General features: G+C 42.6%; 1 protein-coding gene and 1 pseudogene across 1 annotated transcript; one reads left to right on the forward strand and one right to left on the reverse strand.

Annotated features, from left to right (window-relative positions):
* Positions 1–37,075: 37,075 nt before the first annotated feature.
* LOC124777451 lies at positions 37,076–231,925 on the reverse strand. The gene is made up of 6 exons (XM_047252867.1): positions 231,596–231,925; positions 194,735–195,045; positions 142,782–143,022; positions 108,317–108,804; positions 47,069–47,483; positions 37,076–37,369 (listed from the first exon to the last, which is right to left on the reverse strand). Exons 1-5 carry the CDS (start codon positions 231,908–231,910, stop codon positions 47,072–47,074), a joined length of 1,767 nt encoding a protein of 588 aa, XP_047108823.1. The 5' UTR covers positions 231,911–231,925; the 3' UTR covers positions 37,076–37,369; positions 47,069–47,071.
* An 11,469-nt stretch (positions 231,926–243,394) lies between these two features.
* Positions 243,395–243,512, forward strand: LOC124778390 (annotated as a pseudogene).
* Positions 243,513–288,358: the final 44,846 nt, after the last annotated feature.

Consider the following 288,358-nt stretch of genomic DNA (forward strand, 5'->3'; position numbering starts at 1 on the left):
TCAGAAGTACGGCAAGTGAGAGTGGTATAATTGCTGATTTATAAGTAGTAAGCATGGCAAGACACCTGCAAAACGATACTAAATGTCTTTTCTGAAAACTACTTAGAACTGATAATTCGGAAATATATTAGATCACATACCAGCAAATAGATCTGATCTCTTTAGGAAAGCCTACATTGAAACTGATGTCAGTGACCATGGTGCAGCAGTAACGATAATGATTATCAAAGGACAGAGGAAATTAAAACAAGTAGAAAGATTTACATATTCAGGAGGAACTCGAAACTCTTAGCTCTGGATATAAGCATGTAGAATTGAGGGTCTAGTTTAGAAGAATAATTGTCCTAGTACTGGATACGTATGTATCTAGTAGAATAGTTGATGATGGAAAGGACATTCCATAAGATACGCTCCCAGTGAAGATACTACTAAAACGACATCGAAGACTGTTGAATGAAATGCGGATGATTGTCATTGACAGTTGTAGAAGTATCTTCAGGAGTGCACTAAGGAAGTGTGTTCGTACTCTTGCCACTCATGTTGTATAATAACGACCTGACAGACACAGACAATACTAACTAACTTCAGAAATTTTGTAAATGATGTAGTTATTTGAAAAATTTTTCTCATATAATCAGTCATTATAAGACTTCAGAGTGATGCAAGTACTGTCAATTACTTTAAATCTTCATAAATGTAAAATTTTGTGCTTCACAGAATGCAGAGTCGTAGTAATCTCTGACTAAAACGTCAATGACCTACATTTGGAACCAATAAGGTCTTTAAAATGTGTGTGGAAATGAAATAGGAATGTTCACATAGGTATCAATCATAGGTACAGTCGGTGTCAGTTTCTTCATCTACATACATGTTCCACTAACCACGGCACAGTCATGGGAGAGTATACACCGTACCAATATCTGACCAGTACTCTTGGATTTGGTCTTTAATGTTACACACGACCACCATTTATGTCATGACTTCGGCACAAATCGGCAACTTGAAGAAGTTCAAAGAAACGAAACCGACTGTAGTGCAATAAATGTGTAATCATACAAGTGAAGTGGTTTTCATTAACCATTAACATTGTCAGCTGCGGGATCAAGATGATCAAGAGTTTATAATGCTTATTTTCACATTCTGACAGCGTGTTACATAGGTCATCAGTGGAAAAACACAACGATGAGTTATTATTTGGGGCGTGAAGCAACACCTCTCGATTATCCATAGTTATATGACAGTTCTAGGGCCGACTGATATGAAACAGCATTAGATGTAATCATTATCAGGGACTTTTGTAAACCAGGTGCACATGGGGAGAGATAGCACCTAAAATGCAATATAATATAATTTTCGCAGTACAGCACCACTCACATAGCACAAGTTTATGATGCTCCATTTTTGCATTCTGACAGCCTATCACGTATGTTATCATTGGAAAACGTAACTCTGGAAATAGCATCATCTGAGACATGTCTAAAATCATTACTAAGCTAGTAATTGGATTTTGAATGGTGTGCTATTCTCACGTTGTTGAACACTTGTTGACTAATAATATGGAACTGTGTAGCAGAGGTCTGAGTGTTTTAACAACAGTATTCCGCAAGGAATAAAAGTGGAGGTTTTCTTTACAATACGGAAAACTGTCTCCATCGAGTAAGGATGGTATTGTGGAGAACTCCGTCTGACAACTCTACATTTTTGACGCTAAAATGTTGGTTTCTTCTGTGTTTCTTATCCCCTAGAGCCTCCCTCTTTCTGGTGCTCACTCTTGTCTATTTCTCTCTGTCCTCTTCAATTCTGGACGAATCTACGTTTTTCATCTACATCTACAAGGATACTCTGCAAATCACTCTTAAGAGCCTAGTTCTTTAATGTTGGTCAGTTTTTTTAAGGAAGTGTTAAGATAACGATGTAATCATAGCTATCGTATTAAAAGCTGACTGATCTGTGTGGGACAGGCTTAAATGTCTTAACAATAATGCTCTGTGAGGAACATAAGACCCTTTAGGTCAGCAAACGATACTGTTGAACGTAGACTTGTCTGACAATTCTACGTTTTGGTACTAAAATCATAGTTCTTTAATGCAGGTAATTTTTTCGAAGGATGTGTTAAGATCACGATGTAATCATAACTTACAAGTTAAGCAGCACTTGTAGATGAGAATGATTCGACCTTTGTACAAGAGTAAGCAATATTATTTACACAGCTAAATTGCTTGTATTTTTGTTGTTGTTGTTGTGGTCTTCAATCCAGAGACTGGTTTTATACAGCTCTCCATTGTAGTGTATCTTGTGCAAACCGAGTAACTGCTGCAACCTACATCCTTCTGAATCTGCCTAGTGCATTCATCTCTTGGTCTCCCTCTGCGATTTTTGCTCTTCACGCTTCCATCCAGTACTAAATTGGTGATCCCTTGATACCTCAGAACGTTTCCTACCAACCGATCCCTTCTTCTAGTCAAGTTGTGCCACAAATTCCCCTTCTCCTCAATTCTGTTGATTACCTCCTCATTAGTTATGTGAACTACCCATCTAATCTTCAGCATTCTTCTGTAGCACCACATTTAGAAAGGGAGGAATGTGCTAGTGTAAGCTGTCGCCAGCACACCAGGTGGCAAAAAGTTTGCGGGAAGATCGATAGTAGGTGCAAGCTCAGAGTCAGTCAGTACCTAGCGACCAGAGTAGTGTACATAGCGGACTTGTGTTTCCGTGGTCTGTGCAATTTTTCTGTAGTGCAAAGGAAAAGATTCCAGCAATTCAGAGTCCTCCGCATCGATTTCGGAACAAGATGCAGCAGATGCACCAAAATCAGAGTCTGGGTCAGTGGGGGGCGAGATAGGGCGTCTGCATTGCTATGCTTTGACGTAGGTCTATACACAATTTCATACTGATACTGCGGAGGCAACAAAGACCAACGTTGAAATTTTTGGGCAGTGTGTGTAAGAAACCGGTTTTGACGAATGAAAAAAGGTCTGCAAAGGCTTGTGATCTGTCACTAAATGGAACTTGCAACCATACAAATACTGATGAAATTTGGACACACCATACACTATAGCGAGAGTATCTTTTTTCAGTTTGAGAGTAATTCCACTGTGTTTGGCTTAACAAATTTGAAGCATAAGCAATAGGTCTGCCTTGTGCACCGATTCTGTGCGAAAGCACAGAGCCGATTCTGTAGGAAAAAGTGCCGACTTGCAGAACTACCGGTTTGACAAGGTCAAAATGTACTAAACATCTGTCATTAAGCAAAGCATTTTTGAGTTTCTGAAATGCGTCTTGACAGTCCTTAGTCCACGTAAAAGGTACTTTTTTGCGACGCAAGCGATGCAATGGAGCCGTGACCTGAGCGGCATTCGGCTATGAACCGAATGTAGTATGTCATCTTGCCTAGTACTGATGGTATGTCACCTTGCCTAGTACTGATGGTAGTCACCTTGCCTAGTACTGATGGTATGTCACCTTGCCTAGTACTGATGGTATGTCACCTTGCCTAGTACTGATGGTATGTCACCTCGCCTAGTATTGATAGTATGTCATCTTGCCTAGTACTGATAGTATGTCATCTTGTCTAGTACTGATGGTATGTCATCTTGCCTAGTACTGATGGTATGTCATCTTGCCTAGTATTGATAGTATGTCATCTTGTCTAGTACTGACTCCAGTTCAGACACATTGCGAGGTAAAGGCGGGTCACGGATTGTAAACAAATGAGATTGGAGGGGGTGCACACACTGATTGTTTATCACTTGACCTAAGTACTGTAGTTCAGTCTGAAAAAAGTCACACTTTTCAAGACGACACTTGAGTCCTATTTCTGACAGCAAAAAGAGTACGCATATTGGCAGTGTGTTCCTCTGGTGTACGACCTGAGGCGACAATATCGTCAAGGTAGTTTGAACAAAATGGCACTTTTGCAGTCAGTTGTTCCAAGTAACGTTGAAAAAGGCGGGTGCGGAAGCACTGCCGAAGGGCAAACGTAAGTACCTGAACAGTCCTAAATGTGTATTTACAACAAACACTTTGTGCGATCCTTCATCCATTGGAAATTGCAAGTAGGCATCATGCAAATCTATCATAGAAAAGTAACGTCCTGCATCAAGCCTGTCCATAAGTTCCTCAGGGCGAGGTAACAGATTAGTGTTAACTACTGTCTGCGGGTTGACTGTAGACTTGAAGTCAACACAGATGCTTAGGCAATGAAACGAGAGGACCTGCCCACTGATTAGCTTGAATGGGAGCAATTACACCACTATCTTGCAATTCTTTAAATTCGCCGGATACTTTGTCTCTTAAAGCAATTGGGACGGGGCGAGCGCGAAAAAATGTATATTTTGCGTTGTCCTTCAATGTAACATTCGTTACAAAGTTATTAGCTTTTCCCATTCCTTCTTAAAATAGATCAGGAAATTCTTTAAGCAAGCTAGCGACACTGTCTTTTGGTGCAAATGTAGAGACTGACAGTACATTGTCGTGGATGCTAAGGCCAAACAAATCAAAAGCATCTAAACCGAAAATGTTCTCACTGTCTCTTGATTTCAGCACAGTAAAATTCACTGTCCTAGTGAGGGATTTGTAAGTGGCAGGCAAACTACACTGTCCAAGCACTGGGATTTCCTGTCCCTTTTATGCAGTGAGGTGCTTGCTAGATTTATAAAGGCGTGATAAACCTAACTGTTCGTACGTGGCACGATTAAGCAAAGTTATTGAGGCACCTGTGTCTGACGGAAAGTTCACACGACGACCAGCAATGCGTAATGAGACAAATAGTTTGTTAGAACGTCGTTGCACAGCACTAGGGCGAGAAGGAGGCAGGACCTTAACCTTGCTTTTGTCAGATCCAGTTGTAGGTTTGGGAAACACAATGTTCACTGCATGTGCACGAACCTGTTTTTTACGAGAATGGATAAAATTGACGTTTTTGTGCCATTGCAAACAAACTGCTTGTGCATGGACTTTTTTCCACACGTGTAACACGTTGCGTTACATGATGGGCGGTTCTGTCTTTTATGGCGAGCAAAACATCTAGGGCAAGACTTTATTATATTCACAGGCCTGTTTAGATGTCTACCTGGCTGTCCGCGCGGCTGTGTTCGCGCTCGTTGTGTCTGCTTGGGGCAGTCGCGAACAAGGGGCGACTTGACCCGACAAATCGGGGCGTGGTCAGACTTATCGGCCGCTATGGCATCCGAATCACACTGCTCTAAGATTTGCAATACTTGGGGAAGTGATGGACCAGAATACTTTAGGATCTGTCCCCGTATTCTGCTATCGGGGGCATTGAATGTAAAGCATCTCTAATCATTAAATCACTGTAAACGTTGCCACAACTACATTTACATTTCCTAGTCATGCCCGTTAGTTCCGTGTACCACTGACGATATTGTATTGTATTGTATGTTAACGGGGGACCTAGAAACGACGGAGAGGCTCCGTCCCCGCCGCAGCCGCAGTGGTCCACACAACCCCACGACGACTACCGCAGTCCACTTCACACCTCTGCCGCCCCACACCGAACCCAGGGTTATTGTGCGGGTCGGCCCCCGGTGGACCCCCCCAGGGAACGTCTCACACCAGACGAGTGTAGCCCCTATGTTTGCGTGGTAGAGTAATGGTGGTGTACGCGTACGTGGAGAACTTGTTTGCGCAGCAATCGCCGACTTAGTGTAACAGAGGCGGAATAAGGGGAACCAGCCCGCATTCGCCAAGGCAGATGGAAAACCGCCTAAAAACCATCCACAGACTGGCCGGTTCACCGGACCTCGACACAAATCCGCCGGGCGGATTCGTGTCGGGGACCAGGCGCTCCTTCCCGCCTGGAAAGCCGTGAGTTAGACCACAGGGCCAACCGGGCGGGCACCATTGACGGTACGTCTGTTCCCGATTTTTCTGCAAGCGAAAGAACTGATATCTGGCTCCAGTTACTTGAACTTGTTCGTCATAGTATTGAGTTAGTGCAGCGAGTTCGACGGGAGGCGCAACTGGGAATAATTTTTGTATTAACCTGAACACTGGGGACCCCGCAGTCGAAAGAAAGTACTGTAGCTTCACAGTACCTAGAAACTCGAACTTCTCAATGTGCTTGTAACTGTTTCAGGTATTCGAGCCACTCCTCTTCTGTGTCGTTAAATTGCCGGAAGGATGGTATGCTGGTCGGCGGCACTTGTTGGGACAGTCGGTAGGTCGGATGTTGTTGTACGGCCGACGCGGCTTGTGCAGCCAGAAGCTGTTGCACCGTAGTCAGAAAAAAAAGCAATTTGTTGGTTCTGAAACTAAAAAGCTCGAGCTAGATACATCACATTGTCCGTCTGCGGCTGAGGCATGGGGCAGTGGTTGGAGGGGGCGGGGTAGCCATGGTTTACACAAATATGTCATAGCAAAAAAGCAAGCAAAGCATTTGGAAAGAGAAATCTGATTAGTTCTGCGGCTCCCCTCCTGGAATGCATGCTAGTACACAACAACAAATTAGCAACACGTCAATACGAGCAACCCTGTAAGATAAAATTCGGGATGTTCAAAAAGACTCTCCGCAGTTTCGTATGATTGTTAGCCGCGCGTGCCGTATGCCGTACTGAATATACCGAAATGAAACTCAGTGAATTACCAGTTATTAATTTATTGAATATTCATTTTTACTTACAAATTTTGACATAAAATGTTGAAAGTGTCCCCCCTATTGTTGAATACACAATTCAATTCGTCTAATCATGTTTCCAAACACAAGCTGTAACATTTCTTCCGTAACAGAAGCAGTGAAAGTGGATATTGCAGTTTTCAATTCATCGATGGATTTTGGACAGTTTTTATAGACAGTTGCTTTCGCTGCATTCCAGAAGAAGAAGTCAGGTGGTGTTTGGTCAGTTGAACGAAATTTTTGAACCATTGACAATAATGCAGTCTCTTGCCATGATCAGTATTTTTCAGTTCTTGCACGACGTTCACTTTGTATGGGAGAAGTTCTAATTTTTTCCTTAGAGCTGTGTCGGCCGTTCTGACACTAACATCGATTTCCTGGGCGAGTTTTCTTACTAACTTGTTCGGACTCATGGACATTTTATCGGAAATATCGAGTAGTTATCCTCAGACAAAACGCTACGATGACCACATCTCGGTGCATCTGTCACTGAACCCGTACTTCGAAATTTGTGACTCAAATCTCGCACAGTATCGCGATGTGGGAGTGTTGTCTCCGGGCAAACTGAATTAATTGTTTGACTAACTGAAACTGTGTATTTACCGCCAGCTGTGAACACTTGTTCGACTAAAAACACACGTTCTTCAATGGTTAGCGTTTCAACAGTGACAAAAACGAAACAAATGAACACAGGAATTAAACGTTCACGTCAACACGTAACGACACACACCAACGGCACTACTGACGCTGGCTGAGATAAGCGAAACAGTAGAATGTTGGGAGAGTGCACTTGAAGGGAAGTCACCCAGACAGTTTGAACACCCCGTACAAGAGAAGCAAGCAAAATCTCCACTGAATTACATTCGTCGCCATTTCTTGTGTAGTCTCGTTGTCACTGTAGGCTTGTACTATCGGAAGCAAGGGGAGGATGTTGTTTGGTGGCCGGTATCCTCTTTCCATAACACAAACTGGCATGTGTTAACCGGGTTCTTTATTCGTAAGAACAAGAAGTTACTTAAGATAGTCCAGGTGTTGTGGTACAAGCTCTTTGTGATAGTCCACATTAGCATCACTGCTGCTGAAGTACAAGTCCAGTATGTACACTGCTTTGGTCGCTAGGTACTGTCTGCCTCTGAGCTAGAGGCTGAGCTAACTGCGACTGCGATTCCCACTGGGCAGCAACTGATGACTCACTCGATGACTAACTGGGTGGGCCTTCCGGTCGGCGCCGGCGCTCTAAATACTGGTGGTGTGTTGCCTGCGTCTCTGTTTCTGGCCACACTCCTGCTGGCGCGTTGCTTGCGCCTACTATCGAACTTCTCGCAACCTCTTTGCCACCTGCTGTGCTCGCAACAGCTTACGCCAGCAGAGAACAAATTGTAAACAGCTTTTCGCTCCCTGTATTTCACCACTGCCACCTTCAGAATTTGAAAGAGAGTATTGCAGTCAAAATTGTAGAAAGCTTTTTCTAAGTCTACAAATTCTAGAAAAATAGACTTGCCTTTCCTTAACCTACCTTCTAAGATTCGTCTTAGGGTCAGTATCGCCTCGCGTGTTCCAACGTTTCTACGGAACCCGAACTGATCTTCCCCGAGGTCGGCTTCTACCAGAATTCCATTCGTCTGTAAAGAATTCGTCTTAGTATTTTGCAACCGTGACTTATTAAACTGATAGTTCGGTAATTTTCACACCTCTCTACACCTGCTTTCTTTGGGATTGGAATCATTACTTTCTTTGGGATTGGAATTATTATATTCTTCTTGAAGTCTGAGGGTATTTCGCCTGGGCTATCAGTAGTTCTAATGGACTGTTGTCTATTCCCGGGGCCTTATTTAGACTCAGGTCTTTCAGTGGTCTGTCAAATTCTTCACGCAGTATCATATCTCCATTTAATCTTCATCTGCGCACTCTTCCATTTCCTTAATATTACCCTCAAGTACATCGCCCTTCTATAGACCCTCGGTATACTCCTTCCACCTTTCTGCTGTGCCTTCTTTGCTTAGAACTGGTTTTCCATCTGAGCTCTTGATACTCATACAGATGGTCCTCTTTTTCCCAGTGGTCTCTTTAATTTTCCTGTAGGCAGTATCTATCTTACCTCATGTGATATACGCCTCTACGTGCTTACATTTGTCCTCTAGCCATCCCTGATTAGCCATTCTGTACTTCCTGTCGATCTCGTCTTTGAGATGAAACTTCCTGGCAGATTAAAACTGTGTGCCCAACCGAGACTCGAACTCGGGACCTTTGCCTTTCGCGGGCAAGTGCTCTACCTTCTGAGCTACCGAAGCACGACTCACGCCCGGTACTCACAGCTTTACTTCTGCCAGTATCTCGTCTCCTACCTTCCAAACTTTACAGAAGCTCTCCTGCGAACCTTGCAGAAAGGCAAAGGTCCCGAGTTCGAGTCTCGGTTGGGCACACAGTTTTAATCTGCCAGGAAGTTTCATATCAGCGCACACTCCGCTGCAGAGTGAAAATCTCATTCGTCTTTGAGATGTCTGTACCCCTTTTCACCTGCTTCATTTACTGCATTTTCTCCTTTCGTCAATTAAATTCAATATCTCTTGTGTTACCCAAGGATTTATACTAACCCTCGTCTTTCAATCTACTTCATCCTCTGCTGCCTTTACTATTTCGTCTCTCAAGGCAAACAATTTTTCCGCTATTGTATTTCATTCTTATGTTCTTGTCAATCGTTCCCTAATGCTCTCTCTGAAACTCCATACTACCTCTGGTTCTTTCAATTTATCCAGCCCCTACCGTTTTGCAGTTTCTTTAGTTTTAATCTACAGTTCATAACCACATCTGCCCCTGGAAATGTCTTAGAATTTAAAAACTGGCTTCCAAGTCTCTTTCTTACCATTATGTAACCTATCTGAAACCTCTCAGTGCCCCAGGCCTCTTCCACGTATAATACCTTCTTTCATGACTCTTAAGCCAAGTGTTAGCTATGATAAAGTTATACTCTGTGCAAAATTCTACCAGGCGGCTTCATCTTTCATTCCATACCCCCCCCCCCCCCCAGTCCAATTTCACCTACTAGTTATTCTTCTCTTCCTTTTCCTACTATCGAACTCGTGTCCCCCATGATAGTTAAATTTTCGTCTTCCTTAACGATTTGAATAATTTCTTTCATCGCACCATTCATTTCATCATCATCTGCAGAACTAGTTGCCATATAAACTTGTACTACTGTGGTAGGCGTGGGCTTCGTGTCTATCATGGCTACAATAATGCGTTCACTATGCTGTTCGTAGTAGTTTATCCACGTTCCTATTTTTTTATTCATTATTAACCTGCTCCTGCATTACCCATATTTGATTTTGTATTTATAACCGTGTATTCATCTGACCACAAATCTTGTTCCTCCTGCCACCGAACTTTACTAATTCCCACTATATCTAACTTTAAATTATCCATTTCCCTTTTTTAAAGTTTCTAACCTACTTGCCCGATTAAGGGATCTGACATTCCACTCTCCGATCCGTTCCCCTGTTAACAACAATCTCCTGGGTAGTACCCTCCCGTTGATTCGAATGGGGGACTACTTTCTCTCCGGAATATTTTACCCAAGAAGCCGCCATCATCATTTAACCATACAGCAAAGCCACATGTCCTCGGGAAAAATTTCGGCTGTAATTTTCCCTTGCTTTCAGCCGTTCGCAGTAGCAGCACAGCAAGGCCGTTTTAGATGATGTTACAAGGTCAGGTCAGTCAATCATCCAGACCATTGCCCCTGAAACTACTGAAAAGGCTGCTGCCCCTCTTCAGGAACCACACGTTTATCTGGCCTCTCAACAGACACCCCTCCGTTGTGGTTGTCCCTACGGTACGGCTGTCTGTATCGCTGAGGCACGCAAGATCCCCCGCCAATGGCAAGGTCCATGGTTCATGGGAGGTACAAATGCCTGGGTGAAACGTGATATGCAGAAAACTTGGTACAGCATCAAGTACTATTAGCGTAGTGGAGTGTGCAGAACAACATGCCTCTGGTGTGCTATTCTCACATCGTGAAGCACCCAAATGTTTATTTATAGCACACTGCAAGAAAGAAATAGAATGGAATCGGTAAAATAAATGGTCTGTCCATTCGTCGATTTTATGTTTCATTTCTGCAGTCGTGATGCCTTGATGTAAACTAGTTTTTCGAAAGAAGTGTTAAGATCATGATGTAATCATATGATAAATTGACCTACGTAGATATTATCTGTCACACCCTTAGGGTATATATACAGCACTTTTTGCTAAGTCCATTGTAGGATCGGTAATGCAATATCCAAAACACCTACTTATATTCTTTATCCGAAGTATCAGGTAAGTTAATGTCCATGTATTAGACACCATCAGAACCATCATTTTTATTCTGCAAGTGCTTCAAAAATGACCATATCTTTAAATACTTTACAGTAAATGCAGGTATCCAATGTCCAGTTCGATTTGAAAATTTTCCATATTTTACATATTTTTTCCGTATTTTACATAATTCAACATATTTTTTCATATTTCTCTTATTTTTTCATCTACATCTACATCTACATGGATACTCTGCAAATCACATTTAAGTGCCTGTCAGAGGACTTATCGGACCACCTTCACAATTCTCTATTATTCCAATCTCGTATAGCCCGCGGAAAGAACGAACACCTGTATCTTTCCGTACGAGCACTGATTTCCCTTATTTTATAGTGGGGCTCGTTTCACCACATGTAGGTCGGTGTCAACGGAATATTTTCGCATTCGGAGGACAAAGTTGGTGACTGAAATCTCGTGAGAAGATTCCGACGCAATGAAAAACGCCTTTCTTTTAATGACGTCCAACCCAAATCCTGTATCATTTCTTTGTCACTCTCTCCCATATTTCGCGATAATACAAAACGTGCTGCCCGTCTTTGAACTTTATCGATGCACTCCGTCAGTCCTATCTGGTAAGGATCCCACGCCGCACAGCAGTATTCTAAAAGAGGACGGACAAGCGTAGTGTAGGCAGTCTCCTTAGTAGATCTGTTGCATATTCTAAGTGTCCTGCCAACAAAACGCAGTCTTTGGTTAGCCTTCCCCACAATACTATCTGTGTGTTATTTCCGATTTAAGCTGTTTGTAATTGCAATTCCTAGGTATTTAGTTTAATTTACGGCATTTAGATTTGACTGATTTATCGTGTAACCGAAGCTAAACGGATTCCTTTTAGGACTCATGTGGACGACTTCATACTATCCGTTATTTATGGTTAATTGCCAATTTTCGTACCATACAGATATCTTTTTAAATCGTTTAGCAATTTGTTTTGATTTTCTGATGACTTTATTATTCGATAAAAGACAGCGCCATCTGCAAACAACCTAAGACGGCTGCTCAGATTGTTTCCCAAATCATTTATATAGATAAGGAACAACAAAGAGGCTATAACACTCTGCCAGAAACTACTTCTGTTTTACTCGATGACTTTCCGTCACTTACTACGAACTGTGACCTCTCTGACAGGAATAACGAATCCAATTACATAACTGCGACGATATTCCATGAGCACGAAATTTCACTACAAGCCGCTTATGAGGTACAATGTCAAAAGCCTTCCGGAAATCCAGAAATACGGAATCAATTTGAAATTCCTTGTCAATAGCAGTCAACACTTCATGCGAGTAAAGAGCTAGTTGTGTTTCAGAAGAACGATGTTTTCTAAATCCGTGTTGACTGTGTGTCAATACCCGTTTCTTAGAGGTAATTCATATATATACCAAAATCCTGTTGCATTTCGACGTTAATGATGTGGGTCTGTAATTTAGTGGATCACTCCTGCTACCTTTCGTGAATATTGGTGTGACCTGTGGAACTTTCCATTCTTTGGGTACGGATCTTTCGTCGAGCGAACGGATGTATATGGTTGTTAAGTATGGAGCTATTGCATCAGCATACTCTGAAAGGATCCAGTCTGGACCAGAACTCTTGCTTTTATTAAGTGATTTAAATTGCTTCACTACTCCAAGGATATCTACTTCTACGTCACTCATGTTAGCAGCTCTTCTTGATTCGAATTCAGGAATATTTACTTTGTCTTCTTTGGTGAAGCAATTTCGGAAGGCTGTGTTTAGCAACTCTACTTTGGCAGCGCTGTCTTCAATAGTATCTCCATTGCTATTTGCTATCTCGCAAAGAAGGCATTGATTGTGTCTTGCCGCTAGCTACTTCACATACGACAAGAATCTCTTTGGCTTTTCTGCCAGGTTACTAGACACAGTTTCGTTGTAAGAACTATTATAATCATCTCGCTTTGAAGTCCGCGCTAAATTTCAGGCTTCTGTAAAAGATCGCCATTCTTGGAGATAATGTGTCCGTTTAAGTTTGGCATGTATTTTTCGTTGCTTCTGCAACAGTGTTCTGCCCCTTTCTGTGTACCAAGGATAAGCTCTATAGTTTGTTATTTTATCTGGTATTAATCTCTCAATTTCTGCCGATACTGTTTCTCTGAATTCTACCGACATCTGGTCTACAATTACGCTGATAATTTGGAAGGAGTGGAGATTGTCTCTCAGGAAGTCGTCAAGTGAATTTTATCTGCTTTTTTGAATAGGTATATTTTTCGTTTATTTTTGGAAGATTTAGGGGTTACTGAGCCTCGCTCGATAACCCTGTGTTCAGTAATCCCTGTATTCGTTTAGATGCTCGTTATTAGCTCAGGATTATTTTTTGCTAAGAGGTCAAGAGTGTTTTCACAACCAGTTACTATTCTCGTGGGTTCATGAACTAACTGCTCGAAATAATTTTCTGAGAATGCGTTTAGCACAATTTCGGATGATGTTTTCTCCGCACCCCGGAATTAAACTTGCATTTTCGCCAACATATCGAGGGTAAATTAAAGTCACCACCAACTATAATTGTATGAGTCGGGTACGTGTTTGAAATCAAACTCAAGTTTTCTTTGAATCCTTCAGCAACTGTATCATCTGAATTGGGAGGTCGGTAAAAGGATCCATTATTATGTTATTCCGGCTGCCAAGAATGACCTCTGTCTATACTAACACACAGGATCTATCTACTTCAATTTCGCGGCAAACACGCCACGGCCAACTGTGTTTAGCCTATCCTTTCGGAACGTAGTTAGCTTCTTCGCAAAAATTTCAGCCGAACTTACCTCCAGCTTTAGCCAGCTTTCAGTGCCTATAACGATTTGAGCATCAGTGTTTTCTGTTAGCGCTTGGAGCCCTGGTACTTTCCCAACACAGCTACAACAATTTACAACTGCTATACCAATGGTTGCTGTATCTTTGTTCTTGCTGTGTTCGGCCTGTGCCCTTTACGACTGAAGTTCTTTTTTCTAACTTAAAAAACGGTCCATTCCACGCTATACAGACACTTCTACCCGTGTAGCCGCCTCCTGCTTGTAGTGGACTCCTGACTTCTACATCTGCATCTACATCTAGCTGACTTATTCAGCAGAACCCGAAACCCAACCACCCTATAGCGCAAGTCAAAGAATCTGCAGCCTACACGATCGCATAACCGTCCGAGTATCTGTACCAGAGGTTCGTATCGGTCAAGTCGACTATACTGCAAATGGTCAGCTCTGCTTTCATCTCACAAGAAAGACTGGCAGTCTTTACTACCTCTTTTAGCCGCTCGAAACCAGAGAGAATCTTTTCTGATCCAAAGTGACACACATCGTTGATACCAACGTGAGCTGCTACCGGCGTTGGCTGCAGCCTGTGCTCTTCATGTCATCTGGAAGAATCCGTTCCATGACTGAAATGACTCCACGCAGTACCCACAGGGAGTGCACATTGGCTTTCTTCCCCTTCTTGGCAGCCATGTCCCTAACGGGTCAGATAATGCATCTAACGTTGGAGCTCCCAGCTATCAGTATCCCATCCTCCGTGATCGCCCAGGTCTTGCAGGCTGAGATGTTTCCTCTGAAACAGGACAGGCGACTACACCTGGCTGAACGACAGTGTCAGTCACAGACAGCACCTGGAACCTGTTTGTCAGACTAGCCAGGGAGGCCTTACGTGCGCCCCACTGGGAAGTCTTTCGGTGCCTACTGAAGGCGACCTCCCACTCGACCACAGGTTAGGGGTCAACCACAGTGCGAGTATTAACTGGGCTGGCCACAGCTGAGAACCGATCGGCGGACTCGGATGTACTGGACGTCCGTTGTATCCCCACGACTGGCCCACAACAGTGGTGCCCATCCACTGCAGCTTCAAGCCATGTAAACGAAGCCATCACAGCCTGGAGCTGAGAGCAAAGTGTCACCAACTCGAGTCGCATCCACACACAAGTCACAATCCCTATCCATAATGAAGACCGTGGTAAACTGCACCACACAGATACATGGACTATCGGCGTGTGCTGCGGAACTATACTGTAGACGCTGACAAAAACGTAGAAACTGTGTCTAATAAATTAGATCAATACGCAGGGATTCAAAAACCATACTACTGAAGCACCCAGGTGAGACTAAATAATTCGCCCCTGATTAGGAACTTGTAATATGTCTCAAAACCGGTTTACTTTCCGACGCAAACGAAAACTCGGGAACTGTGACTGATACATATTAAATTATGACGCAGAAACTAAAGAAACTAAGCTATCAAAGGACACATATGAAATTGTACGATTCGTTCCTGTTTAGGAACTCGTAAAAGTAACAAAATCGGTTACTTCCCTGTTGCTGCGTCTGTCTCGGCCGGTCGCTGCTGCTATGTGTATATCTGTGCAAAGTATTTGTGCTTTTATTAATTAGCCTACTGGGTTTCCTTTCCATCGAACAATGATTCAGATTCCTTCCTCTGACAAGCCAGCAAGACTCTACAAAGTGTCCGCAAAATTACTTACTCCTATTCTTCCAAATATCAACCCAGAAAAAAAACTTCTGTCACAAACTGCTAATTGCCAAGGTCATCTCTCATATAAACTAAAACACACGTGGGTTGTGGTGGAGTGATGACCTTAGATATCTTAAATACAAATTTATTTTAACAGATTCTTACAAAATCTGATTCCATGAGCACCTACGAACAATGACATCGTATACTGATAACACAGAGTACTGTCCAACTATGGTTATCAGAGCTTCATACAGTCCGCCAAAAAGTGTACGCATTATGAAATAAAAGACACTATTATAAATATATGTTTACATGAAAATACATGTTATTAGTAATTGCTCAATTACCTAACAGTAGTCCAATCGACGTCATTATCTGTTATAGCTTGGCACATTTTTGGAATACTTTTCACGAGATTTTCTGCATAATCTGTCGGTAACGGTCTCCATATCGTCCTGATTTTATATGACAGTTGCTTCAAATTATATATTGGCTTTCCTTTAAGCTTCATCTCAATATACGGCCAAACTTTTCGATTGGATTTGCATCCGGAGATATCGCAGGCCAATCCATCGTGGACACTCCATTGTCTTGTTTCCACGCTGCACAGAGACAGCTGCGATATTTAAGATCATTATCCTCTTGAAGACCCAGTTTGCCTGGTTCGAACCAAATAGCTTCTTAACGGATCTCAGGAGACATTTTTGATAAATATTGTACATTTTTTCAGAGTTTAAATTGGCTGTAAAGAAGTGAAAATAGCCAAAACTGCAAACAATAAAACAAAACATTCAACTCTCACACTGTTTTCTATACACCGTGCAAAAGTACATTGAGTACGGATGCAAGACCACTACCGGTTACATTTAAATTATGGTGTACACTTTCTTGTGGAACTGACTGCAAGATACAAGATGTATGTAATAGACGTAAGTAACAAAGTCATCGTCAGCTTAAAACTGAAATCTAATGCGGCATTATCTCCATGAGTCATCAATCATACCGACGTATATTGGATAACAAAAATGAACACAGGGTAGAAAAAAAGAAACTTCATAGCGTACAAGTGCAGGATAGGGGATGTCATATCCTTCCAGATAGACATAACTGTATAATATCTACTGTTATGAAAAAATGTGTGTATAGTGGGTGTAGTGTGCGCAGTGGCTGGGAGTGACAAATGAATGCACGGTGTAGCATTACCTTTTTATCGTTATTAAAAAAACGTATTCGTTAATCGTGTTGTACGCTTGGGGTAAACCTAATATGGTAGTACTGTTTTAAACAGAAAGGGCCTTGTATTCGGAAGGGTAGTGGCTCCACTCTTTGTGCACCCATCTTGATTTATGGAGTTTGTGGTTTTCCTAAATAGCCTATTAAGTTGGTGCATAAGTTTCTAATATTTGTGTTTTTCATGTCTTATTCCGGTTACTATGGGTTCACTGCTGCTATGCGAGTTTACATATTGGCATTTTGTCATTTGGAGATACTGAATGGAGTTATGGACGCCATAAAATGGAGTGGGAAGTTGGAGAAATCGGAACACTTCCGACATATTCTTCTGTTTGAGTTCAGTAGAGGCGGTGCAGCAGGAGAGGAAGCCATTGGACAGAGCCCAGCAAGATAATGGTTTTCTCGTTTTAAGGAGGATTGTTTTGATGTTCGCGACTCTTCACGTTCAGGAAGACCTTCAGGGTTTGATGAATATCGATTAAACGCATTAATCCACAATGATCCATCTCAGTGTACTCGAGAACTGGCAAATGTGATGAACTGTGATCATCCCACAATCAAGAGATATTTGTATGCAATGGAGAAGGTTGTCAGGTGCGTGGATGCTGCATGTTCTAAGACTCCAACAGAAGAATCAGCATGCATCACAAGAATCAACTCGTGGCTGGGCACACGTGGATCTCTGCTTACTCGTCATCAATCGGCTCATGAACGACACCGATTATTCGTATCCTGAATCTTTGCTAGTGACTAGAAATGGTGTATTTATGCTAACACAAAGAAAAGGAAGGAATGTTAGCCCAAATAAAGTAGCAACTCCCCGTACAAAGACCTGTGCGCATCCACAAAATATAAGTTATTCATCTGGTGGAACAGCGACGGTGTGATGTTCTACGAACTGCTTCCTCGAAGCGTAAACATCACTGCCTCTCACAAATATTATTCTTATTCATCGCTATGAGGCTGCTCATTTAGGTTTGATAAAAATATCTAAATTAAGGGGTCAAACGGGCCGACTTGGAGCAGGAGAGGCATCACAGGACATTTTAATTTCCAGTGTCTATACTTATACAAATAAATTCACCAAACTTTGTCAGAATCACCAGGAAGGATTCAGGATTCACACCCATTGCAGTGGAAGTACGAAAACATGACAAAATAAATTTTTTTACGTGCGAAATTTCATCATTTTTTCACTTACTAATGGCTTTCTATAGGTACAATTTTCTTCATAAGTTAGAGAGATTCTTCGATGAATTTTGCACAGCATACATACCATACTCACAGGTGTATGAAACTCTAGAATTTATTTAATTTATGAACAAACGAATGAACTATTATATTTTAAACTTCATGTTTAGAAAAAACACAAATTTTATAATTAATTACCTCAATTTTTGCCACAGTTTTTAATAGATTTGGAAAATTCTAGAGTTTCATACACCTTTAAGTATGGTTTGTATGCTGTGCAAAATTCATCGAAGAATCTCTCCTACTTATGCAGAAAAGTGTACCTACAGCAACAAATGCTGCGATTAGTAATTGAAAAAAAATGAAGGAATTTCACACATAAAAAAATTATTTCCTATGTTTTCGAACTTCCACTGCTAAGATTGTGAATTCTGAATCCTTCCTGGTCATGCTGACAAAGTTTTATGAATTTATTTGTAAAAGTATAGACAGTGGAAATTAAAATGTTCAGTGGTGCCTCTCCTGCTCCAAGTCGGCCCGTTTGACGTCCTACCCCCCTTAAAAATAATTGAATTAAATGTTTAATAATAATGAGAACTAAAATTCGATTTCCTTCTATGAGAAGAAAGAGAAGTTGAGAACTTGTCATCCTTACTAAAATTTCTAAAGTAGGTGAAAACTCTTCATGAGAAATGGATCTAGTCATTCAGTTCTAAAACAAAACGGCAGTCATAGTTAATGGAGACTTGCAGACTGTCCTAAAATAAGTATAAAATAGATTAATTTGTAGAAAAAATTATGTATTCAATTTTCGTCGTTCAAAAGGTGCCATTCGGTCATTTTAATCAAATGTACAACAACCAGCACAGCATAATATGGCAGAAACTTTGGAAGAAGAAATTTGTTAACTGTAAGCTATAAAGTTACCTTGATTAGAAAACAGATACCCGATACAAGACTAAGTAATGGCGTCCGAGATGTCTTCATATCAGTATCATTTACAGATTATGCTGTGACACTGAATGGGAGCTGCTTACACTACCAGTCTCATTTTACAGTTATTACTTGTCTTCCGTTTTGTCACATTCGTATACCGAATTCGCTGTACATACAAACTGAATGGAAACGGAGAAAAATAAATGTTTAATTCACAAATTAAAAACATGAACGGTAAATACAAAGCTGTGTGCACTACAGACATATCAAAATTTACTGCCTGATAAAAAAAGTGAAGCACCTGGAAGACATGGTCAGATGTCAATGTAACTTCGTATATGTACGCACTGTGGGCGTACTTGTAAATGATTAGAGTTACAGTCTCTCTGAGACGTGTAACAGTCAAAATAGTGTATTAGTGTAGTTCGTGTTTAGTGCTGCTACCAGCCCTGGTAGGGATATGAGGATGTGAACAGCGTCAGGTGTTCGGTGATCACTGTGAAGGACATGAAGATACTGAGTAGTAGTGTGAGATATCGTTATCAGCGCCTGAGAGAATCTGAGAAGCATTGTGGGTCTCCATATGGTCATCTGGTAGTACTGTGCAATACCGCGAGTTGTATAGCATGCAGATGTGACAGCAACTCGGTATTCCGGTCACCCACATCCGACCACCACAAGGAAGGACTGGCGCATTGTGCACAAAGCCCATCGTAACCCTTGCACATCTGCACCTGCTATCTGAGAACAAGTAATGGACTCCCTGCAACGTTCTGTGTCAACTTGCACCACTTATTGGAGGGTAGCAGCTGCCAGAACAGGGAATTACACTCTCATGTGTAGGCTACCGTTAACATCGCAAGACAGTGGGTGGATTTAGAGTGGTGCCATGAACGAGGACCAGAGTTGTGTTCAGTGATGAATCGCGGTTCAGTACTACTCTGAATTACCGTTGCCATTGGCTATGACGGCGACCTGGGGAGAGGTGCCATTCTTCGAATATTTTGGAGATGCACTGGGATCTTAGTCGTGGCTTCATGGTGTGAGGAGTCATTGGATATGAATTCATCTCACAGCTGTTAGTGATAGGGGTACTCTGATAGCACAACAGTAAGTTTCAATCAACTTGCATCTTCATGTGTAACATCTCACATGACAGTTTCGTGGTGCCATTTTTTAGTCAAACAATGCTTGTCCATACATGACACTCTCAGAATGACTATGAGATATTCTTGAGGCCAGAAAGACCCCCATGTCTGTCCATGACAGAACATGTGTGGCACCAGCTTGGATGTCAACTGCATGCCAGTGTTAGTATTCAGGATATCAAGGAACAGTTACAATGAGAGAGGACAAGTCGCTCTCTCACTGTTCTCCATATTCAAGGGCACAATTTAGTGTTAGTATTTCACCCAAGACATCGTGTTTTTGAGACGACAGAAAGTTATCAGCATGAGCAGGCATTGATGGAAGCATGTTCAGTGTTAATGCATGCAGGATCTTTATGGTGGCTCTGCTTCAAGTAGTATTTTCCTGGAGTTGAGGAAAAGCAGGCAGTTTATTCACTTAACAGTTAATCTTGCAGTGGACATTAGTGGCTTGAAACCATGTGGGGCCATTAGGGAAAGGAACATCTTGAAGCACTGACTTGGGACAGAATGCTGGGCCAAAGAATTTCTCCCCAAGTGTGTAGACAATGGGTTGGTTCGAAGAGGTAGAAAAATGGCCTACCTGGACCTTCCTGTTAGGCTCCTCTTGCCATAGCAGGAGCCAGGGTCACGAGAGAAACCTATGTCACCAGCCAACGCATTATGAAAGCATTGTAAACGCCCTTTATGAACAGGGATGGCAACCATAAAAATTCGTCAGTTTACATGCTCACCGTGGGCTGGACGCTATCGAGGAAGCCATCAGGTGGTGGTGTCCTTCGGCCTACACAGTTTTCTTGGTAGCCTTCGACCTTCAAAATAATTTTAGAATGAACGATGCTCTGAAGTGATCTGTTTTGGGACAAAAGCACGTCTCTTACTTTAGCGACAGCCCCTAGTTAGATGCATAATAATGTTCAGGCCATCCAGATAATGATCTCTAAGATAAATGTGTTATTCATTTTAGAGCTTTACGGAAACTCAAACGAACGCACTGCCTAAAGTGGCCATGGAAGAAAACAAGTCGAGAGCATGACGTCTCCTCCTCCCTGCATGGCAGTTTGCCAGCCATGGATTGGACACTTCTCCTGAAAAGAGAAGAATATTGTTAACTTTGATTAGGACTGGCAGATGACTAGAGCGGACGAGTTAGAGGGGAGACATGGAGCTTAGGGAGTCTTGTGATTGGCACAAAACCATTGTGGGGTCAGCATTCGGGAGGACGACGGATCAACCCCGCGTCCGGCCATCCTGATTTAGGTTTCCCGTGATTTCCCTAAATCGCTCCAGCCAAATGCTGCGATGGTTCCTTTGAAAGGACGCGGCCGACTTCCTTCCCTAATCCGATGAGACCGATGACCTCGCTGTTTGGTCTCTTCCCCCCAAACAACCCAACCCTTGTGGGGTCAGTTGCGGGAGTCCTTTTGTAAAGTTTACTAAAGTTCGATGGAAAGTGAGGAGATACTTGATCTCGGGATTCATACTCCAGGCTGGAGTGAGTCTTCTGATTCATACTCTGGTCTGGAGAGCATTTGGGTCTTGACTTTTGTTGTGAGTGGGTTGCACTTGTCCTGGGCGTGACTTTGCACTAGCAGGTCTTGACTGGGAAGCCTGTGGTGAGGACTTATCTGTACGACAGTTTAGACCTCAGTCATCCCTGACAATTCGCTGTGGCGTGGGCAATCTTATTCGTGACAGGTCTGCCGCTCTCATGTTTGATATCCTTGTGCGCACTGCCGTATAAGTGAGTCAGTTTGGTCCTTGGTATGACTGGGGAACGGGAGCAGCACACGCTCAAATTTGCTGAGATTTCAAGGCTCTATTAGAGAGCAATTGCGATCTGTCTAACAGATCGCCAGCCGAAACTTTGCATATTTCGAGCCCGCTATAGAGGATTGCCGGCGCCACGCATCGCTGCTCTGGAAGCGCTTGAACCACTGCCGTCACCTGAGAGCGCCACACGTTGAGAAAAGGGGTATTGTACTGCTGCTCTGGCTTGTTAGGGCAAACAAGATCACAGTCTCGCCACTTGTTCCCAGCTGCTCCAACCTAGTGTAACTTCTTTGTAGTATAAATCCATCAAGTTCTACTCAGTGTTAGATAATTTCAGAGTGCAACCAGGCAAACCTTAGTCTTTGCCAACCAGCCGCCACATAGGGTTGTTGACTACTTGTTGCATATTTCTACTGCCATCAGATCATGTTTTATTTCTTACCATCACACTTAACATGTATTATCGTCCAAATTTTAATCAATAAACTTTGCCATTATTTTTATAAATGGTCAATCACATGCTGATATATTAGTCACCCATCAACAATTGACAAAAATAGTAACAGGGCCACTATTTCATTAATATTATTTCAGCATTCAAGTTAATTTAGATTATGATAACCGTGATAAACTCTAATGCAGGTGAACAACAACAAACACACATAAAGGGCAAAATTAATTTTGCAGACCCATGGGGCAGGCAGTCAAGTCGAAGGTTTACTAGTTAAAGTGATTGCTGTCAGAGCAGTTAACTCAGAGTCGCCTGTCGCCTTGCAAAATGGTTCAAATGGCTCTGAGCACTATGGGACTCAACTTCTGAGGTCATTAGTCCCCTAGAACTTAGAACTAGTTAAACCTAATTAACCTAAGGACATCACACACATCCATGCCCGAGGCAGGATTCGAACCTCCGACCGTAGCGGTCTCGCGGTTCCACACTGCAGCGCCAGAACCGCACGGCCACTTCGGCCGGCTGTCGCCTTGCAAAACATACCCCCAAGTCCAGTGTAGTCTTCCAGTCCTGCCGCACGCAATAGCAATGACAAACGCTTATGTAAATCAGTTTTTAAATAGTTAAAATTTTTATGCCAGAACAATAATGATAAAAAAGTTGCACTTAAACAGTAGGGCTCAAATAATTAATGATCTAACACCACACAATAACAGTAACAAAATCTTAAGCAATTAAATTTTTAGATAGTTAAAAACTGCAACAATCAACCAACTGACCTTGGTATTAGGTAAATGGAAATACAATCTGCAGGCCCGCAAAAGGGCAGACCACGGCCCTTGCATCCAGACGAGGTACACGACACAGTGCCTCTAAACAGGCTACTGGCCGGAAATCCGGAATGGAACCACACACATACCACATTAAGGCGATCAGGTACTTTCCTTTTCTTTTTCTTTTTGTCTTTAGGCACTGGACAGAAACAGGGATGGTCTAGTGCGGATTGGGCAGAAGCAAACAAACATACGAACAAGTAGAGCTGTACTAATAATACTAGTGCTCATGGCACGGTACAGGAGTCTCACTGCGCCGTGAGTTAAAAAAATGCCTACACATGAAAAGCTTAAAACAATACTCTTGCACACCACCACCATCCAATGTCATAGGAAAATAATCTAGACGAGCACAGTCTGCTATGTTGTTGTTGTGGTCTTCAGTCCAGAGACTGGATTGCTGCAGCTCTCCGTGCTACCCTATCCTGTGCAAGCTTCGTCACCTCCAAATACCTACTGCAACCTACATTCTTCTGAATCTGCTTAGTTTATTCATCTCTTGTTCTGCCTCTACGATTTTTACCCTCCACTCTTCCCTCCAATACTAAATTGCTGATGCCTTGATGCCTCAGAACGTGTCCTACCAACCGATCCCTTCTTCTAGTCAAGTTGTGCCACAAATTCCTCTTCTCCCCAATTCTGTTCAGTACCTCACCATTAGCTACGTGATCTACCCATCTAATCTTCAACATTCTTCTGTAGCCACACATTTCGAAAGCTTCTGTTCTCTTCTTGTCTATATTGTTTATAGTCCAAGTTTCATTTCCATACATGGCTACACTCCGTACAAATACTTTCAGAAACGACTTCCTGATACTTATTTCTATACTACATGTTGACAATTTTCTCTTCTACAGAAAAGCTTTTCTTGCCGTAACCAGTCTACATTTTATATCATCTCCACTTCGACCATCATGAGTTATTTTGCTGCCGCGCGGGATTAGCCGAGCGGTCTAGGGCGCTGCCGTCATGGACTGTACAACTCGTCCCGGCGGAGGTTCGAGTCTCCCTCGGTCATGGGTGTGTGTGTTTGTCCTTAGAATATTTTAGGTTAAGTAGTGTGTAAGTTTAGGGACTGATGACCTTAGCAGTTAAGTCTCATAAGATTTCACACACATTTGAACATTTTTTGAGTTGTTTTGCTCCCCAAATACCAAAACTTAGTATCACCTGATTTAACTCGACTACATTCCATTATCATCGTTTTGCTTTTGTTGATGTTGATCTTATATGCTCCTTTCAAGACACTGTCCATTCCATTCAGCTGCTCTCCCAGGTCCTTTGCTGTTTCTGACAGAATTACAATGTTGTCGGCAAAGATATGTCTAACAATCAAACACTGCTGACTTAATCACAGGGCAGTAGAAGGCACTTCGTCGCCAGAACACTCCACCTGCCCCAGTTCAAATGCCTACACATGGCAAGTTTCAAACAAAATACCACATCACTGCAGGTAGCAAGGACAGATGATCGATGCGTTTGTTACTAATATCGCACAAGTTCGGCACAGGCCTTGCGGCTGGCAGCGCCCTCCTTACAGTGTGTCAGCCGTGTACTAAGCTGCCCCGCCGACGCCCACAAAGCCCAACCGGTGGAAAGAAAGTCTCTCATAAAAGCCCCCTACGCACGTGCACCAGTTAACACACATTAGGGGCTACAAGAGTTCGGAGACTCGTGTGGAATTATACACTTCGCTAAAGTGTCGTTACTTGGTGGCTGAGACCTTGACGTAAAGGTGTTTTGCTTACACTGCAGACAGATTTAGGCTGTTTCCCGACATTATTTTCCAAACTAATTCGGTAAATAGGAAGTTGGTAGAATATTTATTTCAACCTTACGTATTGATTCATACCTGACAACGCTATGAATACTAAGTGCAGAAGTAATTCTGTTTGCACTTTAAGGAAAGACTTTCGATATGGTCAAAATACGTTGCCCTGTTTCTTTTACTTTTCCGATCACTACAGTGCAGACACAGTGAACTGGTAGTTGACCGTGATCGTTGACAAACTAGATTTATGACCGCCAGAGGTGATGATCGTAGGGATCGCCGATCCATTCTGCATGTTGTGAGGAACGTAATCTAATTCCTGATGGTTCAAGAACTGTCTTTTCACTCATCCAAAAATAAGAGAGGAAAACATACAAAGTATTTTGTAACGGCTACCGCGCCGTTCCGTGCACTGTCGTAATCTAAAGAGTTCGGTATTTGACCGAAAAACATAATTTTCATAATCTGACGTCTCAATTTCGCTTGAGGATGAAACTGTGAATATAGTCAGTATCGATTACAGTTGCCAGATTTCAAATTGCCCAGTCGATTTTCTCTCCCGTGCAAACACACGACTATTCTTGAGGTGTCAGGTTACGGAAATTTGTGGTAAAATCTTATGGGACCAAACTGCTGAGGTCATCGGTCCCTAAGCTTACACACTGTTTAGTCTAACTTAAACTAACTTACAAGGACAACACACACACCCATGCCCGAGGGAAGACTCGAACCTCCGACAGAGGCAGCCGCGCGGACCGTGACAAGGCACCTCAGATCGCACGGCCATCCCGTGCGGCTGTCAGGTTACGTCTTCCTTCTGTGAAGAAGAAGTATAGCACCGAACACGGAACACAGAAAGTCAGTCTCTTCCCCCCTTCCTACCTCCCGCTATCCCCTTGTACTTCTGCCTTTGTCCTCATGAAACGCATCTTTTTCTTAGTAGCGTCGCTTATATTGTTGAAAGAGTTTACAGAACATTCGATTGTTTATGGGTCGAGTAACTTAACTTTGTCGTGTAGTTTCCACATCGCTATAAGCGCTAGAGTTTTGTTTTGTTTTCTGTGACCTTTTGCCACATGTCTTCCTTCTTAAACTGCGCCCGACACTTAATTTTCCTTTAGTGGGCTCCCTGCACCACACTCATATAGGTACGAAACGACAGTTACCTGTCGTAGGAAGGAGGGAGAGGATCAGATATAACAATTTTATTAGTAGCACAGTGCAGGCGTTGGTAATAGTCGATCACAGTGCACATGTCGGTCCTGCAGTGTCAGCCGCATGAGGACAAAACTGGTTCAAATGGCTCTGAGCACTATGGGACTTAACATCTGAGGTCATCAGTCCCCTAGACTTAGAACTACTTAAACCTAACTAACCTTAGGACATCACAGACATCCATGCCCGAGGCAGGGTTAGAACCTGCGACCGTAGCGGTCGCCCGGTTCCAGACTGAAGCACCTAGACCCGCTCGATCACAGCGGCCGGCGCATGAGGACATGCACTGCCGTAAGCACTGTGGCGCGAAATGGAAACCACGGTGATAACCATAAATGTTTTATTTGCAATAGTTAGCTACACCTTCCAGTTACTTTTCTACATAGTCGCAGCTGCCACTTAGACAGTTGTCCTACAGTTGTACCAACTTTCCAACGCCCTTATCATAGAAGGCAGTCGCCTGTGCTTTTCGCCAATTCTCTACGCTGGACTGCATCTCGCTGCCTATATCAAATTGTCTTCATAGCCAGCGGTTCATGTGACCGGAGATAAAAATCAGAGGGGACGACGTCCTTGCAGTATGGTGGGTGATAAAACACTTCCCGTCGAAAATGCTGGAGGAAGGTCTTCATTGCCCATGCAGTGTACGACCGAGAACTGTCATGCAGAAGGAAATGCATGCCAGTTATGTTATGTTGGGTTGCATGAAATCAGGGGAAATTTCTCGGCAGGAAACCATACCTGGAGGAAGACACTATTCTTTAGGGATCTTTACGTGCTAACTGTGCGCTCAGAACTGCAAAGTGCATCGACGGGCATACTAGAGAGACTGCCCAACATACTGTACCTGTTCAAACGTTCAACGGATTTTCACTGTGGTTTCCATTTCGCGACTGATCGAAAGTAGTGATATTTTCTACCACCAACCCGAATTCATACGCACGCTGATGGCAGTTGGTCAAAAGACGATGGCTGGAAGAACGCTAATAATTGGGTGTACAGCTTCACACAACAGATTGTACTGTCACATCATCCATTCTTGATCGTTTTGGGGCTAATTAGTCCCACTGTAACCACATTCAAGATATTTTTGCAATGACTATGGTCACATCCGTTAACATCAGAAGTCGCCTTGCCTTCAGAGTTGTAACTGCTTGTGTTAGGCATTATACGGCAAGAATCGTATGATACACAACATTCGGGTTGATCATAGCGTCATTACAGATGGACCACTTCTCAGGTCGCCCCTTAGATTTATATCAAGACACGTAGGTGCCAAAACTTGTATGGCGACAATGGGAGAAACTTCGTTGGAGATAGTTGGTAACCCAGAAAGTTACAAGCTGTTGTGAGCAGTCGTTTTCAGCAGACATAGGTGGAAAACATTATGAACAAAGAAGGCACCTACTGAAACTTGAGAAATGTGTTGCCCGGAATGTAATCTTAAATCTCACGTGGGGGAGTGAGACGTCATTGGAGGGTAAATTTGATTAAAAATAGGTCGCTCGTTGTGTAGGGTCGTGTGGATTTTTTTGTGTGTTACGTATATTCGGCGTCACTGTTTCGGCAGTTAGTAGTGCCAGAATTCGATGTATGTGGAAACATTACTGACAACTTGGTATGAACCTCTGATGGTAGGCAAATGCATTCGGTTGCCAATGCTAAGATCGCAGATCGGAAAGCGGTAGCTTATCCCTATGAAACATTGAGAGTGATTATCAGTATAACTGTAGCCTTGCAGGAATCGTTAAATTAAATCCTAATTTCATCAGGGGTCCTCACTTAAGTGTTTATGGTTGGCAGACGCTGGCAACTTAATTACAACAGTGGGACAAATACCTGAATCATAGAATTTTGGCCTGCTAACAGCGTGCATTTAAAATTCGAGAATTACATATACAAAGCATATCTCCTAGAAATTAACATTATAACACAAACCAAAGAACAAAAATTTTTCAGGAAGACAAAGTTAGGGTGCCACCAGTGTGTTGCTGAACTATACTGGCTGAATTAATGTTCAGTTACTGTCAGAGGTAGCTATTTAATTCAACCGTAGCTACTTCAAAATATTCAAAAAAGGCAGAAAAGTGAACTGAGTATCCAACATCACTATGAAAATAGCAAGAAGAAAAAAATCGTATCAGCATGGTCTCAAAGAAATTATTCGTCATTTCAAAGGTTATACAAGAGTGGTGCTTAATTAAAGCTTTACCCTGAATGTAACATAACAGAAAAGAAAGAAGTATGCAAACAGTTGCGTACAGCGGAATTTACAGTAACAGATTAGCGGAATGAAATCTTCTCACCTCAAACAGCTGAAATTCCTGTCGTCGAAGGCTCGCACTGCAGTGCGCGCATACAGCGTCTACAACGAATCGGAGTGGTGTCGCCGTATGCTGGGCCGCTGCGAGCGCCAGTGCTGGTTTGTATAGGGCAGGCTATTGTGGTTTCGGCTGCAGGATGCAGTCATCTTGTCAGACGGGAGCTCGAGAAATTCGTCTAAGTCCAGTCAACCGCTGGCGACTTAGCACAAAGCCAAAGCCCAGATCAGCTCATGAAAGTCGCGGCAGTCCTGAGAGTGACGCCCAGAGCGAGGTCCCCATGGGTTTCCACTCACGAAAACCCACTCACTTCCCTTCAAGCCTCGGTGTCTCCACTCAGCGCGCTTTGTTCGGCCAGTTACCGAAGAAGCCTAATTGTCCCTCCAATGAGTAGGGTTGGAATAGATCCGCAACTTTTTCTATGGTTAGAAAAACAGTCATGAAAACTGTGTTATGTTGCACCGGAAGAATATTTATTTATTGATGACCAGTTTCGAACTATTTATACATCAGCAATAAATGTAAATCTTGTATCTACCAGTCATACTAGTGGAAAATTGGCCATGAAATCATTGCCTTCACATGTGCACATCACTATCAGAGTAAAAACTCACTTAGCGATGAGCATATGTGGCAGCCACATATCTGCCATCACACATCTATGTTATGGTCAATTTTCCACTTGTATGATTAGTGTAACACTTATGGCTGACTTGTAATGGACAAACAGTCCAAAATCGGTCATCAATAAATAAATGTTCTTCCTGTGCAACTTAAGATGGTTTTCATGACTGTTATTATATGACCAAGATATTTAAAAACACTAATCTGTTCAACAGTTAGCTATAATTCAGGTCTTTACTCTTTTGAAGGATCTCCTGGCGAATTTTGGAATCTTAGTTTTCTGTAAAAATATGTTTTTGGCGGTAAGTACAGTCTGATTCTACGGTTACTTGGTCATAAGTAAATAATAAATCCATCTTCACGAAGATATAAATAATAATATTTTGTGCATCAAAGCAGATTTAGTAAGAGTCAGATGTCGAACTACACTACTGGCCATTAATATTGCTACACCACGAAGATGACGTGCTACATACGCGAAATTTAAAGGATAGGAAGAAGATGCTGTGATATGCAAATGATTAGCTTTTCAGAGCATTCACACAAGGTTGGCGTCGGTGGCGACACCTACAACGTGCTGACATGAGGAAAGTTTCCAACCTATTTCTCATACACAAACAGCAGTTGACCGGCGTTGCCTGGTGAAACGTTGTTGTGATGCCTCGTGTAAGGAGGAGAAATACGTACCATCACATTTCCGACTTTGATAAAGGTCGGATTGTAGCCTATAGCGATTGTGGTTTATCGTATCGCGACATTGCTGCTCGCTTTGGTCGGGATCCAAAGCCTGTTAGCAGAATATGGAATCGCAGGAGGGTAATACGGAACGCCGTGCTGGATCCCAACGGCCTCGTATCACTAGCAGTCGAGATGACAGGCATCTTATATACATGGCTGTAACGGATCGTGCAGCCACGTCTCGATCCCTGAGTCAACAGATGGGGACGTTGGCAAGACAACAACCATCCGCAGGAACAGTTCAACGACGTTTGCATCAGCATGGACTATCAGCTCGGAGACCATGGCTGCGGTTACCCTTGACGCTGCATCACAAGCAGGAGCGCCTGCGATGGTGTACTCAACGACGAACCTGGGTGCACGAATGGCAAAACGTCATTTTTTCGGATGAATCCAGGTTCTGTTTACAGCATCATGATGGTCGCATCCGTGTTTGGCGACATCGCGGTGAACGCACATTGGAAGCGTGTATTCGTCATCGACATAACGGCGTATCACCCGGCGTGATGGTATGGGGTGCCATTGGTTACACGTCTCGGTCACCTCTTGTTCGCATTGACGGCATTTTGAACAGTGGACGTTACATTTCAGATGTGTTACGACCCGTGGCTCTACGCTTCATTCGAACCCTGCGAAACCCTACACTTCAGCAGGATAACGCACGACTGCATGTTGCAGGTCCTGTACGGGCCTTTCTGGATACAGAAAATGTTCGACTGCTGCCCTAGCCAGCACATTCTCCAGATCTCTCACCAATTGATAACGTCTGGTCAATGGTGGCCGAGCAAGTGGCTCGTCACAATACGCCAGTCACTACTCTTGATGAACTGTGGTATCGTGTTGAAGCTGCATGGGCAGCTGAACCTGTACAGGCCATCCATGCTCTGTTTGACTCAATGCCCAGACGGATCAAGGCCGTTATTACGGCCAGAGGTGGTTGTTCTGGGTACTGATTTCTTAGGATCTGTACACCCAAATTGCGTGAAAATGTAATCACATGTCTGTTCTAGTATGATATATTCGTCCATTGAATACATTTTTATCATCTACATTTCTTCTTGGTGTAGCAGTTTTAATGGCCAGTAGTGTAGAACTGAGGTAAGGGTTTCTGAATACGTAAGTGTGGACTAAACTGTCAAAACCAGACAACAAGCAACAAAAAGCATTTGAAATATGATTCTACAGAATGACGTTGTAATTTTAGCAGATGACTGATCGTAAAATTCAAGAGTATTAGGAACAATAGACAAATAACAACAGCTCTTCGTAGCCTTCAAAACTTTCATGGAAGAATCAGCTGCCTTGTGGTGCATGTGCTAAGCGATTCAGGTACAGCTTGACAAAGAAAAGGCAGAGGGTACAAACGGTAGACAAAGACTGGAACATGTAAAACATGCACAACCGTTTCGTCTACTTGAATGGATCTTTCAGCCCTAATAACCACTTTAACGGCGCATCGTTTGCTTTCAATTCGAACTTCCTATTCATCACATAACAATGGAAATAGTAATACCATTCGTAAATCAGTATCTCTTTCTCTGTGGTTGAGTAATTCAGTTTGACTTTATTTAACTGTCTTGACACGTATACCACAGGGTGTTCCTGACCATTCACATCCAAAGTCAGAATACATCCAATTGTCTGTTAGCTGCATCACAGGACAGGATAAATTATTTCCCTGCTCTGAGAATATTAGCACTAGGCTCTTTCAACTTCATAGCTGAAGCTGTTTCATTGTTTGTGGTTGTAAGAAATCACGGACCGTACATATCAACCTTGGGTCACTCTTTACACCATAGTGGCTAATCACATGACCTAGATAGTTTACCTCCTTAGAGACGAAGTGACACTTTTCAATATTTAACGTTAAATATGCGAAACACAGACTCCTAAGCACTTCCACAAGTCATTTGTGTCTGCCTCTAGATCTTTAGAAAACACGGTAATATTATCTAAATAAACTATACATTGACATGGTTTTAATCCCCTCACTTTATCAAGTTACCTCTGGAACGTGAGTGGCACATTCGTAACTTCAACTGGCATCTGTCAATAGTAGTAATGTCCTCATGGAACGGTGAACATGATCTTTGAGTGGCCTGCTGAAATCACTTCAAGCTGATGATATTCACTCTTCAAATCCAACGCAGTGCTTAAATTGGTCAATGTTGTCCAAAAATCCTTTGAATTTTGTATATGATATGCGTCCATGATTATCCATGTGTTTACTCATCGGTTGTTGCAACAGACCCCTGTATTTCTTCATCCTATCCAATGATTTCCTTCCAACAATGAGATGGCTGTTTCACATAGATGGTCACTTTCCTCAACATTGCCATCAGCCAATTGATGAATTCTTCCATCATCGGTTGCAGGTGCTTGGGTATTGTGTATAACTTTTTGTAAACTGGAGGGTTATCCTCCACTGGGATTTTAAGCTGGATCATGTGTGTTCCCAGCAATAGCCCACTAGGAATGAACAGATCTATGAAATATGTTAATGAAGCCTCTTCGTTTTAAGTGCTTAAGTTTCTCGTATAATGTAGATGCATTGATGGGTTGTTTGTGGCAAAGGTCTCCACGAAATCGTTCTTGTGTAGGATGTCCAAATTGGCAACCACGTACCATTTTGGCAAATTCACTTTGTCTGAGGCAGAATTATGTACTCACTGGAACCATGTAATCTCCATCTAATTCCTGCATTCATGTTATACTTACACACATAAAACAATTCAAAGTATCCAATTTGTTGTTCTGTTCCAATGGTTCTATGATGTACATCACATTATTTTGTAGGCTGGAACTCACACTTGTCGATAGTAATTTTCTTTTACCTCTTGGTGTTTTATCATGCGAAGTGAGCTTTAATGAATGTGTGCACAGCTCATGTTGTTTCTCCTTCATGATTGGTAAAATTTGTGACAATATATCTGTATGTCCGTTTCGTGATTTGTTTTAGAAGCACTTGAAGAAATGTGCACTACAAACCACAATAAGGAGTTTCATGCATTTTGTACTTTTTGTTGGTATGCGACATGATATTCTGTTTTGTACAGCATTTGATAATATTTTGAGTTCTACACGTTTAAGAGCTGTAAAATAAATTAAAGCTATTTGGAAGATATTGCTAATTCTTCAATTGCAGAATTTTATTCTGTTTGTTTTTGAACCTGTTTTTATAGAATGTAATTGGTTAAGGGGCATTTTGTCAATTGTGCACCATCTTGTAACCTTGAAATGGAACAAGGTCTTCAACCACGGAGAATATGATATATGCAAATAAACTGAGTTTCTTTTAATATCTTGACAATTTTACCTGTCATGAAAGTGGAAACGAATAGCTTCTATTTCAAATACACGTTTAATCCCTAACTGGTTTCTGATAATAATTGTACTCAATTACATTTTACTTACTGGTTATTGGTGGATAGTAGAGTAATGTGTTGAATACAGTACTGACAAAATTTTCACAACTGTAAAACTTCTTAATTACGTTGCTGCGGTAATGGACTCTCGAGTCCGGTATGACCAGTAAGTGAATGTGTGTGAGTGTAACACTTCTTACTTTCAATAGCATGTTTCTTTTTAGGTACATGACCGTGTTGTGCCTTGGAACATAATTTCACATTTGGAGAAACTTTACGTTTCTCGAGCCTCTTTTGTAATTTCTTATAAAGACTGCAGCACGCAAAAATATCATTTAAAAATGAAATAAGAAAATATATTAAGTTTTAAAGGTGTTTCAAAGCACTAACTCTCCCCTACTGAGTAGTTCTTATACCCTGGAAAGGTCGAGAAGGGCCTCTTGATTGGCCAGAACCTTGGACTAATTAAACACATATTGATATTTTTCCTTAAGATGCATGCCAAGAGGTTGGTGTACGATACTCGAGCTGTCACTGGAGGTCAGTTGATATCTGGAACCATTGATGACGTCAGCAACAGAGTTGGACAGCTATAACTGTGAAGGTATCGAGCTTGTAATGGGGTGCATGTCAAACTGTTTGAATACCAGTTGTAGCTTTTTTCGATCATGCTTTTAATGAAACATAATTTCTGTAAAATTGGCGTTATTCCTTCTCAGAATTCACGTGACTCAAACGACGTATAAGGATAATATCGTTTAGTAAAAAAATAATTACAAAGGCTGATTTTCTGTGTACAAGTTATCATTCCTCAAAGTTTGTCGGTGATATTATGAAACACATTGTATTTCGCATGAAAAGAACCTTGCTGCTTCATCTGTTCGACGTATTTAGTTTAAAGTTCGTACGTATCTTTCGAAAAACTATACACTCCTCCGTAACAGAAGTGTAAAGAGAAGTAAACATATTTGTTTGTATTTGGTATCGAAGTGTTCAAGTGTTGCGGGGAACATGAATATGCGCAAATGAAAATTTACGAATTGTTCTTTGGTTGGTATATTTGTCAAAAGTTATATCCTCTTGAAGAATCACCGAAACTAGTCTTCAGGCTGATGGAAGGGGTGACTGCTCGTACCACACCTAGATAGGCGCTGTGTCTGGTTTACCAGCCTGCTGCGTTTTTGAAGGCGGTTTTCTTACTTTTTTACTTTGTTATACTAAATTCATATTTACATTTTAATGTCTAGGCTTCGAATCACATGGCAGTTTGAAAACGGCGGGAAATAATTCTGGGAAGCTTTCGATATTAGCATCGGTTATGGTTTCGATTGATTAATTTTTCTTCAATTTACAGTATTGTTTGTGTTTAGTAATGAGATTACATCTACACACCTGACCCTTATGAGAAAGTACAACTTTTATTACTCACAGGTCGACCAAAACACTACAGTTCATAAGATTGTTTTACTAACCACACATATTTTATTCATAAGAGTACCTGGAGACCATGAAAATTCATTGTCTTTATTTAAGGAAGAAGGCCTCCTTCACTTTTTCCTTATTTTTCATAATCATTAATCTTGTCTTTTTTTCTTTTGCCCTTACTTTTAATTTCTTTTCTTTTCCTCTGTTAACGTGAGTAAATGAAATGTACATGTGGAAAGCTGTGAAGTTGACAAGTCCAGTATGGATCGCTACTCCCAAGCACCTATATCAAAATATTGTGCATACGTATCTCAGTCGTAGGCGACTAATAAAAACAGTAGTTACCTTCTTTTTAATAAATATCAATGTAAAGTAGCATTTCTGTTAATTTATTAAGTTAAGCCATGTTTTCTTTTCTTTTCTTTCCTACATATTAAATGTATTCAAATTCAGTGCAGTTACAAAGTAAAAGTTTACATCTTTAAAATGTAGAGTGCATCCTTCTCTAGCGCGATTTTTAGTCAGTTCCAGCACAGAGAATGTTGTGAACGGATGCAATCGATGATTGCCATGTCTGACACGGACGTGTATTACGAAACTACGTAATATAACTGAGAAGTTTGTGTGAAATTTAATGTTAACAGTACTGCGGAACTGAATTATCGACAGCGGAACTTCGTCATCGTTGTGCGTTATGTAATTTTAAGTGTATATTGCAATAATCACCGTTGTTCACAGCAAACCACTTAAAGTCAAATATCGTCCTTGAGTGATGTACAACGTTCCTTGAGAAGGTATCAGCTTTTTTTAAATTTTTTTTTATAAATGTGTTGTTTAATCCTCGTATGTGTTTTGTGGGTGAAATTTTAAATTTATATACGACTAGAGGGTGAAGTAAAACTTAGTGCTTGCAATAACCACCACGAACTACACTCCTGGAAATGGAAAAAAGAACACATTGACACCGGTGTGTCAGACCCACCATACTTGCTCCGGACACTGCGAGAGGGCTGTACAAGCAATGATCACACGCACGGCACAGCGGACACACCAGGAACCGCGGTGTTGGCCGTCGAATGGCGCTAGCTGCGCAGCATTTGTGCACCGCCGCCGTCAGTGTCAGCCAGTTTGCCGTGGTATACGGAGCTCCATCGCAGTCTTTAACACTGGTAGCATGCCGCGACAGCGTGGACGTGAACCGTATGTGCAGTTGACGGACTTTGAGCGAGGGCGTATAGTGGGCATGCGGGAGGCCGGGTGGACGTACCGCCGAATTGCTCAACACGTGGGGCATGAGGTCTCCACAGTACATCGATGTTGTCGCCAGTGGTCGGCGGAAGGTGCACGTGCCCGTCGACCTGGGACCGGACCGCAGCGACGCACGGATACACGCCAAGACCGTAGGATCCTACGCAGTGCCGTAGGGGACCGCACCGCCACTTCCCAGCAAATTAGGGACACTGTTGCTCCTGGGGTATCGGCGAGGACCATTCGCAACCGTCTCCATGAAGCTGGGCTATGGTCCCGCACACCGTTAGGCCGTCTTCCGCTCACGCCCCAACATCGTGCAGCCCGCCTCCAGTGGTGTCGCGACAGGAGTGAATGGAGGGACGAATGGAGACGTGTCGTCTTCAGCGATGAGAGTCGCTTCTGCCTTGGTGCCAATGATGGTCGTATGCGTGTTTGGCGCCGTGCAGGTGAGCGCCACAATCAGGACTGCATACGACCGAGGCACACAGATCCAACACCCGGCATCATGGTGTGGGGAGCGATCTCCTACACTGGCCGTACACCACTGGTGATCGTCGAGGGGACACTGAATAGTGCACGGTACATCCAAACCGTCATCGAACCCATCGTTCTACCATTTCTAGACCGGCAAGGGAACTTGCTGTTCCAACAGGACAATGCACGTCCGCATGTATCCCGTGCCACCCAACGTGCTCTAGAAGGTATAAGTCAACGACCCTGGCCAGCAAGATCTCCGGATCTGTCCCCCATTGAGCATGTTTGGGACTGGATGAAGCGTCGTCTCACGCGGTCTGCACGTCCAGCACGAACGCTGGTCCAACTGAGGCGCCAGGTGGAAATGGCATGGCAAGCCGTTCCACAGGACTACATCCAGCATCTCTACGATCGTCTCCATGGGAGAATAGCAGCCTGCATTGCTGCGAAAGGTGGATATACACTGTACTAGTGCCTACATTGTGCATGCTCTGTTGCCTGTGTCTATGTGCCTGTGGTTCTGTCAGTGTGATCATGTGATGTATCTGATCCCAGGAATGTGTCAATAAAGTTTCTCCTTCCTGGGACAATGAATTCACGGTGTTCTTATTTCAATTTCCAGGAGTGTATTATAAATGGTAGGTGACAAACGTGTAACAACTTTTCGGCATAATTTTGACTGATAGTGCTGTGGTAATTAGTGAATCAGAGACAGAATTCATCACCATGAAGAGTTACAAAAGGAAACATCTAAAGGAAGAAATCGTGCTGAAATAGTATGTAAGGCGTTTCGGGTTAACTTACAAACTATATTCCTGATACGCTCAGGATTTCTTTCAGACGATTTGGACACTGGAAATATTTAACTAACATGAAGATCTTTTTATTTTTTAAATGTGAATAATGTATACAGTCACTCATTTCATTTGAGCAACAAGCTCAACATGAACAAAAAATTCCCTCAGTCAATTTTTTGAGTTACAAAATAACTAAACACTAAATAAAATAAATATTTACACTAACATTATGAATATTTACAAATATGTTGATGAGAGTGCACTACGAAAAGAAAATGAGCTACAGTTCTGACGACTGCTCTCTTCCGCTCATTTGCCCTTCTGACTTGAACAGATCCTCAGTGATGCTGAACGTTGAGAGATCCTGCGAACAAAAGAGGAACACGTGTTACAGTCTGTATCTTCACAACAATTTAGAAACAAGCAATTACCATGCCACCTCCATTCCTTAATATTCGAACTCCCGTGCATAACATCTTATCTCCAGAACTGTGTCGTATAATAATATAATATTGTAGGTACATCTTGGGTTATACGTTGGTACTGCCTGCAAAATGTGTTCAGTTAGCGTCAGTAGTAAAGAAAATTAAAACGTCATGTCTGATAGAGAAGTTTTACTGCACGAACAGCTAAAATGTAGTAAGTGATAAACGTCTTTGTCTTACATCATTTTGTGTGGTTGTCAGCGAGAAAAAGTTCCTCAAAGATTTGAAATTATGTGTAAAGTTTGTTTCAAGTCGCTAAGTACTCTCATTTCGAACACTGGATGAATGAATTCCGAGAACCTGCGTCTCGTCAGTTAAGGTGCTTCAAGATAAACACACAACTTCTAACTGTAATACATCTTGTCATATTGTGATAACATTTTACCTCTAACTGGTGAGAATATGACGGCGTTTTAAAATTTTAAATTAGGTCAATAATTACGGGAAATATAGAAAATCGAATTTTTGTTGCCCCTACATAGCAACTGGTAACGCGTCCCGGTTCCAGGAATAGCGTTTTGCTAGTATAGATGAGCAAGCGTAGGTTTCCCTGGCCGTTGTGATCTGCAACAAAACGTTTCCAGTTATGCAATCGCATCTTGATTTTGTTTCTAAAACCAAAGTTCGTGTGCTGTAGTTTTTTCTCGATCTGGAGTTTTAACTAAAATGAAAAAGAAATGTACCGGTGAAAGAATGAGAAATTTTAATGTGAGATTCCATGAACATAATAATAAAACATATTAATAATAGTGAAAATAATCTTTTAATGTTCAGAACACATCTTAGAGGAAAAAATCATGAAGTGACGTACATACCACATCGCCTGTCAGTTTCACACACAGCTGATAAAGACAAATAGAAAAATAGAAAGAGAAACCCTTCCCTACATGGAAAAAGGTACGAGGAATATTCCAAAAGACCTTACCGAAAAAAATACTTGTAATATTCTAAATGACCAAACCTATCAGAAAAAATCCATTTTATCGAAAATTTTACAAGCATCGTCGTCCAGAGATGAAATACTCTCCTAATCTGAACACAAAAGAATTTATTCTTACTGTATTTTGTACAGTTTAGTTTTATATTAAATGGACTTATAGAAAAATATCTCATCACCAAGAAGGAGTTGTGAGACATAAACGATGCTTGGTAGACGTGTTTCTACATCTGGAAAACGATGTCTATTCAAGTTTCGCGCCAGTCGCACAAGAGTGGCGACAGTAGCGCCACTATGAGGATGCAAATCAGGTTTACTTTTAATACTCTCTATAACGGTCGTGAGCATTAACCTTTTGAAACTAGAGGTGATGAGTTGACGTCAGTCAAGAATACCTTTAAGGCAAGAAAAACGTCATTATCAGCACCTCACTCAGTTTGAACGAGGCCGTGTCATAGGGCGACTAGAAGCTGGATATTCCTTCTGCGAGGCTGCAGAAAGGATTGGCAGGAACAGAGCCACTGCACATGATTGTTGGCAGCGGTGATCATGAGAACGTACGGTCGCAAGAAGATGGGGCTCCAGACGGTCACGTGGCACTACTGAGAGGGAAGATCTTCGGCATATGATCTGTCGCATCGAATTGCATCTGCAGCAGCAATCTGAGCAGTAGTTAGCACCAAACTTGGGCGGTCATGCAGATTGCACAGCACAGTTGGTTTAATGTGTAACTCACACCATAGACGTCGTAATATGATTTATATGTCATTTATGACCGAACCTATTAAAGGACGCTTGCGACGCCATCTAGTGGGAAAATTTTCTTTAGATTTCTTTTGTTTCCGTGACGTTTGCCCCCTCTTCGATAATGTTCGTCCAACTTCGATGTTAATATATATATATATATATATATATATATATATATATATATTCAGAATGGACGAACATTATATATATAGTGGAAATGTGTACAAGTGAATAGACGTGCATCTGCTGAGCAACTCGCCAACCAGATGCACCAAGGGCTACCAACAGTGTGTCCTCAATGACTGTTCAGCAAAGGTTGCTGCATATGGCCCTCTACAACGGCACTTGGTCCGTACAGATATCCCGATTGCCGTTCGTCGGCGACGAAGTTTGGAATTTTTGCGCAAATGCTGCAACTGGACACGCATCGAGTGGTGACAAGTGGTCTTCTGAGATAAATCAAATTTTATGCTCCATCGGACAGGTGGTCGTTGCAAACACCCTGTAACAATCGTCGGAAGAGTCCAGGCTGGAGGAGTGTGTGTTATGGTTTGGAGAATGTTTTCGTGGCATTGCCTGGATGATCTCGTCATTCTGGAAAGCACAATGGATCACCACAAGTCATTAGGGACCATATCGACCCCTACATACAGTTTGTTTTTTCTTAGCACGAAGGCACCTGTGAGCAAGACAATACAACGTGTCACGCAAATCGCAGTGTATGTGCGTGGTTCTAAGAATACCAGGATGATTTTCCCGCAGAGCCCCGTCCACCAAACCTCCGTGGATTTAAACCCAATTGAAAATCTGTGGGACCACAGCTACTGAGCTGTTCGCGCCACGGCTCCTCAGCCGAGGAACCTGGCACAGCTGGACATGGCACTGGAATCTCCACGGCTTCACGTCCCCATTGGTAGCTTCCACAACCTCACTGACTATCTTCTTGCGTGCCTGCCAGCGATCCACATTGCAAACGGTTATTATTCAGGCTTTTCACTGGCGGTCACATTGATGTGTCTGGACAGAATATGAAAAAACAGTTCTGTCAACTTTCATTCGAATTTCCAACGTAATCTACATGTGCAGTCAGCAGTCCAGTGCACAGCGTCATTCCGAACGCATTATATAAATTGTTGTTCACCATCTTCGTGAATGGTGCAGGACATATTGAATACAAAATGCTTGTAAAAACCGTTAAAGTTCTAACATGTTCCCAAATTTGTTAAAATAATGCTTGCTAGGAGGGAAATGCAGGATTTCACTACGCTGAGTAAGCTGTAAGTGGACTCACAAGGAGAATACAGCAAGTGCCATAACGCCACTTCCCAGAAACTTCGCTCAGTGGAAAAGTGATCAGGTGAACATGTGTCTCGACTCATAACTAGATACTATGAGAAAATGATGGAAAACATTTTAAACATAATTTAAATGATTTTTATCCCGCAGTATTGTTAGCTGAAATGAAGATGACAGTGACTGGAGTTGCGGCCTATTACTTTTGAGCCCCGTGTTCGAAACCCGATTATTGTGTTTATACATTTTATCATATTTTATTTTTTCCTTTCTCTACCCCATTTCCATAGTAGGTTACTACGCAAATGTTTCTTATCAGTTAGGGGATACAAGCTCATTAAATTAAATTTAAAATTAGAACTGGGCTTCTCAATAAATGTCATACATTTATTACATAAATATACGCGTGTATGGTAGTTTCAAGGTTTAAATTCTTTTTAAATTTTCATATTCCTGTGTTTCGTTCTTATTTCGATTCTTATATTAATTCTTATATTTTACTCTCATGTTTATTCTTCAGAAAGGTTTAGTGCATTCCCTTGGATTATACCAATCATAGAAACATTCGAAACATAGAAATTCCGATCATAGAATGTAGGCTTTGACGGCTGGATTATATAGTTGCTGGTGAACCTTTCGGGATGTGACGTTCTGTCGAGGACTGCGCTTGACATTCTCAGACGCACTCCTCTCCAGACTCGCCAGACTAGACGACAATCGATAGTTAAGTTTAATCTCTAACAAGGATTATCTCTGCTCATCACTTGTTACTTTGACTACGCCCCTTTTCATACATTATTTATGTCGCTCCCCAACGTCCGACCGGTCAGTCGGCAAGACTCAGCGGCGGAGCGTCTCTGAGAATGTCCAGCGCATTCCTGGACGAAACGTCTGGAACAGAAGAGTTTCTTGGAGGACGACCTCACATCTCGAAAAATAGAAGTTCCCAACCCGACGAGCATCTTGGGAGGGCAGATTTGCCACAGTGATATTTTTTCGTATGAATATCACTCGGGAAAGAAATGTCGTTAACATAGCTAAATATTTCACGCGTTGGCAATGATTTCGGGGCAAACCACACAAATGCAACACTTTACCGAGCACTGGCGCTTGCAAATGATTATGAATCTAGATACACTACAAGAATTTCACTGGATAGAACTTCGAATGTTGCTGTTGTGGTCTTCAGTCCTGAGACTGGTTTGATGCACTCTCCATGCTACCCTATCCTGTGCAAGCTTCTTCATCTCCCAGTACTTACTTTCCTTCTGAATTTGCTTAGTGTATTCTTCTCTCGGTCTCCCTCTACGATTTTTACCCTCCACGCTGCCCTCCAATGCTAAATTTGTAATCCCTTGATGCCTCAGAACATGTCCTACCAACCGTTCCCTTCTTCTTGTCAAGTTGTGCCACAAACTCCTCTTCTCCCCAATCCTATTCAATACTTCCTCATTAGTTATGTGATCTACCCACATAATCTTCAGCATTCTTCTGTAGCACCAAATTTCGAAAGCTTCTGTTCTCTTCTTGTTCAAACTACTTATCGTCCATGTTTCACTTCCATATATGGCTACACTCCATACAAATACTTTCAGAGACGACTTCCTGACACTTAAATCTATACTCAATGTTAACAAATTTCTCTTCGTCAGAAACACTTACCTTGCCATTGCCAGTCTACATTTTATATCTTCTCTACTTTGACCATCATCAATTATTTTGCTCCCCAAATAGAAAACTCCTTTACTACTTTGTGTCTCATTTCCTAATCTAATTCCGCCAGCATCACCCGACTTAATTCGACTACATTCCATTATCCTCATTTTGCTTCTTCTTATATCCTCCTTTCAAGACACTGTCCATTCCGTTCAACAGCTCTTCCAAGTACTTTGCTGTCTCTAACAGAATTAAAATGTCATCGGCGAACCTCAAAGTTTTTATTTCTTCTTCATGGATTTTAATACCTACTCAGATTTTTTCTTTTCTTTCCTTTACTGCTTGCTCAATATACAGATTGAATAACATCGGGGGTAGGCTACAACCCTGTCTCACTCCCTTCCCAACCACTGCTTCCCTTTCATGCCCCTCGACTCTTATAACTGCCATCTGGTTTCTGTACAAATTGTAAATAGCCTTTCCACCCCGGTATTTGACAAAATCTATTTTCTAAGATAAGTCGTAGGGTCAGTATTGCCTCAGGTGTTCCAACATTTCTACGGAATCCAAACTGATCTTCCCCGAGGTCGGCTTCTACTACTTTTTCCATTCGTCTGTAAGGAATTCGTGTTAGTATTTTCCAGCTGTGACTTATTAAACTGATAGTTCTGTAATTTTCACATCTGTCAACACCTGCTTTCTTTGGGATTGGAATTATTATATTCTTCTTGAAGTCTGAGGGTATTTCGCCTGTCTCATACATCTTGCTCACCAGATGGTAGAGTTTTGTCAGGACTGGCTCTCCCAAGGCAGTCAGTATTTCCAATGGAATGTTGTCTACACCCGCGGCCTTGTTTCGACTCAGGTCTTTCAGTGCTCTGTCAAACGCTTCACGCAGTATCGTATCTCCCATTTCATCTTCATCTACATTCTCTTCCATTTCCATAATATTGTCCTCAAGTACATCGCCCTTGTATAGACCCCCTATATACTCCTTGCAGCTTTCTGCTTTTCCTTCTTTGCTTAGAACTGGGTTTCCATCTGAGCTCTTGATATTCATACAAGTGGTTCTCTTTTCTCCAAAGGTCTCTTTAGTTTTCCTGTAGGCAGTATCTATCTCACCCCTCGTGAGATAAGCCTCTACATCCTTACATTTGTCCTCTGGCCACCCCCCCCCCCCCCCACCTTTTTGCCATTTTGCACTTTCTGTCGATCTCATTTTTGAGACGTTTGTATTCCTTTTTGCCTGCTTCATTTACTGCATTTTTATATTTTCTCTTTTCATCAATTAAATTCAATATTTCTTCTGTTACCCAAGGATTTCTACTAGCCCTCGTCTTTTTACGTACTTGATCCTCTGCTGCCTTCACTACTTCATCCCCCAGAGCTACCCATTCTTCTTCTACTGCATTTCTTTCCCCCATTCCTGTCAACTGTTCCCTTACGCTCTCCCTGAAACTCTGTACAACCTCTAGTTTAGTCAGTTTATCCAGGTCCCATCTCCTTAAATTCTCACCTTTTCGCAGTTTCTTCAGTTTTAATCTACAGTTCACAGCCAATAGATTGTGGTCAGAGTCCACATCTGCCCCTGGAAATGTCTTACAATTTGAAACCTGGTTCCTAAATCTCTGTCTTACCATTATATAATCTCTCTGATACCTTCTAGTATCTCCAGGATTTTTCCATATATACAACCTTATTTTATGATTCTTGAACCAAGTGTTAGCTATGATTAAATTATGCTGTGTACAAAATTCTACCAGACGGCTTCCTCTTTCATTTTTTACCCCCAATCCATATTCACCTACTATGTTTGCTTCTCTCCCTTTTCCTACTATCGAATTCCAGTCACCCATGACTATTAAATTTTCGTCTCCCTTCATTACCTGAATAATTTCTTTTATCTCATCATACATTTCATCAATTTTTTCATCATCTGCAGAGCTAGTTGGCATATAAACTTGTACTACTACAGCAGTCGTGGGCTTTGTATCTATCTTGGCCACAATAATGCGTGCACTATGCTGTTTGTAGTAGCTTACCCGCGCTCCTACTTTTTTTATTCATTATTAAACCTACTCCTGCATTACCCCTATTTGATTTTGTATTTATAACCCTGTATTCACCTGACCAAAAGTCTTGTTCCTCCTGCCACCGAACTTCGCTAATTCCCACTATATCTAACTTTAACCTATCGATATACCTTTTAAAATTTTCTAACCTACCTGCCCGATTAAGGGATCTGGCATTCCACGCTCCGATCCGAAGAACGCCAGTTTTCTTTGTCCTGATAACGACATCGTCCTGAGTAGTCCCCTCCTGTTGATCCGAATCGGGGACTATTTTATCTCCGGAATATTTTACCCAAGAAGACGCCATCATCATTTAACCATACGGTAAAGCCGCATGTTCTCGGGAAAAATTACGGCTGTAATTTCCCATTGCTTTCAGTCATTCGCAGTAGCAGCACAGCAAGGCCGTTTTGGTTAGTCTTACAGGGCCAGATCAGTCAATCATCCAGACTGTCGCCCCTGCAACTACTGAAAAGGCTGCTGCCCCTCTTCAGGAACCACATGTTTGTCTGGCCTCTCAACAGATACCCCTCCGTTGTGGCTACTCCTACGGTACGGCCATCTTCTGTATAGCTGAGGCACGCAAGCCTCCCCACCAACGGCAAGGTCCATGGTTCATGGGGCGGGGAGGCGGAATTTCGAATAACTGAATAAATGAATTAGAGAGAATTTCGAATAATGTTCTAATTCATTTATTCTTCTTTATTTTGTTTGAATTTATTTATTTATTCATTATACAACCAACACAAGAATGAGTACAATGTTATTTCAGAATACATCCGAAAACATTTGTGTAGTAATCTTCTATGGAGGTGGATGCATGAATGAAAAGTTAAAAGAAAAATAATAAGCGAGTTTCGAACACGGGGCGCAGAAGTGTGAAGCCGCAACGCTAGCCTCTGTGCCATCTCTTCGGTTGAACTATGCACGGTGAACATTAAGAAAATCGACGAACTGCGAGGACAGATTCCAGATTGCAAATGGAGGGAAAAAGATCCTATGAACATGTGTCCAGAAATGAATCGCTGTCACGGCAGGTGACACTGATGAATCAAAGTACCTCTGACCACGTGCCGTGTGTTCCTTGTGTACTGCAGGCCGTGTGGTTGACACAGTGCACTGTAAGCAGCAGAATGGTCCGGTATTCATGTCGGGAACAAGCCGAGATGGTGTCTGTGTACCGCCAAGCAGACGGAAACGGTCGAGAGGCAGCATTTCCTGTAGAACCCAATCCTCCAAATCTGGTGTACGCATAGCCCGCCGCCTCCCTGCTCATGCGTCTGTCTGAAAGGTCCCACGATCACACAAACGCCCAAAAAGGGCTTGAAATGTTGTGTGATGTGGTCGGTGTCTGTGAGGGACTTTTTTTGATATAACCGTACTGCCTCTCGATCATTTTCATCTACTTGCCCGTAAACAAACTTCCTCGCGGCTACCGAGCGACGTGGCGCAGTGGTTGGCACACTGGACTCGCATTCGGGAGGACGACGGTTCAGTACCGCGTCCGGCCATCCTGATTTAGGTTTTCGGTGATTCCCTAAATCGCTCCAGGCAAATGCCGGGATGGTTCCTTTGAAAGGGCACGGCCGACTTCCTTCCCCGTCCTCCCCTAATCCGATGAGACAGATGACCTCGGTGTTTGGTTTCTTCCCCCCAAACAATCCAATCCAATCCAAATTCTCGCGGCTCCTTCCCGGATCATTCTGCTGCTTACAGTATGCTGCGTCAATCATACGTCTGCAACGCGTGACTCGTTGTCAGAGGAACTTTCATTCACCATCGCCATCTACCGTGCCAACGGTGCGTTTGTGGACACATGTTTATACGACATTCTTTCCTCCATATACAGTAAGAAATCCTTACCTGCAGTTTGTCGATTTAATTAATGTTCGCCCTCCACAGGGTGTTACAAAAAGGTGCGGCCAAACTTTCAGGAAAGATTCCTCACACACAAAGAAAGAAAGTATGTTCTGTGGACATGTGTCCAGAAACGCTTACTTTCCATGTTAGAGCTCATTTTATTACTTCATTTCAAATCACATTAATCATGGAATGGAAACACACAGCAACACAACGTACCAGCGTGACTTCAAACACTTTGTTACAGGAAATGTTCAAAATATCCTCCGTTAGCGAGGATACATGCATCCACCCTCCGTCGCATGGAATCCCTGATGCGCTGATGCAGCCCTGGAGAATGGTGTATTGTATCACAGCCGTCCACAATACGAGCACGAAGAGTCTCTACATTTGGTACCGGAGTTGCGTAGACAAGAGCTTTCAAAAGCCCCCATAAATGAAAGTGAAGAGGGTTGAGGTCAGGAGAGCGTGGAGGCCATGGAGTTAGTCCGCCTCTACCAATCCGTCGGTCACCGAATCTGTTGTTGAGAAGCATACGAACACTTCGACTGGAATGTGCAGGAGCTCCATCGTGCATGAACCACATGTTGTGTCGTACTTGTAAAGGCACATGTTCTAGCAGCACAGGTAGAGTATCCTGTATGAAATCATGATAACTGGCGGTGAATCGAGGAAGTACAGAACATACTGACGAAACTAAAATGAGCTCTAACATGGAAATTAAGCTTTTCCGGACACATGTCCACATAACATCTTTTCTTTATTTGTGTGTGAGGAATGTTTCCTAAAAGTTTGGCCATACCTTTTTGTAACACCCTGTATACGCACTTAATGGCACATAAAGTATCTGCAAATCTTTAACCATCATTTTCTCAAGAACGGTCGAGTTCCTATGGATAAGCCAAAAAACGTCTTCGCTTATTTTGACCCCACTTGCACTGACCAAAGTTAGTGGGAAATCGGATTATGGCACTTGCCATGTTGTGGGACGTGGAGGTGACACAGGTACGTACTGGTCAGTGCGTGGGCGGCAGCGGGCAGCCCTGCAGCGGCGGCGCGTTGCGCAGCAGGTTGACGACGCGGCGCGTAGGCAGCTGCAGGTGGTAGTAGGCGCAGTAGGGCAGCGGGTCCCAGGCGGCGAACAGCGCCTCGCGCTTGTCCAGCACGGTGCCGAGCAGGCGGCGCACGGCGCGCAGGCTGGGCTGCGCGCGCAGCGTCTGCAGCAGCGCGTCGGGCAGCCAGTAGCGGCCCGCCGCCACGGCCGCCGCGCTCGCGCTGGCGCCCTGCTGCTGCTGCAGCTGCTGGTGGCGCCGGCACGGCCGCCACAGGAGGCGCGCGTGCGCGCTGTCGTGGCAGATGTACGGCAGCGACACGCCCACGCGGCTGCCCAGCACCACAAGCGCGCCCGACGCCTCCGACACCACGAACCTGCCACATGCCACCAACATCTTATGGTCTGGGCGCACAACGCTTCTCACAGACTCAGAAATGCTGAGGAAACAGAGCGTGTCGCATTCTCCAGTCCACAAAGAACAGATGAAATTGAAGGTGGCCTGTCGACGTCATGCATGTAAGGGACAGAGACAACTCAGCTAGATAAAAGCTACATCCACTTCTGTTCAAGCCACAGATCCGCGAGGGTACTTCGTGTATTGAGACGTTATGTTCTAGCCCATTCACGTATTAAAAAAAGAATGTACTCTGTGCAACAGGATTAAAGGATCACTTTTATCAAACCCTGTAATTGTCTCCACCACAGCTCAGGAGTTCATGTGAGTTGTAGCATGGTTTAGGTTCTACGCAGAAACAGAGAGGAAAGGAATATGCGGAAAATACTGACAAGAAGAAGGGACAGGATGATCGGACATCTGTTAAAACATCAGGGAATGACTTCCATGGTACTAGAGGGAGCTGTAGAGGGCAAAAACTGTAGAGGAAGAGACTGGAATACATCCATAAAATACACTACTGGCCATTAAAATTGCTACACCAATACGAAAAGCAGGTGATAAACGGCCATTCATTGGACAAATATATTATACTACAACTGACATCTGATTACATTTTCACGCTGTTTGGGTGCATAGATCCTGAGAAATCAGTACCCAGAACAACCACCTCTGGCTGTAATAATGGCCTTGATACGCCTGGGCATTGAGTCAAACAGAGCTTGGATGGCGTGTACAGGTTCAGCTGCCCATGCAGCTTCAACACGATACCACAGTTCAGCAAGACTAGTGACTGGCTTATTGTGACGAGACAGTTGCTCGGCCACCATTGACCAGACGTTATTAATTGGTGAGAGATCTGGAGAATGTGCTGGTCAGGTCAGCAGTCGAACATTTTCTGTATCCAGAAAGGCCCGTACAGAACCTGCAACATGCGGTCGTGCATTATCTTGCTGAAATGTAGGGTTTCGCAGGGATCGAATGTAGCGTAGAGCCACGGGTCGTAACACATCTGAAATGCAACGTCCACTGTTTAAAGTGCCGTCAATGCGAACGAGAGGTGACCGAGACGTGTAACCAATGGCACTCCATACCATCACGCCGGGTGATGCGCCGGTATGGCAACGACGAATACACGCTTCCAATGTGCGTTCACCGCTATGACCAAACACGGCTGCGACCATCATGATGCTGTAAACAGAACCTGGATTCATGCGAAAAAATGACGTTTTGCCATTCGTGCACCCAGGTTCGTCGTTGAATACACCATCGCAGGCGCTCCTCTTTGTGATGCAGCGTCAAGGGTAACCGCAGCCATGGTCTACGAGCTGATAGTCCATGCTGATGCAAACGTCGTCGAACTGTTCGTGCAGATGGTTGTTGTCTTGCAAACGTCCCCATCTGTTGACTTAGGGATCGAGACGTGGCTGCACGATCTGTTACAGCCATGCGGACAAGATGACTGTCATCTCGACTGCTAGTGATACGAGGCCGTTGGGATCCAGCACGGCGTTCCGTATTACCCTCCTGCGATTCCATATTCTGCTAACAGTCATTGGATCTCGACCAAAGCGAGCAGCAAGCAATGTCGCGATACGATAAACCGCAATCGCGATAGGCTACAATCCGACCTTTATCAAAGTCGGAAACGTGATGGTACGCATTTATCCTCCTTACACGAGGCATCACAACAACGTTTCACCAGGCAACGCCGGTCAACTGCTGTTTGTGTATGAGAAATTGGTTGGAAACTTTCCTCATGTCAGCACGTTGTAGGTGTTGTCACACATGCCTACCTTGTGTGAATGCTCTGAAAAGCTAATCATTTGCATATCACAGGATCTTCTTCCTGTCGGTTAAATTTCGGTTCTGTAGCACGTCATCTTCGTGGTGTAGCAATTTTAATGGCCAGTAGTGTAATTGAGTACGTAGGCTGCAAGTGCTACGCTGAGATGAAGAGGTTGACACAGAAGAGGAATTCGTGGCTGCTCGCATTAAACAGTCAGAAGACTGATGATCCCGCCCCCCCCCCCCCCTCCCAAAAAATAAGATGGGTTAATGATATCTCACATTGGCACCAAATTTCACCACCATTCTGCCAAACGCCGTCGTTGAGGTGTCACACGAAAGGAAGGTCCTCTCATCCTCTCCTGCTCACGTTTTACCCCTTCTGCCGTCTCTGCAATGGAAGTCAAAACCGCGACACCTACCCTTCAAATCAGCAGTTTTCTTATGAGTGTCCAAGGAAAAGATTTCAGTCACACTGTCAATCAAATGGTTCAAATGGCTCTGAGCACTATGGGACTCATCTGCTGAGGTCATAAGTCCTCTAGAACTTAGAACTACTTAAACCTAACTAACCTAGGGACAACACACACATCCATGCCCGAGGCAGGATTCGAACCTGCGACCGTAGCGGTCGCGCGGTTCCAGACTGTAGCGCCAGAACCGCTCGGCCACCAGCGGCCGGCCACTGTCATTCAGAATCGATATGAAAAGGCCTCAGCGGCTGGCATAAGGACGTTAATGAAACCTCCGCTTCCCTTGGGTCGTTGATTCCAAAACATTTCGCTGTCGAAAACGATAGTTCGCAGTGCGATGAGCAGCAGGAAATGTTCTTGACGCTTGCTCGGACTTTGTGGAGCTGCGGCCCTATTAAATGTGATCACACCCCTTTGGGGTGCAGAGCTACCGCAATTTTTACTCTCGTATGCAGGATCGAACCGCTATGGACCGTTCAGTACCATGCAAATGAAGTTTGAACGTAATCCAAAGCACTAAAATATATTTATGCATTCCCAGCCATCCTGTTTTTCGCCATGCTGTCGCGTGATCACGCGGAGTTCGACATTAACTTGTTCTTGTTGTTGTGGTCTTCAGTCCGAAAACTTGTTTGATGGAGCTCTGCATGCTACTCTATCCTGTGCGAGTCTCTTCATTTCCAAATAACTACTGCGACCTACATCGTTCACAATCTGTTTAATGTATTCATCTCTTGCTCTCCCTCTACGATTTTTAGCCCCCAAACTTCCCTCCAGCACTAAATTGGTGATCCCTTGGTGTCTCAGAACGTGTCCTATCAACCGATCCCTTCTTTTGGTGAAGTTGTACCACAAATTTCTTGTCTCCCAATTGAATTTAGTATGTCTTCACTAGTTACATGGTCGACCCGTCTAATCTTCAACGTTCATTACTTATTGAAAGCTTCTGTTCTCTTCTTATCTAAACTCTTTATCGTCCATGTTTCACTTCCACACAGGGATACACTCCAGACTTCGGAAAAGACTTCCCAACACTTAAAGCTATATTAGGTTTCAACAAACGCCTTTTCTTAGAAATGCTTTTCTTGCCATTGCGAATCTACATTTTAAATCCTCTATACTTCCGCCATCATCAGTTATTTTTCTGCCCCAACAGCAAAACTCGTCTACTAATTTTCTAATCTAACTTCCTTAGCATCAGCTGATTTAATTTGACTACATTGGATATAAAATGTAGATTGGCAATGGCAAGGAAAGCGTTTCTGAAGAGGAGAAATTTGTTGACATCGAGTAGAGATTTAAGTGTCAGGAAGTCGTTTCTGAAAGTATTTGTATGGAGTGTAGCCATGTATGGAAGTGAAACATGGACGGTAAATAGTTTGGACAAGAAGAGAATGGAAGCTTTCGAAATGTGGTGCTACAGAAGACTGCTGAAGATTAGATGGGTAGATCACATAACTAATGAGGAGGTATTGAATAGAATTGGGGAGAAGAGGAGTTTCTGGCACAACTTGACTAGGACATGTTCTGAGGCATCAAGCGATCACCAATTTAGTATTGGAGGGCAGCGTGGAGAGTAAAAATCGTAGAGGGAGACCTAGAGATGAATACACTAAGCAGATTAAGAAGGATGTAGGCTGCAGTACGTACTGGGAGATGAAGCAGCTTGCACAGGATAGAGTAGTAGCATGGAGAGCTGCATCAAACCAGTCTCAGGACTGAAGACCACAACAACAACATTACGTTGTCTTCATTTTGCTTTTGTTGATTTTCATCTTACATCCTCCATTCAAGACATTGTTCCTTCAACTGCTCTTCCAAGTCCTTTGCCGTCTTTGACAGAATTCCAGTGTCATTGGCGAACTTCGGTTTTAATTCTTCTCCCTGAACTTAAATTCCTTTCTTTTACTGCTTCTTCACTGTGCAGATTGAATAACATCGGGGATAGGCTACAACACCGTCGCATTCCCTTCTCAACCACTGTTTTCCTTTCAAGCCCCTCCACTCTTATAACTGCCCTCTTCTTTCTGTACAAGCTGTAAATAGCCCTTCTCACCTTGTAATTTATCTCTGCTATCTTGAGAAAGAGAATATTCCAGTCAACATTTTAAAAAACTTTCTATAAGTCCTCAAATGCTATAAACGTAGGTTTGTCTTCCCTTAACCTATCGTCCTAGATAAGTCGTAGGGTCAGTACTGCCTGGTGTGTCCCTACATTTCTCCGGAATCCAAACTGATCTTCCCCGAGGTCGGCTTCTCCCAGTTTTTCCATTCTTCTGTAAGGAATTCGTGTTGGTATTCTGTAACTATGACTCACTAAACTGACAGTTCGGTAATTTTCGGACCTGTCAGCAACTGCTTTCTTCGTAATTGGAATTCTTGCATTCTTCTTGGAGCCGGAGGGTGTTTTGCCTGTCTCATCCATCTTGCACACGAGATGGACGAATTTTTCATTGCTGACCCTCCCATGGCTATCAGCAATTCTGACTGAATGTCATCTACTCCCAGAGCCTCGTTTCGATTTAGATCTTTCAGAGGCCTGTCAAATTTTTCTCGCTGTATCATATCTCCATCTACGGTCACTTACCTATGTATAATAGTTCCTTCATCTCCCTTGTATAGACCCTCTATATACTCCTTCCACCTTTCAGCTTTCCCTTCTTTGCTGAAGACTGTTTCCGTCTGAACTCTAGATAGTCATAAGATGTTTCTCTTTTACCAAAAACCTTCTTTAATTTTCCTGTAATCCGTATCTATCTTTCCCTTAGTTAAATATGCTTCTAAATCCTTACATTTGTCTTCTAACCATTCCTGCTTAGCCATTTTGCACATCCTGTCAATCTCATTTTTTTAACGTTTGTGGTCCCTTTCGCTTCTTTCATTTACTGCATTTTTAAATTTTCTCTCTTCGTCAATTAAATTCAATATATCTTTTGCTATCCAAGAATTTCTACTAGGCCTTATCTTTTTACATATTTGATCCTCTGCTGCCTTCAAAATTTCATCTCTTAAAGCTACATCTACATATTCGTCTTCTATTGTATTGTTTCCCTGTTCTAGTCATCTATTGCCTAATACTCCCTCTAAAACTCAACTGCCTCTGGTTCTTTCAGCTTATCCGGATCCCATCTCCGTATGTTCGTACCCTTTCCAATTTATTCAGTCTTAATCTACAGTTGATAACCAATAAATTGTGGTCAGAGTCCACATATGCCCCTGGAAATGTTTTGCAGTTTAAAAACTGGTTCCTAAATCTCTTTCTAGCCATTCTATAATCAATCAGAAACCTTCTGCTGTCTCCAGGTCCCTCAAATGAAGTGTTAGCAATGTTTAAATTAAGTTCTGTGCAAAATTCTACCAGGCGGCTTCCTCTCTCATTCCTTTCCCCCAGTCCATATTCACCTATTATTTTTCCTTGTCTTCCTTTTCCTACTATCGAAGTCCAGTCCCTCATCACAGTTAAATGTTCGTCTCCTTTAACTATCCGAGTAACTTCTTTTATCTCTTTATACATTTCTTCGATCTCTCCATCATCTGCAGGGCTAGTTGGCATATGAACTTCTGTGGTGGACGTGGGCTTTGTATCTATCATGGCTACTATAATGCGTTTACTGTGCCGTTCATAATAGCTTACCCACATTCCTATTATCTTATTCAATGTTAAACTCACTCCTCCAATACGCTCATTTGACTTTGTATTTATAATCCTATATTCACCTGACCAGAAGTCCTGTTCCTCCTGTCACCGAACTTCACTAACCCCGACTATATCTAACTTCAACCTATCCATTTCCCTTTTTAAAAATTTTCTAACCTACGTGCCTTATTAAGGGATCTGATATTCCATGCTCCAACCCGTAGAATGACAGTTTTGTTTCTCCTAAAGACGACATCCTCCCCGCCAGGATATCCGAATTGGGGGGGGGGGGGGGGGGGGGGGAGCAGTTTTACTCCCGGAATATTTTAGCCACGAGGACGCTATCATCATTTAGCAATACAGTAGAGTTGCATGCTCTCGGGAGAAATTACAACTGTAGTTTCCCTTGATTTTGGCTGTTCACAGTACCAGCAACGCAAGACCGTTTTGATTGGTGTTGCAAAGCCAGAGGAGAAATTACTCAGATCGTTGGCCTTACAACTATTGAAAAGCCTGTTGCCCCTATTCAGGAAGCACACCTTTGTCTGGGCTCTCAACAGATGCCCCTCCGTTGTAGTTACACCTAAGAGACGGCTGTCTGTATAGCAAGGACACGCGAACTATCTCACCGACGGCAAGGTCCATGGTTCATGGGGGTTGACACATTAAGATGTATTGTAACGCATTAACTTGTATTTGAATAAAACGGCAAAGTGTGTCTCTAAGACCGCCCATTTCGGTAACATCCTCGGTATCACCAACACACCTTTCTTGAGCACTTAGAAATGCACCTGCCAGAAACTTTGATACCATTGCAGCCTGGCTGCTGCTCTAGCGCGTGAAGGCAGGCAAATGCCATCCAAGGAGGTCGAAGGCGCTACCTAACACATACGAAAACCACGTGATTTCAACGTTGAGTGTCGTGGTTCTGACTTCCGTCACAGAGACGTCAAAAGAAGGGGTGAAATGTGGGTAAGAGGAGCGGTAATGACCTTCCCATTGTGTGACACGTCAGCGGTAGGGTTGGGCACAATTGTCATCAAATTTGGTGCCAATGTCACACCATTAACCTCCTTCCAGCTCACATCAACTTCTGAGCTACGGTCTTTTTTTCGCATGTGTCGACACCTTGCTCTTTGAAGCATCGCCATACCCAAGGGTGAGGGTACAGGGCTACACGCTTTAGCGCCTTTACAGACGATGGTTGTAGGCCACTTTGAGCCAAAATTTAAGTCTTGAAATGGGAGCCAATTGCCAGGTTTCGAAAAAGTGGTCTTTTAGTTCTGTTGCGCATTGTACATGCCATAATGGAGATATACAACGGTGGCAGCAGAATTGTTGCTCCGTCTTTCTCAAATATACGTTCTGTGAATTTGGCAAACAGTCCCTACGAATCTTTCTATGGTGCTGGAAGCACGTCTCTGAATTCCTTCATTGTCTGCTCTAATGCCTGCTGGATAAAGACTCCAAACGCTGTCGCAGTATTTTATAACTGGTCATATGAGCACCCTGTATGCAATTTCTGTTCGAGACGTCTGCACATTCCCAGAACTTTCTTCATATCTAATGGTTCCATTCATTTTCCCTACTACCGATTATAGGGTCACCAGGAAAAGAATTAGACACTTCCAGGAGTCACCTTAATACTGCATAACATCGTATTTAGTTGTGACAATTACCACTGTTCGTCGAGGAACAAAGACTACAAGTCTCTTCAGGTTGTATCATATCCAACTTAAACTTTTGATCACTAGATCCACTAGAGTATGTCTCACTAAATGATAAACCCAGGCATTTCCTATAGGATTAAGATCGGAATTTTATCTTGTCAAAGAACACGTAAGATCATGCCAGTTCAGGACAAGTCAATGAATTTTTGTCGAACACTTCAACATAAACTCACCACCAGGGACACTGACATGGAAGGCATAGGGTTCGAGTACAAATCATAGAACTATAGATAAAATCAGACAAAACAGGAATGGAACATCATTGAAAAAAACATTTCAAGATAAATTTCAACGATGACTCCTAAAATCTTAAAATTCGTAACAACGTAATATCTAAAGCAAACTCTTTCAAATACCCAGGAGAATGGATAACGCGAAATAAAAAAATAAAGATAACAGTAGAAAACAAAGCACATAAAATGGAAATGGCGTTCCATATAGAAAAAACGTATGTAACAAAAAATCTTGGTCCTAGAACAGAAAACTAAGATGCTATCAAACAGTGGTAAGGCTTGAAACACTTGATGGAACTAACAAGATTGGGGATCTTGAAAAACAGGAAGAGTTCTAAGGAAAATAAAGGGACCTAAAAGTGATAGTAACAGTATTTAAGATAAAACAGAGAGCTCTATTTGAAAATGGGAAAAATTAACTTATGTAATGAGGAAGAGAAGAATATTTTATGGACGCATATACCGAATAGATAATAACAGACTAAACCAAGCAGATCTCCAGCTTACGAAACAGCTACAAATCCAAACCCACGTGGTTCACCGAAATTGAGAAAGATATGAAAAATATTGGAATTACAATGGACATAACAGATAACAGAATAGTTTTTACAGAAACAACACAATAGGCAGGATATCAAGGAGGAAAAAATTTGGAAATGGACGGAAGTGTGCCCAGGAAGAAAAGGGACAACACTCTCGAAGGGTAAAGGAAGTATGGGAGCAACGAAAATTAAATACAAATAACCAAAACCAAATTTGATTTATCGCACCCTCCAAAATGGTTACTCGAAAAACGAAATAAAACAACAAAAACACCTTCTCGATGTACAAGGAAACCCCATATTCATAAAGAGTAAAGAATAAATAAATCATAAATGATCAGACAAATATGGCAAACCACACATATTAAATACAGCCGTCAACCATGTTTCTGACTTTGCGACAAGTCAAATCATTAGCAAGGGGGACCTGGGAGTACTACATAAACGGATCATACAGAACGTTGGCTGAAGTACAACGACTACAGAACGACTGACGGACATCAATGTAGCCCGAATACCAGATACAGGCCCTTGACCACAGCTCTACCTTTGTCACTCACTGTCACCCCTGCCCCCCACTTCCCTCTCCCACTACCATCTCCTCGCAACTACTTTCCCTGTAATCAGTTACCCCTCTCCCTCACTTCCCCTTGTCTACTCACATGTCTGTAGAGCACCTGCCACATCGTCCCCACTACCATCTTCTCCCAATTGCTTTCCCTATAATCAGTTACCCCTCTCCCTCACTTCCCCTTCTCTACTCACATGTCTGTTGAACACCTGCCACATCGTCCCCACTACCATCTCCTCCCAATTGCTTTCCCTATAATTACCCCTCTCCCTCACATCCCCTTCTCTACTCACATGTCTGTTGAACACCTGCCACATCTTCCCTAATAAAAAATTTGCATAAACGAAGTTCACTGTACATCTCACACAGAAAAAACGAAACAAGATACATAAACGCAGTGCTGAATATTTCTCTTTTGAAGTTTACAAGAGTGAGGTGAGGTGAAAAAAACATCAATGCAGAGCAAGACAAAGCAGGTTCATAAAAAGCAAAATATTGCCAAAAGGGAAGGTACGACCAGATTTCTTTCAACTTCAACCTCCTCTAACAGCGAGGGAAAAAACAGTGGATTAATAATAGATGCTGCGGAAGGTGGTCATAGGGAACAAATATATTAATCGTTAGTATATTTAACGCACGTAACGGAGGAAGCCAGGTAGAAGGTGCATGCAAAAATGATGGTACAGGACAGAACACATCCGTGAGCAATGCTGTATTTGTTGCCCGCTATGTATGCCTGTCTGACTTTCGATGACTGAGAAAAGATGGCGGATGATTTGTATGGAAAGTGTTGCTCTATTGTATTTGAAATTACCAGCTTTAGAGCCACAGCAGTCTCACCAGATGGTGGGTATTTACAGGAACTTCTATATTTTAGGCCAAATGCAGGTAGTAGATACGATATTGGCTCTGGTAAAGGTACATTTATATATTCCACCAAATTATACATATAAATAAAGCATAGTGATCTTATTTAGTTCAATACGTGTTACATAATCCCGAAAATTGTACAGCACTTTAAACCAGTCCATTATAAACTGGCATTCGAAACACAGCACATAATCTTGTATCAAAGGATATTCAGACGACTCTGTAATTAGTTTGTCGCTCTTGTGGATGCAGACAAATCATCGTTCCTATCTTCTTATTACGAGGGTGACTAATGCTGTTTAGTCACTTCGGACGAAGGTACCCATTATAATACTAAATTCATCCAGGCGTCGACGATCGACCAGGAGCCATTTGTAGTTATCACAAATATGTTAAGGGGTCAATAACATTCTTCTGAGTGTGTGTCAGCATTGTCAATGTGAAAAACTACCGACATTTCGACCACCATTGCGAATAGCCTTCCTCAAGGTGTTTTCGCTAAACACCCTGAGGAAAGCCATTTGTAATAGTGGCCGAAACGTAGAATCAAATGTCAAGTGGTGCACCTCGCAAACACTTGTTGGTCACATTTAAAGCAAGGTTATAAATAAAGCTACACTTGTCATACACCTTACACGATGGACATAATGTCATGAAACAGGGATATGTAAAAATGAAGATGGCGATAGTATCGTGTACACAAGGTATAAAAGGGGAACGCATTGGCGGAGCTTCATTTGTACTCAGGTGATTCATGTGAGACGCTTTCCGACGTGATTATGGCCTCACGACGAGAATTAACAGGCTTTGTACGTGGAATGGTAATAGTAGCTAGACGCATGGGACACTCCATTTCGGAAATCGTTAGAGAATTCAACATCCCCTGATCCACAGTGTGAAGAGTGTGCCGAGAATGCCAAATTTTAAGCATTATCTCTGGCCATGGATGGCCTTCACTTAACGAAAGAGAGCGGCGGTGTTTGCGTAGAGTTGTCAGTGCTAACAGACAAGCAACACTGCCTGAAATAACCGAAGAAATCAATGTGGGACGTAAGACGAACGTGTTCCTTAGAACATTGTGGCAAAATTCGGCTTAATGGGTTATGGCAGCAGACGGCTGACACGAGTGCCTTCGCAAACAGCACGACATCGCCTGCAGCGCCTCCCCTGGGCTCGTGAACACATCTTACACGTGTGGCCTGGTCAGATGAGACCCGATTTCTGTTGCTAAGAGCTGATGGCAGGGTACGAGTGTGGCGCAAACATCACGAAGCCTCGGACTCAAGCTGTCAACTAGGCACTGTGAAAGCTGGCTGCGGCTCAATAACGGTACGGGCTGTGTGTACATGGACTGGACTGGCCCCTCTGGTCCAACTGAACCAATCATTGACTGGAAAAGGTTATGTTCAGCTACTTGGAGAACATTTTCACCCATTCGTGGACTTCATGTTCCCAAACAACGATGGAATTGTCGCTGTGCCACAGATGTTCGCGATTGGTTTGAAGAATATTGCGAACAGTTCGAGCGAATGACTTGGCCCCATTTATGGGATATAATCGACCGGTCCTTTAGTGCACAGAACCCTGCACCAGCAGCACTTTCGCAATTGTGGACAGCTGTAGAGCCAGCACTCACTCCGTCCACAGACCACGAGTGGCCCATCGGGACCATCCGACCGCCGTGTCATTCTCAGAGGAGGATGTGGATAGGAGGGGCGTGGGGTCAGCACACCGCTCTCCCGGTGGTTATGATGGAATTCTTGACCGAAGCCGCTACTATTCGGCCGAGTATCTCCTCAATTGGCATCACCAGGCTCAGTGCACCCCGGAAAATGGCAACAGCGCATGGCGGCTGGATGGTCACCCATCCAAGTGCCGGCCACTCCCAACAGCGCTTAACTTCGGTGATCTCACGGGAACCGGGGTATCCACTGCGGCAGGGTCGTTTCCCTGTAGAGCCAGCACGGTTCAATATTTCTGCACGGGACTTACAACGACTTGAAGAGTCGACGCCACGTGCAGCTGCTGCACTACTCCGGAAAAAGGAGGTCCGACAAGGTATTTGGAGATATCCCACAACTTTTGCCATCTCAGTGTATACCAGGGTTCTAAACAGAGCACTTAATCTCGTATAGTTTTAGTTTTAATTTTAGTTATGTTATGTTCCGTAGATCATTTTCCTGATTATTTTATCGATATGATGTGGAACAAGTCAGTTTACAAGATAATATTAATATTACTGAAGTTTTTAATTCTAAACATGCATCTACATTTAGAGGTACATTTTTTTACCATCTCTGAAACAGAAACTCGTCCATGGAGCAGAAGGAGTTGTCGAAAAGAAATGATTTTAAGCTAGATTTAAAACTCGATCGAAAGGCATGCAGTCAGACGACTCAGTGACTAGTTTGTCGCTCGTGTGGAAGCCGACAAATCATCGTTCCTGTCTTTCTTATTACGAGGGTGACTAATGCTGTTTAGTCACTTCGGACACAGGTACCCATTGCAACACTAAACTCATCCAGGTGTCTACGATCGACCAGGAGCCGTTTGTTGTTATCAAAAGTACGTAAAGGAGGTTACACTGTTTCCAAAACCTGTAGATATTTATAAGTACAACGTCATTGCAGATTGTTAGAATCTTCCTATCTGTGGGTAAAAAGAGTTAAAGGACCAGGCTGCCATTGGCATTAATGAAATGCTGTTACACAGAGAAAATACCAAGTGGTGCACCTCGCAAAGATTTCTTGGGCATATTTAAAGCAAGGTTATAAATAACACTCCACTTGCCACCACCTTATATTTTATTTTTAAAAAATCTGTTTTAAGTCAGATAATTTATCCATTCTTATGAGGTGTGCTTACATAGACGTAATGAGAGTAAATATCCACCAACGTTATGTGCCTACAGGTTAATGTCATTAGTTGTGGGCACGAGAGCGAGTTTTCTGCAAGACTTTGGCGGAATTCCAGGCGGACTGCGTATCTGGGCGAATGAGGAGCACATGACCAGTGCTGCTGCCTCTGAGTCACCGTTAATATCGCAGCTGGTTTCTTGTGGTACGCTCGCTAAGGAAATGAATCCAGCGTACGGAAAAATTCCATTCAAATACTTGTCCAGTCTCTGCAACAGAGATATTCTAAAATTTTCTCGTAGTACTTTCGGTTACTATGCACATGGTTTCTCCAAAACGGATTGTTTATCCACTCCAAGACCTACATACAAAGCAAGACATTGCTATTAAATATAACTTCCTTTGTTAATGAATAAATGAAACAATGTAGTGGTTAGAACCCTGAACACGTAACACAGATGAGCGGGGTACAAATATCCGTCCAGCCATCCTGTAAAGGAAACAAAAGAAAAGTTCGGAGTAGATATTAAAATCCATGGGGAAGAAATAAAACTTTGAGGTTCGCCGATGACATTGTAATTCTGTCAGAGACAGCAAATGACTTGGAAGAGCAGTTGAACGGAATCGACAGTGTCTTGAAAGGAGGGTATAAGATGAACATCAACAAAAGCAAAACGAGGATAATGGAATGTAGTCGAATTAAATCGGGTGATGCTGAGGGAATTAGATTAGGAAATGAGACACTTAAAGTAGTAAAGGAGTTTTGGTATTTTGGGAGCAAAATAACTGATGATGGTCGAAGTAGAGAGGATATAAAATGTAGACTGGCAATGGCAAGGAAAGTGTTTCTGAAGACGAGAAATTTGTTAACATCGAGTATAGAGTTGTCAGGAAGTCGTTTCTGAAAGTGTTTATATGGAGTGTAGTCATGTACGGAAAGGAAAAATGGACTATAAATATTTTAGACAAGAACAGAATAGAAGCTTCGAAATGTGGTGCTACAGAAGAATGCTGAAGATTAGATGGGTTGATCACATAACTAATGAGGAGGTACTGAATATAATTAGGGAGAAGAGGAGTTTGTGGCACAACTTGACTAGAAGAAGGGATCGGTTGGTAGGACATGTTCTGAGGCTTCAAGGGATCACCAATTTAGTACTAGAGGGCAGCGTGGAGGGTAAAAATCGTAGAGGGAGACCAAGAGATGAATACACTAAGCTGTTTCAGAGGGATGTAGGTTGCAGTAGGTACTGAGAGATGAAGAAGCTTGCACAGGATAGAGTAGCATGGAGAGCTGCATCAAACCAGTCTCAGGACTGAAGACCAAAACAACACAACAAACATCCTGATACGTATTTTATTTTTCGTGACTACTTCAAACACACTAAGGTGAATGCCAGAATGGATCATTGGTACGGGACACGCCTCATTTCCTTTCCATATAAGTCCTGTGATAGCTTATGCTCGACTTCTAATAATCTCGTCACCATGGGACGTTAACCTTTACTTCACTTTTTTTGTGTTATTTTATGTTCGGGCAAACGATATGAAACGCCCCCCAAACGCGATGAGGACGCAGTAGTATGTCAGCACCCATCTACCTTTTCTTCACTGTTTAACGTTAACGCCTATCCAGAACTTGTCACACTACTCTACGCGTGACACTGTCATCACATTAATCTGAGGAACATCCCCAGCAACGCATGATTAGCGTCTGCGGTCATCTACCCCGAATAACGACAGGCAATTTACTGTGACAAGTTCCTTCGGCCTATATCCAAAATCTAGGTGACTATTGTGAGCCCTGAACTCCACTTATAAACGTGATTTATCTGGTATTCACTACCTAAGAAGTTTGTACAAGTTCTGACTCTGCCAGGCCAGTCTGCAGAAAGGATCAGCTCAGAGATTTAACTATTTGTATGCCAAGGTTAACGTGCACCTTTGGCAGTGTATCGTTGTTGTATTTCTGATTCCGTTTGGTTGTCTGTACATTTTGACCTACATTTTCCAAGCACTTCGTCTATGAGAACAGTAGTCGGAGTAGTTGCACCTCCTGTAATTCGTCCCTCATTTTGAAAAAAAAAACTATTTTGAATTACTAATTTAGTTAAATATATCGCTACAGAATTTAAAACGCTGCTGCTTTACACGTAACTATTTTTACTAACGAAAATTATTTATGAAAGGTGTCACTTACATGATTAACAAGTGCAGCTTATTTTACCTAAGTAGGTTGATTAACGAAAATTATTCAGCAAAAGATAACGCTTACGTGACCCGCTTACTGTTGTGATATTAAGGTTAGGTTAGTTCACTACCACTACACAAGCATAAAAAGTATCGCAGATACTTTATCTTGCAGATAAATTATCCACAGCCAGTAACATTGTCGGTACTGAGCAGATACAAAGATTGGAAAACGTTGTGCTAGATGCTATTCTGAAACCGAAACTTGGCCTTTGGTGCCAGTCGCTGTTGAGAAGCCTGTTCTCAATATTTATATTCTTTGTAAGAAAAATACACTTTCATGACGCAGTATTGTGTTTTTTTTATGGCAAGCACTAAACTCATAAAATAAAAGAAAATCTCCCATTGTAAAAATGATAGCATTTTAGGTACTCACGTTAAATACTTGTAATCTACATGTATTGTGCGTCACTGCAGACGTTCAATGTATCACACATCTGAATACATAAATGTACGCATCGTAATGTCCACAGAAATGGATTTAGGAACAAATGTTTAGAAATTAGACGCCTACGCTGCAACATGTCGTTCAGAGAGTCGTCAAGTCAACAGACGCTGGATATATTTATCCAGTGATGAAGTAGGAAGGTTTCTAATGCATTGTATGGACATGTTTATTAAATAATTACTGTTTGCGACTTACAATTTGATCCTTATAGTACGTTTGAGAACAAACACAAAAGAGGCTGGAGCTATAAAAAGATGGTGTTTAGAGGATTTTATGTTTATTCCATTTTGATTAACTGAAACTTTACCTTTTTAAGTTTCTCATTTTTTTACTCTCTGCAAGACACCTACAGGTGACAAAATCTATCTGGTTCTCTGTAGGCGACTATTAACAACACAAGCAGTTCTATCTATCCAAAAAAGAATTCTCGGAAATAAATATTCCAGCTACAACTTATTACTATTTATACAACATTTCTCTGAAGTCGAAGTTATTATGGTAAGAACCATTTCTCTGCAGCATTTGTTTTCTGATATCGCAATCAGAGTTTATTAATTTATTGAAGTTGGTCTGTTAGTCTTTCGCTATTCTACAGAAATTTATGGTGCTATGTAATATTTTTGTCAAGATTAAGCATAACTGTAAATAATTTATGAAATATTTGAGCCAGCTTGCCATAATTATACTATATGTGATTATGATCTTCCATAGCTTCTGTCTCATGCAACACCTGTTTCCATTGGATTAACTTTTGTATGAATTAAGGAAAGTGAAAGTAAATAGTAGGAAAGATAGAGAAACTAATCCACATGTGACATGACAGAGTCTCGACTCGTTAATCTTTCTACCAAACATTTTAGACCATTATGCTAAGAATGCCCTTACGGCTGTTTTGCCAGCTACTGTGGAGTTGAGAAACTGCTGATTGTACACAAACTTTGAGATGACACTAACGTATGCTAATTCGCGTTAGAACAAGAGAAAGCACATATAGCGGCAGCTTTTCTACGTTGTTGCTTTTACAAAATTTAACAGATAGCATAATTGACTTTAATCATCACCAGGGGTTCACAATATCTTTGTGTACACACCCAAGCATCCAAAACCCTTCAGAACACCAATGGAGATACTCTGAAGCTAGTATAAAAACCACAGTGCTCCTGCCTTCTCAGTGTAGATGAGAAATACATACACGGCATAATAAATTCGAGCAACTGTCTGATTTACTGAAAAATTGAAACTTAACACTGTTATCAAATTGTTACTTTTTTCTAATCAGCTGCTAATGTTTTTTTTAACCACTTACGGTATTTATAGACTGGCCAGTCCTGTTACCTACACTGTAGACACGTAGATAAGAAACTCATAACATAAATAAAACAGTTACTCCCTAGTAATTTGATCCAAAATCAAGTTTCCCGGCGAAGTATCACAACCAATAGAAATGAAGGTAGCGTTCAGGTAACCCGGCTATCTTCGAGTAAGTGAAAATGCGCTATAACAAAGCGTGGACAAAAACCAAATACATTCGTGTTAAGTTTGTCACGCAGTCCGTATCAAGTACATATCATACGAACTAATTGTTTTTGCTAAGGAGTGAATTTCAGCCACAATTCAGTGAACTAAATTGGATAAGACTACCAAATTCCCACGTCCGACCTGAACGAATAACCAAAATGTTCGATACAGCCACATCTCTGATTTTGGTAAGATCAGTGAAATCCAAAATGCAAATATTTCGAAGAATTAAGACAGGTACTTAAATACTCCAAGCACATCTACAGCAGTAAAAAAAATCAATAATTCAAAAATCTCACCCTCATGTAATTATATCGCAAGTGTACTTTGCTGTTGAATATCATATGATGTTTACAGGATTTCGCGACCTAGTAAAAGCATTCCACAATGTATACTGACCCAAGCGATTCGAAATTCTCAGGTGTAGCCAATAGCGGAAGACGGATGTTACACAACATGTACAAGAACCGAGAGGAAACAGTAAGAGTTGAAAACCAAGAACGAAGAGCTCGGATTAAAATAAAAGTTTAAGGAAAGGCTGCAGTCTTTCGTCTCTTATGTACAATCTGCACATCGAGGATGTAATGACGGGAATAAAAGAAAGTTTCCGGTGTGAGATTAAAATTGAAAGTGAAATGATGTATATTGTAAGATTTGCTGATAACATTGCTATCTTCAGCGAAAATGAGGAGAAGTTGCAGGACTTGTTAAATGGAATGAACATTGTAATGAGTACAGGATATTGACTGAGAATAACCAAAAGAAAGACGAAAGTAATAAGAGTAGCAGAAATGAAATTAGTAGTTAACATCAAAACCGGAGATCACGAAGCAGGCAAAGTGAAGGAACTTCGCTAACCTGGAAATAAAATACCGAATGACGGATGAAGAAATGAGGACAAAAAAGCAGGATAGAATAGGCAAAAGGGGCAAATACTGCTCAATAGAGGTCTACCAGTTCCAAACATTGGTCTTAGTTAGAGGAAGAAATTTCTGGGCATGAAATATGGACTGTTGGTGCTATAGAAAGGCGTTGAAAATTAAGAGAATTAATAAGGAATGAGGAGGTCCTCCGCGGAATCAGCATATTGAAAACACTGTTAGAAGAAGAGATAGGTTGATAGCGTGTGTTTTTAGAAACCAGGGAACGATGTCCACGGTATTTCAGGGAATTTTAGAGGGTATAGAAGAGCTAGGTTGATGGCGTGTATTTTTAGAAACCATGGAACGATGTCCACGGTACTTCAGGGAACTTTAGAGGCTAAAAACTGCAGAGGAAGAAACATTGATATATAGCCAACAAATAATTGAGGACGCCATGTGCAAGTGTTACACGTCCTCTGGGAATTTGAAAAAAAATGAGAGGACAGATCAAAAAATAATTTTTGAGTGTTTCAGCAACAAAAACTCAAGAAAGTTAGGAAGAAACAAATATTTCCGATGACGCATGCAACTTCAGGATGTTTAACAAACGAAAAAATAGTGAATACAGAAGAATCCTCCTCTCTGCGGAACCAAGAGGCAAAAGAGAAAAATAATTAAAAAAATTGCTGAGAAGAAATAAAATATCGCTAGAAAAGATGAGGTGGTTTATTGGTCCAGAGTAGGACTCAAACCAAGAAGAAGCTGGAACGCAGAGCTGTCGGACCTTTCACTAGGCAGTAGAGTTAAAAACTATAGTTTTGTGGCAGACTGCTGTCCCTTGTATTCGGCTTGAGCGAGCCAGTATGGCTGAACTACAAACTGTCACACTTCCCTTGTAGTATAACGCCGAGAGAGGACTTCAGGACACGAGAGCTGTGTTCGGCACGAAGGTGGTTCAAATCCCTGTCTGGCCATCCAGATTTAGATTTTCCGTGATTTCCCTAAGCCGCTCCAGGCAAATGCTGGGATGCTGATTTCCTTCTGTATCATTCCTCGATCCGAGCCTGTGATCGTTAAACCTTCATCTTTCTTCCTTCCTTTTGTAGTTCAAAGTGGTAAAAAGGGAAAATAGTTACTTTTCTTTATACAACTGCCGGTAGATCGGATTTTGAAATTAGCAGAGACCCGTGACTTGAATTATGCACAACGTAAATGCTCATTTGGGTCGAATCTAACTACACCTGGAAGTGGTTTGGATTATCTGAACATAAAACCATCTTACAACTATATTATTGCCTTTCATTTTCATTACTCTTTAGATGAGGAAAAAATTATTATTGGGCACAACAAACCATTTTTTATGAATGATATAACATTGAACACGTAGTAAGACCATAATCCCTTGACGATCATGATTACTGCAGGAAAACTAATTCCGAAGGAGAAACCAGCCTATGAATTTTGTGAGAAGGTGAGTAGTGTGGCCAGATGTGTGGGAGGACGGAAGATAATCTTGCATTAATGTTCTGCCTGGCTAATACTCGACTCAATATTATGTTCCTCCACAATAAGAACTACTTGGACGGTCTGAGGAGGCTACCTGTTCCAAAACAAAGGTTTCCCATCGACACTTGGCACTGAAGCAGCACATTCCTGTATTACACAACGTATACCGCGCAATACTAACATCTGAACTCGAGTAACTGCTGAGGGCACTTCCCTCGCATGCTTAACTGCTCGTTGATTACTATACTTCATACGTGGTTTATAAGAACGAATTAAAGACAACTGAAAGATACTGAAAATGAAACAGATCGTGATACAGTTTTATTAGACTTAACGAGATCCACGATGATCAAGAAAACACCACACCCAATTACTCAAATGACAGACCACTGCTAAATGTACATGGCCACCCGCATCGCGAACAAAGCCAAGAGCTAATCCATATGTAAATTGACGAAACCGATTCACTGAAATTAAGTAATAACACTCCCGAACGTTCTAGAAACTGAATGGAATGAAATTCTCCTACCCATGTAACACTGATCCCACCAATCTAACATCTTAATATATGTTCTGGAGGAACAACAGGTCTTACCACCTCACCTTAACACTCCTCGTGTTAAGATGGCCAGTGGAGGCCTTATACGACGGAGAGAGCTCTTTTTTTACGGGAGTGGGGCTGGAGGGCTCCACACCCCGGTTGCTAAAACGTGGGAAGAGCTCTGATTCTTCAAGAAAAGAACTCGCCCGAATGTTCTAAAAAGCCAACAGTATCAGAAAGCGGGAAACGGTATGGTTCGTGGGTAAGAAAAAAGTAGCAGACTCTTCTGGAAAAAGCTAACAGAACTGGTACTAAAGTATGGGCTACTCAAGAAAATCTTTGCTTCTCTCGCTAGTCGATTTCAGACAGACAAGATCATTGGCATTAAATAACCAGAGATTTTCTGTGGAAATGGAGAGGAGCTGAAAGGGTAGCTTGTCGATACATGAAATAAATATGTAATCACACACTGCGCATTTTCTTTAAGAGGCATTAGGACAAAACAATCGTCTGTTGCATTTTTATATGAATATTAATTGATATGAATCGGTCAGTAATACCGCTGTCTTTCACACGTAGGCGTTGTAATGTGTTTATGCAGAAAATTTAAAGCATTGAGTCTTTTCTTACGTTCAGTATGCATGTGGCTCTTCCACTTGCAACACAGGAATACGGTAAAACGGCAGATATTGTCGTGCACAATGACGACAAAAAAGTCGTGCTCATGTACCAGATCTCACTGTCATCATCTTCAGTTCCTGCTGACCACGTTGTAAGAGGCATGACCCCGTGGATTTGACCGGGGCGCGACTGTCACAAAACGTTTATCACGCTTGTCTTCAATTAGTCCGCGCCCAGCGACCACTCTCCAATGTACGGCCAATGGCGTTTCTCAGTGGCTGTAAGTTGCACCACTACTCACTAGGGTCATGAGTCCTCCTACGCGCTCAATCACACATAGAAGTATTTAACGCACTTGCATGTATCGCACGCGAGTTGCAACCCATTACTTACCGTGCCTCCAATTGTTTCTATATGAACGCACAACGTAAGGGATCTAGGTGTATATCAAGTTTTACCATCAGGAAGGTCATTAGGGTTGGAAAAAAAATAATGCGAATACAGATTTTTTCTGGTCGTGGACATCATAGGCATCCAAAAGGGCGTGAATCCTTAGTGTGATCGTCAAAATCTGAATGTTAAGCGAGCCCTTTATTACCATTTCTCTCTAAACATATTTTTCGATCCCTTTAGCGATAGTGGATGCCAACGTCCTTGCCGCAGTAACACCTTTTCCCGTCAGATCACCGAAGTTAAGGGCTGTCGGGCTGGGCTGACACTTGGATGGGTGACTGTCAGGTCTGCCGAGCGCTGTTGCCAAGCGAGGGCACTCAGCCCTTGTGAAACCAATTAAGGAGCTTTTTGATGGGGAAGTAGCGGCTCCGATCACGAAGACTGATAACGCCCTGGAGAGCGGCGTGCTGACCACTAGTCCCTCCATATCCGTATCCAGTGACATCTGTGGACTAAGGATGACATGGTGTCCGGTCGGAACCCTTGGGTCTTCAAGGTCTGTTCGGACGGAATTTAGTTTAGTTTAGTTTAGAGGTAGCGGACGACATGAAAGACATGTCATTTCATGCTTATGCTAATCAAAGTAATGTAGGATATTATAAGAGGTATCTGCTGAGGCTTTCTCGTCTTGGAAGATGCTGAGAACGTTGCATGTGCCACCTGTGCATAGTCACGTAAAACCGATTCACATACCTTATTCGTTATCTTTTCTTATACGTCTAAACATATGGTCTAATGGGTAATGCACTGAGACAACTCAAACATTTATAGAGTCTTCCATATTCTTAACACATCCCCTTGTCTTATTAGCATATAAACACATTTTAGTCTTCGTAGTGAGCATTTTTCAAGATGACAAAATCTCAACTTACATACTTAAAATACTCTACACTACTTTAGATTTCATATCCCATCGAAAACAACATACGGTTTGGGATATCACAGCGACTGGGAAGGAGAAGTGTGGGTTAAATCCACTATTGGAACAGTAATGAAAAAATTATTAAAGCCAAACGTGTTTCGTTTTATTCTAAAGCATGTTCAGTGCGCCCTGTCACAACATGGTTTTTTTTCTCTTACTATGTAAGAACCATTCGTATGCTTTACTTACTACTATAAGAAGTATTCTTATAATTAATCACAATTTTTTATTATTTACAGAATTCTTCCTGTTCTTACATATGTACGTTAGATTTTAGCATACAGCACTTTTACTGCACTAAATATATTAGCGTTTCTGTGTTGTGAAGAAGCACTTACATCTCGACATTTCGTGTGTTTTCTTTTGCTATTGTGGGATGCACTCGTGTTTTGTTTGTTTTGGTGGTGGTGGAGTATCTGCTATTGTTCTGTGTGTGTGTGTGTGTGTGTGTGTGTGTGTGTGTGTGTGTGTGTGAGTGTGTGTGTGTGTGTATGTGTGTGTGTGTGTGTGTGTGTGTGTGTGTGTGTGTGTGTGTATGAGTGAGTGAGTGTTAGGGTTTCCCTACTAGAGAGAGAGAGCACAATTTTTAATTAAGTAATAAAAGATATTGTAGAGAAAGAACAGCCCTCTAGACACCGTAAAATAATATCACAAAGTAGGTAATATCCCGACCCCTGATCATCCATCCACCACTGTACCATAGTGAAGCAATAATTTACACACGCAGTAGTCAGGACATGTTGACTCCCTTTATAAACTCTCTCTCTCTCTCTCTTTCTCTCTAGTCGGAAAACATACACTCCCTCTCCCTCTCTCGCTCTCTCTCTATCTCACACACACAGGGGAATAGCAGACACAACCACCAAAACAAAATAAACAGGTGAACACATCCTGCAATGGAGAATCAAAACGCACGAGATGCCTGTTTGTTCACAGCACAGAAGCGTTAACATATTTACTGCAATAAAAGTGCTGAGTGCTGAAATCTAAAACATACATGTGGAAGAACAGGGAGAAGGATGTAAACAACAAAACATCGTGAGGAACGATAAGAATTAACGGTGTTTATAGCAAAAATGATTCAAATGGCTCTGAGCACTATGGGACTTTACTGCTAAGGTCATCAGTCCTCTAGAACTTAGAACTACTTAAACCGAACTAACCTAAGGACATCACACACATCCATGCCGAGGCAGGATTCGAACCTGCGACCGTAGCGGTCGCGCCGTTCCAGACTGAAACGCCTAGAACCGCTCGGCCACCCCGGCCGGCCAGCGCTTATAGCAGTAAGTAAAGCATGCGAACAGTTCATGATCCCAGCAAACAAAACTGTAAGAGAAAAAAAACCATATTGTTACAGTGACCACTGAAAATGCTTTAGAATAAATCGGAACGCGTTTGGTCTTAAAAAGATTTTCATTACTGTTGCAAAAGACAGTATTTAACCTACACAACTTGTATATCTACAACTGCGGGAAAAAAAGAGGATGAAAAACAAAGAAGGCAGCATGACTGGCGATAAAATCAACGTTTTGTTTTGTCTTCTGCTTCCTGACCGCTATCCCGTATCTTCTCGAGATCGGCTATTTCATTACTGAATTTTGCAGTTTTGGTGGTAGACGGTGGCCTGATGCCCTTCCTGTCACCATCTTTTCCTTGCGGGACTAAATCTGTGTATCCCATCTGTCTGCGTGTAGTGTTAACCCAAGTGGAGGATTGATTGGTTGATTGATTTGGGGGGAGGGGACCAAAAGGCAAGGACATCGGTCCCATCGGATTAGGGAAGGACTGGGAAGGAAGTCGGCCCTTTGAAAGGAACCGTGCCGCCGGCATTTGCTAAAGCGATTTAGGAAAATCACGGAAAACCTAAATCAGGGTGGCCGGACGCGGGTTTGTACCGTCGTCCTCCCGAATGCGAGTATTGCCTGCTAACCACCGCACCACCTCATTCGGTCATGTGGAGGAGCAGAAGACTAGCGTTTAACGTCCCGTCGACAACGAGGTCATCAGATATGGAGCACAAGCTCGGATTAGGGAAGGATGGGGAAGGAAATCAGCCGCGTCCTTTCAAAGGAACCATCCCGGCATTTGCCTAAAGCAGTTTAGGCAAATCTCGGAAAACCTAAATCAGGATGGCTGGACGCGGGTTTAAACCGTCGTCCTCCCGAATGTGAGTCCAGTGTGCTAACCACTGCGCCGCCTCACTCGGTATTAATCCATGTGAAAGTGTGTGAACGTTTTTCCTAAAGGTTTGCGAATAGTGTAACTGAGGGAGGACATGGGTACCAAACCGGTACTCACCAAGACGAATGTGAGAAACCGCCTAAAAATCACGTCCAGGCTCGCTGACACACCGTTCCTCGTTGTTAGGCGGGCTGGCGAGATTCCCCGAATTCCAAAAGAGCAGTGTTAATGCACATGGCTCTCTGGGTAGGTCCAGCATGCCATTTTATGACGATCAAAAATGAATACAGCGACATCACGTAGGAAAAATGTTAGATTATGTGTCGCACAGGATTGTGTGAAGATAGAGTGCCACATATTTTTAAATTTCTGTTAATTACGGCACACTACAGGCTTATTTACACGTTAATATATGTGAATATTGTCACAATGCAGCAGTAGTTTGCTGAGCAAAGGAAATCATGGTTTTACAAATAACAACAAGTGGAGGCGATTTGGCTAAAGAGATAAACAGCTGGACCGAGAGAAAGGAAAAAAAAACGACCATCTTCTACACTGAAGCTGGAAAGAGATGTTAATGTCAAATTCAAATAATTCCATAGTAAATTTCTGTCAATATTTGAAAGGTGCCTTTCTAAAAAGTTATCCAGAAAATCCATTAAAAAGCAAATCAGCTATGGATAACTAAGGGAATTTAAATATCGTGTAGGAGTAATGTGGAAGTTTACGTAAACACCTGAATAAATCAAGATCCAACATTATTTGCATACTATAAGAAATATTGTAATGTTGTAAGGAAGTCATTAAAAAGTCAAGAAGAATGTGTCCTGGCACAAATTAATGCTGCAGATAACAAGATTCAAACTATATAGGATGTTGTCGAGCTGGAGACAGGACAGCCAGTATGCAACCTACCATTGCATTTAAATTAAATGACAATGTTGTGCCTAATAATTCATAAATTTTGAGTTCTTTCTATGTATAGCTGGAAAAATAAGATTAACTGTTTCAGTTCAAGAAACAAGAGAGTATATTACTAAAAATATCATTCCGCAAATCTTTAAGCAAATAGAAGTTGCACCAACACCTTTCACTGAATTCAATAGTATTATAAATATTCTAAGAAACAAAAGATCATATGATGTTGATGGAATTTCAAACAAAATTGTGAAAAAGTTGTTCCAACTTAATAAGTAACATACTTCATGATATATGTAATGAGAGAAGAAAGATTTAAATAATTATTGCTCAATTTCCTTACTTATTTTTCCAAAATATTCGAAAAAGTAATGTACTAAGAATTTCACATTTAAGTAGAAATAATGTACTTAGCATACCATAGTTTGGGTTCCAGAAGTGTTACTCGACTGAGTAACCATTTATACATTCACCCAACAAATATTACAAGCGTTAAAGAATAAATAACACCATCTGGTATTTTTTGTGATAGTGCCAGGCGTTTGATTGTGAATATCATACTCTACTCTCAAAAAAACTCAAGTTTAATTGAATTGATTCCTTTACACACTACTTGTTGGAATTATACTTAAGAAATAGAATTCTAAAAGTTGGCTCAATAATAATTGAAATAATTTTAGATGGGTTGAAAATTTTGGAGACTGGGAAAGAGAAGTCACAAAAGGAGTCTCACAGTGTTCTGTTCTGGGTCCACTCCAATTCCTTATGTAAGAGAATGACCTTTTATTCAACATTCAACAAGCAGAACTGGTAGTTTTGCATACGATGCTAGTGTAATAATAAATCTGATCAGAGAGAAAGCAACACAAGAGATTGTTAATAACATTTTCCGAATAACTATTAAGTGGTTTTCAGAAACTGGATTGTCTAAAAATTTTGAAAAAAAAACTTTATTCAGCTGCCAGTGGCTCAGAAAGGTGTTCAATATGCCATGACAAAATATTTTGATGCTAAAATATCATAAAGGTAGCAAAGCAAGTTTTAAATCGAACCTAAAACCATTCCTCTTGGTCAACTATTCCATTGAAGAATTTCTATTTAAAAACTTGTAGCCTGTAAAAAAATACTTTTTCTGAAGTTTAGTTGCATGAGTAAGACTGAAAAATAAATGTTCTTGAGTATTAACAATAATCATATAAACATGTCCCGTAAACTTTCTCGTTCCTCATCATTTCGATAAAAGAATCGTTCAAAAGACCTATGGGTCACGTAACTAAGTAACGAACCAACTAACTAACTGGCCACAGCTAGAACTGCATAATTGCGTTTTTTTATTTTATTTATTTGTGTATTTATTTTTCCAAAAACCCATCGTTAATAAGAGAAAATAACGCTCTTGGCGTTGGATTATTTAGAGGTTGCTATCGGTATCTATGCATTTCAAGTCTATGTTGTCACCAGTTTCAGCTTATATTAATCCAGTGTGATTAGAAAAAAATATTGCTCATAAAAGTAAAACAGGATCACATCCTGGGTGACATGTTTTGGTCAACAAATTATCATTAAACACTTACTAAGGAAAGCATGTCTCTGACTAAGTGAATAGGTCTCAATTGAGAAAAAACATTTTTAATGGCAGTTGTACCGATTGTTATCAGAATATATATATATGAGTAGTTTGTATCTAGTGACTATGGCCGCTGTTGTATTGTTGTGGTATTTTAATTGAAGTGAAAGTTATGCTCAGAAATATGACTGCGGTGAAATGGATAGCATAGCAAATATTTCGGATATTTCGCGGTGTAACACCGAGTGGTCTATAAGGATCCAAACAGAGCAATTTTAGCTACAGGTGTTGTGTTGCTGTAGGTTTTTGAACTGTAGCCAACGCAAACAGCATTATTCTATACTTGAAAACATAGCTTGAGTTTCCACAAACTATATAACAAGTTTATTTTGAAATATTTTGTTGAGTAGGGTGACAATTCCTGAAGTTATTTAGATATATTTTTCTTTGTCTTTTATGGATATAAAGTGGCGGTGTCAAACTAGAAGTTTTTGTGCGTGGTTCCAATATTGCGTTGGCATAAAGTACCAGCTACTATATTTTATTATTTATTCAGCTTCCTGTGACAGTTGTGTACATATTCCTTAATGGTCACTAATTTCGAAGGAGTCCGTTCAGTTTCGAATCACTGTCTGTGCCAAAAAGTACATTTCTATTCAGAACTGCATATACAAAGCGTTAAAATTTATAAAAGTACTCATTCACGCTCCTTACGACCTTTGATCTGTACACACATGATATTTAAGAACTTTTATATCTTTTAAAGTTTCATACTTGTATTTTTCACTAATGATGTACTTCTGGCATACACAGTGATTCGAAAATCAACAGACTTAGTCGAAACGAGTCACTCTTAAAGAACATGTATGCAACTGTGGCAGGAAACATAATAAATAGTAGGAGTTTTTGTCAGAAAATTCCAATAGTTAAGTAAAACGGGATACGCTACGAAAATTCAGCATAGGAGGCATGAATAAAGAAATAAAATTTTTAACTATGCTATAGCAGAATCTAAAAGTTTGGGTTTACATATTTTAGTTTACTCTAACCTGCAGCTAAGTTACCAGCAACAAAAGAAAGGAAAACGATGAAATATATACTATTGACGTGAAGAAAAAATTTTACGACAGATGTATATACAAATTGAGATCGATATGAAACTGATTTTTTATTAATCCCAATGTTATTTGAGAAATGACTTTTTTTCCAATTATAGCAGAAGAAGGTGAGTTCAGATAATATTTTATATTGCTTTATTTAAAAGTATGTAAGAAAAGATTTTAATACATCTTTGAGGGAAATACCTTACATTGAAAATAACACGTACTGCGGGACCAGATGGTTAATGTGTTATATCTCAGCAGTGTTTAACATCGATGATGACTGAAGTGTTCTGTTTAAGAAATAGCAAAGGGAGATAGCGATTTGAAAAATGGGGTCTCTCTGTTATGTAGTAGAAGAGGAAATTAATTAATATTACAAAGAGAATTTCATCTGGCATCGATCTGACGACGTAGGTATCATTATACTGTAGATATAGATGAATAAAAACATATTATTTTATTATTTATTATTTTATATACTATCGAAGGCTTCGGAACATTGATCGTAACTTTTAAATAGATCGCAAAACATTAAATCCAGTTCCGAGCATATCAGTGAAGCAATACGTTGCTATTTAATATGGCTAGCTGCACTAAACGTACTAAAATAATTAATTATCTGTATAAAGCAGACCTACAGTTTATTTTACTATAATCACTGGTGGTAATTTATGTGGATTTTCAGATTTGTGATAAACGGTTTTAGTTTTAAGGTTACCTTTATTTTTCCATAACGGTATCTTGGTAAGACGTATTTGAAATTTTAATCACTTAGTTGACTCGAAACTGCTGTCGGTTGAAACAGATAATTAGCGACATGGCATGTCGACGTAGAGTCATACTTTTCAAAGAAATCATCCTGCTAACCACCCTACTCGATTTAAGGAAAGCACGGAGAACCCAGTTCTGGAGCGCTAGAATGGGATTTGATCCCCCGCTTTTCCTGAGTTTAGCAAAACAAGGGCGCCACCTCGTTCGATTCCAGAAATGAGGTGATGCAGGAATTTCTCCGGCGTATTTTATCCAGCTACTGTATTCACTGTTTAGTCTGTTGCTGGGCGGACGCTAGACTCTGACTTCGACTTGCGAGATAACGGACGGCAGCAGAGTTACAAAGAACGCGTGTCTCGGCTGGGAGCAGAAGGGCGACCTCAGGCCAGAGAGCCGTGTCCAGTCCGGCGCTAATGAAGGCGAGGCCAGCCGGGGGCCACTGGCGCCCGTTAGAGGCGTCGCAGCCTTCAACTCTGGCCCGCGGCTCGCTGTCACGCGCCTTATTAATGCCGTCCACGAGGGAGGCTCACTCACAAACAAGCTTGCCCCTCTTAGTCGCTTTACAAAGTTAAATGCTACTCATTCCAGCACATCGAGAGCTTCAGGCGAATCGGAAAAGCTAAGTGACGTTACGTCGTATATTCACTGCGTAGGACCATCGTGACGTCGTGAGCGTCTACAGGCCTGGCCACCTATTCTAGAACCTACTGGTGCCTGAAATGGTACTTACCGTTTGTTGGCACTGTTTATGAGCTACGTGAATATTAAGAATATTTAACTACACGATAATCCTGTGTTTGAACTGCTTGGGCACCGTGAGGCGCCCTCCGTAACATTTAGTCTGTTAAATGATTCTTTACACTATTAGAATAATTTGACTGTCGCAGCGGCACCTCTACTCCTTTAACAATATTCTCCAATTTCGTGCCATTCATCTCATGTTTTCCCGAGTTGTTCTTTTTTTTTATAAATTTTTCCTAACTTGTGGAAGCCAATGTAACACCTTTTCCCCTCCAGTGCTGATAAACCACACTGCCTGTCCGAAAAAAGAGAAGCTTCCAGGAGACATAGTCGGATGTCAAAGTAACTTCGTATATGCACACACCATCGGCGGGCATGTAGATGATTAGAGTTGCAATTCTCTGTGACAGGTAGAACAGCCACCAAGTGCATTAGCGTTGTTAATAGGCCTGGTATGGTATGTACGGGGCGTGAACAAGGTAGGATGTTGAGTGGTCATTGTGGACTTCTGAATGCAGCATACTCACGTGGGACAGCCTTATCATCACCTGACAGAGTTTGAAAGGGGCCTCGATTTGGGTCTCCATCAGTCAGGCTGCTCGGATTGCTCAAAATCCAGATTTGTGGGGCACTCAGATGTTGGAATGTTCGGAAAATGAAGGTAGGTATTTTCGTTCTCGAGGTTCTGGTCGAGCATGTCTGATCACTGCAAGGGACTGTCGCCATTTCGAGGACCAAGCACATCGTAAGTCCCTTCACATCTGTGCCTGCCATCTGAGAACAAGTAATGGATTCCCTGCGACTTCCTGTACCATCTCGCACCATTGGTCTGAGATTAGCAACAGCCCGACTAGGGATTTAACGTCCCAAGTGCAGGCTACCGTTACCACGAAATATACAGTAGTGTTTCAAGCGGAGCAGCGATCAGTTTTGTAGAGGCCCAATGGGATTGATTCTGATGACGATGATGATGATGCTGATGTTTGGTTTGTGAGGCGCTCAACTGCGCGGTCATCAGCGCCCATACAAAGTCCCAATTTTTACACAGTCCATTTTTTTCACAATCCAATCTAGTGACTGTACAAATGATGAGGATGATGATGAAATGATGAGGACAACACAAACACCCAATCCTTGGGCAGAAAAAAAATCCCCAACCCGGTCGGGAATCGAACCCGGGACCCAGTGATCCAGAGGCAGCAACGCTAGCCACTAGACCACGAGTTGCGGACGGGGTAACTTCTGGAGTCATGGTGTGGAGTGTCTTTGGGTATGACTTTAGGTCACGGCTGATAGTGATCGAGTGGCCTCTGATGGCAGACATTCTGCATCTTCATGTGTTACCTCTCATGCGACAGTACCTTGGCGCGTTTTTTTAACGGGCAACGCTCTTTTACACAAGACACATGTCTCTGAACTGCCTGCTTGGTCAGGTTCTCCCTTAATCACCAGGATCCCCAGATCTGCCCCCCCCCCCCCATAGGGCATGTATGGGATCAGCTCAGGCGACAACTTCGTCCCAGTGCGAGTATCCGGTATATCAAGGACCAGTTACAACAGTTATGGATCAGATTGCCACAGAACGGGATACAATGTCTTTGACACCCTTCCCAACCCAATCAATACGTGCATCCAGACCAGAGGGGGTTCAACGTCATACTGATATACGAAATCACACTGCCAAGTTCTTTGTAAAACTGACACCACTCTGAGGTAACACCACATATCTTCGCCATGTGAAGTTTCACTCCAATTTCTCCTTCCCTTCCAGGTGATTCACTTTTTGGTCAGCCAGTGGACACCAAGGTGACAAAAGTCATAGGGTACCTGCTAATATCATGTAGGGCTTCCTTTGACCCGGTGTAGCGCAGCAGCTCGACATGTCATGGACTCAACAAGTCGTTTGAAGTCCCCTGTAGTAATAATGAGCCCCGTAGCCGCCCATAACAGCGAAAGTATTATGGGTGCAGGGGGTTGTGCACGAGCTGGCCTCTCGATTATGTTCCATAAACGCTCGATGGGATTTATGTCGGGCGATCTGGGCGGCCAAAACATTCGCTCGAATTGTCCAAAATGTTCTTCAAACCAATCGCGAACAATTGTGGCTCGGTGACATAGCGTAGTTGTTTGGGAACATGAAGTCCATGAATGGCTACAAATGGACTCCAAGTACCTGAACATAACCATTTCCAGTCAACGATTCGTTCTGGTGGCCCTAAAAACCCAATTCCTTCCACGCAATCACAGCTCACACATTATGGAGCCACCACCAGCTTGCACAGTGCTGTGCTGACGATTTAGGTCCTTGACTTCGTGAAGTTTGCACCAGATTCGAATCTTACCATTAGCTGTTGCGAATTGGAATCTGGACTCATCTCATGAGGCCGCGGTTTTCCAATCTCTAACGTCCAACCGACAGGGTCACGAGCCAGGAGAGGCTGTGCAGGCCATGTCGCACAAAGGCACTCGCGCTTGTAGTCTGCTGTCATAACCTATTAACGCCTCATTTTGCCGCACGGTCCTAACGGATACAATGGTCACACGTTTCACATTGATTTCTGCAATTATTTCACGCAGTGTTGCTTCTCTGTTAGCACTACAACTCTAAGCAAATCCCGCTTTTCTCGATCGTTAAGTGAAGGCCGTCGGCCACTGCGTTGTCTGTGATGCGAGGTAATGCCTGAAATTTGGTATTCCGGCACTCTCTTGACACTGTCGATCTCGGAATATTGAATTCCCTAACGAGTTTTGCGTCTAGCTCCAACTACCATTCCGGTTCAGAGTCTGTTAACCCCCGTCGTGGGCTCATAATCAAGTCGGAAATTGTGCAGATAAATCACCTGAGCACAAATGACATCGCCAATGTACTGTTCTTTTATATTTTGTTTACGTGATATTACCGCTATCTGTATAATATGTGCATGTCGCTATCCCATGACTTTTATCACCTCAGTGTGTATGGTGGCACAGGTGATATGAATATATTGAAGAAGAGAGTAAGGATAAAATGTTTGGTGGGAGTATTGTACAATGGTTGTGGCCGACTGCGTCTCTGGGCAGACGAAGGGGATTATTTATCTTGTGCTGGATATATAGTTTCGGGTGTTGTTATAGGATTGGAAAGACATCTCATTTTAAATGAAGGACTAGACTTTCTGTTGCAATAGAGTAAAAATGTGTCGAACAGGAATTTAATATTGGTGCCACGGTTTGGAAATTATTTAAGTGGATGAGGGCTTATTTGTAGGAGTGGGTGACCTGGGTTCAAAAATGGCTCTGAGCACTATGGGACTCAACATCTTAGGTCATAAGTCCCCTAGAACTTAGAACTACTTAAACATAACTAACCTAAGGACATCACACACACCCATGCCCGAGGCAGGATTCGAACCTGCGACCGTAGCAGTCCCGCGGTTCCGGACTGCAGCGCCAGAACCGCTAGACCACCGCGGCCGGCGGTGACCTGGGTGTTTAGATAAAAATGGAGGGGGTACCAGGGATTGTGTGGTCTTTGGAATGTGAGGATATTTGGTGTACGATCGTCACGAACCTTATAACATCATCAGCATAGGAAGTGGGTATGCACCTATGGTTAATGTTTATGTCTTGACTATGAATGTATCAGGTTTTTTCTCCTTTATTGCACTTCAATGCCCCATCTGGGGCAGGCTGGCAGCAGCATTTGCTCTGCTCTTCAGCCAAAAGTAATCATACAACAGGAAGACATTTAAAATAACAGAAAGGAGAAAATATGGTGTACATAGATATAAATAGGGAGAACAGTACAAAAGAGAACAGACAAAAAGGTGGCGACTGTAAAAGGAGATAAAAACAGTAAAAGGTAGCGCACACAAAAAGCCATGCACTGGGACACTTAAAGAACATAAGGCGACGTATGACCGGATCCTAAAAGTATCGACGTATGGCGTAGCACATAAAAATCACTGCAGTAACACTACATACAATTCCTGCACACAATTATAGCACAGCTCTTGATGCATGGAAGAACAGCACCAAACACAACGCTGATGTAGGACACTGATGACGATGAGCAAACTAAGAGGGTCTGCCAGGGGCATGGAGACGAGGGAGAAGGGAAGAAGGGAGGGACGGGAGGAGAGGGGGAGAGACAGGTGGGGGGCACGCCGAAAAGGGCTGGGGAGGAAAGAACATGGGAGGGAAACAGTCGAGGAAAGGGTGCAGGGGGGGAAGGAGGAAAATCCGCTCAGGGAGAAGGAAGGGAGAGGAAAAGGGGGGTCCTGGGGAGGGGATGGGAAAAGGCCTGGTTACAGTTGGAAGGAAGGGTAGATGTCACAGTGAAGTTCAACATCCGGAAGGGAGAGGTGCTGGAAATTGCCCTGATGAAGGAGCTGGAGGGTGTGGAGTTGCAGAGAGGGAGGGATACAGCGATAGAGGTGCGACAATGGGTGGGGGATGGAGAGGAATGAGGAAACCAGGGGGTGGGGGGATCAAGCCTGCAGACAGTGTAAAGGATGCAAAGATGTTGGAGAAAAGGAGGAGGTGGGGGAAGGTGATGAGGTCATACAGGAGTCATGTGGGGTAAGGAAGGTGGATACAGAAGGCAAAGTGGAGCATGTGGTGTTCTAGGATTTGGAGGGCGTTATAGAAGCTGAGGTGGGGAGGGGGGGACGGAGATCCAGCGACACTGGAATGAGAGATGACAGGATGGAAAAGGGATTTATAGTTGTGGAGTATGGTGGAAGGATGCAATCCCAATGTCCAGCCAGACAGAGGGGGGAATGGGCTTTCTGCTGGAGGGTCAGAAGTTGAGGAGTCCAGGTGAGGTGACAGTCAAGAGTGAGGCCAAGGTATCTCAGGGTGGGGGTGAGCTGGATGGGATGACCATAAATGGTGAGGTAGAAATTGTGAAAGCGGAAGGAGCGGGTGGTGTGGCCTATGATGATTGCCTAGGTTTCGGAGGGGTTGATACGAAGGAACCACTGGTTACACCAAGGGGTAAACTGGTCAAGGTGGGTTTGGAGTGTAAGTTGGGACCGTTGAAAGGTAGGGCGGAGAGCCAGGAAGGCGGTGTCATCAACATATTGGAGGAGGTGACAGGAAGGGGTGGCTTGGGCATATCGGCAGAGTACAGAAGATAGAGGAGAGGGGAGAGGACGGAGCCCTGGGGGCGCCAGCAGTAGGATAAAAGATACAGGAGTTGGTGTCATGGAGGGAGACATAGGAAGGACGGTGGGAGAGGAAGGAAGCGACCACATGGACAAAATTGATAGGGAGGGTGTAGGTTTGGAGTTTAAAGAGGAGACCTGGATGCCATATGTGGTCATAGGCATTTTGGAGGTCGAGGGAAACAAAAATGGCGGAGCGACGGGAGTAAAGCTTGAGGGAGAGAAGGTGGACGAGGTTAAGGAGTTGGTCTTCGGTGGAGAAGGAGGATCAGAAGCCACACTGGGTAAGTGGAAGGAGGTGGTGTTGATTAAGGTGCTAATGGATACGACGGGAGAGGATGGATTCGAAGCCCTTACTGAAGACAGAGGTGAGGCAAATGGGACGATAAGAAAAGGCGACGGAAGGGGGTTTGTTGGGTTTGAGGAATAAGAGGATGCGGGAAATCTTCCACACGTCGGGGTAGAAGCCGGTGGAGAGGATGACGTTGTATAAATTGGCAAGGACAGTCAGGAAGGAGAACGAGAATTCTCTAAGGTGGCGGTAGGTGGTACAGTCGTGACCAGGGGAATATATCAAGAATGAATGTCTTATTCCAAACGGCATATGTAAACTGTGTGAACCAGACGAATAATGGGTAAATATTCTTTCTCATGGGTAAATTGTGTCACGTAAACAACTAAATAATATAAATATTTTAAACATTATACTGGCTGTGATCTGTAATTAAATGAAAATAATTACTCGCAGCAAAAGGCTAATACTGACGCAACTTGCAGGACACTGTAACGTGCTGCTACCTACAACAAGATCCTCGAACAGTTCAGTGAGCCGTTGTTTACGCTTCTTCCGAACTCTTTATCTCGAGAATAAAGGAATTAAACTATAATCTTCTTAGTAGAAAGTCAGTACAGAAGTTGTTACCCGGGTTCTGAGTTACAATAGACGAGTCATTCTATTGAGTGTCCTGGCGCATCTGAGCGTGGGAGCGCTTGTGTACTGTTGGCGCAGGTTATTGTGGAAGTGAGGAGAGGGCACACGCAGGGTCCTGAGCAGCCACGAGCAGACGTGTCGACACTGGAAGGTTGCATGCCAGTCGCGATAAACTGCACGGAGCGCGCCTCGGCCGGGGTAATTACGGTTAATGCGACAGGCGGCTGTTACCGCGCAGGCGCGCAGCGTCTTGCCACGGAACGAGAGGAGCTGTTAGCGGAAATGGGAGCTCGTTGAGCACCGGTCGCCAACTTGGCCGTGCTGTATTTGATACCCGCCAGCAAAACAGGCCGAGCTATCCAGAGCCGCACGCTTGCTGGACGTATGAGGTACGAAAAGCTTGCCACGAAATTCCAGCACACCTGTTAAATTTAAACACACTTGCAGTAAAAGGTCGCAATACTAGAAAGGAGTTGTGTGACATAGAAAAAAGTTGGTGGTGTGTTTCTATATCTGAAAGATGATGTACACATACATTTCGCGCCATTCGTATAAGAGTGGCGCTAACAGTGCCACTATGAGGATGCAAATAAGGTTTGCCTTAAACACGCGTTTTAACGGCCGCCAGCGATCGCTGCCTTTGAGACTGGACGTGATGAGTTGATCTGAGTTGCCTTTACGGCAACAAAGAAGCCATTATCAGCACCTCACTGAATTACACTACTAGCCATTAAAATTGCTACACCAAGAAGAAATGCAGATCATAAACGGGTATTCATTGGACAAATATGTTATACTAGAACTGACATGTGATTACATTTCCACGCAATTCGGGTGCATAGATCCTGAGAAATTAGTACCCAGAACAACCACCTCTGGCCGTAATAACGGCCTTGATACTCCTGGGCGTTGAGTCAAACAGAGCATGGATGGCCTGTACAGGTACAGCTGCCCATGCAGATTCAACACGATACCACAGTTCATCAAGAGTAGTGACTGGTGCATTGTGAAGAGCCAGTTGCTCGGCCACCATTGATCATACGTTTTCAGTTGGTGAGAGATCTGGAGAATGTCCTGGCCAAGGCAGCAGTCGAACGTTTCCTGTATCCAGAAAAACCCGTACAGGACTACAATATGCGGTCGTGCATTATCCTGCTGAAATGTAGGGTTTCGCAGAGATCGAATGAAGAGTAGAGCCACGGATCGTAACACATCTGAAATGTAACGTCCACTGTTCAAAGTGCCGTCAATGCGAACAAGAGGTGACCGAGACGTGTAACGAATGGTACCCCATACCATCACGCCGAGTGATACGCCAGTATGGCGATGACAAATACACGCTTCCAATGTGCGTTCACCGCGATGTCGCCAAACATGGATGCGACCATCATGATGCTGTAAACAGAACCTGGATTCATCCGAAAAAATGACGTTTTGCCATTCGTGCACCCAGGTTCGTCGTTGAGTACACCGTCGCAGGCGCTCCTGCCTGTGATGCAGCGTCAAGGGTCACCGCAGCCATGGTCTCCTAGCTGATAGTCCACGCTGCTGCAAACGTCGTCGAACTGTTCGTGCAGATGGTTGTGTCTTGCAAACGTCCCCATCTGTTGACTCAGGTATCGAGACGTGGCTGCACGATCCGCTACAGCCATGCGGATAAGATGCCTGTCATCTTGACTGTTAGTGATACGAGGCCGTTGGGATCCAGCACGGCATTCCTTATTACCCTCCTGAACCCACCGATTCCATATTTTGCTAACAGTCATTGGATCTCGACCAACGCGAGCAGCAATGCCGCGATACGATAAACCGCAATCGCGATAGGCTATTATCAAAGTCGGAAACGTGATGGTACGCATTTCTCATCCTTACATGAGGCATCACAACAACGTTTCACCAGGCAACGCCGGTCAACTGCTGCTTGTGTATGAGAAATCAGTTGGAAACTTTCCTCATGTCAGCATGTTTTAGGGGTTGCCACCGGCGCCAAACTTGTGTTAATACTCTGAAAAGCTAATCATTTGCATATCACAGGATCTTCTTCCTGTTGGTTAAATTTCACGTCTGTAGTACGTGCTCTTCGTGGTGTAGCAATTTTAATGGCCAACAGTGTATATAATGTCGGGTAAGAGAGGTACAAGAAGCTAGGTGTCCCTTCTGCGATAATGCAGAAAGACTTGGAGGGAAGGTATCCATTGCACATGATTACTGGCAGCGGTGGTCATGAGAATGTACAGTCGCAAGAAGACCGGGCTCCGAACGGACGAAAGGCCATCGTGGTTTTACCACTTATTGTCTTTATATCGTCGACCTTGTGCTACTGACCAGACACTTCCTTCACGACTGACCATTTGGTTTTAATTGTATCCTGTGAATTAGCTATTCTACTTGCCTGACACATACTCTTTGCCTTTCTAAAAACATTTTAAGCCCCTTACAGTACTATTTGCAATGGGCTGCTGTAGCTCTATTGTGGCTACTTCTAAAGCTTCGACACAATTTATACTTTGTTCTACATTGTATGCTTATCCCACTTGTTGACAAACCAGGCTGCCTTTTACTGCTAGTACCCTGTTTAGAACGTTTTTGTGGAAAGCAGCTTTCAAAGAGCATAAGAAATGTGTTAAGGAAAGCATTATATTTGTCATCTATGTTATCGGCACTCTGAACATCCTGCCACTCTAGTTCCTTAACGAGGGTTAAAGAAATCTCTGTTGCCGTTGGATTAGCTTTTCTATATAATTTGTAATTATGTATAACATTTGCTTGAGCGAAAAAACCTTTTAGTATTAAAATTTGTGCATCATGGTCTGAAAGGCCATTCACCCTTTTACTAACAGAATGCCCATCTAGTAATGAAGAATCAATAAAAATATTGTCTGTGGCTGTGCTACTGTTCCCTTGCAACCCGGTTCGAAAAAATACAGTGTGGATCAGATCATACGAATTTATGAGTTTTTCCAACATCATTTTTCTTTCACAATCATGTACGAAATTAATACTGAAGTCACCACATACAACTAATTTCTGGTACTTCCTTTCAAGTGAGCCAAGAACCCGCCCTAGCCTGAGCAGAAATGCTCTGAAGTCGGAGTTAGAGTTCCCATAAATAACAACAATTAGAATTTTAGTTTCATAAATTCAACTGCCCCTGCATAACATACAAATACGTGTTCAGTACAGTGCTTTGATACGTCTACAGGCACAAATTGAATACTGTTTGCTAAGTACATGGCCACTCCACAACTCCACAAAGAACTCCATAAAAACAACCATCTAATCTGTATCATTGTAAAGAAAGCCTCTGAATTGTCAACTTATTTAAGTGGTGGTCATCTATAAGCAGTTCACTAACTTTATGTCTAATACCTCTTATATTTTGATGAAATATGCTAATTCCTTCACTACTTGGATATCTAAGCTCCTCTGAAGATGATACGTTTGTTAAAGAGACTGCCTTTAAGCAGAGATACCTATCAGCTGACTTCAATCTAAAAAAAGTGCAGTTCTAACACCAACTACTACAGGAATTTTTCCCATGAGTGATCGCGTCACCGCCCACTTCACTGTCACCTATAAACTTTGTCAGCTTTCCCTTCCCATACCTATTGAGGAGCGTGCTATGCCTAGTAAAACCCGATCTATTGATAGACTCAACTGGCACCACTGCAAAGTAAGCCATGCCCTCCACCAACAGTGCTTTCTCAATCCTCATGTTAACATGCCGAACAGCAACATTAAGATGAGGCCAGTCATCTCGCTGAAAAAGTTGCACGTAGTGCACATTTATGCCATCAGTTTCAGCAGCTATCTTTTTCAGATCACCACCTACATAGTTCTCCCATTCCCTATCAAGACTATTCCAAGCTCGACATACAATCACTACCTGAGCCTCTTTCGTAAAATTCCTACATAACTCCCCTCTGTTAACAGTCATCTGAGGCAATCCTGTACTAGGCTCCACAATGCTGGTGACCTGGTACTCACCCCTCAACACTTCCTGCAACTGCTGGCCTACGCCTCTCCCATGCCAACTACCTAGCAGCAGAACCGTCTTTTTATGGTGACAGGCGAGATCTCATCGGAGGGAGAGTGGAGGTCTGTTGTGTTTTCTGATGAAAGCTGGTTCTGTCTCGGTACCAGTGATGGCTGTTTGTTGGCTAGAAGGAGGCCAGTTGAGGGCCTACAACCAACCTGTCTGCGTGCTGGACACACTGGGCTACACCTGGAGTTTGTCTGCGGTGTGATTTCGTATGACAGCAGGAGCACTCTCGTGGTTATCCCACGCACCCTGACTGCATATCTGAACGTCAGTGATTATTCGACCTGTTGTACTGCCTTTCATGAACAGAATTCCAGAGGATACTTTCCAACAGGATAACGCTCGCCCACATAGCGCTGTTGTAATCCAATATACTCTGCAGAGTGTCGACATGTTGCCTTGGCCTGCTCGGTCACAGATCTGTCAACAACCGAAAACATATGGGACATCATCGGACGTCAACTCCAGCGTCGTCCACAAACAGCATTAACCGTCCTTGTATTGACCGACCAAATACAACAGGTATAGCGCTACAATCCACAAACTAACATATGGCACAATGCATGCACGTCTGCATGCTTGCATTCAGTTATTAATGTACCAGCATTTCACATCTCCAATGGCGTATCTCGCGCTTATATTAACTTATGATCTTGCAAAGTTAATCACTTAAATATGATACCTAGACAAATGTATTGCCGAAATTTCGTTACTCTACATTAATTATATATGGTGCTGCTATTTTTTCCACCAGTGTATATTACTTCCAGTAGTTATCTGATATTTTCTGTTGCTAACGAAATTGGTGTTGTACCATCAGACCATGCTTAGTCAACTTATCTTCGAAACTTTGCTGAAATTAGGTGATTCATGTGAATTGTGGATAGTTTAGGACTGGAAATTGGAAACGGGAACGTGCCAAAATTTGATTTTTTATCTGTAAATCACTGAATGTTCCATGGCTAACAACTTGACATTGGTTGCAAGCGCCAGAGGAGCCTTCTTGTACTTCAAAATACCGCCACAAGATTTAGTAGTACGTACACGGTGACAATTATTGAACTATATCAAACAAAATCGTCAAATTTCTGAACGATTTTCTCTAGGACATCGAAACTGTACTGTTGGCCGTGTAGCATGATGGGAATTGGTATGCGCGTATATCGCTTGGTTTAGCGACGAAGCCCACTTTCATTTGGATAGGTTCGTCAATAAACAAAATTGGTGCACTTGGGGGACTGAGAATACGCATTTCCCGATCGAGAAGACTCTTCGACCTCAACAGGTCAATTTGTGGTGTGCAATGTTCAGAGCCGGACGTTGTGACCGAGCGTCACAGGTTCGAATCCTGCCTCGGGCATGGATGTGTGTGATGTCCTTAGGTTAGTTACTTTTTTTTTTTTTTTTGCAATGTTCAGTCACAGAAGTCGCGGTGACTACCCATGGAAGCAGGAAAGTATTTGATGTCCTGGAGGAGCACTTTGGGCTCTGGGGTACCTAGAGGTTATCGACAGCATCGATGTTCCACACTTCAGCGAGTCATGCAAAATTTCACTATTTGGATATTCGTCTTTGAGTCACATCATTGCTGATGATGGCAGGCATATCGAACATGAGATAACCCAAATCCGAATGTCTGTAGTGACGTTTACATGCTGGATAAAGTGTGTGCAAGCTGCTGTTGGTATCTAATTTACGTTTTTTTTTTCATATAGTTCGATAATGTCTCCCTGTATGTTCCTTTGTTCGTGACATGAGAAAGACCTTACATGCCGAGTGTGTCTGACCGCTGTATCTGATATGTTTCCTGTTCGCTTTCCCACAAGCAACAAGCAGTAGTACATTTTATTTCATTTTAATTATTTTAGATGGGAATATTTTGTATTCAGTGTTTTATGATTCAACGAAAGGCTAGACTACAAACATAAAGGTGAATACTGAGCAAACAAAAGGACGGCTATTGATCAGAAAGCACCTGATGTAAGCTGAAGTCATTAGAATTTAACTGCGTATTGCGCTGAATAATGAAATAAAATATCGCTTAATTTGTGGTTAAAACTGCATATCTATTCGAAATATTCCGCGCCTTTCAGTGACCACCAAATTAAGTTCTGAGAAAAAAGGTCGATTTTCTTGAGGTGAAATACAGGGAATTTTCTTTGTTGTTATGTCAGTGATGTCAATATATTTTCTTTGTTACTGCTCAGAAATAAATGAAATTATGTTGTGCACATTGAATAATTCCTTGGAAGTAAAGAATGACATATCTCCACATAAATTGTCATTTATACATATACATTTGTAAGACGGCAAGAACTATGCCCCTTACATGAAGTCATTAAAGATCACCTAACTCACATTGAGCGAACAGTAAGGCTGAACAAAAAATGACTGACAAGGCACAATGCATCTTGTAGAGGGTATAGTATGGACATATTGGAATAATTAATGTCGGGTGATGGTATTAAAGTAATTCACACAACATGAAAACTTTGTGGAAACGAGTCGATTTACTGGACGCCAGTTTACCCCATGGAAGCATTTAGAATTGACCGTGGCCGGCTGGAGAACGGCGAAGGGAAGCAACAATAGGCAGCTTAGGGTGGCTCAAGCTCTGAGAAAGCGGTAACGCAGCGCAGCCTCCAGCCGCCTTAAGATGAGTGACAGTGAGTGGGTGGTTGACCCCAACTCCATGCTGGTGTACCGAGAAACAGATGGAGAACTTGTATGCCTGTTGATAAATGTCCGTCGTCCCGTTTTCTGTGAAACATGCGACAAAGCCGTGCAAAGCTATGGTGGAGCGGTCAACAGAGGTCAAAATATGCGTGTTTGTGACTATAGTAACTTCACGCTGAATTCACAGTCTGCAGAGCCTGACGTAAATCACGTGAAGAGCAACAGCATGAAATACACCGGCCTCCGATGGGAACATAGGACCAAGGAATTTGAAGTACTCTCCTGGGAGTCAGAATTCCGGAAAACTTAGTGTTTGTGCAGACGCTAACCTTGATGGGTGGCCTGGGGGGAGCTAAATAGAAGAAGTTGAGAGGAAGGGAAATTTTGTGGGAATTTGTTCACTTCCCAGAGCAGGCATTGGTTGGCGCTGGGAAGCAACGCATAATTAACGTGACTTGCGCTGCAATTGGCGTAAGTGATTTTGCTGGAGGGGAAACCTAGGCGAAGAGTGAACTGCCAGAAATCTCAGTAGAGGCCTTCCATTCCCAGCTTGCCTAGAGTGCGGACATGGTGTTATTTACTCAGCTTGCCTGAGAAAGAGTGAGCATCTCTGCAGTTTAGGACTTAGCAAATGGAACGATTGAGCTTGGAAATAGAAAGTTTTGGTTCAGCTATGTACTGAGCAAGATAGCTAGGAGTGAATAGACGAGCGCAGCCTTGCAGCACCACAAGGTCGGCCGATGTCCACACAACGACACCGCTCCGCCACGCTGTATTCGGTGATATTGCGCCCGCTCCGGCTACTGATTAATTTGTTGGATCACGTCGGCAAAGTTTCCACGAGGGTTTCATGGGCCGTGCACTGTAGAATTCTTCTCGCACTTCGCATTCCGCCTGGGTCAGCTGGTAGGAATTACTTTTGAGTTATCAAGCTTTACTCCACGCAAACGCAATTTATTACCACTGCCTGGTAGGAGAGTCATGTAATGAGATGATTGATGGTCGTGGGTTAAAATAAATTTGTGATAATCGACTGCATCTGTTTCTAATCAAGTAGTTGAAATCCCAAGTCACTTTCTAAAGTAATTTTATGTTCAATATTTGCATCTGGTGTTCAATAGCTGCATATAACATCAATGTGCACCCCTTTTTAATTAAAAGTGATCAATTCTGAATCAATTAATGTCAACACTACCACCACAGTTCAATCAGGAGTCACAGGGCCTTATTACTTTCTTTGCGTTATCCGATATTGCAGTAGTTCTGCACTCTCTGTTGATCTGTCAGTCAATTAGCTGGGGTTAACACACGCCAAAACCAGATAAGTGATGGGTGGGGTGTTACACATTTTTTGAATCTACACGTATTACACTTTTGCGACACTTTTTCTGTCAGACGTTAAAAGCGATGTGATTTGCATTCCTTCAAATAAAATTATTTGTAATGTGAATCTGTGACCGTTTTCTTTTTCCTGTTTTCTTACATGTAGACGTTTCACACTTTCATCGTTCCCCATTCAGCCCATAAATCTTGTTAGCGCTAGGTTACACTCATTTCGATCAACGTGATGGCCGATAGAAAATAATTTTATTGCCATGCGTAGTTGGACAATGTAAAATACATCATACCTGCACAGAACTGTTCAGAAGTTAAGCGTAATCGAAAAAATGAAAAGACAAAAGGACGACTACCACGGTAATAAATGATCCCCACAAATATGAAGTGTCGTATTTGGATAGCAAAGGGGAAATTCATTAATTCGAATATAAGCTTCATTCAAAGACAGTGAAAAGAAGAGCACATATGCTGTAACGTTTCAATTGTCTTTACCCTTTCTTTGGGAATGGAGTTCAGTTTGTACTGTATCATGTACGGTTATTTTACAAATTTTGTTCTTATTTACGGAAAGTATCTTCTTGTGTTGAAATGTAGGGAATTAGGCGCGCAAGTGAATGATCTGATTTAATAGAGTCATTGAGCAAACGCAACGGACAGATGAAAGTGCAATGCGCCTCGAACAGTCAGAAATAATGCGGCGAGATAGACGCTAATCAGCGCAATGAATTCTCTGACAGAATAATTATTCTTTTGAATTACATGTAATTTGTGTACTGAGTTATTAAATTTTAATCACGATGGCGTGAAGCTTTGAAATGGAAAGACGTGTAGTGAGTTTCGGGAGATTTAAGCGTATTGTTGGGCACCATTAGAAATGAATTGCTAATTTGATGAAAACGTTAAGACACAGTCAACTTGCAGCCAAGTGTATGTTGTTTATGGATCGTTTGTCCTTAAATAAAAATAGTAAAACATAGAAATAAGCACAATTGTGAAATCAATACTGTATAAGTAATTTATGAGCCAAATTGTTAAGATAAATAACCTCTGTACAAAAACATATCATAATCTGTGGAAGACCTATAATGTTATCTCTGTGGACTATCTTTGTAACTGTTTTGTTTATATAAGATATTTTCGATGTGTAAAGTGTACAACAAGTTGTGTGTGATGTTTAGTGTGTGTGAGACTCTGCACAAATGGACCATTAGAAAACTGCAAGTACAAATTCTTCTAAATCTCGCGACTAACTTCGCAAAATGAATTGATGCCCAACTAAAACATCACGTGTTTCTTATGTATTGCAGTAAAAGTCAACGAAATGAAGCAGACTCTCATACACTGAAAACATCAAAAGAAATGGCTCAATACACACAAAAAACGAACTTGAAAATGGGAATTATTTCTCGAAACACGTCGTGTGAAAAGTAAAATAAAGAAAAATCGTGACTGGTACCAGAAGATTTATTTATTTATAAACAAACCTACTGAAAATATAGCTCTCATATACAATATGTGGAGCCAGGTGGCAAATAGACCGCTATGTTTTCAGTACCTTTGATGTGGTTTGGTTTCGTACTTCATTCTAAGTATTGACGGGAGCTATTGTCCAGTGAATCTCATATTTTTTCCTGAAGCATCATTTACATTGTATTTATTTGTTCTTAGCACAGCTATGTGTGATCATGATGTGTTGAAATGCATAAATAAATTAATTTGCGAACAAGACCTTTCGCAATTCATTATTTGGCAACTCTGAATGGTCGTCTGCCTTGTATATGGAAGCATTTCGCTGCCAAGCGAAGAGAAATAAATATCTTGATTAAAAAACAGCTTAATTACAAACCCAGTGATCTGTTTCTCGTAATGAAACCAAATGGTTGGCCGCTTAGCTCTTGACTCTTGAACAGTAGATAATGTACCTCGTGTTAGAAACATCTGACAGTGTTCCGATTTGGGGCAGATGAAAATACGATTAATTCTTAAGATGTAGCTCAAATAACGTGATCACCTAAATTCAGTTACAAAAAAGTTTCTTGCCTGGTGAAAATTGGGTAACGTACCAGGAAATTCATTTTCGTAAACATGTCGTGCACCGTTTTAAAATGTGCCATCAGAGATAAAACTGAAGTTTAACGTTGTGAACCTCTTTTAGAACACGCTGATGCCAGTTCTGTATTTCTAAATTGTGTAGTTTGCGAGGTTGAGCGAATTGGGTAGGCTGTAAGATTACTGGTGTGTCGCTTGCGGTAATTGCTCCACGCGTCCACGTGCTCCTGCCGAAGTGTCTGCCCTGGCGCAGTACTGAACGGGCTATTGAACGCTCCGCGTGGACTTATCTCTGACGCTCGTGTGAGTTGTCTGTGTAGTTCAAAAGAGTGATAGCTATAAACAATTTGACCCTGCCCACGTGTCTGTGCGCGACGGAAGCAGCCGGGACGTTTCCGCCGTCCGAAGGTTTTCGTCCTGGGGTCGCCGGAGGCGAGACAGATCCTCTGGTGGACTACTGGACGGTCGGCCTTGGCCCACAGCGCGCAGCGCGCATCGCGAACGTGCCGCGAAGCACGGCGCACACAGCGGCTCCCTGCACCGGCGTGTTCGTGCCCCACACACACACACACACACACACACACACACTGCTCACGGTGCGGCCGGGCTAGGAACGAGAAAAACCAACCACCTAAAACAGTTACCTGTGTTTTAGTTCCGAGTAACCGGAATTTTTCCGTATTTGGTCTCGATTATAACAGGTGTTTTTCATTTTTAATAGTAGCCGAGTAAAAAAACCGAAATATCAATTAGCCATAGCAGCAGTGCTAAAATTGTTCGTTTTTAAATGAACCTGGTTTAAAAAGGAGTAATTTTTATTCATAACATTTGAATTGATTCACTATGTTGTGCTATTACAGAATATTGGAAAAGCGATCAGCGCTATTTTAATGTTCAAATGTGTGTGGATTCCTAAGGAACCAAACTGCTGAGGTCATCGGCCCCTAGACTTACACACTACTTAAACTAACTTAAAGCTAAGGACGACACACACATCCATGCCCGAGGGAGGACTCGAACCTCCGGCGGGGCTATTTTAATGACAACGCCGACGGAAAGAAGCGACAAACACATGGCATAAGAATTGGTACGGTACTCCTGAGACAATTATGACCCTGTTGCTGTGTGTCGTGGCTTGAGGTAAGCATACACTCGCAGTGTTTTGTTTCTCGGAGTCGTCTCCAGACAACCGTTGCGTTACAGAATGGCACCAACCACAGTCTGGAGATATTTTTACGAAGTGACGTAGCAATGAAGAAAAATGCTTTAAAAGATAAAAGTATTTCTACGAAATAATAAAAGAGTAAGGAAGTTATGGTAACAACCCTGGGTGTACATAATTTGCCTTTCTCGGCTATGAAAACGGACAAATTAACACGAAAAATAGAGTTCTTTAATCCTCAGCTTGCATCCTTTTGCACTGTCTATTAGTAATGCCCCAATAGTGGTACGATTCCCGATTGCAAGATGATTTTTCAGCAGAGTTTCAGAAAATTATAATCAGTAGGAGAATATTGGTGATTTTTTGTAATATTCAACCACTTATTACTTTCCGAGGAAAGCAGCGAACGGTGGAAAGACTAAGTTTTCTTTTACTTGCCTATTTAATATTTTCATTCTATGTATCTTGAAACTGAGGCAGTGAAAATTTTTCAGTTTTTTCGATTTCTACGTTTATTACAGGAAATAATATGAATTAAAAACCGAAAATCGTTTATTTCAAAAACCTATTATTTTGAGTGCTTTTATAATTCGTGCTAAACTGGCGTAAAAAAACCGATATAACCGAAAAGCGGTTGTTTCAGCGATAACCGCCATCCCTAGGCCGGGTGCAGTCACTATTGGTATGAGCATTTAGTAACTCTTGTCTCTTGTTGTTAAGTTGCAGACGTTTGTGGTGACACTTTCAATGGAATCAGGCATCCACTCAAACTACCTGCTAGAAGCTTAAGGGGATCTCTTTGATGCGCTCACGATCATTCGTGCCGCGTTTCCGTCCCAACGTACAGATATCTACATCGACGTCTTAGCTTTGTAAGCTGGAGTGTGGCAGAAGATCCACAGTACGTTCTCCCAGCCCCACCTTCCACCCCCACCCCAACTCCCCTCTTCCCCATGCTGTTCTTTTTTATGGGTGTTACGTGGGAAGAAAGACTGTCGGTACCCACCACCTGAGTCAGCTCAAATTTCTCAATATGACGCGTCGTAGACATTGCAGGACATGTAAGGTACGAGAGACAGCACGTTCCTTGACTGGTTTTGGGTGCTGACTCACACAGTTTTATAAGACCAGGGCAATTTATAGGACCTATAGACCTGTAGGCTGCACCTGTGGTGTGGGCCCTGTCAGAGAGAGTTTTGTGATAACTAAACCGCTGCAATAGCACTTTAAGACAATTTTCGAATTAAAAGACTGAAACGCAACATTTGAGATTTATTATTTAATTCCAAAAAATAGTACTATACAATTTATGATTTAATTAATTGTTAAAATAAACAATACAATTTTCGTTTCGCATTTCCGCAATTGATGTCGATACAAGTAATTACAGATTACCAGAGACCCGTCACAGCTTCGCAAGGGTAGCACTAAGAATCTATAACCGGGTGACTTCCTTGCGATAGTGGCAATTTTCTTTACAGGCAATGAAATTCAGACAATAACGTTTGCTAACTGAATAGTGATTCCAAATTGTAGTGTAACTTAAACGATTTCAGCAACGCACACCAGATAAGATCTCGACAGGCACGACTTAAACGTCAAACATCATCGTAGTTCATCCAGTTTGCACGAAATAAAAATTATACACATAAACCTTCTTCGTGAATCAGCCTATCTATTAGTGAAGACCATATCAAAACATCTACAATAGTTCCTGAGATTAGGTTTCAGTAACAGACAGAAAAGCTAGGCGAGGACCTTTAATTTAGTGATATGTGTAGCCATATATAAAAATACACTCCTGGAAGTGGAAAAAAGAACACATTGACACCGGTGTGTCAGACCCACCATACTTGCTCCGGACACTGCGAGAGGGCTGTACAAGCAATGATCACACGCACGGCACAGCGGACACACCAGGAACCGCGGTGTTGGCCGTCGAATGGCGCTAGCTGCGCAGCATTTGTGCACCGCCGCCGTCAGTGTCAGCCAGTTTGCCGTGGCATACGGAGCTCCATCGCAGTCTTTAACACTTGTAGCATGCCGCGACAGCGTGGACGTGAACCGTATGTGCAGTTGACGGACTTTGAGCGAGGGCGTATAGTGGGCATGCGGGAGGCCGGGTGGACGTACCGCCGAATTCCTCAACACGTGGGGCGTGAGGTCTCCACAGTACATCGATGTTGTCGCCAGTGGTCGGCGGAAGGTGCACGTGCCCGTCGACCTGGGACCGGACCGCAGCGACGCACGGATGCACGCCAAGACCGTAGGATCCTACGCGGTGCCGTAGGGGACCGCACCGCCACTTCCCAGCAAATTAGGGACACTGTTGCTCCTGGGGTATCGGCGAGGACCATTCGCAACCGTCTCCATGAAGCTGGGCTACGGTCCCGCACACCGTTAGGCCGTCTTCCGCTCACGCCCCAACATCATGCACCGCCTCCAGTGGTGTCGCGACAGGCGTGAATGGAGGGACGAATGGAGACGTGTCGTCTTCAGCGATGAGAGTCGCTTCTGCCTTGGTGCCAATGATGGTCGTATGCGTGTTTGGCGCCGTGCAGGTGAGCGCCACAATCAGGACTGCATACGACCGAGGCACACAGGGCCAACACCCGGCATCATGGTGTGGGGAGCGATCTCCTACACTGGCCGTACACCACTGGTGATCGTCGAGGGGACACTGAATAGTGCACGGTACATCCAACCCATCGTTCTACCATTCCTAGACCGGCAAGGGAACTTGCTGTTCCAACAGGACAATGCACGTCCGCATGTATCCCGTGCCACCCAACGTGCTCTAGAAGGTGTAAGTCAACTACCCTGGCCAGCAAGATCTCCGGATCTGTCCCCCATTGAGCATGTTTGGGACTGGATGAAGCGTCGTCTCACGCGGTCTGCACGTCCAGCACGAACGCTGGTCCAACTGAGGCGCCAGGTGGAAATGGCATGGCAAGCCGTTCCACAGGATTACATCCAGCATCTCTACGATCGTCTCCATGGGAGAATAGCAGCCTGCATTGCTGCGAAAGGTGGATATACACTGTACTAGTGCCGACATTGTGCATGCTCTGTTGCCTGTGTCTATGTGCCTGTGGTTCTGTCGGTGTGATCATGTGATGTATCTGACCCCAGGAATGTGTCAATAAAGTTTCCCCTTCCTGGGACAATGAATTCACGGTGTTCTTATTTCAATTTCCAGGAGTGTATAAAACAACGCCTCATTACGGTAAACTGCACAGTGATCGGAAACAGTCTGGAAAGCTTGTAAGGGTGTTGCAGGGTAGGTTGTGCTGAGAAATAACTGTTAACGTTATTCGTTGCACCGCTTGCGAGTTAATTTCAATTGAAATTAGTCAATCAGACGGTTGCCTGTGTAAATTCAAGCGGCCTCCCTGATACAGTTAATGTCATAGCGCAGGTTATGGTGCTCGGACTGCTCAACCTTTGGCTCGGGTTCAATCTCTACTATCGTCACACGTCCGATTTTTGTATCGCTCGCTTCTTCGGTTTTAAGAAACCAAAAGAAGAACACGTTTGGTGACACCGTCTCTGGCGGACCGCTTGAATTTTCGCGCGCAACAGTCTTTTTGGCTAACGTCAGTGCCAACTAACTCGGAAACGGCACGACGTAACGAATCTTTTCTTAACAATAATTTCTCTGCACCACGTACGCTGCAACACCCTTACAAGCTTTTAAGGTTGTTTCTGATCGCGTTGTATATTTCTAAGCGGCTAACCCGGTTCATGGATCATAGTTTCATATTTCCAGTTGAAAGTTGCCTATTTAGCGGCCTCCAGCGGCAACAAATATTTTATTCTCAGAATTTCATACAGTTATTGACAGAATTTCAAATGCTGTCACAATTTATATAATCTTATGTCAAACGTTTGGCACAGTAACGAAAGCTTTACAGTTAGAAACTGTGTGCATGCACTGAGGCAGCGTAACACATGGCAGCCCATTGCCCAGACTATATTCATACAGTATTTGAGAATGAGAGCACTTAGTGACTTCCAACAAACTTTATACATAATTCCAAACCTTTACGATCCTTTGTCCGCTGACATTCGGCAAAAAATTATGAAAGAAAAACGTTTACCCCTGACTTCATTCGCTGTTCTTGCAGTATGAGTTTTAAACTTAGACCTCTTTACTACTAACTAACATACTTTTCAGACGGTATCCACGTATACTACTGATCATACTGGAAAAATTATATTATTTTACGACACATACTTCGCGAGATATGACATTTCATGCATGGGAGATCGATTCTTTAAACAACCGGGGGTGGGGACCTTACTGATGCCACACTACTCGAGATGTGCCAGACGCTACATTCGCTTCTCAAAATGACCTCCGATGGAGAATGAGACCTCGAGTTCTGCTTGCTAGGATGTCTTCGATGCAATCGCGTATCTGTCTGGATATTCCATATGGAGGTATTTTCATTAAACTTAGAATAATAGAAGCGGGGAAACTGTCGTAGTGGGTGTCGCTACGAGTAAGTACGTGCTTCAGCGGAAGGCAATGATCTCTAAATGTACGATACACTTGCAAGCAACGTGCTCGCGAAAAATTCATGAACTACTTGAGTAAAAGACTGACGCACAGTTCTACGCCTGAGCATTCGGTGAGCCACATTGCTTGCGGGCGTATAGAAACTTAGGGCACTTTGAGCTCGCCGAAAAAACAGCAAGTGGCTCAAATGGCTCTGAGCACTGTGGGACTTAACATCTGAGGTCATCAGTCTCCTAGAACTTAAAACTACTTAAGCCTAACTAACGTGAGGACATCACACACATACATGCCCGAGGCAGGATTCGAACCTGCGACCGTAGCGTTAGCGTGGTTCCAGACTGAAGCGCCTAGAAGCGCTCGGCCACACCAGCGGGCGCAAGTGGTCCAGATCAGCGTCTCACTAGCCGCTCGCAGAAACATATGCTCTTGGCGCAATGTGCTCGCGAGCGGTTTATGAAGCGGTTTCCATACGACTGAATACTCACCTTGCGATATTACGGTTCCAAACACTTCGTTAGAAGGATTTCGCCACCCAAAATAGAATAGACGACAGCGCATTAGTGGAAGGTAAATTACAAACGAAATTCTGTATGCTAAGTAAACCTACAATCAAATCCGTGTACAGATAGGGTTTTCTCAAAAAATAATTCGAAGAATCTAACTCAAGGGATAAGTGATTGACCCTTCCATTTAGTTGAGAAGAAGTGATATTACTAACTTGTTTACACGTGGTTATTCGTGAGCTCAATTAAAACTTTATCGTAACATTTTCATAAACTATCAACACTGCGTATACTTCAACATTGATGTTACAACATATTCCGTTTTAAACATACTCCTGCTTTATATATATAAAAACTGTTATTTCATCTTTCTCATTACAGAATTTCATTTATGACAGTGTCTTTTCGAACACTGCAGTGATGTTTTTGAAATAAACATAAAATAAGCACAATTGACAAACATCTCTCTCTGTAAATGCTAATTTAGGTTTTCTATATAATTTCCTAAAATAGAATAAGGGTAATGTTGGAAGGTTACCTTGAAAAACACATGGCTGGATTCCTTCCCCATCATCCCTCCATCAAAGATTGTGATCCGTTCCTGGTGACCTCATTCTCGACAAGACGTCGAATCCTAAATTATAATTTTCCTTTTTCTGTTTTTGGGCATCAACCATCCGTTTTTTCTGCTTTCTTGATATCATAGAAGAGCAGAGCAAGCTATGTTTCATATGAGCATTGCATGTGGAAAGCATCTTGGTTCCTAGAGAGAAGTTATTCATTCTCCAGAAATTCTACAACTCTTGAGTGACAGATCTCTATTTGCTTCTGGATAGGAATGACTTTCATTTTTTCCGCTACAGTCTGGAGCCGCGCGGCCGCTACGGTCGCAGGTTCGACTCCTGCCTCGGGCGTGGAAATGTGTGATGTCCTTAGGTTAGTTAGGTTTAAGTAGTTCTAAGTTCTAGGGGACTGATGACCTCAGAAGTTAAGTCCCATAGTGCTCAGAGCCATTTGACCCACTTTTTTCCATTTACGTGGTATGCTTAGCTGTTCCAGCGAACTTCGACTAACTGCTGAAGGCTAGGGCCTATTCCTCCGCGTGGTGGATGTAGAACAGCTTCAGTGTCCATTCCTATATCGAGTGATCTGAGCGAATTTCGATTCCGTCCCCATACATTTCTACATGTGATATCTACACATCTGTGGCGGTTTAAATTATAAATTGCTTTTCTATTTATAAAATGAAGCCCAATACGGAAAAGAAGTTAAATAAAAATTAAAATGATAAGTGGACACTTTAAAGTGATGCTTCATGTGAGCCATTTCACAATTAAATAATGTTCGTACTCCATTTTTGTGTAAAGTCTTCAGGCTTATTTGATAACATGATTCATTACTTAGTGTCGATGTGCCAAAAAGCGAATGTATCAGAGCGTTCCTCGGCCTGCAGTACAATTTAACACAGTTTATTTTCACAACAGTGGAATAGTAACTAGCACACTTAACACAAACAGTGTATAATACTTCTGCACATAGTCGTTTAGTGGTAGTGTCTTAGCCTTGGTCCTGGATTCTAACCCAGCTCCTGCATAATTTTTGAATAAAAGTCATCAACAATGGTAGCCGAAGACTTACTGTATAAGAAGTCAACCTCGGTCTGGCAAAGGCCTGCTCAAAGAAATCGAGGAGCAGAAAGAGTTTCATGGTACCCTCTTGCTCTTGGGGTGAGAAACTGCCTCTAAAAGACGGACGAATCAACAATGATCGACGGCATAATGTTGTAGAAGCCAATGGAAATAACTGCATTAAAGACACAACCATAGGGCACATGGCCTGTAAGTGAAAAAGCATCATGATGATCTCTCCATTGGTAAAAAAATTCTAGTTTACTTCCCTACTCAGATATCCGCAAGGGTTCTGCCAAGTGGAAGGCAAACGTGAGAAAAAGATTATACAATGAAGGCTTCCAGGACCGGATGGTACTGTTGTTGATAATTCTTTCGGGTTATATGGCCGTGGTCCATGGAATACTTCTATTCCTAACGTTTCATCCAACGTAGTATTGGACGAAACGTTAGGAATAGAAGTATTCCATGGACCACGGCCATATAACCCGGAGAATTATCAACAACAGAAAAAGATTAAATAATCAACGAAAGGGTAACAGAGTCGGAGCGTGGAATGTCAGAAATTTCAACGCGATGGTGAAGCTAGAAAATCTAAATGGGAAATGCAGAGACTCCATTTAGATATTGCGGGGTTAAGGGATCATTGAAGTGAAATGGAAACAAGATAATGATTTCTGGTTAGACGAATGTAGGGTAATATCAACAGCAGTAGCGTTATGAATAGGAAGATACGGCAGAGAGTGAGTTTCTGTGAACAGGTCAGTGATAGGGCTGTTCTCATCAGAATCGACAGCAAAACTACGCCAAAAATTGCTGAGGTATACATTCTGACGTCATAAGCAGAAGATGAAGAGGTAGGGGAAGTGTATAAGAATACTGAGCGAGTAAAGGGAGACCATAATCTAATACCTGGTACGCGACAGTAAGGTAAGGAACAGAAGAACGAGTTACGGGAAACTATGGGCTTGGTAGCAGGAACGAAAGAGGAGAATGAGCTCTGCAATAAATTTCAGCTAGTAACAGCGAATACACCGTTCAAAAATCACAAGGGTAAGCTTGTTTGGTGAATGACGGCGAGACGAAATAATTCCACCTTAATTACGCCGTGGCCAGACAGAAATTCCGAAATCGGATATCGGATTGTGGGCCTACCCAGGGAACAGGTATAGACTCAGGTCGCAATTTATTAGGTGAAGGTTGTCTGAAGTTTAAGAAAATCATTGGGGTAAGAAGTGGGATGTACTAAGAAATTATAGGAAAGATAAGATGCTTATGAAGTTCTGTAGGGCCGTAGATACTGCCGTGATAGAAGCAAAGATGGAAATAAAAAAGAAAGGTTTAACAGTAGTATTAAAATTGAGGGTGGAAGGATATCAGTGATAAAATTGGATGATGACGGTTGCTATCCTTAGTGACAATGAAGAAGAATTACAGGACCTGCTGACTAGAATTAACAGTGCAACAAGTACGGAATATGCACTGAGTGTAAGCCGAAGAAGGAAGAAAATAAGGAGGAGTAGCAGAATTAAAAATTGCGATTATCTTAACATCAAAACTAGTGGCTATGAAGTAAACGAAGTGAAGGAACTGTGCTACGTTGAAAACAAAATAACACATGACGGACGGAGCAAGGACGACGTAATAAGCACAGGACAGGCAAAAGTGGAATTCCCGGCCAAGAGTAGTCTATTAGTATCAAAGTTCAGCCTTAATAACTGTAGAGGGTAAAAACTGCAAGGGAAGACAGAGATTGGAATACAAAATATAAATCAAATTATTGAGGCCGAAGAGTCAAGTGCTATTTTGATATGACGAGGATGGCACAAAAGAGGAATTCGTGGGCCGCCGCATCAAACCAGGAAGAAGACTGATAATTCATAAAAAAGAATCCTATTATCACACCTTTCCGTACCTCGTATAAAAGCGTTCTTCGTTGAAAATAGTGCACCATCAAACGATGCACGTCCAATGGTGACGACACTTTTTTTACTCTTTTAAATTAAGAATGTAGGTAAAAATCGTTTGCCCTCATTTTCTTTTAATTTTAATTTTTACTATGTTAACCAAGGTTACAGTGTTATGACCTTGACACTTGAGCCCACATCCGTTTGAAGTGTGCTGATATACTGATACAAGAACAAAGAGAAAACCGAACATTTCGGTTTTTTGCTGAGCTAGCAGTTATAAGGCTCGTGTGAAAAAGAATGTGTGGCACTCCACGACCTCTACGATCCTGCGACCTTTGGGGACACCCTCTATCAGTCTACCCGCTGCATATGAATTATATCTGCGCAGACACTAATTAACTGTTGTTCCAGTAACACAAAAACTTGTTATATGTGACATGATAATGACATTTTTTCCTGAGACCATTCGAATGACATCATTGCCTTAATCTTCTAGGCATTCCAGTTTGGTTGATGTTCTATATTATTGCTGCTTCTCGAATCAGGATGGAAAAATAGAGGAAAGTATTTTGCGTCTTGGTCAGACGAATTCTGGGAGGTTCCCTTCGATGAGGTCACAGTTCACAATCTTTCTAAACTGTGGTGGTCTTGGGAAACCTGGTACCACAGATGGTGGGAGATATACAACACTTATTCTTGCTGAGAGTGGACAAAGGACAGTTGTGTTGAAATTTTCGTCATTGAATGAATCGGTGGTACAATAGCAGTAAAACAGCTTAGGCTACATGAAGAATTTTGATGCTGTCACTGGTTGGAGCAGGGTGAGTACTGTAACAAAGTGATGTTAATGCGAGAAAGAGTAAACTGCAAGAGTGTCTGCTGGTGTTTTGTGGCTGGAAGTTCAGGAGCCTAGATGAACTGTAATTGGTTGCGATAACATAGTAGACTTCCTAACGACAAACAATCCGAACAAATAGAGAGCATCTGACGGAGAAAGAAATTAGGTCATTGACTTAATACAGTAACATCCAAATCCACCAGAAATAGGCCTCAAACATATGTATTTGCAAAAAGATAAAATTCTCTTGTTGAAATCTTACGGGACAGTCTCCATTCCTTTCACTTTATGTAAGCGTCGACATCATCCGGCTTAAACTCAAAGAACATACAAATCCACCAAAAACAATCGTCGAATATATTGATATTAAGTAATTGATGCTTTCTACAAGGGATATAGAGTTGGTTATACTTTCCTAAAAAGCTTCTGACATAGTTCCTCACAAGACACTTCTAATCAAATTGTGTGTATATATGGAATATCGTCGCCGTTGTGCGACTGGATTCGTGATTTTCTATTAGAAGGGCCACAGTTCGTAATAAATGACAGGAAGTCATCAATAGAAACAGAAGTATATGGCGTTCCTCGAGGAGGTGATACAGCCCCTCTGCTGTTTCTAATCCACACAAACAGTTTAGAAGACAATCTGGGAAGATTGTTTGCAGATGATGAAGTTATTTACCGTCTCCTAAAGTCGCCAGAAGAGTAGAACAAATTGCAAAAAGATTTAGACGTAAGAGCTGTGTTGTGCGAAAAGTTGGAAGTAAACAATAAAAAGAATAAATAAATATCGTTAAATTTCGATTACACGATAAATCACACAAATTTAAAACTTGTGGATTCAACTCAATACCTACTGATTACTATTACGAATAACTTAAATTGGAACAATCACACAGAAAATTATCTGGGGAAGGCGACTCGAAGACTGCGTTGTATCGGCAAAACACTTAGAAGATGAAACAAATCCTTTGAAAAGATTGGTCTACATTATTGTTGTCCATCATCTTCTGGCGTATTTCTGCGCGGTAAAAGGTCCTTACCAGATAGGACTGACGGAGGACATTGATTAAGTTCAGGGAAGGGCAACTCGTGTTCTAAATCGCTTAATAGTGGTGAAAGTGTGATGGATATGATACGCAAGTTAGAGTAACAGTGATTAAAACAAAGGCGATTTTCTTTGCGGCGAGATCTTTTCACGAAATTTCAATCACCAAATGTTTTGTTGGCACCGTATAAATAGCGAGAAATGACCAACGAAATAAAATGTAAGAAATCGGAGGCTCCACGAAAAGATTTAGCTTTTCATTTTGCTCACTTACTATTCGAGAGTGAAACGATGGACAAATTGTCTGAAAGTGCCAAACACTGAAGTGCCAATTGCTGAGCAGTGGTGTAGATGTAGATGGAGTGTGCGTACTGACTAGATTAAAGGAACATTCCCTGTAGAATGGAATAATACTGGTGTTCCTCGCGAGAGTAAATGAATGGGAGTTGATATCAAGCTGAGGAAGCTATTGTCGTTTTACTGAACAGAGCAAAATGAGAAAATGAGGCCATCTACGAAATCTAGAATAAAGTAGGGACTACGATACTCTATTTAAGGAAACTTACATACCTAGTTATTAGTTTAATTCGTCTTCACCATCCAGTCTTCTGAAAGATGTCATCAAGGCCTAGAAGTTTATTCAGCGATATGTTCGTGTCCAGAAGGTGAACAGAGAAGAATGTTTTGAAAAGAAATCGTCAGAGCTAACTCAAATGGTTCAAATGGCTCTGAGCACTAAGGGACATAACATCTGAGGTCATCAGTCCCCTAGAACTTAAAACTACTTAAACCTAACTAACCTAATGACATCACACACACCCATGCTCGAGGCAGGTTTCGAACCTGCGACGTAGCGGTCGCGCGGTTCCAGACTGAAGGGCCTAGAACCGCTCGTCCATACGGCAGGCCAGAGCTAACTGTCACGGTGTTTAATTAGTTTCTCTGATATTTATCAATTTTAGTAAAGCTGTGGAAATGTCTGGATTTGCTTCATAATCCCGATGCGAGTGCTGATGAACTCGAGTAGAGTATTTACATGGATTATACACATTGTGAGTGAATGCTCAAGTATTTTCTGCGGCTACGGGCAACGGCGAGATTTGGTAATGAGTGGTAATAGAATGGTGTCTTTCACAGATAACGCTTAATAATGTTCTGGGAGTATTTCAGCAACACTTATGTGAGGGCCGTAAGCGTACAGGAGTGAAAGCATTACTTCTATCTACAGCAGTGAGCCAAAACATGCCGACCGCGAGACAAATGCCGACTTGAGGCCTTGCGAACAGGTGACACGGTAAGCACAGAATCTCTCTGGCGACCATACGGACAGAAATTCACTGACATAAGCTATTTCGACAAGGAGAAAATTATTACCTCGTAACGAGCATCTTGGAAACAACGGAACTGGTTAGCTGTTCGCGTGCTACCGTCGTTAACGTCTATGGAAGGTGGTTGAAGGACGGTGACCACAAGTAGGAGACAAGGGGTTTTGACGCACACGCCTCATCACAGAACATAGCGGTCGGGGGCTCGCACATTCTGTGAAAAAAAATAGTCGGCGATCTGTGCCAGATCTGACAACAGAGTACAATGCTGGCCCAGGCACAAGTGTTTCGGAATTCATTGTTCAGCACACACCGTTGGACATGGGGAACTGCAGAAGACGTACTCTGCGTACTGCCACGTTGACCAACAACATCGGCAATTCCGAGTGCAGTGGGTACAGGGTCATCAAGACTGGACAATGGACTATTCGAAACGTGTTCGTTTCAGAAGTGCAGAATTGTGCTACGATATGAAGAACATGACAGTGAATTTACGTTTATGTCTTCCCCACCAAGTTCACCTGATCTGAAACCAGTGGAACACATCTCGTATGCTACAGGGAATTCCGTGACCAGCGAGCAGACTTCTGGTGCTTTATACCTCCCGAAACCTACCAAGAATTTGTCGAACCCATGCCATGGAGAATAACTACTGTTTTACTTTTCAAAAGTGGTTACTTTTGGCTCATCAGTGCATTTCGTCAGCTTGAGCTGTTAAGAATCCAGAATTCAAGGATTATTTTCACCAGTTGCAATGTGATTATCTGCAGTGCATGGTACCTAATCGGAGGCTTTCGATATATACTTGGGTGTTAGCTGCGAGGATCGATGTAATTCAACGATTCATCTGTAGTAACGGGTAGAAAATTTCAATCTTCCATTTGAAGAGTAAACATACTTATCCAGAAGTAACTATGGATAATACGAAAAAGTAGTGTCTACGTGGTCTCAGGCCAGTGATATGAACGGGAATATCACAACAGTGGTGTTTAGACCTGTGCAACATGGGCCCATATCGTTCACAAATCTATGCAGATATGTGAGAGTCCTACTTAGGGTTCCACAAATGGATCTGAGCACTATGGGACTTAACATTTGAGGTCATCAGTCCCCTAGAACTTAGAACTACTTAAACCTAACTAACCTAAGGACATCCAACACATCCATACCCGAGGCAGGATTCGAACCTGCGACCGTAGCGGTCGCGCGGTTCCAGAGCCGCCTAGAACCGCTCGGCCACTCCGACCGGCGGGGTTCCACACACTTGTGAAATACTACCAGTTAGTGGTATGTCAAACTCAACGCCAGCTGTGATGTCACAACCTCCACTTGGGATACAGATTGGTATCTGAAGGTACTCCTTTCCAGAGGACCAATCTCTTCCGTGTGGGTAGTTTTACCTTGAACGTTTCAAAAGTAGAGTGTGGAGTTGCGAAGCAGACTCTAAGCGACATCTGTAAGCTATATAAAAATTCAGTTATAGTTACGGTTACCATCAAAAAGGGTAACTACAGACATTGTAATTCTGTCAGAGACAGCAAAGGACTTGGAAGAGCAGTTGAACGGAATGGATAGTGTCTTGAAAGAAGGATATAAGATGAACATCAACAAAAGCAAAACGAGGATAATGGAATGTAGTCGAATTAAGTCGGGTGATGCTGAGGGTATTAGATTAGGAAATGAGACACTCGGAGTAGTAAAGGAGTTTTGCTATTTGGGGAGCAAAATAACTAACGATGGTCGAAGTAGAGAGGATATCAAATGTAGACTGGCAATGGCAAGGAAATCTTTTCTGAAGAAGAGAAATTTGTTAACATCGAGTATAGATTTATGTGTCAGGAAGTCATTTCTGAAAGTATTTGTATGGAGTGTAGCCATGTATGCAAGTGAAACATGGACGATAAATAGTTTGGACAAGAAGAGAATAGAAGCTTTTGAAATGTGGTGCTACAGAAGAATGCTGAAGATTAGATGGGTAGATCACATAACTAATGAGGAAGTATTGAATAGGATTGGGGAGAAGAGAAGTTTGTGGCACAACTTGACCAGAAGAAGGGATCGGTTGGTAGGACATGTTCTGAGGCATCAAGGGATCACCAATTTAGTATTGGAGGGCAGCGTGGAGGGTAAAAATCGTAGAGGGAGACCAAGAGATGAATACACTAAGCAGATTCAGAAGGATGTAGGTTGCAGTAGGTACTGGGAGATGAAGAAGCTTGCACAGGATAGAGTAGCATGGAGAGCTGCATCAAACCAGTCTCAGGACTGAAGACCACAACAACAACAACATAGATCAGGAACAGCAGAGGTCCCAGGACGCTTCCTCGGGGAACACCCGATATCACTTCAGTTTTACTCGACGATTTGCCGTCTATTACTACGAACTGCGACCTTCCTGACTGGAAATCACGAATCCAGTCGCACAACTGAGACGATACCCCATAGGCCCCCAGCTCGATTAGAAGTCGCTTGTGAGGAATGGTGTCAAAAGCTTTCCGGAAATCCAGAAATACGGAATCAACCTGAGATCCCCTGTCGATAGCGGCAGACAGTTTTAAGCTAGCAGGAAGTTTTAAAATGATGACTCACCTGAAGGAGACGTGTCCCGAGAACTGCCTGAGGACGCGCAGCCTGCTGAAGAAGGCGGTGAGCCACTGGTCGACGGCGCGGTGGTCGACGGGCACCAGCTCGCCCGAGTCGAGCACGCGGCACGTGACGTTGGCGAGCACGACGGCGTCGCGCACCGTGGTGCAGGTGAGGAAGTGCTCGCCGGGCAGGTCCTGCACCACGACCCACGGCCGCTGCGGCGACATCTCGTACGGCATGCGGAACTGGGCGCGCGCCGCGGGCAGGCGCAGCTTGACGCGGTCGCGACAGCCCAGCGCGCCCGCGCTCGCCATGAAGTGCGTGCCCGCCGCCAGCACGCCCGACTCGTACAGCCGCAGCACGTCGTCGCGGCGCGCCACCGGGTAGTACAGCGGCACGTGCAGCCCCGCCTCCTCGGCGCGCCGCAGCACCTCCTGCACGTCGTCCAGCAGCCACACCTCGCGCACGCCGGGGCAGAACACGGTGCACCCCTGTGAGGCAACACGCGGCACACTTCAGCATTGTCGCTCCAGGCAGTTCCACTTCGAGTGATCGTTCGGCGGCAGGCGGGCGCCCGCGGGCAGAACTGGACAGGTGTTGGCAATTAGCTCACGCTCAGGGACCAAGGCACCCGCGGGGGGGAGGGGGGTGGGGGGTGGTCAACCAGTGCTGGCAGTCAACACTTTGCACACATTACTGGCTAAATACGAGGGCTTTCCAGAAAGTAAGTTCCGATTGATCGCGAAATGGAAAGCACAGTGAAAATCAGAAATGTTTTGTTTGTAACAGTTAGCTACACCTTCCAGATACTTCTCTACGTAGTCGCCGTTTTGATGTAGACGCTTGTCGTAGCGTTGTACCAACTTTCCAATACCCTCGTTACAGAAGACACCCGCCAGTGCTTCCCGCCAATTCCCTACGCCGAGCTACAGCCCATTGTCTGTGCCAAAATGTTGTCTTCATAGCCAGCGGTTCACGTGAGTAGAGATGAAACTCAGAGAGAGACAATTACGGTCTGTATTGTGGGTAATCAAACATTCCCAACTGAAAACGATGCAGGTGCCCCTGCAGAATGCGGCTGAGAATTGTCTTGAAGAAGAAACAGCACGACAGTATTGTTGGCTGCATAGCTTTAGGCGAAATTTCTCACTAGGCTCTCGTACTTAGCGGGAGACACTATTTTCTAGACATCTTTACGCGCTCACTGTGAGCTCGGAAATGTGAAGAGCGACGTGATGCTATCTAGGCTCATACAAGAGACACTGCCCAACACACCAGTGCAAAGCTTTACCGGATTTTCCCATTGGTTTCCATTTCGCGACCGATCGGAACTTACTTTCTGGAAACCCCTCGTATTTGAAAATCGTCACGACTCATCGTCAAGACCTTGTGTTAAAACATGTATAATCATAAAGATATTAGTCACTTGAATCGTGTGTTTGCAAACCACTGGACATCTTTGTTCGACTTGTAAACAGTAATCAGCTACAGAGTGCTTCCTCTCGTAAGGCTGTAAACTGACTGTTAATGCAACATGGAGTGCCGTATCATAAATGTTTATGTCGGATAATGTGACTCATATAATTATTTGATACCAGGTGACACTGTATAATTGCAAAAAAAAAGAAATAAATAAATAAATTCAAATGGCTCTGAGCACTATGGGACTTAACTGTTCCGCGCGGGATTAGCCGAGCTGTCTCAGGTGCTGCAGTCATGGACTGTGCGGCTGGTTCCGACGGAGGTTCGAGTCCTCCCTGGGGCATGGCTGTGTGTGTTTGTCCTTAGGATAATTTAGGTTAAGTAGTGTGTAGGCAAGGGACTGATCACCTTAGCAGTTAGGTCCCATAAGATTTCACATACATTTGATTTTTTTTTTTTTTTTGGCCTTAACTGCTGAGGTTATCAGTCCCCTAGAACTTAGAACTTCTTAAAGCTAACTAACCTAAGGACATCACACACATCCATGCCCGAAGCAGGATTCGAACCTGCGACCGTAGCGGTCGCGCGGTTACAGACTGTAGCGCCTAGAACTGCTCGACCACACCGGTCGGCATATTTGCAAACTACTGATGTATTTCGTGATATGTTTTGTCCCTATCTGTTGCAATACTTTATGTGTCGCACATTTGTTGCCAATGCAAAATTATAGATTTTATATTTTCTACGTCATTTATTTTGTATCACCTAGTAAACTGTTGTAAATATTGGGTAATTATAGTTAAAATCCAGCTGCTCGCAGAGATCCAGTTCAAATGGTTCAAATGGCTCTGAGCACTATGGGACTTAACATCTGAGGTCGTCCCCTAGAACTTAGAACTACTTAAACCTAACTAACCTAAGGACATCACACACATCAATGCCCGAAGCAGGATTCGAACCTGCGACCGTAGCGGTTACGCGGTTCCAGACTGAAGCGCCTACAACCGCTTGGCCACACCGGCCGGCAGAGATCCAGTAAGTGAAGTAATTATCGCATGGCAGCGATACTTGGTAGAGATTCTAGTGCGTTAATGAAGAACCCATTTACCTGGAAAAAATTAGTTCCAATCTGAACCACGAGGTGCGAGGAAGACATATGAAATTGGTTCCATATGTAATGTGGACAGAAAAGGTCAAACAAGTGAAAAAGGCATAATGTTGATTTCATTATTAACCACCGCTTACAAAATTATTTCAGCGCGAGCACCTGGTGCCTGAAGATGGAATTTTTTTCCAGCGTAAATCAGTTCCACACTGCTGCATTAGCATACCTATCAAGTTTCGGTGCAGTACGATAATTACAGCCCAAGCTAGACCTCCTTGAGCAGGTGTACATTAATTACAACCACCTGCTTTGTGTATGTGACGTATTATTGTACGTGCTTTTTGGAAATTTATGGTAAGGTCTTACGGGACCAAACTGCTGAGGTCATCGGTCCCTAAGCTTACACACTACTTAATCTAACTTAAACTGACTCACGCTAAGGAAAACACACACACCTATACCCAAGAGAGGACTCGAACATCCGACGGGGGGAGCAGCGCCAACGGTGATGAGACGCCCTAGACCGCGCGGCTACCCCGCGCGACTATATGTGCTTCAGGAAAAGTTGTTAGAGCTATAATGACAGTTCAATTTGCAATGCTTTTTATGTGTCCTTTCGTTTAGTATTAAAGATATCTGATGAAAGTTTATGGTTTGTGAGCCGAAACTGGTTGTGTGATGAAGGAATTTTAATAGCTGCTATTGGCAATCACTTATGACTTTTTCAGAAGAATGAATGCAAGTAATAAGCTGACTTTGTATTACGTGTCTGGAACATGACATTTCTTTTTATTCACAAATGAGAAAATTTTCTGTGAAGTTCCGAGTTGTTGCAAGATGCAGAACGCTCATCAGTGCAGCACAGTATTTTTTTCATGGCAGGAAAAAGCTTCTCGCAACAAAATGCTAGCCCACAGAGCTGATGTTATCTGCATCACCTTGTAGCTTTAGAATCTCTTTTAGAACTGCATCAGTAATTCCCGCGCTTGAGCAAAGTGCCGTAAATCAGCCACTTATAACTGCCTTGTCGCTGGTTCAATAAATGGTGCAACTGAAAATGGAGAGCTATTTGATTTCAGTAAATTTTCTATGCCATGTAGGTCTTGGATCGTTTTTTTAACCTCTGAAGTAGCTGCGCATTACTTCACCATTAAATCATGAAATATGTGTCTGGAGGTAACCGTAATGATCAAAGATATTCCAGAAAATTTAAGTTCCTGCACCAAGCGGCCTCTGTAAATATTAGGTTGGTCCATAAGTTCGAAGCATTTTTGCTTTGCATGTTGGTATTCAGGTTCCCATTTATCGATTGTCATTTTTTAGTTGTATTCAACTGTTGCTATTTAGCCGGCCGGAGTGCCGGAGCGATTCTAGGCGCTTCAGTCTGGAACCGTGTGACCGCGACGGTCGCAGGTTCGACTCCTGCCTCGGGCATGGATGTGTGTGATGTCCTTAGGATTAAGTAGGTCTAAGTTCTAGGGCACTGATGACCTCAGACGTTAAGTCCCATAGTGCTCAGAGCCATTTGAACCATTTTTGTTGCTATTTATTTGAATTCACATTTTGTCATTTGGACGTAATGAGTGGAGCTGTGGACGGTAGAAAGTGGAGTGCCAAGTGGAGAAATCGGAACATTTCCGATGAATTCTTCAGTTCGAGCTGAGACGGGTGACATCAGCGGAGACGGCCAGAATCATTTGCGCCTTGTATGGGGATAGTTCCATTGGACAGAGCACTAATAGAAAGTGATTTTCTCGTTTTATGGAGGATCGTTTTGACATTAGTGACTCTCCATGTTCAACAAGACCTTCAGGATTGGATGAAGATCGTTTAAACACACTTGTCCACAATGATCAACTTCATTGTACTCGAGAACGGTGATCATTTCACCATCGTACGATATTTACAAGCAACGGGGAAGATTCAAATATCGGCTGTATGGTAAAATGTTCTAAAACAAAACCAAAAAAATCAGCAGGTGCATCACTGCTTGTTCGTCGTGAGTTGGCCCGTGAGTAACAGCAACCAGTCATATTCTGTATCGTTACTGGTGATGAAAAATTGTGTCTTTATTCTAACATAAGGGAAAGAAAGGGATGGTTGAGCCCAAACAAAGAAGCAACTCCCTGTGCAAAGACCTGTGCGCATACACAAAGGATAATGTTTTACCTCTGGTGAAACCGCAACGGTGTGGTGTTCTACGAATTGCTTCCCCGAGGTATAACTACGACTGCTAACATTTACTGTCAACAATTGAGACGTCTTACTGACGAAATCCAGGAATAGCGACCAGGAAGACTGCGTGAAGTGATGCTACTCCACGATGACGCTGCCCGCATTCTACTAGACTGATAAGAAACACTGTGCAGGAGTTCGGTTGGGAAGCCACTCCGCACCCACCTTATTCACTTGCTCTTGCCCTGTCTATCGAACAACCTCAAGGAATTTCTTCCGAAAAAAATGCTCATTTCAATGCTCGTCTGAATGCCAAGTGATTTCTCCAGTTGCGGGATAGAAAAGTTACCACAGCGTCGGCAGACTGTTGTGAACAGTGAAGAAGAATGTATTAGTGATGACTCTGTTATGCGTATCTGTTGTGTTTATAAAACTTATAGAGAAACGCTTCGAACTTCGGCACCAACATAATGGTTTGTCAATGAATGCATTAATTTTACCGTACCCACTAATAGTCAGTAGGTTCTTCCCTTGAAGTATCGCATTGAAGTTATTTAATACCGCGTTATATCATTGAGGGCGGTTGTGTGCACACGATAGAATAAGGCAGTGCAATGACAGCTGCTGGTCAGCCCACCAGCCGGAGAGGGAAAGGGGGGGGGGGGGGCGAGCTGCAAGTGGTCGTGGCCACCTGCGTCCGTGGGCAGAGTTGAAACAACCTTCTCTAACCGATGACTGGCTCAGATTGCTACCCATCATTCATAACACAAAAAAATTGTTCATTTCATTGTGCCAATCTTAATATACACTCCTGGAAATTGAAATAAGAACACCGTGAATTCATTGTCCCAGGAAGGAGAAACTTTATTGACACATTCCTGGGATCAGATACATCACATGATCACACTGACAGAACCACAGGCACATAGACACAGGCAACAGAGCATGCACAATGTAGGCACTAGTACAGTGTATATCCACCTTTCGCAGCAATGCAGGCTGCTATTCTCCCATGGAGACGATCGTAGAGATGCTGGATGTAGTCCTGTGGAACGGCTTGCCATGCCATTTCCACCTGGCGCCTCAGTTGGACCAGCGTTCGTGCTGGACGTGCAGACCGCGTGAGACGACGCTTCATCCAGTCCCAAACATGCTCAATGGGGGACAGATCCGGAGATCTTGCTGGCCAGGGTCGTTGACTTATACCTTCTAGAGCACGTTGGGTGGCACGGGATACATGCGGACGTGCATTGTCCTGTTGGAACAGCAAGTTCCCTTGCCGGTCTAGAAATGGTAGAACGATGGGTTCGATGACGGTTTGGATGTACCGTGCACTATTCAGTGTCCCCTCGACGATCACCAGTGGTGTACGGCCAGTGTAGGAGATCGCTCCCCACACCATGATGCCGGGTGTTGGATCTGTGTGCCTCGGTCGTATGCAGTCCTGATTGTGGCGCTCACCTGCACGGCGCCAAACACGCATACGACCATCATTGGCACCAAGGCAGAAGCGACTCTCATCGCTGAAGACGACACGTCTCCATTCGTCCCTCCATTCACTCCTGTCGCGACACCACTGGAGGCGGGCTGCACGATGTTGGGGCGTGAGCGGAAGACGGCCTAACGGTGTGCGGGACCATAGCCCAGCTTCATGGAGACGGTTGCGAATGGTCCTCGCCGATACCCCAGGAGCAACAGTGTCCCTAATTTGCTGGGAAGTGGCGGTGCGGTCCCCTACGGCACTGCGTAGGATCCTACGGTCTTGGCGTGTATCCGTGCGTCGCTGCGGTCCGGTCCCAGGTCGACGGGCACGTGCACCTTCCGCCGACCACTGGCGACAACATCGATGTACTGTGGAGACCTCATGCCCCACGTGTTGAGCAATTCGGCGGTACGTCCACCCGGCCTCCCGCATGCCCACTATACGCCCTCGCTCAAAGTCCGTCAACTGCACATACGGTTCACGTCCACGCTGTCGCGGCATGCTACCAGTGTTAAAGACTGCGATGGAGCTCCGTATACCACGGCAAACTGGCTGACACTGACGGCGGCGGTGCACAAATGCTGCGCAGCTAGCGCCATTCGACGGCCAACACCGCGGTTCCTGGTGTGTCCGCTGTGCCGTGCGTGTGATCATTGCTTGTACAGCCCTCTCGCAGTGTCCGGAGCAAGTATGGTGGGTCTGACACACCGGTGTCAATGTGTTCTTTTTTCCATTTCCAGGAGTGTATATGATGCACTGGGATACGATTCCATCTAAATGGCTTTCATCGGCAGTGCTCTTGAATGGAACCACCTGAGCCCATTTTCAAGCTCCAACTAAAAGAGTCAACTTCGAACAGGTTCGTCTCCCCGTTATCACCACAGAGCTTCTCCCACTGCGTTTTGGGTTTAGCAACTACGAGACAATGGATACAACCGTGAGGCAGACTTCGGTGGAACAGCGTCAAGACAGAGCCGCTCTTAAGTCTCGGCGGATCGAGAGGTTACAACGGCATGTAGCAATGAATTGATACATGAAGTATCCTCAAATGGCCGATGTGTGCAGCACATATGTATCAGAAGTGTGTGTGTATTAGGTGGTAATCATAGGAGAGAAGTATTTGTTTGTCGGCAGATAGCTTGTCGTACCTATCTGAAACCTAAGCCATCCACTTGGACACCAGAACCATTGATTGCAACACAGAAAGTCTAGTTGGAAAAAATCCACCAAAGACGTCGCAAAATGACATCGAGTTGAAGGGAACGTTGTCGTCGTAAAAGGACCTTTGCCATGGCCAGAAATATACAGTAGATAAATATGAATGTTTCTATGTGTTTCTGGGGGAAGTAGTTTGGCGGATAAACAGACTTTTTAGCAACAACACCTAGCACGAGTTTAGAGCTTGAAAAACCAAATGCCATTATCTGGAGCACATACAGGTAAAACGGATAAACCAATGTCAATAAACCACGCGAAAAAGAGGAGAAAAGAGAGGAGAACAGTTTGAGTACAGAGCCTTGCAAAGCAGAACTGTTCTGTTGAAGTCTCTGAGCAGTCAAAATGTCTCACTAACCACCACTGCTTGGAGACGGTAGCCTAGTTGTCTCTCACAATTCCTATATCAATAACCTGAGATCCAGCCATTCCAGATCTGGCCGATACCTGCGTCTGGGAGATGCACTATCGACTGTTTGAGAGGAAGTAATCATACTTTCCATAAGCCTTTTCTGACTGTAGACCAGAACTTATAATGCTATATAATATGTGTCTATTCTTACTCAACTCGAGAAAATTTTGCTCTCTGAGTAGTCTATTAATATTTTTTCGTGTCAGTGAAACACTGTAAAGATTTTGTCCCGTTGTTGATACTTACTTCCAATGATTTAATGCACGTACTTACCAATATTAATGATTCATTGGCTCATACTTTCATATACGAGGGTGCTGATAATCTCGCCATTGAGCACCCATAAGCTTCAAACATACAAGCACTTTCATATCACTTTCCTGACTTTTTTCATTCAGCTTAGTATCAACCCCGTAAAACGTTTTAATTAATTGGTTTGTAATAAGTAGGGTGGAACCCAGATCACTGATGCAGTCCAACCCTTTTGCATAAACTCCATACGAATTAATTAGCCTTGGAAGTCAAGCCACAGTGTATATTGTATCCGATCAGAATATATTTGCCTCTGTGGAAGATGAATCAAGAGGTACATGATCCGAGTGTCGGAAGTACAGGCATAACAAATGGAAGAAGACTTCCTGCAAAAGGAATATTTCTGGTTTTGAATCACCCATACGGCATCCAATGTTAACTTGCCACACTCAATCAGAACACAGAATACACCGCAAACAGTCTAGGATTTCTTCGTAATAAGTGTACAATAGTCACCTTGAGCGACCATATCCACTAACTTTATTGTGACACAAAACACAACATTTAGTGTTATTACCAACAGGGCTTTATAAGTCATACTGCAACCATAAAAGTGGATGGTGAATAATCGGAGTTTTTCGATGTGACAAATGTAGTCAGACAAGATCGTATACTGTCACCTCAGTTATATAAAATCTGTGCATAACAAGTCATCAGGGATGCAGTGGATGGCTGGGGAAGATCAACAATCTGTGTTTTCCATGTGCTACTACTCTCATTGCGGAAAGTGAGGAAGAACTAAGTCATCTGTTCTCCAGAATGATGATTGTAGTTGTTGTGGTTCAGTCAGAAGACTGGTTTGATGCAGCTTTCCGTGCTATCCTGTACAAGCCTCTTCATCTCCGAATAACTATATCCTTCTGAATCTGCTTGAAGTATTCATCTCTTGGTCTCGCTCTACGATTTTTACCCCCAAACTTCCTTCTAGTGCGAAACTGGCGACCCCTTGATGCCTCAAAATGTGTCCTACTAGCCGATCCCTTCTTGTCGTCAGGTTGCGGCACAAATCTCTTTTCTCCCCAATTCTATTCAGTACCTCCTCATTAGTTACGTGGTCTATTCCTCTAATCTTCAGCATTTTTCTGTAACAGTACGTTTCAAAAGCTTCTATTCTTTTCTTGTCTAAACTCTTTGCTGTCCACGTTTCACGTCCATAGATACTTTCAAGACTTTGTAATACTTAAATCTACATTCGATGTTAACAAGTGTCTCTTCTTCAGAAACCCTTTTCTAGCCATCACCAGGCTACATTTTATAGCCTCTCTACTTCGGCCATCATCAGTTTTTTGCTGCCCAAATAACAAAATTCATCTACGAATACTACTCTGTCTCGTTTCCTTATCTAATTCCCTCAGAATCAGCTTATTTAATTCGACTACATTCTGTAATCTTTGTTGATGTTCTTCTTATATCCTCCTTTCAGGACATCGTCCATTCCGATCGAGTCCTTTACTGTATCTGACAGAATTACAATGTCATCGGTCAACCTCAAAGTTTTTGTTTCTTCTCAGTGAACTTTAATTTCTACTCCAAATTTTCCTTTCCTTTACTGCGTGCTCATTGCACAGATTGAATAACATGAGGAATAGGCTACAACTATCTCTCACTTCCTTCTCAACCACTGCTTCCGTTTCACGCCCTTGAAGACTATTTCTTTAAATTTGGGTCAAGAGGTAAGCATGAAAAAAACCAAAACTAATGGTTATTAATAGATAAGGTTTAGATCCAATTCAGCTTGGGGGTTAGTTAACGTATCTAGAGGTAGTGAATGACTTCGGATCTCTGTTCAATGACACAGAAAATTTTGATGAAGGAATAAATCGATGAATCGCCTGGGTCGAACCGCAATGGTTAAATGCACACTGACCTGCAGAACCGTGCAATATAGAAAACAACGTAGATGCACTTGGTAAAATCAGTAGTGTTCCCCACGTTCTTGTGCGACTGCGAGAATGGACTGGAGCTAGACGCATGGTACATTCCGATATCTGTGCTAACAGACAACCAATACTGCGTGAAATAACCGCAGAAATCAATGCAGGACGTACGATGCACATATCCGATAGGACAGCGCGGCGAAATTTGGCGTTAAGGGGCTATGGCAGCAGACGACCGACGGGAGTGCCTTTGCTAATAGTATGGCATCGCCTGCAGCGCCTCTCCTGCTCTCATGACCATATCGGCTCGACCCTGCTGAGATCAGGCCCGATCTCAATTGATAAGAGCCGATGTTAGAAGCGTGGTGCGGACCCCACGAAACCATGGACCCAATTGTCAACACGGCACTGTTCAAGCTGGTGGTGGCTCCATAGTGGTGTGAGCAGTATTTACACGAAATGGACTGGGTCCTCTGGGCCAACGGAACCGATCTTTGACTGGAAATGTTTATCCTTCGTACATCCATATTTAAACTGGATGATGGTGGGACATCTGGTATAATTTTTATTAAAATGAAACTCCTCCAGCTGCACTTAAGATTTCATATTTATTTCGCTACTAGTTTCGACGTTGCATCAACGCCATCTTCAGACCCGTTCACTTTGATGATATCAGTTGTGTGTGGCTGTGTACTAGAAGTCCACGGTGAGACCAGTGGAAGGCGGGCAGCACGTATTGGTCTCGCCGCGGACTTCTAGTACACAGCCACACACAATTGATATCATCAAAGTGTACGGGCCTGAAGATGGCCGTCGAAACTATTAGCCAAATAAATATGAAATCTTAAGTACATCTGGCCTTTGATTGTGGCACCATACACAATCATTAACCTGGCTCTAGGGAGGTAGGGTGCCCTTCCCTATTCCTCCACTGGGGTAATTCCTGTCTGGCGCGTCCACGTCGCGGGGGTGGGCATCTTTCACTTCAGTAGACCGGAGTGCTAGGATGGCTGAGTTCAGGCAGGGACCCAATCCCGTGGGGTATAACACGGAACCCATGCCCAGGGTTACGGGTGAAGACCTTAATGGCAGCGACGGCGGAGAAGGAAGACTTCGGAACGGCATAGCTGGCAGATGAGGCAACCCTCCTTTCTGGGGATTAAATGAGAAGGGAACCACTGCCTTTTGGTGGACGAGAAACTCCAAAGGCTAAGGGAGACAACCCCAACAGAAAATCCTTTCTTGCGTTAGGCCTAGCAAGCCAGTAGGAAAGTCTTCATACATTGCTTTCAAAACACAGACGAGCCTCGGAACGAACCACTCAGGATTTGACCACACTGCTTCTTCAAGTACTGGTACAAATGATGGGAGACCTGATGATATTCATCAGTACAAGAAGATGAAACCAACTGGACTAAAAAATAACCTAAATATTGGCACCCTTAATATATTAACCCTCAATGGAAAAATGGAAGAAATGACAGATGTACTAACAGGGAGGAAGTTAGATATATTGGGATTAAGCGAATCAAAGTGGAAGGGAAAAGGTGAGAAGAATTTGAGAGGAGGAGGAAAACTGTACTGGAGTGGGAATAACAGGTCTGGAAGAAATGGTGTGGCAGTGATTGTGAATAAGAATGTACAAAGCTGTATTGAAAATGTGAGATATATATCAGACAGGATCATAATCTTATACCTGAGATTCCAAAAAGAAACACTACAAGTAATCCAGATTTATACACCTCAAGTGGGATGTAGCGAAGGAGAGAAGATGGACTTTGAAAATGTGTTAGAAAACCATATAGAGAGTGCTAATATAGTGATGGGAGATTTTAATGCACAGGTAGGCAAAGACAGAAAGGGATTTGAGCAAGTATTGGGATGTTTTGGATATGGAGGCAGAAATGAAGAAGGGGAAAGACTCCTGGATTTGTGCCAGAGGAATGGAATGAAAATAGCAAACAGCTGGCTTATGAAGAGAAAAAGTAATGTTATCACCAGATACAGTTAGGATGGAAGAACGAAGAGTGTAATTGATTATATTCTAGTAGATAGGGAATTGGGAGAGAAAGTAACAAATGTGAAGGTAATTCCAAGTGTGAGTGCAGATGGAGACCATAGATTACTGGTGGGACAATGGAAAATGAACCAGTGTGTGAAAAATAGAAAACAGAAGAAAGTGATGAGGATACGGGATTGGAAATTGAAGGAGAGTGAATGTGCTGAGAAGTACAGAGAATTAATAACACAAAAATTTCCAAAAGAAGTTTTCTGCGATGTAGGAAAAGAATGGAGTTTATTCAAAGACACTTTAGTCGAAGCAGCACAAAAAGTATGTGGCAGAACATCTGGAAAGGAAAAAAATAAGACAGATAAGTTGGTGGGATGATACCACAATCCAAGCAGTTAGAAGAAAAGATGGAGCATGGAGAAAATGGTGGGGAACTAAAAATGACGAAGACCATAAAAGATATATAGAGGAAAAGAAGAAGTGCAAAGAAATAGTGAAAACAGCAAAGAAAAATGCATGGGAAGAGTTTACAAAAAAACTTGAAGAAGATGTGAAGAGCAATAAGAAAATGTTCTATAAAATGATGAAAAAAGGAAGGCTTCTGAAGTACCAGTAAAGATGGAAACAGAGGACGGTACCATTATTGAAGATCCAGGGAATATAAAAGATCTCTGGAAAGAACATTTTAAGAAGCTGTTAAACGCTGAGGAGCAGGTACATGAGGAAACAACAAATAATGGAGAAATTAAGAGAAGTTGGGAAGCAGAAATAGGACAAATTACACGGGAAGAGATGGAAAAAGCTGTGAAGAAGATGAATGGGGGGAAAGCCCCAGGACCTGATGAAGTATCACTGGACATGATAAGAGCAGCAGGTCCAGTGGGAATGCAGTGGCTGTATAGAGTAATATCAAGTGTGTGGAGAAATAGTAAAATACCTGACGACTGGAGAACAGGAGACATTGTTCTCATCTTCAAGAAAGGCAATAAAAGACTTTGTAAAAACTACAGAGGAATTATCCTCATGAGTCATACAGCCAAGATTTTTGAAAGAATTTTACTAAATTGAGTAAGTGAAAAGACAGAAAAGGAGCTGAGTGAAGAACAGCATGCGTTTAGGAAGGGAAGGAGCACGATCGACCTGATATTTTCTATCCGTCAACTGATGGAAAAAAGTTGGGAGTATAACAAAAGGGTGATAATGGTTTTTATAGACATAGAAAAGGCGTATGACTCAGTTGACAGGGAAAGACTCTGGGAAGAACTGAAGAAGATAGATATAGAAGATGGATACATTAATGTTATAAAGACAATGTACAGAGGCCACAATTGTACAATTAGAACACCATTGGGGAACTCTGAATACTTCGAAATAAGACAAGGACTTAAGCAAGGAAGTATTCTATCTCCTGCGCTTTTTAATGTTGTGATGGATGGAATGAATAGGACAGTTAAAGATATAGTAAGAGAAAAAGACAAAAAGATGATTTTTGCAGATGATATGGTAATATGGGGTGATAAAGAGATAGATGTACAGTTACAGCCTAATGCGTGGAAGGAAATAATGAAAAGGTATGGATTAAAAATAAATAAAGATAAGAGTGAAGTAATGGTATTTGGAAGAGAGAAAGGAATCAACGGAAATATTACCTTGAATGGAGAACCCCTCAAAGTTGTAGAAAGGTTCACTTATTTAGGGAGTGAAATATCTAGGGATGGAAGAATAACTAACGAAATTAATGGAGGGTTACAGAAGGGAGGCAATTTCTACCAAACAATAAAACATCTGATTTGGAAAAATGAAGTTTCAGAAAGAGCAAAACTCCTTATGTATAAGAATTATTACATCCCTATTGTCACCTATGGTGGAGAAACATGGACAATGAAAGAAAGGGACTGGAGCAGACTGCAAGCAGGGGAAATGAAATTTCTCAGAGCAGTTAAGGGAAAGACAAGAATGGACAGAGTAAGGAATGTAGAGATTAGAAAGGACCTCAAACAAGAAAGTATGAGAGAACAAATTGAAAGAAAGAGGTTGAGATGGTATGGGCATGTTAAGAGGATGCATGGGCAGAGACTCCCCAAAATTATGGAAGAACTAAAGATGGATGGGAAACGACCTAGAGGGAGCCCAAGAACACGGTGGAAAATGGGAGTGAGAATATCTGCAGAAAGGAGAGGTGTGACCTGGCAACAAGTGGAGGAAGAAAAGTGGTGAGAGGACCGAGCCAAATAGAGAGGAGTCGTCAGCACCCAGACCCGGCAGTAGCTGGAGCGGGATTCGGATATAGATAGATAGACAGATAGATAGAAGTACATCTGGAGGAGTTTTTATTAATAAAAATGGAAATGTTTACGTTAGGCTATTTGAAGACCATTTACAGCCATTCATATATGGATGAGAATGCGCTATGTCAGTGGGTTCACAATTGTTCGCCATTGGTTTGAGTAACGTTCTGGACAATTCTAGCGTAAGATTTGAACTTCCAGAAAGACCGACTTGAATCCCATCGAACACTTATGGAACATAATCAAGAGGTCAGTTCGTGCACAAAATCCTACACCAGCAATGCTTTTACAATTACGGGCGGCTATAGAGGCAACATGGCTCAATATTTGTTCATGGGTCTTCCAACGACTTGCTGAGCCCACGCCACGACGAGTTGCTGCACTATGGCGGATAAAAGGCGGCCCGACCCGATATTAGGAGGCGTACCACAACTTTTATCACCTCAGTGGTGCATACTTTAAAATGTGTTGTCAAGTAATATTATAATTCGGCACCAGAGGGCAATGTGAATAGATTGGTTTGTAATTAAGTGCTCTTCAAATGGCTCTAAGCACTATGGGACTTAACATCTGAGGTCATCAGTCCCCTAAACTTAGAACTACTTAGACGTAACTAACCTAAGGACATCACACACATCCATGCCCGAGGCAGGATTCGAACCTGCGACCGTAGCAGCCGCGTGGTTCCGGACTGAAAAGCCTAGAACGGCTCGGCCACCGCGGCCCGCTAAGTGCTCTTCCAATTATTGAATCACACATGTGAGGGGCTAGTCGACACTGGGTCCCCTCCATTCTCTCTAAATTTCACAGAGACTCACTCACAATACTAAGCAACCGAACTCTAGCGGATACTATAGACTGGGACCTCATGAAGCCCCTAGAGACTGAAGGGGGAAACGAAAGGCTTTACTGGTGCCTGATGAAATACACATGTGGGAGCTTGTAAAGCAGGTACGTCAGTCTCCTCCCACAACTGCCATTGTGTGGTGCTGTAAATTATGTTATTCTTACGAAGGATTCAATAGCTTTTATTCGTGAATTTATAGTAAATAATGGAATATGGCATAATCATTTACACTTCGGAAATAGTTTCAGAGTGTGTGATGTGAAGTGCTTTATACAGCGTGGGTTAGAAGGAAAGGTACTTGTTTTGACGGGTGATAGCATTACTGATTCTGAACAAAAAACTTGATGTGGACATATGTCATATTCCAAATGGTTTCCGAGATAGAACACCTTTAATGTATATTTCTATTTATTATTGTATTATTCATTGTCTTTGTTTACAACATATCACAGTTATATAGAGGAAGTTGAGACGAACATTTTGATTCAGGAAGCTTATGGTCTATCAAGGCGGAAATCTACCTCAAATTGGTCTGCAAAAAGTACTTAAGCTACAGCGCATCAGCGTCGCGCTAGATTTTCAAAATTCCCGCGATCTCTACGCGCAAACTGTTAGTCCTAGACAAAATACGAATAGGACCTTTTTTGTAGCAAATTACTGAGACACGTTTTCGTTGGAGTGTGCGGTTTCCGAGTCATTAAAGAAAACCATACAAAAGTGATATAAACGTGTTCTATCTCGGAAACCATTCGCAATAGGGCATATGTGCATATGAAGTTTTTTGCTCAGAATCACTAATACTATCACGTCTCAAAGCTTATACCTTTCCTCCTGACTCATCATGTATATCATTATCAGTTTTATCAATAGAAGACATAAAGCTCATGATCAGTTTTCGGTTCTCCTGTTCCATTCGTGAATATTATACAGAAACAGCGGCTGGCAGTATGCCTTTGCATGACAGAAAATTTCTCTGATTTAACATATTTTTATTACGTTTCCGTCTTATCCGTCTGTTCAGTACAAATTTTGCAATTGATTTTAAACTAACTTCCCCATAGCTAGAGATACGTGTTTTTACACCTAGCTCAGAACTGGACGACAATGGAACAGTGTGGGGGTCTGTCTGCAACAGGGGAGGGTTGGGGGTAAACGGGGTGGTAAAGAAGCGTAACGCAAAGCACCGGCTGTCCAGTTGGAGTTCCCGCACGATTGCGAGTGTCACCTTAACTGGATGACAATGCAATATTAATTTACTTTTGTGCCTGGTGTGTGGTAGAGGTTGCTTTGTGTACCACTACCATTTCCCCCTATTCCTGTTCCAGTCGTGAATGGTTCGCGGAAGGAATGGTAACTGGTAAGCTTCCGTGTGGGCTCGAATCTTTCCAGTTTTTACCTTCAAGGTCTTTTCGCGATATGTACATAGAAGGAAGCAGCATATTGATTGACTCAGGCGTAGAGAAATTTGCCACATATCTTAGTTGTTATCTCATCAAAGTCTTTGAAATACATTGAAAAATTTCACATTTACAGGACTGAACAACAGAAAACAATTGTTTAAATAATTTTTTTAGTACAACATGTTTTTATATTGGACTAAAAAGCATAAAACAATTTTTCCAATCACTATACAGATTCCAAACCACATATAGGTAGTTGTGAAAATTTGTGATTGTGCCTACAGCGGTCATCAGCACAGTGCAGGCAACCCGCGTTACGGCATTTCAATATTAGAGATGAAACTGAGGCGCCTTTTTCATTATTTAAAGTCTAAGTACACCAGAAGAAAATATTTGTAAGATCCATGATTAAAAACGTGGGTTGCATGCAATACGTAACTGATGCATGAAGTGTTCACCTCCTGTCCATCTCATGCGCTCCACGTCTTCCGTTACGCATTTTAGAAGTATTTTTTATAGTTGTTAAAAATTCACAGTCACAAATTTTCGGAACTCTGTGTATGGAGTTAGGAATCAGTATGGGGCTAGGAGAAATTATTTTGTACTTTTTAGTCCGATGTAAAAACGTGTTATATTAAAAATTTGTTTTCACTTAAATAATTACTATCGTCGTAGTCCGTGATGCACAACACCTTTCTTGTGGCACCAGCCACTGGAGATGATTGGGCGTCATCAACACTTTCACAGTAACTAAACTATCCACCGATAAAATAAGCAGTTCCAGCTGAATCTTCTTAGTCTGCTTATAATATTCTATAAGGCCCCATATTATGGAGATATACTCAAGACTCGATCGAAAAGCGGTTTTACATGCGAACTCGTCGAAGAATTACAGTTCTTAAAGTGAATCTCAGTTTGGTGTTTCATTACATTTAGAACTTTTGCTATTGCATGTAAGTCAGATGCCAAAATATATGTCTCTACTGCAGCGGGCTATCATAATTCTGGCATTTTTTTGGCAAATATAGAAATGCAGCTATTGAAAAAATAAAAATGGAACATCTGATACCATGGTGTCCCAACTAAGTCTGCCACCTTACATATTTCCGAAAAGAAACAAAATGTGAAAAATGCAATTAGCCAGGGATGCATTTATGTATGGGTCACACAATGGTCAGGAATGCACAAACAAACATCAGTTTCAACACAAAATTACGTTTTTTTCAAGTGGCATACATATGTTTTTTCTAGGTAAACGAAAACTAGAGGTACAGTCTGTGACGGCAGACTTGTTTTCACTGTTCTAAGCCTCATACCTTCTGAAATACGTAGACTTTAAAGGATGACAACGGCGCCACAGCTCCTGCTGTAATACGCAGAGCAAGAGTTGCCTACAGCAGTCATCAGCACGGTCCAGGCAACCCAACCCGCGTTGCGGCATTTCAATATTAGATATGAAACTGATGCACCGTTATCATTATTTAAAGTCTAAGTGCTCCAGAAGATATGAAGTTTAGAGCAACTAAACCAAGCCTGCCATAACTAATTGTACCTAAAGTTTTTATTTCGGTAGAAAAAATGTTCATGTGCCATTAAAAAATCTAACTTTGTATTAAAAATGTGTGTGAATTCCTAAGGAACCAAACTGCTAAGGTCATCGGTCCCTAGATTTACACACTACTTAAAATAACTTATGCTAAGGACAACACAAACACCAATGCCCGCGGGAGGACTCGAAGCTCCGGAGGGAGGGGCCGCGCAATCCGTGACATGGCGCCTCAAACCTCGCGCCCACTTCACTAACATTATATTAAAAGTACAGTTTGTTTACTTATAGCTGAGTTTTCACATTTTGTTTCGGAAATAAATGAGATGGCAACGTTATGTTTTTCTTGGAAATTCGAATGCTGGTGTTAGTGTTCGAACAATTTAATATTACCTTTCTCCATCAGAAAAATTATTTTGGAACCATACATTAGTATTACATCTATCGCTTACTAATACTATTTTGTGCAGCTAAGAAGAATTTGGGACTGCCCCTAGAGACATGTGAGCAGTCTTGGACACGCATTTCTCTTACTGCAGTAGTCGAATCGTACTTGTGGACTCTTTTCGGTGATATGGCTGCTAGAATAGAGTCGCCTCCTCTATTATGTTGTATGTATTGTTATAATTAGTACCTTCAAATGAAACAGAGCTTTAAAAGCCGTGTTTGAACTACTGTTGTTGTCAACCCAATCACTAGCTGTAGCTGCTGACTCCAAACCATCCACTTGAACCGAAGTGAGGCACGTCCTTGAATTATTTCCAGACTTCTGAGGAGGAATGTGAGGGAGATAAGTCTTGTCATCAACAAGACCGGACGACCTATTCCCACCAATAGATCGGCAAAAATGCAGTTGAGCAATGCTGTTTACATTCTGCCAGCCACAGCAAGCGTTCCGGGCGCCGTCTCTGCAGGGGGCGTTCCACTCGTAATGTAAACCTGCACACGGATCATCTTGGTGTAGTTTGGAAAAATGATTATCGCCCAAGGAGAAACGGAAGCAAATTCGATTGCAAAAGTTATGTTTGGTGAATTGACCACGCAGGTGCGCATGTCCTATTACTTGCCATAAACTCTTAGTTTCAGCAAGGAACTAGAGTTAAGGCTAATAATTCCTTAAACTCGATAAAAACGTACACTTGCTAGATATTAGTTATGTATCGTAGAAACTCTCCATATTGTCCTACAATTCGTTGCCTTGTTACGGAGGGTTAAGTTATAATAAGACGATGGCTATTTTACAAATTTGACATATCGAGGGCCGATCTGTAAGTGATGAACACTGTTCAGCATCCTACATCGTTACCCGAGCTTTCCAGACTAGAAAATCTGTGGTACATTTCTGGATGGGAGTTAGATTATGTACCACAGCCGTGTGATATTTAGCAACTGTGGGGCGTCATTCGAGCGACCTGCTGTAGATTGTCACAGAATGTCGTCATTTCATCTACATCTACATGGATACTCAGCAGATCACACTCAAGTGCCTGGCAGAGGGTTAATAGAGCTACCTTCATACTAATTCTCTGTTATTCCACACTCAAACGGCGAGCGGAAAAAACGAATACCACTATTTTTCCGTACGAGCTCTGCTTCCTCGTATTTTATTATGATGATTGTTTCTCCCTATGTAGGTCGGCGTCAACAAAATATTTTCTTATTCAGAGGAGAAAGTTGTGACTGAATTTGCGTGAGAAGATCCCGCGGCAACGAGAAAATCTTTGAAACTTCCTGGCAGATTAAAACTGTGTGCCGAATCGAGACTCGAACTCGGGATCCTTGCCTTTCTGGGGAAAGTGCTCTCCCATCTGAGCTACACAACTGCGACTCACGACCCGTCGTCACAGCTTCAATTCTGCCAGTATATCGTCTCCTACCCTCCAAACTTCATTCTGGAAACATTCCCCAGGCTGTAGCTAGGTCATGTCTCCGCAATATACTTTATCCCAGGAGTGCTAGTTCTGCAAGGTTCGCATAAGAGCTTCTGTGAAGTTTGGAAGGTAGGAGACGAGATACAGGCAGAAATGAAACTGTGAGGACGGGTTGTGAGTCGTGCTTGGGTAGCTCAGGTCCCGAGTTCGATCCCCGGTCCGGCACAGTTTTAATCTGCTAGGAAGTTTCTTATCAGCACACACTCCGCTGCAGAGTGAAAATCTCATTCTGGAGAACATCTTTGTTTAATGGTGTCCACCCCAAATCCAGTATCAATTTCGTGACACTCTGCCTCTATTTCTCGATAACACAAATGGTTCAAATGGCTCTGAGCACTATACGACTTAACTTCTGAGGTCATCAGTCGCCTAGAACTTAGAACTAATTAAACCTAACTAACCTAAGGACATCACATACACCCATGCCCGAGGCAGGAGTCGAACTAGCTACCGTAGCGGTCGCTCGGTTCCAGACTGTAGCGCCTAGAACCGCACGGCCACTCTGGCCGGTTGCTAAGAGGTCAAGTGTGTCTTCACAACCTTTACTATTCGAGTGGGCTCATGGATTAATTGCTCGAAATGATTTTCAGAGAATGCGTTTATCACAATTTCGGATAACGGTTTAAGCCTATCTCCGGATTTAAACACGTATTTTCGCCAAAATAACGAGGGTAAATTGAAGTCAACACCAGCTATAATTGTATGAGTCGGACACGCATATGAAATTAAAGATTTCTTTGAATCTTTCAGCAATTGTATCATCTATTTGGGAAGTCGGCAAAAGGATCAAATTATTATTTTATTCCAGTTGCCAAGAATGACATCTACCTACACTAGTTCAAAGGAACTGTCTACTTCAATTTCGCGACAAGATAAACTATTTCTGACTGCAATAGACATGGCATTGCCAATTGTGTTTAGCCTATTATTCCTCAACACCGAAATTTCGGCTGAACTTAACTCCGCCTTTACCCAGCTTTCAGGGTGCAAACGATTTGAGCATTAGTGCTTTCTATTAGCGCATGGAGCTCTGATACAGCTACGACAGTTTACAGTTGTTGGACCGATGGTCCCTAGATCTACGTTCTTCCTGTGTTCAACCTGCACTCTTTGAGACTGAAGCCCTTTCTGTGTTTCCTCGAGGCTCTCTAAACTAAAAAATCGACCTGTCCACATAACAGAGCCCTGCTACCCGTGTAGCCGCCTCCTGCGTGTAATCGATTCCTGATCCATTTAGCGGATCCTAACCCCCACCACCCTATGGCGCAAGTCGAGGAATCTGCAGCTTACACAGTCGCAGAACCTTTTGAGCCTCTGAATCCAACCCTCCACTCGGCTCTGTACCAGAGATCCGCAATCTGTCCAATCGACTATGCTGCAAATGGTGATCTCTGCTTTCGTCTCGCAACCAAGACTGATAGCTGCTCGAAACCAGAGAGAATCTCTTCCGATCCAAAGCGACAAATCTCACTGGTACCGCCGTGAGCCACCACGTGCATTTGGCTGCACACTGTGCTCTTCATGGCATCTGGAAGCACCCATTCCAATTCTGGAATGACTCCAACCGGTATGCACACGTAGTGCTCACTGGCTTTCTTCTCCCCCTTGGCAGCCATATCCCTAAGGGGCCCCATAGCGCGCCTAGTATTGGAGCACCCAGCTGCCAATAATTCCACAGTCTGTGACGGCCCTGATCTTGAAGGCGAAAGGTTTCCTCTGAAAAGGGACAATCAACTGCATCTGGCTGAGGGACAGTGTGAGCCACAGACGGAAACTGGAATCTATTTGTCAGACTAACTGAGGAGGCCTTTTGTTCGGACCCACGGGAAGTCTTTCGGCACCTGTACGTGTTACTCCAAGCTACAACGCAACAGCTGTGTGATAGAAAGAAATAAATACATAGCACTCCTGAAAACCCAATTCATTTTTATTGCACCGTAGGAAGGAAGTGAGCAATTTACGTCTCCTCTGCGCCGTCATAATTAAATACCAAGTAGCAGTTTATTTGCAGCGGGCTTAGGCGGAGAGCGACCACAGGTTGTCTATGAAACCATCTATTAGACATTTAAACATTTAAAGAAACTCCAGGGAGGGGGGAGGGGTGAGGGAGGAAATCAGGATGGTTGAACTAACATATGAATGAAGAAATGAGTGAACTGGCGCAAACGTTAAGACACTGGACGCCATGTTCGGGAAAAGTGTCGTTCAAAATTCCATGCAACCAATACAATTTAGTTCCCCGTTGACTGCTGGTGCGACGGGATTATTAGTTCGCGCGCCGAGCATGATGCTCTCGTAATTTGTGCGGTGCGCGGGGCTAAATTTTGATGAAGGATGATGTGATTGTCACCCCTTAAGGTTCATTTGTTCTGGTGATTATCAGAATGATGTTAATATGTAGAGGGGGTTGAGATGAAATTCCTTAAATTGATCAAAGCATATACGCTACGAGATAAGAAAGAATGAAAATTGTCAGAGAAGTTTTGTGTCCGGATGATCTGTCCGTCACACTTAGACGTTGCAAGCGGAGACCGTCTGTCCCCTCTAAAGTGAAGGTTGAAAACTGAGGTGCACAAGTGTCCTATGACACCTGCACTTGACTCGGCTATCAAAGGAACTTCCAGAGAAAAGAAATCCGAAGGAGCCAACAATGAAGTTTAATAGATGTATGTTCTCTGTCCTTGAGCAACGATAAATTACAAAAGGTGCATAGGATGTGCACAGGAACTTCACAAAAATACTCATCTCCTACGAGAGGTAATGTCGGCACTAGTGATAACTGCGGAGAGATGAGACTTGAGATTGCGTGGTTCTACTTTGGAGATCGACCGTCACAGGTTCGACGTCTATGTGCTTGACGCAGAGAGGGTCTGAGACACTGCCAACCAGTTCGGCTCACATTTGACAGGTACAACCTAAAGTGAACGGCTCTAAACTATTTTGGCTCAACTCCCTCCCGTTTCAGAGATAACCTCCTCTAAAGTTCAAGACGCATAATTGACTCAAAATTGACGGGATCGATACATAACTGAGTATTTATCATCATCCCATACGGGGTCCACAAATGCGTGTTTTCCTAGAAATCGTCGAAAGAAACAGTTACGACTGCCGCTTACTGTATGTACCCAAGTGGTAGACGATATTCAATAACAGCGCCGCTGTTGTAACAACGAAGGCATTTGGTTCTTCTTATGTTACTGTACAATTTTTATGTTGACAGTTCACATTATACAATGTTCCTTAAGACATGCAAGCATTTGAGAATCAAATTTTTTTAATGTTTAAGGTACGATGTTGCTGAACAAAAAAACACCGCTCGATTTCCAGTTGCGGTCTGCCCTGCGGTCTGCCCTTTGTTTTGTTTGTATTTCTTTCCATTTTTGTGTTCGTTGGTATATGAGAGGTAATATGGTAATTCGGAAGAAATAATAACGAGATAGGCAAATAAATTTGTCAAACGACTTGTTTTAGCAAAAAACTGAAGTTTTAAGGCTCATTGTATGAAAACAGTTCCGAGTAATAGTGCTGTGAATTCCGGCGGAGGTTCGAGTCCTCCCTCGGGCAAGGGAGGGTGTGTTTGTCCTTAGGATAATTTAGGTTAAGTAGTGTGTAAGCTTAGGGACTGATGACCTCAGCAGTTAAGTCCCATAAGATTTCACACACATTTGAACAGTTGCAGATAGTCAACGTGGGTCTGGGAAAGGTGAGCAGGAATTTACTCTTAAAGCTGTTTTATCAAAACAACAACAACTGTGCTGCTACTCTTCGCGAGTATCTACGCGTTAAAGAAATACGGGGAGGTCCTCTGTCAGCACCGTGGTTGTAGAATATGATTAGGAAGATCGAATTAACTGACGATTTGGTAATCGCTCCTGGAAGAGGACAACGGTCAACTGCAAAAAAAACCGGTTGAAGAAAATAAAGTTGCCGTGGCTGAGAATGCTGGGCCGGCCGCTGTGGCCGAGTGGTTCTAGGCGCTTCAGTCTGGAACTGCGCGACCGCTCCGGTCACAGGTTCGAGTCCTGCCTCGGGCATGGATGCGTGTGATGTCCTAAGGTTAGTTAGGTTCAAATGGCTCCGAGCACCATGGGACTTCTGAGGTCATCAGTCCCCTAGAACTTAGAACTACTTAAACCTCACTAACCTAAAGACATCACACACATCCATGCCCGAGGCAGGATTCGAACCTGTGACCGTAGCGGTCGCGCGGTTCCAGACTGTAGAGCCTAGCACCACTCGGCCACCCCGGCCGGCAATTAGTTAGGTTTAAGTAGTTTTAAGTTCTAGGGGACTGATGACCTCAGATGTTAAGTCCCGTAGTGCTCACAGCCATTTGAACCATTTGAGAATGCTGGACGCATTGTGTGATCGTTAAGCAGTGCAGGAGCTGTGTCACGACAGCTGAACATTATTGCTCCACCGTTGGAAAAGTACTGCGAAAAACTGTGGAGCAGTATCTCTAGTGCTGTTCCAGGCTACAGTCTGGAACCGCGCGACTGCTACGGTCGCAGGTTCGAATCCTGCCTCGGGCATGGGTGTCTGTGATGTCCTTAGGTTAGTTAGGTTTAAGTAGTTCTAAGTTCTGGGGGACTGATGACCACTGATATTAAGTCCCATAGTGCTCAGAGTCATGTGTGTGTGTGTGTGTGTGTGTGTGTGTGTGTGTGTGTGTGTGTGTGTGTGTGAACCATGCTGTTCCAGGCTGTCATGGATACAGAAGGTAGTCACATTGAGCAACGTTTGCAACCTGGAACGTTGACATAGTACGTAATGAACGAATGTTATCCTCTCCTGTGGAAATTAAAATATGTATCTTTCATTGGTGTAGTCATTATTTCTCTTTCATGTGCCCTTGAAAATGTTTCCACAAAGTTCCACTTTTCTACAATCACTCGTTTTTTATGGGGGCTCTCTCAACTAGCGAAAGTTTAATCACCCTGTAATTGTTGAAGGAAACTGAGGACATGTAACAGAATGAATGAAAGAGCCATTATGAGGAAAACAGGATTCAAATTCTTATTCTTTTACAATCCACGTCAACTGAGGAATTTGCATAGGTTTTTTTAATTGCTTCTTATTGATTTACTTCCCTTATTAACCGTCCTATTTCTACCATTTCCGATAGAGAAAACAAATGCGAAAAAGAGTACTGCAAAGTTCATCTGGGAAACGAACACAGGTTCTCTGCTCCACAGCCAGATGCCTTAGTCACCGAACCAGTGGCGCTGTCGTCAAACAACCCTTACGATGTGGGTACATAAGCGGCAGTCGTAGGAGTTCTTTTCCTCTTTTTCTAGGAAAATACGCATTTGATGAAAAATGCTCCACTTTCAATTCCGTTTTCTCAAAACGGAGACATGTTTAGACGAAATATCTTAGAGTCTTTCATTTAGATTGTGCACGCACGGCCTGCTAAATTTGAACCGTTCGGTAGGGATAGTCGACCAGTCTAGCTTGACAGATTTCCAAAAGCATCGCCAAGCTAGAAGTTGCTCGACTCTCTTCGTGTGGCGTCGCGAGCGAGGCCGTATTTGATACAAATAATAACAATTGTAGCCTCTACAGCGTCTTGTGGAACTGGACTGTGCGTAGTTACTTTACATAGCTGGAGTGCGAGACCCCTCTGTTCAAAGGCCTTCAGCGTCCTCCGACGACGTTGAGCCATGTATTCGCATGACGGCGAGTTAGCAACCACATGCTTACTGGCAAAAATTCTGGAAAATGCCTGGCTATAAGAGGTGGGTGTCCAATTGATGACCCTTGCTGTATTCCCTGAGACGAATCATGGATTCCAATTTGTTATTTCGCTGCCGGTTTCCTTGTACCGGACATATGCACTGAAGTATGGAACTTTCAATAAACGGTGAAAAATTTTCCAATAATGTTTTTCAGTCTGCTCCGGGTCACTTGATAGCTTTGCAAATGGGTGTATCTCCTGTTCACACCTCCAATATTCTTGTTGTAATGCGTGACAACACTTGGCTCTCGCATGATACCATTATTTGAATTTCCTTTTTAAAATCTATTGTAATTGAACGGCTCTTGTCCTTCCATATCATCAACATCCTCTTCTTTCCGTACGCCGTTACATATTCTTTCTCCTTCAGTTTTTCATTTCTAATGAATTCAGGGAATTCCTTTCTGTTTTGCCGTAATTTGTCGTCAGCGTCAGGGTTCTTACACGTTAGTTTGTCTACCAGAGACGAACTAGTGAATCATTTGTCAAGATAAATACAAGACCCCTTTCTAAGAAAATCGTGAACAAGCTCCAAAACAATTCGAGAAGTTAGTTTTTCTTTAGGATAATGGCTCCTATATTTTGTATTCTTAAGAGCATAAACAATGGAAACCGTTACAAACTGCCGAGAATATATTATCTTGAGTGACGACAGGTACCATCTAGTGGATAAAGCTTTAACTAGTAGCACTGTAACTCCTGCCGTCCTGAAATTCCTATTAAATCAACCCCTCAGAATCCTGCGGGACCCACGGGAAACCAGAAGGATTTGGGTGGAAATGTTCATCATGCCCACTTATAAGGTTAAGGATTGTGGGGCAGGGATTTGAACCCTGCTCTCTTCCAACACGATCCAGTATCTTACTACTTAAGTACTGTGGACTAGGGACAATACACCTTACCCGACGCATCCACCAGCATCTCCGCCAGCACCGCCTCCTTCCCGTTACCCAGTGTGGCTTTCGGCCGTCCTTCTCCTTCACCTCACTCATCTCCTCTCCATACAGCTCAATTCCCGTCGCTCCGCTATCTTCCTCTCCCTCGACCTCGAAGGCGCCTATGACCGTGTGTGGCATTCCGGTCTCTTCTTCAAGCTCCAAACCTTCCCCCTTCCTATCAACTACGTCCGTCTGATCGGGTCCTTTCTTTTCCAACGTCCTACCTACGTCACCATCCATAACACGGATTCCTACACCTTTTTCCCCTCCGCTGGTGTGCCCCAAGGTTCCGTCCTCTACCCTCTTCTGTACCTTTTGTATACGGCGGACATGCCGCCGCCTTCACCCCCCATCCACCTTCTCCAGTTTGCCGATGACACCGCCTTCCTTGCCCTGCCCCCACCCTGCAGCGCTCCCAACACCTTCTCCAATCCCATCTTGACCGGTTCACCGCTTGGTGCAACCAGTGGTTGCTCAAGATCAATCCTTCCAAGACCCAGGCGATCATTGTAGGCAAAACCACTCCTTCCTTCCATCTCCTCGACTTCTATGTCACAATTTATGGCCGTCCTATTGCCCTCACCCCCACCCTTAAGTACCTTGGCGTCACCCTTGACTGTCGCCTCTCCTGGACCCCCTGTATCAGGATAATCCAAGCCAAGGCACACTCCCGACTCCGTCTCCTCAAGCTCCTTTTGGCCGCACGTGGGGTCTGGACCCCTCCACCATCCTCCACACCTATAAATCCCTCATCCGCCCTATCCTCTGCTACGCCCACCCTGCCTGGATCTCCGCCCCTCCTACCTTTTACAAATCCCTTCAAATCCTCGAACGCCATGCTCTCCGCCTTGCCTATCACATTCATCTCCCCTCCCCCACACAGATCTTGTATGACCTTATTACGTTCCCACTCCTGCTCCTTTTCCTCGAATGGATACGGATCCTCTACACCTCCCGTAAACTAGATCCCCCTCACCTGCTTGTCTCTCCCATCCTCCCACACCCCCGTCCACTGACGCGCCTGTATTCCCACGTCTCACTTTCTCTTCATCTCTCCACCCTCCTTACCCTCTCCCAAGGTGGCTTCCACCAGCTCCCCCCCCCCCTGATGATGCCCTCATCCCCTCCATCTACCCCTCCTATCAACTTTGATCCTCTTCTCCCACTTCCTGTGTTTTTTTTCCTTAGGGAACCCTCTCCCCCTTTTCTCCCTCCTCCTTCCTCCCCCCCCTGGCTTCCCCTGCCCCCAAACCTTCTTTCCTCCCCCCATCTCCTCTTCCCCTGGCATCTCCACTCTCCCTTCTCCCTACTCCCCCACCTTCTTCTCCTCTTTTGGCAGGTCCCCGGACTCGCACACGTCACATGAACATTAGCGCATCAGAGAACATCGCCATCAGTTCTGTGTGTGTGCTATAGTGTTTGTGCTTCAGTGTTTTTCGCCGCCTTTGCTCCATCGTTCACGAGTATCATCACCATCATCAGTGTTTGTGCACAGTGCTGATAGTCTTTTGTTTTCTTCATGTGTGAATGGCTTCGTGTTTTTTAATTACTGTGTCTACTGTTTTTTGGCCACCATTATGTTCTGTTACTCATGTGTCTTCATTGTTTATCTCTATTTGTACTGCCTGAGGCTGAAGAGCGGAGTAAAATTGCCGCTGCCAGCCCACCTTGTATAAGGTGTAAAGTTACAATAAAGGAAAAATAAGGGACAATACATGCTGCGCTTCTATCGCTGTATCCCTCCCTATCTCCACCTCCACACCCTCCATCTCCTTCATCAGGGCAATTTCCAGCGCCTACCCCTCCCCGATGATGAAATTCTTCCAACTGTAACCTGGCCCTGTTTCCCCCTTCCGCAGGGCCCCCCTTTTTCCACTCCCCTCCTTCTCCCAGAGCGGATTTTCCTACTTCCTCTTCCTCCCCCCTGACCCTGCACCCAATCATGGCCTCTTTCCCTCCCATGTCCCTCCCTCCCTGGCACATTTCGGCACATCCCCCGCCCATCTCTTCCCCTCCCTCCCTTCTTCCCCTTTCCCTCATCTCCTTGCACCTGGCAGATCCTCTGTTTCGATCATCGTCATCAGTGTGCCAGTGTGTCACGTGAGTGTTGCGTTTGGTGCTGTTCTCCTGTGCATCGAGAGGTGTGATTTTAATTGTGTGCCAGCCTTGTACTTAGTGATACTGTCAGTGATTGTTATGTGCTCTGCCCTTCGTCGATACTTTTATGCTCCAGTCATACTTCGCCTTGTGTTCTTTTAATCGTCCCAGTGTGTGGTTTTTTGTGGGCACTACTTCTTTAAAGGTTTTATCTCCATTTTACAGTTGCCCCTTTTTGTTTATTGTCTTCCATAATGTTACCCCCTTTCTTATATCTATGTACACCATGTTTTCTCCTTTAAGTTATTTTTAAATGTCTTCTATTGTATGTGTTATGTCTTTCGGCTGAAGGGCAGTGCATATGCTGCTGCCAGCCCGCCCTGATAGAGAATTGAAATACAACAAAGAAAAAAAAAAAAACGGACTATACAGTGGCATGTGGAGTGTTTGTAGGTGTAAAGTTATTGTGTCCGTTCACTCAATTTTCCCACCCTCTCTCTCTTTTTCTCAAAAGGACTCATACATAGCTTTTTATTATTATTATTATTATTTTGCTCCTTACTTAGCTAGCATTTAACGGAGATCTATTTCCCAGTGCAAAGTCACAAGCGGTTGGAAAAAAGTGTAGGTGATTCTTGTACGAGTATATACTAGTAATAAGGGTAAAACAACGCATCCACAAAATTCTTGAGCATATCCTACTATCGAATATAATAAATTTCCCCTAGACAAAAAAGTTTCTGTCTGCAGATCACAGAAGCTTTTCTCTCTGAAGGATAGCATCGCTCGTCCAAAACTCACGTTGCCCTTTTCTCGCACGGTATCTTGTGAACTGTGTATGATGGGCAACAGGCACTTTATACATTCCCAGAGTTCCGAAAAGCATTTGACACGGTGCCCCACTACAAACTGTTAACGAAGGCCCGAGGATGAGGAGCAGGTCCTCATATGTCACTAGCTTGAAGATTTCTTAAATAAGATGGGAGTTCAATAGCTAATTCAACACATTTTTATCTCGGCCAATTTTGGTTGAAAAAATTCGGAAATTGTAGTGGTACATTGTGGAACATTCCCACTCCAACCAATCTAATTTGTTGAAGCTCCGATAGGTGTCGGTGCTATATGTACCCTTCAAAATGGCGTCGATAAGAGGTATATTCCAAGCAGAGATGATGATGTTTGGTTTGTAGGGCGCTCAACTGCGCGGTCATTAGCGCACGTACAAAGTCTCAATTTTTACGCAGTCCACTTTTTTTCACAGTCCAATCTAGTCACTGTCACGTATGATGATGATGATGATGATGATGATGGAAACAACACAAACACCCAGTCCCTGAGCAGAGAAAATCCCCAACCTGGCCGGGAATAGAACCTGGGACCCCGTTATCCAGAAGCAGCAACGCTAGCTACTAAACCACGAGCTGCGGACTCCAAGCACATAGTTGTCATTGAGTTTCCTTTGCCGGGAAACGAAAGCGTCGCAGATATTCATAGGCGCTTGCAGAATGTCTACGGAGACCTGGCGGTGAACATGGTGAGCAACTGCGCGAGGTGTCTCTCACCATCGCAGCAAAGTCGCGCCAACCTGTCCGATCTCCCGCGGGCCGACCGGTCGCACAAAGCTGTGACTCCAGCAATTTTGGAACTTGTGGACAAACTCATTCGAGGTGTTCGACGGATCACAATAAAGCACTTAGTCCCACATCTGGTAGTGCTGACACACTCGTCCACCAGCTGGGGTGCTCAAAGTTGTGTGCCCGCTGGGTTCCTCGTCGCGTAGAGTAAGACCATAAAGAGCGATGAAGGATGCATTCCGCAAGAGGGATTATATGGATGTCCTCCCCGATAGCTGAGTGGTCAGCGTGATGGATTGCTGTCCTATGGGCCCAGGTTCGATTCCCGGCTGAGTGGAGGATTTTCTACGCTCAGGGACTGGGTGTTGTGCTGTCTTCATCATCATTACACCTTCATCCGGAGCGCAGATCGCCCAATGTGGCGTCGAATGTAATAAGACCAGCACCAAGGTGGCCGGACCTGCCCCGCAAGGGGCCTCCTGGCCAATGACGCCAAACGCTCATTTCCATTTCATTATATGGATGCAGTATGATGTTCGTTCCGACGTCGACCAGTACAGTCATACCATGCTGGCATACAGACCCTACCAGTGAGGTGGTGAAAGGTCGTAGCTTAGAACGGAGATTACGTTGAAAAACAGGGTTTTGTGGACACATGAGTGGAGGATAATATTGTGTGTCACTTACTGAACGCCTGCTCTTGACAGAACCCAGTGTGTGTTCCTGCACGGTGAGTGATCACCAGAGACAAGCTAGTGGATAGGATGAACAGTAACCTGCAACACTTTAGAGATGGCTGGTTGGTTGGTTGATTTGCGAGCAGGAACCAAACAGCGAGGTCATCGGTCCCATCAGATTAGGGAAGGTATGGTGAAGGAAGTCGGCCGTGCCCTTGCAAAGGAACCATCAAGGTATTTGCCTTAAGCGATTTAGATACATCACGCGCTTGAACCGTCGTCCTCCCGAATGCCAGTCCAGTGTGTTAACCGCTGCGCCATCTCGCTCGGTATTTTAGTGATGACCCCGTTGTGTACCGAAAAGTATCGTCGTTGAGTGACTGTAGGATGATACATGATGACTTATAAATAGAATTACTGCCGACCGAGCGGTGCTAGGCGCTACAGTCTGGAATCGCGCGACCGCTACGGTCACAGGTTCGAATCCTGCCTCAGGTATGGGTGTGTGTGACGTCCTTAGGTTTAAGTAATTCTAAGGTCTAGGGGACTGATGACCTCAGAAGTTAAGTCCCATAGTGCTCAGAGCCAATAGAATTACTATTTGGCATGGGGAATGGTACCTTGCTCTAAATGTAGAAAAGTGTAAGCTAATGGGATGAGAGGCAGCAATGCTGTAACTTTCAAGTCCAGTAGCCTATTAGTGGTGACCTATCCGATACAGTCACGTTGATTAAATATCTAGGTGTAACGTTGCACTGTGTAAAGGTGGTTGTAAGAAAGGTGAATGGTAGACTTCAGTTCATTCAGAAAATTCTAAAAATATGTAGCTTATGTATAAAGGAGAGCGCGTACAGAAGAACTGTGTGATCCATTCTTGATCACAGCTCGAGTGTTTGAGATCCCCACCAGCTAGGATTAACTCAGAGGCGTCCTATTAGATTTGTTACCAGTAGTTTCGATTAAAACGCGTGTACTACGAAGATGCTTCGTGATCACAAATGGGAATGCCTGGAGGGAAGTCGAAGTTCTTTTCGCGAAACACCAATGAGTAAATTTAGAGAACCAGTATTTGCGGGTAGCTGCAGTACGATTCTACTGTCATCAATGTACATTTAGCGTGAGGACCGCGGAGACAAGATAAGAGAAATTAGGGTTCGTACGGAGGCTAATACACTGAAGCGCCAAAGAAACTTGGACAGGCATGCGTACTCAAATACAGATATATGTAAACAGGCACAATACGGCGCTGCGGTAGGCAATGCTTGTGTAAGACAACAAGTGTCTGCAGCAGTTGTTAGATCGGTTACTGCTGCTACAATGGCAGGTTATCAAGATTCAAGCGAGTTTGAATGTGGTGTTATAGTCGGCGCACGAGCGATGAGACATGGTATCTCCGAGGTAGCGATGACGTAGGGATTTTCCCGTACGACCATTTCACGAGTGTACCGTGAATATCAGAAATCCGGTAAAACATCAAATTTCCGATATCACTGCGGCCAGAAAAAGATCCTGCAAGAACGGGACCAACGACGACTGAAGAAAATCGTTCAACGTGACAGTTGTACAACTCTTCCTCAAATTGCTGCAGATTTCAATGCTGACCCATCAACAAGTGTCAGCGTGCGAACCATTCAACGAAACATCATCGATATGGGCTTTCGGAGGCGAAGGCCCACTCGTATATCCTTTATGACTGCACGACACAAAGCTTTACGCCTCGCCTACGCCATCAGTACCTACATTGGACTGTTGATGATTAGAAGCATGTTGTCTCGTCGGACCAGGCTAGTTTCAAATTATATGGAGCGGCTGGACGAGCACGGGTATGGAGACAACTTCATGAATCGTTGTACCCTGTATGTCAGCAGGGGACAGTTCAAGTTGTTGGAGGCTCTGTAATGATGTGCCGGCCGGAGTGGCCGAGCGGTTCTAGGTGCTACAGTCTGGAACCGCGGGACCGCTGCTGTCGCAGGTTCGAATCCTGCCTCGGGCATGGGTGTTTGTGATGTCCTTAGGTTAGTTAGGTTTAAGTAGTTCTACGTTCTAGGGGACTGATGACCACAGCAGTAAAGTCCCATAGTGCTCAGAGCCATTTGAACCAATCTGTAATGGTGTGGGGTGTGTACAATTGGAGAAATATGGGACCCCTGATACGAGTGACAGATGACACGTACGTAAGCAACGTGTCTGATCACCTGCATCCCTTCAAATCCGTTGTGCATTCCGACGGCCTTGGGCAATTCCAGCAGGACAATGCGACACCCCACATGTTCAGAATTGCTACAGAGTGGAATCCTCTTCTGACATGAAACGCTTCCGCTGGCCACCAAACCCCCCCCCCCCCCCCCAGATATGAACATTATTGAGCATATCTGGGATGCCTTGCAACGTGCTATTCAGAAGAAATCTCCACCCCCTCGTACTCTTACGGATTTCTAGACAGTCCTGCAAGATTCATGGTGTCAAGGTCCCTCCAGCACTATTTCAGACATAAGTCGAGTCCATGCCACGTCGTGTTGCGGCACTTTTACGTGATCGCGGCAGCCCTACACGATATTAGGCACGTGTATCAGTTCTTTGCCTCTTCATTGTAGATAGTCGTTTTTCTTTCGCTCCATTTGCCAGTGAAACACGATGGACAATGACTAGTATTGGTAGAAGGTGTAACGTCCCCTTAGAAAAATTTAAAAATGACACTGCTGGAAAACCTCTTACATTATTTGATTTTCAAACAGCTGAGCAAAACTGAACGTACTCAGACATTTCTCTCTTTACTTATTCTGATCATCACTAAACTGACACACAATATTTTTAGCGCAACGCAATCTGACTTTCAATAATCCCTACAAAATAATGGCCCTGAATAACAATAACGTATACCTTTCATGAATCACTTACCTCACAAAAATCTTCGTTATTCGAACTACTGCAATACAGCGAGCGCCAATACTGCCAGCTACATAAAAGATTCTAACTGCTGAAGGCACTAACTACTGATAGGAATAGTTAGCAAATGAAAGGTTTTGATAGAGAAGAAACAATGTATTTACCTTAATAGTGTTCAAAAGTGACATCCAGTCTTACAAATTTCCTCTTTCTGACACACGTCCATATCGTCCGCTCTCAAAACTCTGGCATCTCTGTCCCCACATCCACCTCTGCTGGCGGCTCACCTCCAACTGCCCAACACTACGCGCTGTTCACATCCAAATGCCCAGCACTACACATGCGAATATTGCAACAGTGAGTCCAACCAGCCACAGACTGCACACAGCACAGTCAGTGATTTTCATACAGAGCGCTACGTGGCGTTACCAACATAAAACCTAAACAGCCTACTTACAAAGGTACTCTCTGCCACGCATCGTATGTTGGCTTGCGGCCTATGTGTGTAGAGTAGGCAGGTGTTGTGCGTACTTACGAGCATTTCGAGGTGCGGCTTGGCGAAGGCGTCGTAGTAGGCGGTGGTGGAGGAGCAGACGGGCACGTAAAGCGAGCAGCGCTCCTTCTGCACGATGTCGCAGAGGGCGCGCACGTAGCGCTGCACGCCGTCCTCGGAGGCGGCGGGAGCCGGCAGCGTGTAGAAGCGGCGCACCGCCGCAGAGAAGCGCGACAGCCGGAACACGCCCTCCACCTCCACGCAGATCACGCGCGCCCCGCAGCTGCGCACGCACACAGACACACACGTCCAACAAGGGCGCGTAAGGCTGCCTCTCAGACAAGCAGCATTAAAACAGCACGACTACAGATAGTGCAAACTCTCACGGTAGTACCGGGACGTTTTACGAGGGCTATTCGCAAAGTAAGGTCCGATCGGGCGCGTAATGGAAACCACAACGAAATCCAATAAAGCTTTGCACTGTTGTGTTGGGCAGTGTGTCTAGTATCCCAATCGATCGCGTCACGTCGCTCTTTTCAGTTCTGGGCGCACAGTGGGCACGTAAAGATACCTAGACTAATACTATCTTTTGCCACGTATGAGGGTCTGATGACAGATTTTACCTAATATCATTGCAACGAGTATAATGTAACTGACATTCTTTTCTTTCTTCATGGCAGTTCTCAGCCGTATTTACGTTGGGAAGTGTCTGACCATGCAGAGCACAGTCCGTAACTCTCTGAGATCCATCTCTGCTCAAATGAACCGCTGATTATGAAGCAACGTTTTGGCACACACAAGAGCTACAGACCAGCGTAGAGAATTCGTGGAAAGCAAAAAAAAAAATGGTTCAAATGGCTCTGAGCACTATCCGACTAAACTTCTGAGGTCAACAGTCGCCTAGAACTTAGAACTAATTAAACCCAACAAACCTAAGGACATCACACATCCATACCCGAGGCAGGATTCGAATCTGCGACCGTAGCGGTCACTCGGCTCCAGACTGTAGCGCCTAGAACCGTACGGCCACTCTAGCTGGTCCGTGGAAAGCACAGGCGACTCCTTCCTATTACGAGGGTAAAGAAAAGTTCGTACAATGTTAGGACAAATGTGTAAGTCGGAGCGGTGACTATGTAGAGAAGTAGCTGTGGGGTGTAGCTAACTATTGCAAATAAAGCATATTTGATTTTGACAGTGGTTTCCATTTTGAGACCAGTCGGACCTAACTTTCCGACTAGACCTCGTGATTAAACTGACAGTGTTCCGAGCGCTGCAGCACGGGACGTATACATTGCAGGACGCTGAAACACAGTAGGTATGTTCAGTAATCGGTGCGCTAGCGGAGTAGTGCCGTTCGTATTCATATCGACTCTTCAGCTGGAACATATCGTCATCTGGACACAATATTTCGGCGGTCCGCTTGGCCACCATCTTCAGGTGATTAGACCGTCGCACCCCGCCAGTGCGGGAAAGCCTACATTGGACAAACGATTCGTACGGCCCAGGACAATGCGTGGAGCATCATCGCCACACGTGTTTATTTCAGCCAGAAAAATCTGTTGTGGCGGAACATTTCCTTACTGAAGGACACAAAGTGTTTTACGATGAGACACAAGTAGTTGCCCCTGTGTAGTGAAAGAAGCCATTGAAATCAGGCTGTCTGATAATATTATAAATAGAGATAAGGGGTATCCTTTAAGTAAGAGTTGGAACCCTGTTATGTTTGACATTAAGAAAGAACGGTCCCTGCTTCGGTTATCAAAAACTGTCAATAGTGTTTGATATCGACATATCGTTTCCGCGAGCTTTCACCACCGGTGCGCTGTTGTACCTGTCGCTAGAGAGCAGTTACGTTCCGCGCACGCGCGGTGGACCCACCGTCGGTGTATAAAGGAGCTGCCGCGGCGTATCTGATTTCAGTTCCGGCGAGATAGTGCGACGGCCTGTGCTCACCTAAAGATGGCGGCCAGTTGGACCAGCGAAATATTGTATCCAGATGATGATATGTTCCAGCTGGAGACGCGACATGAATACAATCAATTATTACGTCGGGAAAGTTTACGGAGCCACAATAGTGCCACTTTCTGCCGCCAGGTCAAAATATGGTGCTGTAAGGAGTCAGAGTGTGGTGTGGATGCAGGAAAAGAGGAGTAAGGATCAAACAAATGATAATGGTCGATCTGGCACGTTTATTAGGATATGGTTACAAATTACAACATGTGTCGAGTATGGTCTCCCGACTAAGTAACGCCGGCCGCGGTGGTCTAGCGGTTCTGGCGCTGCAGTCCGGAACCACGGGACTGCTACGGTCGCAGGTTCGAATCCTGCCTCGGGCATGGGTGTATGTGATGTCCTTAGGTTAGTTAGGTTTAAGTAGTTCTAAGTTCTAGGAGACTTTTGACCTAAGATGTTGAGTCCCATAGTGCTCAGAGCCATTTGAACCATTTGACTAAGTAACATGCTGCATATATAACACGGCATATCCAGTGTAATCGGAGTGATATATCGTCGAATGCTTTCTTTGAGATCGCGAAGAGTCCGGATACCTCCCTGACAGACACGATCTTGGAAAACTTCAACCTTCTTAACCGTTTACACCAACAGTCACTTCACAAAAGAAATCAACATGCACTGCGAAGTGACAAACAGCATACTGACGTCAAAACAGAAAACATTTCACACTCTGCTTACAGCACCATATTTTCACCTGGTGGCAGAAAGCGGACTATTATTCGTTCAGCATAGTTCGCGAGGGCACCAATTAATGAACATATCTACGATGTTTCATCATCCTGCGACGTATACAGTCCACACTGCAGCACTCAGATCACTGTGATTTTAATTATGACCAGCCGGGAGAAGCAAAAACATTCCTTTGAACATCGGTCCATAAATGACATAATTGCGAATGTTTGACGAAGAGACGTTACTGACTTCGGTACAATGCTGTCCTACTGAATACAAACATTTTTTAAATGTAAACTTTTCAATTGTGTCCCTAATGAACGGGAATCAAATTTCGCGAATGGTCTATCTTAGCAAAATTATTGCAGTATTCCACTTGAAAATGGCCTAAAAACCGAAATTTCAACAGTGAATTTTATGAACAGATAATTTTTACAGTCAAAGGGTGTAAGGATGTCCTTCAAAAAATTCGCCGCTCAAGGTCTTCAACAGTACGAGAGCGCTATGTACTTCACTCGTGACCTGACCACAGACAGGAAACTCAAAATCGTGCACGTATAGTAATCTTCATGGCCAAAGTACAGGCCTTGCTGGACCAATCCATGAATATATCGAAACATTAAATGGCATTTCACGTCAGCAGCAAAATGAAACGGTGGCCCAACACGCCTGTACAATATTTCTCAGTCATTGGCCATGTGTGAAATTTGAGCCCAGTTGGATGCGAACTCTATCGACAAATTTATATTTCAAATACATTTTTACTAAACAGGACAATATTTCATACTGAAGTTCGCAAACTTGAAAACGGCTGTTTTGCGGATTTATGTTTATTGGAACGATTCATGCCTTTATTATCGTGTACTTCCGACCGCCTCAGTTTTCGCACTTTCCTGATGTTCCACAAAATATTATTTACTTGTCCACGATCTGGCTGAGTTATGCTTTATTTAGCATGAAATGAGGCCCCTGATAGTTAACCACCGTGTGTCAATGTCGAACGATAAAGAAACCACGATGGGTCACGTGCATCAACTTGCTCGTACACAAACGACCAGTACCTACTCCACCACGCCGCCCCTGAATAGTATCAGAATGGTTTCAGCAACATTCCACTTATGATAGAGCTTTATAATATCTCAGAACGCTCGACCTGGTGCGCCAAGAAGTCAATGAGACAGGGTTGCAGTCTATCCCTATGTTATTCGTTCTCTACATAGAGCAAGCAGGAACGGAAATGAAAGAGAAATTCGTAAAAGGGATTAAAAATCTGGGAAATGAAGGATTTGCCGATGACACTTCGATTCTGAAAAAGACACCAGAGGACTTGAAATATTTGAGTATTTCGAGCAATAGTTTTGTTATAACCCTTAAACCATTAAAAACACAACGACACCTGTATCAAAGTATGCTGCTGTCAGCAATTGAACTCATGTGGTCATTCTAGCTCATGCATGTGTGCTGAATCTATACCGTTACTTCCAACTGTTCGTATGACTTTTTTGCTGTAATTCTTGTACGTCAAGAGCTGGTTGCCTATTTTTGCGTCAAGCTGATACATTGTTATGATCTAATTCGACGTGAATATTTATTTATTAGACAGGACTTCCTCTTAGATAAATTATCTAATGCCAAAAAATTTTGCTTTGCAGCTACCACTATCATCTATATCCATCATGTATAAAATAAAAAGCAATGGGTCTCGTTCACTTTCATGTGGCGCATGGAACATTATTTCTGCTTCTAGATGACTCTTCATCGAGGATAACGTACCGCACTCTTCATATCAAGAATCTTCAAACAATTCTCAAGTCTGGTTAGACACAACCTATGAAAATATTATCTTCATTACGCATGTGTACAGTACTGGGTAAAAAGCTTTCCAAAATCTCCTGAACAGTGTGTTGAACGGGTTACTTATGTTGGTAGCACGTAGGATAGCGATTTAAGTGGTGTTTCTGTATAATCGGTGCTAACCAGTGCGATACTCTCTTTGCAGTTGAAGGGCCATTGAATGGAGGCAATGTTCCTTGACTTTAATTTAAAGGAATCTTAATACAGACATCAACATTTCTAGAACATTAATACAGACATCAACATTTCGTATTTCGTTTTCGCGTTATTTATTTCGATCCCTGTATATTAGTACGTTTCTCTAGACCTTAACACATGGCCAAAATTTCGAAGGAATCTTGTAATAGGGTATTGCTGCTGAAGGTAATGAAAGCTTAACTCATTGCCCTTTTGACAGGCCAGCAAGTTTCCTAAACATCTCCCTATTTTTTGCTTTGGTTTGTACCTTTTGCTTAGTAAGTTCTGGTACTTAACTTGGTATATTGCTTGAAACAACACCCTTCAGGCCACACGGATTATGTTTTTCATGTACTACCTAAATCGCTTAAGGGTAACAGAAATGACTGCTTTGAAAAGAATGCCAACTATTTGCTACCCGTATCCGTCCTCATCAATAGTTTGTGTTCCGCCTCTAATGACCTCGCAGTCGACTAAACGTGAAGCCCTAATCTTCCTAACATTTTCCATTTCTTATATTGTTTGTGACTCAAGAAATATGTTTACACCTTTTAGTAATAAGTTAAGAACACATTTTTCAAGGGCTTGATCAGACACGCTCTTGAATTTTCAGCCACAGTTCCTCTGTATCTTCGTTAAAACGATTTACCTCTTGACTGAAAAATGAGGTCATTTCTTTCTTAAAAATGAGCATACATATTTTCATTCTTGTTTTTGCAGCAGCTTGCGATATCTAGGTATCGTATAATCACAATACTCACAGGCAGGGCATATGTTATATTCTGAGACCCTGTTAAGAGTCCCAAATTAAGACGAGTTCCAATATCCAAAAGAGCTGGTTTACAGGATTACGGGAGATGTACGTATTACTTTTCAACATCATCACCATGGCGATCCAAGAATTTATCGTATCACCGCATCAGCATTCCACTAACTGCAGCAGTGAGTTGTCAGTATTTAAAGCCAATACCTTTAGAAGCGTTTGAAATTCTCCATTTGGGACGAAATTATGAAACACAGCTTTCGAGACCTTTCTTTTTATCTCTGGAAAAAGAAAAAGTCGAATGCCACATGGTGCCAAGCTTATAGCTGAATCTTTCAAAAAGTAATTGTGCTGAAGCAGCACGTAGACTGGCTTTTTCATATAACCGGTGAACGTCTCAAGATAACATAGGCGTCTGTTGTTTTGAAACTTGCGTAATGATCTTTGGATAGCGGAGAGTATAGCTTCACAATGAATTGATTTAGGGTCTATGAAGTCGATATGCAGAACAGCGCTATGCATTCAGATAATTATAGCCACCAGTATTAATGAAGTGAGTGCGTGCTTGAATTTTTTTGTTTCGGAGTGTGTCAGCATCCACTGTTTAAGTTGCTCTTTGTTCTCGGGTGGCTGAAAGAAAGCGTTTCATCTCTTCTCACGTAATGACCTAACACACAAGCGGCAATCTCACTGACAAGGTTGTTACACACTTGCGCACCTGTGAAAATGCCTCAGCTGCCTGAGTAATTGTGTTCAGAAGTACTGTAAGCAAATCTTTATTGGTACGAACACTTATTTTATTTCCAGTCCTTATAACGAGCCTTAGGAATTTTCCCTCCTAAAAACAGTATTGGGTTCGTCTGGCGTCTTCTTAGTGGGGAAACTGAGAAAACTTGTCGTGCATCAGTGGCTGTGGTGAAACAACTAATGGCTAAATGATGGCGCAATGATCCTCTCGTCAAAAGAATTGTGCTATCAATACTGCGCAGCAGAAATGCAGCTACAAGCAACTGTGTAGCCACGCGGTCAAGGCCCAGAGCGTAAGCCTTACAATTTGAGCAACTATAACATAGTCGTAAGCTTTACGCGGTGAAAATAGCAGTGCAGTCACTTGCCATGATATCTTGATCACAGTGGACTAGACTGCAATATGGAGCAGATCTACTACTACGTCAGTGACGAAGCTAGTCGCTGCCAAGGCGTGTTCTGTGCGTTGTTCTGACGTGGTTCTTACACAGTGTTGGTACTGTTAGATACGTAACGACATGTGTACCATACCGTTATGACCAGGACAAACCCATACATAGTTACTGACGATAGAACAGCTGTAATGTTACATATTATGTAATGTTCTTCCCACTCTGGCATACCTCGCAAGATTTATTTGTGGCTACACGCCAAAAACGATCATCAGACTGCTGCAGAATTTTGACGTAATTTGAATTTTCTTCGCGCAGTCGCCCAAATTTTACGTAAAGATACAAACTAAATTGAGTCAATAGTTCTAGTTTAATAGAAAAAGCCTGCGATTGTTTGTATTAAGTGTTACTCATTTACCTACTGAACAGATCTCATTGTCACTTTTTTACTGTAGGAGCTTCGGAGTATGTTCACTGTTACTGCGTTTCTGTGGTTGCAGCCTTGTAACCTCTATGGCCAAGCTGTTATTCATTTATTTTGAGTCGGATTATTTCATGTTTTTCCCCTTGCAATTGGTAAAATGTAGAATATAAAAAATGTTGTGATCAATACTGGGACCACCTCGTAGTGCAGTCCATATTTATGAGTAATTATATTGTAAGTGTTAGGGGACTGATAACGTTTCATTTGTTTTCCGCCTATTGCACAAGCTGAAATTGGTACAGCTAACGTGTGATAAAAGTCGATATTCTTGGAATTAAAATGTCCGCGCATTGGAAGACGATCATTATACCCTAGAGGAATCGGAAAGGTATTGATTGTCAATTTTCTTAACGTCAAGAGAAGCTTCACAGTCAAGGAAATTTATACTGAAGTCACACCTTCACTTCAGTAACCAACGAAAAAATGTACTGAGGCTATCTGTTCGAGTTGTCTGGTGAGACTGTTCGTTCCTTGTTAGAATTATATCTGTAGTGGCTGCTGAAAATATGTTTTAACACTTTTCTGTAATATTTGTACTGTATTCGGAAGATGTGATTATTTCGTTAGACTACCGAATTTTCTCTTCTGCTTTCTGCCGTGTGTTGAGCTGAACAGATATTGCATAACTATTATTTTAACATATTTTTTCTTGCTGGGTAAACCTTTTTTTACAGATTCATACTTAATCCGACGTGTGTGCGCTGAAGAATATTAAGGGATCTAATTTATTAATTACGTAAAGCATTCAGTATGGCGAAATCTGTACTGATTGTCAGTTCCGTCAAAGATGCTGGAATACAAACCAGCTATGTTTCGTACGAGGTATCATTTACCATTGGCGATTTGTTAATACGCAAATATCGCTCTCACAGCCAAACAATTCATGTTCTGAATACAAATCAAATGTCAAGAATTAATCAGGGGAAATCCGCAGTTACATACACTACAAATGTTGATCAATTCATCGTCTATACTTAGTATACACGTGAACCAACTCCCCATCTTTGAAAGTGACATATTGCCTCAGAATTCAGTCAAGAAATATTCCGATCTCCGATTGTGACTAAGGTGTTAGGGAGGTTTTCCTTGGTTGTGAGGCAAATTCTACAACTGGAAATTCAGTCCCAGCTGTTCGCAATTGGGATTCCCTCTGCCCCACCAACAGCTCATGTATATTTGACTCTTCAGTGGCTCATTACTCGAGTGAAATTTTGGGGTAGGGAATGAAGAGTAGTATATACAAAAAAATTAGCAATTAAGCTACCCCTGCTCCACTCCCAGCCTGCTGCGATATTTGGTTGAAAAAATGGTTCAAATGGCTCTAAGCACTGTGGGACCTAATAACTTAGGTCATCAGTCCCCTAGACTTAGAACCACTGAAACCTAACTAACCTAAGGACAACATACACATCCACGCCCGAAGCAGGATTCGAACCTGCGACCATAGCACCAGTGCTGTTCCGGACTGAAGTGCCTAGAACCGCTCGGCCACAGTGGCCGGCTATTTGGTTCAAAAGTGACTGCATTCGCACAAGACATACAGCGCCAACTAAAGGTGTCAAGCGTCACTCCAGAAGAGCTGGTTGCCCATTAGGCTCAGGATGCAGCCGTTATTCGTGAAAGTTGTGGCTGTTTTGATCATGTTAGACAATCAGTAATAGGCATATGACAGCTGCACCTTAATGTGAATGGAAGACATTTTCAGCAAGATCTTTGAAATAATATTCATCAGTTTGCAGTCAGTACTTTCATGGTCCCCAATCAGGAAAACGGTGCATCTGACATTTTTGGCAAATAAAAGATGTATTTCTTGTCATCTCCTCTAAACAACCCAAAATTTTGTATCCAGAGTTTTTTTACAGCAAGTATACCAAAGTCCTTGAAAACATTTGCCACAGATACAAATTACAGTCGGAGATGAAGAGTTACACTGTCTTTGCACCAGTGATTTCTATAACACTGGTCTCTGAGAACAGAACTTCAGCTTGCCGCAGATTCCTGTCACATGCATCGTATGCCGTGTTGTTCTTAGGTAAAACATTTCGGTCGGCCTGTACACGCATAAGTATTATTCCTTCTCATTTTGGCTTGCGGACCTTATGCCACTGACTGTAACCGTATCTGAAGCAGGGGATCAACACTACACTGCAATATTTCTTAGATGACCCCCACACTACAAGAATAGCCCCTCCCTTCGCATTAGCTCACAGTTTTAAAGCCTCTTTTGTGGTTTTGTTACTGCAAACGGTAACAGAAAATTATGACCAGCTTATTAAATTAAAATTGCTCACACGAATTTGTTGTGTATGTCCTGCAAGAAAATGATAAGTATTTACGACACTATTCCAATTGTCACCTAGTTCACGTTTGTCTTTATCGGTGAGAACGACCAACTGGACAAATCCAGTGGCAGAATGATTAAGCTGCAGATTGGTGGCTTAGTGTTTGACCATGCGGCCTGAGTCCAATTTGTCAGCTAATAAGGCCACATGTAGTAGGCATAAGTACATATCATCTTCCTCAAAACGCATCACATAATATCATTTTCAGAAAAGAAGTAAAATTGACAGTACGTCTCTCTATGGCACTGGAGAGGCAACATAAATAATAATAGACACTGCGAAACTTACGATACAAAGTGACCCTATGGAAAAATGTACTTCGCTTAAGATTGAGAGATAGGTCTTTAACAGATGTTAATATCAGCTTCTATTTAAGGATTACTTGCGCAGCTCATTCGTAATTTTTATTACCAACAACAGAATGTTTGAGCAAACGATGTCAGGAGGCGCCTAGATTGTTTGGGACTCTTGATTCTACGAATGTGTACTTAAAGATTTGGAAAAAATAGTTTTTTTTAGCAGTTTCAACTACATCTCGTAACTTCGTTTTGCGCTCACGACTATGGAATGAATGACAGAAACATAAGTCAAAATAAATCAGAGTTAAATTTCTGACCAGCCTGTCAGTATTATGATCATTCTCGAAATTTAAAATAATTCTGCAGAAGTGTCATCGTTTTTCGCGCAAGTTTTGAAACAGTTCATTCTGTTCTCTAGAAATCGGAAATGACTTATGCAACTGATTCATGAGGGTGCAATAACGGAAAGTATTTTCTCTTGCTTTCTAGCAACACTTTTAGGCCACCATGTATAGTCAGGCAAGAATCGAAATTCGGGGATCTGTGGCCGGCATACTAGAACTGCTGTAGCTCCGCTTCCACTTTAGACAGGATCACTATTTTTCCTGCGTTTATCTTAATTTCTTTGCGCCAAGTTTCAGGTGACTGCACAGATATTACAACGATAAATGTTTATGATCTTAGCCTCGCTATGATTGCTGGCAGCAATTGTTTTGGATTTTAACTTCCAGTTGATTTGTTTTCGGGGTGAAAAATTTATCCAGTTTTGATGCTTCCGAACTTACTCTTAAGCTCGGATAGCCTTCCCACCATCATGGAGAAACCTTGTACCTAGGATATATCGTCAGGAAAAAGACATGCATTGGAAAGCAACAACATCGACATTTCTGAAGGAAAAATGTCGTAAAAATAGTTGCTTTATCCAACATGTCTTACGAGATCAGCTATTTGACACTGTCTGGAACGGGGATACGTATACAGTACTATCAGACAATGATTTGGACTGCATTGTCAATTTACCTTTATGCCTTAAGTTGAAAAATGCTACCTTAAACGTCAATCCATGTTGCATTTTCTATAGACGCATCGTGTGTCGTTAATCGAATTTGGCGTCTAGGTTTCTCTTTAGCTTGAATAGACACAATTAAAAAGGAAGTGAGCGCTTCCTTCGCCGGCCGCTGTGGCCGAGTGGTCTAGGCGCTTCAGTCCGGAACTGCGCTACTGCTACGGTCGCAGGTTCGAATCATGCCTCGGGCATGGATGTGTGTGATGTCCTTAGGTTAGTTAGGTTTAAGTTGTTCTAAGTCTAGGGGACTGATGACTTCAGATGTCAAGTCCCATGGTGCTCAGAGCCATTTGAACCATTTAAGCGCTTCCTTCCAGTTTTGCCTGTTACCTTCGTCCTATAACGAAAGCCACAAAAAACGTAGAGGAGAAAGGTTCCTCTCGAGACACCCATATCAGTATATTCCTACAACCTTATCTTTCAGAACAACATCTGCCAAAGACAGATTGAGAAAAGTACAGTCACGACATAAATTCTTCTGTGTTTTTTTGAAAGGTAATGACGAAGAGCACGAGCGCTATTACGCACTGGCTTGGTCGGAGTTGGTGGACCATGGCACAAGGCTGCTGCCGTGGCGCCTGCTTAGTTCCTGACTAGCGGCCAAATTGGATCCAGGCCGCCGGTCACACACCAAGCCATCTATCTGCGGCGTAATCGCTTTGCCACTGGATAGATCCGGTTAGCTTTTCTGGTCGAAAAAAAGTAGGAATATTCTCAAGAGCATCTGTCATCTATCTCCAGGAATGCTATGATGCAACTTGGCCTCCCAAACGGTAAGCTATCCGTCTGTTTACTTCTCGGTTCACTTGCTGCGGTTTTATTTGCACTCAGTATGTTTTACGATTTTAATCATGACCCTGTGAATTATGACTTCTGCTTTGGAGGATTGTAAAGTAATACAGCTTTGGATCATTTTTATAAATGTTTAAATTTTAATTGACATGATCATTAAAATGCGCAATATAGGCTCAGATAAGCTCGCTTTTGACAATGTAATGAGAGAGAAAACTGGGATAATTAATATTCTGTAGACATTCAGTTTTTATTTCCACACTATACCACCCTCCCCTTGTCTGATCCAACCCACATTACACTATCATCGTAAGTCACTGATACTGTCTAGAGTATAGTGTGCACAAATGTAGAGTGGGGTCTGTCTGATTAAATTTCCATGTACTCAAGGGGCACTCAGCGAGGGGCACGAGGGGCAGAGTAGGGCACGTGACCCTACCCCCCTCCCCACTTCCCTTTGTAGAAAAAATTATCTTCACACAACCTGGACTGGCATCGTACCCCGCATTACAGATAAACTGAGTTCGAAGAAAGCCAGAATGTGTGAAGGATATTAACTTGTAACACATATACCTAGAACGATGTGGTGTACAATCTCTAAGTGCAGATATTTCTTTTGATGACTGAGGACAGTGTATTTAACAACTTTACTTCAGTATTTATGTCATTTGCAAATTAGTAATTGCAGCTATTAGAAGTTGTATGTTTTCAGGCAGGTTAGTACCTCCAGGTATGCATGGTAAAAGCAAGCCATTAATGTTTATCTTCCCATGGGCAGTAGGTCAAGTGTCGAAGTGTGGACACGTGGACGCAAAACGATTAGTATACTGACTTAATGGTGCAGTTACGATCGTTCAGGAAACGACAGGTCATAAGAGAAAAAACGACTAACACAAAAAATGGTTCAAATGGCTCTGAGCACTATGGGACTTAACATCTGAGGTCATCAGGGGACTAGAACTTAGAACTACTTAAACCTAACTAACCTAAGGACATCACACACATCCATGCCCGAGGCAGGATTCGAACCTGCGACCGTAGAGGTCATGCGGTTCCAGACTGAAGCACCTAGAACCGCTCGGCCACAATGGCCAGCCAACTAAAACACTGATAAGATACCACATACAGAAAGATTTGCAGTTATACGTGTCATACCTTCTATCTTGATTTACTGTGTAACTAACAAGCGTGCTTCCACCACTGTGTCTAACATCCTTATTCCTTAAGACAATCTAATATGGTTTCAGATATAAATAAAGATTCTGCAGTACGACGTAATTATTAAGAACTTATACAGTTTATTCCACCTTCAAATCTGTCTGACAAAGACTCCTTGCACCACTTGGAATATAACATATGTTTTTGTTAAGTTTATAGGGTGGTTTACGTGCTGTTACGGGAATGGATATAGTCCAGAGCTCCTAAAAATTCAATGTTTTTCGGCAATCGCTAAGCAGTTTCAGAAGTCACATTCAGACGACTTGCAGAAATGCAGCCAGATGACGTCCTTGACAACCACCGATAATTCGACAGGTGAGCAGCCTGTCTTTTCAAGGTACAAGTGAACGTTATGGTACAGTTTGTGTAATTTTAAGCCTTCGGTAGGCGGGGCAACGCCGACCAAGAAAGATGATACGGCACATGCAGAAAGACTACACACACGCTGTAAGCAACTAGCTCCACCACACAGCCAAAGATGACATAGAGAAGTAGTAGGTAATGAACAGTAATTACCAATGGACGAACAAGTAGTGTTAACTTTGTCCTTGTGTTATCTGACGAGAGAAAGAGTAATATTTCAAGCAGACCTGTTTATCAGGTCATACGCTAATTTAATCCCTACCCCCTTTTTGATAAAACTATACCAGTAGCTGAAAGTGCGTGCCAGATTCTCTGTTCTGTTATGTTCCATATGATGGCCGGCACTATGGGAAATGTCTTACAGCAGCAGATTTGCCCGGCTGTTGTGACTGCAAGCGAATGTGACGCCTATACTTTATACGCTGACCCTCGACGTCCAGGTGGTCTGACCAATGTATGACACCGGTACAGCTGCATGGGCCTTACGCAAACCAGGACCATCCTCCACAGAGCCTAAAAGGATCCTAATCTTAGATGGTGGTCGAAATCACGCTTCACATCAATTTTTCCGCAGAATACATCCAATCCTGTTGGGAATACACCGTGCGTAAGGCAAAAAGATCATAACTTAGGTGCGTTCTCGTTATTTGAACCACTCGCCTGGTCCCCTGTTGTCGATAACACAACGCGCCTCTGGCCTGTTTCTCACAAGAGGAGGCCCCCAGGAGTGGGACTGAAGTTTGATACGGTGATGTAGGCTGGACTCCCAGATATCACACTCTGCAGCCATTCACCCTGATGGGCCCTCGTTTGCGAGTAATCGGTAATTGATGAAAAAAGAATTCGGAATTTCGCGTGACATTCTAGAGCGTTAAAATGGTGATGATTCATAGAGCATCATTCTGATGTAGTGGTTAATCCACGTTTCACACGTACAGAAAGTTGTAGGTTCAGCTCTCATCAGGTTCTTCAAAAATTTTTATTTTACAATCTTAATCGAAATTAGTTTCACTATTTTTTAAATTCAATTAATTGGTTTAAATGTAACGGGGTTGTTTTTGGAAGGAGACCAGACAGCGAGATCATCGGTCTCATCGGATTAGGGAAGGACGGGGAAGGAAGTCGGCCGTGCCCTTTCAAGGGAACTATCCCGGCTTTTGCCTGCAGTCATTTAGGGAAATCACGGAAAACCTAAATCAGAATGGCCGGACGCGGGATTGAACCGTCGTCCTCCCGAATACGACTCCAGTGTGCTAGCCACTGGGCCACCTCGCTCGGTTGAAATGTAATGTTTTAAGTTTTTAATCCTTTGTCACATCATTTTAATCATCGTTGTAACTATTTCATTTGGCCTTATTTTGTCTTAGATTTTTTTTCCATTTGGAATCTTTGTACACGTGATTTCACTTATTTGTATGTATTAACTTTGATTTAAATTCTTCCATTTTATCATTTCATATTTTCATCTATGTTATTACATTCATCGTTTCTGTTCCTCATGTTGCTTGAATTTCGTTTTGTTCATAATTCCTGCTTTCGTTTGGTTCTTCATCTGCTTTACTTTGCCCACAGAGCAATAAGAATTTATGTTTTAAATGTTCGTGTGTCGATCAAATGTTTGTTTGACGATTACCATCCACAAAGATGTACATCTTGTAACAGAAAATATATTTTTGACACCACTGCACAAGCAACGTAAGTAGATTGTTTCGTATTTCGTCTTTTAAGTCACAGGTCGGCATTGTCGAACTTTAAATATCGTGATACATACATAAAAATAATGAAAATCACATGCACAAAAATTGAAATGATTCCTTTTATCCAGACAAAATAAGAGCAAATGATATAGACAATACGGTGGGTAAAATGATTTGACAAAGGATTAGAAATTTAAAAAAAAAATTACATTTAAACCAATGAATTGAATAAAAATAATGATCAAAGTTATTTCGAAAAATATTTTGAAATAAAAAATTTCAGAGCACCTGACGAGATTCGAGGGCACTATTTTTAGCACTTCTGGAAACTAACTTAATCACTACACTACGACGCCACTAAATGTACACATGTCTTTATTAAGGTTCTAGAAAATCACGCAAAAGTCCATTTTTTTTCTGTCGATCACTTGCTCACAAATGCCCACCAGGGTGAATGGCTGCAGGACATAACACCCGGCACCTTAACCTACATCACCGTATAGATGGTTTCAAAGCTTCAATCCCAACCCCGAGGACCTTCCGTCGAAATGTGAATTCGAGGTGGGGTAACAGCTGATATATTTTCAGGGTCTCAGATGACACAGGCCCTATGAACCATGGCATGAAATATGCCAGCCCGCTGAGCTAGAAGGTGACAACTATCAGCCTGAAGTGTTTTGGCTTCCTGTTAACCGTACCATCAAGCTTCCTCCAGACCAGCACATCATGGAAGGGAAAGACGATCATCCGTTTCAACTTCCATAATGAAGTGAAAGGTTGGATTGAATTCAGATGCTCTAAAAAGCTATGCAAATACCCACTTTGATGAGGTCAAACAACGTACCTGTGGTCTATGTATCTTTTAAAAAATTGCAGTTAGGAATGCTGCCAATTTCAGGCCACATCTCTCGCAATCTTTCATAAACAGATTTGCAATAATAGGTGACAGAGAGCTCCCCATCACAACTTCATCTTTAAGTTGTTTCAACATTTTTTACGTCAGGAGAAGTCGCATTCAGGCTGCCTGTGAGCGTGGACGCTTGCAAATATATGAGGGTGCAAACTCGAAACGCAGGCCGACAGGATGATTAGATCATTCATTTCAGAAACGTTTCAAGATAAACGTTAGAGCCAGAGCGCTGAATGGATATAATTTTTAAGTGAACTGTCATTAATTAAAGTGAAGGTAGGATATTTTAAAATTTGAGTGTGATCGGGTAGGTGTACATCTTCACCTGATGGATTGATAACGAACAGTAAATATTAGGGGCACTCATACGACATTTAAGCACATGAACTGTGTTTCATAGCCCTCAGGGTCAAGATAATTTATGATATATCTCAGTCATGAAACTGAACAGTGATTGCGTTAACGACAATCAGGAGCGTTTCTTACCTTTTATTCCAGTAGAAATCAGAAGTACAATGAAACTCTTTATCTGAATCATGTAATAATAAGTATCAAGAACATTTAATAATATTAGGCATGTTTATGTTCTAGGGCATGTGGTCATTAATACCGAAAGTTGGTGCTAACTGTTTGGTTAAGATTTTACCCTGACAGCCTTAACCTTGTGACTTTCAATAATTCAAAATTGGAAGATACTCGATTGGTGGTGGTGGGGGAGGGGGGGTGGGTCGGAGGGGAACTTACAGTTCTTTCCAGGCCTGATATACACGACTATGTGATCACAAATAGGGCACGATAATAATACTGCTGTTGCCTTCTTATTTATCCTTACCCTGTTAAGCTATTGCAAGTGTTCTACACCATCAGTAAGTCTGTGACTGTTAAACTTTTAACTTATCGTTAGTTGTAGCATATCTGATAACGACTGCAAATCGGCTAGGAATCTAGTGTTAGTATTGAAAGACAATAGTGGAAGAAAAGCCAAACGGACTGATACAGTAAACCATTAAAGAGGTTTGTTACCTGTAACAAAACGACGACCGTAACGAAAGTAGCTGCTAAACATAATATGAGTCTCGAAAAGACAGTGTTAATGAAAACAGTGTAATAGGGACTGTATGAATAAGACTTTGGTGGTTGATCCATCGTTGTCTAATATCGTGAAACCAAATAAACGCAGTGAAGAGGCCTCTATGACCAAATTTCGGTAATGGATATGTAACCATGTAGTCTTATACAACTAGTCTACTTTTATAATTTTTTCCGATGCAGCACATGTTTATGTGTCGAGAAGTTCAGTAGACACCGAACTACCATCTTCGAACAATGAAATATAATGGTGGTTCTACACCGGTAATGGTTTGCAGTTCATACTGAAAATACGGGATATGAAAACGTTTTAGGAGATAGCTGTCAAAATTGTGCAACCATTATTCTCAGTGCTTGACTAGCATTTGTGAGGTATTGAGCACGAATTCCCTTCCAGACATCCAGATTTAGATTTCTCACGGTTCCCATCAATCACATAGGTCGATTTCAGATTGGTCCCATTGAAAACACCAAAGCCATTTTCATATGACATAGTTATCTCTTCCAATCTCGTGCTTCGTCTCTGAAGTCTTCGTCCGCGAAGAGACTTTAAAGTTTTATCTTCACTTTCTTTACTATTCCTGCCAGAACATTACATCTTCCATGATGACAGTGCGTCCATTCACACGACTGGACTAGCCTCACGATGTTGCTTAGCAGCATCAGTTGCCTTACAGATCCCTAGCTTTTGTTGACTAACACATAACATCACCGCCAAACACTGAAGTCTCAATGTTGAAAACATTATGATGGTTCTATGAACAGGCACAAATTAGGATACTCATTAAGCTGATGGAAACTTGTACAGTTTTCTCTGTACATCGATATCTATATTCCGACAGTCACCATAAGGTGATGACGGCGGATACATATTGCTCCAGTGTTATTCCCCCGACCCCTCTCGCTAAACTCCCGAAGATATTAAGAGATGGCACGCATCGCACAAACTGTCATCAGCAGAAAAGCAAAACATCAAGAGCAAGAAAAGACGTCCCCAACACTGCCCAAGCCGACCTTGTGCCCGAGTGGTTCTAGGCGCTTCAGTCCGGAACCGCGCTGCTGCTACGGTCGCAGGTACGAATCCTGCATCTGGCATGGATGTGTGTGATGTCCTTATGTTAGTAGGTTTAAGCAGTTCTAAGTCTAGGGGACTGATGACGTCAGATGTTAAGTCCCGTAGTACTTAGAGCCATTTGAACCATTTGAACACTTCCCACACCTTATTATGAGTTTATTTCTCTGCACTCTGTTTGTGTATGATGCAACAAAGAATAACTTCTACGACAAATTGTCAGGTGCAATGGAACAAAGTACCAAAACGCTGTGCCATTATAGTAATAGGGGTTTTTAAAGCAAAAATAGGAAAAGAGGAATTACTCAAACCAACTATCGGAAATTAAAATTTACACGATAAAAGTGACAATGACATTCAGCTGATAAAATCTGCTCATCAACGGAGGTAATCATTAACAGCACTACATTCTCTCAGAGACGTTTACATAATGAAATATTGTAGACAACAACTGTAGAAAGGCAGTTAGTGATGCACTATCCTTCTGTGGAGCGGAAATGGAGTCAGACCACAATCTAGCAGTAAGTAAAGGAAAACCAAGTTCACGACAGCAGCTAAGACAAAAAATAAAAAATAAAAAAAAACTAGAAACACCTGGTCTATAAAATCTAATAGGGACAAAAAAATACTAAATATGAAATACGAACCAATTTGAGGTTTTAAGTATCTTGGGAGAAAATCATGAATTAACCAATAATAAATGTTGGAATAGAATGAAAGAAGTCCTCCTCGCAGCTACGTGTAATAGCCTGCAGTGGGTGAAGAAACGCATTAAGAAGAAAGTGAGGAAGCTGAAGACAATGTTATGAAATTACACAGGAAATAGTTACAGGGAAGAATCCTGAAATAGAGCTTCCTTATTGGTAGGCACAAAAGCAGGCTACTAAAACAAATGGTAGGGAAAAGACACAATACCTGAGACAATAGAATGACTATTCACGAACACTGTCAATTAATAACATTAGGAAAATGAATGACCCAGTCAACAAAATAAAGGTTTTAGTTGCAAAAATGGTTCAAATGGCTCTGAGCACTATGGGACTCAACTGCTGAGGTCATTAGTCCCCTAGAACTTACAACTAGTTAAACCTAACTAACCTAAGGACATCACAAACATCCACGCCCGAGGCAGGATTCGAACCTGCGACCGTAGCGGTCTTGCGGTTCCAGACTGCAGCGCCTTTAACCGCACGGCCACTTCGGCCGGCTTTTAGTTGCAAATTTAAGATAAGAATGGCAATGTGGTTAGTGGTCCAAGCAAAATTTTCCCAACAAGCAAGGAATATTTTGACGAGCTACTGAATTTTTCTGATGCGGAATTACAATTTACAAATTCCAGCAGCAACCCAAATAGTGACCAAATTCCAGAACCCACATAATAGGAGGTGGTGGGAAGTATCAAACATCTAAAAAATCACAAGGCAACTGGACGTTACGTAATTCCAGCTGAGATACTAAAATATGTAGAACGACTGAACAAATATTAGTTTCACCTGACACAAGTAATATGGACACTGAGACCATACCAACAGAATGGAATAACAATTAATAATCTCAATACACAGAAAACGAGACATGGAACACTACATAAACGATAGCGAAATATTATTAGCTAACGCAGCCTATAAGATTTTATCTTGTTTAGGGCTAAACAGCTTGAAACCCTACACAGAAAATATAGGGGATTATCAAAACGTTTTCGTAGTGACAGATCCACTACTGACAATTTATTTGTAATCAGAGTAATAAATAAAAAGTATGGGAATATAAACAAAAATACATTACTTGCGCATCCATTTTATGAAAGCTACTTTCACAGGCAAAGCCTTTGTAGTGTAATAACTGAACTTGGATTTCCATTTGAACTTATAAATCTTTGTAAAATGTGAATGAATAATAATATAAACAGGTTGTTGCTAAATGTAATAGAATCTGACCACTTTAAAAATAAAACTGGACTAAGACAGGGAGATGCTCAGTTCCCTCTTCTCTTCAATGAAGCATGGCAGAGAGTTGTTTGGAAACTCAAACTAGCACCTTCTGGGATCCTCAACAGAAACAACGCTAAGGTTAGCACATGCTGATGGTATAGAGATCACCGAAAAATGTTAAATAAAAATTACACAGTTATTTTTGGACCGTGAAGAAGAAGAATCAAAAGTTGGCCGAAAAGTAAACGACCAGAAAAACTACACGATAATTCAGAGATATAGAGAAGAATTGCGTCTAATAAGCGGCAAACATTCAAGTAGTTCAAATTTCTGGGCACGATTACACACGAAGGAAGTCAAGGACAAGTAGAAGTGAAAATTCGACTGAGTAATGCTAACAGAGCCTGCTATTCCATACAAAAACTTCTAGGGTCTAAATAACTGAGAAGAAAAACTAAAATAAAGCTGTATAACACAATCATCAGAGCAATCCTAACATATGGAGCACAAACGTGGAGTTTGAAGAAAACGGAAGAACACCAGTTGCAAGTATTTGAAAACAAGGTGTGTAGGGAAATCGTTGCTCTATACTATGATAATGAATCGCAAAGCTGGGAGAGAAGACACAACACGGAAATCCACATGCAACGCAAGAAGCAAAAATAATTAGCATGATAAATTCCAGAAGAATTCAAGACATTGGCCATTTGAAGCAGGCCATTTGATGAAGATGAAAGAGGATCGATTGGATTCAAGGGTATTCAAGGAGACGTCATTTTAAAAAGAGCAGGAGTACATGGCTAAATGAAATTGAAACAGTGTGCAAGAAAATTGGCGTAAATAATCTCCAAGAAGTAACACAAGATAGTAGCACTTGGAGGCAACGTGTGAGATCGGCTTGGAATCTTCAAGTACCTTAGAAGCCAATAAAAAACCGTACATTGTCTCTTACTTTGTCAGAAATTAATTGCTTTCGTATTCAAATAGTCGCTGACATAAAAAAGACTTCATCAGTTGAGTATTCTTGCTTATACGTATTTTAATTCTTCTTGCAGCCTGTGTTGCGTTCATTACTTTCTCATGCATAATATAATAGAAGAAAGAAAATTGTAGCATGGTAAGTGAAAGAAATGCAACGAGATCAAATGCAATAAAACAATAAGCTCAAATCAAAAAGTCTTGTAATGCACAAGACCTTGAACTGGATGGGAAGATATGTGGCGTAAGTCAGTCAAGTACTTTCATTGGTCATATCTGAGACCTTCAAAACCTTTTTCCTATTTCAACACAACTTTCAGAAGTGCCAGACTGTAGGGTTTTAGGTAGTAGCAAGCATGTTCTGACTATTCCAGTCTCTCTCAGCCGTTAGCAACGTACTTTCGCTACATCTTAGCTTGAATAATTTGCCCAGCTATTCTCTGGCACACTTTTTCGCTATCGACTCATGTGTAACATGCTTAACGTACGCCACTGAATTCTAGAACATATCCAGATATCTTCCTAATTTACATGTGTCTGCTCTTCATGGACGTTTCAGTTATATGCAGTGGAACTACATATCTTTAGAATCTTTTTCGACAACAGCACTTAATTTTACGGAAGCACATAGCGTAAAGTTTGACAGACAAATTCTGGACCGACTTTGCAGTCTTTCTTGTCGTGAACGCAACCTCATTCTACTTAAACTCCGAATGAGCGTAACTGTATGTGGCCGACTTTCGCATCACTCAAGCAAAAGACAAATGCAAATCTACTACTACTGCATTCACAAATCTCAAACCCGTTTAGCCTTTAATTACCATGTTTTATAGTTGAAACTATACTGTTCTCAAAAAATTACAACCGAATGCTACTCGAACAGTGAGAAAGATTAAACAAGAGAGCAAAGGAACTTTCGAAATTGTACGTACAGGTATGATAATGTTAGGAAAAATATACAACGAACAAAGCCAAGAAAAAATACTTGCTAAGAACAAGTACTTCTTTTAAGAAAGTAAGATTGATACTTATATACCCCATATCAAAAATAACGGTTTAGGAAGCACAGAAAGAACAGTCCTAAAGAAATTTTGTAGTTGACTACTACAATATCTGGTGGTGCACGTCAGAGTGATATTTTTTAAACTCATTATGTGACACACATCGTTTCCCTACTACTACAAATGCTTCACATGGGCATTGATCTTAAGTACATATGTCGGTCTTCTTCAGATGGACCACATCACATGTTTCATTTGGGATGTCGATCAATTTTCTTTTTCATTACTTGAACTCAGCATTGTCTGAGACATTTCAGATGTTTTGTCAGATCGGCAGAGCAACACGGGAGTAGACCTTTATTTACGAACTCTGAACTGCGTTCGTTCTCTTGCTCTGATGTTTGGACTGAGGCATTGATTGATTTCCGATGTGCAAATTTTTGGGAGAGGGGCCAGACTGTGGTGGGGGGAGGGGGAGGGTTAGGGGGAGAGGGACGAGAGCACTAGCCTTGCCCTGAAGTGCAGCCGGATGTGAGGCGCCAAAGTCCGACCAGCATCGGTTTGGTTGCAGGACTTTGTTCTATTGACACTCGCGACCACGTTGTGCAAGATGTGGGAATTTCTGATAGTAACACACATGTGTGCGATCGTTACTGCCGGACACCGAAACCAGGGAGTTAATTACCGAGGGCTAGAGGACTTTCTTGGTTGTTACTTTTCGTAATTATTACAAAAATTTCACAGACGTCGCTAATGGAACATTAACTCACTGACTGAACCATGCCAAAAAATCCCACTACAAGATGGTAATGGGGTATTGTAATGCAAAAGTAGCATCAGAACTAGAGGACCATTCTTGGTTGTGAAACTTTTGGTATAATACTAGAGATGACAAAAGATGTAAGTTATTAGAATCTTCGGAGAAGAACAACATATTTCTGCTTAACACGTCCTTTCAAAAGAAAGAAAACAGGAAATGGACTAGGTAAGAATAAGATGGAAGAAAAATAGAAACTGTCTCTCTTTTATCATACAACAAGAAAATTATGCTGTAGGCGGCAGTCACAAATCATTTTAGAATTTCATGTTTTCATAACCTAGTAATGTAACTTTTATTTGTCTAGATCGCGAGTTTATAAAATATTACCGGTTTCGATTGTATAGCTATCATCTTCAAATTATAAAAAAAAAAACGTTACAGTATGCAACACGTCATATACAGCACATTAAAGTACTGAATCAGTACTTTAAGGTACAAAGTGCGACTTGATAGACTTTCTAACAATTTTTTACGCGATCTAGACAAATAAAATTCATGCTAAAAATCAAGATCGCTGTTTCACTTTCTTGATCATGTCAAGCCTAAACAAACTAATAATTGTGTGTGTGTGTGTGTGTGTGTGTGTGTGTGTGTGTGTGTGTGTGTGTGCGTGTGGTACTCTTATAACTTATAAGTCTAAAAAGGGATTCGTAAGAAAACTAGCAAAGTCTCAGTCTTTCTGCGCACCTTCGACGAATTAAGACCTCTACTATTCGATACACAAGACAGTCAAAAATAATCTGAAAAGCTTGTAACAATGTTGCAGGGAAGCTTGAGCTGAGAAATAATTATTAAGAATCAAAATTCTATAAGTTGCATTGTTTCCGATCTAATTAGCATTGAAGTTAGCTAATCGGGCCGTTCTGCGATCTGATTCAAGGGGCCCGCCAATGGAGGTGTAGCCAAACGTGCTCTTAGTTTGGTTTCCTAAAACCAAATGAGTGATCGATACAAAAATTAGACATGGAACTGTAGTAAACATCGTACCCGAGCCAAAGGATGAGCAGTCTCGTGCACTATCATCTACGCTATGAGAATAACTGACACTAATTGCATCTGGTGGGCCGCTTGAAGTTGCAAGTGTAACGGCCTGATTGGCTAACTTCAGTGCTAATTATCTCGGAAACGGCGCAACGTATCAAATTTTTTCTTAACAGTTATTTTTCAGCACAACGTACCCGTACCCGCCAATTCCCTCACAAGCTTTTTAGGCGGTTTCTATCCACTCTGTATATAACTTGCATGTGGATATCTGACAAGGAATGAATAAAAAATCGCCTAGAGGAGTAGGTTTGAATGTCATTATTTACTCAGACATTGACTAACGAACATTTTACAAAAATTCATACCAAATGATCAAAATGTCGTCTGCTTGCTTGGATACTCGCATGTACTCGTCAGATCACAAGACTGTCAACTTCTCTCAAACACTAAGAGGCGGCGCCGTATGGTTTTGCAAGCTCCTATGACATGTTGATGGAGTGTTCCTTAGTTTAGTATGTCTGCTTCATAAACGATTGTTTTATGTGATGTCAGAAATAATGATAAATACAATAACTCATGCCGAAGGAATGTTCAGCCGACGGTCATCTGCTCCAGCAGCCATCGTGCGTGCTTCGTTTTGTTTGCACGAGGCGCATCGTATAATAATTCTGGAAGAATAGTTTGAAAAACGTTCTTGTAGCCAACACCTGTAAGACGTGCCCGGAGAACGTATTACTCTTCAGTCCATATTCAAACCATTGCAAAGTTATGCTAGAGTGCTAGTATCTTTCCTGAATTTGTTACACGAATATTTCCGTCTGTCCACAATAGGTTGTTGTCTAAATGGCTTAAAAACTTAATTTGTTTCGTTTCACCTAAACACTGTTGAATGAAAACTTCTGAATAACTCAAAAACGTATGAGTTTCGGACACATTTTTTATATTAACTGTTATCCATTGTTTTGCTACGAGTAAAATTTCTAAAATCATTACCGATATATCTACATGAGTATGACATCAATTATAAATAAAATATTTGATCTATGTAATATAAATACCTGGTTACAACGTAAGGCTCCAGGGTTTGAACAAAGAGAGACCACCTAGCACTGTAAGAGGTACGCCTAAATATCATGGAACCGTATGACAAAATCTCTTATGGTCTCCCGAGGAATGTTACATCAGATAGCTTGTCGTTATTGTGGTCTTCAGCGATAAGATTTATTTGGAGCGGCACTCTGTGACACTCTGTCCTTTGCAAACATATTTGTCTCTGCATAACTATTACAACCTACAGCCTATTGTTTTTAATGTAGTTTGCATCTACATCTACATGGCCACTCTGCAAATCATACTTAAGTTCCTGGCAGAGGGTTCATCGAACCACTTTCACACTAATTCACTATCACTCCACTTTCGAATAGAGCGTGGAATAAAGAACACCTAGGTCTTTCTGTGCAAGCTCTGATTTCCCTTATTTTATATTGACGATCGTTTCTCCCTATGCTGGTGAGCATCAACAAAATATTTTCACATTCGGAGGAGAAAGTTGGTAATTGAAATTTCGTGTGATGATACCGCCGCATGGAGAAGCGCTTTTGTTTTAATGGTTTCCACCCCAAATCCTGTATCATTTCCGTCACAAGCTCTCCCCTGTTTCTCGATAAAACAAAACGTGCTGTTCTTCTTTTAACTTTCTCGGTGTACTCCGTTAATCCTATTTTGTAAGGATCCCACTTCGCGCAGCAGTACCCCACAAGAGGACGGACAAGCGCAGCACAGGCAGTCTCCTTAGTAGCTCTACTACATCTTTTCTTCCGCCAATAAAATGCAGTCTTTGGTTCGCCTTCTCTATAACATTTGCTACGTGTTCTTTCCACCTTTAGTTGTTCGTAATTATAGTTCCTAGGTTTTTAGCGAGCTTACTTCATCGATTTCTTAGCCACTGGTGCCCCCAATACTTATCTTCTCACATTAAACACCTATCATCATTCCACAACCGCAATACCAGATCGGATACGTCTAGCATCTTGGCTGTACCTTTACATAACACAAAATCTTTCTCCGTGTCATTCTCCATCTCAGCCATACGACTATGGAACGCGGTCCCCTGTGATCTGCGTCTTATCCAAAACCACTCAACATTCAAGAGGGAACTTAAGACTTACATATTAGGGACGGTATAGCCACCATTGTTGTGCCCCCCCTCATCTTTTTCTTTCTCCTCTCCATCATAGCTTCGAATTTTACCATTCTATTTCTCTTCCTCTAACCTATCTACCTCTTCTATATCTCTCACCCCATTCCATCGTCTTATGTCTCTGCTTGATGAGAATAACTCACAAGCTGCAAGAATATAACGAGAAAATTCCCAACTAGCAATAGGACTGACACTCATAAAAGAAAAATATGTTTACTTTCATATACATAGTCATTATTATTATTATTATTATCATTATTATTATTTTTATTATTCTTGATTGTTATAATTATTTTTTGATTGTTATAATTATCATTGTACTACTTTTATAATCTCTATTTTTTTCTTTAACATGAATACTGTATAACATGTTATATGTCCTAATTTTCTGTAGACACTGAAATTTGTTGAATCTGAGTATGCCTGGTTAGGTGTAAGAGAGGGCCTGAAGGCCCTAATCTTGCCAGGTAAAATAAATGCATAAATAAATAAATAAATAAATATAGTTACGCCTTGGCATCACTCTTCAGTTTGTACCCCGCTTCCCTAGATAAACAGCTTGATCATTCGTTGATACCTCAGGGTGCGTCCAGTCAACCAATCGCATGGTTTAGTCCAGTTGTGACACAACGTCCTTTTCTCCCCAATTGTATTCCGTACTTCTTCATCAGCTACCCGCTCTACCCATGTTACCTTCAGCAATCTCCAGGCATCTATTGTCTTCTTGTCTGACTGCTTATAGTCCAAGTGCGAGGCTTCACTCAAGACAAATATCTTCAGATAAGACTTCCTATCTTGGCCCTGTGTTTGTCTTGGCTACCATAATTGATTCACTATGCTATTCATTTTAGCTCGCCTGTATTTCTTCCTTCTTTTTCATGATTTGTGTTACCCCCTACATTGCCATTAGATTCATTGGCTGGATTTGCGTTGGTAAAATTGTACTCATGCAATCAGTAATCCTGTTCTTCTTGGCACCACCACTAATTACCAATATAACTTCAGCCTATCAATGTTTGCTTTCCAGTTTCTGTAACCGATTTTTACGATTAATAGGTCTTTAACATTTCTGGTGACGACCTGCAGAATGTCAGATTTGTTTTTTTCAGATGACAACATCTTTCTTAGCAGACCTTTCCTGGAAATCCAAATGTGAGATTATTTTATACCTCGAATATCTTGCCGAAGAGGATATTATCGTCATTAAACTATACGGAATAGCTGCGTATCCTTGGGAAATATAATACCTGTAGTTCCGCTTCCTTTTAGGCAGTAGCAATATAGCACAACCACGTTAATTAATGTTACAAAACCAGATCAATGAACTATCCAGACTCTCGCCCTTTAACTACAGGAAAACCTTCTGTCACATTACGCGAACCACACGTTAGTGTGGGTTTTCCATTGATAACCCACCGATGTGGTTTCATCTACTGTACAGCTCTCTGCATCGTTGAGGGACATAAGCCACCCCACAAGAACAAGGCCAGAGTTTCGTATGGGGAAGTTTATCACAATTTGTATAGACATCACACGCGAATCACCTACCGACGATATACCAGACATGTTCCACTGTCGCCGTTTCACCTGTGAGCAGGCATGGGAAGTAGCACTTCAGTCTTAAGCATTGTTAACAATGTGTGTATGAGTAATATACAATTGCAGTTTTCCAGACTTGCTCAGTAACCTGATAAACAGCCCACTTTTCAAGTTAACTACCAAACCAGTTCAAATTAAAATTGGAGCATGAAAGTAAGCAATTAACTGAAACAAACGCCAATGCTCGTGATTTAATAAGTACTTCATTTCATTTCTAAATGCTGGTGAAAAAAATGTGTAATTTTTTGTGAGCTGAGCCCACTGGTTGTCTATGAGAACGCAAGGGACGCAGGTGAAGACTAGCAAATAGGTCGTAAAACTATTCTTTCGCCAAAGAGCGAATTAACTGGCAGGCATGTACTGGGCGACAGTCACTCTTCGGCATGGCCATAGCACCTCGCAGTCGGCCACTCCTGTACAAGCTCAGATGTTCATTAATATCCGTTTCACAACTTGGTCTTAATATTCCAAATGATCTTATGGGGAGCCGTCAGCTTATTGTATAGGTCACCATGTTCACATCTTGACAGCATCATAATCTTTTGTGCAGTCTCACACAGCTTCACAATCGCAACAATGGTGATGCAGTGCAACCTAACGGCGGTTGAACACTAAACTAGACTATTCGTTCAATGTGGCCCTGGACCCCTTAGTCTGACAGGCAAAGTTAAAATCCAAAGCATGCCATGTTTACTTACGACTGCGATAGACCCCCAAGCGGGACTCGTCAGAAAGACCATACACATTGGCTCACAAAAAATGTGAGGCATCCAGAAGAGGAGGAGCAAACGAAATGAGGCTTCACGGGTTGAGAGGGAGAGGTTACGTGATTTTATTGCAGCGATTACAAAATCGAGCTACGTTTACAAAGAACTCGGCTGTATGAGCCCACTCACGAGTAAGATGTTGCACCCCCTCCAGTCTGTATGCATGTTCTAATTCGATTGGGCAGGTTAACTGTTGTAATTGCTCCTTGGTATGCAGGACAGTGGCAGTGGGATGGACTTGATGTCCCAGCTGATCCCATATATGTTGTATCAGGGACAGATCTGGGGCTCTCGCTGGCAATGAGAGTATCCCAACGTCATGCAAACAGATTATAGGGACAAGTGCCATGCGTGTACGAGCATTGTCCTGATGAAAAACGGGACCATGATACTGTCTCATGAATAGTACCACAGAAGGGCGCAGAATGTCCGTTACTTTCCATTGTGCCGTCAAAGTTCTCGCAATTACTGACCAGTTGTGTCATGAAGTCATATTCTATGGGCCTTCGCACCATGGTCCCAAGAACAACATCGCTGTGCCTCTCCAACTCTGGTGGACGATCTATCTCTCATGGAAAATTGCCCCACCGATGGTGTTTGGGCCGGCCGAAGTGGCCGCGCGGTTCTGGCGCAGCAGTCTGGAACCGCGAGACCGCTACGGTCGCAGGTTCGAATCCTGCCTCGGGCATGGATGTGTGTGATGTCCTTAGGTTAGTTAGGTTTAACTAGTTCTAAGTTCTAGGGGACTAATGACCTCAGCAGTTGAGTCCCATAGTGCTCAGAGCCATTTGAACCATTTTTTTGATGGTGTGTGCGTATACAGAGTCACATTGACATCCAATCATGTCTAGTGGGTGCTTCAAATTTTTTTGTCGGACAGTGCATTTGCAATCAACTTTTCTGCCAATACTGACGGGCTTCTTGTGGGAATATATTTCCTGTGCTCCACTGCTGCACTTAGACTCAATGGTCAATCATTTCATTATAAAGTTGGTGTCTGACAATCATATATTGATCAACTCTGATCACCTCCCCCTCCCTGGCTCTGTCCTTCTCCTGGGCTCCCTCTCCCCCCTTTCCATCCGGTGTTTCCGCCGCCTACCCTCTCTTTAACCCCATTCTCTCCCCCAAGTCCTTTTGCTTTCCCCTCCACTGCCTTCCCTACTCCTTCTCACGTCCACCCTGCCCCTCCCCTTTTATGTGTCCTCTCCCTCCATCGGCTCCCCCCTCTTGGTTTTCCTCTCCTCCCCCCTTTTTCCCCCCCACATCTGTCCGGGTCCTCCCCTCTCCCATATGCCTTCGTGTCTATAGTGCAGTGTTTACGCGTGTGTTCAGTGTTGTTTGTTTTTAAATTTTACGAACAGACACCATACCGTCGCTAGGTATGTTTTTTAACTCTTGCGAACAGAAACAAACTGTCGCAGTGTGTTTTTAATTGTGCCTATCTAATTACTATGTGTTTTCATCACGATCACCGACCCTTTGTTTTTATATTTTCACTTCCTCATCTTTCCGTCATGTTACTGGTTTAAACAGTCACCGTTTTATCGCCTGTTTTTAGTGTTTGTTATCTACTCATTATGTTTTTAACTCTTCTGTAGGCTGCAGAGCGGCATATTACGCTGATGCCAGCCGACCTCCCCACGGGGGCCGGGGGGGGGGGGGGGGGGGGGGGGAGGAGGAGGAGAATCGAAATTCAATAAAGAAAAGAAAATCATATACTGAAATCAAATTCAGTGATCCTTAGCCAGTTCTGTTGGACCTGCTTCTACCATATACGCCAAGCGAGGTGATGCAATGGTTAACTCACATTCGTAAGGATTTTAGTCCGAAAAATCGTTCTGAAATTCGGCTGTAGATATTCCGGGATTTCATTAACGCGACACGGGCCAAATGCTGCGACGGTTACTTTTCAGATGCGTATTTCCTTTCCAATACTTCTTTAATCCGAGCTTGTATTCTATCTCTAAGGACCCCGTTAACGAGAATTTAAACCCTAATCACCTCCGTTCTTTGCCTCCACATAACCCACATGGCAGTGGCATTACACTGCATAACCTACGCAGTTTCATATGGTGGTGACCTTGTTCACGAATGCTGGCTGTTCAGCCCCGTTCAAATTATGCATTCTTATTATATTATATTAATCATAATAAAGCATAGCGATCCCTCACGCAACATTTACCATTAAGAGACAGTGATACAGATTATATATCAACCAGTGTTGATCAAGATTTACCACGTGTCTACAAGAGTTTCCTACAGGGGTAATAAATCTATTCAGAATCCACGCTTCAGACCATGCAGGTGTCATCGCCAAGTTATTACAATCATTTACTCGTCCTCTACTGTTCTGTTTGTCACGTCCTCTAACTTTATAGCTAATTGAATTCTTCCTCCGTTGTATTGAAAGTTTAATAGTCGTTATTCTGCATTTCTAAGAAAATTACTCTAATTGCGAGTCCAATTTTCCGGGTGTCGTGTTTCTGCAATTAGCAAAGTTTCAATAGTCGTGGTTCCTCATGTAAACCCAGTGTCGGTTCTTCTGATGACCTTCCTGAATTAAACCTTCATTTATAATTATTAAACTTCGACAAGACACGTAACTTTTATTCGTAGATATATCACTGGGCGCTTCTTTTTACAATTATCTATATTTGAAGTCTGGATACTAGTTTATTTGCCTGTTTCTTGAGGAAGATAATCTTTGTTCCATGGTAGTCTAAACGTGTGAGCTGAGAATGTTATTAAATGTATTGCTCTTACGTCAACTCAGTGTTCACCACAGCCGGCCGGAGTGGCCGAGCGGTTCTAGGCGCTACAGTCTGGAACCGCGCGACCGCTACGGTCGCAGGTTCGAATCCTGCCTCGGGCATGATGTCCTGAGGTTAGTTAGGTTTAAGTGGTTCTAAGTTCTAGGGGACTGATGACCTCATATGTTAAGTACCATAGTGCTCAGAGCCATTTGAACCATTTTTTTGTCCACCACAGATGTCGTCACGTGGAATATCCAAGAAATCACTCACGTTATAAAATGTTTTACACGAACAGTATGCAAAACGCTACTCAGCAAGTGTAAGCGATTTTCCAGTGTTCTGGCAACACTTGTTTTGAGTAGAGCGAAACAAATATTATTAGTCCAAGACTACCCTTTGCCTTTGTGGACTCATATTCTGAGGAATATAGTATCCTCACTAAGTTTCCCTGGTTTGCGTGTGGCCCACTGTCAGAATAATGAAACTTTAGACGATAGATTTTGCCACCGTAGCATCCAAAATTCACTAATAATATAGCTGTCAGCTGGATATTTCACTTCAGTGTGACATTTCACTTCAGTGGCAACGCCTGCCCTGTACCAAGACGCTGCTCTTTCTACCCGTGGAACACAGTTACTGATAATACTCACTAACTACAATCTACACTTTTGCTCTACTGTAAGATCAAGCTACGGCAATTACAGATGACGTTGGAACAATTTTCTTACTATATCACTCATCATTACTTAAATATATTTCTTAAATTTTAACAATGCGTCGGATCAGCATACTTTCTCTCCGTTCTCATAGCAACTGGCTTAGCTTACTTCAGACCTGCATTCGGAAAACGGGACAAGATGCAATCTCTATAGTCTAGCCCATCCCCTTCACCAACAACATTCATAATTACTTAATACACACGAATCGGGTTAAACAGAGTGCTCATTTTGTAACATCTAGCAACAGTAAAAAGACTGCACATATGAACAGGAATGCAACCCAGTAAACAGACAATATGCGATAGTGACAATATTTTCTGCTTAAAGTATCCATTAAATGAGTGAAAAAGTGAGATTTCACTCATTTAACAGATAAAATTTAGAGATTATTTATTTACGACTGTCTCGTTTTGTGGCATTGATTATGTCGTGTCTATACATTGCAGGCATCACGAAGTGGACCAAAGACCAAAGATCGCTTCGCAGGGTCCTCTGTCAAAGGCGCAATAGATCGAAGTCCAGCTCGTGTCAGACTCAACATTGGCAGGCGTCCCACAATTCTGATGAAATGAAGGAAAGAAGTGAAAAAACTAGCGGGCTAAATGCAATTGTTTTTGAAAGCGTAAAATTTCCTGTAATTGTTGTCATGACCAGTTTTTGACAATGGCATACAAATTTAACTGTATATATTCTAGGGTGTAAAATAATAAACATTACAAGTCACAATAGAAGGTGATATTATTTAATTTACGACTGGTTTCGGATTTGTGCCCATCTTCATGTGGTTTACAAGTACATTTAATCGCATGTTTCAGTGCTCAGTGTTGGAAATCACTGTTTAAGTAAAGAAACAAATAATGTGATGATGACTAGATAGACCCAACTGAAACATTTGGAAGATACTAACCGACATGTGTTGTGAACTAGTATAGTACTGACATAGAGCTGTATACAAGTATTGTAATACTTTACAACCGATGTTGCTTAGGAACTTCCAGTTGTTTCAGTTGGGTCTATTTAGTTATAACATTATTTGGTTTTTTAATTTAGACAGTGATTTCCAACATCAATAGAAACCCGGAACGAGTCGTGCATTAAATAAAATCACCTTCCATTGTGGTTGGCAGCGGTTATTATTCTACATCCTATAAAGGAACGGTCACAGAGTTCAACTGAATCCATTATGGATAAAATTCAGATAGATGTTCCGTTTCTTGAAGCCATTGGTTTATGTCGAGGATCAAAATCGACAAAATTATCACAGCCAACAAAAATATTCAGCAGTAATGGCCATAAAATTGCCAGTTTAGTACCTGTAATTAGTAGGACTATATGAAAATGTAAACACAAAAATAGACAAATGTAATTTTATCCGAAAATTACCTTTATTAGACAATTAGAATTGAGCAGGTAAGGAGTCCAGAATTTATATTATATGAATTTGATATTTTCTTGAAACCACTGCAGTCTAAACAAAACGTAGCCGGTTCATCGGTGGAAATTATGCAACGGCCTGAAAAATCCTCAGAGAGATCCTTGATAGTGTTCGTCCTGAGTTTCGATTAACGGCGTCCGTCGAAGACAGTATTTAAATTAGATGTAGAGTAGACGATATCTGCTACTTTATTAGAAAGAGGACAAGCCAGAACATTCTGTTCAAAGTTGAGAGAACTTGCCATACTACCGCACGTTTCAAGTCAAATATTCGCTGTGGGACAATAGTTTCGTTTAAGCTCAAGGTGCACCCTGATAGTGGTAAACAGATTTGAGTCCATTTTGGAAACTACATGACGTATAGTAAGGAAATTCCTAAAACGGCTGAAGCCTAAAATCAAAGTCTAGTGCTATTTTTAACGATGCGACATGTTATACAAATGCACAAAGCATACAAGTTTTGAGACTTACCTAACAGGTAATGCAAGGAAGCATGTTGTTAATAGAGAGCAGATGTTGGAAAAAAGTTAAATGGGTAAGAGAATATGTAACAGCTGAAGGTGTCATAGTTACTGCTAGAAACTGAAATGGACCCAAACGGATCAACTTCGTGATGGAGTATGGAAGCTCTTTTCCTAATTCCTCGTGACGAGGTGTAATATAAATAACAACTTAATAAAATGTGGAAGGATAAGATCAAAAAACAACTACAGTGCAATGAGATTCGAAAAGCTGAAAGCGTGATATGTACAGAAGTCTTAAAAGGATCTTTATACAAGTGTAGATGAATAGTGACTGATACGGTTATGCTCTGTGCTACGAGGTGTACGTATTCATTTCCAGAGCTCTGGGGTTCGACCCAGGAACTTGATATTTGAATCTCAGAAACGCAAGGAATTGCCACGCTTCGTATTTACCCGGAAACGTGGAAAATATTTTTTAATCTACGTATTATACCTCAAGGATAACATTAAAGACGTCAGTGGGAAGGTCTTTATCCATCAGTGGATGATAAATCGTTCATGATGATGGAATTCAGTTGCGCTCCATAATCATTCTCATATGTCGAATTTGCAATTCAGTGCAATTCATTACAAGATGCCATTGCATTACGAGTCATACAGATTAAGAACGAATAGTTGTATTTTACTGAATGTTTAGATTAGAATCTGAATGACCTGTCACACAACTGAACTAGTGCATTCATTAAGTTAGCAAACAATTCCTCAGTTTTCAGAGAAAGCTTATAAGAATGGTAAGCAGTGTTAATGCCATGCAAGCGTTGCATACAAAGGCGTGAAAAAAGTCATCCATTATGTTTACTTGCAAGAAAGAGTTACACTAAATAAATATAACTGGTAACTTATCTTAGTGTATCAACTGATTTCTACCATTGGCTACTACATCAGGATGTAGGAAACGTAACAGTAGATATTTGTAAAGGAATGTTTATTTACCAAAGCAGCCAACAATACTGTTTTCCATTTTCTCACGCCTTTACATTGCGTTTTGCTGAAGAGTTTCTTTGAAGTAAAAATAATCCGATTTAGCTACACGATAACCTGTTATTCAAAACAGGAAAAACGCTGAGATAAGAGTTACACATGGTCAAATGAATGGGCTACTCACATCTACAGTAAACGTTTTCCTGACATATCATTTCGTCTCCTTCACAAAACCTAGGTAGCTATTTTTAAACAGTAGAGTGACACATATTCCTATGAAAAAAAAGTGAGTGTAGCCGAGTAAAGTTCGAACCCGGAAAATGGAAAAGTATGTACTACGAGTCACCAGCCAATGATATTGGGTGCTGTAATGAATTCATTCCTTGTACCGATGTGGCAGCTGCAGATGTGAAGGGCTACAATGTGTATGCTGCACATCAGACAATACTCCCTTGGTGCACTCAGACTTGTTTACCAGTAGGCTGTACTTTGGTGATGAACATTGTTTCTCTTATGTACCCATTGTCCACCACCGGACAACTGCCTCATATAAACACCACACATACCTGAATGTTTAAGACTACCGACCAGTTGGCCACCTGCAGACCCACAATGACATCCCCTCTAAAACTCTGTCAAGTACTGTCATCATTGTCTCATGCTAGAAAGTTAACTAAGTACCTTATCCTTAAATAACGAAGTGTACTATATTTTGATGAAAAGACTAAAAATTTACGTAATATATGCAGTTTTAGACTGTTACAATAATTTTACTTACTGGGAGACTTTACTTATGTATGTTTTGTTGTGTGAATGACTGAGGATATGAATGCGACATGTGTATGAATTATAAATCACTGACATTGTGAATAACTAGGTGAGTGAGCGCGTGGAACAAATAGTGTAGCCTTGATGTGAATCACATACATGGGGGACGATGATAATTGTAAAGCACTCAGTTCTTGGTGTTTTAGAAATGTAGAAATTACTTCTGTCCTTCAGAAGATTAAAGGTGGAGTTTACTGGTTTTTATCAGCTCTTTAGAAATGTGTAATTTTGTAATTCCATCCAAAGTAATTTGGGGGAGGGAGGGGGAACCGGTCTTAATGAGGAGATTATCGGGTTATGTGAATAGAAATATGAAACTTATTGTGTATGGTGTTATTTAGGCCATGAGACAGAATACCTATCGCGCGCTTTGGTACAGGTAGAGAAATTTCGCGGGTGAGCCGTGAAGAGTCCTTGGTCCATTCTTGCGACGAGAGGTCATGTAGCTCAGAGCTCTACATACTTTTGTCTACTACAGCGGTCTTTTGGAGGACTTCATTTATCAGTAAAAGTTCATATCATTAGTGGATGACGTCTGCGAAAATTTCTGAATTTTTAATGAGAAATGAGAATTTCTATCGTAGGCTATAAATTCCGCGTGGTATACAGTGCAGTCATAACCGCGAACTTCAGAGTTCATAAGTAATATCATGGACAGTACTTGAGTAAGGATTCAGAAGTATTAAGCGCCATGTGTTTTTACAAACAGCTTATTATCATGTATGAATGCATGGTTTCGCGGCGATATGAGTTAATGAAATTTTCTCGGGCTTCCAGCCGCGTCAGGTGGTTAAAATCCCACGAGCTTTCTGCCGAGCTCTCCTCATTCATTGTCAAGTGGTAAGACTGATTCATCACTTGGCAATGACTGAGGAGAGCTCGGTCGAAAGCTCGTGGTATTTTAACCACCTGACGCGGCTGGAAGCCCGAAAAAATTTTATTACCTTATTATCAGATGAAAAGTGCTGCTGCTTCAATATCAGCTCTGACTGAAATCTTAACTGGCTGCTAGGAAGAGAGAGTGTGCTCCAAGTGTGAAAGGATTACCAAAAACTATACTTATTTTTGCACTTAAGTTTCTCATACTGTATGCTAGGACGGACTTGCTAGCAAATATGTGTAGAGAAAGTGACAATACGGAACAGGTATTTCTATCTAGGACTTTGCTGCATTTGGTAGTTACAGTCAGACCTGGAAAAATTAATGCACTTCGCCAGTATAATACAGTTCAAACACTTAGTGCGCCTTTTTGACATGTGTAGTGCAGCAATTTTTTTTTTTTACAGCTTTCCTTCGCTAATGTACATTATACGTCGTTTTAGGGCAGGCCGTGCTTCTGAAAAACTCACTAAGGAGAGCACTTTCTATGTCAGCAGGGAAGCAGAAGAAAACGGCGCTGCCACATTGCGAAAGCCTACTGACAAAGTTGCAAGCACCATCAGTAAATGAAAAATCTAGAGGTCTACTAGATCAGACTAATTACAGCAGGCACAGAAGCATTTAAGCAGCAATTCTTCCCGCATTAGACATGGACTGGAACGTGAAGTAACAATAACGTGTTGTAAAAAGGCGGAGTAACGTCTGCCATCATTTCACAGTAGTTTTCAATGTTCAGTGCGTAGCTCAAGACACCGTAGTTCGCTGGAGAAGCGAAGCGTTCGTAGTGATTGGAAAAATATGCGGGTCACTCTCGTTTTCAAGAAGGGTCAACAAACAGACGTCAGAACTATAGGCCTGTTTCGCTGACGGCAGTATGTTGCAGAATTCTGGAACACGTCTAATGCTAATGCTCGCAACCTCTACAGGAATCAATATGGATTTAGAACCTAAATCGTATGAAATCCAGCTCGCTCTGCTCATCCACGGGACTAAGACGGCGGTAAATTCCGGCGCTCAGCTTGATCCGGCGTTCCTAGAGTCCTGGTAGTCGTTCGACCCGGTTCTTCACTGCCGTTCAACGATAAAAATACGAACGTATAGAATATTATACCTGCTTCGTCACTCGATGAAAGGAAATCCATTAAACATTTCACCTCCTATCATTCTTTTCCTTTCTTTTTTTTAATCATCAGTCTTCTGACTAGTTTGATGCAGCCCGCCACGAATTCCTCTCCTGTGCCAACCTCTTCATATCAATGTAGCACTTGTAACCACGTTGTCAATTATTTGCTGGATGTATTCTGACGTCTGTCTTCCTCTACTGTTTATGTCCTTTTCAGTTCCCTCTAGTACCATGGAAGTCATTCACTGATGTCTCAACAAATGTCCTATCATCCAGTCCCTTCTTCTTGTCAATGTTTTCCACGTATTTCTTTCCTTCCTGATTCTGCGAAAGACCTCCTGGTTCCTTACCTTATCAGTCAACCTAATTTTCAACACTCGTCTGTAGCACGACGTCTCAAATGCTTCTATTCTTTTCGCTTTTCCCACAGTCCATGTTTCACTACCATAAAATGCTGTGCTCCAGACGTACATTGTCAGAAATTTCTTTTTAAAATTATGGCCTATTTTTGATACTAGTACTTTGACCAGGAGTGCCCTTTGTGCGAGTGCTAGTCTTTTAATGTCGTTCTTGGTCCGTCTGTCATTGGTTATTTTGCTGCCTAGGTAGCAGAATTCCTAAATTCATCTACTCCGTGATCATCAGTCCTGATTTTAAGTTTCTCGCTGTTCTCATTTCTGATATTTCTTATTACTTTTGTCTTTCTTCGATTTACTCTCAGTCCATATTCTGTACTCATTAGATTGTTCATTCCATTCAGTACATCATGTAATTCTTCTTCACTTTTACTCAGTATAGCAATGTCATCAGCAAATCGTATCATTGATATTCTTTCACCTTGAATTTTAATCCCACTCCTGAACCTTTCTTTTATTTCAATCACTGCTTCTTCGATATACAGATTGAACAGTAGGTGTGAAAGACTACATCCCTGACTTACACCCTTTCTAATCCCAGTACTTCCTTCTTGGTCGTCCACTCTTATTATTCCTCTTGGCTCTTGTACAAATTGTATATTATCCGTCTCTCACTATAGCTTACCGCTATTTTTCTCAGAGAAATCTTCAGGCGTTAAAATAACATGAGGGGTACCCCAAGGGAGTTTATAGCACCATTACGTTTCGCAACATACACAAGTGAATAACATCGGATTTCCGGTTAGGCTATTCGCGGACAATGTTGTTATATACAGAGAAGTCCCAATGCTATAAAATTGTTGCGGGATGCGGGGAAGACCTACAGAAGATCAGCTCTTGATGTAGAGATTGTCAGTTGAACCTCAACCTAAAGAAATGTAACGCATTTCGCATAAACAGGGGAAAATACCCATTATTGCGTGATTATACTATTAAATAAGAATCCAGGAAGTAGTCACATCCATAACCTATCTAGGGCTATGGATACGAAAAGGTTTAAAGCGGAACGGCCACATAATACTGACCGCAGGTAAGGCATATACCAGTTGAGATTCGTTGGAAGAACCCTCAGGAAGTGTAGTCCATCCATGAAGGAGGTAGCTGAAAAAGCTCTCGTTTCACCGATATTTTATATTAATCGTCAGTCTGGCACTAAAAGCAGGTAGGAATGATGATACAGAGAAGATACAAAGAGAGCAGCTCCTTTTGGTACGGGTTCATTCAGCAAGTGCAGAAATATCGTGGAGATTCTCTACAAACTCAAGTGGCAGTCACTACAAGACAGGCATTGTGCATATGTAAAATTCTGAGAGGGTATGTTTCTAGAAACGTGAACCAATAACCTCCTTCACCCTACGTATATCTCGCGAAGATACGATGAAGGTCAAAGTAGGATTCGAGCTCACATGCAGACGTTGCCAACAGTCATGTTATCTGCAGACTATTCACGACCAGAATAGGAAAAGGAGTGAGTGACAGTGGTAAACAAAGTACCCTCCGCCACACACCATGATGCAGCTTGCAGAGTAGAGATGTTGATTACACTCTGAGAAATTTGTGGCCTCTGAGCAATGGAAGCTGGTCCAATGGAATGGCTGCAGCGTGTAGTATACAGTGTTAAACCTAATCCAAGGTTGACCTGACACTATGATCAATGATGTTTTATTACTGGTATATTGATATCCCGTGCTGTGGTCATGCTGCATGCTCGACTAGTAGCTCAGAACTGTTTATAAACTTCTCACCACCAATTCTCCAGTCAGTGTCGAGCTGCAGTGTCGAGTGCAAAAGATCCATTTCTTGGAGCCTAACGATTCTTATCCCTTCTATGTACCCACTTGAATTGCACTTTTCGACTTGCTCTGTAATGTGTTTTTACTTGACCCTACACATATTTATTGACTGGGCTTAGCATAATAGTTCCATTTACAGTCAAACAAGTTGGGAAGCAGCTGGATCCAAATGCCCACAATTTCACTTCAATAGGCTGTTCCAAATCTGCCCCATACGACGCAAAACTCCTGGAAGTTCGTTAGTTCATGCCCGTCAAGGCACAGCTAATATAGGCTACCCACCAGACGCCTTAATTGCGCTCATTCTGCGCATGCTCTTGCCACTTAGGCCGGTATTACACTATCAAATTTCTTCGTCAAAGATTTGATCAAAGATGTGATCAAATACTCCGTCAAATATATTTGACAAAGATCTTTGACGGAGCGCTAGAGGGAGTATTTCACTGTCATCACATTTTTCGTCAAAGTTCAAGATGTCTGACAACAACAACTTGTTATTAACCGCAGCAGTTGCATGTACCACAATTGCACTGTGTGCACATGCGGAAGAGAAGCGGGGGAAAAAAGGAAATATACCCGGGTGAAGCCGTGGGTTTTAAACGACACGATAAAAGCATTCAACAAAACTTGTTACGTGAGCTTATAGTGGAGGACGTCAAGTCGTACATCAGTCACTTAAGAATGGATGAGTATACATTTCTGTATGTGCTCAGTGAAGTGTATCCTTATATCACAAAGCACAATATTCACTTAAGAACTGCTACATCTGCAGAACCCAGGCTCACTGTAACACACCGATTCCTTGCTACAGGAGAGGGTTAGGTTAGGTTAGGTCAGGTCAGATCAGGTCTCCAATCTTCTTAATCTATTTTTGCATTCATGGTGCCCCACGTTGTAAAGCGCCTCATCAGCTTCATACATCTCTATTAATTTTGTAGTTGTCGGCACACACCAATTGCATTTACCAGCAATGTTTATAAAAACATTACAGACGACAGAACGCTGCAGCGATGCTAGCGGTCCATGTGGTAACATGTCACATCGCAGTGAACAGAAGACAAGCGATTTCTTTGATCAAATCTACAGCGAGGCCCTAGATCTGATCAAATATTGGACGACATTTCATAAAGTTCCCTATTACACCATCAAATATCTTTGACAAAGATTTCTGACAAAGATATTTGACAAAGAGATTTCATAGTGTAATACCATCCTTAGCCAACCCCGCTCGCTGGCGCCCAGATGGAGTAGTATGACCGCGTACGCTACATCCTGGCTGCCTGACTGCTCTCACATCAGATGTTACACACCCCTTCGACCTGTGTCTCTGGGCGTCTGCTGCCCGCCAGCCGGCATGCGACCTTGAACAGCTTGCTACGTAGTCATAAGCACTCATTACTGGTACACTGTTCAGTATAACCTCCGAGTTTGGATTCGTTCGGATATTATATCCGGGTGGTTTCAAAGAAAGAAAAATCCACCTAGGATGCGATAAATCACACCTCGGATGTACGTCATAGGTGTAATGATTGATATACACTCCTGGAAATGGAAAAAAGAACACATTGACACCGGTGTGTCAGACCCACCATACTTGCTCCGGACACTGCGAGAGGGCTGTACAAGCAATGATCACACGCACGGCACAGCGGACACACCAGGAACCGCGGTGTTGGCCGTCGAATGGCGCTAGCTACGCAGCATTTGTGCACCGCCGCCGTCAGTGTCAGCCAGTTTGCCGTGGCATACGGAGCTCCATCGCAGTCTTTAACACTGGTAGCATGCCGCGACAGCGTGGACGTGAACCGTATGTGCAGTTGACGGACTTTGAGCGAGGGCGTATAGTGGGCATGCGGGAGGCCGGGTGGACGTACCGCCGAATTGCTCAACACGTGGGGCGTGAGGTCTCCACAGTACATCGATGTTGTCGCCAGTGGTCGGCGGAAGGTGCACGTGCCCGTCGACCTGGGACCGGACCGCAGCGACGCACGGATGCACGCCAAGACCGTAGGATCCTACGCAGTGCCGTAGGGGACCGCACCGCCACTTCCCAGCAAATTAGGGACACTGTTGCTCCTGGGGTATCGGCGAGGACCATTCGCAACCGTCTCCATGAAGCTGGGCTACGGTCCCGCACACCGTTAGGCCGTCTTCCGCTCACGCCCCAACATCGTGCAGCCCGCCTCCAGTGGTGTCGCGACAGGCGTGAATGGAGGGACGAATGGAGACGTGTCGTCTTCAGCGATGAGAGTCGCTTCTGCCTTGGTGCCAATGATGGTCGTATGCGTGTTTGGCGCCGTGCAGGTGAGCGCCACAATCAGGACTGCATACGACCGAGGCACACAGGGCCAACACCCGGCATCATGGTGTGGGGAGCGATCTCCTACACTGGCCGTACACCACTGGTGATCGTCGAGGGGACACTGAATAGTGCACGGTACATCCAAACCGTCATCGAACCCATCGTTCTACCATTCCTAGACCGGCAAGGGAACTTGCTGTTCCAACACGACAATGCACGTCCGCATGTATCCCGTGCCACCCAACGTGCTCTAGAAGGTGTAAGTCAACTACCCTGGCCAGCAAGATCTCCGGATCTGTCCCCCATTGAGCATGTTTGGGACTGGATGAAGCGTCGTCTCACGCGGTCTGCACGTCCAGCACGAACGCTGGTCCAACTGAGGCGCCAGGTGGAAATGGCATGGCAAGCCGTTCCACAGGACTACATCCAGCATCTCTACGATCGTCTCCATGGGAGAATAGCAGCCTGCATTGCTGCGAAAGGTGGATATACACTGTACTAGTGCCGACATTGTGCATGCTCTGTTGGCTGTGTCTATGTGCCTGTGGTTCTGTCAGTGTGATCATGTGATGTATCTGACCCCAGGAATGTGTCAATAAAGTTTCCCCTTCCTGGGACAATGAATTCACGGTGTTCTTATTTCAGTTTCCAGGAGTGTAGCTGGGACATTTGATAATATATGGTGGTCTACCTTATTCAGAACACTGAAATACGTATCTCTATAACAGATTACGAGATTATTTCAGAGACAGGCAGGTGCAGTTAGAATTCCCAAGAAAGAAAATAGTGAAAAACATCACTAAAGGCTGCCCACAGGAATCTGTGGTTCTGAGATTTGGGACGATGGCATAAAGCCATTACTGAACCATCTTCAGAGTATAACAAATGCATCGAAAACATAGACAATCTGCTAATTATAGCATCTGTCAACACAAAGAATAAATTAGAGGAAAATAGAAGGGTAGTTCTTGAAGACTAAGTAACTGGTGCTTTTATAACAGGCTAACGACACAAAGTAGTCTGTATGTTAGTAAAAGGAACATTGTCAAGAACTAGAAACCTCACAATAAGAACAAATCATGAACCTATGAAAAGAACATAAGTATATAGTTATCTTAGAATTAAAACCGGGGAAAAGCAAAATTTTCATGTATATGTAGGAATCAGCTGCCACAGAGACATTAAAATCCTAAACAAAATTGTAGCAGTTGACAGTTGACCAAAGAAGTTTTCAGCTACCCCTAAATGCAAGAAGTACGTACACTATGTGATCAAAAGTATCCGCACACCTGGCTAAAAATTACTTACAAGTTCGTGGTGTCCTCTATCGGTAATGCTGGGATCCAGTATGGTGTTGGCCCACTCTTAGCCTTGGTGGCAGCTTCCACTCTCGCAGGCATACGTTCAATCAAGTGCTAGAAGGTTTCTTGGGGAATGGCAGCCCATTCTTCACGGAGTGCTGCACTGAGAAGAGGTATCAATGTTGGTCGGTGAGGCCTGGTACGAAGTCGGCTTTCCAAAACATCCCAAAGGTGTTCTAAAGGATTCAGGTCAGGACTCTGGGCAGGCGAGTCCATTACAGGGATGTTATTGTCATGTAACCACTCCGCCACAGACCTTCCATTATGAACAGGTGCTCGATCGTGTTGAAAGATGCAATCGCCATCCCCGAATTGCTCTTCAACAGTGGGTAGCAAGAAGGTGCTTAAAACATCAATGTAGGCCTGTGCTGTGATAGTGCCACGCAAAACAACAAGGGGTGCAAGCCACCTCCTTGAAAAACACGACCACACCATAACACCACCGCCTCCAGATTTTACTATTGGCACTACTCACGCTGGCAAATGACGTTCACCGGGCATTCGCCATACCCACACCCTGCCATCGGATCGCCACATCGTGTACCGTGATTCCTCACTCCACACAACGTTTTCCCACTGTTCAATCGTCCAATGTTTACGCTGCTTACACCAAACGAGGCCTCGTTTGCCATTTACCAGCGTGATGTGTGGCTTATGAGCAGCCGCTCGACCATGAAATTCCAGTTTTCTCACGTCTCCCCTGACTGACATAGTGCTTGCAGTGGATCCTGGTGCAGTTTGGAATTCCTGTTTGATGGTCTGGATAGATGTCTTCCTATTACCCATTACGTCCCTCTTCAACTGTCGGCGGTCTCTGTCAGTCAACAGACGAGGTCGGTATGTACGCTTTTGTGCTGTACGTGTCCCTTCAGGTTTCCGCTTCACTATCACATCGGAAACAGTCGACCTAGGGATGTTTAGAAGTGTGGAAAACTCGAGTACAGACGTATGACACAAGTAACACTCAATCACCTGGCCACGTTCGAAGTCCGTGAGTTCCGCGGAGCGCCCCATTCTGCTCTCTCACGATTTCTAATGACTACTGAGGTCGCTGATGTGGGGTACGTGGCAGTAGGCGGCAGCACAATGCACCTAATATGAAAAACGTATGTTTGTGGGAGTGTCCGGATACTTTTGATCGCATGGCGCTACTGTGGGCTACGGGTGGAGCGTTTGGATGCATTGAGCCAGAAAGGTAAGCACAGCACAGGCTCCATGGCGAGCACAGAGAACTGTACTTCTGTAACTGATAAGCTCGTGTAGAACAATACTGACTGAGGAATTGCTGGTGATAGTAGGCTTGCTACCTCTGGATCTAGCCGTAAGAAAAAAAAATTGCATAATTTTGGCTCAAAAATAGCGAATATAATAAGGTTGGAAAGACAATGGAGACAAGGGCCACCTGTAACAAAGAAATAAAGGGATGCATTGACAGAGAATGGCAAGAAATATGGGAAAGGGCAGAAACATGGAGGAGAACCTACCAATCCGTTCCTAACATAAAAAGAAGATGCAGAATGACACACTTCCTTCCGGCCAAGGAAGCTATACACTACTTGTTGACTTGTTGGGACGTAGTCCATAGCACAGTTACTTACTAAAAGTACACTACTGGCCATTAAAATTGCTACACCACGAAGATGACGGTCTACAGACGCGAAATTTAACCGACAGGAATAAGATGCTGTGATATGCAAATGATTAGCTTATCAGAGCATTCACACAAGGTTGGCGCCGGTGGCGACACCTACAACGTGCTGACATGAGGAAAATTTCCAATCGATTTCTCATACACCAACAGCAGTTGACCGGCGTAGCCTGGCGAAACGTTGTTGTGATGCCTCGTGTAACGAGGAAAAACGCGTACCATAACGTTTCCGACTTTGATAAAGGTCGGATTGTAGCCTATCACGATCGCGGTTTATCGTATCGCGACATTGCTGCTCGCGTTGGTCGAGATCCAATGACTGTTAGCAGAATATGGAATCGGTGGGTTCAGGACTACCCTCCTGAACCCACCGATTCCATACCGCCGTGGTGGATCCCAACGGCCTCGTATCACTAGCAGTCGATATGACAGGCACCTTATCCGCTTGGCTTTAACGGATCGTGCAGCCACGTCTCGATCCCTGAGTCAACACATGGGTACGCTTCCAAGACAACAATCATCTGCACGAACAGTTCGATGATGTTTGCAGCAGCATGGACTATCAGCTCGGAGATCATAGCTGCCGTTATCCTTGACGCTGCATCACAGACAGGAGCGCCTGCGATGATGTACTCAACGACGAACCTGGGTGCACGAATGGCAAAACATCATTTTTTCGGATGAATCCAGGTTCTGTTTACAGCATCATGATGGTCGCATCCGTGTTTGGCAACATCGCGGTGAACGCATATTGGTAGCATGTATTCGTCATCGCCATACTGGCGTATCACCCGGCGTGATGGTATGAGGTGCCAATGGTTACACGTCTCGGTCACCTCTTGTTCGCATTGACGGCACTTTGAACAGTGGACGTTACATTTCAGATGTGTTACGACCAGTGGGTCTACCCTTCATTCGATCCCTGCGAAACTCTACATTTCAGCAGGATAATGCAGGACCGCAAATTGCAGGTCCTGTACAGGCCTTTCTTGATACAGATAATGTTCAATTGATGCCCTGGCCAGCACATTCTCCAGATCTCTCACCAATTGAAAACGTCTGGTCAATGGTGGCCGAGCAACTGGCTCATCACAATACGCCAGTCACTACTCGTGATGAACTGTGGTATCGTGTTGAAGCTGCATGGGCAGCTATACCTGCACACGCCATCGAAGCTCTGTTTGACTCAATGCCCAAGCGTATCAAGGCCGTTATTACGGCCAGAGGTGGTTGTTCTGGGTACTGATTTCTCAGGATTCATGCACCCAAATTACGTGAAAATGTAATCACATGTCAGTTCTAGTATATTTGTCCAACGAATACCCGTTTATCATCAGCATTTCTTCTTGGTGTAGCAATTTTAATGGCCACTAGTGTACAATGCACGGTAGTCGCTTGTGAATGTGGAGCTACTGACAGCATGGAGCACATGATTTCCGTGTTTGAGAGTGTGGTATTACAGGATGTTACAGACCAGTACAGGAACGTCTTTGGTAATACAATGATCTATAGCATGATAAGTAATGCAGAAGGGTGGCATAAGCTGAAATTGCTGATAGCTAAAATATCAGCTCGTAAACTGCAAGCCTACATGCCTGAGAGACAAGCAAGACGAGGCCGCGAGACACACCACGACAGAACGTCCACCTGCAATAACATTTTGGAAGCAGTGCGGAGGTGAGTCTTGGGAAGGACCAGGCAAGATTTAGGGAGAGCCTGACATCTATTTCCCAATTTCTACATCTTTGGTGTCTAATTCTACAACTATTGTCACAGCTCCCCGATCTCAGAGATGTCCTGTGAATTATTCACAATATGATTTTGTTGTATTAAAAACGCTAGTGTCTCAATACTGTCCGGATGCAATAAAAGGTTGTGTCTTACGGTATTAATTTAGATAAAGCTGAATTGGTAATATGAATATTTACTTTATTCATTTGTATTATTGAATTTACGTCCTGGCCTCATTTAACAAATATTCGTTGCTGGTCGTCGTAATACGATGATGCAGTGTATCGGCCACCATTGTCGCAGCCTTAAATGCTGATAGCACGTTCCACAAAACGAACCTATCTTCATTTAATTACACGAGAACGAAGTCCCATGTCGATTTATTGCAAAGTTAATCTGATTCATAAAAGTGATTAACCATCTTTTTACGGTCACACATCATCCTGTTAATGATAGGTCTACAACACAGGCTTAACCGATTTTTGTCATTCATCTCATCATTACAATCACCCCTTCTCTCTGCCGAGTTTTAGTTTCACTTCAAACAATGTTAACAACCTACTAAACGGAAAGAGCGCAGCCGCTGTGACTCCTGAGTTGTGCCTCAGCGCGCGATGGGCTAACTATCCAGACAAATGAGGAATATAGCTTAGTTCTAATGCCAAGTACGATAGGGTAGTATAGTATAGTGGAGTGCAGTGTAGTATAGTGTAGTCCTATGCAGTGTAGTGTTGTATAGTACTGTAGCCTAGAATTATAAATTTCAAAAGTTTCGATCCAGCAAAGTAGCACAGTACAGCAGAACGATAGCAAATGCCTTCTTTATTCCGGATGAACTTATACCTGTGTACCAAATGCCCAAACTATGGTATGTAGAATTGTTTCCTTTCTTTCAAAAATTATTATAATTATTTTTATGTAGAGCCCCTAAAACACCATAATGCTTAGCTACATTAACACATTTGAATTTATGTTAAAATATTATGTGCTGTATTCAAGGCAACTCACGTGCAACAGTTGATGAGAGGGTGTTGCGAAATTCCCGTTACAAACTTCTAGGACTTATAAAGGGGACAGAGACATAATAGTTCGAATAGGAACCCATGTCCGGAATCCTTATCCAAGGACGCTGCAAAGCGTCAAAGTATTGTACCCCGACGCCTGTAAACATGTGCATATACAGGTTGATTCTGGATGATGTTGCAGACTTTACAGAATACTGGAGAGGGATAAATGTATCTGTTGCAGATAAGGGTCCCTTTACCAGAAACGAACGAGTTGAAAGTTATCAGTGAAAACTGTTCTGATACTTCTGACACAGGAGTACATGTACTGGTACTGTTTTGGCTAAGATTGTAGGGTACACAGCTTTCAAAGGTGGTTTTATGGACCAAAACAAGGAAAAATGTTCAGTAAACATGTCTACCTGAGGGTCTATTAGCACTTGTTCATCTTCGCTACTGTGAAACATCTCTACTGAACAAGTGTTCATAACTCTTGAGGAATGCATTTTAGAGCCCATGTTTACTGAACTTTTTTTCTTGTTTCTGTCCACACTATCACCTCTTAAACTTGCCTACCCTACGATGTTAACAACAATAGTAACGATTCATTATTCAACTGTCAGGTGTTGTAACGCCAGAGCTCCACAGCTCTACTGACATAATTTTTTCTTTTTTGTCTGTTCTACCATTTGTCATTAAGATATCGTAAATATTGTTTGATTGTATTGATACCACATGAGTGTTCGCTTTTTCCTTTGTAAAAACTTTGATGTCATGGTTTATTCCTATACGATGTAGTGTCTCTGTTATTTAAATTCTTTGCCTCATTTGGAGGGGGACAAAACTTACTGTATATAATTGAAATTTCTGTGTGAATAATTTTTTGTGGAAATACCAATATGTATAACTGATCTATTTTATTTAAAGTGACTGTTTCCTGTTATGTACCTGCTGATCCTCACTGTGGTTCCCCTCGGTAACGGAATCACGCAGCGCGTGAAAAATGTGGCTGGCGTGGATAGAAAGGTGGAACCAAGAGTCAGTCGGGAAGGAGCTACCAAACTGTCGACAGCTTACGTAAAAGTCGTCTATTGTGCTGGTGCCGAGAGAGGCTTTTTGTGGCGTTTTCCAATGTTACAAAGCCTCGGATGGGTGTATAAATAGCTGGAATTGATACCTATCATCGCCACCAAGAAATAACAGGACCCAGCATTTCTACCTGCAAATCCACCACATTCCGCAGTCACTGTAATGGAATGGAGGAATTCTAGATATGTAAAGTGAAGGATCAGCTCATTGGATGTTTTAGTGTGCTCAAATATAAAATAACTTATACCTGAATCTATGTACCTATCTTGATTTTTTCCTTATCACAACACCCTTCAGGAATCTCTCTGTTTGAATTATAACTTCCGAGTGTCCTGATTTTGAAAAATAATATTCAAAAGGAAAGACTATTACCTAATTAAATTTGTTCAAAATTGAGTTACGTAAATTATCTAATATTATTGCGGATTTTGGTGAAGTCGAAAGAGGAAGTAAGTGCAGCTTTTGTGAGAGCCTCCCAGTATCTGAAATTTTTCATAGTTTTGCTTTGAGATCTTTCAAAATTTCTTACTTCTGGTTTAAAAAGATAAAGAACTATGAAACAGTTTTCTTAAGTTGGCATTCTTTAGATCGTTTATGAAAGTGTGTTTAGTTTACTTTACTACAGCGATCAAGATTAAGCACGCCACCCCCCTCCCCCGCCCCCCTCCATTGAAAGTTGCTCAAATGCACAAAGTTACTTGATTATAGAAAGTTCTAACTACTCTTGATATTTACGTTGAATTCTGTGCTCATTGTGTTCTAAAAAGTGTAATATCAGTTTATGAGCACCCTTTTAATGTTTTATCCTCACTGAAGGTAAAGTTAGTATGAATCTCAATACCCATGAGAACAGTTACTTCTTTGCATTTAAAGAATAGTGTGATACTTATTGCATGTGAATATTATTTAAATTTGTACTGTGTAGAAAATATCTGATGAAGGAAGACTAGGCCCATGCCGAATTTTCAGTTTAACAGTGATTTGCATGTGTAGTGTTGATGGAGTTATTCAGTTTGGCAAAGCATCTAATATTGATGAATGTAACAGTGTCTTCTGTGAATGTGAGAACGTGAACATCTAGCTGCTACGCTCGTGTACACTATAACGTCTGTTGTGGCTTGTGACTGGGTACATTGCACTTTCGTATGAGAAAAGAATAGGCTGTGTCTTTCCACTAAAACTGCTTACTTTTTCTTTAAAAAGGAATGTTACTTATTCTTATGCCTAATTGGGCTGGCGACCTTTTCTTTATTCTTTGAACAGTGTGGATAGGTAAAATATTGTTTATTACTGTTTAATTATTTACGTAATTCTAACTTTCACATCCGAGAAGCCACCTCCGTTGGGTACATTACGGTCAACACAACGAAGTTTCTTTCAGAGGGTAACACTGTACTGTTGCTATATACCATAACTGGTCACCAATACAGTTTCAGAACGTACGTAAAGAGCAGTGACAGTGTTGTAAGGTGTCAGAACGGTTTTCGCTTATAACTTTCGACTCGTTCGTTTCGGGTACTGGGACCCTTATCTCAAATTGATGCATTTATCCTGCTCCATATTCCTAGAACGTTTGTAACCGCATCACGGAATCACCCTGTATATACACCACTGGCCATTAAAATGACACACCACGAAGATGACGTGATACAGACACGAATTTTAACCGACAGGAAGAAGATGCTGTGATATGCAAAGATTAGCTTTTCAGAGCATTCACACAAGGTTGGCACCGGTGGCGACGCCCACAACGTGCTGACATGAGGAAAGTTTCCAACCCATTTCTCATATACAAACAGCAGTTGACCAACGTTGCCTGGTGAAACGTTGTTGTGATGCCTCGTGTAAGGAAGAGAAATGCGTACCATAACGTTTCCGACTTTGATAAAGGTCGGGTTGTAGCCTATCGCGATCGCGGTTTATCGTATCGCGACATTGCTGCTCGCGTTGGTCGAGATCCAATGACTGTTAGCAGAATATGGAATCGGTGGGTTCAGGAAGGTAATGTGGAACGCCGTGCTGGATCCCAACGGCCTCGTATCACTAGCAGTCGAGATGACAGGCATCTTATCCGCATGGCTGTAGCGGATCGTGCAGCCACGTCTCGATCCCTGAGTCAACAGATGGGGCCGTTTGCAAGACAACAACCATCTGTACGAACAGTTCGAAGACGTTTGCAGCAGCATGGACTGTCAGCTCGGAGAGGCTGACGCTGCATCACAGACAGGAGCGCCTGCGATGGGATACTCAACGACGAACTTGGGTGCACGAATGGCAAAACGTCGTTTTTTCGGATGGATCCAGGTTCTGTTTACAGCATCATGATGGTCGCATCCGTGTTTGGCGACATCGCGGCGAACGTACATTTGAGGCGTATATTCGTCATCGCCATACTGGCGTATCACCCGGCGTGATGGTATGGGTTGCCATTGGTTACACGTCTCTGTCACCTCTTGTTCGCATTGACGGCGCTTTGAACAGTGGACGTTACATTTCAGATGTGTTACGACCCGTGGCTCCACCCTTCATTCGATCCCTGCGAAACCTTACATTTCAGCAGGATAATGCACGACCGCATGTTGCAGGCCCTGTACAGGCCTTTCTGGATACAGAAAATGTTGGACTGCTGCCCTATCCAGTACATTCTCCAAATCTCTCACCAATTGAAAACGTCTGGTCAATGGTGGCCGAGCAACTGGCTCATCACAATACGCCAGTCACTACTCGTGATGAACTGTGGTATCGTGTTGAAGCTGCATGGGCAGCTGTACCTGCACACGCCATCGAAGCTCTGTTTGACTCAATGCCCAGGCGTATCAAGGCCGTTATTACTGTCAGAGGTGGTTGTTCTGGGTACTGATTTCTCAGGATCTGTGCACCCAAATTGCGTGAAAATGTAATCACATATCAGTTCTAGTATAATATATTTGTCCAATGAATACCCGTTTATCATCTGCATGTCTTCTTGGTGTAGCAATTTTAATGACCAATAGTGTTCATAGATATACAGGCGCCTGTATCTTTAACTTTGACGCTTGTGGCGTCATCGGATGACATTTCCAGACACGGATTCCCACTCAAAATATTATGTACACACTCCCGTCCACAAGTCCTAGAAGTTTGTAACGTGAATCTGCAAACACCCTGTAGATAACAGACTAAAAGAAAACAGTAAATAAGTAAGTATTATATCCGAGTGCTAGGGCTTTCATTGACAGAAGAGATGTTGTCTTGTACCTGTAGAGGTTCCTGGCGAGGTGCAGAGCCTGCACGGAGCCGCCGCCGCTGACGAGCACGGTGGGCCTGTTTGCGCGCACGCGGTTCCAGCCCCAGGCGAGCAGCAGCCGCCAGGGCCACAGCAGCACGTACAGCCAGGCGGACAGCCAGACAGCGGGCCACAGCAGCAGCAGCTGGCTCCACACCAGGTAGGCCGCCGTGCACAGCGCGTGCCCCAGGAAGTGCAGCACCCAGCACAGCGCGCGCACCGCCAGCGGGCTGCGGCGCGCCCCCAGCCGCGCGCTCGCCGGCGCCGCCACGACTTGCCGCACCTGCGCCGGCAGACAGTCAGCTGTTAGCCGTGTGCCACGCTGCAGCTCTGCTGGTGCCACTGCCGCCAAGCTTGCTACTAGGATGACATTTTCACTCTGCAGCGGAGTGTGCGCTGATATGAAACTTTCTGGCAGATTAAAACTGTGTGCCGAACCGAGACTCCAACTTGGGACCTTTGCCTTTCGCGGGCAACTGAGCTACCCAAGCACGACTCACGCCCCGTCCGAGTTCGAGTCTCGGTTCGGCACATAGTTTTAATCTGCCAGAAAGTTTCAAGCTTGCTACTGTTCACAACTATTTCCTGAAGCTCACTGAGGTTATGCAATATCCACAACCTGACAAAAAAGGCGAAATGAAACTCCAGAGCTGAGAGGATACGTGACGTTGTGTCAGTGATTACAAATCTAATCAAATATACAAAGAATTTAGCAGTATAAAGCCAGTTATTAGTGTGACGTGGCACACCTGGCCCGACTGCATGCATGATTCGGTTGGGTACAGTGTCATAAAGCTATTGTACCCTCTCTGGAGGCAAGATGGCCCGCAACTATTCTAACTGGCTTTGATATCCTCAATACTGGGCCTGAAACAGCGTTGAAGTCCTAGCTGTTCAATTGGGAACAAATCTGCGTATCTTGCTGGCTGAAGGAGTACCTCGGCATCACGCAAACAGTTTGTAGAGATAAGTGCCATGTGTGGACGAGCACCATCCGGTTGCAAAATGGCACCACGATAATGTCTCATGAGCGATAACACACGAGGATGCAGGACGTCCATGCATACCACTGTGCCATCAGAATCCCCTCAGTCACCGACAGCTATTACCTGACGCCTCTCCACACTATGACACAGGTACAGATAGAATTAGGATGCACTTGGTGCACACTACAGCCATCCTCTTTTGTAGTTGTTAGACGTATTCGACTGGAACCTTGATAACGAATGTGCCTGACATCACGTTCCCATTCCCATGCAGTCCAACATCAGGTCACTGTCACATCTGAATGCCCCACATATCTGGATATTGCACGATTCGGTCAGATGGCCAAGCTGGGATCCAGAATGAAGACCCTATCACACTATGCTCTGTGCTGACTATGCTGTCTCACATGAGTATGTGGAACCTCCCTATTCTTCACTGGAGTGTTCTACGTCTAACGCTATTCACTCCCCTTATCCTTCCTACCAGGCATGGTCAACACTAAACATGAAAATACCAATGTCCTATTGTGGCTGTTCTACCTGTGACACGGAACTGCAACTCGAATCATTTACAAATATGCGCAGATGAAGTTAGATTGATATCTGGCAAAGTCTTAGAGTGCTTCACTTTTACTGTCAGGCAGCGATTTTCCTGCTTTTCTGGACAGTGACTGTTCCATTAGAGTGCAGAGGTAAGCTGTAGGAACACAGTTACATTGATCTAACAAAACACTTCACTTCTATAAAAAGGCAGCCCACTCTCTATCTCTCTCTCTCTCTCTCTCTCTCTCTCTCTCACACACACACACACACACACACACACACATATATATATATATATATATATATATATATATATATATATATACGCAAGCACACATACACACAAAGTCACTGAGTTAGAGACATTAGCATAAGACCCATGTGTAAACACTGTAGAATAGACATCTCAGAGCTAGAGTATTCAGGTACAATCTATGTACCCGAAAGGTTATCATTTCGGAAACACGTCGTAGTTCATATGTTGCACGACTTCCCTTCGTTAATATTACAAGAAATTAATCTTCAGATATACTTCATTTACTGAGGTAACAATTTGTCTTATTCTTCCTATTTTTATAGCACATCAATCTGTCGTGCAACTAACAGTCCGGTTCATCCCACAAGTAAACATTGGGGCTTAATCTGGTGTTTTTAGTAGTTTAGTCTGCCGAATATAGCTGATTTTCTTCTAACAACTATGTAATAATATTTATGGATAACACCATTATAACGCTAAAACTGAGGATTGATGGCTAGATGATACACTGCGAAATCCAGACCACTGATGCAAAATATGGTGATCAGGAACTTTATCGTATCATAACGAATCAAACTGGCTGCGAGTCGAGTGCCAATGAACAAGTGACTGTTAGTAACTGACTCTGGAGGTGCATGCACATTTTCAACTTACATTCCAAATCACACACATCATAGCCTAAACGTTGATTGTAACAACTGTGCGTATTTTACTTAAAGACCGCCTATATACTGTCTCTTACCACATTTATGCTGTCTTAACCGTCACCTCCTCAAACTAGGCTGCACGAGAGGCAAAGCAGGCTAATTTCTGGGGCTTGTGCAGGGGAGAGAGTTGCACCTGGTGAACAGTCTGCCTTTCACACATCATGTTTTCTGGTCAGTGTCAAAGTCTAGTGACTGATTTTAGAATCACGTGTAGGAATGCGCAGTGGAAACCGCCTTTGCTGCCGTTGTTGTTGTGAGATACGAGGTTGTGATTTATGCATCGTGTGTAAACATCACGAGTTCTAGATACTTAATTGCCATATAATGTATTAAAGCTATTTGAAGGATACTGTTAATTCTTCAGTTACAGAGTTTTATGGTCAGTAAAATAGTTTGTGAACCACCCTTCCGTGAAACGGAAGAAGGTCGTCTACCGTAAAACTTTTGATATTTATAAATGAACTGAGTTTTTTTAATGTCTTAACAATCTTCTCTGTCTTGAAAAAGGAAATTTGCTTTGGTTGCCAATAGCTTCTACTCCAAAATGTTTTTAACTTTTAACTGGGTTTTGATTATATTTCTTCTTAATTTCATTTCACTTACGGATTGTTGATGTGTAGTAGAATAACAATGTAACACACTGACCATTAAATACATTACTGACAAGATTTTGTCGATTGCAACACTTAAATTCGAATAGAGCCTGCACCTTGAAGAACTGAAACATCTCATGAAGCTCACAGGCTCTGCACATCGTGCACGAAAAATCATATAGCTTAACATGCAGAAGCGCAAGAGAATCAGACAAGCTGTAAGAGAGGCAGTACTCAGGCATGCCCGTATATTAACCGAGAACAGAAACAGACCAGCTGTCCTATTGAAAAACCTGCGTGGTCTTGGTATAGGCTTAGTGAAAGCTGCAGCTTATACCATTGTCCTAGCCAAAGAACTCAACCAGTACTTCACGTTACCAGCAGCCACAGCAGCCACAAATGAAACACAAACGAACCAGAGACTCGTTGATTACTTCATGGGGGTAAACGACTGCAGCCGCGAAAAATTCTATCTAAAGCATGTTACTTGCAATACCGTCAAAAAAAAAAAAAAAAATGAAGCGTATCAGATCAGCATCTACTGGACATGACGGCATCACTGTCCAAATGATGAAGCTTATTACTGAGCCACTACTGCCCACTATAAGAGATATCTTCGTCCACTCCTTAAGCACAAGTGTTTTCCTAAGGCCTGGAAACAGGGACTAGTCAAGTCACTATCAAAACAGAACGTAGCCACAGCATTCTTTGATCACCGACCTATTCGCATTCTTCATGCACTGTTCAGGTCCTTAGAATATGTAGTCCACGACCAGCTAACGAAGTACCTAACTACAAACGACCTACTAGACGAATGCTAATCAGGTTTCCGTAGCTTCGCAGCATACCATCTGCCAAAATAAAGGCAACAGATGACCTTACTCCTGCCATGGATGCACAAGAGGCAACTTTCATGTGCTTCTTAGACAAGCCTTTGGATCACACTACATGCCTCCTTTCAGCCACTGTCCAGTTTATGCGTTCTTTGGTTCAGTGAAGGCGTGCAGCTTTATGTGCCGCTGCAAGGCTTGTTCTTTGTTTGTTTGTTTTTTTTTTTTGTTTTTTTTTTAAGTCAAATATCCACTGCATGATCGCCCGGAGACTGGTCGAGACGGACCCGCTTTCACTGACAGAAATTCGTCTCGTGCTTGCTGAGATTGTCATTGACAAGACGTGTCGCTGTCTGTTAGAATCTTTCTACGACCACTCTTTTCATGCTGTGTTAAAAGGCTGCGAGTGGTATGTCATTCCTTGTGGAAACGTTGAACGGTCCGAGTTGATGCAGCAACAGACCGGATAACTACATTCACGGTATGGTCATGGGCACGGCCACAAACGATAACTCCATTTTATAAATGTCTCACGCCTCATTCTCTACCCATCTTACTACGCTGATGCCATACAACCGAAAGGACACACACATCTCACTGCGACGAATTACATCAGAGGTGTGGGATCACACGACCTTCTGGTACCCTCTAAAGCACATCAGAGCGAATAGTATAATCTTGTTTTCTTTAATGACTGATATTTTGTCCGATGAACGTATCCTCATAAGTGTGCTTATACCGATGAGGAACTAAATTAAAGTCGCCAAGCGAGGTAGTGCAGTGATATGATAATGGCCTCCCATCCAAGAGAACAGCGGCTACATCATTGTCCAGCCGTCCAGGTTTATGTTTTACGTGGGTTTCCAAAATCAGTTTAGGCAAATAGGGGGACAGAGCCTTAAAGACAAGACCGATTTCCTTCTACAATCCTTCCAAATCAGAGGTTGTGCTTCATTTCCAAAGACTTCATTATCGACGGAACGTTAAACTGTCCTGTCCCTTCTTCCCTGAATTAGACACACCAAGCTCGAACCCTCACGTCCCCTCCTACCTTGACGATCTCCGCGACACGTCATTGCATGGACGCCACGAGGCATCGAAAGCCTTGTGCAGCTGTTCTGAGCAGTGAACACTCAACCGTCGTCTCACTAGTGACGGAGGTTACTCGGATCCGGGAGCGAAGTGCAGACTTCTGTCTCGATGATGTCCCATATGTACTCAATATTGTAATCTTGGCACGCTCCTCAAACCTTTCTGACGTAATATGGCAGCGGCGGGATGGTGAATTCTCTTCTGAAAGTAGGTCGTCTGTGGGAGCTATTGGCTTCACACGATCAACTAATAGTTTCACCGTTGATCGGTACCAAAAGCCGCATTTCAACCCATGCAAACATCTCCGGCTTGAGAATATCTGCACCATTTATTCAAATAGTAGCCCGTTGACAAGAACGATCTACGTCATCATCTGCAATCCTTTAACAACCCTGTAGTGTGCAACGAAGGGCACTTTGTGTGCCACTAGCAATTTCCTCCTGTATGTTCCAGTCGCGAATGATGCAGGAATAACATGAGTTGACGAAACGCGCTGCTCTTCTTCGGAGCTTCTCTACTTTATGTATCTACACTGAAGAGCCAAAGAAACTGGAACATCGGCTTACTATCGTGAAGGGTCCCTTAGAACAAGCAGGAGTGCCGCAAAGCGAAGTGGCATGGACTAATGTCTGTGGTGGAGGTAATTGACACCATGAACACTGCACGGCTATTCATAAATCCGTAAGAGTACGAGAGGGTGGAGATCTCTTCTGAACAGTACGTTCCAAGGCATCCCAGATATGCTCAATAAGGTTCATGTCTGGGGAGTTAGAGGGCCAGCTCAAGTGTTTAAATTCAGAAGAGCGTTGCTGCAGCCACTCTGTAGCAATTCTGAACATGTGGAATGTCACGTTATCCTGATGGAATTGCCCAAGTCCGTCGGAATGCACAATGGAAATGAATGGATGCTGGTCATCAGATAGGACGCTTACGTACGTGCCATCTGTCACAGTCGTATCTAAACGTGCAATATCAGTCCATCTGCACAGAGCCTCCACCAGCTTCAACTGTTCTCTGGTGACATGCAGGATCATGGATTCATGAGGTTGTCTCCATACCCATCTACGTCCATCCGCTAAGTTCAATTTGAAACGAGGCTCGTCCGATGAGGTAACATGTTTCCAGTCATCAACAGTCCAATGATGATGTTGATGGGCCCATGCGAGGCGTAAGGCTTTGTGTCGTGCAGTCATCAAAGGTACACGAGTGAACTTTCGACTCGGAAAGCCCATATCGATGATGTTTCCTTAAATGGTTTGCACGCTGACACTTGCTGATGGTCCAGCATTGAAATCTGCAGCAATTTGCAGAAGGGCTGCAGTTATGTCACGCTGAACGTTTCTCTTCATTCGTCGTTGGTCTCCTCTTGCAGTATCTTTTCTGGCCGCAGTGGTGTCGGAGATTTGATGTTTTACCGGATTTCTTATATTCAAGGTACACTCGTGAGACGGTCATACGGGAAAATCCCCACTTCATCGGTACCTCGGAGATGCTGTGTTCCATCTCTCGTGCGTCGACTATAACACCACGTTCAAAGTCAATTAAATCTTTATAACCTGCCATCGTAGCAGTAGTAACCGATCTAACAACTGCGCCAGACACTTGTTGTCTTACGTAGGTATTGCCAACCGCAGCGCCGTATTCTGCCTGTTTACAAATCTCTGTATTTGAATACGCATACCTATACCAATTTATTTGGCGCTTCAGTGTATCGACTGACAAGCGATACTGAAAAAAGTTAAATGATCATGTGGCATTATTGGCCGCGAGGCCCCATTCGGGGAAGTTCGGCCGACGAGTGCAAGTCTTATTTCAGTCGACGCCACATTGGGCATCACAACACCCAGTCCACATGCAAAGAAAAGCTCAGACCCGGCCGAGAATCGACCCCGGGCCCGCTGTATGGGAGGTAAGCGCGTTACCACTCAGCTAAGCAGGCGGACAGCGATACTGAAGTTTCGGTCGAACGAGAGCTTTTGAAACTACCTCTTTCATGGGTGGACTACACTTTCTAAGAACTCTTTCCATGAATCTTGAATCTCAATTAGCTAACAGGGAACACCGAAGATCCTGAAGAAGATCCCAGCAGATAGGTTGAAACGTCGATTATGTAAGAAGAAACTGAAAATAAACATGACGCGGCCTAACAACTTAGAAGATTTTACCTTCTCGACTGAGTACTAATTGGGACGGATGCCTTGAACCTTCGCCTTGTTGTCAAGATGGATCATCTGTGCTCGGCGTGACTCCTGCAGTCAAATTTGGCGTCCGCACTCGTTACATATGGATGTTCCAGAGTTTATCGGGCGTGTACCCGACCCTTTGACAGCCGAGCGGTAATGAGGCTGCCATGTTTATATCAATTCAAAGTTCAGGGCTTCCGCACAAACTGCACTGTGATTTACTGTAGGTTACCTTATGGAGCTAACCTGTAGATAACTGTTTTCTCCTCTCCGACCTTCATGAGGCATTATAAGTCCTACTTATGTTCCCACAAGGCCGTATATTGCTGACTGATACGGAGTGGCTTCCGTGTCATAGAGTTCAAAGCGATAGAACTGTTCAGAAATCTTCGTCGCTGACATCAGCTTCACGAGTCCCCTAGGAAAATGTACTGCTGATGGAGATGCTGCTGAAATGCGAAAGTTGGCACCGTTAGTGAGCCTGCTACGTTTACTGTGTCCAGAAATGTTGCAGTTACCACAAAATCACTCAACATGAGAAGTCAATCTGATTCTCTTTAGGATAAAAAGATTGTATTTTTTCATGTCATAATACTTAAAATATATTTCGAAATAATGCATACTGCCTTCATTTTCCGACTCTGAAAAGAGACGAATATCGACGTATATGGTAGGAGGGAAGAGGGGATGGGTCAGTTAACATACTTTTTGAATGTAACACTAAATAGAGGAAGGAATCACATTTGAGTGAAAGAATAGCGGAATACCGACGACAATTCGTCGCTGACAAGGTCATTAAGAACAGATCGCAAAACCAGGCTGAGGAAAAATGGGGCACGGAATCGGGCGTGTCCTTTTCAAAGGAACTCTCCTAGTATGTGCCTTATGTGATTTAGGGAAGCCACGGAAAAATTAGATCTGGTTCAGAATGCGAGTACTGTGGATTATACTTACATCAGGGCTCAGGGAATAGCTCGAAGAAACTGTTTAAACAAAATGTAGTTCACCAAAAGCTTCAAAATTGTATGTCTCGAGTAAGATAGTAATATAAAAAGGCATTTTCAGGAAATGCAATAACCAATGCCGTAAATACCTGTGGTACAGAACACAAAACATCGAAATGTAATATGACTTTGACACTTTCGGTGCGACGTGTTATAGCGATCGCCCGATGAATCATAAAGTTTAAACTGCTTCTTCCAATTCTGCTACAACTTTTACAGGACATTCTGAAAATGTCTAACAGCTGTTTGAATATTAGTGTACCAATGGAGTATAATTCCGGCAGGTGGCTTCGTATGACTGCCCTGCTAACGGCAGGACAAGTGCGAAAGAACAGATACCATTGGTGATCTTGCAGCACTCGAAGAATGAAATTACAATGAAATCCAGACCTTTAGCTGATTACAGGAGTTGATAAATATCAACGGGGTCAATTGAAAATGTGTGGCCCGACTGGGACTCGAACCCGGGATCTCCTGCTTACACGGCAGACGCTTTATCCGACTGATCCACTGCGGACGCAGAGGATAGTGCGACTGAAAGGACTTATCTCTGGTACACTCCCCGTGAGACCTACATTTCCAACTTACTGTCCACACACTACATTGGTAGTGCCCCTGCCAACTATACTCATTACTCGGGTCAGTCAATCTACCGATTCCCGTAAGAGTTTGAGCAATGGGATTGCATCCGCACTGAAGACCATTGGCCGGTAAGTCTTATCTGTGTGAAGATGGTATCCGTTTTTTCGGACATGTCTTCGAGAGCTGCAAGATCATCAATGGTAGTCCGAAAGAACAGATACCATCTTCATATATATAAGGCTTACCGGCCAATGGTCTTCAGTGCGGATGTACTCACATTGCTCAAACTCTTACGGGAATCGGTAGATTGACTGCCGCAAGTAATGAGTATAGTGGGCAGGGGCACTACAAATGTAGTGTGTGGACAGTAAGTTGGAAATGTGGGTCTCACGGGGAGCGTGCCAGAGATAAGTCCCTGCAGTCGCTCTGTTCTATGCGTCCTCGGATATGATTTTGAAACTGGATCAGTACGGTGGCTCCGAGCTTGAGAAAAAGCCGGAAATTAAAAATTCGAAATGATAAGATCACAAAAGCTCCAAAGGTTTTTTTTGTTAAAATCTTCCATTACACTCTACTGAACTCCTTCGTTTCGGATCATGGTGTCGCTGAGAGACAACTGGGACAGAATTGTATGAAGCTACTGAAACCTTTTATGGATTCTTAGAAACAACAGTTTTTGTACCGTTTTCATATTAGAAAGATTCAGTCACAGTTTGACAACGAAAAAAAAAAGTGTTTCATAGCAGCAGTACAAAACATATTACGTGTTTGTTCGTGAAGCAGACTAGACACATATGTTGAAAAATCTAAATCACAGCCCAGGATATTTTCAACGATGGAAGATATAGATATAATCCTGTGACGGCGATGCCAGGGTGTTTGATAGATTTTAAGGTAGTAATAATTCTATTATTCAATACGTTGTAAATCTTTTTCGATTGTTAATGTCAACGTTGAATTCTTTCTGCGAGTCTCTATATTTCAGAATTTTCCAAGTTGTATGTATAAGTATTTTGACTACTTCTGTATCACTTTGTTTGTTTTAATAAAATCTGCAACGGTGAATTCCTTCAATTGCAAGTCCTTGAAGACCAGCCAATTAACTTAGCCACATAACTTACCAGGACTGTTAATGTAACTCGGACTGCTAACAGCGTGAAGAATTGTAATTTTTTGATCTAGATGATATTCCTCAGACTCTTTCAAGTTGAAGAATCTTGATCACAAAGAAGATCTGTTGCTTATTTAGCTGTTCGATACCACAACAAATACGAGGCAAGTATACTGTTGCGTTGACGTGCATAACCATCACAGTCTTCAAGAACAAGAGTAACCTATCCCAATGTGTGAACTAACATGTAATTCGTTTCCTGACACATACAAGAAAGATATCGGGAAGAATCTAGGAACATCACCATCGCGTATCATCAAGCCACCTGACAACCAGTGTGTTTTTGTTCAGGATAATGGTACAACTGCTGCCTCTTCGTTGCCCATTAAGTCCGTAATAAAAGCTGAAAAGACCTAAATGTCGAGGAGACCAGTGGCTGCTGAAACATTTGTCCAGACTTTGTAAATACGAATGTTCCTTTAGATGTTCCTCTTCTTGATCCTGTCCTCAGCGATACTTCACGGCAGAGAATTTGCGTTTTGCAGTTGCATATGAATTTAATACAGGAACACTCTGAGAGTAGTATATCCGTCAGTGACTAAAAAGGGCATGCATCCAGGTAACCAATGGCAGGTTACAACGCGGACGACCTCAACAGAGATGGCGCGGTGTCATTAAAAAAGATACGAAGCTCGTCGGCAACCCAGAAGACGTAAGATACTGTAAAAGGTAGCTGTAGTCCTAAGGTTGTTAAGCTACAGAAAATAAATATATTTCCCGGACGACATAAACAGAGATGGCGAGGTGTCATTAAAAAAGATGAATCTCGTCGACTACTCAGAAGATACAAGAGATCGTCATAAGTTCATTAAGCTATAGAAATAAATGTATTTCCTGGACGACCTAAACAAAGGCGATAAGGAGTCATTAAAAAAGATACGAAACTCGTCTGCCACCCAGAAGACGTAAGATATCGTAAAAGGTAGCTGTAGTCATAATGTTATTCAGCTATAGAAAATAAATACATTTCCCCTCGAATACGATAGAGAAAAAAATGTACGCTCAATAGAATAAGAGCCGACCGTTTAATAGCGCCTGTTTCCCTTGGTGGGTCGTTAGCAGGGCAGTCATACGAAGCAATCTGCCGGAATTATACACCATTGATACACTAATGCTCAAACAGCTGTTAGACATTTTCAGGACGTCCTGTAAAAGTTGTAGCATAATTGGAACTTACTAGAATAACAAAACGCAAACCAATGCAAATCGAGCCCCCTTGCACACAAGCTTCTCAGTTTCATTATTTGTCTACTGCACGCTGGTCTCCAGAGTCTCAAGTATTAAAAATCATCTTATGCGTCACACAGGTTCATTTGTTACTGTGGTCTTCGATCCGAAGACTGCTTTGATGCAGCTCTCACCCATCTAAAATTTATACCACCTACACTCCCCTCCAATACGACACTCACGATTTCTTGATGCTTGTGGACGTTTCCTATCAAGCTATCCACTTAGCCAACTTACGACATAAATTTCTATTCTCCCCGGTTAGATTCACTACTCTTTTATTAGTTAAACTAAAGCATCTTATGCATCACACTGTTTCATTTGTTACTGTGGTCTTCGATCCGAAGACTGCTTTGATGCAGCTCTCACCCATCTAAACTTTATACCAGCTACCCTCTCCTCCAATACGACACTGACCATTTCTTGATGCTTGTGGACGTTTCCTATCAAGCTATCCACTTAGCCAACTTACGATATAAATTTCTATTCTCCCCAGTTAGATTTACTACTCTTTTATTAGTTAAACTGTCTATCCACCTAAGTGGGTTCCACGATTCGAAAAATATATATTGTTAGGTACGGAATGTCTTGCGGACTGCTAATTCTTACTCGTTCTTGCTGTCGCGTTTCCAAAGTCACAGCGAGGGGCGTGGTTCGTTATATAAAGCTAGAGAGGGGCACGCGGGCTTAATCCCGTGCATGAGGTGCGGCGAACAAAAGCCGGCTTGAGAGCACCCCTGGAAGAATGCCCGCCTTGCGCAACAGCCCGCCGGCTAACGGCCGGGGTCAGGGGCGGACGCGCGCCCGTCTCCTCCACAGCCGCCCGCTGCATGCTGCCTGCTGCTGATACCGCAAACACGCTGGCCGTCTCATTACGGCCGCAAAAATATGCCCGTATCGCTACTTGGACAATCCCGCTCCCAGAACTAATCTCACACAGCTGACATTAACACAATATTTTCCTCACTAATTAGTTACGCCTCGCGGGAACTTCTCAACATCATGGCTCAGAATCTATTAAGCAGCGAGAAGAGCTAAATCTATTCTCAGTCTGAAAATTAGTTGGAACACCCCTCTGTTTTACTAGATATCGTTATTTTACGGGTGATGTACCCCTGTCCTCTTCTGACTTTTCATTTGACTTATTGGGTCAGTAGTAGAGGAGGGGGGGCTCCAAACCACTGCGCACCGTGGCGTTTTTCACATTGACAAATCATTACCAGAGGGAAGGAAGGACCGCCTGAGGAATGAACCCCGAAGCTTTAGATTCAGACTTTGACACCTATCCTCTAACCCACCAAGTAGCACCGAAAACAGCTACAACAAGAAAAAAAGATATTCATATAGTCGTTACTGGCTGAGAGTTTGCTTGGGGTCCTTCGGATGCCTACCTGCTGGAAAGAATTTCTCCTCGTACCCCCGAACTCTTTCGCGGCGATATACCTAAACAAAATTTTCTCAGATCAAGCACCATCATTTAGAATAATTCTAGAAATCCACCCGGTATTCTTTCTTGAGGCACCAATCTTCTGACTGGTTAGATGCGGCCGGTCGTGGATTCCTCTCCTGAAACAATCTTTTCATCTCACAGTAGCAGTTGCAACCTACGTCATCAATAATTTTCTGGGTGTATTCCAATCTCTGCCTTGCTCTACAGTTTTCTAACCTCTACAGCTCCCTCTACTACCATGGAAGTAATTCCCTGATTTCTTAATTATTATATCATCCTGTCCCTGCTTCCTTATCTCGTCTATGCTTACTAGGGCCGTCGATGAAATATTAATATATCGATATAATGATATTTTCTATTGGAAATGTCGTTAGATATATAGATAACGGCGATATTTTCTTCCCAGAAACATCGATATCGAAATGGCAACATCGAGTGCCTATATTTTTATATGATTTTTTTTTTCGCAATGTCGGTAAATATTTGAAATTTTCTTTCGTAACTTTAGAAGAACATAATTTTATTTTCACTTTGTGAAGAAGTCTCACTACGTTATGAGCTTTCATCACGTCCACTCTTTCTCTTCGACTGTGTGAAACAAGTATAGGTGGCACGAAGAAGACGTCCGATTGCACTGGGGATGTCTGAATGGAGTAACAAAATTTCCCATGTGAAGAAATAGCTCACCAGTTGCGTTAAAAATCAGTTTTTAAGGCAACTGGTGTGCCACTTGTTAACATCGGCATTCTTCAAAAACGGTTGCTGAAAATGAACATAAATCTAAGTGATAACATTGGTCTTTGCGGTGGGCGGAAACGTGTACGGGGAAATGTTGACGTAATCGGTACTCGGCGCTACTAAGAGAAATTGCAATATTTAACTTCACCACGAAGTTTTGACACTACAACACCTATGTCGCAGGCGTTTGCAGAAATGAAAAAACAGGAAAGTCGATATACTCCGGACAAATCCGATATGTGACGAAACCGAACGGCGAACCCATAGGACACCATTTATTGTTCCACTTACATGGAGTTACCATTTTTAGCAAAGTTGTTATCGCCAAGCGTGAACGTGAATCGTTTTCCTTTCATTTCTTCAAGGGGCATAAGCAGGCTGCTAGTTTGTTGATGTACGTACTATCTTACAATAAATCAATACTTAAGTATACAGCTCTAAAACCGGCAGTATATTTACAATGTGCAGCCGTTATTTTTATACGGCGGTACTTCGATATCTTTTCATGCGACATACCCTTGTAGCGATATTCCTTTCGATGTATCGACTGCATATTATGGATTGTTCTAATATCGATACATCGGATTCCAGATATTTTTCAAAATGTCAACAGTCATATTTCTTATCTCATCAGTCCACTTTATTTTCAACATTCTTCTGTAACACCACCTCTCAAATGATTCGATTCTCTTCTGTTCATGTATTCCCACATCCCACGTTTCACGACCATTCAATGATGTGCTCCAAACGTACATTTTCAGAAATTTCTTCCTCAAATTGAAGCCTATGTTTGTTACTAGTAAACTTCTCTCAGCCAGATTCTTTAAAGAATCTAATCCCCGTGTACAAAACAGCTCAAACATTTCATTGATTTATGAAGCCAGAAAATGTTTAGAAAATTTTGGAAATTATGTTTAAAGTTTGTCGAAAATCGCTAAGTGCTCTCATTGTCCAATAATGGATGAGTATACTCTGGCTAATTGACGTTCAGTTTTAAGAATAGCTAATTTTTCACGTATTTCAGTGATTTTGACATCTCTCCTGAACTATTTGTCTTACAACGGCATTATTTTGCAGATACATTCAGTGATGTGTCTGGATAATATCTGCAAAATGTATTCCGAGTAGTTTTAGTAGTGAGGAAGTAATAAACTGAAATTTTGCTGTATGAACACTGAAAATGCAGTAAGCAATAAGCTTTTTATATTGTGACTTTTTCGTCATGAGTGAAGAGTCGTAGAGCAAAAAATTCGAAGAAGATTTGAAAATTACGGGTAAAGCATCTAGGAAGTCACTAATTGGTCTCATCCACAAATACTCGATGAATACAGTATGCGTAATTTGCACGTCATGAGTTCTACATCTACATCTACATTTATACTCCGCAAGTCACCCAACGGCGTGTGGCGGATGGCACTTTACGTGCCACTGTCATTACCTCCCTTTCCTGTTCCAGTCGCGTATGGTTCGCGGGAAGAACGACTGCCGGAAAGCCTCCGTACGCGCTCGAATCTCTCTAATTTTACATTCGCGATCTCCTCGGGAGGTATAAGTAGGGGGAAGCAATATATTCGATACCTCATCCAGAAACGCACCCTCTCGAAACCTGGACAGCAAGCTATACCGCGATGCAGAGCGCCTCTCTTGCAGAGTCTGCCACTTGAGTTTGCTGAACATCTCCGTAACGCTATCACGCTTACCAAATAACCCTGTGACGAAACGCGCCGCTCTTCTTTGGATCTTCTCTATCTCCTCTGTCAAGCCGGCCGAGATGGCCAAGCGGTTCTAGGCGCGTCAGTCCGGAACCACGCGACTGCTACGGTCGCAGGTTCGAATCCAGCCTCGGGCATGGATGTGTGTGATGTCCCTAGGTTAGTTAGATTTAAGTAGTTCTAAGTTCTAGGGGACTGATGACCTCAGATGTTAAGTCCCATAGTGCTCAGAGCCATTTGAACCATTTTTTCCCTCTGTCAACCTGACCTGGTACGGATCCCACACTGATGAGCAATACTCAAGTTTAGGTCGAACGAGTGTTTTGTAAGCGACCTCCTTTGTTGATGGACTACATTTTCTAAGAACTCTCCCAATGAATCTCAACCTCGCACCCGCCTTACCAACAATTAATTTTATATGATCATTCCACTTCAAATCGTTCCGCACGCATACTCCCAGATATTTTACAGAAGTAACTGCTACCAGTGTTTGTTCCGCTATCATATAATCATACAATAAAGGATCATTCTTTCTATGTATTCGCAATACATTACATTTGTCTATGTTAAGGGTAAGTTGCCAGTCCCTGCACCAAGAGCCTATCCACTGCAGATCTTCCTGCATTTCGCTACAATTTTCTAATGCTGCAACTTCTCTGAATACTACAGCATCATCCGCGAAAAGCCGCATGGAGCTGCTGACACTATCTACTAGGTCATTTATATATATTGTGAAAAGTAATGGTCCCATAACACTCCCCTGTGGCACGCCAGAGGTCACTCTAACGTCTGCAGACGTTTCTCCATTGAGAACAACATGCTGTGTTCTGTTTGCTAAAAACTCTTCAATCCAGCCAAGCAGCTGGTCTGATATTCCGTAGGCTTTTACTTTGTTTATCAGGAGACAGTGCGGAACTGTATCGAACGCCTTCCGGAAGTCAAGGAAAAGGGCATCTACCTGGGAGCCTGTATCTAATATTTTCTGGGTCTCATGAAAAAATAAAGCGAGTTGGGTCTCACACGATCGCTGTTTCCGGAATCCATGTTGATTCCTACAGAGTAGATTCTTGGTTTCCAGAAATTACATGATACGCGAGCAAAAAACATGTTCTAAAATTCTACAACAGATCGATGTCAGAGATATAGGTCTATAGTTTTGCGCATCTGCTCTACGACCCTTCTTGAAGACTGGTACTACCTGTGCTCTTTTCCAATCATTTGGAACCTTCCGTTCCTCTAGAGACTTGCGGTACAGGGCTGTTAGAAGGGGGGCAAGTTCTTTCGCGTACTCTATGTAGAATCGAATTGGTATCCCGTCAGGTCCAGTGGACTTTCGTCTATTCCTTGGACACTTATTTCGATGTCAGGAATTTTTTCGTTTGTGCGAGGATTTAGAGAAGTGCGGTCTTCCTCTGTGAAACAGCTTTGGAAAAAGGTGTTTAGTATTTCAGCTTTACGCGTGTCATCCTCTGTTTCAATGCCATCATCATCCCGGAGTGCCTGGGTATGCTGTTTCGAGCTACTTACTGATTTAACGTAAGACCAGAACTTCCTAGGATTTTGTGTCAAGTCGGTACATAGAATTTTACCTTCGAATTCACTGAACACTTCACACATAGCCCTCCTTACGCTAACTTTGACATCGTTTAGCTTCTGTTTGTCTGAGAGGTTTTGGCTGCGTTTAAACTTGCAGTGAAGCTCTCTTTGCTTTCGCAGTAGCTTCCTAACTTTGTTGTTGAACCACGGTGGGTTTTTCTCGCCCCTCACAGTTTTACTCGGCACGTGCCTGTCTAAAACGCGTATTACGATTGCCTTGAACTTTTTCCATAAACACTCAACATTGTCAGTGTCGGAACAAAAATTTTCGTTTTGATCTGTTGTGTAGTCTGAAATCTGCCTTCTATTACTCTTGCTAAACAGATAAACCTTCCTCCCTTTTTTATATTCCTATTAACTTCCATATTCAGGGATGCTGCAACGGCCTCATGATCACTGATTCCCTGTTCTGCGCTTACAGAGTCGAAAAGTTCGGGTCTGTTTGTTATCAGTAGGTCCAAGATGTTATCTCCACGAGTCGGTTCTCTGTTTAATTGCTCGAGGTAATTTTCGGATAATGCACTCAGTATAATGTCACTCCATGCTCTGTCCCTACCACCCGTCCTAAACGTCTGAGTGTCCCAGTCTATATCTGGTAAATTGAAATCTCCACCTAAGACTATAACACGCTGAGAAAATTTATGTGAAATGTATTCCAGATTTTCTCTCAGTTGTTCTGCCACTAATGCTGCAGAGTCGGGAGGTCGGTAAAAGGAGCCAATTATTAACCTAGCCCGGTTGTTGAGTGTAACCTCCACCCATAATAATTCACAGGAACTATCCACTTCTACTTCACTACAGGATAAACTACTACTAACAGCGACAAACACGCCACCACCGGTTGCATGCAATCTATCCTTTCTAAACACCGTCTGTGCCTTTGTAAAAATTTCGGCAGGATTTATCTCTGGCATCAGCTAGCTTTCCGCACCTATAACGATTTCATCTTCTGTGGTTTCTATCAGCACTTGAAGTTCCGGTACTTTACCAATGAAGCTTCGACAGCTTACAATTACAATACCGATTGCTGCTTGTTCCCCGCATGTCCTGACTTTGCCCTGCACCCTTTGAGACTGTTGCCCTTTCTGTACTTGCCCGAGGCCATCTAACCTCAAAAACCGCCCAGTCCACGCCACACAACCCCTGCTACCCGAGTAGCCGCCTGCTGTGTATAGTGGACTCCTGATCTATCCAGCGGAACCCGAAACCCCACCACCCTATGGCGCAAGTCGAGGAATCTGCAGCCCACACGGTCGCAGAATCGTCTCAGCCTCTGATTCAGACCCTCCACTCGGCTCTGTACCAAAGGTCCGCAGTCAGTCCTGTCGACGATGCTGCAGATGGTGAGCTCTGCTTTCATCCCGCTAGCGAGACTGGCAGTCTTCACCAAATCAGATAGCCGCCGGAAGCCAGAGAGGATTTCCTCCGATCCATAGCGACACACATCATTGGTGCCGTCATGAGCGACCACCTGCAGATGGGTGCACCCTGTACCCTTCATGGCATCCGGAAGAACCCTTTCCACATCTGGAATGACTCCCCCCGGTATGCACACGGAGTGCACATTGGTTTTCTTCCCCTCTCCTGCTGCCATATCCCTAAGGGGCCCCATTACGCGCCTGACGTTGGAGCTCCCAACTACCAGTAAGCCCACCCTCTGCGACCGCCCGGATCTTGCAGACTGAGGGGCAACCTCTGAAACAGGACAAGCAGCCATCTCCGGCTGAAGATCAGTATCAGCCTGAGACAGAGCCTGAAACCGGTTCGTCAGACAAACTGGAGAGGCCTCCCGTTCAGCCCTCTGGAATGTCTTCTGCCCCCTCCCACACCTCGAGACGACCTCCCACTCTACCACGGGTGAGGGGTCAGCCTCAATGTGGGCAGTATCCCGGGCAGCCACAGTCGTAGTCCGATCAGGGGACGTGTGGGACGAGCTGGCCGTCCCCAACAAACCCCCATCCGGACCCCCACAGTGATGCCCATTGGCAACACCCTCAAGCTGTGTGACCGAAGCCAACACTGCCTGAAGCTGGGAGCGAAGGGATGCCAACTCAGCCCGCATCTGAACACAGCAGTCCCAGTCCCTATCCATTCTTAATACTGTTGTGCAAAGAAGTCTGAACTAATCTACAGAGAGCACAAACAATTCGACACAAAATTTAAACGGTTATTAAAATACAAGATTGCCTAGTAAATGCAGTAATGCTGCTACTTGCGCACTACTGACACACTGCTCGGCGGTTTTGCACTATTCAGATACTAAAACGCGATGCTAAAACTCTCAAATACTATAATACGCCCGAAATTTATGAATTAAACAATGCAAGTACCCAAAAACACGCAAAGAAATTAAGAATTAAACTATGTAACAAATAAGTGAGCTAAGAGTATACGACTTGCTGCTGGCAGCTGCTTATCCAACGGCGGCAGGGAGCACACTGAGTTGCGCTGCTCAAGAAATTTACCAAGTTTTTAACTTTAATATCTGGGTTATTGTGTCAAATCTTTAACGTAAGATTTTATCTCTTAATGAACAGATAATGACAGCATATTAAATTTTTAAGTTCGGTCAGTAATTACATGGAACCCGTAAATCTAATTTTTGTGGTCCTTGTAACCCGTCAGACAGGCAGGTACCAACTAGAAGCTGATGAACAGATGACCCTTACAGCCATTCAGTAATATAGATTGTCGGGTTTTTGTTTGCTGCCTCCTCCGCGGTCAGCAGGATTAAAAACTACTGACTTCCAAGGCTGCCATGAATTCCAGTTACACAGCGTTGGTGACATACTACACCCTTTCCTTACTGTCTGGCTTGTCTGTTTCTGGTGTCAGCATTTTGGCAGTGTCTATTTTTATTTTTGTGTTCTCATACAGAGTGCTCAGAAACAGTTTGAAAAGCTTTCAATAGTGTTGCAGTGTAGGTTGCACTGAGAAATAACTGTTAAGAAAAAAATCGATACGTTGTGTGGTTTCCGAGTCAATTAGCATTGAAGTTAGCCAATTAGGTCGTTATGCTCACAGATTCGAGCAACCCGCCAGATACACTTAGTCTCAGCCGTTCTCATAGCTTAGATGATAGAGCACGACACAGCTCAGCCTTTGGCACGGGCTCGATTCTCACTACCATCCCGTGTCAAAATGTTGTATTGCTATCATGTTCAGTTTTAGGAAACTAAATAAAGAACATGTTTGGCGACACCGTCCTGTTGGGTTGCTTGAATCTACGCGCGCGACGGCCTGATTCAATGCTGATTAACTCGGAAACAACGCAGCGTGTCGAATTTTTGTTCGTCACAGCTATTTCTCAGCAGAACCTACGCCACAACGCCCTTACAAGCTATTCAGGCTGTTTCTGACAACCATGTTAAGGCGCGGCAGTAGCATGAGGAGCCTTTGAAAGGAAAGGATTTGATGCACACTTTTCCTACTGTGAGTATGATGGACCTGCAATGTGGCATGTGGAAACCGAACCGCCTGAAAGCCGTGAAGATGCCATAACGTTGAGCAGTAAAGTTTTGTTTAAAGAGCAGACAGTTACAGCTAGACAAGCAGTGTCTATACGGAGACCGAGTAATCGCAGCACTGTAATCACAGAATAGACACAATAGTAGCAACAAGAAATATGTCCATCAAGCACCAACACAAGAACTCACGGACATGGATCAGCTTTTTATTTACACCGCTAGTAGACAGAATAAAGTACTAATGAAACACATCGTGAGTCTTCAGTGTCTGAGAGATACATTACACGAGGAGTGAGATCCAAAGGACAGTGATTCTGGAATAGTGTGAACTTTGCCAGTCCCGCCTGAGGCAGATTATTGGTCTCAAAATATTGTCAGTCAACGTAGACAGTAATTATTTAAAGCAGTCCACAGCCACAAAGTCTAATATTAACATCATAATTTAATGTAAGTAGTACTTAAACCTATGCAGCCATTAAGGACAGCATAAATTTTCGTGAGGTACGTACATTGGTGGCCAGTATCGTTGTTGGTGAAACACTTGATGTCCTCAAGACCACTAAAACGGACTATCCCAAAGACCTATCTTTGATAAGATACTTTGAGATCTCACAATTCCGAGAGACTAAGCCACAAAACGAATCAGGAAAGATATTACTTTTTCCAACATACATACTGTTGCATCACCAAAATGGTAAAAGTACCGAACGCGGGACTTATACAGTTTTTCCTCCCGCTTAACATCGGGGAATGCATTATATTAACAGCAATGTCCTAAACTCGTATCTTTTCAGGAACAAAATGGTTTCCGAGAAACGGACGAACTTGATATTTCCCTTTCTTTGCCGTAAAATTCAGTAGACTAATGATTAAATTGAAGCTCTGCTGTTCAACATCTTTTTCTCGTACAACTGGCCCTGCATCCTAATTTATGCTGCTGCATAGCTTGCGAAGATATTTTAAAATGAATGGACTTCACTACATTGATAATACACAGAAACAAAAACTTTATCTGCCACAAGTCACTCGCTGCTGCGATAAGCTGTGATGTATAGTACGTTCACGCAGTATTTGCAGTGGCAGTCTGTGTAGAAACCCTTGAGTTAGAGGGTCAGAGGTATGATTTCATCAGAGAAAGATAAAGAAAGAAATTGTGAGTCACCACGCTGTTAAAAGCCTCCAGAATGATGCCAACGTGTCACATGCTAGCGTGTTAAAATTTCTCTTATCACCGCTTCACTAAATGTTCTTCGTGCTATTTCAATCGTACAAAAAATTTAGAGTGTACTCATGTAAAATTTGTTATTTAGAAATAAAGGTTATGTTGTTTACTGAAAAAGCAAGGCCGATTACACAAATTTATTTTAAAATGTGAGAAGTCACTTTTTAGTCAAGGAGATGTTCGAAAATTCTTTGTTACTTTTGCTGATACGACTTGTAGATTCAAAGATATCATTTTAACATGATATCTGTGGCTTAATAAACCAAGTTCATTAGTTTAACGTTACAATAACGTAATTAGAGATATAACGCTGTTTATTTGTAAAATAAATCACGATTAGTGCAATATTCTTAATACTGTCAAGGATGAAACTTTTTTGACCCAGATAAGCTTTGTTTCTTGTTCGTCTAAAAAGAAAATAGATTTTTATGTATCACTATTCATCCAAAGTACCAATAAATAGAAAAAATAAAAACATTAACACTGCTGTTCTAATCACCCGTCTCTATGTGTTGAATAGAAACACCAAGTTTTTATTTTTTTATGTTATAAAATCATGATCTAGGTCACAAGACATAATAAATAAAGTTTAGGTCAAAGCTCCATAATCCCATAGAATTTTCATTTTTTTAATTATTAATTTTTTCCTTCAAAGTTTAAAACTGTTTCTGTTCACCCCATTTGACGGTATTGTTTTCGCACCATGAAATGTTATTTACTATTAGAGAAACTCAGTGGTAGTGAACAGCCAGTTTACTACAGAAGTGTTCTTTCACTGGGCAGCAAATTAAAAACGTCGGAGACACAGCTCAGCTGCATGGAATCGAAACGCAGAAATCTGGAATGAAGCTGTGACGCTTGGTCGTGAATCGTACCTATGTACACAGTCTGATGTCGAAAATCAGTCGCCCACTAATATTTTGTGACGAATAATTGGTTAATAAACCCATCATTCCCGTTTCTTCTGTACCAGAATTCTCAAAACACTGCACTCGTGACCAGAACGTCTGCGTTCCTAATCCATTTGCAACGGTTCCCGTTCAGCTGTTCTGTTATACATCAAAATCATTCACGGGATTGGAGTGTGCGTTCCTTCAAGAAGTTCACGGCCGTTCCTTCGCAGATAAAGTACCAAATACTCCCTCTCCCTGATGACCTCGATGTCGGCAGGATGATAAACTCCAACAAAACAACGGCATTAGCCACTGCCTGCTGCACAAATAAGTTCGCTTCAGTTGAGGAGCATTTATCATATATCTTTCCTTGGCAGCAACCCACTGCATATAAATCATGCACATTAATGCAATAAATTAATGAGACAGCATAGTGGTGGCTACTGCACAATTACAATATAATCAATAACTGTCCGTAATATGCAGCTGTGGTTGGAAGGAAAGTGAAATTAATTTGAAACGCAGCTAGTTTTGTGTGGCTGGTGATGAGCTGCTTCGTCTTGGTATGCTTCCCACGGTTACGTAAGTTAGAGTAGTAATTAGGGTTTTTCGTCATTGACTGACACTATTTATCGTAATGTGTAATAAAATTTTACCAATTGCAATACCTGCCTTGTTGTATGCGGCTTGCTTTAAGCAGAGCCGCCATAAATCTCTCCTCATAAATCCTTCTATAGGGAAGACAGCTACCTTCCTGGATAGTTCACTTGCTGGACCCAAGGACGGTCGCAAATATTCGCTAGACCCCTCATCCTCTTACAACTGCCTTTTGCGTGAGTAGATGTGAGGGCGTCAGACGCTGTGCAGTGCTTTTAAGTGAAGTGCAGCGTACAGCAAAAGTTAGATGGCCTGTAATATACACTACCGGCCATTAAAATTGCTACACCAAAAAGAAATGCAGATGATAAACGGGTATTCGTTGGACAAATATATTATACTAGAACTGACATGTGATAACATTTTCACGCAATTTGGGTGCATAGACCCTGAAAGATCAGTACCCAGAACAACCACCTCTGGCCGCAATAACGACCTTGATACGCCTGGGCATTGAGTCAAACAGAGCTTCGATGGCGTGTACAGGTACAGCTGCCCATACAGCTTCAACACGATACCACGGTTCATCAAGAGTAGTGACTGGCGTATTGCGACGAGCCAGTTGCTCGCCCACCATTAACCAGACGTTTTCAGTTGGTGAGAGATCTGGAGAATGTGCTGGCCAGGGCAGCAGTCGAACATTATCTGTATCAAGAAAGGCCTGTACAGGACCTGCAATATGCGGTCCTGCATTATCCGGCTGAAATGTAGAGTTTCGCAGGGATCGAATGAAGGGTAGACCCACGGGTCGTAACACATCTGAAATGTAACGTCCACGAACAAGAGGTGACCGAGACGTGTAACCAATGGCACCCCATACCATCACGCCGCGTGATACGCCAGTATGGCGATGACGAATACACGCTTCCAATGTGCGTTCACCGCGATGTCGCCAAACACGGATGCGACCATCATGATGCTGTAAACAGAACCTGAATTCATCCCAAAAAATGACGTTTTGCCATTCGTGCATCCAGGTTCGTTGTTGAGTACACCATCGCAGGCGCTCCTGTCTGTGATGCAGCGTCAAGGGTAACCGCAGCCATGGTCTCCAAGCTGATAGTCCATGCTGCTGCAAACGTCTTCGAACTGTTCGTGCAGATGGTTGTTGTGTTGCAAACGTCCCCATCTGTTGACTCAGGGATCGAGACGTGGCTGCACGATCCGTTACAGCCATGCGGATAAGATGCCTGTCATCTCGACTGCTAGTGATACGAGGCCGTTGGGATCCAGCACGGCGTTCCGTATTACCCTCCTGAACCCACCGATTCCATATTCTGCTAACAGTCATTGGATCTCGACCAACGCGAGCAGCAATGTCGCGATACGATAAATCGCAGTCGCGATAGGCTACAATCCGACCTTTATCAAAGTCGGAAACGTGATGGTATACATTTTTCCTCCGTAAAGAAGGCATCACAACAACGTTTCACCAGGCAAAGCCGGTCAACTGCTGTTTGTGTATGAGAAATTGGTTGGAAACTTTCCTCGTGTCAGCACGTTGTAGGTGTCACCACCGGCTCCAACCTTGTGTGAATGCTCTGAAAATCAAATCATTTGCATATCACAGCATCTTCTTCCTGTCGGTTAAATTTCGCGTCTGTAGCACGTAATCTTCGTGGTGTTGCAATTTTAATGGCCAGCAGTGTGTGTGGCACTAATGGCTGTATCTTTTGGCTACATTGACTTAGATGCTTCATTTTTTATATCGCCAAGGGATTGTAGACCTTAGTACGTGACATAAATTTCGATATGATACGTGTACTCATTGCTGAGGAAAATAGCTCTGAATAGTCGGACAGATAGACTGATAGACTGGGGGACAACAGAGTGATTCTATAAGAGTTTCTTTTTTACCATCTGAGGAATGTAACCTTAAAAACAGTAATAAATGATTGCTAACAAATCATTCAGTTAGCAGGTTTCAGAACTTGAGCTGGCCAGTAAAACGTAAGGAAACGTCCATACCGAGTTCTACAGCACGTCGGGTAAAGAGAGGTAACAGCTACCAATGTGATACACCAACCAGTTGCTGAGAAAAAACAGACAGACAGACAGACAGACAGACAGTCATAAATAAAGACAATTTTTTTTCATGTGTTATAATTACAAATTCACCATTTTCGGATTTTTTCGTTTATTTGTACAGTGAAACCTTGTTTCTTGCCAAGTTTCATGATTCTCGATCAACGGAAAACACTTTGCTGTCAAGTATTTCGATTTCTGGTGCGGAGAAGCTCAAGATTGATTCTCGCTGTAAGAAATGATCATCAGTAAGGTTTTGCCAGTAGACACCCATCTTACGAGTCACTAGGCAGTAGACATACAAACTGGTAATGAAATGCACTGCACAACCCGTGTAAAAGTCAGCCTGCCCATGTTGCATTTTATTTAATTCACTTACACATACGTTCCTTGACAATTTTCTAACTCAAATAAAAACAAACACATTCTAAAAGTAAAACAATCATCTAGCCGAAGACTGTTTTCAACACCTAGGCATGGTCCTGTTGGAGGCGGTATGCCGTTAACTTCGTCCGACGCAGACGTCAGCCAAGTATCGGGGGACCAACAGTTTCAAGTGGATTTCCAACCACGATAACACTCGGTTTTTTTCACACCAACAAACACTGATAGAGCTGAAAGAAGTGACTATTGACAGATAAAAAATCCTAGGGTTGACCAGGGTTCGAATCCGAGGCCTTTGGATTTATAATGTACCACTTTACAACAAAAGTAAATGGATAATGGAATGTAGTCGAATTAAGTCGGGTGATGCTGAGGGAATTAGATTAGGAAATGAGACACTTAAAGTAGTAAAGGAGTTTTGCTATTTGGGGAGCAAAATAATTGATGATGGTCGAAGTAGAGAGGATATAAAATGTAGACTGGCAATGGCAAGGAAAGCGTTTCTGAAGAAGAGAAATTTGTTAACATCGAGTATAGATTTAAGTGTCAGGAAGTCATTTCTGAAAGTATTTGTATGGAGTGTAGCCATGTATGGAGGTGAAACATGGACAATAAATAGTTTGGACAAGAAGGGAATAGAAGCTTTCGAAATGTGGTGCTACAGAAGAATGCTGAAGATTAGATGGGTAGATCACATAACTAATGAGGAGGTATTGAATAGGGTTGGGGAGAAGAGAAGTTTGTGGCACAACTTGACTAGAAGAAGGGATCGGTTGGTAGGACATGTCCTGAGGCATCAAGGGATCACAAATTTAGCATTGGAGGGCAGCGTGGAGGGTAAAAATCGTAGAGGGAGACCAAGAGATGAATACACTAAACAGATTCAGAAGGATGTAGGTACAGTAGGTACTGGGAGATGAAGGAGCTTGCACGGGATAGATTAGCATGGAGAGCTGCATCAAACCAGTCTCAGGACTGAAGACCACAACAACACTTTACTACCGAGCCTCTTTTTCTAGAGAGCCACACGATAATTGAACTTGCAAGGAGAGTAACAGTCACGAAAGCAAGCCTGCATCGGGCAGAAGACTGGGTCAACCACCACCAGCCAACAGACCAACAGGCGAAGTCTCGACAGTTCTGGAGTTGAGTACCGAACTCCATGACTAGAAATATACGGTAGGCACTTCTTTTGCAGAGGTATAATGTCTCCACTCAGCTAAGCAAACATAAGGAACATTCAAGAATAACTTAAAGTAAAAATAAAGACATACATATTGTATTTCAGTGACATTCGTAGTATTTATTCACAACATTTCTGAAGAGAGTCTCAAAAAATCCACGTGAAAAGGAATAACCATCAGTGTTCATAAAATTGCTAAAATGCGAACCAAAACATAGAATATTATCACAGTAAACATTATGAGTTTACGTATCTAGCAAAATAAATGTTATTTAACAGTTAATTTATTTATAGAACTTAGTTTCGCCGTAGTTAATTTCAATTTTGCCCAAGTGGAAATTGTCAGCGATGTGTTTCTATCTCACGTCACAGTACTTTGCCATCCTTCAGGTTTATCAAGGTTTCACGCGCGAAGACTGTTCGGCAGTGATGCTGCTTCGGCTGCTGTTAGGGGCTACGTATTCTTAAACACATCCACACAGACACACAAACCACAGAGCGACAGATAAAATCCTACATTTGGCCATTTACTTTAAAAATTGCTTTGTGTCGATTGCTGTGCGCCCTTTTTCATTTTCGTCTTCCTGTTGCTTGTTTTCGCATTGATCTCCTGATGTGAAACGTCTGTGCATTAAGTATCATTCAGAATACTCACATAGTCGCTCATTAATTTCATAACCAACAATCGGTATTTTGCCTAACAAATTCCTCAAAAAATTTTTTGAGATGCGTACGAAACTAACCTGTGTCGTAAAATCCTACGCAGGAAGCCCTTCAAAGATGCAGTTACCACACGTGCTCAGTCAGTTTAAGTACGTATGAATTTTATGCAATGTATCATTGCTCGTCTAGCAGAAAAATATTTGCATGACAGAATGTTAAACCCAATGTTGTGAACCATAGGTAGTTCTGGGATTTTATTTTCCTCTTTATTTTCATTTATTTGTTGTAAACGAATTCCCTTCAGATTGCTCACAACTGTTATTATCAATGCTTCTAAGAACACAATTTACACGCTTACTGGTGTTAAGCTCTGAATTTCATGATGCTGAATAGTTTCGTACTATATGTTTTAGACATATTCCATATTATACATATAACACAGAATGTTCTCTATCATAAATTAATTTCAGTGTTTCTTGTTATATACTTCTCTGTAAACGTTCAGCCCCTAGAAATCAACAATGCACTAAGGTAGGTTGTTGGTTAATAATGTAAGCCCACAAGCGTTTTACGGCTTTACTAATTACCGTCTATAATTTTTTACACCCATAAAGGATGCAGTTTTGTTGTTGACCTCCAAAAATATCGAATGTTTATGGCTTTTAGATAAACAAACTTCCCTACGAAATTATCTTTGCTACGAATATTTTTTGAGTAGAAAATTGTGACAATACCTACAATTGTTACAGTGGCAGGCTTCCATGTAGCTATTGTTTTAGACATTGCGGTATGGGAATTGTGATGAAGAGTGTAGTACTGCGATACAATTTGTCTCTACTCCTGACTGTAAAAGATATTACGTTATCTCGATAGATACACGTCTGAATAGACTCATTTATTTGGAATTTTAGAACACGTTTAAAAGCCGTCACTTTCATAGGGGCCACAACGAAACCTTACAGCCATCGCAATCAAGCAAAACTAGCACTAGTTTACACATTTTTTATAAAATTGGGCATAAACGTTAGACTCGGCAAAATAAAAGTGATCTTCCAAAGGAAAAGACGCAAGAGTTTCAACACAGCTGAATGTCGTTAAAAGCAAGAATGGTGCAGAAAGGAAAAGATATGACAATTTTAGCTTAGAGTACAGTTGTTGTGTTAATACATTTGCTTCAGTCTGTATGTACAGCGCACACTCATCCTGGCCCAGGGAACTAGATATTCTTGTGCGTGATTTACTTTTCAAATATCAGCGTTGAAGTTAACGCATACGCGCAATAGTCGACAGATCGAAGTTACGCGCATGTTATGTACAGGGTGATCAAAAAGTCAGTATAAATTTGAAAACTTAATAAACCACGGAATAATGTAGACAGAGAGGCACAAATTGACACACATGCTTGGAATGACATGGGGTTTTATTAGAACAAAAGAAAACTAAGTTCACAAAATGTCCGACAGATGGCGCTGGAAAACAAAACGTCAGTAACTGCTACCGTGACGGGTGAGAGGTATGTTACAGAATGACATCCCCCCCAGGCTGGCTGATAAACACCTGCTGGAACGTACGATGTTTATGCAGGATGGCGCTCCACCCCATATTGCTAGACGCGTGAAAGATCTCTTGCGCGCGTCGTTTGGTGATGATCGTGTGCTCAGCCGCCACTTTCGTCATGCTTGGCATCCCAGGTCCCCAGACCTCAGTCCGTGCAATTATTGGCTTTGGGGTTACCTGAAGTCGCAAGTGTATCGTGATCAACCGACATCTCTAGGGATGCTGAAAGGCAACATCTGACGCCAATGCCTCACCATAGCTCCGGACATGCTTTACAGTGCTGTTCACAACATTATTCCTTTACTACGGCTATTGTCGAGGAATGATGGTGAACATATTGAGCAATTCCTGTAAAAAACATCATCTTTGCTTTGTCTTACTTTGTTATGCTAATTATTGCTATTCTGATCAGATGAAGCGCCATCTGTCGGACATTTTTGAACTTTTGTATTTTTTTGGTTCTAATAAAACCCCATGACATTCCAAGCATGTGTGTCAATTTGTACCTCTCTATCTACATTATTCCGTGATTTATTCGGTTTTCAAATTTATACTGACTTTTTGGTCACCCGGTATTTGTGAAAGTGCCAGATAATGTTCTAGGTGAAGTAAACTCAAAAGAGGAATGTACAAATATTGCATTACATAAATTATCAGCAGGCACGTGTTGAAATTAATCTGAGCAGTAATATCCTGAGAGTACATGTAACGACCTTAGACGTGGGACAAGAGGTAACACATTTCTCAGGCACGTGCCGTTCAGGAGATTAGTTTAGGAGAGTTCTGCTTGTAACGCTCTTTTAATTTCCAGCAGCAGATTTTTCAGCATCATATCATCTATTTACAAAACAAGTTGGCGCGATTCATTTCAGCAGCAACTTTTTATCTTCCTGCACTCGTGATGTAATACGGAACTTACTAGCTCATCCACTCATAAAGCGTAAGGAGTTAGAGGCAAGCTTGGGAGATACAGAAGTGACCCAGATCCGTTCGAAAACGTGTACCAGATTAATGAAGTTGAGTTGCTGAACTATACTGGCAAGCGTAAGTGTGCTTTTAGAAGGTCTTCCATATAAATTCAGGCGACTGCAGCGCTGGTTTCTTATCTTCCTCTTGTAACGGGACATCCTCCTCTATCCTTACTTTTCCTCAACAGTAGTTGTTGATACCATTATTATTTTTCGAATTTTGGGCAGGTCAGTTTTATCTGAGTTGCATTTCTGAGAACTTTCGTATAATTTTATACACAGTATGTTACATTTCAAGCTAAAATTTATGAAAATGAATTACTTTATAAAATATTTTAGTTTCGATGTTATAATCGATAAGTACTAGTTCTGAATGTACAGTTAAAATTATTTTTTTAGGAACATTTGAAATTACGAATTACTTGCACACTTAAAATTTCTATTATTAATAACGCAATCCTGCACTCTTTACTACGTTTATTTGTGGAGTCATTTATGAAATAGTAATCGAAATTAATAATTTAACGAAAACTAGTAGGAATTCAATTGTTAAGAAAAAATTGTAAACGCTTTGGAATATTGTTATTTCCGCAGAGTGTGAGAGTCATAAGCTTGCTTCTGATGGGATCGGACGTACTTTTGTATAATAGGTGGGAACAACGTAATTTCGGCTTTGTTAATGGGAAAAATCAGAATAGGCCTACTGTATGATATACTAAAATGTGAGAAAATCAGTGGCAAATACATTTACGAAAAAAATTCTGCAACAACAATCTTCCAATTTATTTAGTTCAACAAACCAACCGTGAGGACTTGATGCTAGATTTTTAACTTAAGAATTAGACCTCTAGACAATAAGAACTGGAACAATCTCAACATGACAAGCGAAGTAAACTTAAAAGTTTACTGTAATCTTCGCTCCTCTCAAATCTTCATGAAAGACTTTGCTTATTAATTACATGGACTGGGCATTGTTTAATGTGGACAGTAGATGGGAGAAGGAAGGAGGGGGGAGATTAAACTCTCCTCCTCCTTTCTCGCTGCCCTCCCAAATGATACATACAAACAGCATTCCATCTGAAGTCAAATTCAAGGTTCATGATTTCGTAACGGGAATACCATACGGATGTGGAAATAAAAGAATGATAACTCCAGGAGATTTAATGAATCCCTGTGATGTTGTGCGAATAACCCTAGGGAAGAAAGACACCAGTTTAAGAAGCCCATAACAGCATATATTTCTGATGGCGGCTCATACTATGCATGTCACATGAGAGTATTAGGTAGACGAAAGGCTAGATGGTAACAGGCGTGTGATTGACTTCAGACTAGACAATAAAAGTCTTAAGACGTCAATCAACAGGAGTTCAAATTTTGGGCCCCTTTCCGTAATCACGTCAAAGAATCGAATTTATCACAGCGGTTTTTCACTGCCCAATCTAGCTCTCTCACAAACATACTCGCATTTTGCAACGGGACGCAGCCTTGCGTCTGCCTTATAAATGACATTACATTCGTAGATGTTCATTTATTTCGTTGTATATTGCGTAGCGTATTTAGTCAGGTGAGAATATAGTTATTAATTGAATTCAATGCGACACTGTAGAAACGGTTAAGGGACACCATTGTTGCTATAATAAGACAATGTGGAAAGACACAACCAAAGATAACGTGTGCTGCATTCTGCAAGATTTGACAGAGCATATGGAATTGATAGAAGTGGTGCTCTAACGTTCCTACTTCATCTTTGTTCCTCATTCCTTTGTTTTGTCGCAAGAGAGAACTAGTGACTGTTGGAGATTCTACCTATTAATGTACTTTTTCACTCTGTCCTGACTATTCTGAGGCTCTAGCTTCTTTCCTTCGACTTGAAACATGACATACGGCTTTGCGGTGGATTATACTGATGAAGAGCGTCATTTCAGCTTATAATATAACAGTATCTCGTAAATGCTGCGTCTAACTGCAGCGGTCAAGTCATTCTCAAGATTTCGCACTGCATTTGCGCTGAATTTCTGTAATTTATTCTAATAACAATTCTCCAGTTGTAAAGGTATACATTTTTGAAACTATCCAGTTAGTGTGCCGTGTTTCGAATCACGAGAGATAGCAATGTCCACCGGGATTGGGTACCGCTGACAGCAGTGATTTTACAAGCAAATAGGGCATTACGCAATACATCGTTTCTAATAGCTACGATGACGACAGGCTTTACGGTCGAGAAAAACCTAGAAATTATTAATGAAGTTGTATCTTAAATGTAATCCGAGCTTCACTGTGTTGCTTGTAAACAGCTATTGGTATTTTATCCCGGCATTAGATAAGGTTGTTTTGATTGTTGCCTAATGCTTATAACGGACACAGCCCTTAGGGACGACAAAATATCCTATTTGCTACACACGTCAAACAGTCCTCTGTTTTGTGTAAGTACTGATCAGATGACAATCTCATTTACCCGCCCTTAACTGCTACTGGGTTCATTACTTATTAATAGTTCGGTTCTAATATCTTAATGACTATTAGATAGTGCGCTGGTAGAAAATACTTGCTAAGTACTAACTGCATAAGTCCAGAAAGTTACAGGCTGTCCAGTGTTTACGATTGGTTAACTGATGTCTCTAGGGCACACAGAGATCCAAATCTAAAACCATGATTTCTCCCGTCGGAATGTCTCCTGTAAAGTATTCCTGCAGCTCTCTACTTCTGCGATTAGATGACGCATATTGATGAAAGGGTTACGTATGAATATAGGATCAGGAGAAACATTCTTTATCCTCGTAGATGGAAACTGTTTTTAAGAGTAACACATTAATGTCCCGTTGATTTCGTAGTCATTGCAAGCGAATAAAAATGTGGACAAGGACGGGGCAGTATATTAAGATCAGTTTTTATGGAGGAAGCCTCACGATATTACCTGAAACAATTAAAGGTAACCGTGGAGAAGCTAAATTAGGACTAACCAATAGGGACTGGTAGACTAGTTTTGAGTACAAGCTCAGTCGTAAGTGCGAAGGCTTCTGCGGCCCGTGTCCGCAAACTAAGAGTTTTCAGGGTATGATGACGCGTCAGGTTGTAAAATATGTGTCACTCAACTAAACTGACGTTTAGGCTACGGTTTACAGTGGTCTTCCTCCAGGTCTGCTGTACTGGAGGTGTGCCGGCAGGAGGAGTCAGGCAATCAGGTTTGTGTTCCTGTGCTGCGTATCATTTCGCTGGGTGTAATACACAGATCCATTCGTCAGACGTAATCGTACTTCGGCCGGTAACTTTCTAGCATTGTTATGCTGTTGGCATCAGCACAGTAATTAATTTTTTCACTTATTTTTGCTCATAATTGGCCACGTTCAGGCCAAACTTTCTCATCTGCATACTACCTGTATAGTACCTGAAAATGGACTTTTGAAATAATGATTTTTTGCTTTTGTGCCTCCACCCATTATGGCACCTGGTACCTGAATCCACTTTATTCTGTGGATTATTTTATAACTTATTTTGATTGGTTGTAGTTGGTGTCAACAGATAATGAGACGGACGGTCGACGGTCGACGGTCGACGAAATAGAACGTCTGCTAGCTGACAGTTATAATATGCACATAAAGAGAAGGACAACTATGGTAATTATGTCCGCAGCGGGTGGATACGCTGGACGGCTAATTGAAAATGTGAAAAGACCCTCTTGAACAGGTGGTCGGATTTTCCTACCTCGGTAATAAAATAGATTAGGAAGGATCACGTAAGAAAGCTTATAATACAGTCTGGCGCAATGGCCGAGTGGCCGAGTGTGTCTTTCAATTGGGAGGCACTTCGGCGACTTCAGTGTCCCCTACTATATTCCATTTATTCATCCGGGGAAAGGGGATCTACAGTTTAATGTAGAATCCGAAAGACGTGCTATTCCTGGCGACTCTTCACGTCGTTGTGAGAAGGAGGCTAAAATAAAGACAGACTGAAAATTTTCGTGTTCTGGCGGGGATTCGATCTGCGACCTCTCGGTTTTCAGGCACGCGCTATATCGCTCGACCACCAGGGCCGACTGCTCACAATTGACACTCAGCACGTATTTTTAACAGTGCTCTGTCTTGAGTGAGTACTAACCATTACAGATTCTCATTTACCCCTCCTTATGTTTGCTTCTACAAGGTGTACATTGTTTAAACCGACTAACTTTGGGAGGTTGCACCGGACATTTTTTTCTAATGTCATTATTTCTTGCGTGTATTATTTAACCCGGTGGAGGGCGTATCCACTTTTCAGTTGTAATAACTGATTTATTGTTGCAATTGTTCTTGTTGTAGCGGTAGAGTGCATACTTCACTCTTCAGTTGTATTAGCTGTTTCGTATTCACATTTAGTTGTAGGTCTTGACACAGCACTGTACATGTTTACCAATGGGACGATAAACCTTAAGTGACAACACTGATATGGTTGGTACTTATTACATAGCAATGGGGGTTTTCAATATCCATAAGTACCATGTATGTAGTGAGTTTAATCCAACTGCCACATTTCCTGGTGCTCATCAAGTGCGGTTCTACGTGAATGTGTCGGAAAGTGTTGTTGGTATCTGCTTAATTGGGTCATATCTCCTACCTAGGCTATTAAATGGCAAGTATTATTACAATTTCCTCACAGAGCATTACCAGAATTGCTAGATCACTTTCCACTCGCTGCAAGACAACGAATGTGTTTCCATCAAGACGGGACGCCGAGACATTTCAGTCATCGTGTGCGTCGATTCTTTGAGATACATTTTCCAGAAAAGTGGATTGGCAGAGGTGGTCCTATACATAGCCTACTCTATCCCCTGATTTGACCCCCCCCCCCCCTCCGACTTTTTCGTGTGGGGAGAGATGCGCAACATTGTTTAGAAAACCCCTGTTGAATCAGAACAGGATCTGACTGCCCGGACAGTAGCAACAGCAGGAGAAATTAAGGACACTGCTTCTGTCTTTAACTGTGTTAGACAGAAGGTGACCCGCCAGTGTAAACTTTGTTTACATATCAGTGGAGGCATTGTGTTAATGTTGTTGTCTCTTAGCAACAAAGAATTGAAATTGTTTTATTACTTTTTGTCTATTGTAAGTAAGATTTGATGCCCTCCTCAATGGTGTCTCACAGGAAGACACATTAGAAGAAGTGTTTTCAGTGTCCCATGCAATGTACAGATTTTCTTGGTTTAATTAATTTGTATCCAAAGAAAACTCCTTCTACCAGTTTAAAAATTCTCACAGGAAAATATGACATTATGGAAAAATATTTGCTTTGGTGTCCCGTGCAGCCTGTCAGAGTAAAATAATTTTCAGCATTTTCTATAAAATTTCGGGAGAACTGCCGTATGTCTGTAACTTGCTGCTACGATATTTCGGCTCAGAGTCTTCTGGCCATCTTCAGCTGAACACTAACGAGTTATACACTAAGCTGCCCTAACCAAGATTCCACCGGCACATGCTTGGTGTGCTAGTTGGCATTGCGTAAGCGTTCCTTGAGCGCATGCTCGTCTGCTGCAAGTCTGTGCGCTGCTCTGCGCGCCCTACGTGATGAAAACTCGCCTCTTCAGTATCAAAACGATTGTCTTCGCATTGTGAGATCGCAGTACGACGCCTATTACTTAGAGCACGAAATTTTTCTACAGTCGGGTCCTATGCAGAATTCGATTCATAATGGTTCACACAGTCGTATTTCCACTGACTCATTGATGACTCAACTCCAAAAGACTGATGTATGGGCCACAATTTTATTTCGTTATATTTCATCGAATGACCAGTGGAAATATAGTGTTCAGCGATAACGGACTTATTTGCTAGTTCTATAACTCGACCCTGCACAGTGCGCGTCGTTTGCGGTATGTAAGATTTTCGACGTTCACACGGAATCCTGTACACACTTGCTTTGCGCAACTAAGAAGTCTTTAACACATCCAAAAAGCTCTGATAATTTGGAAGGAGGTCGAAAGATTAGTTTAACTTTATGTCTTTTAATATTCCGCCTATTTTAGTTGAAATATTTCCAATATATCATAGACAAGCAGTCGCTCTGAAGGCCTCATCCTCTTCCTTGTCCTGTCTTTCGTACGTCTGTAACTCTCTCTGCTCTTATTGAGATAAATATCCGTTGTTCAGGAAGGCAGTTTGCAGGAGCTCCAGTTCCGTCTGCACGCTATCGGCATCTGAGGTGGTACGGGCTTGGTGGATCAAGGTCTTTAGGACGATCATCGTTTGTGCAGTATGCTGGCAACTAGTAGATTGTAAATAAAGGTCAGCATGAGTGGCATTTCGAAATTGTGCCAATTGTGGAGTCACACAATTTTCACCATGTGTACGAAATTAACTTTACAGTGACATTCGAAGGATATCGGTGCAGTCCTGACAACAAACACTGATACTCATTCATAAATTACAACAGAACGGCTAACGGGTAATGTAACGTTGGTAATTCTTCAAGCCCTAAGGCCTGCCTACGAAATGTGACACAAAAATGACGCGTTTCTACTCACGCTCATGCTCTGTATTGAGTCAAGCCCATGACTATCACTATTCGTGGCAGCGACGGTGCCCCCAGGCCGTGAATACTGTTTTCCCAAATGACTCGAGACCAGTTTTGGGATAGACTCCAACTGGGCCACAACCGAGTCAGTTCTCTTCCCTTCGTATTGGTTAAAAACAGTCTTGGTTGCAATTTTAGTTTCTTTATTTTTCAACGACGCGTTTCGCCTTATTTAGGCATCTTCAGGTTATCTTTTCTAGATGGACGCGAGAGGCACCAAGATCTGCATAACGCATTCCCGTTCCCAGGAGCGAGTAACAGAATAAGATGGAGGCTCAGGTAGTAAGCATAATGCGTCACAGAGTCGTGTGACACACGTCCATCTAGAAAAGATAACCTGAAGATGCCTAAATAAGGCGAAACGCGTCGTTGAAAAATAAAAAAATAAAATTCCAACCAAGACTGTTTTGAACCAATACTGTTAAGCACTGGTTTGCTGTATGCCACATTATTGGAAGAATTTCTCTTCCCTCCGTCTCTAATGGCCACGATATGGACGGTGCATAAACCCTATTCTTCCTTACTTCCGCAGCCCGGACCATCACAGCAGTGGGAGGTTCAGCCTTACGCTTACTCTTTTTCCGTATCCCGCCGAACTGACCTGGACAGTGGTCGGCGCGCCGGCCACGTGGCGGCGAATGGCGCCGGCATGTCCGTTGGCGGTGGCCGACTTGTGGCGGAGGTGGTCGCGCTCCGCGGGGGCGGCCTTGTCGCGGGGGCTGCAGGGGGCGGAGGCGACGGCGTCGGCGTCGGCGTCGGCGTCGGCGAACCTGGGGGCGCCGGGGGCGGGCCGGGAGGCGGAGGTGGCGCGCGGCCGCGGGGGCGACGTGGGCGCCGACGGCGGCGAGCCTGGCGGGCTGGCGCTGGCCGGCCGGCTGGGCGGCCGAGGGGCCTCGCTGGCGCTGGCGGACGGCATCGCGGCTGTGTCTGCCGAGGCTCCAGCCACCAGCCGCCAGCCGCCAGCCGCCAGCCGCTGACCGCGCGGCCTCCCCCTATCTTATCTCCAGGTCACGCAGAGGTGTTCGCCGCTCTTGCTGAGACAGGACTGCGTAAACACACGATGGCCGCACCCTACAGCCGACGTCTCGATCCTATCGATCTACATCTACATCCATACTCCGCAAGCCACCTGACGGTGTGTGCCGGAGGGTACCTTGAGTACCTCTATCCGTTCTCCCTTCTATTCCAGTCAAATATTGTTCGTGGAAAGAAGAATTGTCGGTATGCCTCTGTGTGGGCTCTAATCTCTCTGATTTTATCCTCGTGGTCTCTTCGCGAGATATACGTAGGAGGTAGCAATATACTGCTTGACTCTTCGGTGAAGGTATGTTCTCGAAACTTCAACAAAAGCCCGTACCGAGCTACTGAGCGTCTCTCCCGGAGTTTATCCATCATCTCCGTAACGCTTTCGCGAATACTAAATGCTGCTGTAACGAAGCGCGCTGCTCTCCGTTGGATCTTCTCTATCTCTTCTATCAACCCTATCTGGTACGGATCCCGCACTGGTGGGCAGCATTCAAGCAGTGGGCGAACAAGTGTACTGTAACCTACTTCCTTCGTTTTCGGATTGCATTTCCTTAGGATTCTTCCAGATCGACGGTGATTTGATCTCTGGACATTAGTAACAGCTACCCCTCGCGAAGAGGATAATAGTGGGAAATCCACAAGAGACTAGAAACGGAACGAGTACGGGTCTGACGTTGAGCGATGCATACATTAGGCGTCAAGGCGCAGCTTTTACGTCAGTGCTATACCGCCTTCCTTCCTTCCATCCCACTACAGTTCCGTGAATACGACGAGACTTCATATCAGTGGCGCTGCAGTTCCTTCCTACTCACACAGGAAACGTATCCGCAGTTGCGAATATGAACCACCATCGGCTGTATAACGGAATGGCCACAACGAAAATTTGTGCCAAACTGGCACTCGAAAACGTATTTTCCGTTTTTGGGCCAGCGGTCACCTTAAGGGGGAGTAGGACGTCAAACGGGCCGACTTGGAGCAGGAGAGGCATCACACGACATTTTAATTTCCAGTGTCTATACTTTTACAAATAAGTTCATAAAACTTTGTCAGCATCACCAGGAAGGATTCAGGATTCACACTCATTGCAGTGGAAGTTCGAAAATATAACAAAATATTTGTTTTTTTTTTTTAAACGTGCGAAATTTCATCATTTTATCACTTACTAATGGCTGCATTTGTTGCTATAGGTACACTTTTCTTCATAAGTAAGAGAGAGTCTTCGATGAATTTTGCACAGCATACATACCATACTTACAGGTGTATCAAACTCTAGAATTTATTTAATTTATGAAAAAACAAATGAGCTGTTGTATTTTAAACTTCATGATAAGAAAAAACAAAATTTTTGTAGTTAATTACCTCAATTTTTACCACAGTTTTTAATAGATTTGGAAAATTCTAGAGTTTCACACACCTTTAAGTGTGGTTTGAATGCTGTGCAAAATTCATCGAATAATCTCTCTTACTTATCAAGAAAAGTGTACCCATAGCAACAAATACTGACATTAGTATGTGAAAAAAATGATGAAGTTTCACATGTAACAAAAATCATTTCGTTATGTTTTCGGACTTCCACTGCTATGAGTGTGAATTCTGAATCCTTCCTGATCATGCTGACAAAGTTTTATGAATTTATTTGTAAAAGTATAGACAGTGAAAATTAAAATGTCCCGTGGTGCCTCTCCTGCTCCAAGTCCGCCCGTTTGACGTCCTACTCCCCTTAACCTCTTCCGCTATCCGTGCACGAATCACGGTCGGACCGAAACTTCCACGTGTCGTCGTCCATGTGTCACAACCAGCACTCGTACGTTACGTACATTTCCGTCCAGGGAGGACGTACACTACTGGCCATTAAAATTGCTACACCCAGGAGAAATGCAGATGATAAACGGGTATTCATTGGACAAATATATTATACTAGAACTGACATGTGATTACATTTTCACTTAATTTGGGTGCGTAGATCCTGAGAAATCAGTACCCAGAACAACTACCTCTGGCCGCAATAACGGCCTTTATACGCCTGGGCATTGAGTCAAACAGAGCTTCGATGGCGTGTACAGGTACAGCTGCCCATCTGAAAAGTGCCGTCAATGCGAACAAAAGGTGACCGAGACGTGTAACCAATGGCACCCCATACCATCACTCCGCGTGATACGCCAGTATGGTGATGACGAATACACGCTTCCAATGTGCGTTCACCGCGATGTCGCCAAACACGGATGTGCCCATCATGATGCTGTAAACAGAACCTGAATTCATCCGAAAAAATGACGTTTTGCCATTCGTGCACCCAGGCTCGTCGTTGAGTACACCATTGCAGGCGCTCCTGTCTGTGATGCAGCGTCAAGGGTAAACGCAACCACGGTCTCCGAGCTGATAGTCCATGCTGCTGTAAACGTCTTCGAACTGTTCGTGCAGATGGTTGTTGTCTTGCAAACGTCCCCATATGTTGACTCACGGATCGAGACGTGGCTGCACGAGCCGTTACAGCCATGCAGATAAGATGCCTGTCATCTCGACTGTTAGTGATACGAGGCCGTTGGGATCCAGCACGACGTTCCGTATTACCCTCCTGAACCCACCGATTCCATATTCTGCTAACAGTCATTGGATCCCGACCAACGCGAGCAGCAATGTCGCGATACGATAAACCGCAATCGCGATAGGCAACTGTCCGACCTTTATCAAAGTCGGAAACGTGATGGTACGCATTTCTCCTCCTTACACGAGGCATCACAACAATGTTTCACCAGGAAACGCCGGCCAACTGCTGTTTGTGTATGAGAAATCGGTTGGAAACTTTCCTCATGTCAGCACGTTTTAGGTGTCTCCAACGGCGCTAATCTTGTGTGAATGCTCTGAGAAGCTAATCAATTGCATATCACAGCATCTTCTTCCTGTCGGTTAAATTTCACGTCTGTAGCACGTCATCTTCGTGGTGTAGGAATTTTAATGGCCAGTAGTGTATTTATTGAGAATCGAGGGCCTACAGGCGTGTCCGAAGGATCATCGTACTTCTTAATAACACAGGCACTGCTATTTCGAATTCGTGGTTCCTAATCGTCGACACGGACCTCTCTCTGAAGCGTTCAGAAATGAGAGGCACTATATTGCGGTTGCAATGTACACTGGCGTACAAAATTTACGAACGAAAGTTGCATTGCTGCCAAGTAACATAGCTCGACATATCTTGACCAGAAAGAGCTGCTGCCGTATAGTGCAGAAGGCAACTGAAAGAAATACGCAGTGAGAGGAACAGAACTGTCACTTTCATTCAAAGACAGTAACTGCACAGAAGTTAGCGCTATTCATTATGACCCCGTTGACAAACGGTGGGACTTGGTTCTTAATAGGATGTGCCATCACCAAGGACGGCAGTGGATGCTCTGCAGCCTGCTCACATGCTAGCCACCGAGGTTCATAAGGAGTTGGTGTGGTTGGGCGTTTCATTCCTCCACAGCCGCGGTTCGTGCCCGTGGATGAGCTGCAATACGTCACCTCAATGCGTTCCACACGTTCTCGATGAGATTTAACTAGGCGGATACGGCAGGCCAACTCCTCCACCGGCGCTTTCAATACGGTCATGCGTTGTCACCCATAAAATAAAGAGGCAGACGAATGCACACCTAAAAAGACGCACGTCGGCAAGGACTGCAGTGTCATAACAACGTTCGTGTTCAAAGTTTTGGAGGTCAGTACGCCCAAGCAACGTAATATCCCCCTCGCCATAACACCTGGACCACAAAACGATCACATTTAATGATGTTCCTTGGTGCCGTATGACGGTATGTATAGCATTGTCAAACATCGTTTAGGTGATCCAGATAATGTACTGTGGGAGGCATATGTTACATGGGCGTACTAATCTCAAATGTTGCAAAACGATACACTCAATCGTCAACGTTATTCTAAAGTGTACTCCTTCCTCATGTGCGTCTTTACATGGTTGCATTCGGCCCTCACTTAATTTTTATAGAGGACAACGCTCGACAACATCGAACATCGCAGATGGAGAAGCCCTTGGAGCGAAAACATATTCAGCGGATGGACTGGCCTGCCTGTTCGCCGGCCGGGGTGGCCGAGCGGTTCTAGGCGCGACAGTCGCTACGGTCGCAGGTTCGAATCCTGCCTCGGGCATTGATGTGTGTGATGTCCTTAGGTTAGTTAGGTTTAAGTAGTTCTAAGTTCTAGGGTACTGATGACCTCAGATGTTAAGTCCCATAGTGCTCAGAGCCATTTGAACCATTTGAACCTGCCTGTGCCCTCGACTTAAGTCCCATGGGGCACCTGCGGAATGCGTTAGGGAGGTCTTTTACTACACGTCCGCATGAAACAATAGCCATCCAGCAGCTGTCCACGCGTCTGGTGGAAGAATGAAACTCCCTGCCACAAGAACTTAACAAACTTGTGGCCAGCGTGGGAGAGCATGCACAGCCTTTCGTCATCACATATCCTATTAAGAACCATGTCCGCCAATTGTAATGTCCAGGGGATAATGGTGTATAGCCGTCTCTTCATTGTAATTATTCTCTTTAAAAGAAGTTTCCTTTCTGTTTGTCTCATTCTGTATTTCTTTGTACTATAGTGTAGTAGTCCTTTATATGTATGGACCACGTTTCAACAAGCTATGCCACTCGTCAGTGACATATCCGAAGGTTACTCTCGACCTTAAATTTTACTCACCAAAGTAACTCACACTGGACAAAATGAGAGATTCTGCGGTTAGACGACCTCTAAGAAAGCAACGTTTTGTGAGATTGTGGAAAGTGTAAGGCGAAAATTAAGTAATGTACTTTATAAAACTGGAAATGTGCTCCATGAAAGAAAGACTTATATCTGGAAAACAGTTGATGCTATAGTCCACGCTTCAGGCGAAAAACATACGAAATTCATTCAATGCAAACAAGTAGATGTATCCTTGTTTATTCCACCTCCACGATGAGAAAACGTATGTGCTCCGTCAAACGAAAACACGAAGCAGCCCAACGGCACTTTTGTGTCCCTACAACCAAAAAGCGAGCTATTTGTGAATTCTTTTCATCATGGCAAATTGCGTGTACGGGATAATAGCGTGTAGTGTAGCTTGTCAATGAGTTCTGTAACTTTTTCAAAGAGCGCTGGTAAATTTGTTTTAATAACTAACAACCATTTAGAGAAGGGGCACTTCCTCCTCCGGTCTGGTATTTTTGACAAACACACACACACACACACACACACACACACACACACACATATATATATATATATATATATATATATATATATATATATATATATATATATATATATGCACACTGGACTCACATGACTCACATTCGAGAGGACGACGGTTCAGACACGTGTCCGGCCATCATGATTTACGTGATCTCCCCAAAATCGCTTCAGGCAAATACCAGAATGGTTCCTTTGAAAGGGCACAGCCGGTTACCTTCTCCATCCTTCCCTAATTCGATGGGACCGACGACCTCGCTGTTTGGTTCTCTCTCCCAAATCATATACCTACACACGCTGAAACGGAACTTGTTGTCCCATTCCATATTTTTCTCAATAAATTCCGGTACCGGAAAATTATAGCGAGAGTGTTTCTACTCTGCAGAAATAAATCTGTGGGTAACAAGCAGGGGAGAATGGACCAAACGGTGTTTATTTATATACTCATTGATTTTATTTCGTGTGTGCCACGTTTCCCTGCATCCTTCCCCTTATGCGACCTGGACTGTATGAATGAGATATTGTATGAAGTAGCAGAAAGCTTTAGTCAAATGCTGCAGCACTGCGTGAGAAGACGAGTTCCGTGGTAGGATAGTACCAACCCCTAAACACGAACAAGTTGAGCAAGTCAGGTCAGATAGGTTGCGAAGGCACGAGTATGGGGCTCTGTCAGGTTGGCGAACCACCCCCTCCACCACCTTTTGAACGAACAATAGTTAGACGATGTGTCCGCAGGTTGACTCGTTCCTGGGTAACGGCACTGGACAGACGTGGAGGATCGAGCTCACGATTTTGGTAATGTTAACAAATGTATTAGAATGTTTCAAATATGTTCGTTAATAAAGTCCAAATGGTGAAGTAAGGTGTGCGATTACCACGAAACCACCATAAGGGAGTTTATTTTCGTATTTCAGTCAGATTTCAGTAAAAACTTTGCGTTTGTGCCATGGTCAGGCGACGCATCATGGGCCTTAAGCTCACGGTCGTAATATTAATCTGTGCTTAACAGAAGTTAACTCATTTAATGTACGAGTTTTTTAATGTGGCCTTTCTTTTACAGTAATATTTTGGGGATTATTGTTATTTTTTCATACGTTTTCCTTATGTACTTGCTTTCCCGCCACATGGTCGGTTGGAGCAACCGCCACAATGGTAAAGTGCAGTTTCGGTCTGAAAATGTACAGTAGACGAGTGAATAACTATATGGTAGTGCGTGAGTGTAAGACAGGGAAGGAACAATCTCGTGTGTTGGTATTTTTTGCATCTCTGTTGGCTACCGCAACTTGGCCACGTGTGTGGGCCACTATCATGCTGATAGTTAATGTTTCTTGTGCCAGCCATAACTATTTGATTCACTTACAATGAAGTGCATTACGTAAAATACACGGTTTAAACTAATGTATCTAAGAATGATCAGATTTTAATGCCCATTGATTCGATAAAGACTTGCTAAATTTTCCCACCACATGATAGTAAATGTTCTTCCTCCCAGCTCAGTAACGTGGCGTTGTTTCTGAACGCAAGATTACACCAAAATAGGCAGTGATAGTCAAGTGCACCACTTGCTACCGCCTCTTCAGCATACGTTTCAACAAAAATTGAAATATTTAGGCAAATACTCTTCCGCTATGACCGAGTTCACTTTTAGTGTATTTACTGAGCTTGTTCTGCGTGAATATAGCAATTAAACGTAATAATCACGGGTTTAGGTATAACTGTGTGCCTGGATAAAATTCCATTGAAGCCAGGTCTGCACTCCCCTCTCCCTTTTTATAATTACGTAGCGTAAGTGAATCATGTTAACTAGAGAGACGAGCTGTGATGATGTATATTCCAACAGACGCAGGGCTAGTTGTTGAAATGCCATCGATATTGAATAAATATCAATTAATCTACACCCTCGACTGATTATTTTCTCTTTTCATCATAAAGAATAGGTGAAAGTCAGTATCACAGTCGAATTCTGGGTCATGAAAGTAAATAAAGGCTTTATGCTGCCTATTAAGTCCTGCATAGGTGCCTGGTGTAGTGGTTCTAAGAAACTATTGCGTTATCCGTTTCGTTCAAATTTTTACCAGTTGGTTAAACCCACCCGATAGAAATTGTTAATACCCCAGCAGTAACACTCAGAAGACTGTAATTTCTTGGACGACACGAATTTTTTAAGCCATACCTACAGAGGGTAGCTTGCAGGAAGTGTAGGACATGATAAGCGACTTTAAACTTCCTACCAGGTCATGTTTTAACTATCCCACCGGTAGTAGAAGGTTACGTTGCATATATACATACATATACCTTCATTACATATATACATATACATACATATGTACAGATACATGTACCTGTACACAACTACAATACACACTAAGACAAGAAAACGGCACATTGCAAAGCCATTTTTTGAATGAACAGAAATCGACAGGTATGATGGGCATGGACATATGACCTAATGATCAAAATTTCAGAAAAATTGGAGGATTTATTCCAGACAAAGATCTCCACAAATTGAGCGAGTCAATAATGCGTTGGGCCACCTCTGACCCTTCTGCAAGCAATTATTCAGATTGGCATTGGTTGATAGAGCTGTTGGATTGGTAGATGTTCTCCTGAGGGATATCGCGCTCCCGCTGCGTGCAGTGGAAACTCTTGCTGAAATGTGAGCCCAGGAAGACTTGTCATGAAGTGCAACAAAACAGCATCTACAATATCTTCGACGTACCGCCGTTTTGTAAGGGTGCCGCAGTCTACAACCAAAGAGGTTCTGCTACGAAATGAAACGGCGCCCCGGAACGTCACTCATGGCTGTTGGGTCGTATGGCGAGCAACAGTCAGGTTAGTATCCCCACCACTGTCAGGGGTGTCTCAAACGCGTCTTCATCTTGGAATCTCATTCACTGCAGTAGAATTGTCTCCAGTGATGAGTCTCGTTTCGAAGTGAGAGCTGACGACCAGTGAAGCTCTCTCTCTTGAATGAATCATCAAATTTTTCAGAAATTTTAATAATTTGTTACTTTTTATACGTACGTCCCATTCAGAAAATTCCTTCGTAGTGCGTCATACTTTTGTGTCTTAGAGTGTATAAACATTTATGAATATAGATGCGTATACACATACATACACATAGATACATATACAAACACGTGGGCACACACACGCAAACATTTACATCTATATAAATGAACGTATGAACAGAAAAATATTCACTGCTGGCTGATCAGTCATTATTTTGGTATATAGTAATCGACACGGCCAACAGTTGCATACGTAGCAGGCAATGCCACGGGACACTTTCCTTTCCGTATGGTCAATTTCTACCCGAGCGTAGACTGAAGTCACGAGTTATATTGGCAGAGGCGGAGACAGGCGAGTCGAGTGTCCGAGCGTTCTGAGGCAGCAAGTTCGCGAGGTCCACGAGAAAGAGAGGCCGCAGCGCGTACATCACAACACGTGATACTGTACGTTTTAATGTGTGTTAGCAACCGTTTCCGTCGAGGAACGAGTAATTATTTAAGGCGAGTATACTAAGTCTTAACTGCGCGTTTAAATGCATCCAGGCTCTCGATAGCTCACACCAAAATTAAGACTTAAGTGAGTACCTTTTCACTTATTTTCCGTGAGCCCTGCGCGGAGCCGAGTGTTCGCGAGGTATGGCGCACAAGGCGACTACCGTGACGTCACAATTTTGTTACAGGGACCCTTACTTCTTTCGGTCGCTGCGAGTTCTAAGACGACGTCATAATAACCGCTGGCGAGTTTAAAGAGACTACACAGAGCTGATTTCTGATCTCCAAAATCCACTCCATTTTGGAGGTGAATACCAACCATAGCTCGTGTCAAACATCGAGAATTTAAAATGTTTTTACGGTACCCTCAACATTCATCAAAGGTAAATCCGCAGCCTAGGCAGCTTATACAGCTGCAGGAAGCGGGTTCGTGGCTAGGTGTTCGAACAAATTTCACGTACTAGAATTACACTGGGAAAGTGATGAGCTACATTAAGAAACAAACCAAGTTAATGACAGCGGTTTGTAGATGGTCAGAGAATCTAATACGGAATCTTTAGAACGAAGATGTTCTTCTTTCGAACCAGAGTGGAATAAGAGACACCATCGTGGAGATGTGTTGTTGAAGCGCAAATGATTTACTGTAGGAAATAAATACGTCACCTCTTACAGTACGCCGATGTCTTCGGTTTCCTAGCCTTCTCTCACAAATCCAGATATCCCAAAGGACTTCTCAGCTCAATTCGACTATTTTTCTTCCTCGTGTGATCAAACAATAGGAAACCAAGACGATAATTACAGAAAGAATCGTCTGCAACGTACCTCTCCAGGACTTTTCATATCCATTTACCGCCGATTAATTAACAAACGAAAATACCAGTAGTTTCTTCCTGTGCGAGTCCACATCCTCGACATAATTTCTGAATGCCAAAATCATTTTAAATATCCACCTTAGGCCGTCAAATTCTTTATAAACCATGTAATACGTTATATTACTGTTCAGTTTTGGTCCGTGTTCACTTGAAAATACTGTTGCGTCAGTGATATTACGCAGTATGCAGCTGCATTTTAAAATGAACACAGAAACGGACAGTAACGTAACATTATACGTGATTCATTTAAGGTCATCTCGTGTATAGAATACGACAGCCTACCGTGGCTATTTAAAATGGTTTTAACATTCAGAAAAAAACACCTCGTACTAATCTTCGAGCACAAACTGATATGGAAACCACTTACAATGTCCGTCCAGCAGAAAGCCAATAAAATTTAAATATGTAACTCATTTCTCGTAGGGACTAAATATTGAAGCCATCATTTTATATCTATGCAGTAATCAGCCAAACATAGATTTGCATCCCTCTACCATCTCTCACAACTACAAAAGCTTGGTCCTTCCTACGATCTGTTATGCCAATGCAAACTGACATTGACTTCACCAAATGTTTATCAGATCCTTGAACGTCACACACTCCGCCTTCGTTTTAGCGTCCTTTTACCCTCCATGACATGAATTCCTTGCCAACTCTTGACTTTCCCCTAAGTCCTCATATACATTAAACTCCTTGGTTTATGCTATTAGTGTGGTGTCGAGCCCACTCGTCTGTTATAGTGTGTCTAAAGGATGCTGCTTTCTCGGGTAGCTGTACAACAATTCAAGCAAATCGTGTTAATGGTTTTTATTACAATAAAGTAGACTGACAACACTTAACTTTGATTTACAATGTCGTGTCGCAAACTATTGTCGACATGCAAGTAATCAATGTCTTTCGCTATACAGAATGTCCACGCAAGTAAAGGATATGGATCACACGTAGCACCTCTTCTAGTGCTCTCTTGTAGCGCGGATCTACTTGTGTCCGTCTTCTACTGTCTGGCCGAGGCTGGCAGGAGCGGCTCTTGTATTCTCCTCTTGTAGAGGCCGCTCCGGTCGTGATACGATCCTAGTCAGCGAACTATTGGCTGACGTCGTCTCACAGCCTTCCCTGCTCTTCGTGTCGGCGCTTGTGGTTACGCCTCAAATTCGACTGCAGCAAGCCTACAAGCCCGTCTCTTATTCCAGTGCCAGTACGCTGCCGCATCTGTATCAACACATCCCAGCACCCCTACACCTACACATAGTCCATATCCTTTCCCTGCGCAGTTTTAACACACTCCCTCTACCACAAAATGAAAATAGATCTGACATTTAACTTCTCTTGCTAATCAGATTTACTCCTTATTCTCTCTCGTATCGGTCTTCTCCCTTCACTACCCTCTTTTACTGTTCCCATCTCATAGCACCGGCCTAGGCTCCTATATTACACCCATTTCCATATATCATCTCTCCTCCTCCACTTATACCCATACCTAACCTTACACCCAAATTATGCTCAACCATCCCCCTTTTCCGCCGCAGAAACGTCTCTTGTGCAGCGAAGAGTTTCGTCAGTTTTGTCAGTATGTCTTTTAAAAGAAAAGTGGTTTTCGACACCATGATAACTAATCACCATTTTAACAACTTTACAGAGTAATGCAAATATATTGTATTTTTTTAATATTTTACGGCTCTTACTTTTAATACAGACGCTCGTGACCGAAGGGTGGCATGTTCTTCTGCTGTCACGCCACCGAAGCCCGTTAGCGACGAGGGAATGAATGGACCTAAAAGGACAAAAGCCAACGGCCTTGCCGCAGTGGTAACACCGGTTCCCGTCAGATCACCGAAGATAAGCGCTGTCGGGCTGGGCTAGCACTTGGATGGGTGACCATCCGGTCTACCGAGCGCTGTTGGCACGCGGGGTGCACTCAGCCCTTGTGAGGCAAACTGAGGAGCTACTTGGTTGAGAAGTAGCGGCTCCGGTCTCGGAAACTGACATACGGCCGGGAGTGCGGTGTGCTGACCACATGCCACTCCATATCTGCATTTAGTGACGCCTGTGGGCCGAGGAGGACACGGCGGTCGATCGGTACCTTTGGGCCTTCATGGCCAGTTCGGGAGGGGTTTAGTTTAGTTTTAAAAGGACAAAAAGGTGACTTTTCACCACTTCATGGGATCCCTACTGCATAGTTCACATACAGGGTGTTTCAAAAATGACTGGTATATTTGAAACGGCAATAAAAACTAAACGAGCAGCGATAGAAATACACCGTTTGTTGCAATATGCTTGGGACAACAGTACATTTTCAGGCGGACAAACTTTCGAAATTACAGTAGTTACAATTTTCAACAACAGATGGCGCTGCAAGTGATGTCAAATATATAGAAGACAACGCAGTCTGTGGGTGCGCCATTCTGTACGTCGTCTTTCTGCTGTAAGCGTGTGCTGTTCACAACGTGCAAGTGTGCTGTAAACAACATGGTTTATTCCTTAGAACAGAGGATTTTTCTGGTGTTGAAATTCCACCGCCTAGAACACAGTGTTGTTGCAACAAGACGAAGTTTTCAACGGAGGTTTAATGTAACCAAAGGACCGAAAAGCGATACAATAAAGGATCTGTTTGAAAAATTTCAACGGACTGGGAACGTGACGGATGAACGTACTGGAAACGTAGGGCGACCGCGTACGGCAACCACAGAGGGCAACGTGCAGCTAGTGCAGCAGGTGATCCAACAGCGGCCTCGGGTTTCCTTTCGCCGTGTTGCAGCTGCGGTCCAAATGACGCCAACGTCCACGTATCATCTCATGCGCCAGAGTTTACACCTCTATCCATACAAAATTCAAACGCGGCAACCCCTCAGCGCCGCTACCATTGCTGCACGAGAGACATTCGCTAACGATATAGTGCACAGGATTGATGACGGCGATATGCATGTGGGCAGCATTTGGTTTACTGACGAAGCTTATTTTTACCTGGACGGCTTCGTCAATAAACAGAACTGGCGCATATGGGGAACCGAAAAGCCCCATGTTGCAGTCCCATCGTCCCTGCATCCTCAAAAAGTTCTGGTCTGGGCCGCCATTTCTTCCAAAGGAATCATTGGCCCATTTTTCAGATCCGAAACGATTACTGCATCACGCTATCTGGACATTCTTCGTGAATTTGTGGCGGTACAAACTGCCTTAGACGACACTGCGAACACCTCGTGGTTTATGCAAGATGGTGCCCGGCCACATCGCACGGCCGACGTCTTTAATTTCCTGAATGAATATTTCGATGATCGTGTGATTGCTTTGGGCTATCCGAAACATACAGGAGGCGGCGTGGATTGGCCTCCCTATTCGCCAGACATGAACCCCTGTGACTTCTTTATGTGGGGACACTTGAAAGACCAGGTGTACCGCCAGAATCCAGAAACAACTGAACAGCTGAAGCAGTACATCTCATCTGCATGTGAAGCCATTCCGCCAGACACGTTGTCAAAGGTTTCGGGTAATTTCATTCAGAGACTACGCCATATTATTGCTACGCATGGTGGATATGTGGAAAATATCGTACTATAGATTTTCCCAGACCGCGGCGCCATCTGTTGTTGAAAATTGTAACTACTGTAATTTCGAAAGTTTGTCTGCCTGAAAATGTACTGTTGTCCCAAGCATATTGCAACAAACGGTGTATTTCTATCGCTGCTCGTTTAGTTTTTATTGCCGTTTCAAATATACCGGTCATTTTTGAAACACCCTGTAAATACTATTTCAATAAATTTTGGAAGTGTGACACAGATATTGTCAGAATTTAATAGCGAAGGTGTGTCGTGGTCGTGCCTGTATAACTAAGTAAATGACGGAAATGAAGATTCACTCCTTCACATTCCGACAAACTCAAATGATGCCAAAATGAAATCAGTTTCAATCGATTTTAACAAGGCATTTGACTGTTTCAGTTACTACCATCCGCAAAAGACTTTTAGATAGACTGGGGTTTACTGAAACACTGTGTAGCACAATTCAGCCAGTAGTAATTGAAAGAAATCTAGAATTCAGGTTAACGGTTACACCTTTGAAATGATTTTATTCGCTTTTGCTCTTCAGCCATTAACTCTATAATGAGCTAACATTCAGATGAAACGAATGTAGTTGCCGTGAAGAACGATGAGGTAGAGAGGATTCAGGAGCTACTAAAAAGCTATTCCCAGACTTCTTACACGGAAGTAAATATCAGGAAGGCTACATTAATCTGCATAGATCTTAGAAATGATTAAAATTCATCAGAATGGGTAGAAACAACTCATGAAATAAAGGCCCTAGTAGTACAATTTACAAATAGTGTGCAAAACGTTATCGCCTAAAGTTGGAGAGTAAGCCTACATTTATCATCCAACCATACAGAATTTATCAACTCAGTTTTCATTTAATACCAAAATGAAGTACATTACGCACATTGTAAAGAATAGTTGATAGGAAGCAGTACAACTCAATTTTCACTTATCTGTTTTGTCTCGATGTCGAAGGTAATACATTGTAGTCATCTGAGAACACTATCCTCAGGCAACTTTGTGTCTTTCCTAATTTCACATACCTCATGCTGAGTATGAGGGATAGTCATGAAGTTTTAATTACAGCCTCAAAATGTATGGCTAACGCTGTTTGTGGATGACGCTAAAGTCGTCGTCGAATGATGCCCCATATGTGCTCTATTGGAGATAGATCTGCTGATCGAACACGCCAAGGCAACATGATGACGCACAGTAGAGTATGTTGGGTTACAACAGCGGTATGTGAGCGAATGTTATCCTGTTGGAAAACACCCTCTGGAATACTGTTCATGAATAGCAGCACAACAGGGCGAATCACCAGACTGACGTACAAATTTGCAGTCAGAATGCGTGGAATAACCACGACAGTGCTCCTGCTGTCATAGGAAATCGCACCCCAGACCATAACTCCAGGTGTAAGTCCAGTGTGTCTAGCACACAGACAGGTTGGTTGCAGGCCCTTAACTGGCCTCCTCCTAACCAAGACACGGTTATCACTGGCACCGAGACAGAAGCAGCTTTCATCAGAAGACACAACGGACCTACACCCTACCCTCCAATGAGCTCTCGCTTAACCCTATTGAAGTCGAAAATGGCGGTAGTTTGGGGTCAGGGGTCACACTACAGGGAGTCTGGCTCGGAGCTGTCCTTGAAGTAACAGATTTGTAGCACTTTGTTGTGTCACCGTGTTGCCAATTGCTGTTCAGATTGCTGCTGCAGATGCAACACGATGCGCCAGAGCCACACGCAGAAACTCGGTGGTCTTCCCTCTCTACAGTGCCATCTGGCCATCCGGAGCCCGGTCTTCTTGTGATGGTACACTCTCGCGATCTCCGCTTGCTGCCAGCAGTCGTGCACAGTGGCTACATTCCTGCCAAGTCTCTCTGCAGTACAGCAAAAAGGACATCCAGCTTCTCGTAGCCCTATTACACGGCCTCGTTCAACCTCACTGAGGTGTTGGTAATGGCGTCCTTTTGCCTTAAAAGCATTCAACAACCGAGGTGGTCAAAGGGCAGTTAAGCTGCTGAATACAGAATTCAAATATGCTCTGTGGCGAATTACGTCGTGATGTGTGATTAGTAGCGTAGAGTAGTAAATGTTCGTCGACGGCCAAGAAATAATTCTAGGACGTCATGTCGAAGGAAATGCTCTTAATGCTGACAAGGTCACCATGTAGGCCCCTTAATAATGTAAACTACTTTGGTGTGGTTTAGAATGGCAATACCAAATTTGAGGTGATCAATCGGAAGGATCATGAACTAAAATATTAAGAAACAGAATTCCTCAAAAAGTTTGATTATTCTTACGATAGAATGAAGAATGCAGTGCTACAATCGTGAAGTAAATCAGCCATGGCGTGTTATTGTTTTTTATTGTCGTTGTTAAATATTCGTTACAAAAGTTTACCAGTATTCTGTTTGCGATGATTGTTCACACGCTGCAACGAGCATGCTGCTGAAGGAGGAGAGCTATTACTTATTCTCTGTAGAGTTGTACTTTAACACGCTAGTATTAGATCATTCAAATCATTGTATCATCTGACGGCGAATTTCCAAGAAGTTGAAACCCGCAATGATACCATTTGGGCGAACTCATAGTGAAATATACCATGAGAAATCTCGTGTGCAATACGGCCAGTGCGTTCTCGTAAGGCAGCATCCCTGTTACGTGCAAACGGTCATGAATTTATAATTAACCTCCCCGTTCATTTGCTACGTCTGTTTTCCATGTTATTCTGTTTGTCATGCAGAACAGAATATATCATAATAATTTTTCAGCGTTAATGAAGAGGAAAACTTGCTATTTTTTTTAAAACACTGACAGCATTCCCTGATGCTTTCTATCAAAAGCGATTCATTGTAATACCTGCTTCATTTCCTCCCCCGTGAACCATGGACGTTGCAGTTGGTGGGGAGGCTTGCTTGCCTCAGAAAAGATACAGATAACCATACCACAGATGCAACCACAAAGGAGGGGTATCTGTTGAGAGGCCAGACAAACGTGTGGTTCCTGAAGAGGGGCAGCAGCCTTTTCAGTAGTTGCAGGCGCAACAGTCTGGATCATTGACTGATCTGGCCTTGTAACACTAACCAAAACGGCCTTACGAACGGCTGAAAGCAAGGGGAAACCACAGCCGTCATTTTTCCCGAGGGCATGCAGCTTTACTGTATGATTAAATGATGATGGCGTCCACTTGGGTAAAATATTCCGCAGGTAAAATAGTCCTCCATTCTGATCTCCGGGCGGGGACTACTCAAGAGGACGTCGTTATCAGGAGAAAGAAAACTGGTGTTCTACGGGTCAGAGCATGGAATGTCAGATCCCTTAATCGGGCAGGTAGGTTAGAAAATTTAAAAAGGGAAATGGATATGTTAAAGTTAGATATAGTGAGAATTAGTGAAGTTCGGTGGCAGGAGGAACAAGATTTATGGTCAGGTGAATACAGGGTTATAAATACAAAATCTAATAGGGGTAATGCAGGAGTAGGTTTAATAATGAAAAAAAATTGGAATGCGGGTAAGCTACTACAAACAGCATAGTGAACGCATTATTGTGGCTGAGATATATACGAAGCCCACGCCTACTATAGTAGTACAAGTTTATATGCCAACTAGCTCCGCAGATGACGAAGAGATTGATGAGATGCATGATGAGATAAAAGAAATCATTCAGATAGTGAAGGGAGACGAAAATTTCATAGTCATGGGTGAGTGGAATTCGATAGTAGAAAAGGAAGAGAAGGAAACGTATTAAGTGAATATGGAATGGGAGTAAGGGCTGAAAGAGGAAGCCGCCTGGTAGAATTTTCCACAGAGCATAATTTAATCATAGCTAACACTTGGTTCAAGAATCATGAAAGAAGGTTGTATACATGGAAGAATCCTGGAGATACTGGAAGGTATCAATTACATTATATAATGGTAAGACAGAGATTTAGGAACCAGGGGCAGATGTGGACTCTGACCACAACTATTGGTTATGAACTGTAGATTAAAACTAAAGAAACTGCAAAAAGGTGGGAATTTAAGGAGATGGGACCTGTATAAACTGACAGAACCAAAGGTTGTAGAGAGTTTCAGGGAGAGCATTAGGGAACTATTGACAAAAATGGAGGAAAGAAATACAGTAGAAGAAGAATGGGTAGCTTTGAGAGATGAAATAGTGAAGGCAGCAGAGGATGAAGTCGGTAAACAGAGGAGGGCTAATAGAAATCCTTGGGTAACATAAGAGATATTGAATTTAATTGATGAAAGGAGAAAATACAAAAATGCAGTAAATGAAGCAAGCAAAAAGGAATACAAACGTCTCGAAACTGAGATTGTCAGGAAGTGCAAAATGGCTAAGCAGGGACGGCTAGGGGCAAATGTAAGGATGTAGGGGCGTGTATCAATAGAGGTATGATAGATACTGACTACAGGAAAATTAAAGAGACCTTCGGAGAAAAGAGAACCACTTGCATGAATATCAAGAGCTAAGACGGAAACCCAGTCCTAAGCAAAGAAGGGAAAGCAGAAAGGTGGAAGGAGTATACAGAGGGTCTATACAAGGGCGAGGTTCTTGAGGACAATATTATGGAAATGGAAGAGGATGTAGATGAAGATGAAATGGGAGATATGATACTGCGTGAAGAGTTTGACAGAGCACTGAAAGACCTAAGTCGAAACAAGGCCCTGGGAGTAGACAACATTCCATTAGAACTTCTGATAGGCTTGGGAAAGCCAGCCCTGACAAAACACTACCATCTGGTGAGCAAGATGTATGAGACAGGCGAAATACCCTCAGACTTCAAGAAGAATAAATAATTCCAATTCCAAAGAAAGCAGATGTTGACAGATGTGAAAATTACCGAACTATCTGTTTAATAAGCCACGGCTGCAAAATACTAACACGAATTCTCTACAGACGAATGGAAAAACTAGTAGAAGCCGACCACGATCAGTTTGGATTCCGTAGAAATGTTGGAACAAGTGAGGCAATATTGACCCTACGACTTATCTTATAAAATAGATTAAGGAAAGGAAAACCTACGTTTCTAGCATTTGTAGACTTAGAGAAAGCTTTTGACAATGTTGATTGGAACACTCTCTTTCAAATTCTGAATGTGGGAGGGGTAAAATACGGGGAGCGAAATGCTATTTACAATCTGTACAGAAACCAGATGGCAGTTATAAGAGTCGAGGGGCATGAAAGGGAAGCAGTGGTTGGGAAGGGAGTGAGACAGGGTTGTAGCCTCTCCCCGATGTTGTTCAATCTGTATATTGAGCAAGCAGTAAAGGAAACAAAAGAAAAATTTGGAGTAGGATTTAAAATCCATGTAGAAGAAATAAAAACTTTGAGGTTCGGCGATGACATTGTAATTCTGTCAGAGACAGCAAAGAACCTGGAAGAGCAGCTGAACGGAATGGACAGTGTCTTGAAAGGAGGATATAAGATGAACATCATCAAATGCAAAACGAGGATAATGGAATGCATTTGAATTAAATCGGGTGATGCTGAGGGAATTAGATTAGAAAATGAGACGCTTAAAGTAATAAATGAGTTTTGCTATTTGGGGAGCAAAGTAACTGATGATGGTGGAAGTAAAGAGGATATAAAATGTAGACTGGCAATGGCAAGGAAAGCGTTTCTGAAGAAGAGAAATTTGTTAACATCGAGTATAGATTTAAGAGTCAGGAAATCGTTTCTGAAAGTATTTGTATGGAGTGTAGCCACGTCTGCAAGTGAAAAGTGGACAATAAATAGTTTGGACAAGAATAGAATAGAAGCTTTCGAAATGTGGTGCTACAGAAGAATGCTGAAGATTAGATGGGTAGATCACATAACTAATGAGGAGGTATTGAATAGAATTGGGGAAAAGAGAAGTTTGTGGCACAACTTTACTAGAAGAAGGGATCGGTTGGTAGGACATATTCTAAGGCATCAATGGATCACCAATTTAGTATTGGAGGGCAGCGTAGAGTGTAAAAATCGTAGAGGGAGACCAAGAGATGAATACACTAAGCAGATTCAGGAGGGTGTAGGTTGCAGTAATTACTGGGAGATGAAGAAGCTTGCACAGGATAGAGTAGCATGGAGAGCTGCATCAAACCAGTCCCTGGACTGAACACCACAACAACAACTGCTTCATTTATCAAATTTGAGGTCATTCTTGTACAGGTAATTCAGCTGCCTCTACCACTGTCGTTTTATGGAACCCGCAATGTTGTATCTGGCTTTCAAAAACCGCGCGCGACATTTTCATATTCTCTCGCTCGCTACGCACAGACTACTTTAAGTTTTTCTTGAATAACTCGAAAACTTTGGGCTCCAGCGACAACGTATCAAGTGAAAATATTTAACTTCATTAAATTTGTTACATAAAAGTTCCTGTTCATTTTCTTCTGTAGGACTAGTGGTCTGCAGGTAGAGAATATGAAAATCTCGCACCTGGTTTTTGAACACCAGGTGCAACACTGCGGTTTGCATAAAACGATAGCGGTAGGGGCAGCTGAATCATCCTGTATATGATGAACAATAGTGACCCTACGATTCAGCCTTGTGAAGCTACGTTGCTAATGTCTCCCGAGTTCCAAAAAAAATCTCTTTGTCACTTGCGCTGTTTGACATAATTACTAGCAAAATTTGAATAATTAATTTCAATATGGTGTCAAATCAGGTGTTTCTAAGGTGTTCTTAAACAGTGCCATGATTTATGTAGTCAGTTGTTTTGAACCAAATACAGAGAAGTCAATTAATGATCTTATGTGTCCTAAGAATTGACGAAAGAATCTTTAAATGGCTTTTCAATCGAGCAACATTTCTGGAACAAAAGACTGTAACTGTGACTCATTGTGTGAGAACAGTTGTTTACAATTTTGTCCAGATTACCAGGGACAAATGCGTTAGGTTCTAAAATCTTATAAAGTAATATCAGAGATTCTACAAGTTTAAAGAAAGCTTGCGACAAGTGAGAATGGACAGTTGAAAGCGGATTTGTGGCACGGAGTCTTGGTCCCCTATTCTTTGGCTCATGTCATAAAAATTGTGAACAAAAAAGTAAAATCACCTGCCACGCTGTTGGCCCTGATGTTCTAAGCGCGTGCATAGAAACGGAAAGGTCGCAGTATCGAATCCCACTCGGCCACCAGACTTTTTTTCGCTGTCTCTTTAACCAAGCTTTTATCTCTCAGTGGTGTGAAGATTCGCCAGAAATTACATGTTGTTCGGATTCCAAGTTAAACTGTAGGTCTGCTTTCCCCAGTAGAATAACTGACGCTGATCAGGGACACGCAAGTAGCCGAAGTGGTGTCGAATTGAGTTTTACCAGCTCAGTGATCCACACGAAATTATTATTAACATCTACGCTACCACATTTATAGGACGAGGACAGAAGTGTAATTGAGAACTGTCAACAATTAGATCAAATATCAATCGAGACGTTATTCTCAGACGCTACTGAGGATGTTAACACCGAACATTGGTGGCTTAGTAACAAAAATCAGAGAAATGTACTAAGTGATTTAGTAATGTGTTTTTTTGCCAAGGTAGTCCGAGAACAAATATGGAAATAAATGACCAGGTCAAGGCATATTCCCGTGGAAGTTCTGTAAGCTCGGCATGTGCGTATCAGCCTATACTACTATCAGTTGAACAGTGCATATCTTGTAGAGGGAGAACATAAAAAATGTGAGAGAAGGCAAACGCGATTATTTCAAAGAAGGATGAGAAGAATGATCTACAACCTATAAAATATACAGGACAATCTGTCTGCTAGACACTTTAGAATAAGCATAAAGAATGTTATATGGAATTAGTCTTGTTGTAACGATCCCCGTGTATGGTACATCGAAAAGCAATATCGAAACATTTTCTAGTGTAAATCTTCAAGAGGCAGACGACTGGTGACAGGAAATAAAGTTATCCGTAGTGCCCCGAAAAACGACACCCATTTTCTTGAGTCCGGTTTTAGAAAACGGAGGATACTCTAAACGAGGCAATAACTTCAGGATAAAAACGCTCCCTTCACATACGTTGCGGCCATAATTAAAGACATTCCTCGGGCGTTTGACTATTTGTGGTCAGAGCTTTTTGGTCACCTGAGAGAGTTGGATTGTCCTATAGCTGCATACGAATGTCAAAAAAATTTATTGTCTAGACGGGGACCAAGACTTACATGTCAGCACTTACACAAAAATATCTCCAGCGGATGCCTACAAGAATATATTTGTATTCTTTTGTTATGGAATTTGATCCTGGATCTATTCCTAGGAAGCCCGAAAAAAAAAGATCAAGCAGTCAAATGACGGTAATATATGCTAATGTTGTAATGATGCTCGTAAACTGTAGCTCGAGAAGCAGTCTGGAAAGAGTTTTTTAAGAGCTACACTTTTGGTGCCAAGAGGTAAAGTTATCAGTGGGGTCCCAAAGAATTACAACCAGTTTATTAAAAGGTGCTTGTTAAGAGATACACTAATACGACGTAATAAGATTCCATAAAAAATATGTATGCTGATATTTAGATGTGTTTATAGACGAAGACCCAATTTCAGCGTTCATATGGAAGAAGTGCATTGGACAGGCGGAAAACTAATGCAAAAAAAAAAACAAAAAAAAAAAAACACACAGTCTCAATAATGTGGAAGCATTGTAAAATCGAAGGAAGCAACAAGAAGAATTTCATCAGTGAAAGCTCTTTTCGTGCTGCTATCCGGTACAAACCAACCACACCAAATTAAGGCACCCTGTCTCTGATAATTCTTGCCTGGCTGACTCCTGTCACTAGATGTTGTATGCATCCGTGTGAGTTACCTATGAGATGTCAAAGGACATTGCATAGAACATCAGCATGAAACTAAACAGAAAATTTTAAAAGAAACGTATTTTCCTTGCACAGCTATATATATGTCATGTATTTTACTCTTATAACAAAATACCAGTTGGTGGTGGAGAATTATCCTTGAAACAAGTTCGATATAACGAAGACACTGCATCATGACGGGCACGCGAATCCTGTATTGAAGAAAATACTGTTACAGTGTCAGGATAATTATTTAGAGTTGAGCTCTTCTATCTTTCTGCTAATTAAGCTGCTTCAGTGTATAATATGTTATAGTGTTATAAAACATGTTTGTTGCACAACATAAATGAAGAGTGCTCAGTTCAACAGTTTCTCAGTCAACGTCAAGACTTCAAAAACTTTAACATTATAACCATTGAATCTGTAACGTTGTGTAGTTTAATTATTTATTATGCTTAATATTGTCGATTGGGTAAAGTGAAATTTCAACGTTAAGAAAGAAGTTTGATGCATAACACTCCACGCAAGTGGAATGTATCTTTGCTTATAATGTTTGGTTACCTAACAACTAGCGTCCCTTCCAGCAGGTGCTCGATTGTTTCCTGAAGATGTCTCAGTAAGCCGAAAACTAGTTTTAAATAAACAAAAATCACCAGAACAAAAACAGTGGAACTTGTTATTCAACATTAAACGTGGAATTGTGCTACCAAGAAGTAACGGAAGAGTCCACAAACAGGTAAAACAGAACAAGTCACTCGGAGTTTCCTTTATATTCCGCGTTCTCTTTTGCCAGTTCACACGTAGCGACGGACAGTGTTACAGGCTATTGAGAAACGTACTGCGACCAGGATGTGCTCTGGCGTACAAAGTCCAGGCTTGTCGAGTAGCAACACTGCAGTCAGCGCATATCTGTTGACCGTCATTGAAGCCCCTCTGACGCCACAAACATCTACTGCATTACGTGCTTAAATGTGTACCGTAACTGTAGACCCGATGGACATTGAGAAATGTCACAGTAAAAAGGCGTATACCGATAAGCTTGGTAAAAAAGCCATTAAGATTTTAAATGTATTCCGAACATAGCCTCGACAAGTATATACCACACGTGAATGTTGTAGGCAAACGTTGTATATGGCGCCAATGTATCTACATCCACATTTACATAAAAACAGACCTATAAAAACACACATACATACATACATACATACTTTCACAAGGAGAATGCTCCGGACGACATAGAAACAGCTGCGACAGCGAAAGTACTCGATTCGGCTTCGGTCTTAATCTCCAAATGATATTTCCTGTTCTCTACTTTGAAAATTTGGTTGAGTAAGAATAAATTATCGTTAAACGAAACTTATTTTTCTAATGGAACGAATGGATTATAATGTTTCTGGTTCCGGTAACATGTGAGATTACAATCTCTTCGTTGTATGGAGGTGATTTCGTATGGTAACACTTTATCGCAATGAGTGCCTAAAAGTAAGGAAGACGCCGTGACACGAGTAGATTATCAGCTACTGCAGCCTACACGGCGCACTTGTCTTCGTACAGTTCTGGCAGAAATGGATCCTGACATCCCACACCCAAATCGGCGGTGATCAGCAAAATGTCAGTCATCCCTTGTGACTCTGTGGAGGCGACGTGACGTCGGCTCATCAAATGCTTGCCGTCGCCTTATACGGCATTTGAGGCGTTTTTAGACATTGTCTCTGCGATGCTTAGTTAGGTAGTTAGCTGCATGTTCCACGATCATTTGAACGACTCTTTTATCGAAATGATGTGGAACGTGTCAGTTTACAGGATTTATATACATGATTAGATAATGACTCTTAACATTAATGAACACATTTTTTTTACCGGCTACCAGATTTTAAATAGAAATTCGTCAATGGAAGAGAATAATTTTTCCAGGATAAATTATTTTAAATTAGATTTAAAACTTGCTTCACCACCTATCAGACATTTTATTTTGTTGGGTAAATGATGAAATATTTTTATTGCTGCTTATTGAACTCTTCTATGAACCACTGACACCTTTAACAATGGGTAATGAAGATCATTTTTCCCTTCTGTGGTGTGCGTACAACTGTCACTGAGCTTGTCACGAATTTCATTAGTGAAAATATGTACTGTGAAGGCGCAGTTACCATACCTACTTCCTTAAAGAGGTACTGACATGACGTCCTTGGGTGAACACCACATATTACTATTACTGCTCGCTTTCGTGCAATCAATACTTCCTTTCTAAGTGATGAGTTACCCCGGAAAACTATTACGTACGACCAGAATGAGATTTTCACTCTGCAGCGGAGTGTGTGCTGATATGAAACGTACGACACTGTTGAGTGGCAACATCCAAAATATGTCAGGAGATTGATACGTTTGTTTCCTAGATTAGTACGTATACGAGAAGCAAAAGTGCCTGAACGTCATTGTTTGAGAAGCTCAGTAATATGCTTATTCCACTTCAAGTTTTCTTCAACATGTACACCCAAAAATTTGCAGTGTTCTACCCCACTTACTGATTCCTTCTCATGTGCTTCACCAGTTGTTGGCATGACTGTATTTATTGTACAGAACTGAAAGTAGTGCGCTTTTTTTCAAGTGTCAGAGAACCGCTTACAATTCTTTGAAAGTCTCATTTACTAACTCTTCTGTTGGTTTCTCTCTAATAGGATTCATTACAACACTAGTATCGTCTGCAAAAAGTATCAATTTTGCTTCTTGAGTTTCAAGTGGAAGGTCATTCATAAGGAATAGGAGTTGGCCCAAAATTGAGCCTTATGGGACTCCCGAAATTTTCTGTCTTTTCGACATTGTCTGAATTATTCAGCACAACCTTTTTTATTGTGTTTGTCAAGTATCATTCCAACCAGCTGTGTGTAAAACCATCAGTTCCACAAAACTTGAGTTTTCCTAAGAGAATATCATGGTCTACACAATCTAAGGCCTTGGAGGTATCACAGAAAATACCAACTGGCGATATATTATTATTTAAGGTTTGTACTGTATGATGAGCGAATGTAGAGATAGCATTCGTCAGTCGAGCAACTTTCTGGAATCACATTGTTATATGCTAAGTAAATTGCTTCCATTTCAGTGTGTTACTACTCTTGAATACATTACTTTTTCGAATATTTTGGAAGATAAAACTGGATGATAATTGTTTAAGTTTGTGTTGTCGCCTTTCTTATGAAGTGCTCTAATAATTGCATATTTTGATCCATCTGGAAAAAATCAACAGTGCCAGTGATGATTTGCATATATCACTAAGGACATAACTTATCAAAATGGAACAACTTTTCAGAATTCTGTTTGAAATTCCGTCAACCCCCCAAGACCTTTCGTATTTTAGAATTTTTATAATTTGGTGTAGAAAAATTTCCGCTACCAGTCACAATAAAAGGTTATTTATATGTAACACGACCGGTTTCGGGCGTGCGCCCATCCTCAGGTGTTTATACATTCACATACATGTTTATATTGCTGGAAATCACTGTATACATACAAAAAATTATTTGCTGGTGACTTAACAGCTACAAGTTGGACAATTGTAAGTGGCAAGGCAGCATTTGACTAAAATATATCTGTACTTACATAAAGATGAAGCATCATTATTACAGTTATGCTGTTGTGACAGTTTTTCCACTTAATTGCACACTTATTATCATTTTCACGTCCATATTTCAGTTCTATAAAGTTTAGCTGCATATTTCACTATTACGATGTGCACTCGTGAAATCACTGTGTTTGCATACAAACATGTGGGCTATGGTCAAAGACCTTAGACGTTACCGGCCGTTGTGGCCGAGCGGTTCTAGACGCTTCAATCTGGAACCGCGCGACCGCTACGGTTGCAGGTTCGAATCCTGCCTCTGGCATGGATGTGTGTGATGTCCTTAGGTCAGATAGGTTCAAGTAGTTCTAAGTTCTAGGGGACTGATTACCTCAGATGTTAAGTCCCGTAGTGCTCAGAGCCATTTGAACCTTAGACGTAGCAGGTGTAAAGATGTTGTTCATACAGAAACATGTTGGTTATGGTCAAAGAATGTAGCCACAGGAAGTGTAAGGGTGTTGCACATATAGAAACTTAAAAAGCTATTATAGACTGCGAAGTTTTTTGATACACACCCACTATGGATAAAATTCATTTTTATAATTGTATTGATTTCAGTGAAGGGCGTTGGTACAACTTCTAGTTGCTTACAGTTTTGTGGAAAGAAAATTTTAATATATTCTCTTCCTTCTTCAACTGAACCATTTAATCTTATATTTGCTGCTACTTTTAGAAAGTGATTGTTAAAAGTAGTTGCAGCTTGTGAATTACCACCACAACGTCGTCATTCAGTTTAAGTATTATGGAATCTTATATACTGACTGGCTGTGATGTCTCACTTTTGACTATGCCCCATATAATTTTAATTTTTAATATCTGCAGATGCACAGTAGACAATGTAGACGTTGGAAGGATGAATTCTTTCTTTGACGTAAATCCCCGATTTTGTAGCATCCATGCGCATTGCAGTGATTATCATCCCACGGCCAAAGTGGTTTAGTTTGCTACATATCTGAGTAGTCTGTTACAGACAGGTGTGCAGTGAACTACAGACCTGACTTTAACAGATAGGTTAAATTTCTGCGTTCAGATGTCATAAAAGGCACACCTTCAAACACGACAACCCTTCCTGTTACTATGATTACACCGTCTAGTCACATTAATGTGACCACCACCTATGTACAACATCAGCGAGCAATAACCACTCACAGACACAAGGTGGCAGCATTAGCAGTTAAGGGTACGCAAAGCATGTCGCAGGGACGCGGAAAACAGTGCAGTCGTCGTGGTAATACGGAAACGGAGAGATTTATCTGACTTCCAAAAGACTATCCCCGTTAGCTTTCGGGCCAATAGTGGAAGCATTTCCGAAACGGGTAAGAAACAGTGCAGTCGTCGTGGTAATACGGAAATGGAGAGATTTATCTGACTTCCAAAAGACTATCCCCGTTAGCTTTCGGGCCAATAGTGGAAACATTTCCGAAACGGGTAAGAAACAGTGCAGTCGCCGTGGTAATACGGAAATGGAGAGATTTATCTGACTTCCAAAAGACTATCCCTGTTAGCTTTCGGGCCAATAGTGGAATCATTTCCGAAACGGGTAAGTTCGTGAACTGTTCGTGTGGCGCCACGGTTAAGGTATACCGTGCGTGAGAAAATGGCGCTATTCAAAACCGTCGCCGAGGCAATTTTGGTGCACTACGGGCCATAGATGAAACGGATGAATGACGGCAGTGGAGATGCGTACGGGCAAATAGACGTGCAGCTAGCTGTAGAACAACTGACCATCGAGGTGAACCGAGTGGCTACCGACAGTATCTCCTCAACGAGCGACCAGCGAACGTTGCTGCGTATAAGCCCCTGCAGCAGGTACCTGATTGATGCATTGATGCTGACTGCTGTTCATCGGTGTCAAAGGCTGGAATTAGCACGCCAGTATCGCAGCTGGGCGTCCACTGAGGGGTGACAGTTGACCTTTCCGGATGAATCACGATTTGGTGCTCCATCGGATTGACAGAAAACATCCTGTAACAAACGTCGGAAGGGTCCAGGCCGGAAGAGGGAGTGTTATAATCTGGAGAATGTTTCCGTTGCATTCCCTGGATGAACTCGTCATTATGGAAGGAACAATGAATCAACATGAGCATGAATTTATCCTTGGCGACCACGCTCACTCCTAAATCCAGTTTGTTTCTCCTCGTCACAAGCAGCACAATGCAACGTGTCACACAACTTGTAGCCTACGTGCGTGATACGGAGAACACCAAGACGACTTTACCGCAATCCCCTGGCCAACCACCCGGATTTAAATCCAGTCGAGAATCTGTGGGACCATCTCGGTCGTGCTGTTCGCACCATGGATTCTCAACTGAGAAACCTAAGGCAGCTGATCAAGGCACCGGAGTCGGTATTGCTGCGCATCCCAGTCGGTTCCTTCCAGAACTCACTGACTCTTCTTGCAGAAGTCGGCGCTGCAAAAGAGCTTTAGACAGATGGTGACAGTAAAGTGACTGTACAGTGTAATATATGAGTAGGTGTAGTATTCCTTCGAAAAAGTATCAGGCACAGTACTATACCGCTGCGTATTAACGGAAGTACGATCATATGGAAAATTAACTGAGTTGAGGATTTTCTGATATGGAGGACAGGTTATGAAATCTGTTATCGACAGGTGTGAATGTAACTTCACACCTACTCCAAGGGATTGTATTCGGGCTCTTGCTGTTCATGTTGTATACCGATGACGTGGAAGACAATGTAAATAGTAACCTCAAACTATTCGCAGATGAAAGTACTGTATGGAAAACCTGCACAAATATTCAGTAAGGTCTTGATAAGATTTAAAAGTGTTGGAAATAGTGACATCGTACTTCATGTGTCTATAAATATAAATTTGCACGCTTCACAAAATGCAAAAACATAGCATCCTGTGTCTACAATATTAACGTCACAACTGTAATCAGTCAGCTCATACATATATCTGGATGTAGCAATTTGTGGGGAAATGAAATGGAATGACCACATACGCTCAGTTGTAAAGCAGGCAGGATAATGTTGGGATGCTGGGAAAATGTAATCAGTTTACAAAAGAGATTGCTTAAAAACACTCGTGTTAACCATCCTCGAATGTTGCTGAACTGTGTGAGACACACATCAAATAAGACAAACAGGGCTTGTTGAACTTGAACAAAAAATAATACGCTCCACGTCTAGGCTCTAGAGGCCAAAGGGATGTCGACCGGCCGCCATGTCATCCTCTATCATGTGGCGTCATGAGAATGTGATATGGTGGGACACGTGGTCAGCAAAGCGCAGTGCCGGCCGTTTTGCTGACCTGCCAGATTTTGGAGCCGCTACTTCGCAACTAAGCAACCCCTGAGATGGCATTACGAGGCTGAGTGCACGCTATACCAGTCCTCACACCGAGGAAATAGTCTTTGCAGTAAAGGAAATCGAACCCGTGTCCTCCGCATGGCAGTTGCTTTGACCAGCCAGTTGCTGTAAACTTCATATGGAAGATGCTTGGAGGTAGACTGTGGTTTTTTTGCGTCATCAGTCTTGAGACCGGCCTGTGCCAACCTTTTCATCTTAGAGATAATCTTCCAACGTATGTCCTCAACTACTTGCTGGATGGATTCCAGTCTCTGTCTTCCTCTACAGATTTACCTCGCTACACCTCGTTCTAGTACCATGGAAGTTACTCCCTGATACCTTAAAAGATGTCCTATGTCCAGTATGTCCTTTCTTTTCGTCAGTGTTTTGCATGTGTTCCTTTCATCAGCGAATCTACAGGGACCTCCTTATTCCTTACCATATCAATCCACATAATTTTCAACATTCATCTGTAGCACCACATCTCAAAGGCTTCGATTCTCTTCTGTTCCGGTTTTTCCCACACTCCATGTTTTACTACCATACAATGCTGTGATCCAAGCGTACATTGTCAGAAATGTCTTCCTCAAGTTAAGACCTATGTTTGATGCCAGCAAATTTCTCTTGACGAGGAATGCCCTCTTTGCCAGTGTTAGGCTACTTTTTATGTCCTCCTTGCTCCGTCCATCATGGGTTATTTTGCTGCCTAGACCAGTTCTTACGTTAAGTTTCTGGCTGTTCTCACTCCTGACACTTCTCATTCCTTTCGTCTTTTTTCGATTTAATTTCAGTCCATATTCTGTACTTATTAGACTGTTCATTCTATTCATCAACCCTGTAATTCTTATTCACTTTTACTGAGGATATTAATGTCATCAGCGAATCATATCATTCACATCCTTTCACCCTGAATTTTAATCCCACCCTCGAACCTTTCTTTTATTTCTCTAGTTGCTTCTTCATTGTATAGATTGAAAAGTAGGGCGAAAGACCACAGCACTGTCTTACATCCTTTTTAATCCGAGAACTTCATTCTTGGTCTTCCACTCTTATTGTTCCCTCTAGGCTCACGTACGTATTGCATATTACCAGCCTTTCCATATAGTTAACGCTATTTCTCTGAGATTTCGAAGATCTTGCACCATTTTACATTGTCGAACGGTTTTTCCAGCTCGGCAAATCTTATTAATGTGTCTTGATTTTTCTTTAGCATTGCTTCCATTATCAACCGCAACGCCGGAGCTGCGTGTTTGGTGCCTTTATTATTCCTAAAGCCAAACTGATCGCCATCTAACACATCTTCAGTTTACTTTTCCACTCTTTTGTATATTATTCTTCTCAGCAGCTTAGATGCGTGAGCTGTTAAGCTGATTGTACGATAATTCTCGCGCTTGTCGTATCCTGCTATCTTCGGAATTGTGTGGATGATATTTTTCAGAAAGTGTGATGGTACGTCGTCAGTTTCATACGTTCTATGAACCAATGTAAATAGTCGTTTCGTTGTGACTTCCCCCAACGATTTTTGAAATTCCGATGGAATGTCATTTGTACGTTGTTTTTTTTTTAAGTCTTCCAAAGCTGTTCTAAATTCTGATTCTAATACTGGATCCCCTATCTCTTCCCTGAGGACTTCTGTTTGTTCTTCTGTCATGTCATCATACAAGAGTTCCGTGTTGTAGAGGCCTTCAATGTACTCTTTTCACCTATCGGCTTTCTTCTCTGCATTTAACAGAGGAATTCCCATTGCATTCTTAATGTTACCTCCCTTGCTCTTAATTTCACAAAAGGTTGTTTTGACTTATCTATTTGTTGAGTCCGTCCTCCCGACCGTCATATCCTTTTCTATATCTTCACATTTTTCATGCGGCCATTTCGCCGTAGCTTCCCAGCACTTCCCCTTTATTTCATTCCTAACTGATTTGTATTTTTTCTGTATCCTTGAATTTCCCTGAATATTCTTGTGCTTCTCTTTCGTCGATCTACTGAAGTACTTCTTTTCTTTTTTCCTTGTACTTACGGTTTCCTTTCCAACTTCTGTGAGTGCCCTTTTTAGAGATGTCCATTCCTCTTGAACTGAACTGCCTACTGAGCAGTTCATTTCCACAATATCTATAGCCTCAGAGCATTCCTTTTGAATGACTGCCTACTGACCTATTGATTATACGAATATCTATAGCCTCAGAGAACTTCAAGCGCGTCTCTTCATTCCTTAGCACTTCCGTATCCCACTTCCTTGCGCATTAGTTTTTCGTGACTACTTTCTTAAACTTCAGCCTACTCTTCATCTTTACTAAGTTGTGATCTGTATCTGTGTCTGATCGCGGATAAGTATTACAATCCAAAATCTGATTTCGGAATTTCTGCCGGACTATGATGTAATCTAACTGAGATCTTTCCGTATATCCCGGCCGTTTCCAAGTATATCTTCTCCTCTTGTGATGCTTGAGAAAAATATTCGCTATTACTAACTGACATTTATTGCTATCTACTGCAGAGATCAATTAGTCTTTTTTATCTCTCGTTCCTTCTACTAAGCCTTTATTCTCCCGCAACCCTTTCTTCTACCCCTTTCTGCCCTGAACCTCTATCCGCTCCTCCGTCCTCTTTGACAAGACCTTTGATAGAATGAGGATGACTTCTTATGCCGAAAGTCATCGACTACCATTGCTGCTGATTTTTATTCAAAATACAAGCGGTGGGGAGGGGGAGGGGGTCGTCGAATATGGGTCCGAGTGCGTTTTGATCCCTAATGAAAGAGACTGCGTCTAGACCACGGTCTTAATAATAATTAATCGTCCATAGTGTAGCGGTAAGTATGTTATAGTACATACGCAGTGTGAGAGTTGTCACAGGCAGCTATTGGTTGTTACACATATTCTCTGAATACACCGTTGAACTGGTCTTCAACACCTCTAGCTACAAAATGTTGAATCAAAACACCTCCAGCCGACTAAATTTCCACTTATTTTATTTCGGAGCAAACAGTTCCAGCGCTATATTACGGCATCCTCAGGCCCCTGACCGACATGTAGGAAGAATCCCACCTCTGGTCCAGGCGTAATGCTGAAAGAAGTTGCTCAAATAAAGTAACTAGAAATTTAGATTGCTGAAGGTGTTTTGATTCGACATTTTATACTGAACAGCCGAGGTCCCACAATCATCTGTACAAAGATGAACTTGCAGAGACTCCTAGCTAAAGTCCACTCTATCTTCATTTTGCCTGATAAAAGTACTGGTGTTCGATAGAATTGCAACATAGTGAAGGAATCATCGGGAATAAATGGATTGTACTCCAAATGTGACCTATAGTCGTGCAGGGGGATGATTACATAGTCGGAGCAATGAAACAATACGAATTTCTCAAAATCAGTATGTGGCTGAATCAGTATGGACTACGATAAGAACTTTCACACAGTGCTATGTTTCACACAGTGCTATGTTTCGGGTGGGGAGGTTATAGTTTCTTGCTTTCTCCTCCTCCCTTTCCACAACCCAAATAAAATGTACTGTCACTCCCAATTTTAACGTACTAAAATACCTCTGATTTTAACAATAACATTAAAATACTATAATAATAACTTGACTGATTTTTTTTCGGATCGTTTCCGCCATACTCGATCCGTCATTCTGAATTTTTCAATTTTGATACAAAAATCGTTATCAGAAGGGTCAGAAATCACATTACAGCACTGGAAGGAACAGGAATTGCTGACGTCTTGAAAGCGGGGCTAAGAAATAAAGTAGTGTCTATGCGTCAATACAGGAGCTTTCACATAACTTCGGGTTTATAAACAGTAAAATAAAGATAAAAAGCTTCCAGTAATAAAGCATCTCATCTTCCTCTCGCGATGCCCTCATTCAGTCAACACACGCGGATACAAAACACCCTTGTCATGCCATAGTTTGAACCGTGAAGAAAAAATCGATTTCATCGTCTCATAAGATTATGAGAACATATTTCCAAAACGGCGACTGGAAACAATCTGTCATCAGTTGGTTATTATTTCGATCAGAAATTTTTGACAATTAATACGACTCAAAAAAGGGTCCCACGTTGAGACAAGCGTCCGACAAAAAAAGGCAATTACGTAGAAAATTATCAGGCGACACTTGTTCATGTATTTATTTATAGTTTATATGACATCAGTATATACTTTCCAAATGGCCATCGCATGGAGAACTGTAGTTGTGTGTTGTAGACTGTGTATAGGCTTCTGTTTCAGAAGCAGTGACACTAACGTAGCTGTTACGAAACTTCGCAAGTAGTCATCCTCATGGTTCCCCTCAATGTTGCTGTTTTATATTGAAACATGATCGGGTTATAATTCCCACTTATTGTAGATTGTAGTAGGTCGCGGAAGCTACTGAAGCTACTAAGCGACTGAAAAACGAACAATTCGTTAGTGATTTTAGGAAGGGCCTTCAAACTGAACGGAGCTCATATATCATTTACGTTGCTCTGTTGCCATAATATGCGATCATTAAATTTGTTCCATAATTCTGTAAGAGACGAACGCCAAGGATACAGACTTACTATCACGTACAGTTCCACGACCCTTCTTGAGAATAGTAATAAACTACGCCTGATAGAGCAGATAATCATTTTCGAAAGAGGTCATAATACGAGACCATTAAGTGTGTTTCATAATTTTACCTCTCTGGAAAATGATCATCTCGTCTATACGAATCAACATGGATTTCGAAACAGGAAAGCTTACTGTGTTTGTCCATGAGATCCAGATGGTCGTAGATAATGTCGCCCACGATGATGCAAACAAAATAGGAGTTCTGTCATTCTCCAAGTTTTCCCGGTGTGAAGAGGATTCCGTTAAGTTTCGAGATTGCAGCCGGATGAAGTCGACATATCGCCACGATATTACGGTTGTCAACAACTCAGCCACCTTCAGGTGAGTGTTTTAGACTGGAGGCTGCTACTGCATATCGCAACTTCATACCAAAAATTGACACAGAGAAGCATGAGCATAGACAGCCACTACATCAGGGCCCTCTATAGAGTTTAGCGCCTTCTTCGAATTTTGGTTCATGTTTGACGCGCGGCGCATGTGTAAAGATTATACTATACGCTCCCTCTCTCTCGGAATGCTAGCTCGCAGAGTTAAAATTCAGATGTCAAATTAATGAAAGAAATTGTCGCTATAGAATCTTTAAGGATAAAATATTTTATTTTTGATGATATTAAATCACCGGAGTCCACACCTTATCCAGTTCAAAGCCGCCATCAGTATTAATAAGATCTCCTGCCACAGATTTCTTAATAGTTGAGTCTCATAAGGATCTCGTCGAGGCCAAGATTTCCATGGAAGAATAATCAATAGAATGCCCTGTCGAGATTCAATGATCAGAAATGCTGAGAAAGGCGATTGTGGCGACCGTGTGCACTGCACCTTTTTTCGATAAAATATTGCTAGCATATGGAAGGAACGGCAAAGGACTTGGAAGAGCAGTTGAACGGAATGGACAATGTCTTGAAAGGAAGGTATAAGATGAACATCAACAAAAGCGAAACGAGGATAATGGGATGTAGTCGAATTAAGTCGGGTGATGCTGAGGGAATTATATTAGGAAATGAGACACTTAAAGTAGTAAAGGAGTTTTGCTATTTGGGGAGCAAAATAACTGATGATGGTCGAAGTAGAGAGGATATAAAATGTAGACTGGCAAAGGCAAGGAAAGCGTTTCTGAAGAAGAGAAATTTGTTAACATCGAGTATAGATTTAAGTGTCAGGAAGTCGTTTCTGAAAGTATTTATATGGAGTGTAGCCATGTATGGTGTATGGAAGTGAAACATGGACGATAAATAGTTTAGACAAGAAGGGAATAGAAGCTTTCGAAATGTGGTGCTACAGAAGAATGCTGAAGATTAGATGGGTAGATCACATAACTAATCAAGAGGTATTGAATAGAACTGGGGAGAAGAGGAGTTTGTAGCACAACTTGACAAGAAGAAGGGATTGGTTGGTAGGACATGTTCTGAGGCAACAAGGGATCACCAATTTAGTACTGGAGGGCAGCGTGGAGGGTAAAAATCATAGAGGGAGACCAAGAGATTAATACACTAAGCAGATTCAGAAGGATGTAGGCTGCAGTAGGTACTGGGAGATGAAGAAGCTTGCACAGGATAGAGTAGCATGGAGAGCTGCATCAAGCCAGTCTCAAGACTGAAGACCACAACAACAACACATGGAAGGAATGCCCTTAACTTCACCAGCTCCTTCTTTTGATCTCGTCGGCCGGGGTGGGCGAGCGGTTCTAGGCGCTACAGTCTGGAACCGCGCGACCGCTACGGTCGCAGGTTCGAATCCTGCCTCGGGCATGGATGTGTGTGATGTCCTTAGGTTAGTTAGGTTTAAGTAGTTCTAAGTTCTAGGGGACTGATGACCTCAGAAGTTAAGTCCCATAGTGCTCAGAGCCATTTGAACCATTTTGATTTTGTGAGAGATTGGATTTCTACCACCATAAAGCTGTGCTGTTCTAATGTAGAGAATATCAATTTTCTTTGAATACAGACCGTAGATGTTCCAGCTCATTTCCAACACTGTCTCTATCCGACACTACCTGTGCCTGGTGCACCAATGTTCGAAGGACGCCCGCAGTTCGTGATGGGTGTTGACAACTATACCCCTAAAATACGGGTCCATATGAGTGGGGTTACAGTAAACTTAATGTTATAATCACTCATCCATTTTCCGACTGACCAAGAAGTACAAAACGGCAGACAGCCGCCCTTCTTCACATCCATCGTAAACTGGATTTTCTAGTGGTTTGAATTAGCAAACAGAACTCGACACGTCTTTCTTAAAGGGGCGAGGTCGTCAGATGCCAAAGGTATTCATTCCAAAGGCGTCGCTGTTTACGATATGTGTAGTTAGTGCATGCTAGTGTGTAGTTAGTGAGGCTGTTTGCGAATTATTGCTGCAAAAAGCCAGTAAGCCGATTTTCCACGGAGAATCAGATAATGTATCACTTCCTCACACACACACACCTCACGAAATGACCGCGATGAGGAAATCTGGTAAACTGAAGCTCTTACAGAGGCTTTTGAACACTTTTGCGTCGTACAACATTCGCAAACAGAAACACGAAACGGGAAAATGACTGCGATACTAAAGGTAAATACCAACAGACCCCGTGAGAACTGAAGGAAATTTTTATCCGGATGATTGCGGTAGCATTATCCAATGATAATATTATCACTCCAGAATGAGATTTTTACTCTGCAGCGGAGTGTGTGCTGATATGAAACTTCCTGGCAGATCGAAACTGTGTGCTATACCGAGACTCGAACTCAGGACCTTTGCCTTCGTTGGCAAGTGCTCTACCATCTGAGTTACCCAAGCACGACTCACGACCCGTTCTCACAGATTTACTTCTACCAAGATCTTGTCTCCTACCTCCTAAACTTGACAGAAACTCTCCTGCGAAACTTGCAGAACTAGCACTCCTGGAAGAAAGGATATTGCGGAGACAAGGCTTGGCCACATCCTAGCGGATGTTTCCAGAATGAGATTTTCACTCTGCAGCGGAGTGTGCGCTGATATGAAACTTCCTGGCGGATTAAAACTGTGTGCCGGACCGAGACTTGAACTCGGGACCTTTGCCTTTCCTGGGCAAGTGCTCTACCAACTGAGCTACCCAACCACGACTCAGGATATGTCTCCACAGCTTTACTTCCGACAGTTCTTCAAGTTTCGCAGGAGAGCTTCTGTGAAGCTTGGAAGGAGAGAGAAGAGATACTGGCGGAAATAAAGCTGTGGGGACGACTCGCCAGTCGTGCTTGGGTAACTCAGTTGGTAGAACACTTGCCTGCGGAAGGCAAAAGTCCCGAGTTCGAGCCTCGGTCACGTACAGTTTTAATCTGCCAGGAAGTTTCAGTATTATAATTACTGGAAAATTAGTACATCATTACTGCAATTACGTCGTAGCCCAAGACGGTCTTGTTCCAACGTATGCGTTTCACATTGTAGGAGCCGTCAACAAACTGTAGGAGCAGACAAAGGAAAACTTTCAATAGCGTTCCAACGTTACGCCACGCAGCTATAAACTCCATCAGCACCTAGCGGACACGGCATTTGTTGAATGCCGTTTACGTAACATTTGTGGACAATATTCACATCGATCTGATTCTTTACCGTTCGGGTGATAAATGTATCCCCCCTTCACTCAATGTGGCCAATGGTCAGTCGCACGTTACATTTTGAACCTGAGCGGACTGGCAGTTCATAACACGACTATCCACGTTTGAGAAGGCTGACCATTCTGTTTCACTCCAGTTGCACAACTTATGACGCCCACTGTAATCTCGGAACATATAGATCTCTCCCGCTTATAGATACCTATACACAGTGTACAACACACAACTACAGTTCTCGATGCAATGGCCATTTGGAAAGGATATAAAGATCTCATATAAACTATAAATAAATACTTGAACAAGCATCGCCTGATAATTTTCTACGTTACTGCCGTTTTTTGTCGGACGCTTGTCTCCACGTGGGACCCTTTTTTCCATATTAATTTTCAAAAATATCCGATCGAAATAATAACCAGCTGATGACAGGTTGTTTCCAGTCGCCGTTTTGGAAATCTGTTCTTAAAATCTTATGAGACGATGAAATCGAAATTTTCTTCACGGTTCACTTGTAAGGGTATTAGCGCCCTATAAGGTTTTTACACAGAGGAGCTCGGTTGGACTGTGCAAATACACATATATTGTTCTACGTGTGTGATTCACCGTGCAATTATGGTTATACATATAAATTTTGTCCAGTGTTTTGGAAACTGTGTCATATGTTGTCGACGAGACTGCCCTTTATTTCAACATTACATTTGCTGATCATCTTTAGGTGCTGTTGATAATCGTTGGGCTCTGTTGCATGCAAAAACAGCATTGTAAAAGTCATACACAGCTGATAATTTAATAACAGGGATTGTATTGTATTGTACTGTATGGAACTGGGGACCTAGAAACGACGGAGAGACTCCGTCCCCGCCGTAGCCCTCAGTGGTTCACAACCCCACTGCAGGCTACAGCAGTCCACTCACCCCACCGCCACCCACACCGAACCCAGAGTTATTGTGCGGTTCAGCCACCAGTGCCGCCCCCCCCCCCCCCCTCCCGGGAACGTCTCACAACAGACAAGTGTAACCCCAAATGTTTGCGTGGTGGAGTTCAAAATTATTCAAATGGCTCTTAGCACTATGGGACTCAACTTCTGAAGTCATTAGTCCCCTAGAACTTAGAACTAGTTAAACCTAACTAACCTAAGGATATCACACACCTCCATGCCCGAGGCAGGATTCGAACCTGCGACCGTAGCGGTCTCGCGGTTCCAGGCTACAGCGCCTAGATCCGCACGGCCACTTCGGCCGGCGCGTGGTGGAGTAATTATGGTGTACGCGTACGTGGAGACAGTGTTTGCGCAGCAATCGCCGATATAGTGTAACTGAGGCGGAATAAGGGGAACCAGCACGCATTCGCCGAGGCAGATGGAAAACCGCCTTAAAAACCATCCGCAGACCTCGACACCAATCCGCCGGACGGATTCGTGCCAAGGACAGGCACGCCTTCCCACCCGGAAAGTCGTGCGTTAGACCGCATGGCTAACTAGCCGGGCTTAATAACAGGGACACTGGGTGTCATCTCAAAATCATGGGATCCAGCTCTGCGTCGTCTTCTGTAGCCTCCGCCAGGCTACAGAAGACGACGCAGGAAAAGGAGTGGGCAGTACAGTGCTTTGCGCCTTGGGATTCTGCAGCCCAACCGACAGGCCTGTTTTCGTCGACTCTCAACAGAGCGCGCTCTCATAGCGGGCCTGAAGGCCACAGTCTTTCTGCTTCCGCAACTCTGTGTCTTTTTGTCGATTCGCTCCTGCGCAGTCCGGTTTTGCTACGGGGGAAACAAGATCCTCCTGGGTCTTCCACAGGTAGTTTATATCGTTACCTGACGATACTGAGCAGGTGCCCCGTCTAAATATTACGCAACGCCCGAAAGCATCACAATTGTATACTATGAGTCGTAAATCTAGGTGCACGATTTATAGGGTGAGCAGGGTTGTGTCCACACTGTTTTGATATTAAGGAACAGTTACTGTCTGTTCTCGAGTGACTCGTGGCGAAAACATTAATGTGGATTGCTGCCGCAACAACTCTGCTTTCTGTACCGACGTAATATGTCTGTACACCACTCCTAATGAGGTTAGCGTGTAGGTGTATTACAAAACCACTGTATGCAGGGACTACGATGCAACTCATCTCTGCACACCTATGAAAAATGTAGTCGGTCCATTTCAGAACGCTTTCCAAGGGGAGTAAACCCTTACAAGAAAATCAGGCACGTTGGAAGGTCTTGAAGAGGCAGCCCCATTATCTAACTATACCTGCGCAGCCCCCGTAAGGCGGCCAGACGAAATAAAAAGTTACTTGCAAGCTACATAACGAAAGTCAGACGGAAAACCATACGACGAACCGGAAAAGGAAAAAGGTTAAAGATTTTGGTATAGCGGAAGATATAAACTTAATAACATGGAACGCCAGAGGCATATCGACAAAGGAAGGAGGACTACACAAAATATTAGAAGAGAGGAGTTGTGATATAACATTAATCACAGAAACTAAAAAGAAAATGAAAGGAACTAAAGATGTAGGAACTTGTACTATGATATACAGTGGAGCAGAACAAAGCAAAAGAGCATAAGCTGGGGTTGCCTTAATAATAAATAAAAAAAATGGACAAACAGATTGATAAGCTATGTATGGATAAACGAGCGGATATGCAGCATAAAATGGAAGATTTCTGTAGGATATCTAACCTGTATAGCAGTGTATGCCCCGGAGGAAGGGAGAACGAAGGAAAGCGAGACGTTCTTGAAGATCTACAGAAAATACTAGATAGGATAAATAAGAATGACTATATTGTAATTGGCGGAGACCATTATGCAAGAATAGAAAGGGAAAGAATAGATAACATAATTGGCTACGCTGGAGACACTACAGTCAACAGCGATGGAACCATGTTTCAAAACCTCCGAATATTAAACTCTTCCTTTAAACACAAAGCCATACACAAACACACATGGGCCACCAGAGGATTTAGAACCATAATTGACTACTTCGTAGCAAACCATAAAACAGCTGTTCTGTTTCAGGATGTGCGTGTATATAGAAGGCACGACATTAACGCACGCAGACCACTTCTTGCTACAAGCAAAAGTTGCCCGGAAGCAGAGATGGCATAAAACACGTAAAAAATCCCCAGAACAACCAAGGGAGGTAAATAAATACTTACTAGAATAGGAGTCAATCAAGAATCTTTATCAAAGACGCTTAGACACAATAATGGGCACATTTCCAGAATCAGAGAGTACTGAAAATGAGAGGGAACAGATTCAGAAGATTTGAAGAACTGTAGCCAGTAAAGCTTTAGTTAAAACGAAATACAGGAAGAAAAAAAGAGGTCCCTGATTTGGACGAAAGTAATTGAGGAGGCTGTTGAAATAAAGAGAAAATTATATAACAAAAACACCAAACTCAGGAGAATAAAGAAGCATACAAGAAGCAGACAGCAGAAGTGAAAAAACTAAGCAGGAAGCTCCATCAAGACGGTTGGGATAACAATGTTGCCAGGATCGAAAACGATGTCCATGGGAGACAAATACTTGCATATAAAATGTTAAAACACTTGAATAACAGCGAAAAGGATGTGGCAGATATCAATGTAATAAAGAACAAAGACTGGTAGCACTATTACGAAGAAATGTGAACTGATGGAATGAACATAGAAAATGATGATCTTGAAATAAATCCAGATCATCTTGAATTCCAAGAATTAGAACATGCTCTCAGATGTACACAGAACCGAAAGGAAGTAGGAAGTGATGGTATTCACAGCGAACTAATCAAATATTCTTCAGTAGCATTTAAAAAAGGTTCCTCAAATTTTTTAATCTTTGCTGGATAACAAAGGAACTACCAAAAGAATGAAAGATCTCACTTAAACCAATATTTAAAAAAGGAGACAGATCAAAACCCGAAAATTATAGAGGCATATCACTATTAAATACAGCCTATAAGATCTATGCTAGAATAATAACTGAAAGACTAAAACCCATTATGGAGTGCCTGCTGTTAGAAGAACAAAATTAATTCAGAAAGGGGAGAAGCTGTACAAACAACATATTTATGCTACAGCAAATTATAGAAAAACACAAGGAATTCAATAAAGAAACACACATCCTTTTCGTCGATTACGTAAAGTCTTTTGATAAAGTAACTAGACAGCTATTGTGGGAAATTTTAATAAGAAGACGTAGACCAATACACATTGTACAGGTAGTTCAAAAGATCTATGCTAATACAAGAATCCAAATAATTGGGGATAATGAAGAAACAACAAAGTTTATTAATTTAGGAGTTCGAAAAGGTGTCAGCCTCTCTCCTTAGCTTTTTAATATATACAGTGACGAGATTATACGACAATGGAGAATGAAACTGAAGAACTATACGTACAGCTTCCACGAAAAATATTACTTTATGACTTCGTTATTCGCAGATGACCAAGTGTTAATTTCTAATAATGAAGATTGGAAGACCTGCAAAACGATGGAAGGATCAGGTGTAGCTGCAACAGGCTGAGGGACAGCCTAATACATGATGGAAAAAGAAGAAGAAGAAGAAGACTCGGAAAATGTTTTCCAAAACGCCACCAACGTCAGAGACGTGTCAAAATTCTGTCAGCTGCTACAAGTCAACCAGTGAATAAACATAATTTTACGAAACACTTGCCTGAATATTCGTCACTTTGCAGTAGATTTTGAAAATTTTAGTATCACAGCGCACGTTTTGTGAAGCTAGATAAACAGAATACACCGTCTTGTAGTCATTGAAGTCATGAGTAGCTGCAGTCTTATCTCTTTGGGGTATAGATGTTAAGACTTTTTGCGCATTATGGGAACTCACTGTGGACCGTTTGGTATAATTTGTTATGGTTACTTTCAATACTAACGACATTTAGAAAACAGATTTCTTTATCCGTCATAAAACTCGTAAACTACTGTTTCACTATGTAATATATGCGACATGCAAAAGTTTGGCTGTGGAGAAAATGTTATGATATGTGTTACTTATTTCAGTGTAACCCATTCAATAGCAAGTGAGATAATGGTTGTCAAAATGTTATATGTAACTATTATTGTTACTATTTAGCAACATAGACGTATTCTGTGTGTATGAAGTAGATAAAATAGTTACATTTATTACCGATTTACACCAATTAGTCTACGTGTATTGGCATACAGCTACAGAACGTGACTTTGTAATTTGAAATTTACTGCCAGTTTAAAAATGTGTACCAGTCCGGGACTCGAACCTGGGACATTCACCTTTGCAGACACGCGCCCTACTGGCGGAAATGAGGCAGTGAGGGCGAGGCGTGTGTCACGGTTGGGTAGCTCAGACGGTAGGACACTACCCCGCCAAAGACAAAGGACCAAAGTTCGTGTCTAGCACAGAATTTTAAACTGCCAGGAAGTTTCAGATCAGCGCACTTTCCACTGCAAAGTGAAAAATCACTATGATTTCGTATATTTGCTGATCGTTTGAGGCTATGAAAGAGCCTGAAATTTTCCACGACCATAAAATTTTAAAAAATGAATGTTTATTTAAACAATGTAGGCAAAAACCAAACACACTTCTAATTTAAAGTATCAATATATCTTAAAGTATTAGACCAACAACAGATATAGGCTACATACATGCATTAAAAACCCCTGCCACAGATCAAAGGACCAGTTTTCATTAGCATCCTCCATTTCCCAATAGAGCTATGTCGCACAGTGCTTAAAATGCTGGATTGTTTTCCAATCCACTGTTGGTCACTCTGGTTAAGGCTTGCAGTCGTTTTCGTAAAACATTCCAGTTGGATACTTTGATGATTGTTCGAACAAGACTGTGACCGATCTCCTTTGCTATCTCTGTGCAGCTGAACTAGTGCTAGCCTCTAAGAAATTCCGTGCCGATGACACCTTAATCTTTAAACTTCCTTTCAGAGATATGGCAACGTTTTACAACCTTTAAATACGAGTTGTTCACAAATTGATGAGCAAGTCTCCGTTACACCGCAATATCAGTGGAATTACTGTAGCCTTGTGTATTCGTAAGTCCAAGATGAATAGCATCGAGTTAAAATATCTTGAAGTAAAATACGACAATCTAAACTTAATCAATCGTGAAACTTTGCATCATCAAGAAATGCTCGCAGCGTCTGTTACGTGTGCATCACAAATTAAATCAGTTACTTCAGATTTCTCAGTAACAAGTATAAGTGTATTACCGATTTATCATTAACAAAAATGAAAGTTTCGTCACTCGAATAATGAGGGTGAATTCATTTTTTATTTCTTTTTAATTTGAAAGAGAGTAGGATTTGATTGAATGCGATAACGTGGTGCGCTGCCATGTGTTCTGCTGCAGTGAGTGTGCGTCCTGTATACCGTAAAAAAGCAACTCAATGTAGTTTCCTATAAATGTAAATTTGTGTTTGATAATTTCTGAGTCCATAAGCTAAAATCATCAAATATATTCAACTGCAGTGCCAAAGATCGAAATCCTACCTTTCAAGCTGAATTTCGCATCGGGCCATCTTGTTCCATTGCAGAATATTTCTGTGTATGAGTTGGTGAAATATTTCTATTTAAGAGTTGACGATTTTACCATGGGCAACTCGAACGGCTTGCTCTACTTTTTCACATGTTACGCATACGCCTATCAAGTCGGCAACCCGCCGAACAAAATGAGAGTGGCTGCCACTTAAATGGATACATGAGAATGACGTAAGCTGTGACGAAGGAGGTACCGCAATTTTCTTTAGTTTTTTTGTCTGTTTGGTTATATACGATTACGTAGTCACACAATGATATCATGTATCAGTTTAACTGAGCGCTTACTTTCACAAGTGAAGAAAGCATAGGAAAAGAAAGTGGTACATTCTGTTTTATTTAGTTCCCAATCGTCAGTTGGCCGATAGTATCATTATTTCTCAAAATATTTGAAATTTCTTCGATTTATCTTTTTACTTGAGCTGTTACGTCCTCATTCCTCCTCTTGATAATCAGCATAGCTTCTTCGATCCTCTCATCTTCATTAATTCCATTTTTGATTCATCATTTTCGTATTCTTCTTTACAGCTATCAATGTAAATTTTTCGTTTTGTAGTTTCTTTATATTTGCATCTTTCATTGACAAGAAAACACTTCCTTCTTCACCTCAGAAATTTTTATTTCCTTATTTTGTACCTACATATTTTATCGGCCAATTAACGAAAAATTCTGAGAGAATGTCTCAAGTAAATATCATTACTTACTGCTGTTTCAAGTATCGTTAATACTAAAAGTACTTACTTTCAGTGTTCGATTTTCATCAAAAACCTTTCAACGCTGGCAACAACCACAAGATGTGGCTCAAACAGTACGAAATTGTACGTAAGAGTGGTCTCCACTGTACACAGATGTGTCACACACCAAAATAAAGTAATTTTCCACCCTTCTTTTAGATCTGAGCTTTGGACTGGCACGGACTGAGAAGTACGCATTTCTGTGTATCGCTATATTTCATCACAAGAATTAATGCATATTATTACTTTTCATATGAAACATGGAATTAATTTTATGTAAAGAAGTTGATTACGCCTTACTACATCTCTATTTCGTAATGAGCTTTCTCAATACACACTCTAAGACAAAAGAAGCGACGCATATCTGGGGTGCCTTGCAACGTGCTGTTGAGAAGAGACCTCCACCCTCTCGTACTCTTACGGATTTATGGATAGGCCTGCAGTGTTCATAGTGTCAATTACCTCCAGCACAGACATTAGTCGAGTCCATGCCACTTCGTGTTGCGGCACTTCTGCTTGCTCGCAGGAGCCCTACACGCTAATAGGCAGGTGTTCCAGTGTCTTTGGCTCTTCAGTATAGATGCATATAACAGAGAAGCTCGGAAGAAGAGCAGCGTGGAAATACCCACGTATGTCATGCACATATACAGACAAACAAATGATTACAATTTCAGAAAAATTGAATGATTTGCTCAAGAGAAAGAGATTCACAAATCGAGCGAGTCAACAACGCTTTGATCCACCTTTGGCTCTTATGCAAACAGTTATTCGGCTTGGCATTGGTTGACAGAGTTGTTGGACGTCTTCCTGAAAGATATCGTGCCAAATTCTGCCCAATTGATGTATTAGATCGTAAAATCCCGAGCTGGGAGCGGGTTGGAGGTCCCTGCCCATAGTGCTCCAGACATTCTCAATTGGAGAAAGATCCGGCGACCTTGCTGGCCAAAGTGATATTTGGCCAGCACGAAGACAATCAGTGGAACCTCTCACCGTATGAGTGTGTGCATTATCTTTCTGAAGTGTAAGCCCAGGACTGTTTGCCATGGAGGGCAAGAAAATGGATCATAGAATATGCCATGGTGTGAGGGTGCTGCGGATGACAACCAAAGGGGTCCTGCTATGGAAAGAAATGATATCCCAGACTAGCACTCCTGGCTGTCGGGCAAGTATGGCGGGCGACAGGTTGAGTATCCCACCGCTGTCCAAGCGTCTCCAGGTGTCTTTGCTGGTCATCGGGTTTCATTTCGTAGCAGGACTTATCACTGAAGATAATTCTATTCCAGTCAATGAGATTCGAGGCCGAATGTTCCTGACACCACTGCAGACGGGCTTGTTGGTGTATGGAGGTCAATGGTAGTCCGCACGAGGGGCGCCGTGAACTCAGCTCCTGTGAGCCGCCGTTTAATTGTCCTTGTGGGTACTGAAGCACCAGTTGCACGTCGGATCGATGGTAATGATGAATTCGGGACTTCGAAAGTCTCTCTGAAGATTGCTCGGTGGTGTCGTCTCTCTAGGTCGACCGACTTCTTCTTGACGCTGTGCTCGGTCTTGGTTCATCCATTTCTGCCAACATAGTAGAATAGTAGCATCGCTATTATTCAAATGTTGAGCGATTCGCCGAATACTCCAACCGGCTTCTTTAAGCCCAAGCACAAGTCCTCTCTCACATACTGACATCTGCTTATATTGTTCTCGTGCCTGTCTGCCAGGCATAGTTACTATGCAACTGAGTACACGGAATGAAATTTGCAAGTATTTTATACTCTGTTATCGAGTTCCTATCCTTGCCAGCTGCGCGGTGAAATTGCGCTGCAGTGCCACACTTTCATCCATCGGCCACCAACGTTTGCAGTTTTGGATTTTCCGTCGATACCTGTCTGAATATAAATTTATGACTAGTTTGCATAAGTATTTCGTGGAGTGTCTATTTATTTGTCTTCATAATGTATAAACGAGGGAACTTCGAAAAGTAAGATACATATGTCGTCCACACAAGAAGAGTGACGCGTTGTCAAATGAGCGTACATGTTCAGGGTATCCTGCAGACACAGATACTTCATTGCTGATACCTCCATTGCTGATAACTCCAGTGGAAGACTGCTAGAGAGACGCTCAGTAGCTCGGTACGGGCTTTTATTGAAGTTTAGAGAACATACCTTCACCGAGGAGTCAAGCAGTATATTGCTCCCTCCTACGTATATCTCGCGAAGAGACCATGAGGATAAAATCAGAGAGATTAAGGCTCACAGAGAGGTATACCGACAATCCTTTTCCATGAACAATACGAGACTGGAATAGAAGGGAGCACAGATAGATGTACTCAAAGTACCCTCCGCCACACACCGTCAGGTGGCTTGCGGAGTATGGATGTAGATGTAAATGTAGATGTAGATTTGGGCCAAATGCAATGTCCCGTCCAACTGTAGTGAAATGGTACCAAAAATTTGACGAAGGCCTCACAGACGTGGATGGTGCCGACCCGCCGTGACGGCGTTTAAACAGCGGTTCGCGAATGGCTCCGTGGCCAAGGAGTGGATTTCTAACACCGAGGAACTGAACGACTGGTACAATTTACATAGACTTGTGACTATGTTGAAAAATAGTGTCATGTATCTGTGGCACTTTGAAGTGAAGTGCAGCGTACAACAAAAGTTAGGTGGCCTGAAACATACGTATTAAAGCCCCTTCGTACTGATATATAATTAAGCAACTGTACGATCCGTTGCAGCAAGAATTTCAGTATATCGTCGCATTATCAAATAGTTCAAATGGCTCTAAGCACTATGGGACTTAACATCGGAGGCCATCAGTCCCCTAGACTTAGACCTACTTAAACCTAACGACATCACACACATCCATGTCCGAGACAGGATTCGAACCTGCAACCGTAGCAACAGTGCGGTTCCAGACTGGAGCGCCTAGAACCGCTCGACCACAGAGGCAAGCGTTGCATTATCAATCGATAGGAAACATAAGAAAAAATTAACAAACATTTGGCCGGAATCCGTCATTGCAGTCGACAAAGCACCCAGAAGACATGAATGGATTACTGTAACTTCGTACCTGTAAACGTCATAGATAGGTGTGTATATGATTGGAGTTGAAATTCTCTGTGACAGGAAGATCGGCTGTCCAAGTGCATTATTGTTGTGATGTTCCCAGTATTAGTAGAATATATGAGAGACGTGAACAGCGTCACATGTTGTCACTGTTAAGGTCACGGAAATGCCGCACACTCATGTGAGACAGCTCTATCTACATCCGATAAAATTTCAAAGCGGAGCTTACTGTGTGTCTCCATTTGGCTGGCTGGTCGAATCGTGACATGTCCAGACTTGTGGGGCATTTGGATGTGACAGTGACCTGATACTGGAATGCATGGGAAGTTGAGGGCAGGAATACTCGTCGCCAAGGTTGCACCACGTCTGACCACCACAAGAGAGGATCGACGCTTTGGGCACTAAGCACATCTGAACATCTTCACATCTGCGCCTGACTTCGAGAACAAGCAATGGACCTGTGTGTCATTCAGTACCATTGGTCGGAGACTAGCAGCAGCTGCGCCAGGAATTACAGTCCTATGCGTGGCCTGCCAAGTGGACAACTCAAACGGCTGCTTCTGGAGTAGTACCGTGACCGGGATGAATGGATTGCTGGTGAACGGTGTAGTATTACGTTCAGCGATGGATCACGGTTCTGCACTACCCTGGTTAACCATCGTCGGCGAGTATATGGACGATCTGGGGAGAGGTTAAATTGTCCCGATGTTTTTGAAGGGGCACAGCGATGTTACTTCTGGGGTTATGATGTTGGAAGCCTGTATGTATGTCTTCAGGTCACGGCTGATAGTGTTTTGAGGAACTCCGGTGGCACAACGGTACGTCACGGACGTCCTACGTCCTCATGTGTTACGTCTCAAGCGACAGTAACGTGGTGGCATTTTTCAAGAGGACAATGCTCGTCCACACACGTTTGTGTGAACTGTGAACTGTCTGCTTGATGATGAGGTACTCCTACTGCCAGGAAGATCCCCATATCTGTCCTCGATAGGACATGCGTTGGAACTCCGTCCCAGCATCAGCATTCAGGATATCAAGGATCTGTTACAACAACCATGGACGAACTTGTCTGAGGAGAGGCTTTATGATACCCTTGCAAACCGAACCTGTGAATGCATTCAGGCCAGATTTGGTGCAAAGTCATACTTACAAGTAGGCTCATACTGTTGTTGTTGTGGTCTTCAGTCCTGAGACTGGTTTGATGCAGCTCTCCATGCTACTCTATCCTGTGCAAGCTTCTTCATCTCCCAGTACCTACTGCAACCTACATCCTTCTGAATCTGCTTAGTGTATTCATCTCTTGGTCTCCCTCTACGATTTTTACCCTCCACGCTGCCCTCCAATACTAAATTGGTGATCCCTTGATGCCTCAGAACATGTCCTACCAACCGATCCCTTCTTCTGGTCAAGTTGTGCCACAAACTTCTCTTCTCCCCAATCCTATTCAATACTTCCTCATTAGTTATGTGATCTACCCATCTAATCTTCAGCATTCTTCTGTAGCACCACATTTCGAAAGCTTCTATTCTCTTCTTGTCCAAACTATTTACCGTCCATGTTTCACTTCCATACATGGCTACACTCCATACGAATACTTTCAGAAATGACTTCCTGACACTTAAATCAATACTGGATGTTAACAAATTTCTCTTCTTCAGAAATGCTTTCCTTGCCATTGCCAGCCTACATTTTATGTCCTCTCTACTTCGACCATCATCAGTTATTTTGCTACCCAAATAGCAAAACTCCTTTACTACTTTAAGTGCCTCATTTCCTAATCTAATTCCCTCAGCATCACCCGACTTAATTAGACTACATTCCATTATCCTTGTTTTGCTTTTGTTGATGTTCATCTTATATCCTCCTTTCAAGACACTGTCCATTCCATTCAACTGCTCTTCCAAGTCCTTTGCTGTCTCTGACAGAATTACAATGTCATCGGCGAACCTCAAAGTTTTTATTTCTTCTCCATGAATTTTAATACCTACTCCGAATTTTTCTTTTGTTTCCTTTACTGCTTGCTCAATATACAGATTGAACAACATCGGGGAGAGGCTACAACCCTGTCTTACTCCCTTCCCAACCACTGCTTCCCTTTCAAGTCCCTCGACTCTTATAACTGCCGTCTGGTTTCTGTACAAATTGTAAATAGCCTTTCGCTCCCTGTATTTTACCCCTGCCACCTTTAGAATTTGAAAGAGAGTATTCCAGTCAACATTGTCAAAAGCTTTCTCTAAGTCTACAAATGCTAGAAATGTGGGTTTGCCTTTCCTTAATCTTTCTTCTAAGATAAGTCGTAAGGTCAGTATTGCCTCACGTGTTCCAGTGTTTCTACGGAATCCAAACTGATCTTCCCCGAGGTTGGCTTCTACTAGTTTTTCCATTCGTCTGTAAAGAATTCGTGTTAGTATTTTGCAGCCGTGACTTATTAAACTGATAGTTCGGTAATTTTCACATCTGTCAACACCTGCTTTCTTTGGGATTGGAATTATTATATTCTTCTTGAAGTCTGAGGGTATTTCGCCTGTTTCATACATCTTGCTCACCAGATGGTAGAGTTTTGTCAGGACTGGCTCTCCCACGGCCGTCAGTAGTTCCAATGGAATATTGTCTACTCCGGGGGCCTTGTTTCGACTCAGGTCTTTCAGTGCTCTGTCAAACTCTTCACGCAGTATCGTATCTCCCATTTCATCTTCATCTACATCCTCTTCCATTTCCATAATATTGTCCTCAAGTACATCGCCCTTGTATAGACCCTCTATATACTCCTTCCACCTTTCTGCTTTCCCTTCTTTGCTTAGAACTGGGTTTCCATCTGAGCTCTTGATATTCATACAAGTGGTTCTCTTTTCTCCAAAGGTCTCTTTAATTTTCCTGTAGGCAGTATCTATCTTACCCCTAGTGAGATAGGCCTCTACATCCTTACATTTGTCCTCTAGCCATCCCTGCTTAGCCATTTTGCACTTCCTGTCGATCTCATTTTTGAGACGTTTGTATTCCTTTTTGCCTGTTTCACTTACTGCATTTTTATATTTTCTCCTTTCATCAATTAAATTCAATATTTCTTCTGTTACCCAAGGATTTCTACTAGCCCTCGTCTTTTTACCTACTTGATCCTCTGCTGCCTTCACTACTTCATCCCTCAAAGCTACCCATTCTTCTTCTACTGTATTTATTTCCCCCATTCCTGTCAATTGCTCCCTTATGCTCTCCCTGAATCTCTGTACAACCTCTGGTTCTTTTAGTTTATCCAGGTCCCATCTCCTTAAATTCCCACCTTTTTGCAGTTTCTTCAGTTTTAATCTACAGGTCATAACCAATAGATTGTGGTCAGAGTCCACATCTGCCCCTGGAAATGTCTTACAATTTAAAACCTGGTTCCTAAATCTCTGTCTTACCATTATATAATCTATCTGATACCTTTTAGTATCTCCAGGGTTCTTCCATGTATACAACCTTCTTTCATGATTCTTAAACCAAGTGTTAGTTATGATTATGTTGTGCTCTGTGCAAAATTCGACCAGGCGGCTTCCTCTTTCATTTCTGTCCCCCAATCCATATTCACCTACTATGTTTCCTTCTCTCCCTTTTCCTACACTCGAGTTCCAGTCACCCATGACTATTAAATTTTCGTCCCCCTTCACAATCTGAATAATTTCTTTTATTTCATCATACATTTCTTCAATTTCTTCGTCATCTGCAGAGCTAGTCGGCATATAAACTTGTACTACTGTAGTAGGTGTGGGCTTCGTATCTATCTTGGCCACAATAATGCGTTCACTATGCTGTTTGTAGTAGCTTACCCGCATTCCTATTTTCCTATTCATTATTAAACCTACTCCTGCATTACCCCTATTTGATTTTGTGTTTATAACCCTGTAGTCACCTGACCAGAAGTCTTGTTCCTCCTGCCACCGAACTTCACTAATTCCCACTATATCCAACTTCAACCTATCCATTTCCCTTTTTAAATTTTCTAACCTTCCTGCCCGATTAAGGGATCTGACATTCCACGCTCCGATCCGTAGAACGCCAGTTTTCTTTCGCCTGATAACGACATCCTCTTGAGTAGGACTATTTTACCTCCGGAATATTTTACCCAAGAGGACGCCATCATCATGTAATCATACAGTAAAGCTGCATGCCCTCGGGAAAAATTACGGCTGTAGTTTCCCCTTGCTTTCAGCCGTTCGCAGTACCAGCACAGCAAGGCCGTTTTGGTTATTGTTACAAGGCCAGATCAGTCAATCATCCAGACTGTTGCCCTTGCAACTACTGAAAAGGCTGCTGCCCCTCTTCAGGAACCACACGTTTGTCTGGCCTCTCAACAGATACCCCTCCGTCGTGGTTGCACCTACGGTACGGCTATCTGTATCGCTGAGGCACGCAAGCCTCCCCACCAACGGCAAGGTCCATGGTTCATGGGGGGGGGAGGCTCATACTATAAGTTGTTAATTTGACTCGATTACGTCATCACTTAACTAAAATTATATACCCCCTCAGCCAGTGAAGTTTCATTTCATTTATTCCTCCCCTCCTGGATGCTTCACTTTTTTTCGGACAGTGTATATTACTTCACTCAACTTATATCGTCAGAAAATGCAGAAATAAAAACAGGAAGGAACTTCAGATTTTGGCTGAGTTACAATTTATAACGGTTCTTTGCTAATACTGAATATTTTTAAAAAAATAATCATTTCGCAGCGAGAGCACATTCTCGTTGGTCCGTCGTATGACGGGTCTCATTAGAGAGTTAACTATGCGTTACTCCTGCTGTGAAGCGCGTGAACCGGTAGCATCCGTTAAACCATTATTGTCTTCCTTGGACCCCTAAAGTTATTGGGGTTATCAAACGAGTTAGGTTACTTTGCGCTCTTAAAGAAAAAAAAATTAGTGTGCACTACGCATAACTTCCTAACTAGTGCAATGCGTGCGGTGCCTTCCAGTTTGAATTGGAACTTAATGTTCCACTGGGTTTCTTCGGGAACGAAAGAGACGCTAACACCACGTTTTCACGCGTTACTTCCGTGACACTGAGCTGTGTCACTGAAATTCATTTTTAGTAGGGCGCCACCACTGTGCGTTCATTTGACAGGTGGCGTCCACACTCTTCCGCCGACACTCTGATGGTGTGGCCAAGCTTTCAGATGTCCCTGACATGCCAAGTGGAGCACACACTAAAATAAAATATCCATGGGGTCTATATTCACAGCTACTACTGACAGTTATCATTTGCAAGTTAAGATTCGCTGTCTCCATTTATAGATTTATCTTAATATGGATAGTTACATAGCAGCTACAGACTGTCACTACAGATAGTACTGTAAAAGGATTAAGAAAGACATGAGATAGACTAGTACAATGCTTTACATCAAAAGTATAAGGATATCTAAGAATAAAATTAAAACTATATATTCAGTAGTGAAATAATTATCAGGGATAACGGACAACTCATTACACCTTTTCTTGGGGAGAATGAAACTGTAGGTGAATAATCAGAGTCGCGAAAAATATTTAATAATCACTTTTCGTCAATAGTGAATAATCAAATAGTTGTGATGGTACAGACAAGTATACAGAACTTTCAAACGCTGGTGTACTGAAACAATTATATCACATGCAGCTACAAGGAGCATGCAAAGTGAAATTTGAGTCAGATATTAAGTAACCGAAAATTGAAGAAACACATGGATATACAGAAGTAACGAGTACGCATATCAGGACACCGTACATTAGTGCTATCCTCACTTGTGCTATGTGTGTTTCTAATGTAAGCAATTTCCAAACACATCAAAATTTTCGTTGGTAGTACCATTTTGTAAAAATAGAGTAAGAGATATTGGACGTAATTAGATGTCAATTTCCTTGCTGCCAATATTTAAGGACGTTATTTGACAGCGATGTGTAAGATAGTGATGATATTTTTCATTATATATCATTTGTTGTCAGACTCCCAGTATGGTTTCAGTTCAAGAACCTCAACGGAAAACAATTTATTCTCTTGCATGAGTGGCAGTTGGATTAAAGCCGGCCGCGGTGGTCCCGCGGTTCTAGGCACGCAGTCCGGAACCGTGCGACTGCTACGGTCGCAGGTTCGAATCCTGCCTCGGGCATGGATGTATGTGATGTCCTTAGGTTAGTTAGGTTTAAGTAGTTCTAAGTTCTAGGGGACTAATGACCACAGCAGTTGAGTCCCATAGTGCTCGGAGCCATTTTTGAAGTTGGATTAAATGATAAACTGAGAACAGGAAGTCCCTTCTATAATTTAATAAATGCATTTGACGGAACTGCTCATTCTCCAGTTTCGCGTGTTGGAGCGTGAAAAACAAGGATGAAAAACAACACTATGTCTCGATCAAACACATGTCCCACCTACTTTCTGTCTAATTGTCAAAACGTAACAGTGCAAGGCATTTTTGTTGTAGATGTCTCAAATCTTTTACTATGAGTAGCGGTCTTGAAAAGTACATAACTGATTAATTGATAGTTTGAATAATTGATTGATTGATTTCTCCAACCAGGAACCAATATGTGTGAAAATGCCTACTGAGGCGAAGAAGTTCTTAAAATTTAAGAATGGCCATAACAAGGAGCGCTGACCCTATGTAATTTACGAGCATTTCGATTGCCTCCTAGCCCCTGTGGCTCGTTGTGAAGGAGACCTCACTGCCTCTCATACTACATTCACAGAACTGCATGTTCCATATGCAGTGGTGTGTCAAGTTGTAACTTGTTTTACTCTAAACTCAGTCGCTCTAATTCACGCACTGGGAATTGTTCTGCAAGGTTGTTACCCTCTAAGTTCGAGAAACTTGAGTGGGGTGTTGAAGGTAATTATAATAAAAACATACCCAAGACCAAATCACGGAAGAATAATGCCTTATACAAGCAGGCATCTGACTGCCATATTTATGGGTTGTCATTGGCTGTCATCTAACTGGCAATCCTGTGATGTTGCTCACAATACATGTCACTTCAAATACCAACTGCCACGAGGCGGTATGAGCCACGCACGTTCCAAATCAGGGCTGCTCCATTATACCGATAGCAGCCGTCCGTGATGAATGTCTCTAATCAGTCGCTGGGTAACGGAAGGACGCCTTCCCACCAGGGGGGCAGGGAGGCGGTACCGAGCGGCAATACAAGGATGTGCATGGCATACTGCTGTAGTCTTGTCTTGTCGGCAGAACGATGTGTAGTTCAGGGTCTACTGTTGCTGCAGATGTGTTGACATCCTTGTGTGCTGAACACCTCGCGAAGTCAAGAGCCTGGCTTGGGGTGCGCATTGTTGGCACCAAGACGCCGATTAGAGTTCAGATTGTCCGTCACACAACCATTTCGAGAATCCAGACTTGACTTGGGATTCCGCCGCATCTCAGGATTGTGGTTTTATAGTGTGTGACCATTCCCACTTATGGAGAGCAATTTTGAATTTGACAAACAAGTGTTGTGGCCCTGGGTATCCTGATAACCTTTCTAGTTTCTGAGAGATTTTCCTGTGTCTGGCCTAATATACTGTGGGGTATTTTTGAACTTTTTTGTCGCTTTACTGGACTATCTCTAGCCGTTTTGAGCACGTTTCGCAACTTGTGGCGAATGGAGGCTAACCATTAAAGTTACTAGAGGCAATTTTGGCATTCTTTTGTCATACTGATGCAAGGCGTGGCTTATTAGCCTCTGTACCAGCTCCACGTTTTTATTCGTATGCTTTGGGGTCCGTTTAATCCCTTACAAACCAATGAACAGAGTTATGTCTTCTTAAAACAGCTGGCCAGCTAATTTCATTTATGTACTTTATGTAAGTTATTTTCTCTTCTACTACATTTGAGTGTCCTCGCCTCGTGTGCTATTATCACACAGCGTGTTTCTTGTCTCCCTTTGCTGCCCCAGTGGGCTTAAGCAGAGTGTCTGAGTGTCTGTACTGTTGGCTGTAGACTACCATTAACAGTTAGTTACACACATTGAGCATTTAACTTCTTTTAGTTATCTAAAGGCGGTTCTATTTTAATTACGCTGACGTGCTGGTAGATGATCCTTTGCTATAATATCCACTAGAGCTCACACTTAATTTCATAACTGTTTTAATAATCTGAATGTCTTGTACTGTGCTTGATTATTCACAGTTATTGATGTCAAATCCTTTTGCTAAATCTACATGTGAAAATCTTTAATTGAATCATGGAGAGGTGCCTGTTGGTATATCAATGCATTTGCCAACTGCAATGTGTTCTAAAATTTAAAATCTGTTCGGGTTCATATTACACCTCATATTTACCTGTGTTCAATGCTCTGTGTATGTTTAACCTTATGAGAGGTCTCACTTACCATGAACATTTGACTGCCTGAGGGGTGCAAATTTAATTCTATTAAAAAAAGGAACAACAGGCTGTCTGCTGACAACGGCGTATGTGAATTAACAGTATAGACATACTTTTTGGTGGATCTTCTTGTATTCTAGTGATCTATTCTGTAACAACCTGATTGGACCTAAGCCATTAATTTAGTTGTTTAAGACTGATACTACTATTTGTATTGCTTAGCCTGAAGCTCTTGCTTGCAAACTGTTAATGTTGTCTTGGCTCGCTTTTGTATTTTATTTTAGGCACTGCCATACTTTAAAAGTGAACACACAGTCTCGACCGCAAAAAACACTTATTTTGTGGTAAACGGTTTTGGTCAGTTTTAGACCATCACGGTGTAAGGTCTGAAGATGGTCAAAACTGACCGAAATCGGTTACCACAAAATAAAAGTTTTTGTGGTCGAGGCTGTGAGTTCATTTTTAAAATACTCTTCAGTAGAGCGCGGTTCACCATGAGAAATATTCTCAAAAATTTTTGCCATACTTGTACAATTGTTCGGTGCTTTTAAAATTTTGAAAAGTGTCCTTAATTGTTTCTTAGTTATTTTTTGCTAAAAGGTCATTGACTCTTCCATCTTAATTGTTATCTTTTCCTGTTAAGAACTGTTTTGTCAAGCGACGATAAATGGTTTTTTATGGAGATACTATTTAATTTGCCCAGCGCCTTACTACTCACCAACCGGTTCCTTAACA

Source organism: Schistocerca piceifrons, chromosome 2 (assembly GCF_021461385.2).
Source record: "Schistocerca piceifrons isolate TAMUIC-IGC-003096 chromosome 2, iqSchPice1.1, whole genome shotgun sequence".
Lineage (NCBI taxonomy): Eukaryota > Metazoa > Arthropoda > Insecta > Orthoptera > Acrididae > Schistocerca > Schistocerca piceifrons.

Excerpts from the sequence above, each read along its gene's own strand:
- LOC124777451 (XM_047252867.1), bottom strand. The coding sequence starts at position 231,910 with ATGCCGTCCGCCAGCGCCAGCGAGGCCCCTCGGCCGCCCAGCCGGCCG. Across the intron at positions 143,023-194,734 it reads CTCGCCAGGAACCTCTACAG|CTGCGGGGCGCGCGTGATCT; the intron begins GTACAAGACAAC and ends GTGCGTGCGCAG. Across the intron at positions 108,805-142,781 it reads AGCCGCACCTCGAAATGCTC|GGGTGCACCGTGTTCTGCCC; the intron begins GTAAGTACGCAC and ends GTTGCCTCACAG.